Source organism: Amia ocellicauda, chromosome 19 (genome assembly GCF_036373705.1).
Source record: "Amia ocellicauda isolate fAmiCal2 chromosome 19, fAmiCal2.hap1, whole genome shotgun sequence".
In the NCBI taxonomy this organism is placed as follows: Eukaryota; Metazoa; Chordata; class Actinopteri; order Amiiformes; family Amiidae; genus Amia; species Amia ocellicauda.
Genome location: NC_089868.1, coordinates 15,787,881 through 16,062,319, shown reverse-complemented (window position 1 = coordinate 16,062,319; position 274,439 = coordinate 15,787,881). Strand labels below are relative to the sequence as shown.

Here is a 274,439-nt window from a genome sequence, read left to right as displayed (position 1 = left end):
CTTTTCAATCCTTTGGTTGTCTTTTAAGATGTTTCTGTTTGGATTCACTTGTGTGTGTATATTTTACTGTGGAAGATTAACAAGAGTCTAAAGATATTATATAGAATAGAATTTAAATAGATGTTGGAAAAGGAGTAGTGCCTTGGCAGAAAAATAAGAACTATCATACAAAATCACTGTTGGCATTCCTGTTCATTAGAGACTAAGCAAAATGGATATGAAAAGAAAATCCTACTTTGCCATGACCTTCCACTCGGCAGATTCACTAGAGAGCTAATTAGCCAAGATACTTTAAATAAGTGCATCTGACAAGCAGTGCTTTCAAGGTAAGGGTTAAAAGCTGAGATACAGTCTGTCTTTCCTGACTGCCTTCAATAATGTAGCACTTTTTGTTTCTATTCTTAAGGCTGCTGTCTCTGTGCAGACACATCTTTGAGCAAAAGGTAGAATTTATTCGGTATTCACTTTCCGCTCCAGAGTTCCTCAATGTTAGTTTCCCAGGGAATGAGCAGGCAGCCGTGGCAGGGCCTGCACCCGCCTTCCTTCCCCCAGTCTCTGATTGCACGGAGCCCAGGAGGACAGACGCTTAGAGAACATGGGATATTGCTGGGATTGTGAGATCATATGTTACAAATTGTTTTATTTTGAATGGGATATATACAGGCTGCCGAAAATGTAAAAAGCAATAAAAAAAATAAATGTGCCATCGCCTTTGGCATATATCTTTTCACATGCAAATGGTTTTGGAAAATCTGTATTAATGCCAATAAAAATACCACAAGAGATCTTGCTACCTGATAATAAAGCCTGAGGGGAATCCTTCTTGTGCATTTGGAGCTAAAGAATATTATATTGCAGATCCAGCACTGTTTGTGTCACTGCTCTGTGTGGGTGGCACATTGCAGAGCAGATGGCATTTCAATATCAAACGTTTGCATTTCATTTCATAATCTCATTTCATGCTAAAAAGTAGGAATGCAGAAATAGTTCAAAATGTATAAGGGGCGTGGGCAAGCTATACAAAAAAACTCCTCCTGTGAGAATTTGGAGCAAGTTCCTATTATATACAGCTAATAATTCTTTACTATAATTACTTTTTTACCTGCGTTTCAGATTTGTGGCTTCAATATGTGTTGTTGTGACTCTTATATCACCTTCTGCTCAACCTAAGAACACACTGAGGACGTGACAGTAGAACACGACGGTGGAATTTTAATATTTTTCCAACTGTGACGTTGGCCCTGTTCACTATGAGATTAAACTGGTGGGAGATGAGAAACGCAGCAATAGCCATTAGGTTACTGCTGAGTCCCACTGGGCTTTATTATCCGTCTGTATAAGCTGAGCTGTTTACTGCAGTTAGCCCTCCAGGGCTGTGTGTCGGTGGAATGTTCTGGCACAATTAACAGCAGATGCCTGTTGTTCTTGGCTCTGCTTCAGATTAATTATTTCTCTATGGAAACAGGATCAGAAGTATGTTGGTTTTCATATGTGGCAGAAAAGATTTTTTACCATGTAACCTCCCTATCAGATATGAACATACACACAGATGTCAGGGGTACACAAGGGACGGACACAAATCTCAGTTATCAGCTTTGAAACTAATTGCACAGACGAGTGAAGATACGGAAAACACAACAGGACAATTGGTACCAATGACACACACAGAATCCTCTCATATTGTGGGAAACATCTCAGTGGCATTTCCACCACTACTGCCCCATAGCTTATAATGCCCCCCGTTCCAGCTAGGCAATCAATAAACATGGTATGGATGGTGTCCGATCTCAAAAGTGGTTTATTTACTTAATCGAGAGCTTATTGTAGACATTCTTGAGTCAATTTTAAAATCTGTGTTTTTGTTACCTTAAATACCGAAGAACATTACTGAAATATACCGACTTGTTTCATCGCATTTGCTTCCTGTTTCCAGGGCACTGGGTAAATTGCACCGAGATCTAAGACTGCGTTCCTTGTTTGTTCAAGCTGTTTGATGTTCTGTGTGTGCTGGAGTTGTTACTATAGCCTTAAGTTAATAGAGGTAAAAGAAGAAAGGGAAACAATGTGAACTGCCAATAAAGTATGTAATTGAGCTTGGTAAAAGATCCTTCTGTGTGTCGTAAAACCTGAATGCTTGCTGTTACAGTTAAAGGTGAGTCCTTTAAGTCAACCCTGTTATTAGAATATGACAATAAGGGTGGCCTCAAACTGAGATAATGAGCAGGTAGGGTGAGAACATGGACAATAAGTCACCAGTGGTTAGTGTTTACGCTCATCATTCTCAAATCAAGTAATGCATGTGTCATTCGATTTTGTATATCTGGGCCCAAGGTAAAATGGAAAGACAAAACTTTCTGTTCAGGGCTCACTTTATTCTGCTTTCCCTTACAGGGGTCACAGGAATGGGTTCAGAGTGATTGAGATACCAGCATGTAGGAGGACCTCAGGACTCCAAGTTTAGGAATCGCTGAAGAGCTGGCGGAAGGGGCAACTCCCTGATTCCCTTTGGGAGGTTGATTCTGCCCAGCAGGCACCATCGGATAGTGGCCCTGCAGAGGTGGGACAGCTCACAGGGGTCCCTGTAGCGTGTCACAGGTATGTAGTCCTTCCAGTCGGCAATGAGAGGATCGCGGCCGAAATCAATCTGAGTCTAATAAATACAACACTGTGGATTAGTAAAGGAGTTTCCCTAAGCACATCTACTTCAAATGAAAGTAGATACAGTAGATGCGTCATATTTTGTATTTCCTGACACTTTGTGTTGAGTAAATTGTCTGTTTCTGTTCATCTTTGAAACCACATGTAAAATATGATGCCGGTGAACTTTTATATATAGATCAATCTACCATGTCTAACATTTTGTGTGTACCTCAACATCTGAGACAGAGATGCGAGTGAGAACCCGGGCACACAAGGCAATGCAGTCTTTCGTGTCGTCAATGATGTTCCTGTAGTACAGTTCATCCAGAATGTGAGGACTGGGTGGGTAGAACAGTATTGTGAGCAAGATGTGCATGGGGCATCTCTCTCTCTCCAGCAGCCCATACTGAAGCAGGATCTTCAGAATACTGCTCTGCCGGATCTGGGCAACATACAGTAGTGGTGTCACCCCCTCGAGGCGGCTGGGGCTGTAAACGGGGGTAAATGGTCTACAACAACAAGAGGTTTCATTTTCATGGCTCCTAATTATTTTCAAATTCTGATTTACATTTAAAATCTTAAAATCAGTACATGCACATGATCTGAGTACTTCAGCTCTATATCAAATAATAAAGGTTTATGCTATAAGCCTAAATTGAATTTTCATGAATGTAAGCACACTAGACATTGTTACCTCCATATTAGGGCCAGGTTAACATTTGACTCCTGCATCAAGCCTAACATCTTCTCCATTAACGTCCTGACCAGATCCGGATTGCCCTTCTGCACGAACACCCAGTGCAGGATAACATTGTTACAGATCTGGATGAATTCCAGGTGGAACCGCCGATCCAACCCCAGGCTGGTATTGCGCGCAAAATGAACATAACCCGACAGGAACACTTCAAACTCCTGCAGAGTTGCTTTCCTTAAGAAATGGACCAGTGTCCTGTAGATCCGGGGCTCGTACCTCTGACACCCCACCTGTCCTGGGAAGCGAAACAGCACCCTTCTTATCACCCGGGACACCAAATCAAGGAACACAAAATTGTTCTCCATAGTTGAATTGCCCGGCTCAGCAAAATCGGACCATCCCTGCAAATGCGCTGCGCCTAGAGGACTGACGTCATTGTCATCTTTTTAATACTGTGGCCATAGCGACGCACATTTTTACATAAACACGCAATAACAAATGTTGATTTGAATCTATGATGATGATGATGATGATGATGATGATGATTATTATTATTATTATTATTATTATTATTATTAGTAGTAGTAGTAATAGTAGTAGTACCTGTTGTGTAAAATAAGCAGGTAAACTATACGGGCCAAAGATAAGTCTGACAATACTGTCCCATATTACACTTTGCATCCAAAGCAAACCAACACAATGTGCTGCTAATTTCTGGCTCGTATTGTTTTATAATTGTTTTTCACCTGTGCATGCTTTCACTTTAACAACAAACAATGTATTTAATATCATTTTATTTAAGATGCATACAACGTTATAGTCATGCCTGATTGTAACTTGTTTGCTTCGCTATGCATGCACTTGAATTGCAAATATCTTGCAATAAAATGACATGTAGTTACAAAAGACCTAGCTATGGAAAAAGACAATTTCAGTTAGAAATAATTTTATTTCTAACTGAAATTGGCTTTTTCCTTCTCCATGGATAGAACAGCTAGGAAAGCAGATACCCTTGCTTGCAAACGCTTTTGCTTTTCCTTTTCCAGGTGGCTCATGCTCCTGGGTTGGTTGTACTCCAGGACGAGCTGATCCAGGCTTCTCTGGATGGCCGACTTGGACAGGATGCCTCTGCGGCTGGCGCTGTCCCTGGTGCCGAAAGCGCAGGCTGGAGCCGGCATGGACAGTTGGCGCTGCCACTTCGGGGAATCACTGTGTGTGCTGCTGTAACTCACTCTCTTCCAGGGCTTCCCTTTCTCTTTTCCAATCTGGGAACAATCCCGGCAGATGGAGGCTGATTTAGGGCGCGTTTTCCCTGCCCTGGGGCGCGGGGTGTGCTGAAGCTGTGCGGGCGTCTCTTTGGGAGAATGAGCTCGTTGTGTTGGCGTATCCATGCTCTTCATATTCTGCAAAGCACAGGAACGGTCTGAGCAAGGCTTTCTACTTTGATTCAAGTCCCTTTTTTCATAGTCTGTGAGTAGTTGGCCGGTTTGCAACGGCAATGCACAGTAGCATCTATGCGTTTTCGTGCCTGGAGACAATTTCCAAGCGTCTTTTTTGATGCCAAGCTTGGGCATACTTTCGTTATTCCGAGGAGAAGTTCTGGGAGCAGAATCTGCAGACAGGGGCCTCAGCTCCTGCCCTTGTGTGTTTCTTTCTGTGGTCTCTGTGCAGATCTGGGGTTTAGCCAACTCCCTTAATCCGCTGACTTGATCAGACTGCTCGGTATTACTAAGCAATCGAAAAGAAAGTGCTGGGGAATGCTGAAGCCCTTCTTTGGTTGCTGTTTTTTCTAATCCCCCTCCACTTATTCCCACTTGCACTGGTTTGAAACCCACTGCCTGAAAAGACCGGCCTTTCATGCTTTTTCTCGTACGCATCCTTGCCTCGGTGGACGACTGCTTTCCCGAGTCACTGTCCGGACTTGAACAGAAATCAATGGTGTCATTGCCCGAATAATGACTCTTCTCATCAGATGCATCCCTGTCGTTATTGTTCTTGAGTTGCATGTGGTCTCTAGTACTGCTGTCTGATGGACCGCACACGTTTAGCTTCTCTCTCCGTTTCACAAGGGGGTCGCTGGTGCCCCTTAAAGGATAAAAACTTATGCTACCTGTATCAGTATGAAAGGTGTCCACAATCCCTTGATCTGCATCGCAGGCTTTCTGTCCCAGGCTGGCTGCTGCATGCGGGTCTAGGTCTCGTCTTAGTGGATGTAACTCTTCACGGGAGGATTGCAAGAATGACCCCCCTTCAATATGAGCTGCTGATGTCGATGGAGGGACCCCAGCTTCGTGGACGTATCCGCTAATTGTTTTAATGTCCCGCAAAGTTCTCTTGACATCTCGGATGCTCCTGTTAATTAAACACAGCGAGCGGTTGCACTCTTGCTCAATGATGCCTTTATGGATGTCGTATTTCTTCGTTTCATACGAGTTCTTGACGTGTGCTTTCATAAGATTTTCACCCCTGGCGCCAACGTGCATGATGCATGAGGGTCCGCACCCCCCCAGGCTCACACATACAAGGGCTGTGAGAGCAGGGAGACTGTGCACTGAGTGTAAATTAATTACCATTCACTGTTTAAAACGGATTCATGGGAGGAGGGCACTCTGTGACATCAGTGGTTTCTATGAACACCGCCTTTAACCCCCCCTGGGAAGACATTTAAGTTGTACAAACCAATATAATTGGCCATGCTAACTGATAAGAGCAGATATGTTTATGTTCATGGTAGCATGCAAGTAACTATAACTATAAGTATATGTACCTATTGTTGTTGTAATAATGTTTAGAGAAATTAAGCTGGTTTTACATCATAACTCCTTTGTAATATGCAAATACGAGCCCTAAGGAAAAGACAATATGTGGCAGCTTAAAACGCCACAATAAATGTAATACGGGATATTAGGGTGTCCCGCACAATTGTAAATTGTAGTGTGGTTCACTGTGGTAAAATACAGTAATGTGTAGTTTGTTGTAGCATGGTACACACATGATAAAGTAAGGTTTACCATAATCAAAAAAGGGTTATATATGGTAAATTGTAGTATACAATACACAACACACACACACACACACACACACACACACACACACACACACACACATATATATATATATATATATATATATATACAGTACTGTACACAAGTTTTAGGCAGGTGTGGAAAAAATGCTGTAAAGTTAGAATTCTTTCAAAAATAGAAATGTTAATAGATTATATTTAACAATTAACTAAATGCAAAATGAGTGAACAGAAGAAAAATCTACATCAAATCCATATTTGGTGTGACCACCCTTTGCCTTCAAAACAGCATCAATTCTTCTAGGTTCATTTGCACAAAGTCAGTGATTTTGTATTCCTATAGTCAGGTGTGTGATTAAACAATTATACCAAACAGGTGCTAATGATCATCAATTCAATATGTAGGTTGAAACACAATCATTAACTGAAACAGCTGTGCAGGAGGAATAAAACTGGGTGAGGAACAGCCCAACTCAGCTAACAAGGTGAGGTTGCTGAAGACAGTTTACTGTCAAAAGTCAAACACCATGGCAAGACTGAGCACAGCAACAAGACACAAGGTAGTTCTACTGCATCAGCAAGGTCTCTCCCAGGCAGACATTTCAAGGAAGATTTCAAGGGGTTTCCAGATGTGCTGTCCAAGCTCTTTTGAAGAAGCACAAAGAAACGGGCAACGTTGAGGACCATAGACACTATATGTAAACACTGCCTAGTAAACCTGGTGCAATAAAAAAAAAAGATTTATATAAGTATTTTTCAGTCTTAATCATCCTTATGCTTCACTGGGACAGAGTTGTGTCCTCCACATCTGAAGTAAATATTTCCTGTTATGTTAAATTGTGGCAAATTATATCTTTATACCAAAACATAATTATCAGTGGAAGGAGGTTCAATAAAACAGATTAATTTATATACACACTCACATATGTATAATATACAGTACGTTTTTGTTTTATTGCACCTCATTCCACTGGATGGCAGCATCATACTAAATCACTCAATTATCGTCTCTCTTTTTCACACCACAAGGGGGACATAGTACCTATCTGAAGTTGTTTTTTCGCTTTCATGGTTCGTGGTGGTGGAGGTTTGTATTATCTATGAGTAATGCTTTTTGAAGTTGGTTTTAATAGCATTTCAGAATTTGTAAAGCAATGTTATTGATATATTGTATTATAATTTGTTTTATATTCCATCATAGTAATACAAGACAGACACCTATAGTTGTATTGTTATTAATATTTGATAATATTCTGATTTATCTGTTCCATCTATGTGTCGGGCACCTGCATCTCCATTTAGCTGAGTCCTGAGATGTCCGGGTAGTGACATCTTGGCATCTGAGGAAAATCTATATTTGGCAGCATAGAATTACTGGAGATTTCACCCATATTTTTAAACAGCCTTTCAGAGAAGACATTAAAGTGCTCTATGGTATGGCAAGTGCCCAGGCAGATGTCAGGATAACTAGAAAACCCATTTATCTGAAGTGTGCAAAGCTTCATGTGAGATGTACTGTGCACTTGCTGAGCTGCAATAAAGTTCCCGTCATCTGCGTGTGCACGTTTTCAGAAACTGTCACAGGGGAAGGCTGGAAGATCTCACTCTCAAACATCATGAAAGTGCCTAAGAATATAAGAAAAGCTACAAAGAAGAAGCTTATCCGATTAGTTGTGCTCACCCAGTTGTTAGTAGAGTATTGATCCAAACATCCTCTTGAGCGAATCATCTTTCACAGATACATCCCCTAATCCATTCCTAAACCCTGATCAATCCCTAATCTCGACTCGCCTATCAAGAAAGTCTTCAAATATAAAAGAAATTGGCCACATAAAAGCCAGTCCCTGATGTGTGCACTGTTTAGAGTCAGCTGAATGTTGTCACAATTCTCCATTTTACTTTACACACACTTTTCACTGTTTACCTGTATTGCATGTAACTGGACTTCTTATTCATTTTCCAATTTTAGGTACTCAAAATACCAGGATTGGATAAACACCCTGAGAGCAGCCTATCATTCCCATTAATGAAAAACCTGATCTAGTACAGCAACACTGCTTTCCCTTTAAATGAACCTGTCCAAAAGCACAAGATGAAAAGGTTTCGTTCTGCAGGCATTAGGTCTATTTTGTTCATCACACTAAGCCAGCAGCGCCTCCTCAGAATTAAATTGTCTTCGAAAGCCCGGATCAATATAAACAGAGGAGGCTTTTCTCTGTACCATAGGTTTCTAAGAAGAGATTTGTTTTTAGTTTAGCTTCAAATTGGCAGAAATAAGAATGATAGATGAAGAATAAGTTGGAAAAAATACATTCAGTCGTCATCAAAAGTGTTCTTCACCACCGCAAATCCAAATACCTCTCACCCTGATTTTAGAATTAAAGTGTAGCTCTCTAGTATATATAAGTACAGCTGGCTACTTTTTAGGAGTCGTTTTTCACTTTATTTAGCTGCATTTTCAAAGTACCTTCCCTAGCAATGACCATGTGGTACTACAGCCCCCCTGCAGGGATGGCATATGCTTGCCTGGCACATGTCCTAAAGAAAGGGCGTCATATCTGGCTGAGCATCACTGAGTCATGCCCAGGATGTGCCAATGTCATAAAAAAAACTGCCAGATCAACAAACCACAGAAAGTGACAATGTGTCTTGTGTTTCAGTACAAAATAATAGTTGTGATTGTATATATCCTCTACATTCAACTGAGAAGCAATTTTGGAAAACATATGATCGTGGCTTTGTGGTCTTTTGGGGCATTTCTCAACTGGGAATGCCACGGGGATCACGTCAAAACTTTCACTCAAGCATTCGAAAAAGAAACTTAGCAGTTACAGCATGACAGCCAGCGCGCTAACGTGGCAGTCTCCATCGGAGCTCGAGGACAACCGAGTCATGCTCTGCACGGTGTGAGTGATAGTTTCTGCCTGCTAGCCCATGTTCTCCCAAACAGATGAACCTCTTTTAAAAGCTGTGAAGGGCAATGGAGTCAGCGGCTCTGTGTGGTTTGAAAGATCTCCTGCCATTGAAATAACAGAACACACAGGCTGGTCGTTATCATCGAGCCGAGCAGAGAGGCTAAGAGACTGCTGATGCAAAGAAACACAGTGTCAAGTCCCAGAAGAAAGGGGTGTCAGATCATATATACAGTAGGAACGAGAATAGGCTATGGTCATAGTCCAATTGCTACTATAGCCATATATAGTCTATGTATACTTATACAGATCATTTTTAAGTCACAGATTTATTGGTTCCATAATGTGTAACTGCTTGGAGATTTCCCTGCTCATTATATCCCTTAATGACCATTTTCCATACTTAGGATGTATAAGTTAAAATGTGATAGACCAGAAATTAAGAGGAATACCTTAATTGGCTTTAGTCAGAAACACATATGGATGATGGTTGATCTTGACTATCTTGTAACATTATTTTTGTTTTGTAAATATTCCTACTGTCTGACATACTGGTTATTGTCTAATTGTATTGAAGCTACCTGTGTAATATTAGATAAATGTCTGAAAGGCTGTACAGTACACTCAGAGGAGGTTTGTTTTGGATCCTCTGACAAGGCGTTACCATTGGGGCATGAATTATCAAGATGTTGTTTTGCATGCAGTCTACATTTCGGGCGATTATCCTCATTAAATATGCGTCATGTATCATTAGACCCAGATTGAGTTGCTGTCTCAGCTGAGGTAGATTGACCTTTTACAGTCAAACATAAGCAGTGGCAACAAGTATATCCAATGGAGAATGACTGAGAGAAACAACATGGTTTGACATTTTCCCAGAACACGCATAATGTGTGCATTTAACAAGGCTGGTACTGTGGTCCCTGACAGCTTCTGCATTCATTATTAAATGTATTCTTTGTGTAGTTCATGTATAATTCTGGATTCCGAGACTAAATAGAAACATAACTATTCCTCGTTTATACTTTTTGGACTGGAGTGCAGACAAAACAAAAAATACAGTTAAAAAATAAGATGCTGTATGATTTTTTGCTGTGGTGTCACCCAATTTGGTTGACTTTTAGTCACGCAAATACATCAGCTCATGTTTTGGTATGATAGTGGACAGTACTGTGAAACACTTTCGGATTATGTGAGGCACTGGAATTTAGATTGTTAAAAGTGAACATTAGGAAACAGAATAATTCATATTAAGGTTGTGAAAATGTGAATAATTAGGAGGCTTCTGAGCTATAAATCCTTTGCAGCCCCACTGCCAGCACCCTACAGCGTCGGCAAGAAGAAACGTCAAGAAATTATGTAAATCTGACATTGCCAAAGAGGAGTAGCAGCAACCTATGATGAATGAGGATGAGATTAAATTATAGTATACAGCCTGTATGTTGGGTTAGGAATATAACAGCACAGACGCTAGCTTGGCAGCAGTGTATGCATCTGTCAGCTCGCTAGAGAATACCAGTCAATAGGAGCTTAAAGAGTCTCATGGATGTGAGTGAGGCGTGGGAATCAAGCTTCATATTATACCTTTGAAAACTAGGACAGACGTAAAGCCTATATATAACCCAAAGCTTGTGAGTGGTGGTTTGAAGCTAGTTTTCAATTCTTCTGTCACATTTTCAATGGCTCCGATTAATTAAAGAGAGAGACGTTATTTCTTGTGAAATTGGACACCATGTTCACCTGCTTGTGAATCATCCTAATATACTGGTAGCGCTGCAGATCATTGTGTCGGTTTCTGCTTGATTATAGAGGTCGATCTCCACTGTGACACGTGTTTCCTTATTGATGCTTTTGTGTCTGTAATCATTCTCCGTGCATTTTAATTCTCCTTAGCCTTACATGTGTTCAGAAAATTCATGCTGGATACTTCTGTAATCAGGCATTGTTCTTCTTTATAAAGCATTTCAGTTGGCTGCCATCCCTTGCTTAATAAGAAATGTGATTACATGCCTGTTTGAGATTACCAGGCTTCTGCTTTTAGACATGTCCTAACTGAATTTCTATTTCTATCATCATTATAGAAAATGTCGGCAGAATTATCCTCCTGTCTCTCATGTAAGCATTCATTCATAGAACACATCACCAATGCATATGGTAATATGTATAATGGAGGAATTCTAAATAAATTGCTGGCTACAGTCTGAACAGTCAGCAAACATTTAAACATCTATTTTTCTCTAGAACTAGAAATATATTGCACATGTAAAAAGACAATGTTACTTATAATCATGTACATACCCTGCAGTATTTTGTTGGAGGAAGTAAATGGTTAAAAAGGTCTGGATGAAATATTAAAAATATGCCCTAAAAAAAAAAAAAGTGATATTTAAATTAATCAGTTCAAAGGAAATGTATGCATTAGGGCACTCCTATCACATCAAATATAAAATTATATTCCAGGATTCCTGTTCTTTATTATTAATGTACTTCCCCATGCATCCTATATGGCTAAGAAGATCTGAATTATGATAGATCATAATATTGAGTTAGGATATGGTACAAAATATGAGATATGTCAGTTAATGCATCACACCTCGCTGGAACCATAAACTTTAAACATTATCTACCACATTGCACTGTGTGTAGTTAATTTCAATGAGAACTAATGTTTCCATAATCTCAGTAAAAATGGCCAACCACCCAACATCTGTTTACAGTTAAAACAATATAAAATAAATAAAATACAGCATCAGCAGCAAAGGATGTGTAGAATAGCAAGAGAAAACATTAATTGGGTTGCAATAGGCAATGTTTTCTTTAGATGTGGTAAGTATTTTACTATTGAATCCTTGACCTTTCCATTTTCTTTAATTAAAAGTCTCCCTAAGCCCAGAAACAATGCATTACAGTTAAATACAACCTAAACATCCTACTGGTCCAACTGTTAGTAATCTACATAATTGCTTTAATTGAAAACACCCAATATAACTGCTTGCACATTGAGCTGACACACTAGATTGAGTGATTGAGTGTGCTGATCAATGCATTCTTCCTCAGTTGGTTCACTTTCTCATTGAATTTGACTGATAACATGCCAGCTTTTATTTAGTTGAACTTCCAAATAGTCACCAAATCCTACCAGCCTTGGCACAGCTGAACTCAATTATCTTCTTAGCTTAAGGGTAATGTTTTACAGAACAGAGAGAGAGAGCTAAAAAAACAACAACCTTTAATTCTGACAGAACTATGGGTCAAAGAAAGTCCCATTCGATTAACATACAAAATATGAGCAGGCAGACACACGCCAACAAATGTAAGACCATGCAAAACAAATTAAAATACTTGTAGGGGGGTAAATATGAATGTATGTATTTATTTTCAACATTCAAACTGTTTACTTCCATAGCCACACACTTATAAAATGAGAGACATATGTAGGTTTCTGGACAGAAAGACTGTGTAACTAACATTGAGCTTTGAAGGGAATCAGATTTTCATTTTTAAGACTGTAAAACATGGCCAAAGATTACGCAGAGGCAAACTGCAACCTTTCCATGAGTTTGAACACTCTTCCCAACTTCTATTCCACAAATATGAGTGTCCTATTTAATGTGTTTTATAGATGTGCATCTGAATATACAGTATGCATATCATTCGTTTACATTAGTTTAGTGGTTATTTATCAATTACATTTTTTTGATGAACACTCAAGCCTAGGGTTGGAAAAGTCGGTTAAGACAGGGGTGTGTAAACTGTACTTTCCATTGATTTTTATAAAGTGGCCAGTACAAAGAGACCGGGGGCGAGTTGCCAAAAAACCTTCAACCTACATGTGAACTCTACTGTATTATTAACTTTGTATATAGCACTGAAGGAAAGTACCAACCTGCCTAGATCCAAGGGGAAAGTCACAACACTGTTGCAAGGGGCTCCACAGGACTCCCACCATTGATACTCCCTGCAAAGGGGCTGGAGGTTTCTACCATGACCTATGCACCTCAACATTCAAGAAAAGCAGATGTAGTGTTTAAAGATACAAAAGTAATAATGATATATCAGTGATCAAAAGACAATGGTATATCCAACTGTAATTGCATTGGCTTAACACCTTTCAACCTTGGATTTTAAACCAACCCCTTACTAGTTTGTTTTTTAGTAGGTTAGTATTAAAGAATGTCTACTTCCCATCTGCTGTAGAAACATACACAGCATAATTAAACTCACATGATCAATATGACTAATAATAATTGGAATGCTAAGACATGCGAATTTCCATGGCTTACAGAAATGAAGAAGCAACCTCCGTTGGCCACACTCACTAAACGTTCATTTAAGTCCCAGCTTAGGTGTTACGCCATTCCCACATGTCCCCTTTCGGCTTCCACTTTTACAACTTCTACATTTAAAACACAGTATCCGTCCTCCAGGAGACTGAAAGTTACATCCAACCCCCCTTGAGGCCGAGCCCGTCCAGCGCCAGTCCAGCGCCAGTCCAGCGCCAGTCCAGGGCCGCTTCCCAGAGCGAAGCCCCGCTGCAGGCATCAGGAGCCCCGCGTCACATGACACGGGAGGCGGCGCTGGCTTGACTTCCAGCCAGTCGCTGAAAACGCCAGGGTTGTATGAGCGAGAGAGAGAGAGAAAAAAGCTCCTAACATGACTAACGGTACGGTGCCGTTGTACCAGTATTTCCACCTATGGGAATGCGTGCTGTGACAGCGCCGAGCATGCACACGGCTGTGGCATAAATAACAGACAAAAGCCACTGTGGATCCGTGGCTTGAGCACAACACTCATTCCTTACTACTCTCTGAAGTGGCTGAGGAACAACTGAGCATGGCCTGGATTGGGAAGGTGAGTGGTGCCTCTGAAATGCTTTTCTTGCATTTGCTGGTGCGAGGAGTGTGCACCCTTGAAGATGCTGGCTTTGCAATGCTCGCCTTGCCTCTCACAACGTGTGTTTGTAGGGACAGTGCTGTAACGCAGCTCAGAGAAAGGCGACCCTCAAAGCGTGCAGATGTGCAGCCTGGGTCACGTTGCTGGTTGTGTTTTTGCAGCTGGATTGTCTGCATTGTCCAAAAGGGTTGCGGTGGGAGCTTGTGCGGGTGTGGACGGGGAGGTGGTCCACTGGGCTACTTTGTGTTAGTTGAATGGCATTAAAGCGGTGTGTGTGTGAATGTGTGTGAATGTGTGTGACTGCGCTTTTGCGTGGTGTAAACAAACAGAGCATTGTGCCCGACATACTACGTCATCTCATTAAAAGACACGCAATACTTATTATACCCTGGGCCAGTGCTGTGTATGTTTTCTTGTAAGCAGATCATGATTGAATCAGGACAAAACAAAAGCTCTGGAAATGCATTGACTCCTGCAGGTACTGCTCAGATTTAAAACTTGATTTGTATTCTAGCATAGGGATCTTTTTTTTGATATACATTGCATTAAATCACAGACCAGTGTGTCACCTTGGATAAAGGCATTCAATGACTTAATATTTACATTACAAATCTATATTAACACATACATATAAACCATATATATTGGTGCAGTGTACTAGTATTTACTAACTCAGTTACTGTATCTGCCAAGTTGTTAGTCTTACACACCACGGTTGGATATCAGATCCCAACTTCCCTACAGTCAGGAGGGATGATTTCTCACTGTAAATGACCCCCGACTACTAAAGGTGCTTTGGATCTAGTCATTTAAATCCTCTTCTAAACTTTACAGCGATTCATTAATCCCCACAAATGAATTAGGTTCAGAAGTAACTGACTCTATCCCCTGCCCAGGGTGAAAATGTGAGCCCAGTTCAATGAGATCTGAAACAACAGAAAACCCCGCAAATAAATCGAGTATGCCCTTGAACCTTCTTCTGTATTCAGCCCTGTGCTGGCAATCAGGGAGCTAGAGGTTGGTATAGCACTTTAATATTTATATAATGTTTTTATGGATTAGGTCACTCCATCACAAGTGGTTGTTTGTAAGAGACAAGTACATTTTTGAATGACAAGTAAGTCAGTGAGGAAAGGGATTGGGGACAAAAGTGTATTGCAGTAATGAAGCCAAATATTTTTAGTGGCACAGTTTATTATTTATCTTTTATAGTCTCATAGTCTTCATGAGATCCCTTTTTTATAATTATTTTTAAATGTTTTTGCTTACACTGACCTATTCTGTAGTTAAAGCAAAGGCAGTTCAGCACTCTTTCCATGTGTGGTGATGTCTCCAGAGATATACTACATCTGAACATTTTATGTAAAGTTTAATACAAATGGAAACTTCAATCTTCTTGGTCTAATCTCAGTAAAGTATTTATTCAGTTGCTTGCTCATATAGATGGACATCAGGTATCTTTTATTAGTTGTAGTCTTGTGCCTGCAGTTCAGAAACTACCATAAATATTGTCTTGCTTTACTTAATATTTCATTACAATTGGTGAGACTCATTAAGAGGTGGAAAGGGATGTCACCACTGCATTGTTCAGCCTTATAAATAAAGTTAGCATGAATTACATTTCCCTGAGCCCAATAGGAAGAGCAGCGCTGTTGGTGTGTAAATATTACAGGTTTGGGCCTTAATTAAGATTAATCAACCTATGAGAGCAGTGTGAGGTGGCACAGGGTCATTACAAATGTTCTTGTAAATTATTATAACCAGGCATGCCTACACCGTTAATGATCATTATGTACCAGAAACCCCAGGCTGTCTAATGAGCAACGCCTGCAGACCCCAGATGCGTTACATTGCATTTGAGATTTACAGTAGTAATCACTAAACATGCGGATGCCTTTGCACCCAGGAGTGGTTCCAGGGTCGTTTTAGGTGAGAGGTTTGTTTGTTTCCCATGAGCCTTTGTTGAATGGCTAATTAAAAAATAAACATTTTTAACTATAAAGGGAGCCGCTCTTCCAGTTTGCCTATTTATCTGATTAACTGCCAACAGTGCAAATAGCCGTTTTGCTTTAAATGATAAATGAATAAATTGTTTTATTGTCAGAACATACAGTTGAAATCGATTTTGAGTGTAATTATATTTAATGTGGCTTTTATTTGTATTTAAAGGCAGTGTGGATGAAGGACACAATTTAAACTTTACAGCAACTCCCGTTATTCAGAGTGTAGCAGGCATATTTTTTGTATTTCCTCACATTCTTAATAAATATGGAGGAAAGGACCCACCACAATGCTAGGCAGATAGCTATTTCAGTTCAGTCTGTGGTATATCCTGATAAGGGGCATTTTTAATGTGTGTGGACCCTGATAAGGAATTGCACAGCTTGCCTATAGCAACTTATATTTTATTAGGGCTTATTATAAAGAGCGGTGCCAGTTCCTGTTTATGCTTCAGGCACTTCACATGAATATTGGATGAATGGATAAGTTGAATGCAGATTCAGGAATGCCTGGGTTTATCACTTTGGAAACTTTGTGCCTGATGGACGTGCAGCAGTGCGCTTATTATGGGCTGTGCCACTTGTTTGCTCAGCATGCATTCAGGAATGAATAAGTGTATACGTTTGTCAAAAGAAAAATATATAACGTTTGAAATGTATAACGTTACATACTGGTTCAAATGGCATTTCATCACTGTGTATCAATCCAGAGACACGTGGAAATGGACTTACTAGCTTTGTTCAGTGAAACAACCAATAAAAGTGCAGTGAAAGAACTAGTTTGCAGTTTTAATGTGCGCATTATAGGGTATCTCTCTCATTAGTTGTGTCTTCATTCTTCCATTCTGGAACATGCATTTTTGTGAATCGCCTAAAAGGCAGTAAACTTTGACACTAAGTAGACGTTTCTGATCAGATCCTTAACTTTAGAGGTCAATTGAACAAGGATTGAATGATTCATTTTCAGCCACTTATTCTGCTTTTCCAAGATGACTTTTTCTAGGTATTAATGTAGCGATATTGACTATCAAGCAGTTTCCATCATCAGACTGAATGTTGCTTCCTATAAATAATACATGTGTGTGTAAGGAACTACCCAAGTACTAAGGAATCAATTTGCCTTGATTACTAACATATATGTCCTAGTGTTTGAAGGAAATTAACGGCACAATTTATTTGATAGTAATTTCAGTCTTATAGCAGTGGTGTCAGAGCTTGTTGCAGTCTATAAAAAGAAACTACCCTATGTTAATTTATAGTACAGACAGGCTTAAAGGGATGTCGAATGTCAGGATTAAGCATCACCTCATTAAACTCTTCAGTACATCTGAGAAAGTACATCTTAAAAAGGGAAAGCATGCAATCTGTGGACCAAAGACACCCATTTAAGCATCACCAACACCTGATCAGACATATTCCATAGCTGCGGATATCTAAGCGACGATTAGTAACCCTCAGGATCAAGTGCACTGTTCAGTTGATGGTATATGCATCTCATTCAAGCAGAGCTCCTGTTGTTTTAATTGAGCTGGTCTTGTTGTCTGTGTGTGATGTTTTCTGTCGGAGCATATTGGTCTGTGTTGTTATCTGGAGATTGAGTAAAATTAAACAGGAAAAAAGGAATCGCTGATATTAAGCAAATCCTGTACTTCAGTCACACTGTTGACGTGACAATTATAATCACATTGATATCATAATTAGTTTGTGGAATAACATTTCAAGCAAACCTCAGGGATGAAAAGGCTATCTCTTCCAAGTGCCACAGATGTTTCATCCAACAGATTTATGCCAACTAACAACACAGAGTGACTCAGGCCTACTACAGAAGTTGTCCTGGTGAGAGGAGACCAATGGTTTAAAGAGTGTTGACCCTTTAAAACCTATTTTGTGTTCTGTCTCCAGTGCTGTACACTGAGAGCTCTGCGTCAGATGGTCATTGCTCCACAGATGCACCCAGTTTGAAGTCTTGTTTGAAGTTTTACATCAGAGAAGGTTTAATGCTGATTATAAACAACCATTTGGGGATTTCACTCTCAAACATGTTACAATGTTGCACTTCCTCCATTACAAGGTTCTGACCAATGTAAATACATAAAACAAATAAAAAACTCGGTAGCTGAAATTGCTAATTGAAAATCAATTAATTACCTTTTACCCAGAAGGTTGTTGGGTACATAACAGATTTGGCCTGTTTTAATCTGAATCTGAGATTTCAATAAGGAACAGTCTATACTGGTTAATCACTTTAATCTTGAAAAGATGTACCCCAGTTTAGCCCTTTCAGTGTTTTCAACCCGAGAGAGTTAAACCATTTCCATCTCTCTCATCCCGATTGTCTGCTGTTATTCTACGTGTTTCACTGGCACTTTTGTTTGCCCTTGAACCATTACCAAGCACAAACTGAAATCCATGTAATTCCATTAGTGGTTTTGTGCCGCCTGCCCAATGTGAAGGGTGGATAGCCATTAGATTGACCAACGTTTAAGTGTCATTGGATTTAGAGCCATGTGGGCCAAAGTCATTTTTGTTCAGTGCGAGTACTCCAAAAACAATTAAACTCCATGGAACGCAATTTGTTTTGTAAAATGAAATTTCGTAGAGGATTCGGCAGGGGTCCCTGTTTATTACAGGAATCAGCCTTAAAGGGAAGACACTGAAATTGCAATTGAAGGTGTCAGCTCTGTGATTGAAAATTCCTGTAGGGAGGTTAATGGGATCCGGCTTCCTGCTGCTGTTTGTAAGTCACGGTGTTGAAAAACAGTAGATTGAGTCGACTCATTGTGTACCAGCCATGCCAACGTCAAATCTTACTTGTTTGCCGGGTTAGACATTATTGCATTTTGCTGTGGAAGTTTCCTTTCAAACATCAAACTAAATATATAAGCGGGTAAACATCTGAAAATGCCGTTCGTGAAGTGAAATAAAATTTTAAAGCCTACAACTACAGTCATTCTCTGATATTTCATTTTATGACAGTTGTATGCACAGTCCAACAGCATAAAAGAAACATGATATGCTTACTAGGAAATTAGTTTGCTTTCATTAGCAGAAGCATGGGCACACTCCTAATTGTGCATTTTAATGTATCGTTAATGGCTCGATTTTACACTTCAGAAAGCTTTCTATAGATGAGGCCTCCCATAGCTTTGAAATGAAGGCATTCTGTAATCTGTGGAAGCTCACAATGTGCCCAGTAATAATACTTAAATCGTCTCTACTAAGAATTGTGTTAATATACATGCTGCCTTTTCATAAATAATAAAATAGCAACTTTAAGACTGAACAGCTCAAATGCCATGTTTATGGTAAAGAGGGTTTTTCTGTGAAGGTTATCAAGATTTGATATGCGAGTTCCTTTATCCATAGATTTCTCAACGACCCGTCTTGTCTTGAGTAGGCGTAAACATTACTTTATTGTTATAATTAATTATATTTTAATATTAATTATAAGGACATCTGAACCTCTGTATACTAAATCAGAATTTATATGTAATTAATAAAATGTGATCATTTTTTTGTTTGTGTGTTTTTAGTTAAGGCCTATACTGTCTCTGGTTATGGAGCATTTAATGTATTAGTTTCAGGGAGGAAGAGTTGGTAAATCAATTAATATTCTCTTGCACAGAATTGGCAATTTAAATGTATAGAACAGCCACCTAGGTTTCTTGCTATTACTCAATCCCAAATGTGCCTACTTTGCCAGTTTTCTAACTGCTGTTGTTTACTGCTGTGATTGTCAGTGATCTGTGTCCAAAATAAATCACTTGTTCCACAAAATTGATGATTGCTGTTTTTTGCACACTTCAATGAAAAGGAACCACACATTTTCTGGTGGAATGGAATTAATCACTTAAGGAAATGTTTTTATGAATGAAAATAGGCCAATTAGCCTAAAAAGGATCATTAATTCTCTACAGGATGAGGAGAATCCTTTGAAGGTTAGCAGTGAACAACCATGACTGACATTTTTAGTGGTTAATTTTGGACCATGTCATTATCTGTGAATCTATGTACTACACTTTTTTTTTATAAAGGTTTTTCATTTGATCAGATAACAAGTAGAAAACAAATGTTGGTTCTGTATTGGTATTCGTTCTGTAGAGGACAAAAACATAGTGGGAACCACATTTTGTAAACAGTTGTTTGTTACAGTTGTACCCGTGCAAAATAAATGAAATGTATTTGCTTTATACAAAAAGTAAGCTGGTATTTTTCAGCACACCACATTTTACCACAGGGCTCTGCTTATTAGGGTTTATGCCGCTTTCTCTACTGACCACTTGGCTGCGCTGTACCGATTGGTTTCAGAAGCCGAGACTCGATTTGTCCCAGACCTCCGTGCTAATGAGAAATATTGGAATATTCTCATGGTTGGCTACTGTCAGACACAGGCTACTGTAAGTGCATACATGAAATTATTTCCTCGATGAATGAGATATGAATAATATTTACGCTGAAATACAGTCCCGCTGCCACCAGCTTTTGCCAACCCTATGGTTTCCCTGAAGCCAGGATTTGAGAGCGGATGTAATTCAGGACATCAAAAAAAACATGCATATAGGGAGCAGGATTATTCTACTGTGACATTTGTTCAAAGAGTCTGAATCATCAAGGAATTGTTCCATAGTCAGACTAAAGACTTTACATGCCTAAAAAAACTGGATAAATTGATCCGTTTGTCTGCCTTCATTATCCCGCTTATATTTCAGCGGTTTCAACATTTCTGTGTTTATTTTCCTCAGCTTTTCATTTTAAAAGGGATGTCTAAAACAAGATAAGACTATTTGTTTTCTAGTCCATCATACACTTTATATCTGTAGATTTCTTCCTTCCTGTTTCTTTCACTTTCCCATGTGGACCCTTTCACGGCTGCCTGTTTGTCACTTGATAAATTGTCATTCTCAGTGACATGGTTTCATGCTTATTTCCATTTGTACAGTCATGATGAATTGATAAGATTATAACTGAAGGCTAAGGTAAAAGTTTTTTTTTCTTTTTTCTTTTCTTCGATTGAGTTACAAATTGAACAAATAGTAGCAACAACATTAATACCGAGGACATGATAAATGTATGTGACCGTCCACCCAGCCACTGGGGTTTACGGATTGTTTGAAGACATCATTCATAAAATATTGTGTTTGCCTGCAATGTGAATAACAGATTTCATAGCAAAATGGTTAGTTACTTTAAACAGTGGCTGGAGGTTTGATAGTTGAACCTCCTAGCTCTTGTACTGGCAGTTAAGTCAGGCTTGAAAGAGTATGCTGACCTTAAGAGTGATGGACAGCGGCTGCAGGCATTCTCAGACATTCACAGTTTTGCTGAAGTGTGCTGGGATGTTGGATGTCAATCTGCAGTGTTTTTCTAATACATCACTCAGTTTTGCGTGACGTCCGCAACTGTTTCTTGCGATGCTAAAGGAAGTTAATTAGTTTTTTATTTTGTCATGTAATTCTCAGAGTCCCTTTCATGGACCCTGCCTATCCCCCTTTCCCTGTAAGTGTGATTACAGACCTGCTCTCCCTTCTATTATATGTGGGAAAGCTTTGAAGCAAAACTTGTCTCAGCTCACCGGGCTTTCTCCTGGCATTTGACCATTCTCCTTTGTTTGCCTCTCAGGCCTGACAGACTTTCTCAAGGTAACTTTGTTTTGATGAAAATTGCTTTCCTCGCAGCAATACCTGATGTGTGTAACAATATCCCGGGTGTCTCGGCATGGCTCTCATGTTTACCTTAAAAAGATTTGTAAGGGAGAGTTCTTGGCTTTGCAGACCACTTTTTCCATCACATTTGTCTCAGAACAGGATTTTCATTAAACCAAGGATGGAGCAGGATGTTGGTTCACAGTATTTTTATTGGGAATAGTTGCAGGAGAATCAGATTGAAATGAAAGCTATTGGAATGACTAGAAGTGGATCTGGTAGGAGTGTCTGTGAAGATTAGTAAAAAATACCTAAAACCAAAGAGAGAAGCAATCCTGATTATTTTAGAAAACCTAATATTACCAGTTTACATAAAATCAGTAGTTGGCAGTAGATATACATTTCACAGATGCAATTGTCACCTATAATTATGTCATAAATAATTGCCTTGGAAACCAATCATTGGTGGAAACATGCATGACGATTAAAATCACGACATCCTTTCAGAAGTTATAGTGAGAGGGTAACTGTAACTGAATGAACGGGCTCTGATGGGAACCTGGCCTTCTGTCCTCAGGAAGTCTTACTTTTTGTGAATGAGGAACAGAAACAATAACAGGCTTGTGTGTAGCAGGGATTATGTGTCTTTCTGGAAGGGATTTGGTTCAGACACTAGTTTTCCACTGGTAGCACTTCTGCTCGGTCCCCTGTGCCTTTTGTTCTTCAGTAGAAAAACAGAAAGCCTAGGTGTGTTTTTTTTAATCAATGTTATGTGTGTGAAAGAAATCGGAAGTGTATTCAAATTCTCAATATGGGATCGGTCAGGTGACCATGTTATGCTATAGAAATATAATCTGTATTCCAGCAACCAATGAGCGCACTTTTCTGTCTGACATTTACTAGTTTCCGGAACTAACAGGGATGACTGACAGGTGAATAGTAGGCTATATCATGTTTTTATGTTTCCGAGGATAAGCCAGATGCCAAAAATAAAACCTTATACACTCTACATGACGACTACAAAGATTGGTTTCATAATTATTGATGAATAACATACCCTGCTTTCAAAGGACTGGAAATTGATAGTACTTCAAGAAGCATAATTGCAATGCCCTCTAATTAAAATAGCCCAGTTTATATTCTGATATGACATCCTTGTAACACTAGACTTCCTTTGAAGATGTGTAATTAGTACTTGCCTTCCTGATATAAAGTCAGTACGATTTCAGGTATTCTGACACATTGTTTCTACACGTACACACTATAAAATAAAAATCCCATTATAAATATTATTTTACCCATTGGATCTACTATAACACATGGTACTGTGCTGTACTTACTATGAAACCAGGTGACTACTGCCTCACTCCACTGGACAGCACTTACAGTTCACAATTAGTAGGAGGGAATGAATAAAAATACATGTGTTTAGCATGCATGATTGTTCACTAGATGTCAGTGCCTGCACATGCTATTCCATAAACCCAAGGAGGCTCTCAATGTTGTATGCCCCTTAAGAGGAGAAAAAAATAATAATCTTCAAACCCTGAGTGAAAGCCAGCTGCGTCTGATCAAGACATTTCATGTACAAAAAACAAGCTAGTTGAAAAATTGTCATGGGGCCCCTTAACAATTAATAAATAAATACATTGTTACATGCAGAACTTGATAACTCTTCTCCTCGTTCCTTTCCACAAAACAAGTTTAGCATTTGCCGTAGATCTCCCGTCAGCACAGTGAAGCATGCGTGCTGGATGTGCTGTGCGAGGCAACCTTTTTCAGTTCAATTGTATGCCAATTACTGATAAATTCTTGAACAAGCTGTAATTGTTCCTCCGCTTTATAGCTTTCCTATTGATTTTGGAATGTCAGTGAGTCCCCAGTTACTAATCTTGTGGTTGTGTTACTTTGGTAACAGATGTGTGCATAATAAAAGCCACTGCTGCAGAACCAATAAGTGCTTTCTGACATTTATATCTAACTGTTAAGCTAAGGGGATTTGTAAGGTGTTGCATGCACGAAATATTCAAATACTTCAGTTTCTGGATACAGTTCTACCGAGACTGCTTATTACCAATGCAGAATAGCAGCAGAATAGATCACCCTTCCAGCTAAGCTTTGATTTGAAAGAACTTTGATGCAGTTATTTTGTGTTTATTGACTAGCCAGACAAAATTAATAGGATGTAAAACAATGTCGGCGCCCATGGTATTTATTTATTTTTAATCCCAATAAGATGCATATGTAGAAGAAGCATATGAATAGCTTATTTGACTATGGTCTGTGTGTTGGTAAAATAAGCTTAAAATGGTCAGTAAACATTTCACCCCAGCATGAGCTGTATCCATGTTCTCCGAGTGACTCATATCAAGAACGCAAAGTAGTAAGAAAATAGCCAAAAATACTTTGACAAAAGATCTTACTTTATAACATTACAGTAGTGCTCCTGATACATTGAATGATGCTGGAAATACAGTAAGCATAAATCAAGTCCACTGAAGATACTCAGAACCAAGGTGGTTGTTATGACAAAAAAAACATACAAAATAAACCTATTAAACAAAATAAGCGTAATTGTTACAAGGTTTAGCATATCAGACCTAATTTTTCCTCCTCATTTGTTTGTATGGTTCTTATATGTAAAAGGCTCCCTACCTCTGCACTAGAGGCTTTAAGGTCTTGGATTATAGTTTTGCATTGAGGTCTATAAACTCTCCTTCTCTTCTCTTCTCTTCTCTTCTCTTCGTGTAATGGCACATGCGGTGCTACTGGTTGGAGATCCCAGACAGCAGGAGAGTTAATCTGCTGTGTAATCCCTCTGGGGCAGATCTGGACAAAGATATCCCATTGTGTGGTCCCTATGTAGGTTCCAGAAGAGCTGTGATTGTTTTTGAAAGCTGAAACAGTACAGTTAACACTGTTTTGGTCTACCTGACCCGAAGGCGAGCCCTCCTGTTTCTCCTGAGCTGTTACGGTGTCACAGCACACAATCTGAAGGGATTAACCCATGATTCCCTGCAAGGAAGTGCTTACCGGCTTCTCTGTGGATCAGTGGTGCAAACAACTAATACATACTGTCCTCTAGCTTGGTCAACTCAAAAGAGTCTGTCCAGACCAGACCACTAAACCTACATTTGGGTGGGTACATTGTCATTATTAGATTATTGTCAATAACAGATTAAGCATATTTTATTTTTTTGTTATACGTATTCATGTTGAATTACATCTCAAATACTGCAGTTATCAGGCGCGAATGAGTTGCCATATTGATTTGTGTTGATTGTGATATTAACGATTTCATTAAAGTGTGAATCATGCAGTTAATTATTATTTTTCACCTGTTATATTGCAGACATTTAGCAGATGCCTCTATCCAATATCCACAGAGCTCATATATTTAACGTATTTTTTTAAATGGGAATAAATGGATCATTTTCAGGTACACAGATCAATTAATAACATATTGACGGAAGTAAAGTTTTTGAAAAGACTCATGGAATAGGCCTTCTTTTAGAATGTAATGAAAGATCCTATTATCAATGTGTGAGCACTACCTCCGGGGCAGCACTAAGCAACAGTATCTCTGTACCACCTCCGGGGCTCAACCCGAGAGCTCGCGCACCAGGGCAAGCAGTGCTAATGGAGGTGGCCGGTGATTGCAGGCCGACGGCTCATTCCCAACACTAGTGATGTTCATCTCCTTCCACTTTTATCTTCGTCCCATCTTTCCAATCCTCTAACATCCCCATGGCAACCGATCCATAGCCCCTACACCTCTGCTGATTTCCCTGGTGACAGACTGGTTCATTCAGCGGTTAAACGGACATGTGGTCGTCCGTGCAGAGGACCGGTTGTGCGGCAGAATCGATAGTTAAGGCAGAGGGACCTGTTTTCACAGTGTGGATTGGCTCAACTCGGGTTTTCTCTTGTTTGTTTGGCACTATAAATAAACCTGCACTTATTTCACCATAGACTCCCAGTTTCTGTGTCTATTTCCAGAGGGCAAGGCAGGGTTAATACTAGTGTTTTTAATAATAGTTGAGAGAGATGACATTGAATAAAATGCCCCATTCTTCTTCTTCTTCTCCTTCTTCTCCTTCTTCTCCTTCTTCTTCTTCTCCTCCGACACTCTTATCCTTGGGACTTACAGGATACAAGAGCAAAACAAAAGTGTACAAATACAGTGCAAAATTACAAACCAGGCATAACACAAATGACAGGTTCAAAATTACAGAAGTGCTGGTAAAATATACAGTTACTATAGAATACAGGTCCTACATCCTAGTTTTAATAGCGAACAGGTGCAGGCAGGATGTGCTGAAGGTTACAGGTAATTGCTGAGGGAAGGGGACAGAGTTGCAATCCCAAATAAACAGGACTAGCACTGTAAGAGTAAGAAGTTTGATGAAACGGTTACATAAAATGCAAAGTTACAGAGTGCTGAACTGCTCAGGGGAATAAAGTGCTGTATTACAGGTACAGTCTGGACAGGTGTGTGTTGAGTCATTGCCAGAAGGTGTTCAGGGACATTAAAAACATTTCCAGTGCTCAGACAACACATGGACACATGCTGAGTGAGACCACTTCCACTGTCAGTTCTGAAATGGCAGGTTTATTACTAATTTAAAAATAAATCTCTGTTGGCTTTAAAAGCAGAGGACAGTTGGCTGTGTTTAAAAAAAGCTTTCACGGGGGGCATTTCACATGCATTTGCTGGTAAGAAACACCGCTGTAAACCTGGCATTGTGGGTTCGATTCCACACAGGAAGGAAGGTCAAAACCCGCCCCCTCAGGTGATTGACAAGCATTAAAAAGAAGTTTGTTTGCCAAATTAAATGGAAAGATCACTTGAATTGCTTGAAGAGCTTGGGGCTTTCCTTTTTCTTTTCTTTGAGATTCAGTTCCGTTGGCTGGCAGCTCTGCTACTTTTGGGTGTCATCCTCTAAATGTTCATGACGGCCAACCCTAACACCCATCAGCGATAAAGTCAAAGTCTTTGAACAGGTCCTTATCCTCTGCGCTGAGGACCCTGGCTACTGAGGTACAGAGGGCCTCCCGGTCTTGAATGGTGGGAACAAATGGGGGGCGTCACCTTCTTCTCTAGCAGCCCAGGCCAATCCACACTCTGAAATGAGAGGAGAGAAGAAGGACGGTCAGGATAAAGTGGTGCTGCCTTCATATGAAAGAGCAGCCGTAAAACGGTTGTGCGCCATGTACCCTGAAGAAGGAATGCATCTTGACTTCCTCCACACCTCGTTCACCGGAACCAAGGTCGCAATCCGGGTCTTTCTCCAGAAGCTGCAGATGATTCAGAACAAGAAGGAGATGCATGTTGTTTTCCATCATTGGACTTAAAGTTGAAACTTGATGTTCGAGAAGCTCTCGTAGTTTGAAGTGCGAACGAGCGAGTGTGCGTTGTTACCGAGTCACTCGGTCTTCAATTCCGGAACATTTAAATCACAGTGACATCCATTCATTATGGTTGGTAAACAGGATAACGATGGACAAACTAGTGGCAAGAACTTGTCACAAGAAAAATCAACCCTGGCAAACCGCTGGCATGATGCAGATGGCTTCAATTGACAGGAACCGGGGGACTGGCATTGCGTCGTTGAGAATATTGTGAAATTGCCTCCGTTTGTTTTTCCCGGCTCAGACATGTATTTAAACAATTTATTCAGCTCAACAGGTTATGGTGTTGGTCATGTGGAGCACAGTTTTATTCATATGGACTTGGCAATCGAGAAAAACTGTAACAAGACACCTGAAGAAAAGCAAACCTATTTGGATGGGAGGATGCTGGCTGTATTAATAACATATTTGGGAGAATCTGTAGCAATGGTTTGTGCTATTCTCTGTGGAACCCCCTTAATTAAATGCTGCTGAGCTTCTGAAGTCTTTTTTTATTCACTTTGTTCATCTTGTGCTTGTGGGCACAATTATATTACCTCTGGACTGTATGAAAAGACAAGTGATGCACTGCATCTATATGGCAAAGATTAGCCTGATTTTGTCTAGGCAAGCAATCCTTATTTCAATTTCTTATTTAAGACAACGTAAAATGGTACAGCCTATTTACTCAATGCATTCAACTTACAAAGGATGTGTCTGGGTAGTCTACTACTATTAAGCAAGTTTTAGATGCGTAATTCATGAAAGCATATGTTTACTATAAAAGGTGGAGTATACATTTCAGCAAAAATAAAATAATTACTAGATTTCAATCATGGCTTGGTTCAGGAGCTGACCAACATAAATAATCAAAGCCCCTATGTTACGTGCCTTACGTATCTGCGTACGTGTACTGGTGTGTGCTCTGCGTTCAGCTGTGATTGGTTCACGTCCCCGTCATTCAAACTCCGCTGTCCTGTGCTCCTGTCCAATCCGATGTCCCCGACTACTGTTTAAATGCCCCTCATTTCTCCATTTCCAGAGAGCCGACAGATCGCAAGCGCCGTTTTGTGTTGCTACCCTGTTTGTTTGTGTTCAATTACCTTCGTGATTGATTGTGTTTTCCTTGTGTAATTACCTACTATTTTCTTCTCTGTTTTGGTTTCGTCACATTGACATCTGTTATTGACTTTTGTTCAGGGGAAAACGGGTAGATGAGGTGAGATGTTTACACGTAGGGATATGTGTTTTCTAGCACATTAGGTATTTGGGTAGGGGCGGTGATCACCCCTTTGTATTAGTTGTCAGGGTTATATAGTTTAGTTAATTTAGATAGTTAGGGTCTGTCCAGAAACACAATTCAGGTAGTGGATTCCCTTCTATACTAGCTTAGATAGTTTGTGTTTTGTTTCAGTATTAGCCGACACCGTCCAGGGTGTTTTCCTCTGTGTCTGTGTTTGTTTATAATTTGTATTATTATTATTTGTATCATGTCCATTTTGATTTTTGTACATAATTGTATATACTCCACTCCGCTTTGTAAATAAACCCTTTTTATATATATAGTTGACTCTTAGTGTTGGTTTTTGGCACTCACCTCACTCTCCCACTACTACATTTGTGTGCTCTGTTATGTCCCCCTCATTCCCTTACATCAGCCACTTGGGGTCGTAACACCCTTCTTTACATAGGGATTAAAAGACCTTTTCATGCTTTATTATCAATTCATTATAATTAGCAAATTGACGACTGTGTACCTCACGTTTTATTACTACATTCAAGTAACACTTGATCCTTAAAAGTATCTCTCTTGCATATGAAGAGCAGCCAAGACTTCCAGCACGTTCTGTATGAGGAAGGGCCTCTTGTGTTGCATTGTGTAATCAGAAAGTTTTTTTTTTTTTCTTTTCCTTTTCCTTCATGCAGTCCAGCATGCTGACCAAATTACAATCATGCACACAAGAATCTTAATATAGAAATGAATAAATACATGCAGCGAGGTTATCCTTATATATTTGTTAGGAATAAATGAATAGGCTAAATATCATTGCTTTCCCAACCTATTAGTGATTTAATCTAAATGTTGACTAAAGAACACCTGGTGTGTACAGTATATCCCCGCACCGTCCCACGCTTCAGAAAATTAGTTTTATCAGACTGCTGAGCTACCTTTTACTTCACCCTGTGGACAGAATAACATTTCTAACCTCGTGATCCCTCTATGCTGATTTTCTGCTTGAGAGAATTGCACGATAACTCCCAGATCAAAATGCAAGGATTGTGTGTGAGGAATCTAGGATTATGCGCTGGGAGTTGGAGAGAAGATTATAAAACTGATCATATACTTTTAAATGGCAGATGCCTGAGGCACAGCTGTCTTGAACATGCAACATATTGAATTAGGGCTTTTACAAATGTGTTGTTTATAAAGTGTTATTTACTAAAATAGTTCTCCGATACCATACTTTGTCTACGAAATTCAATTGTCTTAGAAATTGAAGCTAGGATGGGCAGAGAACTGCAATTTCTGTATTTGCATAACAGTGAATGACTGAAAATTAGTTTAAATACTTAGTTAACGATTATAGAAAAATATCATAGTGCTGGTGTGATATAAAACACCTTGTTTGTTTTAGGTAAGAAGTGTACAAAATATCACACAATATATCGACAAGGACCGCCTTTCTATGAAAATATTCCTGATAGGCTCTGGGCTATTTTTCACTAATATAGGCCCTACTGGTTTAGTGCTCTGAGCCTGTTCAGCATTATTTACTGACCTGGAGTGATATACTATAGTTTTGGCAGCTATGCTCCTTCCTTTTGATACTTAAACCTTCTGGCTATTTAGTCTTATTTTATACCCCTCTGTTGCTCTCTGTGAGGCGGGAGGGACACTTTCAGGGGCTGTCCACCACCATTACTCTCAAAATAGGGAAACTTTTTTATTTTTCACGAGATTCCTGAACATCTTTAGGCAGGGATTTTTCTGTGTTTCTATGGTTATTGTTGCCATAGGAACCTGCATTTCGATGTTTTCTTGAATGCAGATGTCTGGCGTTTAATTTATAATTGTTCTTTTAAAATACAAGATTCATTGTAGTTTGGTCAGGACATGAGCAGCTTTTGTAAATGAATCCATTGTGTCCACATTTGCATGTGCTGCTTTTGACAAATCATCTTTGTGTGGCCCATACTTGTACCATGATTGTTATTCTCTTGAGGCAAAATCTCTTGGTTTGGTTCAGTTTGTATGGTGCCATAGCCACAACATTGCAATGCTGTTTTATCTGTGCAGAATTTGAGCCATTTAAACAATCAGATGGCAGCCATTTTGAAAAAGTGCATCCACAACATTTCCCTCAGCTTGTATTGTCAGAATTACTAAGAGTTTTTATTTCTCATGAAACATTACTGTCAATCTACATTTTATTATGCTCATCAATATCATAAAGATTTGTATTTCACATGTAGGTTCTGCCCTATCAAGTGCTTGTTAGTACATTTTAATACATTGTGGGTATGGGTCATTCTAGGACAAATCGGAGATCTAAAAGTTTGAATGAAACTAATTTACCACAAACTCTATTTAAAATGTTATACCAAAGGTTATTTCACTCAGCCAACAACAACATGATTTTTGGAATAATCTCAAGGCACCACAATGTGGTTGATGACCCTGTGTAATGCTAATCAACCTCTTTATCAGAAAATGTTTTGTGCTACTAATTAATTCTTGCTGACATTTTCTTGGAACTTACAATCATAACAATAATTATGATTATAGTAATTGGTATAAAAATGTGTCCTCATTTCTTTTCCTGCTTCATCATAAGCTGACAGAAGTTTGGCCAGAGAGAACAGAAGTGCATTCCCACCATTTCCTTTCATGAATTTCACATAAAGGGAAAGCTTCCTCTCACCTGACTACATTTGCTTTGTTTAATGGACAAGGCTTCAGTGATACACCTGCAAAGTTGTCTTTCTCCTTAATGGTAAAGAGTTCAAACTAAAAAGTAGAAGCTAAGAATGTATAGGAACATGCGTGTTAACAAAACCTTTTAGTATCTGTACACAAATGACTTAGTTAACGACTGTGCTCTGCACCAATCTCCCTGTGTTCATTATGCAAATACAGATGTCGGCATGAACTGTTTAAATGCTTATATTCCTCCTGGGGATCTCGTAATGTCTCCCTCTTAAGTGGAATGTGCTTTTAAAAGTGACACCAGCCATTGAAACCAAACCTCATCTCTTTGCATCGAAAAGAGATTTCAGGGCTTCTTAAATTTAGAGCAACTTCGTACAACCTCTGTGGCTCATATGTTAAGCAGCGCACTTTGATTTTCTGAGATGCTTATAATTAAAAAAAAAACAAAAAAAAACTTCTGTTTATTTAAATTTATTTTTGGAACTTGGTTTCCTGCAAGTATCGATAAGCTCATGTAATTGTGGATTTAATACTTAATTGTATTAGATAAGACATCAACATATGATTTATTGGTATAGAATTGACGTACGACCAAATATACAAGATCCATAAACATTAGAGAAAATTATTTTTAATATAAACTTATTGCGAAGGCATGGGAAATCAGGACGCACTGTGCTGTGTTCACTATAGAAGACAGATGGTGAAATTTGTGATTACCGGCGGTATGCTGGGATTGCTGGTAATTGTGTGATATCTATTATAATTGGGTGTAAACACCTTTTTCTCTCCAAACTGCACAACTTTTTAACCCTCCCCGCTTTTTGTCAATTCCCATGTGACAGCTAATAGATAAATGGACAGCATGTGCCCCTGAACCAAACCATTTCTATATTCATACTGACAGAAAAGCTATACTATAAAAAATGAAAGGCAGAAGAAAAATCAATTTAATAGCCTGGGAAAACATTATACTTCATTGTGTCTGTCAGGTGTCAAAAAGAGATTACCAATTTATTAGAAGTAATGAACTTCTCTGTGCCCCATACCAATTGCAAAATTATTAAGCTAATTTTATCTTTAGCTTCTTGTGTGAAAAGAGTGCTGGAATCTCATGGTTTGCCATGCAACTGCTTTTAAAGGAAAGGTCTAAAATCACACTTTTATGAGTCTGTTTGTGTTATTTTGCAGCTTCAATTTCAAGCAAGAAAACTGAACTTAAAATGAACCTGAGTAAAACAAAGTCATGTTTAACAGCTTTGGTATATATAAGAAAATAGATGAACGGATACTTGAAGAAGTCAAAAATGATGTCTACCTTTGACAACAAATCAGCATAGATGGAGGTTTTATGAAAGAAATTTAAAAAAGAGTGAAAATGGGATGGGATGCATTTGGAAGAAAGTACATGCTGTTGAAAGGAAATCTACCCACTTGCCTGAAGGGAAAAGTATTTGATCAATGCACACTACCAGTACTCACTTATGGCTGTGAGACCTGGTCACTTAATGCAAAAATAATACAGAACCTGCAGACAACACAAAGGAGCATGGAAAGATGTTTGTGTGGAATAACAAGAAAAGAGAAAATGAAATGAATGGATCTGAGAACAAACCAAAATAATTGAAAGAGTCAAAATGTGAAAATTGCACTGGGCCGGACACATTGAAGAAGAGCAGATCAAAGATGGACAAAGGAAGCTGTTGAATGGATACCAAGAGATGAAAAAAGACCTAGAAGACGACCACATGGAAGATGGGAAGATGAAATAATACACTTTGCAGGCGTGACATGGAAATGAGAAACTAGATCAAAGTGGAAACAACTTGGGGAGCCTTCATCCAGCAGGGGACTGATTTATTTTGAATGTGTGATTGTTTACTTGCAATCTCCCCTGCGGATTCATCTCCTTTGTTGTGGGAAGTAAAAAATTATTGACTGGATTTACTTGATAATATTAGTTGCCATGGGGAAGACAAATCTACAGATTCACAGTGATTCCGTTATCCAGGATGATATGATGACACATTAGAGAGTTAAATGCTGAAGTTTCCACCATTATTTAGAAAGTTTTCAGTTTCACGTTTTAAAAGTTGCTTATATGATGGACACAATATAGAAGAGTGGTATGTATGAATCCGTGATTTTAGAACTAGTGTGACCTTTCCTTTAATGTCTCATTTTCAAATTAAACACTACAGTTTAAACATACGTTATATAAAAAAAACTGGAAAAATATAAACGTTTATTTGAAACTCCAGCATTGGAAAAAGGAAACTTAACTCTGTGTGGTACCAACTACAATATCTTCATAATAGAATAATACAATACAACACTAATCCTCTTTGAAACAGCTTTTATATAGGCATGTATCAATTTTAGATCAGTTCTTAATGTCAGATGTATCTGGCTTCCTTTATCAGTGAGATATTAATCACATCTGTGAAGAAAGGACATGTTAAGTGAAAGCTTTTTGTTTTCACAGTAGATCAGACAGGCAAGATGAATCTGAGCCTACACAGACGACTTTAACACAACCTTCAAATACTTCAAACCTCGTACATCTCCAGCTACCCCTGGTATGAACCTCCTCTACAAAGGGGCTTTGATGGATATCTCAATTCTTTCTTTCTTTGTACTAGGAAGCAATGGAAGCCTTTTATGTCCACAGAATTTAAGCTTAAATTAAACAAATCAATTGATTAATTAAATTTGAAATTCATACAATTCTCTGTTCTCTTGAACGAAATGCAAGACATCTGATGGAAATATTTTTTCTGAAGCGTTTCTGTTACGTCTTTGGCTGTAGATGTATCCGCCATAGCCCTGTAAATAGTAATCATCGTAAATATTGTGTGCAGTATTGTTTCTTTTGTGTAAGTCTGAACACTTTTAAAACCATCTGCTTAGTCTGGGTTGTTAACCTTCTTTTTTCATAGGAGAAATCCTCTTGTCTTCATAGCCCTCCAGTGGATATGGAAACAGCTGTACACATGTTCAAGCTCACAGTTCAGGCAAATGGGACTGAGATGGAAAAACTGAAGGATATTCAAGTCAGTCTAAAGAGTTCTCAGGGTTGTAAAGTGTCATGGACATCACACCTTATGTGTTGCAAAAATGAGTTAAAATCTCATATAATAAAACATGAAATCTAATAGTTATTCACACTTTTCATACATATGTTGAAGAGGATGTTATTTATGAAATCCACATTCACATTACCGGGAACTGATATCCACTGTGCAGTCTGCCCCAGATTGTGGAGTGGGATCATTAAAAGACACGCTGTCTGAGAAGTGCTATTTTTGGCATTGTTCGCCTTATTTGTTTATTTGGTTTCACTTTTATTGTGGCATGATTGGCAGAGATCCACTGAGCTGCAGCATCTTGTTTACAGGATTGCTTTCGCTCTTCTCTGATGATTATTTCTGAAGTCAGACAAAGAATGCCACCAGGGACTCTTGCAGGTTAGACATTTGCAGTTTGACATGATTTCAGTATAAACCTCAGAGCTCTATTTGAGACAAAACTCTTAAAAGCTTTGAAATCTCAGAATATCTTCATTGCGTTGCATCCAGGAGACAGCAGAAACAGTCTGAGCATGTATGTATACAAATAATTTCAGGTAATATTGCATTATTTAAAAAAACCAAAACAAAGAATAATACATGTGGTGACGTGTCAATTTCGCAGTACAGAGGACTAATAATAGGCTTTGAATGTTAAGCTCAGTTTGAATGACATTCCTTCTAAATACAATCCAGCTATTCCAAATGAGATTTTCATGAACTGATTGCCTACTGAACACATTTTGTTACATTTTGTTTTCATTTCCAATGCAATTCTTTGAGATTATTATTTAATTCAACGGCAGCTGAGATTTTGGATGCTTTATATAGACTGCATCATTAATATATACATACATTTTTCAAATTAATCTGGTGTATCGCTTTACATGATACATATTTCAAACAAAAGTAAAACAGTGGAAGTGTTTTTAGTTTATAAGTAACCTGCAGAAGAGCTTTGTGTGTGACACTGTGCATTACTGATGTAAAGCCTATATATAATTGTACTCTTCATGCAATAAATGCAGGACTGTTTCAGTAGGACTGAGTTGAGTTTTAAACATTGCATCCTTGAATCATTTCACCTATGTTTCACCGAGATCTTCAGGACCATATAAGAACATGCTAATGTTGACAGTGTTTAGTTGCTATGATGTTTTGACATGAATAAAATGACTCCTGGCAGTTATAAAGCCAACAAAACCAGCTCTCCCAGAAGCAATTCATTTCAATAACTCAAAACTCTGGGCAGTTCAGCCATTAGTTAACATCAGGCCCTGATCTGGGACACCAGAACAGCTATCGGATTGCAATGTTTTTACCTCTTCAGTGCTTATCTTCCCTCCACTTCGGTGAACACTTCACACATCTAAACATTTTGTTTATAGGTAATATAGAACTTTAACTACATTAGGAAATGGCGTTCAGTTACAATGCCAAAACGATATGGAGAAAAATGTACTTGGATTTAAAATGTTATTGTTGGATTGGCATTATACAGAAGATAATGAAAGTATTTAAATCAAAGTCACCTTTTCTAAGATATGTTAAGCAGTAGAAGAGGCAACCTAAATTAAAAACATATGTAATAAAATGTGGGGTGAAAATACACACTGATCCTTGTATTAATTCTGCTGAAATGAAAAACAGACAAGCAGCTATAATGAAATTCTGTCCAACATGTCTTGGAGGCCTCTGATTTGTATTATTTTTCTAAAACAAATAAAAAAATAAAAGAAATTAAAATAAAAATACACTTGGGATTCTAGTCATATAAGCTCCTTCAGAAATTCTGGTTAATGTTCTGCATTGCATTGTAAGTCACCAAATACCTAAGGTATTGATTCAAATCGTTAATTTGAAATATTTTAACCAGAGGGTCTTATGTGATAAAGCACCTCGTTATCAAGTATGTACAGGGACCGCTCTGCTCTGTTGTGGAGCTTTCTCTAAATTATATTAACCTCTTTTTTTTTTTTTTTTAACCTCCCAAGATTGCATCCCAAATAATTAACATCCCTCCTTACAGGTTCAGAGACGCAGGCTAATATGCCTGGATGCGACTCCGAATGTTAGCCCCCCTGACAATTCAGCTGAACGTGCCTAGTAATCCATCCTGAATATTTGAATGCATCCTGTGTGGTTTGTTTCCTAAACAGTTACCTTTAAGTTTTTTTGGTGATTTACTAAAAGCCAAAGCAAGATGCTCTTCTTTAAATAGTTATTTCTGGGTGCTGTGAGTGCTGGAGTTTGTCGAGAAATTGTTAGTCTATATTCCAAACATTCCCCAGTCCCTGAGTTAAGAGGTTATCAGCATGATTTTTTGAAGGGGTTGGTTGCAAAGTGATTTTGAAAGCCTGAATAACTTCAGCCAAGCCAAATCACTTTATTTCTAGTGGATGCACTATATATCGTATAAAATTGAAAGGACCTGGAGTTTTTAGATATAACCTTGCAACCAATATCTTAATTTGCCCCGTTCGAAAGCACACCATACTTGTTCAGGTAAGCATGCCTTTCATGTACAAACCCGAATAATAACATCCCATTGCTGTGTGAATAGCTGTGATGTTATAGCAGCTATTCCAGCTGATGATTTCCATATTGCCTTCAAAGGAGAGGAAATAACATCAAATCCAATAGAAATGCTAATGAATGGAGTGTTTGAGAATAAGTGAAATTATGTGTGAGTGAGAGACACACAGAGGGAAATGGAAAAGGTAGAGTTTGTGCGTGTGTATGTGGGCGAGAGATACTTTGAGATCTCCTCTGGTCAGAGATGTCTGTGGCATTGTAGACCGTTTGATAGATTGTGGACTGTTGATCAGGAAGCTGCCGATGTTTGCAGGGGAACAACAGGATGAGCTATGTAGACCTACATAATAATAATTACCTTGGTGCCTCATTAGTTGGAGGAAGGAGGATTGTCTGGTTTTGATCTGCCTGCCCTGAACAACATTGCCTCGGGCTAATCTTCGACCCGTCCATAAAAAACATTTCAGATCTAAATATGCTCAGTCTGAGCACAACTTATTCTCACCTGAAAAGCTTATGTGTTACAGCAAGGCTGCGGTGTTTCAAAGTCATGCTGTGTTTTGAACAGTAGAATCTGTCTTAGTTTCTGTGTTACTTGGAAATAAACTCGCTTTGCTTTCCATTGGGACAAAAGCCTACCAGAGTAGTCAGAGATCATTAACCATCTGACTATTGACTTTGTGCAGCTTTCTTAGAGGGTCAGCAGACTGAGAAGGAGAGCGTTTGGGAAGTCTTGATGACTGTAGCTGCTGAAGGTACACAGGCATGAGTTCAGTCTAGAGCTCAGATATGTGGGATAATCAGGTTTCATTATCCCCCCCAGTTTTTACACAGTTGATGTGTTTTGATTTTCCAACTAAACAACCTGTGAAATTGTACTTATAGTTCACCAGGGGCTCATTTCTGTCTGTTAATTTACAATAGCATTATAGTAAGTATAGTACCCAGAGAGAGTTTATATTAAAAGCTTGACCTTAAATTGTTCAGAAGTAATTTTTAATGAAAGGATTGCGAAGGGTGTGCAGTGATGTTTGCGGTGATGAAAACTAAACTATGAAGTTTTGAAAGTACATCTCCTAGATTCTCAAGATTAAATGTTATGAAGCTATTTTCTCTGGTGGAAATACACCTTTGACATCATTAAGGTAGCTTTACGATCCAACCAAAGAAACTCTACATGTCAGAGCAGGTCACATTTTTCGAAAAATCATTCTTCTGAAAAAAGGAACGGTCTATTTTTGCTGTTGAATATGAAAATAGAAATCAAAGAACGATAATCATTTGCATATACTGACTGTCTTCAAAGGAGGTTGATAACAGAATGCTTCTATGTTTTGGCTATTGTTAAAACTCCACATCCAAGCAAGCTCCATTTCCTGAAGGAACCCTCCTGACTCTGACAGCAGGAGGCCATTGCAATAAATGGAGATGAGAATTGACAGCTGAGCACTGTACTGTGTGCACACATCCCACCTGCTGGCCACTCAGCGTGGTGACAGCAGCACTCTGTCTGCATTTCACTTTAATGGCTTTCGTTTCCTTTGTGGGTGTGTGTATGCGTGCCTGTATATTTATCTGAAGGTAAAATAAATAATATGAAATAAAATTCACATTAATGTAGACTGGGATGTATTAAGTGTTTTTTCTTTTATTCCATCCCCTCCTGAATCCAGACTTTTCAAAAGTTACCCATACTTAGTCTTCAGCACTTGACTGTGATTGAAAAACAAACCCCTTCAGATATTCTAATGTATCACCTGATCCAATATGACCCCATAATGTACATTTATGTATTCATCATTTCAGAAGTAAGAGTGCTGGAAAGAGATTTACTCTGGAAACAAACCTCAGGCGTTCCATTTTCATCTTGGTTTCATCGATGCTAATATGTTGTCTCATTAACATCTCTTTCATTCCCAGCGTTTCAGATATTCAATGAGAGTGCGAACTGTGCAGAAATGGAAAAGCGTACTAATTTTCTTCTGAGCATTTGGTGAATTCAAATAAATCGGCAGCTCTGTTTTTATAACAACAACATTGTCCCCATGGCATGTGAACAGCAAAGTGATATGTTCTGTAAGTATTGTACATGTTCTCAAAAGAAAGACTGAGGCATTAATCAAATAAAGCACAGAAAGTGTCTGGAGTCATGCTACCTAAAGCACTAGTGTATTGTGTGGGTGCTGTAAGCTTTAAAATGGCATTAGAAGGTCTGATTTTGTTCCACACTCACATCGAGGAGATTTGATTAGTAAAACAGGGCTCAGGGGTGGTTCTGATGGCAAACATGGAAAGCCAGCAGGCAGAAACAGTCTTATAATTGACTCTTTCACTGTTAAACGTCCCTTCAAGAGCAATTAAGAAAATTAGATATTGATACTATTGGCAATGGAAAATGGATAAACATCCCTTGAAATGGCTTAAGCTGTGATTGCAGTATTTTTATGAAAACAAATCAAAAATGCAGTTTACACAAATAACTTTTAAGTGGTGAAAGGGGAAATTATTTAATTTGGACAATTTCAATGTTTTGACTGCATTAGCTTAAATACGAAGTTTAAAGGAGATATTCTAAAATAATACATGTGATGTATACCAAGCAGTAACTTTAACATTATGTAAAGTGTATGAATGGCATTCTCTGTAGTAATTCTTATCAGCTCCTGACAGTCCCCTTAAATTAAAAATTGCGCACTAAGATTTCCAAGGTTACGGTTTCATCCAGTCAATGACAGTGTATTGTATTCTTGGTTTTCTTATAACAGTAATACCTTTTTTTCCTTTCCAGTCTTACCTAATAGGGATTACCATTAAACTCTGATTGGGGGATTGAATCCAATTGAAATATTAAAATAACAAAATAGATAGAGGTATGGATATGTTACTACAAAGGTGTGTAAAACAAGCTAAAAATATAATAGTCATATTTTTAATTGTAATAATTACTTCATATAAAATGCCAAAGTGGGGGTTTTCACTTTTTCCATGAACCCCTTATATGGAATAAATCCCAGATAGATTCTGTCTAAAACAAAGACAGTGGGATTTTAAAGAAATAAAGCACAGTCCACCTTCTAATTTTTGCTCTATGAGAGATGCACTGAATATATTAAGTGGGAAAGAAACCATTGAGTTTGTGATCTGGCCTCCTTGTAGAATTATGTCCCCAATTTCTGCCTCTGTGCAGGTTCTTGGCAGTTCTTACAAACAACTTAAACAGTTTGTATTTTTTAGGGATTTCCTTTAAACATTTGTATTACATTGTGTAAAATCTATTTTTTGTGCATGTAGTTAATTTAAGGCCAGAACAAAATCCAGACAATGTGTTAAAGCTAGTAATGAGGTCAACTTTCGCACATGAAGCTCTTAACATTCAAGAAGATATTCTCCTTGTAATCAGCGCTGATTATGAAAGATTTGATGAACAGAAGGAAACGTTCTTAAATTGCTGATGGACATCTCTTCAGGGATCGCACTTCTAATTTCAGTGAATTCATATAACTGTATCTCTCCTTTATATATGTATAGATACATATTTAAAATCCACTTTATCATAGATGATGAGTCTTTGTTTGTGTGAGCTAATCAAGAATGGCTCATTCCTCACGAGAGGAAATGCGGATATGAAATTAGGCCAGACTGAGCAGGAGATCTGTTTGGTAAATAATTTTTGACTCCCTGGTTAATTCAAATTGGATTTTAGCTGTGCGCTGGACCATGGAGTAAGAAATGGGTTGCCAAGGAAGGCTCTGGGCTTGCACTGTTTTTGCAATGCAAATGTAATTTCCTATCTTCTGTTGCTCTAGAGATTTATGAAAATAGTTCCATTTTTATGAGCCATTTCCATAGGCTTATAACACTTATTATTTTAATTTCCATTGTGTTGTGCTGTAGAATTAAACTCATAGAGTTGTGCTTCACATCCCAGGATTTTGCTGACTGTAAACCTACCTGTGAAGATGTATTTATTAATAGCAAGCTGTGTGTTTTTTTTGTGTATGTGGAAATCCTAGATGATTATTTTAGTAAGCTGAAGAAATTGCCATTCATATTTAAATAGTAAAATATTATTTGTTCTAGCCTAGGTAAACAACACTTAACTCAGAAAATAAGTGCAACATGTCTACGAGCTGTCTAGCTTCAAGAATTGGAGATAAAAAGATGCAATGCAAGTTTTATTACAACCCATTGTCTAGGAATCATAAAATATGGTTGTTTAGCTTGATCGAGTCCTGAATGACATTCTACAAATTCTTGCAACTGAGAAAGTTTCCCAGTAAATTAATTAAGTAAACACGATGCTTCCTGGTGTAATTAAAGCTTAACCTCTCTTCCACTGCAATTAGCCAGTGGGTCACACACACACCCACCCGTAAACACACAGTTTGCTCAAATATGAGGCACAAAATATGCTACGTTTAATAATTGAGTTTGAAATTTCCGAATTAGATGTGTTCTTCTTGTTACTTAAAATATATGAGGCATCATGAAACCATGTGATATTTAGATGGCCTAAACATAAATACATAAACTAAATCTCCGTCCTGCAATCTGCTTAGCTCGGGACATCCATATTTATTTTTGTAGCGCTGGTAAAGATTCACAACTGTAGTGGCTGTTGGTAACGGCAAGTTAGCTGGTAGAGAGATGCCCCATTCTGTGGTCTTGGAAAGGAGGACAGAAAAGAGGTTAAAAGTACAGTTTAGGTCAGGGCAGCACAGTGTAACTTTTGCTCGTTCATTGTACTGTGCAAATGCTGACACGTGCACAGATACAGATGTTATTTTTAATCTGAAACACAGAGACGAACACTCATAATGACTGTAGTGTCACCGCACCAGTTCCCCTGCTAGGAATCCAGATTTATTAATGAGGGTATCATTTTCAACTCCCATAATAATTGCTTTTTATTTTATTTTTTATAGTTAGTTAAAGTTATTATATTGTACGTTTATTTCTACACTGTTCATTCTTAGACATGCACACCTGAGACCAATTGGGATTTTTCTGGATGGACTCCAATTTAGTGCTCCACTAAGCCAAGAACAACATACAGCAGAGATTAAGTTTTGCAAATGGACCTACCCTAAATGTACAGCTTCATTTTGGTGTTTGGCCCTTGATACCAACACTACAGAGATATAAATGAGTGCCTATACTTATTTGGGTTATTTCTGAACACAATCTGTTACCTTTTAAGACTTTTCACTTTAAAGGGGCCATGCCACTAATACGATGCATCAATGTAACAAACAAAACTGAAGGGTACATTGATTGTCCTAATAATTGATACAGAGTAACAAATTGTTTAAATTCGGAGATTAAATTAAATAGCTGTATAAAGCAACTAGAGATTTAATACCAGCCACAGCAGCCACTATAAGCTAAAGTGTATAACAGGCTTTGCCATTCTTGAGACCTTAATATTCCTTGTATTTCCTACAATGCAATCTCGTAGAATTTCCCACGCCTGGAGGTCCAGGTAGAATTATGATCACTTTAGTGTCTGTTGAATGCAATATGATGCAACTGTTGAGCCACTGCGTTGAAAATCAATAACTGTGGAAATAAGGCCACAGAATCTGTAAGAATGGCACAGTAAAGCTTTAGGTAAATGAATGCATGTGTTCTGAGGGATAGCACTCTCTTCTGTGCCTGGTTTAAATAGTTTAATTTAGTGTTTATCTTTTATATATTTATATTTCCATATGCAATATCTAGTGCTGCAAATTTTATTTCTTTCAATAATCTAAATTTAAAGCCTAAGAGGCATTTTTTACTACAGTTGAAAAGGAAAATAAAGTTGCCCTTTGTGTCGGCCTATTAATTCAGATCCAATACTGTGACAGGTCAGTGACTGAAATACATATGGGAGAATATAAATTGCCATACATTAATATCATTTAACCCTCAGAAAAAGATAAAGGTGGTTAAAATTGAAGGGTTTACACATCCATTCTGGATAAATGACTTTGTATAGATTTATTTTCTTAATTTATCACCCACTGTTATTCTCTGTTTGTATGTACATTGCAGGCCAAGCAAACAAATGGTTTTCTTTAAGAATGAAAGCTAAGATGTATGGTTAAACTGCAACCAATACAACTTACACTGATCAGCCATAACATTATGACCACTGACAGGTGAATTGAATAACACTGATAATCTCGTTATCATGGCACCTGTCAGTGGGTGGGATATATTAGGCAGCAAGTGAACATTTTGTCCTCAAAGTTGATGCGTTAGACTTTGACAAGGGCCAAATTGTGATGGCTAGACGACTGGGTCAGAGCATCTCCAAAACTGCAGCTCTTGTGGGGTGTTCCCGGTCTGCAGTGGTCAGTACCTATCAAAAGTGGTCCAAGGAGGGAAAAGCGGTGAACCAGCGACAGGGTCTAACGTCTTGGTGCCAGATACCACAGCACACCTTCAGAGGTCTAGTGGAGTCCATGCCTCGACGGGTCAGGGCTGTTTTGGTGGCAAAAGGGGGACCTACACAATATTAGGCAGATGGTCATAATGTTATGGCTGATCGGTGTATAAATAAATTAACAATAGCCAATTTGAATATTTAACATTTTCTGCCTTTTTATTGCTTATAACTTAAATTATAACAGCATTTTTAATGACAACACATGGAGAGGAAAGTCTGTTGCCATAGGCTTTGTTTTTCTAGGATTGTTGCCTTGGCAACAGGCTTGCACTTTTGTCTTCTATGCAGATATTGAACTTGTAAACAAACAAATCTCAGCCATTTTGAATTGTGCTTTATTTGTCATGAAACATATTACTGTACTTTAGATGTAATTCATTTTACATCTAGGTCTTCACCTATCCACAGGGGATCCAACTCCTCTGTAGTGCTTTCCCTGTTTTTAATTACACATGTAGCAGAGTTACTACAGAGAACTTTCATTCAGCGTCAGGCTAGTTTACCTGCCTTGCCTTTGAGGCATTTTGGAGTACAATTATTATTATTATTATTATTATTGTTAATAATAATAATAATAATTTTAAAGAAGTATTTTAACCTAAGACACAAATTACCTTCAAACTATTTAATTTAGTGTGTGACTCTAATATCAGCAGTGTGATGCGATGTAATAAAATTACACTGATTGTCTGAGGACTCGGATGACTGATTTATGATTCATAGCATTCAGAAGTGTTACGCGGTGACCATCCAATGTATCCGTCTCTGGCTAGCATCAGTGTGAAGTTGGTAATTCTTACATTAAGCTATGTATCATTTATATTTAATTTAGAAGCTGTATGTGAGTCTTTATATTTGAGTTATGTTCATTGATGTATGATATTAGTTTGCATTAACACCACCAGTGTGAATTGATGTGAATTGTGTATAAACTCTTTATAATGAAAGAACATTGCTTATACTGTATTTTTTGATGATGATGATGTGACAACACTTCTTTCCTCTTTCCTAGTTATTTTGAGTTATGCAGTGTACAATTCAAAAGTGTAATAATCTGTGAAATTCTCCATTACATGGCACTGGCAACAATCTGACTGATAGATATGGAAAGATGAGTAGTCATATGTTCTTGATTCAACTGGTGGAAATTCATTTAATTTCCCCCTTGGGCCTCTCAATTTAACCTAAATATGACACATCATTAGCGATGATTTGTGGATGCAGATTCAAACCCAAGAAAGGAAGTTGTGTCCCCATTGTTGCCATGAGAACGCTTAAATGTGACATTTGAGATGCTCCGGGCGTTGAGGTTTGCGCATTTCTCAGAATCACATAGTGTTCCTGCAAAGCGTTTCCCACACATCGAACAAGGTATCCATTCACTGTACTTTCTCAGCATGAAATATTCAGTATAATAGGGGAGAGCAGTTTCGATTTTTGTTTCTGAATTGGGATTTTAGGTACATGGTATCTAGAAGATCCTGACAGCAGCATTTAGGATGTACGACGGCTTCTGCATTAGTGGGATAGCCACGTAAAGATGTGCTGTTGCGAAGACAGCCAAGTTAAAGGAGGTGAACTTTATAAACGTGATGTTACTGAGAAAGACCTGCTCTGATGGAAGTCAGCCATACAGAGACCTAACGTGAAGTCAGATTGAAAAGGGAGGGTTGCAGAAGAACTCTCTCCTGTGATAGCTGATTAATACAGCTTCCCTTTAGAGTACATGCTGGACCATGGGCTTTATCTTTGCCAGGGTGATGCAGAACTGTGTGTGTATACGATATTCCCGTTTATTCACGACAGTGTGTTTTTAAACGGTAAAAAATTCACAATTTAAAAATACTCCTGTTTATGAAATCACAGGGTCATGTAAGTGTATTCTTATATTCTTCTATTATTTCGATCAAATGTAAGCCAACATTTTTTATATAAAATAATTTTGAATTTTTAACAAGCTTTGTTAGAGACGACCAATGGTTCCAATACTTTTGATAAAGTAGGCCTAGTTCATTTTGTCCACTCTGGCTTATGCTGAGACCTCACTGAGCTCTAGTTTGATAATAAAGACACTGTTCATAATGCAAAATTTTAATATATTCTATTCACGTTTTCCCAAATCATTTCTACTGTGGTCCGTGTTTGTGAAATGTGAAATGGACTTGGCTGCAGCGTAGTTGTCATTCAGGCAATCACATATTTCAGTTGAACATGTGTACATACTGTGAAGTAAAAAAAGGAGTAGATTACACATAAAAGGGGTTATGGTGGAGCTTTGCAATACCCTGTTACAAGCACCATGCTGCATGTTGTGTTTAGTTCAGGTCTCCACGCTACTTAAAGGATTTGGGAGTCATTGAATGAATGCAGTGAACAGCCAGTTACTGTAGAATAATTTCAAAGCTAAAGGATGAGGCTGTTACAGAGGCGTTGGCAGATGTGGAGTTGGTTTGCATCAGACACCGTATCAATTGACGACATATCGCATACAAAAAAACAAAGCATCACAATCTTGTATCTAACAGTGGTAGAAGTAAAGGAAATACTCTTAAACTAAGGGAATGTGACATTTCTCCTTCAGACTTCCTGAGGTTCTAGATCAGTAAACAGTTACAGAATTGAATTTTTCATCATTATACCATATGTAGCTGTAGAGATACAATATCTAGATTTGTGGTAATGATTTAAGCCAATGCAAGATCTATTGAGTTTGCAGTTTGCAGGAGGACATTTAGACCTGAGAGTATTGGGCCACGTCTGTGAAGTGATACCCAAGCCTCTGTAAATCAAAGGGCAGTAACTTAAAGTGGATGCCTTGGGAATGAAGGATGATTTCTGGGATAATTGGGCCATAGAAGCAGACAATGTGTATATACCTCTGTGTGACTGTCAGCCCTGGAAACCCTTTAATTAAAGAGGGTGAGTCCTGTGGGGCCATTATCAAGTGGGGCATTGTTACTTTCTCCAGAACTACAACAGCTATAAATATGACATTAGCTAGACCCAGTCATGTCACTCACACAGAACACACACAGAGTGTAACATGGGCATGATAAAATTGATAAAATTGATAAAATTAAGGAAATGCAGTAATGCATGTATAGAAAAGCAAGATAATTTCTGTCATCTGTGAAAAAATGTGCCTGTGTTTTAATTTTACAGACCAAAAAAAAACCTAAAAAACATTCACTTTGGCACAAGAGAGCATACTGTTCCTCCCCCCCATGACAGCTGTACAGCTGGCAGGCACACCATTACTCCAGTGCTGATTGGGTTCGGTATGACCCAGTTACTCCTGTCAAATCTGTTAATACAATCTGCAAATCCCAGATTTAAACCCCAGTAGTGGGTAGTTTTGCATAGACCCACACAAACAACCAATTGCCTGTGTATAAAAGGGATACACGGAACAGCATTTATAATTTAATAAGTCTTACCCCACAATCTAGGACAGTAGTAATCTTTATCTTTCTGCGGTATGTAAAGGACAAACTGTCTCTGAAACAGGCTAGATTACAAAGTAAAGGCTTTTCATAGGAGTTCATTGCCGTCTGAAAAAATGGATTCTGTTAACCCATTCATCCGCTGGCCTGGTTAGCCTTTCCTTTTGTGCTAATTGGACTAGCACACAAACCCCTCAATCTGGGAACACTTCTCCAACGATGGACCATTTGAGGCAATCATCGCACACTGAAGGAGAGCAACCTATTGAGTGAAGGCAGCAGCCCAGCAATTGAGAGAGCTTTAAACAGGGCCGAAAATAGGCTTTGTCTGGGAATAAATCCCCAGGAACAATGGTCCCCTGTGAAAGGGGTCTTTGAGAAGGGCATTGAATTTATTTTATTGTTTACCTTCTTGTAATGAACCCAAGTAACAGATTTCAGTGAACAGATTTTGGAAAATGTCTTTGTCTGTTGTTTTTAGGCTTGTGGGATTCTGTACAAGTTCTGTTTATTTGGAGCACCCATCAATTTCTGAAACATAATGTTGATAATGAGTTCAAACAGGCTCCATTAGTGTGATTTTGATGTTACTTTCTACTTTTGAGTTTCCTCCTTCCTCTTGATAAAATTGACCTCCTTCCTAAGGTGGGAAGGTAATTTCTTTATGAAAGTTTTTTAAAAGCTCTTTTTCATTGTATTGTATCTGTGCTGACACTGTGAAATAGGAAGCAGTCATTGGTAACTTCTCATAATAGCAGCAAAGTTTATTTTTCAAATTTCTTATAGCTCCTCAGAAACCTAGTAAACCTCTTTGGGCTCAGCTATTTATCACATGAGGCTCAATTTGCCTTATTTCTGAAGTGGCTGAAACTAGACTATAATTTCCATCCCTGGGTTGCTTTGAAAATAATGTTTCCAGAATAAATATTTCTTTTATTTGAAGTGGAAGACGATGAAATTTAATGCCTCATAGAAAATGGGAAATCAGATTTGATTTTTTCCACATATTGACTTCTTATATAAATAGCAAAAAAGAATCCCTGTAGTGGAATTTGCAAGTGGAATGCAATTGGAAACGATAATACCACGATAATATCACAATGATGACCTACAATTGTGTGATGATCGTTAATCAAACACTTTGTAATTGTGATAGGATGCAGCTTGATTGGGGAATTTGTCATTCCTCACCTTATTTGCCAGTATATTCCCTGTTTCTCTGAAAACTTTTTTTTATTTTTCCTTTTCTGATGCATTATTCATTTCAGTTGTCTATTGCTGTCTTTCTGCAGAACTGTATTTTTTTTTTTTTTTATTAAAGTACATATTGAACCTTGATTTCAGTGTAAACTTCTGTACTAGGTTGTGGAACTCTCATTTCTTATCCAGTGAGAATAAATGCTTTTTTTCCTGTGTCCTTCAGCAAATTCAGCAATTTTACTTTTCTGTATTTTAAAGACAGAATGTTCTGCCATAGCCAGTGTTCTATTCAGAAGGAAAAATGATGTCACAAAATATAACAGTTTTCTCTTACAGGTAACTATCCTTTTGTACCTGCTAGTTCCTCTACATCTAATATCTAATATAAGTTTTAATGCTCTGCATAATGAAAGTAGAAAGTATATTGCTCTCAGCTAAAGGTTGTCTCTTTTTTCACACTGCTATTTACTCCTCAGCCAATTCATCTCTTTCTTTATTTCAGAGGAAGTCTGTCATCGTCATGAGTTTGATAGTGGCCGTGTCTCTGTTCGTTGTGGTGGTCAATTACACGGAGAAGCCCTACATCTTACTGCAGCCAGTCTTTGGACAGACTTTCAGCAACCGATGGGTCTTTTCTCGTCTGCAGCACAAGAACTTGAAACCACACCTGGGTTACGTCAGCGTCCCAAAACAAGAGGTAAGCCCTCAAAGTCAAGCATGCGTGAACTGTACTTCATCAACTTTAATTCAGGAACCAATTAAAGATTTTCAAAGAAAGCTATATAAAGTAGTTACCACCTAGATTCCAATTAATTATTCAATTTTATTCCCTTATGAAAAATACAAAACCACCAAACTCACAACAGCCATGAGCAATTAAGATATTCTCTGTTTTCATGTTCTGTAGGAACTGTAGGATTTGTGACTTCATGAGCCATTAGCACATTTCATTGTACATTTCTGATATAATTGCTGCCAAATCTTTAGATTTTTACGTGAGAGTGAAAGGTCCACAAAACTGAAGGTTTGTTTTTCAAACTTTCATGCGATTGCTTTTTTTCTTGTTGATTCTCTGTAGAACAGTACTGTATTGCTTGCACTGAAGTTATGCCATCAGTCATTAGAGAAACGTTAAAAGGCAATAAACGTACGATGAATAAAGGTAAAATGTTTGAAAGTGATGAGTTTGGCGAGACACGGATGCAGTGTAATTATCAAACCATATTACATAAGCTAAATGAATGTAATCCACTACAGGAGAAGGAAGTGGATGTTGTGCTAAATATAGATTTATAAATTAAGTATTTTAATACACAGAATTATGTCAGTGTCCGTTGTTTATTCCTACTTAATTTGATGGCTGTTTGAAAAAAGTGACAGAGCCCATAAACGGAACAGATGGCCATGTCTGTGTGAAGAGGGTACTAGTTCTGTTGGAATTTATCTCTTAACAAGCCTCTAAATCTAGCAGAAACACATACATTGATTTGTGTGAAAATATACTGCTTCGCTGTACGGTGCTAGCTTTATTATTTCAAATAAAACATGGTAACAGCTGCACATTATTGATTTTCGTGAAGATTGTTTTCATCTCTGTGTCCTGAATAAAGTGATAAATAAAGGCACTGTTTATAGGTGATATTATAATAAGGTCATGTCTGCTACCTCTGTTGTTAATGGTAGACGGCTGACCCGTGAGGAAAACATATATTTGTATTTTCATTGTCCTCATTAGATGAACTTCTATTGCATTAAAAAATAAACTAAAAACTGTGTAAACAAAAATTAATCATATTCTGCAATAAAAATATATTATTTTGGTGAATTATTGTTCATCTGGTTTGAGTCTGAAGGCATAAAATGAGTAATAGAAATGCTAGTTGTATTATACGACTGATTTTCACAGTTCACTGACAAGGTGTTTATACTGTGCTGCACATTTCTCATTACAGAGAATACGGAAGACCCCTTCTGTAGAAGAACGCAGCCGGTCTTTGTGATATGTTTTACCACATTAAGGCGAGGCAGACAGGAGTTATTTATTAATTAATTTATTATGTGTTTTTTATAGGGGCGGAAGACAACAAACAAATTTAAAGCTACCTATTTATAGTGAACTTGTTCAACAAGCACAGGAATAGGTGTGATGTTTCTCTCGCGAAACAGACAAGCATGCTATATCAGGTGAACAGCAGTCTTCTGTCTTCAGCTGTCCCTGTGTGGGGTGGTTTAGGATGGTCAATGGTGAGTCCCTTCATTCTTCTGTGCGCTCTTTCCCATCTTCTAGTTCATAGGAGATATTTTACACACCAGGCAGCTGTCCGGAAAATCAACAAGCTTTTCAACAAGATTAATCAAAGGTTGAATTAAATGTGTTTTGTATGCCCTATACAACAAAGTTTATCTTATGCATTCTTTAGACTAAATAAGCATTTAGATTCACCATAGAACCACAGTTATTATTGAATATGATCAGTTTTCTGATGTATTATTCAAATTTACAAGAAATATTCATACAGGCTGTCTTTCTTGCAACTCTTGACCTTTTCTTTTGTGTATGAATATATTTATGTATAAAAAATCAAATAAAGTCCTGGTTGTTTCTTCCATGAAATGATGTTGATGAATGTACACAGCTGTTATTAATATTTGACGTATTGATACAGTGTGGCAAACTGAACCAGTGATGAGGTACTGCTTTGTGATTGGAGTGATAACGGGAGTAATAATCCAAACCTTCATCGAGTTGCAGCTATTTTATTTCTATAGCCAGTTTTTAATTTCTTAAACGTGATTTCATCTAAAGCACTGTGGTGTTTTTCAGACTGCTTATACGCCTGTTTTGCATGCTCAATATCCCGTCCAGCAGATTGACTACATGCTTTAAATATGCATGGGACACTTACAGGCAAATTGTGCTAAATTTCACTAAAGCCCCAATTATACAAGCTCATTGGGACCCAAATGAGCACAGATAAATGAAGTGTAATAATCTGTAGAAGACCCTTTATAAAATAATGCTTATTCAGCCAAATGTCTTATTCAGTCTATTAGAAAAAGCTTTAGAGAGGAGCCTGATGCTAAAATTATAGCACTTGCATTTGTACTGGTTGGACAATTAAATTTAAAGTGAGAGCTTTTGGGGTTCTACCTTCAGACAGCTGTTTAACTATTATACGGTATATTTTATTACATGTACAAGAGTGTTTCATCCTTTCAAAGAGCTTTCTGGTGCAGGATAATAAACTATGCAACTATAAAGATGAAATTCAGCTGAAGACAGTTTGAGAATCTGAAACGCCTCACCTGCCAGTAGCTCATGTCACCAGGAACCAAAACTCACCATAAAAAACTAAAGAAACGGATTCAGATAGTATCTTTACATCACCAGGCAAAAATTCCTATACTAGAGTACCCATTTCCTTGGTGGTGTGTTTTTTGTTACACCGATTACAGAAAATGGAAAGGGGCACTGAAGTGGTATGTCTACAAATTACCTGCAGTTCCCCAGGGTCATGTGTGTATTTACAGTGTAATACCGTACAGACGACATCTTGACCTTTTTCCTCTTCCTGGCTCGTTCCTTGTACAATATTTACATTTTTCCTCTTGTGCCAAAGATATTCTCCTGTAGTCTCCAATCAGAACAGGGTAAATAAGTGACAGTTGGTATTTCTTCAGGCTGCCGAATACTAATGGGGTGGTGAGTACACATGTGGAGGGGAGAAATGTGGTTGACTGGTTTGAAATTCCATCTCTATCAGAAAATGACCTTCTCAGCCCGGCGGGGTGGGGGAGAATAAAAATAATATATTATATACATTTCAAGGCAGAAGTAATGTAAAGCAAACCTGGCTAATGAGACTGAGCCACAGTTTTGATCAGCGAGAACATGCATATCAGTGGAATTACATTAACAGCCGCTGATGGAGCCGGATTGAATAATTTCATAGGCAGTCGTTCCTACTGCCGGCAAACAAGAAAGGAAAGCATTAACAGTAACCCTTTGTTAATATTTACTGTCACAAATGAAGGAGCTGTGCACCCAAACCCTGGGAAGAGACCCTGAGGGACTGTTGAAGTTGAAATGATAAGTCATTCACTTCACCCCTAGTCCACAGTGTTTCTTTCCTTTATTGCATTGATGTAATGAACCACCCGTTGCATATTCCACATGGCTTTGGGCTTGATTGAGAATTGAGACTGGAGCCTCTGATCTCACTTTACTTTTAGTTTTTTTTAATTAGTTCAGAAAACAGTTTAATTTCATGTGGTTGTAGAAAGTCTAAAACTACTGACCTTCCATAGTTCATGGGATGGTTGAACTGGACTTGAAGAGGGATTATCTAAGTGACATGAAAAAGATACAACTAAAACAATCTAAAACTAAGCATGCTTTATGTATATGGGGCTTATAACGAATGAGCTCATTACAGTGACATCAACCCTCTCTGTACGTGGTAGAGTTCATCAGGTCAGGGGACCGGTCTCTCCGCCCAGTGGGTTTGTCACTCTGCTGGTGAAGCTGTCCAGATCAGATGCTCGGAGGTGTGCCTGAGAAGACAGTTCCAATGTGAACGGGGCTCTGATTGCACATGCCGCATACACTAAGATTTCTTAACTGCTGATATATCTGTCTCTCTCATGATGGCTCCCTTGGGGCTTGTCCATGTCTCGAAAGCGTGAAGATTTTACAACAGAGCCACACAAATGGACATTGCATAATCCACGATGCTCCCAAGTGTCATTTAGCTTGTTGACACGGGGATCTTCCTCTGCATTACTTGGTTTATGGCCTGTAAAATGTAAAACTCATGGATTCATCTGTCATAATGTTCAATTCCTGCCTAATACACACATGTCTGCGGGAAACACTTGAAGCCAGGCAACCGGCACACACCACAAAGAGCTCATTGCATGGAAATAAGCCATTCTTTTATAGACTTTTATTCATTCAAGGCTACAACATTGACTTCAGTCATCAGCAGTTGTGAAGATTGTTTCCCCCTGCCATGTCTCATAATACCAAGCCATGGGAATATATGTACAGCAATTTTTATTTGCTTGTGCTTCTGCTCCAGTGGTTATCTTTCGAGTTGACAGTACTACCCAAAGGGGAATGGGACATCGCCCGTTACCAATGGGAACTTCTGAACACATTGTCTAACTAGTTAAAGCAGGCAGAGGCGGGGTCTGTCTGAGTGACAGCGCACAGTGGCCTATAGGAAGCTTTGTTAGACAATATGTTCATTAGTTCCCATGGTAAAGTGCAATGTCCCACCCCACTGTGGGTAGTTGTCTTCTTCTCGGATAAACCAGGTAGTGTGTTTGTGATCGAGGATCAGCTTTTTTCACCCAGTTCTACATACACTTTCACCTTGAATGCACCTGACTCACATCTATGTCCAACTGGAATACAAAACAGGGGCAGGAGTAAGGGCAAATAAGGAAATCTTGAAACGAGGTGTGACAGATGACAAATGGTTTTGAGGGATCCAAGAGTAATGGTCTGGAAGTTGGTGTTAGGATAATCTCTGGGGATGTGGAATTGAAGGTTTTAGACGGGGCTTTGGGGATTGTCTGACAGATGCTGCCCTTTAGTTGCAGTGAGCTATGAAGACAACACCGAATCATTTAATATAGTACACATCAGGCTTCATATCTTAATTGATGTCTCAATGTAATTAATGGTTTTCTGGTCAAGATCCAGCCACACTTTCTCTTGATTTGCAATTGATTCATTTTTGGCACTATGCACTGTGACAGTACAGTTTACAATGTCCGAGAGGACTAGTATATGCAATTAATCTTTTTGAGGAGATATCGGGAAATACATTTGCTGAATTTCATGATAGTCAATTGCTTACCTTCTTATTTTTTAGTTCAGATTTATATTATTCTGTGGAGATTTGTATGAGATGCCAATGTTCAGTTTTCATACTTGAAACCTCTGGATATAACAAAGCCTTTTTTAATGATCTCTTCAATTAAAAATACTGTTTGGACACTCATAAGAACATAAGAATGTTTACAAACGAGAGGAGGCCATTCGGCCCATCGTGCTCATTTGGTGTCCATTAATAACTAAGTGATCCAAGGATCCTATCCAGTCTGACTTTAAATGTTCCCAAATTTTCAGCTTCAACCACATTGCTGAGGAGTTTGTTCAGATTGTGACGCCTCTCTGTGTGAAGAAGTGTCTCCTGTTTTCTGTCTTGAATGCCTTGAAGCCCAATTTCCATTTGTGTCCCCGGGTCCGTGTGTCCCTGCTGATCTGGAAAAGCTCCTCTGGTTTGATGTGGTCGATGCCTTTCATGATTTTGGAGACTTGAATCAAGTCCCCACGTAGTCTCCAGGGTGAAAAGGTTCAGGTCCCTCAGTCTCTCAGTAGGACATTCCCTTCAGACCTGGAATAAGTCTGGTTGCTCTCCTCTGAACTGCCTCTAGAGCAGCGATATCTTTCTTGAAGTGTGGAGCCCAGAACTGTCCACAGTATCCAGATGAGCTCTAACTAGTGCATTGTACAGTCTGAACATCACTGCCCTTGTTTTAAATTCTACACTTTTGACAATATACCCTAACATCCCGTTTCCCTTTTTTATTGCTTCCCCAAATTGTTTGGATGGAGAAAGTGAGGAGTCCACGTAGACTCCTAGGTCTTTCTCATGCAATACTTCATCTAGTTCTGTTCCTCCCATAGTGTAATTATAGTGGACATTTTTGTTATCTGCATGTATTACCTTGCACTTGTCCACATTTAATTTCATCTGCCAGGTGTCGGCCCACAACTGAATATTATCTAAGTCCCTTTGAATTACCTGTGCTGCAGACAATGTATCTGCTGAGCCACCTAAATGTGGGTAGTCTTAGTATACTACTAAGATAAAAGTCCAAAGAAGATTATAATCATTCTAAGTACCAAACAATATATATTTTTATTTTTCCTAGAAATAAACATAATTTTAAGTTTGCTGTACTTTGGGTAGAAGAAGGAAGTGGAGTATGAACAAACAAGTGACATTGCTATTGTAACTCCTGTCTTTGATGGCAACAGAATATTTGATTTTCCTTTGGGCTCTGGCTTTAATGTAGTCTCCAGTCCATCACCACTGGGCTTTGCAGTAACACAGGCTTGGAAGCAATCAAATGTTGACTTCCAATTTCCCGGGCCTTGATACTTTGCTGAGGAAAAGGTTCTCTTCTCAGATTTGCTTTGATAATAAATCACTTTCCTTTTAATCCCTGTGGATGTTCAAGTAAATTAGGTTAAAAGCTGGAATAAAGAATGGGCTTCCTCAAACCAAGGTCTTGTATCACAGCCCTTTCTGATTACATTAGCATCTCTTTCAGCGCTACAGCAGACTGTCTAGTCTAGTTTTGTCCCGAAGCTTGTTTACCATTTTTTCCTTATTCATAATACTGCAACATGTAAAAAATATCCTTTCAATGATGTATTGTGCGTCAGATGTAATTGTATTAATTGTAATGAATATAGGTCTTCTTTCTTTGAGTCTGAAACTACTTTGGGGTGTGTGTTATGGTCTTTGTCAAGGTCTCTGGTCAGCTCTGTTTGATGCATTGCTTCACTTCAAAAATAAAAAATAGAAATATTAAAATTCAGTTCATATTAGTGCTTTAAGACGCATCATGCTTGGCTTACTAACAAGATCAATTGAATTGACTTGACACAACTTCAGTAGTTTAAGACATGTTAATGCAGTGGTTTCTTTACTAATTCATTACTAATATACAAGTGCAAGTCTTTTAACCAGTCAATATATTTCCCTTGGTGTACCATTTGGTTGCTTTCTCTCTTCTTTTGAATTCCTAAAGCTGAGAGACATCAGACAGACAGCAGCCTCAAGGACACACCCTCAGCACAAATGTAATCCTATGTCTTGTAAATAAGGTTTTTGAACTTTGACTAATAAATGTAAACATCTGTCAGGATGTGAACACTGAAAAGAAAAACCTTTGGCAATTTGCTAATTTTGCCAATCCCAACTTGTTGTCAGTTATCTATTTTTAACAGGAGACTCTTCAACCAGACCTCTGTAGGCAATTAAAACAGGAGATACTACAGGACATCCTTTTAAATGTGCTGTTCTGTGAGAATATTTCAGTTATTCTGGTAATAACAGAAAGAAAGCGATTCAGTCATCTGCAGGACAAATTGATTTTTGACTAATATTGTACAAAACCCTGACCTTTGCTAATTAATAATTGAAAACACCAGTTGTCATTAATTTAGTCTACAGAAAATTCGGTATTTCTTCTATCATATTTCTGAAGAGGTGGTAGCAATGTGTGGTAGAATAAAAAGCATTATTACAAATTTCAAAGTGGCACCTCAGGGTTAATGCATTCAGTTTGAACATGCCTGAATTTCTAAATAAGAAATCAACATAGAATGCAATTCCCAGGGGTTTTGATTTTAAGTGCTTTCAGACTAAACCTGTTTAAATTAATGTAAGTAATCATTTAAATGTTTTAATGAAGCTCAAGGTTAACATTAGCTCTTGAGCAATGAATTAATGATTATAATGCTTACTGCATTACGTGTTTTTGTTGTGCATTTGAGATCCTATATTATTTCTTTAAGAGATATTGTTTTAATATAATAGTCTTGCTGAGAAGTACAGAGTAGTGTAATTTTATTAAAGGAAATGGTTAATTAAAGTAAAATACAGAATGAGTTCAACTTGCTATTTATATCCACAAAACCTTCGATGCTCCCTCTGCTTCACATATATTGCATGCCTCTGGTCGACTGAACTTTCCCAAAATACTAATTTAGATGATGTTTGTGGTCTTGAGTGTCACCAACAAACTTTTTCTGTCGGTGCTTACACTTGGTGGGTCAAAAGGTGAAAGTCTGATTTGAGTTTGGCATATTTTATATAGTGTCATAATATTGTATGGCTTTGTGTTGTACTGCAATGATCTTGACCTTGTTTTTATTTATATAAAACTCTTCCTCAGGGTTGTGTGGTTTTTGTTCTTTGCTTTTCAAAAACAAAAAAAATGAAAAGAAAAAAAAATCACTGGGGTGAATTGTCACTACAGAAAGAAACAGCCTTGAGCTACAGTTTGAAACCTGACTGAGATTTCTTCCGACTAATGTCACTTTGCAACGGCTGAAATATTGTTTCTGCAAGATGGTGTCGTCTATTTTCTATGGGAAAATTAAAACAAAAAGTATGCTTTATGTAATAGAATATGCAAAACACAAAATGATCGAAACACAGATGGAAGAGTATGTCAGGATGATTATAATCAAGTGGTTTTCTGCTGGTTAACTGCTGCTTTTAGAACAGGGAGTTTATTTTGTATGCATCGGCCATACACAATGATTCCACATGAAAAAAAATATAAATACATATTTTGCATAGGTTAAAGCAATTAAAAACATTAATTCAATAATATTAACAATAGTATAATAAAGAAGAAGGTGAAGAACACTTAGATACTGTAGCTTGCGAGATATTGACTCCATCAATTACATTCATTTTTACTATTCATTAACCAGTATACTGGAAGTTGATTGGGAGTTTTGCATACCCAATGACCCCTGCACCATTGTTTATAGAGGGAGTGACAAAACTCTCCTGTATTTATTAAACTACAAGTAACATAAGACTGAGAAATAGTGGGCTGTGATATGGAAAAAATAAGAGATTGAAGCAGTCAGAGCTATTCCATTACTTTAACTTCCAATAAACTCACAAACTGCAGAAGCGATAAAGGTAAAGGAACAAGCAATATTCAGGTATATAGATGAATAGTGCCAATTCGGACGTGTAATTCCAGCTCTGACTGAAGTGACTCACAATCAATATGCACTGAATACGGCTGAGGACACAATTATGCATTGGGCTTATGAAAGTGCATATTAATACAGTGTGGCAGTACATCAGTCTCTTGGCTGCCTTACAGCTTCCCGGTACTTCACCAGTGTTTGTTCCGAGGGTAGAAAACCCACATTTACTGTTATGTCATAGCATATTGCATATTGTACTCATTGTAGCCCATCTCTATATAGTTTTCCTTATATGGTGCTTTTGTAAAATATTTTACTTCCATTAAAATAAGGAAAACGTCACATTTTCAGTAAAACTGCAGAGTCATTTCAGCATTGATTGAAGGTCTTTATTTACTATCTTGCCTGTTACACTTTCCTGTCTTTTGTTTATGCTTCTCACAAGCTGTGGTGTAATATTTCTAAAACTGTCTTTAATTGTTTATAAATTAACTCTGGGGGGGAAAAAAGTTGATTACACAGTGATCTTTCCTCCTTGTTTTGCTATTTTTATATGCAATCATCATAAAATGTGTAGCGCACGAACAGAGTCCTGTAGCATCTCAGCTCTTTCTTTCCTTACGGCGTATGGGCACAAACGTGCTCCGTGTTTCCATTTAAGATGTCAGTTATGAAACCATACAGACTGTATTGAACAACACTGAATCTTTGCAATCTTCAGGTTTAAATTGCTGTTGGTGATGACTCCTGACAGCCTTCAGCCAGCCTGAAGTGACATTAGCACATGAAAAAGCACTGTGCCTTAACTGCAGAAAACACATCAAAGGTGTCAAAACCTAGTTCTGTGCGGAGAAAACTGGAGGCTGAAGAAGTGTAAGGAGCGACTCTGAGCAGCTTGAGCTCCTGAAATACTTGATTTAATACCCGTTCGGAGAAATGAAACGCACACCGGCAGTCTTCTGAACTGTTCTGAATGAGTTTCGCCTTAAAGCACAGAGGGACAACTTTTTTTAACATTTCTTTATTGTGGGATTGAATACTTTAATGTCCCTGTGATAGCGGGTGAGGTTACGGTACCTGTCCTTTCTGCTGTACTGACATCATACATTTTGTCTCATAAACACCACTTGACAGGTGACAGTGAGAGCAATTCCTTCATTCTGTAGTGCGTTATTTCAGGCTAAGCTATGGATCAACAGAAAATGCACCTCACCAAACGGCACTACTCAGTATAACGCGGCTTACGCTGTATCTTTTAAAGACACTGGCTCAAGGTCACACGCCGCCTCTCAAAATCCTGAGCTGAGGGCTGTAAGGTTTTCATGTTAATGTGTTGGAAATAAACACTCTCCGTACGGCAGGAAATCGCTCCACTTGCCAAAGATAAGGCTCTCCTGAAAATTCTCCTTAATCTGGTTTAGCCGGAAACTGTTTTGTTGTTATTTAGTTGTGTTCGGCTTGAAGGCAGATGCATCCCCCCTCCTTGGAACGGCGCGCGACTCGGGCTTAAGTCAGACTGGTTGTTATGCCCATTAGATAACTTTATCTCTGCCAAATGCCAGTACAGATCCCGCTGTGAATTACCGAACTCTGCTATATGAGTTTGTGATAAGCTTGGTCATGTGGTTTGAATGTTTGAGTGGCATGTTTGAAACTTGCAGTATCAGCGAGCATATTCTTTAGCATGACCTTTGTTATTTTACACCGTTGACTGGAATAAATTGATTTTCTGACTTGTTAAATGTGTGTTATTTATTATATAAAAATAAATGGATACAGGGTGACATAACACCTGACTTATGTAAATTTGACTTTACATAAAATGTTCCCAAAGGCCCCATTATGAATATTTCCGAGTTACTACAATTTTATGTTAGATACATAAAGAGCAAGTGTTGTGTTTCTGACTAATGGCTCATGGTGATGATGGATATATATATATATATATATATAAACTTCATTATCCAATTCAAGAGCAGATTTTGCACACCTTTTGCACAAGAAATAAAACTTGAATGTCTTGAACTATTGTTTTGGTAGGAATGTAGTTTATGACATCATAGAAATAAATAGAGGACTGAGCATGTATTGGTAGTAGAAAAAAGACAAGATGGGTTAAATGCTTTTAGGGCCTGTTCAAATACTATCTGCTGTGTATTCCTTGAATTGTAACCTGCAAAGGGGACTGTGGGAGGAGACCACCAAAGTGAACATTGCTGTAGTAAAGATATGGTAAAATTAAAACAATACACAAAGAACTCGGTAGAAAAGCAGGGATAAATGCACGATGTCACAGTGATTTATGACAATATTTCATATTTTGTAGCCATGTAAATTAAATACAATATCTGTGGTGCCGCACTAAAATGCTATGGAAGGTAATTACCACATTTATAGAGCAATCTGTTAAAATGTCTGTACAGTTTAGGTGATAAATAATCTACACACTAAATGGAAGTATACATGAAAAAGCTTAATTTTGACGTATAAGGTGGTTCTGAAATGTATAAAAATACTTGCAATGAAATGGAATACATTCCTAAAATCAGTCCTCCTCGTGTACTATTACAAAAGTTCACGCTGTAGTCATTGTGAAACTGGAAACATCAAAAGTAAAGTAACCGCTCGGTCTATAGAAATTATAGAGGAGTAACTCGGCGGAGACTGCAAGAGACGTTATGTTAGAATACCTTTCAATTATGGGAATGAAAAGCAGGGCTGCCATTCACTTGGACTTTCTGCTGTCATTGAGTTTTATACTGAGCCTCAGATAATTGCCTTTTGCTAAGCTCAGCTAAGTCAAAGACAATCCGTGGCCACGATGTATGTTCGCTATTCAGAGAATCTGGCGGAAGGTGTTTTTGACTGTAGGTAATATGCTTGGGTAGTTTTGAGAAGATTAAACACACTTAAGTGCGTGACATCTTTGTACGTTTCGTAATAACGATCCTACTAATAATAACGGATAAAGACACAGTGGTGTAGTGTTTTTGTACTTATTTTGAAAAGGACCAAATTAAGCTGCTGGAATAATATGCAATTAAATTCTTCCAACTGATAATGAAGTAAAATTTGAATGTGACCATTACTTCACAGGCAACAAAGATCACAGCGATGGGAATTTTGTGTAGTATTGCCAACCAACTGTGTCATTGTTCAGTTCTAGACATTTAACTAGAATATCTAATGGAAAAATAAAGCAATCAATACAAAATAAATATGATTACGTTTGTCTCCAAGGTGAAGTTTGACTGTTCCATATTTAAAGAAACTCTTTTAAATGACCTTCTCTGATTTTATTTCAGATGCTCACATATGGCTTATATAGACATATTTTTTAGATTTGATTAGATGGAAATATCACAATACGCTCTCCTGATAAATGGCCCATGGAAAGTGCTGATTTGCTTTTAGTTTTCCTGATGTTCGTAGTATTACAGCAATAACTCTACTCCAGATTAAGTAAGAACTCATTTTGATGGGTCTGTATTTCCATTCTCTTTACTGTGACACTTATCCTACTGGGTTGTGAGCTCTACTGTAACTATAACATTATAAATAAATGTAGAGTTTAAAACAGATTACTTAACAAGTTTATCCCTCTCCTATTCATGTAAATCTTTTGTCAAAAAATTTCCAATTTCCAATTTAATTTAAAAAAATTAAGGATTAATATGAAACTTTACTTCAAGTCGAGAAGATATGATCTTATGCCAGCATAACTCCTACGGACCAATCTGTACAATTCTGTTAAGTGTCTTAAAAAAAAAAAAAAAAGATCTTACTACTTATTTTCCATGTTTGGATCTGGCACTGGAAACATTTGCCTCTGTTCCCTTCAGCAGCCATGGTTATGAAAAAAGTATGATGAGCATCAGTTCTCTGATGGTATGACTTTGAATTCCAGTGTGAGATAAATAATAAACGCTGGCACTTTGAAAGGAAATGATTTAAAATACTGATTTTCCACCTCAGGGAAGTGTCTGACTAATTATATCCTTTCAGCCATTGTAGCAGCTATAACTCTCAGACTACTTTGACAATAGATCTTGCCGCTTTACAAAAATGCAGTCGTGTCATATGCAAATCGGCGAATTGAGCTTCTTGCACCTTTGTGTCTTGCAGCCTCTCAAGCTTAACTGCGACGTGTGCAGTGTGGTGTCCAGCTCGGGCCAGATGTTGGACCGGGAGGCGGGCTGGGAGATTGACCAGTCGTCCTGCGTGTTGAGGATGAACAATGCGCCCACCAAGGGCTTCGAGACGGACGTGGGCAGGAGGACCACGCTCAGGGTGGTCTCCCACACCAGCGTACCTCTCCTCTTGCAGAAGCAGCAGTACTTCTTCGGGCAGGCCAACGACACCGTGTATGTCATCTGGGGTCCTCTGCGCAACATGAGGAAAGACGGCAAAGGCATTGTGTACAACATGCTGAGGCAGGTGATGGACAACTATCCCCAGGCCAAGATCTTTGTGACCACGGAGGAGAGAATGAACTACTGTGACAAGGTGTTCAAAGAGGAGACCGGGAAAGATAGGTGAGCCCTTCTTTTGCACTCAATTTAGTAAATGCAACATTTGCTTTGAATGTTTAATTTGGTCTCTTTTTTTCGTTGAGCTTTTTCTGCAATGTTTGTTTACTTTTATTATTATTATTATTATTATTATTAGTAGTAGTAGTTTTATCCAATAGCATGCATGCTTATTCCCTCCTACTGCTCTGTATAACTATCTTCAAGCAAAAATGAGTTTTCTATTTATGTATAAAGTGGATAAGATTTACTGTAATTGCTTTGGTTGGTTTCTTCTTTTTTTAACAATGAATTTAACATTCACAGGCAAAGTGGGTTATATTTTCATTTTTTCTCATTTGATCACATTTAAATTCAAGGTGCTTGCATTTCCAGAAACATGTGGGTACATTTTCCCTTTTGTTCCTGCAGAAAGCAGATATAATGAACAGCCCCTCGGCACAAAAATAATAAAATTGGTGCCTATTTCTCCAGGACCAAAGCTCTGCATTCTCCCAAAAACGATCTCTGCTTGTTCCCCTGTGTGCCCTCCCTGCTGTGATCCTGGGGATGAGTGAATTTTGAGGCTATATTATTTCTGGATGAATTTCCTTATCTACAAGGACCATTTTGAGCACCTCATCCCAAATCTTGCCTTCATACACTTGGCAGTTTGTTTCTACAGCGCAGAAACCCTCTTACACCCTGTAGCCCATTCCAGTGATTATCATTTAATTGGCACCATGTGGTCGGGCAGGATTCCATACCATGGGCAGATCTTGCATGGGTCCATGCTGTCTCCCATGAGCTGTGTGTAAGACTGTGGACGAGAAATATAAGAAGGGAGAAAAGGCATACTTGTCAAACAATTCTGAGGAAATCTTAGCTGATGATTGTTATTTTTCATTGTTAATTTTCCATTAGAAGAAGGGTTTTATGATATTTGCATGTTACTAATATCAACCAGTCCTCTTTATGGCTTTATTTTACAAATGCATGGATCCCAGTAACACTTATCAAGGGGAGATAATGGAGTGTGGACTAATTTTGTTCTACTAAAGTGTTCAATACTTTAATCCTGTTGTGACATCCTGACTAAACTATTAACCTATGGGTTATGAAGTGCTGTTACATGCAGCCTTTATTAGCTCTTGAAACCATCCATAATTCCAGCTAAGCTCTTGTGATATTGGTGGCACATTTTCTTCAGCTTTGCAATGTTGTTGTTGGTGACATGCTTGTCTACAGTCAATCCCACCGTGCCATGTGTGGTGACTGAGTAAGATTCCCAGTCTGTGCTCTTTCTCAGGGCGTTTCTCACTGTGAATCTCTGTTACTCAGCAGTCCAGGGATTATGTGATTTTATCTTTATTTTGTTGTGGATCTGTGATCAGTTTAATGAGTACACCAGTGTGCATTCTTCTGTGTAACAAGTCCCAGAGAACGAAGTGTAAATCCTTGCTCTGGGTGAAAGAGAAGGCGGGATCTTACTAAGGAAAAAGATAAGGTGTATTGCTATGGTAAAACTTTACAATAACGAGCATCAGTTCTCAAAGACTTAAGTTATGAATCCCAAAGGAATAACATTTGAATGCCTCACGGACTTCCTCTGAGTTCTGATGCCTTAACCCCAAACCTTGTCTGTGACTCTTTCCTTAACCTTGCCTGACCAACCTTGTTATACATGTGATTAACAGCAGAACTCAGATGAAGTGTATACGTGTTATTCCTGAGGTATTCATTCAAAATTGGTGCCATTTATTGTAAGGTGTGACCATCACTACAAAGTGTTTTTACAGGGGAGTCTGGGGTTAATTTGGGATTTTTTTTTGGACAGGTTAGGTAGCAGCTCAGAGCAGTTCAAATCACAATAAAGTGCTCTAGTGCCCTAAAAAACACTGAACAAACCTAAGTTCAAAGTCAGTGATAAATCTGCTTTTTTATGGACCACAATGCGATGGGGTTGTCAGGGGAAACAGTTGGCGGCAATTCTAGAGCATTAAATCAGATTACTAGTACACATTCATAAAACCATGTGTGACAAGAACATGAGTTTACATGGTTTTTTGGCCATATTGCACATAATCATTTAGTTTTTTTGTTTGTTTGTCTATTTTGTTACAGTTTTGCTCGAATAGAATTAACCTAAATATTAAAGGCAGCACAACTAAAACCAAAAAGATATTTCACCGATAAGTGAGTATAGTTTAATTAATGATATTTGACTAAATCAATCTCCTAGTTTTGATTATATAGAGTAAATACTTTAGACGGCTTCTGCATATATCACTATATACCTTAATTTCTTAGCGAGAGACTGCTTGCAGAGATTAATGAACTCCACAGTAGTTGTGCATGGGCAGCATTGTGTGGAAGTGAGCATTTGGCACAGGAGGGGGAGAGAGAGCTGCCTTCTTTTGTTTTCCTGTCACTAGGATTCGGGCTTGTGCATTTTAAAGACAGTTGGCACAAACAGACACGTGGGAACCTCGAGTACTGCAGCCTGACAACTGGGAGAAAGAAAGTTCAACTGGTCCAATTATGCAAATAATTAGATCAAATGTGCCGTTCTGAGCCCCTGAGATCTCAGAGGTTATATTTATAATTCTTTACAGACAGACCATGAATTGAATGTCATTGTTATAATCCAGTTTCAGAAAGAACATTTTCTTGGGTAGGTTGAATTAAATGACTTATGTACGAGTGTTCCTGGGGACTCAATGGAGTATCGCCGAGGTCTTTGCATTTATGCTGATTTGACATTTAATAACATCAATTTCACACAATCCTGTACTCTTGTCACCAGACTTTATTAACTGTTGAAACTGCTGATGCTCAGCTATCTATATCATTGCAGTGCAAAGGTGACTCCAGCAGTTACTTACAAGTAATTAGCCAAAGAGGTTCAAGCTGTTTTCTTTGCTACATATACCCATTCTGAATTATCAACTGTTTCGTATTAATTTTGGCAAGAGTCTCTTTCAGAAATAAATGTTAGCATTGCAAAATTGCATTTATTAAGGGACAAGGTTTTGTTGGCAGTCTCTACCTGATTTTCATTAACTGGAATTATAAACTTGATTGACAAATCTCAGCTTGGCATAATTAATTGGCAATCTTGGCATAATTATGCATATTTAAAGAGTTTTGTGGGGTTTAAAAGGAATTAACTAGATTTTTATTTTTATTTTGAATCTGCTTTATGTGTGTACTTCTCTTGAAGCATACTTCATTGGCTTATCCAATTTGCATATTATGGACTGAATGTAAAGATGCTGTGTGACTAATTCTGTGTTTATGTATTTTTCAGTAGGAAATCACATCTGCTCACTTTGATCTCTGAAGTTGTTTTCATGCTGTGTAAAAAGACTAAATAATAATAAAAAAAAATACTATGAAATCTTGAAAGTAAATGCAGGATGCAATAATGTGCATATGCAGCATATATTACGCATCGTTTGCGGTCTGTATATATTACTGATGCCTGAAACGGGATGTTCTGTGATTTCCTGCAGAAACATGCAAGTCACATACTTTTTTTGCCTGAGAAATGTGTTCCACCATGCATTGTATACAAGTTAATTGAATATAATACAATGGGAGGTTTTCATCTGTTTTTGATATAGGTAAGAAATCCCTTTTAAAGAAATCTGAACGAATCCCTGATTATCTGATTAATCACTCATAGAAGGATGGATATTTACATTTAAATTTTTTCAGGCTTAAATGATGCCAAACAACAAGTGTAAAGTAGATCCATTGACTCGGATACATTCTTGTGTACATTTTGTTTGACAGGAAATTGTCAATAAGAACCATTTAGCAGTGTAGGCATTAAATACACTTTAGCCACATGTTAGTGGGCCACATTCATAGCTCTTGAGCTTGGAGTTGTTCTATATTATTTATTTTGAACTGATTCCCACTGCGCTCATGAAGGCTTGAAAACTTTTAGCATTTTCCTACACTGTGTTCTTTTTCAAAGATGCTACACAGGTGGTTTAGTTTTGTAGTGCATTTGCTCCTTTTGAATAACTCCGGCTCTTCAGACTTGACTTTGAGGCAGTAAGGAGTGAGCGGTTAATATGTTGCAATGTGTACTTAGGGATGTGGTTCAATACTTTATTGACATTGAGCGTTTGTCCTGAAAAAAGGTTGAGCTTATGCTCCCTCGCATTGTCCCCTCCTTGCGCATCGACATGCCGGAGGGGGACTGTGGAGATGAGGACAAGTGATAAAGCACATTCTCCGATTACACTGCAGATCCCACTGTGGAATTTTTAGACACTGTCCCGTAACATGCACAAAATAGTCTAATATATACATTTTAAGTAAAAGAGAACTACAATTACTGGTGTCACACTTGCTGTATTTACTTTGTGTTAAGGTTAATTAGATGGTTCAGCATTGAATGGTTGGGTGGCAGCCCCAGAAAGCAATTATCCTCCGATTAAAAGCGTTGCTCTTTTAGCCTTCCACATTAGATGCTTTAGTGTATGCTCATTCTTGTTAGAAAGCACAGGATTCAAACCACAAATAGGACCGAGGGTGAGATCAAATCAAAGTGTTTTGGGGTGGTGCTGGCTTTCGGTCATGAAGAGGTCATAATTCAATCTTCAGAGGTATGATTTAACTGTCTCAATCTGTAGTGAACATCTAACTTCACAAAACCGTGGATCAATAGTAATCAGAGACGGACCATCTCCTGTTGGCTCCTTCAGTGTCTGGATCATTCAGTCAATAGTCAACTCTGATCTGTTGTGGGGAATCATTTGATACAGACTTTATTTTGATTTATTTATTTTTTCTGATGTATCTAAGCAATCAGATGCTCTTTGTGATTGTTTTCTTCTTCATCATCACTCTCATGCTGTCATGGACATTTGTAAAGAGCTAGAAAAAGGAATTTGCCTCTCAACCATCTCTCTCTCTCTCTCTCTCTCTCTCTCTCTCTCTCTCTCTCTCTCTCTCTCTCTCTGTGTGATAGTCCACTAAACAGTTTACTAATGAAGTTAAAGTGCATTTTAAAGGGTTTTATTAGTGGGAAAGTTTCTTGTTAATGCTTAACTTAATTTGTACTAGTCAATAGCAAGATAAATACTTTAAAATAATGTCTCTGCATTACTGAGCATCACAAACAGTGGTTCCTACTAACTGTTAGTTCCAGCAGCAACTGTTGAATTTCAGCACTCAGCACTAAATTACATTCCTTATTCCATGCATTACTATTGGTCGAACTCAGTCTCGAATGTTTTGTAAAGCCAAGCCAATAATTTAATGCGATCTGCCCCACGTTATTGATTTTGAGATGTGACATTTTTTAATGTCAGCACTTTTCTTATTTATCCCCTTTTATGTCTGTCCCAGTTTCGAAGTGCTAATTGTTACTGAAGTCGACCACTGCCACCTTAATACAGCACTGAGTATTTGCTGAAATGTAATTTGCCTGGTAATTGAATAATCCGGTTGTCTCAACTGTCAATGTCAAATTACCACAGCAGAGAATGCCTTTTACAGGTCACTCAGTAGCTGTCAAATATGTATTTATTTTATTACTAAATGTTAAACAACTATCTCAGGGGACCTGTGGGATTTGGAAATGCCATTCAGGAATACCAACCAGGCCCAGATGTGGTCTTAACCGCCATTATTTGTCTTTATTTTTCCATTGTTACTTGTTAACTTTTGAATTTATGCTCTGACAAATTAAGACTGCAGAGTTGTGGTACATTAAACAGACATCTGCCCACAACTGTCACCTTCAAATTCATCAAACAGTCCCTGACAGGGTTTTTATTAGTCTCGGAGAATATCTCTGAAAAGATTCCTTTATTTCAAGTGTCATATTCCTGATTAAAAGCTGTAGTATTATAGATCTGTAGTGTTTGGCTTAATCGAGCACATGATGAATGGTTTCCAGAGCTAAGCATAAGCATCTGTGTGCCAGTTTTAATATAACTCCGTCTAGAGTTTTCCTTTCAGTGAAGCATGGGAGATAATAAGAAGAGAAGAGTGCCTTGGAGACAGCCTGCAATAAGACTCTCTGTGTTGTTCCTATTGATTGCTTCTGTTTTCTGCTCTAGTGAAAGTGCACGTTGAGCAGAAATATATATATATATATAATCTAACAAAAGTCGTTGTGGATGAAGTTTTAAATACTCACAATATGAAAGTTGCTCTATTTGTCAAACCCAGCAGCTGTGTTTTTCAATGAGAAATATCTAGGTGCTGCACCACCCTGCTAGCCTTCTGTTACATTATTATAATTATAATTTCTATTTTGTGTACAGTTTGTGATGATGCATTCCATTAATGAACCTTGATAAAAGACTAATTTGTTGTCAGTCCCCGGTATTTTAATTTATACCTTATCAAGCTAAGCAGGCTGCATTTGGAATTCAGTTCTGGGGCAGCGATGGCATGACAAATTTGTCTGCAATAAATTAAGTAAATCACTGCAGTAAAGCCTGGTTCAGACAGAATGATTTAATGCATAATGGAAGGAACTTGCTATAATGTGAGTTGTTGTTGTATCTGAAGGGAAAAAAAGAAAACACAAATTACCCGAATCTGTTCTAAATGCAAGCGGTGTGTATCACTCCATTTAGTGTTGGAACAGAAGGCAGCTATGAGGAGTCAGAGGGTTTGGAAATGATGTGAGGATGCCAGAAGCTGTGCCGAGACGGGGACCCTCAAGGATCAGCTAGTATTACAGGGCCAGGAATAATCTCCAAGCTGTTATCAATGGATTGGCTTTTTCTTCTTGAGAGAATGTAATAAAATTATCTTACTTAGAGTGTCCATTAAACATTGCCATACAGGCACCACTTACAGTGCATCTACTGAAGTTTACATAGAAGTGCCTTTTGTGTGATTGCATCTCTTATGTATATGCCTTAGAAACTGCCTCGGAATAATAACAAGATTTTACATTTAATACGGCGCCATTGAGAACATTTAATCAACTACTACCAGTTCCCAAGAGTAAACGTTTTTTTTTTTTTTTATGCCAATAGCAATTACACAGTGTGCTCGACTTTCTTTAAAAGCAGATGCACAATGAAATAAATCACTTTAATATTGTACAGCTATTTACTGGGCTTATATGATGCATATCTTTTATGAATCATTTCATGTGAGAAAAAGCATAATTTCATTTGACGGGGATGTTTGCTTTCTACACCAGAACTTGCTTACATGATGTTTCTGCTCAGTTGACACCTTCAAAGCAGTTCAGTTTAATTTAATAATTATTTTGGCAGAGGGAAGCAAAGCATAATCAATGAATAATGTTTACAAAAAGGACAAGCAGAATTTGTATTTGTACATACATCTGAGTTTACAGAGTCGCAAAGCACTCGGGGCCCCAGGAGGAATCCACATAGTCAGCTAGAGATCAAACAGAGAGAGTATGTTGGCTACAAAAAAAAGTCTTGATGGTGAACTTGACCTACATTTCGGTTATTGATATATCTAAAAATCAAGAGTTTTTCAAGATCCAAGCCCCAAGTAGCATATTTCTTCATAAGCACCATCCAGCAGCAGTTTGTATAAGGATCTTTCCAATGTGCAATAAAAAGTGTAACTTGCTTAAAAAAATAGTTTCTAACTGACTACTTCACATCCCTGCATTTATAAAAGATTTATTTAACTCTGAATGAATTAATCAACACACCTCTGGATTGAGGGCATTGCCATCTGGTAATTGACCGCATCGGGAAAGTACTTAACAGACAAGGTCAGCTAACTACCAAGGGTAATCAGGACTCTGTTTTGATTATAGACCATATAAATTATAATTTCTATCTAACCTTTATAAAATAGAAAGATTACAATGACTGTAGCAGCGGGAATAGACTGAGCCCAAAGAGCCAGTATCATCATTTTATGGGTCATGTTACATTATGACCTATTCCATACTTAGTTGACCTTTTTTTGTAGATTAGGTTGTCAAAGTGTCAAAGCAATCATTTAAAATGCTTCTCCGTGGCTCCCCTGATTTCCTCAGCTACGTGCCAATATGTTTCAAAAGTCTTTTAGTAAGTGACCAACCCAACACAACTCATTCTTAAAGGTATTTCATTCATGGAGCTTGTTCTCAAATCACATGAACACAAATCACGCCACAAACTGTCCAAACTGACAAGTAATCGTTATTGAAGTTGTGTAATATTGGTTGTTGCAGCTTCTCGTGCCTTAACGTCAGCAACTGCAAGTCTGATCTCATTGTCACTCCGGTCCAGGCTTATTCCCTCTGGATCCATCTTGGGATCTGCTTTGGAACGGAGCCATGTCCTTCATCATTGCACCACACTGTATGACATTATATATCATCTGAATCACTCCTTTATGGTACAGGATGTTTCAGACCGAGTAGTTTGCGTCTCAAAGTATGAGTATGTCACTTGATCCTGATCCAGAGATAGCTCTGTATGGCTTTCCATGTTTGAAAAAGGATGAAGTCAACCCTGATGTGTGCAGTATCAAAGATTTAGGAAACAAATAAATAAATGCTGCTTTCAGAAAACATTGTAAAAATACAATGTTTTAAAAATGACTCTGGCCCAATTTGTAGATAAGACATCGTTGCGTATTTGAAGTCCCCGATAAGCATTCAGGTGGATAAGCATTGGTTATGCCGAAGTGACCTTTTCGGAAAATGTTCAGATGATTTTGTCTGGTGCATATGAATTTACCTTCCAGCACAAACCCTCCCGCATATCCACGCTCAGTTTCTACTCGTACACAACAGATACAAATGTTTTTTTAATTCTGCCAACAATTTACAGAATGCAACTGGAAATAACAGCCTAAAACATTCTACAGCTATTAATTGTAACATAATTGATGAGAATATTATAAGAAAGGGAATAGAATAGGTAGCTTCCCAGAATGTCGTATTGTTTCCATTTTGTGCTGCAGTCCTTGGATATTGATTTGCTTATTCTTCATTTGTGGCATAAAGCTGATACAGTGTGAGATTTCGGGTGACAGCGTGTGTTTGCCTCTTCGGTGTGCACACAAGCACAGTGCTTCAATTCTCTTATCAGACATGCTTCTCTGGTAGTCCCGGTTTGTTTTATGCAGTCGGCTCATAAATGTTGTACCAGTGTGTGCTGTTGCCGGAGCAGATAGCGAAGACGTTGGGTTTAAATCACACTGTCATATAACAATGTAGATTCAGGGACCTGGATGGCCTAACTTACCAAAGGTTTAATATATTGACACCAGCAGTGGTGGTGTTCTAAGTCCAAAATACAGTTTCCTTTCTCTCTCTTCTGATCAGTCGACGGATGCCTTCTGTATCAAATAAGAATTGATTGTATTCCAGAACAATAATTGGTTTGGGAGGAAAGTGCAGCTGTGTAATGTGTCAGTTTCGATTTAAAGGGGCTTAATTTTTAAATATCACAACTACACTAATCCTTTGAATTATGTGAAGAAATTATTTGCATGAGTGATATATAGTGATATACAGTTTAATAAGCCAAGTCATGCAAAACTCGATGCCCTGTGTCTACCACCCTGAAGACAAACGCTGGTATGTACATTTGTTTACTGGGTATGATATTCATACACACTTGCCTTACAGCATGAGAGACGATTTTATTTATTTATTTATTTGCCGCCCCAAGAGTGTTCTCTCTACAGAAGGGCTCTTTTATAATGCCCATAAAATCAATGCCAGTGATAACCAGACAAGCAGTAGAAGGGATTCTGTACAAATATGATCTACTTGAAAAGAAAGCCGGAGAATGGTCTGTAATCCTCAGCGGCAGAATTGGTGACATGGTGCATAATGTCGCTACAGCAGCTTGATGAAATTGCAAAATCAAATTTGGAATTGCCTTTCCGGCAAACTGGAATATAATAACTTGCATTCTCCCTGTGAAAAGCACACAACATGAACTAAACACGCTTCATGTTTGCTACAGAGATGTACCACAAATGACTTTAAACTGAGAGAGTTGCCATCTACCATTACCAGGATCGATGGTGAAACATGGTAAAATGTACATAAATGTAATGGTAATAAACAACAACAATAATAACACATTAACACTGGTACTGCATAGTTTCGAGAGAGAGAGAGAGAGAGGATTTCCCAGCCCTTGTGTTGGTTTAATGTGTATTGTCAGCAGATTTTCTCTGGAAGACTGACAGGTCCAGTGAAAAAGGACAAGGGCTTTTTAACGGGAGATTCCAGGTTACCCCCAGTACGTTGCTTAACCTTGTTGTGTTCTGTCAATCTGTCTGATATGTAAAACCCAGGTCCTGTTGTAAGTGCCTCTGCAGCAGCCGTTTTTGATGGATACTTCACCTCCAAGTCTCTAGAAGTGGATTTGGCAGTCAGTGATTATTTATTTTAAAGGGAAGCTAGTTTAGTGCAGGTCCACTGCCACATAGCAAGGAGAAATAAAATAAGCACAATGTTTATGATTCAGGCAATTACTTATAATTAAACTTTGGCCTCGGCCGCATCTTCATTTGCATCTAAGTCCTTCAAAGTAATTACTAGTTAGCTGCAATTTAAACGAACGACCTTTTAATCTCGGCATCCGTTCTCGGTCACAACCCTTGAAGAGCGACTGCAGAAAAATGCCAGATCCAAATTTCTGAACAGGGATGCTGATATCACAATGAACAAGAACAGTGGAATTAGACACAACGTACAATTTACAGTTCTACAACTCATTACTAGTACTAAAATGATTAAGTTACAAAGGTTAAAATGCTTTGCTTGAGTTACAGTAAATCACATCTGCAGGGAAACACACTTCCACACTTCTTTAAAGAACCGCTCCCCAAGTTTAACTTTAACATAAACACCCGCTGTTAACATTTAAAATCCCATTTTATTGCATTCTGACTGTGTCCCATCAGCTGTTCTCACATTTTTTTATTTGATTTACATTATTGCAGCAACACAAACTCGGCCATAGCGATAAGGGGACGCCGTGATAAATGAGAGCTTTTATATTGCTAATAAAGTGTAGGAAGACTTTAGGAAACGGACCGTCAAATGAAATTTATTTTTATGTCTTCCTGTCTGAAATGCATTCTTCACTTTTGGGTCGGGGTTTTATTGCGGCGTGGAGCTGTGCTGAGCTCCAGCATGCTTCACTGCTAGGAAGCAGATACAGGGAGGAGCGTGTCTGTCAGGATTTACAGTAGCGGCAAAACATAAAGAGTTCAGCTGACTTGGGTTCACTGAAGCTTACTTGAAAGAGGAGGTGTTGGCAGGAACGGAGAAACATAAAACGAAGTGAGGACGGTGGAGAAAATGGAGAAAGGGAGGGAACAGCCGAAGACAGCGCTCTGCCAGAGGACAAGAGCGTATTCTCTGGGAATGCGCTAAAATTGGACAAAGCTACTGAGGTTTACTTGAGAGGCTTTTCCGTTCAAAGACTTGAGTGTTTGGAGGTTACTGTGGATATTCTGCCATTCCCCAGGGCAGTTGTCTGTGTTTCTTTCTTCCCTGCTTTAGCTGCGTTAGTCCCTAGCAGTGGGAATAACCGGCACGACTGTGGGCCTTGCCGATGTGCTGACATTTCAAATGGATCCAGTGCCTCGATAGAGTGTGTTTAAATGAAATTAAAAGAGGTTAAACTCTGTGGATGGTTATCTTATTTTTTAGTGAAATGAATTAGAGTATTGCATTGCTTGAGTGCTTTGGGGGTTTCTGCTTTTCATTACCTAATTGAAGTCACTATTAGGATAAAAAGTCAAGTCACCCATTTGTTGCAGGTCTTAATCTGTTGTGAATTACAAGGTACATATAAAAGCTGTTGGAAGCCAGCCCTTGAGGATAGGAATTGCCCACTCTTGTCATAAACCATTAGCCGTATGAAACAGGAGTAGCATTCTGAATATATGTTTATTTTAGTTATTAGAATTTGAAATCATACAGGAGTAATGTTGGTGTGAGATCAACATCTGCTGGTTGCAGGAAGGGGCTCTGTGTTCACGGGGGAAGATTGTGATCAAGTGGCGATGAGAAAGTTGCAGTTTGCCGGCTGCACATCACTCTTAAGTCTTGTAAGCCACCGTGGCAATTATAGTGAGTGTCAGCTGCAGTGACTTAGTGCCAGTGGTTTGCTTTGGGAATGGGTAATGATGCCGCTGACCTGGGAGATTTTGTGTTGACACTCCGAAGGCATTTTTCACAACATTTTAATTCAGGGATTTAGAAGTAGAGAGCAGACTGTGTCTTTGTATCAATCATGGAAATACACTTTCAGAATTCACCTTTTGTATTACAAAATACCATACTCTTGTGTAGTAGGTGACTACATAAATGACGCTGTAAACAAATATGGTATTGGAAGGTGGACAGAGAGACAGAAAGAAAACAAAATTATATGTATATATTCAGCATAGACTGAGATATTATGGAAGAAATTGAAAATGAGATGGAGTACATTTGGGAGAAACAGCACAGTGTTGAAAGGAAATCTACCCACTTGCCTGAAGAGAAAAGTATTTGATCAATGCATGCTACCAGTACTCACTTACGGTTGTGAAACCTGGCCACTTAATGTAAAAATGATTCAGAAACTGCGGACGACACGAAGGAGCATGGAAAGATGTCTGCTTGGAATAACAATAAGAGATAGAAGAAGAAAAGAGTGGATCCGAGAACAAAGCACAATGTGTGACATTATTGAAAGAGTGAAAATGTTAAAATGGCAGTGGGTCAGACACACTGCAAGAAGAACAGATCAAAGATGCTATTAAATGGATCCCAAGAGATGAAAAGGATGACCACATAAAGGTGTGACATGAAAAAGAGAAGTTGTGGAAACCTCTTGGGGAGGATTTCATCCAGCAGTCGATTGATATAAGCTGATGTTGAATATATGTATACATATCTAAAAAGTGCTATTTATTAATCAGACCAGTGTTCTCCAACCATATCTAGTTCTTGCATTTCTTTTCCCTAATATAACTTGATAATTGATATACTAATTGCAATAATGATACAATTATTAATTAGTAGTAAGTAAAAAACTATATTATTTGTACAATGCATTTTTTAACAACTACAGTTTACATTAAAATTATACATGTTTTTTTAAGATATCTTACAAGACCTTTCTTTATGAAAACTAAAACGTTTCGAATACTTGAGAAATAAACCTATCCAATCACTTTCTGAATATTGGATATTTTGCATAATTAATTTCAGTATTTCCATTTTATTAAATGTTTAATAGAGTTAAAATGATAAGGATTAATTGTATTCACTGTGTGTATATGGTGCCCCTTGTTCATTTAGCCTTATCAAACTGAACCACAGAATTAAAAAGGTCATTTCAAGCCTGCGTTTCGGTTCCCAATAGAACAGAGAGGCAAATTAAATTATGGAGAGGTCAACGAATGCCTCCGTATTAGAAATGTCCTTTTTCCAAATGGATAGGGCTCCATCCAAAAACATCCACATTACCCTCAAGTATATGAAGAGATGAATCACATTTCATGGTCTGATTCATTTCCTTCCGTTAGATTAGGACCATTGGATACAGCATTAAATTTCACATCTGCATTCAACATTGTGTAATGAACTAAACCATATGATTGCTAATTAGATCAAACTTGTTGTTAGCAGAAATAATTTGCTTCAATTCTCGTGTGTTAAGAAAAAAACTGACATAAAGATATTAGGTTTCTGAGAGCTATTGCTATGATTAAATATAAACTAATCAACTACAAGAAAAGCAGCATTTTACAAGGTGATGTATTTACATCTTTGCTTTTATGGCGCCACTGTCCAACTCATTGTTTGACATAATAATATGTTGTACTGAATTTTAAACCGCTCAGAGAAGACAGTTTGCATGCCACTGTGCAATAGAGGCTTAAGTAGGTATTTTACTGTAGGTCGTTGCTCCTCAAATCCGGTCCTCAAGGGCCACAATTCAACAGCTTGTACAGGTGTATTTTATCCATCTACTGCATTTGACCCAAGAGAGAGGTCAGTTATGTTCAATTAACTAATTAAGAGCTCAGATGGAATGAAAAGAAGCAATATTCGGGTCCTCCAGGACTGGAATTGAAGAGTGCTGTTGTGGGTAATTCCTGTTTTCCATGCACACTTTTAACCCCTTCCACTTCACAGATGCAGGCAGTAGCTCGCCGTCTGGTATTTATTGTAGGCAGCGTGATATTGTCTTTGAGATATTATTCCACCTGTTCTAAACTCTAATCAAAGACAAACCTATCAAAAGCCTTTGAGGCTTTTTCATAAAGAGTAAACAAAACAAACAAAAAAACACTTAAAAGCTTTCTTTGAACTCAAGGAAATAATTACATATTTTTTAAACCATAAAAATATATAGATTTGTTTAGAAATATCAACTAAATTGTTTTATGAATGCTCTGGTATGTGGCATTGTATTCATGCTTTTGTATTTCTCTCAGCAAAACTAGTATGAGGTTATAGTTCCTAAACAAAATTTTAACATTTTTCGACGGTGTACAATAGACCAGTGATTTTGTTCATGGACCACTGGACTCTTGGGTACAATTACAGATAATACAGTAGGAGTATAATTTAACAAAACACACGTACCATTTTCCAGAGATTAATTTGGAAGAGAGGGAAGCAGAAACTGGCTAATGCCGGTGTAGTACTGCACAATTTCAACTATAATTTGTAAAACAATACTAAACAAAGGCATACTTAAACACTAGGCTTCCAAACCCTTGTAGGAGGTTTTTATCAGATAATGCACCCCATTAATAACAGCCAAAATACCATTCCTACATCCCCTGTATTCCTAAGTAATTGTTACCTTAACCCCAATAATTAATACATATGAAGCCACACCCCGTTACTCTTGCACAGAGACTCTAATCAGAGGTGCACACTTTCTTTTGCAGCTTTGTTAAATTAGGAAACAGATGTGAATTATTATTTGTACCACCTCCATATAAACCCACCCAACAGTTCCCACTATGAATTGTAATATGTATGCAAGTGATCAGTGGAACTGATATAATAGTCACTGCAGAACAGTTATTAAAAAGTTTAGTGGGTGAAAAAACTGACAGAATCAACCGTTCTGGTGGTGGATTCAAGAGCTGTCAGTCACAGTGACTCACAGATCTGCTTCTTGCTAGCTTGGGCTCCGCTTATAAATAGAAATCCACTTTAAATGTAGACTTGCTTTAGAATCGGACATGCAGTTGGAATCCTAATCATTCTCGAACAAAATACTCACTTTCGCATTCTTTAAACAGCCCCAGAATATTACCCCACACTATACATTATTTATTCATGTATTATTGTACTACTGTTATTTACTACAGTCAGCATTAGACCCACTGCATTACTGTCATTTAAAGCTCTATTTATAAAAAAAACTAAAAACTAAATAAAAAAAAGCAATGGATATTATGTTTTTACCTTTTGCATTATGCTAATGAATGGATGTGCTGTACGAGGTCATAACATCTAAGTATTTAAAATTGGGTTGTGATGTTAACTACTGACAGTGCTGATAAAAAAAAAAGTACAATTATTACTTACAAACTGTAGGTATGGAATTAATGCATTGTTCCAAGGTATATAACCTCTGCTAAAGTATAATTGTCAAAATACACATTTTTCTATTACAAACTATACACAATTCATGAATCATCTCAATATTATGCAAACACTGATTCAATTAGTGGAATTTTCCAATATACCGCAGACTAGAGGTACAATTATATGAGAGCCTAACCCTCATCAGTCATTGTTTTTTATCTGGAGTGTAGGATGCAACACTGAACGTGGAGCTAAAATAACTGATGGAAATCGAACCAATATTAAGGTTAGATCTATTTTACTGTACTGTTTTGGAAAATTACTAAGTTAACTTTTTTCCCTGCACTCAGATCACTTTATGGGGTTGTTGTTTTTTTTCCTACAAGATTTTAATATGCCATTTTGAGACATTATATGCGCTTTATAATTCTCTATCCAAACCACACAAAGATGTCTCTGCAATAGTAATCCCCCTTCAATGTTTCTGGTTAAACTTAAGGACAGAATTAATTAGCTAGTTTGTGAGAGTTTTATTTGTGTGTGGGCGCTCTTGCGCGTTATAGTAATGCATAATTGCAAATTGACTGGTTTGGGGTCCTGGAGTGTTGCAAGTGTTACATTTTTCCAGATGGACTCTGTTCTAATGAGGTACTGAGGAGCTTTGAGATGGGATTTGGGAGAGGCTGCCCTTCAGAAAGGTCTTCTGCAAGTGCAAAGGTCAAAAGGACCAAGATAGGAATACGCATAAATATGCATCCAGATCTTAGGTGCGTCACGAAGATCTTGGACAAATTCCACACTGAACAATCCAATAATCCACTCGCAAGTGAGTGGTGTTTTTGAGGGGCAAGCTTTCATTACAGAGCAACACGTACTGTTTTTCCTTTTGGGGGGGTTGTCATCCATATATCATAGCATGGTTAATGGCATCCAGAGGAGGAGGTATACAGGGACAGATGATTAATAAGTGCTCGATACATTCTCCTGAGCACTCATTCACTTCAAGGATACACTATGCTAAGCGTTTTTTTCCCAGAGAGACCGCTGAAATTGGCATTTCAGATACTGTTAATCAGGAGTGTTGAGTGATTTGCTAATGATCAGTGGTTGCCAACTCTTCCACTTTGAGAACACCATTCCAACAAAGAGTAAAGTTTTCAGGCTGGATTTACTATGTGATTGTGAGCAAAGTAATCAACAGTGATTATTTAATAGCTGGGAAAGGGGTGGCTCTGTTTTTCACCATACTTGCTGATTTGCGAGGGTGGCGGGCATTAGTCATGGGTTGCTGGCATCTTGATGGGACCCAAGGCGTTCTGGTGCCAGTCAACACTTTTGAAGCCGTAATTGCGTTGCAAGACGGATCATAACGTATTTAACGCATCTTATAATTTTCTTTGCAGACGAAACATGTTGACGCATACAGGCTTCATGTTAATAACAAATTTCGATAAAGTAGAAAACAATACCTACTTAACCATCGCAAAACTAGCACTATACCGCATGAAAGAAGAAAAATATCAAATGCAGCATCCAGAGATTGCCCTGGGATTGTTGCCCAAGACCAGAAGATCTGAAACATGGTGAATGGCTGAACAACATGATAAATAATGTATTATGTAGTGTTAACACCATGTAGTCTCACTGAAAAGGAACTGAGTAATTGGGTGCTTCAGGGTTTAATGTACAGCACTGAGTCATTTGGATTACCCCCATTACTCTTCCCTGCCACCATTAACATTAAAAGGTCTGCCAAGGTGTTATACCCAATTCTTGTTTATTAAAGCACTGGAAACTGAAAGGACATTTACTGAAAGGTATGCTTTAGTTTTAATGAAGGCATGCTTCTCAAAACTCAAGGTAGCGTTAATGACCTCAGTTACGATGTTTCAAATACCTTCTAAGAAGATGTGGGTGTTTCTCACGATGCATGTTTCAAGTGAGGTTGTCTACTTTTAATTTCAAAGCTTGAGGTCTTTGAGCAGCTGGAGAAATCGCCCACATTCGTGCCAAGCTCTCCGTTCAGTCGGGGGGTGCTGAAGCTAAATGTGTGTTGCCTTGGGTTTTAGTAAAACTGTGCTTCTGCTTTCTGTTTACCATCTGGATGCGCTCAACAGTAGCTGCAAAGGGATATTAATTGTTTTCAGGAACATGCTGATGTTCTCAGTTTCTGTCCTGGAGAAATTAGTAAAGATAAGTGCACAATTATAGATAGGCCTAATAATGACGTGTCTAGCAGAAATAAAATGAAAAGCAAATGCTAATAATGGCAGATTGATGCAATGTCTTCTGTGAGCAATCTCTCCCCCACATAAACAACTGTTCATCTTCTGCATTTGATACATATTTGATGCCATAAATATAGGTTTGATCAAAAGCTCTATGATTCTTTTCCATTTTTTTTGCTTCATCTAAAGTATTTTTTCCCCCAATCTTTTTTTATTTAATCACTGATAACTTTTATAATGGAACTATTGCCTTACATAGATTTTTACATTTAGTTTCATAAGCAGGTAATTACAATCAGTTCTGTCTTTTTTTAGTAGTAGATTTTTGTGCTGGAGATTTATGTTCATTTCACTGTTTCACTACAAGGCAAAACCAATTAACCTAATTAGAGAAACAGTCAAAGAATTGTAATGGGACACAATTTTCCTCACTGTTAAAGAGCCTTTGGTGGGGGCGACCCCACTGATTTTCCTTTCGCGGAGCCTAATTTAAACTGCTTTAAGTCATCTATCCAAATATTCTAATATTTTATGTACTTGTATTCAATCACTAGAAGAATTTAGATTTGATTCATTTCTCATTTCAGTCCTGTACAATTGTGGATGCATTTCTCCTGTATAATCCGAAAAGGTGATGATTGAATTTTAAAAAGATTATTCTCATTTACTTTTCATCAATGCAAAACTGCAAGAGTTTCTCTCATTGTTTTGTCTAGCCTATTTCTTTCCAGGCTGGATATCATTGCATGTCTAATGTGAGTTAGGTGTAACATCATGCCTATATAACATAGAGATTATAACTGGATTTTGTTAAATATTGTCTTTACTATGTTGTTTTTTGTACATTTGATTTTTGTTTGTTTTTTGAATTTCTTACTCTTCTGTGTAGCTGTATTGGTTGGCATTTAGATTAAATTAATTTCAAACTGGCATTTTTCAGCGAGGAAAACATGATTTCGCTGCAAATAGACTATCTGTTTTAGGTTTTTTCAATACCTTTCCATTTAATATATGTATGCTCTTTCATGTTGTTGGACAGGGACCAGATTGCTAGCAAGCATTCAATTGAAAGGAAGGGAATCTCTGAAATCATTCATTTCCTCTATCTGATTTCCACACAAGCATGGAAACTACCATACTATGAAATACATGCAAAACCAAAAATACATTCTGTACCCTGGAAGAAAAATAACTTTTTTTTTTTTTTTTTTAAGTGTGGGTGGAAGAATTGCATTTGCAATGTTTCATTTTTCATGGGATAAAGTAACAAAGCTTAATGTAAGCCCATGGGGGAAAGATTAGATTCCCTTCATCTGAGAAAGAAAGCAAAATAACACTGTACCAATCTTATTTGTAAATAAAGATCAGTGACAAAGGGATGCATTTGTTACAGATGCTTTTTAAATCCTTTTGCAGGAAAAGTGTATGCCATAAGGACTGGAATGCAAATACAAAAAACTAAAAACAAATTATGCCTCCAGTTTTAGACCATCTGGTCAGGAATTTTAATGGATCGTTTTTGCAAGAACAGAAAAATCATGTGAATAGTGAGGCTCTGAAAGGAGTCTGCCTTGAGGTTAAGCCAATGTCATTTGGAAGAATTTCACAAATAATTTCTGAAAGATTATATTTTGCAACTGTTTAGTACTAATGTAATTAACAACCAGTCACAGAGTGGACATTATTAATCAGAAAATGTCCAGAATGCGTAGCATTCAGAAACATGAATATAAAGATATAAATGTGTTATACTACCTTAAATATATGCATTAATATCATAAAAAATGACAGTAATACAAGATCTAAGATTTGGGATGCAAGCACCTCAGTGAACTGTGGGACATTTTGTGGGGGACCACACTATAATATCTGTGCATCATAACCCTTAAGAATGTACATACAAGGTCATTATTTACTGTGGTGTTTGGTTTCATGCATTACACTTTGTGAAACCTTTTGGGAGAGCAGTAGCATCCCTGGGGCTGGAAAATTAGCAGATAACCATTAAAACACACTTGATTCGATTCTCTTGCTTATTATATTGATTCAGTGTGTAGGTTTATCTCACCCCTGTTAAGACATGTCATCCTTCACCTTTACCAAGTGCACATTTCAGCATTTTAAAGAGTTAAAGACTAAGATGGATATTGCTGCATCTTAGAAATGGGCAAAAGGCAAATAGAATAAAGGAAATAGTGATTACTGTGTTTAAAAGATGGCCCCTGATTAAATTAGTCTACCCATCTTGAATGTGCTGCTATAGACACAGAATGACGAAGTATATTACCCTAGTTGTTGTTTTGCTATTCCTAAAACTATTGTTGTGCATCAATTATCAAAGGATGGAAATTGATTATTTAATCAAGAGTTGGCAAACCAAGTGTGCCTTTTTGTGTAATTAGCTATTCCAAGACAATAGAAATAACAGGCAATATTTGCCCTCAATAATGACCTATTATGGATCTAGGAGCTTTGCCGTGTTTATTACATAAGGCGAACTTCAGGGGGAGATGGAGGGTACAGGTTCTCAGTTAAGCCTCCGGTGAACAATCTTCTATATTACAGCATCACCACACACATGTCAGCACAAGACGAGAGTTCAGTGAAAGAGTAATCACAGAGGCCAGAGCATCCTCTAACCCACGGGCTACAACGTCCACATCAGAGCTGAGGCTTATTGGCAAGATCATATCACTGCTGCCCGCGATGTACCCACCCTGGGAAGCAAGAGTTTCTGTTTTGCTGGTCTTTCCATTCAGCTAATATTGAATTTTTTGGCAGGGTAGCAAACCTATTAGAGAGAGGATGCCTGGAGAGGTTTATACTGGTCCATAATGTCTGAATTTGCAAACAACACATTTTTTTTTTCCTTTTTGGTAATGGCTTCATATTCTTCTAAATTATTGTGTATGCCATAAAAGAACAATTCACGGACTAACAAACAAGAGCCAGTTTGTCTGCATATGTGTAGAGAGACCAGGTTTCTGAAGAGGCAGTGCAATTTCAAATTAAAAAAAGCAAATTGGTTTGGATTTGGGGGAGGGTGGACTGAGTAACAGAAAACAGGATTTATAATTACATTTTTCACCTCATTCATAGGTATTATTGCGGCGCTGCTCTTAAAGACAAGCATTTGCTGTTTTATTTAAATCCTCAGAGGTTGAATACTGCAGACAATTGTGCAATTAAATGAGTTGTATTGTGCAGGAAAATGGCTTCTGTAATCTTGATTGACAATGGGGCTGCTATTAATGACAGGGTCTATTTAAGTCATATTAAGATAATTACAATAGGAGCATAACATATTCACATTCTGTTTTATGAACTTAAAGGGATTTCTTTATAAGACAAAATGCCTTATATGCCTGAATATAAATGTTCTGCATTGGGTCCATTGTAATCCCGGTGGTTTATCAATGCAGTTCTCTGTTATCACTTCAAAGAGATTGAATTAAGGATAAAAAGCAATGAAGGACTAACACCTTCCAATGGGATCCTTATATTAAGCATTTTAAACTAATTGGAGTCTGTGTCTTTATTTTTTTAATGAGGAGCTCATCTTAAATGCTTGCCAAACCAATCTCACCTGAGTCACAGCTCCCTGACAGAAGACATCAACCTGCGTCGGTCGTTCACAATTTTCCACAGTGAGACTTTTCTTTTCTCCTTTTTTTTTTTCCTTTTCTTTTGCCACTTTTAAAATCAATGCATCCCATTTAAAGTACTTGAGCTGCCAGAAGGCTGTCATTAAAAAGGCATTGTGTTCCTTGAGGCAGATCGTATGATGCTTTTCCCTGAACAATGCACCTTCATTCTGAAACAATGCCTGGGTTGCAATTTCTTAAGAAAAAACAAGAGATGTGTGTTGATTTAATGCAGGCTGTAAACCATCGCGGGTGTAAAAATGTAGCAAGGCACTAAGAATAACCTCCTTCTGAGCTGTTTGAGTGTCTGGCTATCACTGGTACAGGAAGTTGGCTGGCCTTGCCGGACAGATGAAGTGGGATACAAACAAGCTTTCTGAAACATTTTTAGATCTTTGAAATGTGCAAAATGTCCTCAATCACTCATATTTTGGATAAGTGTGTTCCTTTATTTTGTTTCAAATTGTCATTCAGGCTGTGAGCGTAACCTTTCTTTCTATTTTTATTATTACCAGACTATTTTCTTTAAAAATATCCTTTTTTTAGAAAGCAATAATAATAATAATAATAATGATGATGATGATGATAATAGGTCCCATTGTTTTAACACAAAAACAAATTACTGTATGAAATATACAGGAAAATACATGATGGAGCTTTTTGTGTGTATTGATAAATTGTATGTGCAGCTGCAGAAACATCCTTTTTGGTTTAAAGTTAACATTGTGAATGATGTAGTTTCCTGCCAGTGTTTAACGAGTTGGGCAAAACATCTACTGAAAGTTATTAAAGTCAGTGAAAGGAGAGAGATCTACGTCGAGGTAAGAGCTCATAGCCTGTAGCTCCCACCTAGGGCTGGGAGAGTGTCACCAATAAACACAACACTGGAGATAAGGTGAGAAGCAAAGACAAAAAACTTCAAAGCTGATCTCACCATTAAGCGGCAGAGGTTTTTAGAGAGCAATGGAACAAAGGGACCGGGTGAAACAAAGCACACTGCATCACGAATAACCCCGGCTTCGTGACAACATTCAAAGACAGATTCGCCATTTGAGTTTGATACTCAAGGTCATTTACATAAAGTGAAGCCTGAGCAGCCAGTGCACAACTCAAATGTGAAACTACTTTAAAAAGCGCTGTCGGTGTTGTCGACAAAGTCAGCGTTATAAAATTCCCTTTTCTTCGACAAGGCGGGGGGTTAAAACAACATGAGTGGTAGGGGATCGGTCTGTGAAATGGCTGAAATCGGGGCCCTAAGACAAAAGCTGGGGTTTAGCTGAAGAGAGTCTCAAATTTGTCAATAACATGTAGTGACACAACTGAATTTTTATTTATAGCTCTGTAGGTAACATAAAAGGGACATTAGCTCCAGAATAAAAGCACAGCAAACGGCTTGCTCAGGTACTGTTCCAACTGTCTGGATTAATTTTCTGCCTTTCTTCATTTCAATTTTATAGCCTGGCAGCTTTCTACAGTGTCAGTTCTAATCAACCTCACCGGGTCTGTAAAAAGTCCAGTTCAACAGTCATATGTGTAAAAAGGCTGTGTGTATGAATGATTGTGGAGCTGTATACCGTGGTTTCTATTCCACTCCATCAAGAGCTGGTGAGAATAACTGCATTCGGGGCTGGCGAAAGATTACTGAAACAGGGCTGAAAGGCAACTTGTTTGCAGGTTTCTGCTTCCATGTGATTACTTCAATGGTTTTTGTGGCATTTATTTATGTATGTGTGTATGTATTGTATATGTGATTATTTATTTACTATTAAAACAAGTTTTTTCCTCATAACTGCATGAGCTGAATCCACATTACAGGTCACGTCTAAATGTCTCATCAGAATGTACATAAAATCTGTTTGTTCTTTAAAAAGCAGGTCTGATCTTCATTTAAATACATGCCCTGTGTCTCATTATTTATTTAGGTTTGCGGCTTCATTTGTAGCTTCAAATACAAGTTTTGAGAATTTGAGAAGTCTTTATTTTTATAAATCCTTAAAAAATGGTTTCTGTAGTCTTTTCCTAGTCAGAGCTGACCACAGGGCGATGGATGCTGTAGATATTGTAATGCTGGGAGCTGTTCTGACTGAAAAGACTGGTCTTCAATCAAGTGGTTTCGATAAAAGAAACTACCCAGGTCTAGCCACGATCCCGCAGCCTTCATTTTCTTGCCACATATCTGTGAGGTCAACTTCCCCCTTTCCATTAGTTTTGTGCGCCCTCAGATTGTGTAAAACGCACAATTAAATTGTCTCTTTCCTGTACACAGCAGACGTTCCTCAACTTTGGATAACATATGGTGTTTTTCTTCTCTGTGTAGCTTCAGGTTTGTGTTTGGCAGGAGTTTAAGATCCCTAATAAATAATTCAAAATAATTGTGAGTTGCAGACAGTTGTGACAGCCAGCATAATGCCACATGTCTCATGTAATGTATGATATTCCTTTGATAAAGTGTTCACTGTTTTATTTTTTCTTCATCACTTTAAATATGCAGTTTTTTGTGTGTTGTTTTTCAGAATACAGTCTGGATCCTACCTCAGCACGGGGTGGTTTACGCTTATCCTTGCGATGGACATGTGTCGTGACATCCATGTGTACGGGATGATTAATGAGACTTACTGCAGGTAACAGAATGAAGACCTTTGATTTTTTTTTTTTTTTTTTTTTTTCCTCTTTCCCTTTTTTTCTTTGTGGAAATCAGTTGACACTAGAAGGATCTTGACAGTCAGTAAACTGAGACCACAGTCATGTTTCCATCCCCAGAAGGTATTCACCTATCAGTTGTGTGCTCTCCTTTGCTGTCTCAAAATCCAGTAATTGCCTCCAGATAAGTCAATATGCAGAGATAATAAAGTGCCCTGGTTGACAAATCTCTTAAAAGCACGTTGACATTTGGCAGTCACTTTGGTTGACACCCTAGGAAGTGTGGTTGGAGAAGGACCCACCAAGCAATTTAAATATGGCCAAGACCCAGCAACCAAACAAAATCCCTCGGCCAGCCATCAGTCATTGTTGTGTTTGTTTAAACTGGTGATATCCCAGAGAGTATTCATTTCCATAATATAAGACGGCATATGTTGTGAAGAAAATGGTAAAAACCCTCCATACTGACATTAATAAGATGTTAACACTCCCAAAAGTTCTCACCTGGTACATTTGACCCCAGATATAATTTAAAACATCTATGAATATAATATAATATGAAATTGAATGGTATACAGCATGTTCATATCTTAGAGTACTTATTTCTGTGGCCTTATTCAATTTTTTACTAACTAACAGCTTGCAGAACAAGGCCGTGTTGAAATCAGAGGCTTAACAGAAATCAATTAATCTAGTGATTGGTCAATTCACAGTAAAGCTCCTCTTGATTGGCGTAAAACACATACCCTGCCGTGCATTGTAGCTCAGGAATGGCTGGCTCTACTGCGGGCTTGTCATCGGTGGGGGGGATTCTGAATGTCACCGTATCAAACATGGCTTGAATACTAGTAATTGAAAACTACTGACATTACATTTACCTTCAATGTAAGTAAATGGTTGTACCAAGGATGGATTATGTGATCTTGCTTTAGAGTGTGTTGTATTTGAATCTCTAGCTCTTCGCAGGAAGTAATACCATGAAGGAAAATGGGATTCTTTGCTTTTCTCACAGCAAAGCAAAGGTTATTACTGCCTACAGCAAAGGTGCTGTCTTTGAGATGTGTGCAATCCACGACGTGTGCTCGGCACCACTGGGAACGGGAGAGATACCTACCTCAGGCCTTTCAGTGACCACACATACACACAAAGCTTATTCACAACAATGGATGAAAGCTTTTCTTTTTTTACCCCCCTGGATGATAGCAATTTCTACATCCCCTTAGAAGGGTTTTTAAAGTTCATTTTCCCAAGGAATGTTAAACATTTCAAGGAGTTGCAAAAGCATTAACAGCTCTAAGGAAGGTGTTGAATGTTAATTATTCTTACATTCATGGTTCATATTTTCTGGGCTATATTTATCTACAGAAGATGGGTAAAAGATGGTTATGAGCTGTTAAAGTAATACCCAAGATGAATTGAAAAAACAGAAGTGCTCGCAGAATCAAGGTTACCTTTGTCTTGGGTACGGTACAATGAGCTTTTGAAGTGTAAATATCATTGAGATGAGAAGGGGTTTTCAGTCTCCTTTGCCATTTTCTTTGCTGTGCCTTGGAGAATTAAAGGAGGATTAGAATCTTATTTTAGATTAAAAATACAATGACATTAACTCAATGCACCTTTCTAACACTATTTAAAGAAAGAAAGAAAAAAAAACACTATTCTATTTGACAAATATTACATTTTGACAAAATGCTGGTTTGGGTTCAACAATTAATGCACACTGTTAATAAAATGCTCCCTCTTGCACACAGCATTCCTCAATTAATACTTTTTAAGTCATGGTAATATATGTTAGACTGACAAATATATAGCCACGGATAATGAAATGTCAGTGCTGTTTTGGTAGATAATGTGTGGTGTTGGAATAGCAATGGACCTGTGTCAAAAGCAGCCTTATCAAAATTCACTAGGTGTGTTCCCAGAAAGGTATTCTAGCGGGTACTGTAATGCCATGATATTTTAGCTTCTAAACATGAATAAATAACTCCAGAAACCTGTCTCTGTATGCTGTTGAGTTTGTTTCCACTCTCCCTCATGCTATTATTACCGAAGTAAATCAGAGCCAAATGCAAACCAGTACGAAGTTCAGCTTTATATTTGTATAATAAGTAGAACTATGCATTCAGTATGAATCAAGTATAGATTTGCATAATTGACTAAAACCTATTGAAACAGAAGCAGTGTGAATGTGTATTTCTGTTTGTCCATATTTGTTCAGTTGAAACAAGCACGCATACCAGAGAATGTAAGAAAATCAGTGCACCGTGCTATATAAGCAAATACATTGTTTTTACAAATGGAAATCACAGCCTTAACATACTCTTTTAAGTTAACTGAACAGTGTTGAAATATCACTCAGCTGGTGTTAAGGTTTCTGAGGTAAATCCCAGGTCTACAATCCAGATCCCTCCTGTTCCAATACAGTACACACTGGTAAAGCATTTAAAAGAATGATTTTCCATCCACAAATCTAAACCAATACAAAAATCTGAAATAAAAGTGATTAGGGTGGAAAAGCTCTTAGAAATAGCTGCTTATGTCAGTGAAAATTCAGTCTTTTTCTAATGAAATAATCATGGCAAAATGACTTTCAAATGAGTCATTAGCCGAGTAAGAATCAGAACATTTGTTTTCCACTTCTTCACTTTCATCCAATATTCATACAGACTGGCACACAGAATCAGCTCATTAACTTCAGGTGAAGTGGACTCCTTCAAATTGCCAGCGACAATTTTCTACATGCATCTGATGGCATTTAAACTCTTACCTGTATAAGAATCAAAATGAAATAAAACAGTTGCTTCCTCATTATTTGTTAACGTATCAATTTTGATTTATCTTTCTGTCTGACAGGGCCGAAGGCTACAGGAAAGTCCCGTACCACTACTACGAAGCCGGGAACCGAGATGAATGTGCCGAATACCTCTTGCATGAAAGTGCCCCGTACGGAGGTCACAGGTTCATTACTGAAAAATCAGTTTTCGCTAAATGGGCCAAAACACATGCTATTAAATTTTCACACCCTGTGTGGTCAGTCTCGTGACACTGAGCACCCACTTCATCAGACGACACCACCTCAAGAACACTACCGTTTAAGCTTTTTGTTACTTTTATTTTTAAGTTGACATACAGTGGTGTTCTGACCAAATCAAATCCATTACCACTGCTCAGAGAGTAGAGGGGATTATTTTTACTGGAGGGGTCTGTCAAAGGTTTCTGTTGGGAGGGGGGGTTCATTTCCATTTAGTTCAATGGAAATTCTGCTAGAAAGAACAAGGGGTTCCCCTAAAGGACAATCACTTGTAATTAAAATAGTATTGAACTGCATCTTATAAAACGGATGCATTTTACATGTGTTCTTTTTTTACTGTGGAATTCTGAAATCAAAGTGATGTCACTGAGATGCAACTGGGTGCAGTGTTCAATCAAGCCAACGAACACTACCTTCAAGAGATTTCACGCCTGTTTTGCTGCTGCCTGATGTTGTTAAGTTATCGTTAAGTTATAAACAGTTTAATACTTTTTACCATAGAACATGAACATGAAGATACAAAAACAAACAATGCAATAGATTTCTTTGCTATAATTTGTCTATAAAGCTTTTCTTGAAATAATTTTCACAGTTTTACAATTCCCTGAAGCCCGAGAGCCAATTATCCATCTCCTCTTTGATTCAGTACAGGGGTCTGGTTGCATAAAAGTGGATTTTGTGGTCTACAGTGCAAGAGCAGTATTATACCATGTTCACACTGAGCAGGAGTGTACAATAAATGGGCATCCAAGCTATACTACCTGCAGTCTCTTGATTAGGCTAATAGGAATAGCGAGTTTGCCTTATTGCCAAATTAACTAAACCGCCACATTCACAACTTAGTTCTTGAGTTCTATAATTAAATTAATAATGATTTCCCTATCTATGACCTTGTAATGTTAAGTAATGTTTAAAGCATTTGGCTAAGTATGCTTAAAATCCATTTGTCATTCATGTGACTACAGAATGAAACGTGTGAGGATGTGTTTTCAAATGCTTCAAGTATGAAAGAAAATTGTTATAATATTCTACAAGGTCTGGATGTGTTGCATGTCTGGAGACATCAATAAGCAAAGGCATTGTACTGGGTTTGGGAGTGAAGATCCAAATAACACTTTGGGAGCAAAAGGCTTTTGTGTGGGAAATTTGAATTATTTTGATTGTAAAACTATTATAATGACCTGTGGAACATCATTTCTGTCCTAGGATTGTCTCCTGACTTGTTGTCAAAGCTAGCTTACCTACATCTTATCTTCTGTCTTGTATGAGTCCAAATGGAAACCAGTTTCACTCAGACTCCCAGGTCTGTCTTTATGCATCCAGTGCCAGAGTCCCTCTTTACAGCCTTCCTCCCAGTGACTCTGTTCATAATGAAACTACGAGTTCTGGGAGATCTCGGCTGATTTAATATGACGGATATCTCACCAGAAGGCTTACTCTTGCAGTTCTGAAGGCCTGAGGCTTGTCCGTTAGGTCCGTCCCAGTACATATTATAAATCCTATTCTCCGCATGCTGTGGTCTCCAGCCTTCAGTCACAGAGAGATTTCTTAGATTCGTTTTATTTGATTTCAAAGGAAATTCAAACAGTAGTCTGTGAAAAACAATGCTGATACAAATCGAAGCTGTGGTATTATTTTAAATACTGAAATAAACAGTTATAGGTTTTCTTGAATATTATGATACAGAGATTATGGGTAAACATAATTTATGGAGTGCATATTTACTGCTGTCTTCAGCAGCTGACATACTGAATTTTACACTTGGTTAAAGGTCATCATTGTAGCTTCCCATTTTAATTGAAATACTAGTAACAATAAAATAATGAGACTTTGCAAAATACCTACAAATGCCTACAAATGCAGTGAAACTATACAACATTGGAGAGTACTTGTGGAATGCCCTAATGCATTATTTTTTTTTAATTAAGTGTAGAATATTGTGACATATGGTGCCTGATACAACACAATGCATTCCCCTCACTTACTCTCTGTCTCTTGGCCTCTCTGTATGTGATTGTGTTTGTGCCAATTTTTTTCCTCCCATATGATCATATATTTGCTGTTTTTCCCTTAACTTTGAACTGTCAGCCATATATGTCAATGTCATTTATTAAGCTATGCCTTGCTATGTAACCTTTTCAGAACTCATTACAGCATGTAGTATATTAAGAAGGTTTTATAACTTTATAATTAATGTACGATTGTGTCATCTGGCAGCTCAACAAAACCAGCCTTTCACCATTGCCTTGTGATGCCTTGACAGTTTCAGATGCAGAATGATTTACGTAATAAGTACTTTTCATCAGAGTTGCTGCCAAGGTTTCTCATCCCCCACATTTCAGAAGTTTAGGACTGTTGACTGATATGTTCCTGATTAATTTTAAACTCATATTTTATCAAGGCATTCTGCAGTTGTCAGTCTACTGTAATAGTGTAGATAACCTCCTAACACACAGTCAATTGAAGTAGTAGTAGTGTGGAGGTGGTGATATCTGCACCAGTTCAAGCCGTTCTTTGTTGTATCTCTCGTCAAAACATGACTAAGTAATAAATACTGAGATAAAATCAGTAACAATGTGTAGGTTATATTTTAAATGAAATACAAATACAGAAATGTGTATTGAGGCTCCGATCAGCCTCAGAAACCAGGCTGAAGAGAAGGGAGCCATGCCAATTATGAAAATAATCACCATTATTGTTGTTTATTGTTGCGCTCTGCATGGATGGGCATGACCAGTCATCAAAACGAGCCCTGAACTGTAGGCAAGGAATTATTCCTACGCTGGTATGTGTTTGAATAAACACGCACAAAACATTGTTCAATACCTACTTATTTTATTTTCACTGGGGGTAGAGGCACTGAGCAGTCTGTCCTTTTCTGGGTTCTTAGTTGTCCCCCACAGTTTCCATCATTCAGTGGCAGTAATATTGAACAAAATGTTCAGAAGCAATTTAATTTAATGTGTCCTGTTGTGCTGAAAAATGGATGTTGCATTCCGTCCCAGAAATAGCTGCGCATAAGTGCCTCTGAAAAGGACTTTGGCTGTACTGTAGTGTGTGTGAAGTGTTTTTTTTTTGGGGTTCTTTTTTAAATTTAAAGTGGTTCTTATTCCCTCATAAAATGGCCACTACGTCTACAAACCACCTTCAACAGCATCACCAGCCATCACCAACAATCCTTTAGAAGCCAGACTTGTAGAAGACTCTGATTTTTAATCGATTTTTGTTTATTTGATTTGGTTTGTTTTGGTCTTACGGGCTGAGCAGAGGAGAGATTTACTGACTGATGAGGATTCAAGTTAAGGTTGCATTTGTGTCAAGCTTAACTGTGCATTCAGGTGTGCGCCTGTCAGTGTTTGTCAGTGAGACACCGAAAGTACCATTATTCATCGGGATGTTTCAGTCACTTTAGGATGAGACATCGAACTGTGTAAATACAGTACAACCCAGTGTTTTCTCACGGAAAGTTTAAATGCTATATTGTAAAAGTCACTCCCAAACCTGACCGATACCTTTTGTTGTTTTTTTGGTGAAAATGTGAAGTGGAGATCGTTTTAGTATTTCGTTGTTTTTCTTAATTTTCTATTCCTGTTATTCATAACTGACCAAAGCTTTCTTCTGTTGATTTGAAGGTGATAAAGTTGAATACGGCGAGAGACAGGTTATAATGTTCATTATTAGAACCATACATTCCTACTTTAACAAACATGATGCTCTATGAGATGTACTTACATAAGAAAATGAAGCCATAACGACAAGTGCGAAGACAATATCAAACAAAAACAAAACTGCTAGTAAACCAGCAAACTAGTGCTGAAAAACAGCACTGTAAACATATTGCAAGTTTTAGCAGTGGTTATGTTAGGTTTGTTTTGCTAAGGGGATACTGAGGTATTATACTGTTGCTTTGAAGTACAGCAATCCATTAAAACTTTATGATTTCAAACATTTTAATTGTACATCAATGCATCAGTGGAGTTAGATTTTAAGAATGTAACCAAATGCTGAAAAAGATTTCTTCGAAGTGTTGCTCAGAATTTGAATCGTCTCAGTCGAGCAAAGATTTTAACATTGGCATCATCTCCCTGCTAAAACTGCACAGGTTCTTCTTTAAATTACTCTGCAGTGGGAAAATGGGTCACTGGCAATTTAAGCATACCATGAAGAGACTACTCTTTCAACTGACCTTTTAAAACCAAAATCATTTCCATTTTTTTTCTGTACAAAGCACTGCAAATGTAGACCTCTTAAAAAATGGATAAAGAAATAACATTTCGAAGAGGGAGGATGCTTATCATACAAAGAAATGAAAATCAATCCATATGAGTCAAAATATGAGTTTTAATTGTAATGACTGGAAATGCCAAGAGCACTGCATCCAGTTTGTTTATTTATGAGTAAACATGTACATAAATCATTTTGAAATTGCCTGATATGTTGCCAGATATGTTTTAAAGGAAGATTCTCAAACCTGACTTCAAGACTATTAATATTATTACTACTACTGGTACTGCTAGAAATACTACAAATAACCCATTTACGTTTACATAAAACAATATATATATATATATATATATATATATATATATATATATATATATATATATATATATATATATATGAGTATTGTGGATATTTCCAAGTCAATGTATGGAAATATACATCTATCAGTCCAAAATAAGATAAGTAAGTAGAATTAAAAAATAATTATGCTGAAATGTGGAAGAAACATGCAATGTGTTTTGTACTGTATTAAAGTGAAGAATTATGAAAAAATCTGCAAAATGTACACATCTTGAGGATTTGTACATTACAAGCATTGTCAAATGTAGAGAAACTAATTTTATCAAAGTGTCGCTTCTCACAGAAACACTCCGGCTTCTATTTCTATCTTCTGTTGGCATTTCTGTTTAGCAAGTTCAGTAAGAATAATGCAAATGTTCTAACTGACAACCTTGATCTTACTTCAGACAAATGGCTTAAAGGTCTAGGTGCATCTATGTTCTTTGGAGTTGTGGTTTATTTAAAACATTAGTGTCATGATGGATAGCTGTTATGCAAATTCTACTTGGTTCTCATTAAAATGTAAATTAATTGTAGGATGTTAGAAAAAAAAAAAAAAGGAGCTTTGTAAAGTGCCTGGTTTTCCCATTCATTGTGTGTATTTTTAATTTATTTTCAAGTTAATTTAGTACAAACTCTTTAGTATTCAACCCACAAAATGACTGTGGTTTATTAGTCGTGTTATCCTTCTTTGTTTTCCATGGTGTCAATCATTTTGTTTTAATCAAGAAACAAATGTTAAGAATGGTGTCCTTTAAAGCAGGAGAAAGCCTTTAACCTGTGAATTTAAAAAATATATATCTGTAGTATTGTTAATTAGTGAAACAAAGTAATTTCTGTGTTAATGATTTAAAGGCCAAATTCAAGTACAGAACTAATCCTCACAGCGGTCAAAATGGCCATTGGCCTGGCCTAGTATTCTAGATTAATTAAGGAATTCGCTGTTTGCAATAAAATAATCATAAATGACATAAATGTTTTTACAACAGTGTTTATTTTCATACTTAAAAAAGGGTTGGAGTCCTAGTTCAGAAACAGTTAGCTAAGAAAATAAGTGTTAAATTCACTTGGCAACCTGCTGAAATCCTTTTACATCTGTATTTCAGGAAAAACTGTTTACATTTTTTGTTGTGAAACACTGCTGGGTTTTGTTCAATGTGCCCTAAGTTCTTTTTTTTACTTTTTTTTACTTGCAAATATGTTTTGTAAAGAGGTTTAATTGTTTTTCTTACTTTTGCATTCCATTACACAACACTTGATTTATAACACTAACTGTTCTTTTCTATAATACTCTTGTTGTTTTATTGTAATTTACAGTGTCCCCTTTTCCCTTATGACATCAACCTTTGTAAGTGCTTTTTGTACATTCAGTTTTAAAGACTGTCAAAATGTTGTTTATAGAATAAACAAACTTGACAAAAGCCTTTTGTAACTGTTTTGTTCTCCTTTCATGCATTGTCGATAGGAATGGCAGTGAAAACGGTGTTGAAAGCACGTATTTTTATAAATGCAAATCTTTCTTTGTTATGAGAAGTGATCATATGGTGACTATAAAGTTATTTAAGATGATCAAACTCTCATAGTATCATGGTAGAATAAAAGTTCAGGTATATTAACACACACACACACGTGATTACAATCATTAAATTGACCTTTGATGTAGTTTGTGTTATGGAAAGAAGATTCATTGATGTAATAAAAAGTCTTAAATAAATAGTTTAATTCATTTATTGTTCTCTGACCCTTCATTTCCATCTGAAGGGGATGTTCCCACAGACATCCTTGCAAAGCAACAAAGTTTGTTTGAAGCCGATCTGTCGCTTCCTAAATGCCTTCATTTCTCAGCAGTGCCTGATTTGGCATTCCTGAGGTGAGTTGTGGTTTTTTGACTCGACCCAGGGAGAATTGGATGGAGATAAAAAGGCACGTTGAACCCTATTGTTCGAGCTTGTGTGTGCTGTTTATAGCCGGCTCAAATTGTTCTGCTTTATCTGCTTGCCAGCAACTTGTTATCCCATAAAGCTTCTTCCCCACTTAAAAATAAACTTTCAGAGCATCCTGGTGGAAAACGTTGAAGGTGAGGAATAATGTTGGACTTGCATTGGAGATCCACAGCATCTGTCCTGGGGTGTCAGGCTACACAGAACCAATTCTTTTTAATATTTTACCAAGGCGGGAAACTGGGAAGCTGACCTTTCCTATCTGTGGAAAGAGGCCTTCAGTAAGTGAAATGTTATCGGTATAACAGATTGTTTCGTGTATCTTGTCTTGGCTCACCATCTGGATTTTAAAGATAAAGAGCATAGTGGACCCGGGGTGTGAGACCATATACATATGGTTTTGTAAGTTGCAGAGATTGTAATAAATGTAAATATACAGTGCATTTCAGAGGCTTTCTTTGTAAAATATCCCAACAGTTCGTAATGCACTTAGTATAGTTAGCAGATAGGCAGTGTTTTTTCCTAGACGGTTTTATAAATGGGTACCAATGCCATTATGCTCTGAAATAATGCAAGTCTGCCAGCCATTTTGTAGCTATAATGATCTGTCAGTGATCTGTGTTAAGACAGAAACTGGCTAAAGCAAGCAACGGGGGGGCATCTCTAGATAATATAAAACACTTAAAGGGATGTAATTTAAGACATTTTAAGGAATCCTAATGTATTTTTATATTATCCGAACACGGTTAGACATACACAGTGTCAGATTGGACATTCTTCAAAAGGCTGTGGGTGCCCGTAATGGAAAAAGCATTACAGAGAACAGTGTATTAAATTTCAACAGACCAGGCCTGTAAGAAACAATCTAAAGAGGGAACAGCAAACAAGTGAGCCATTAGTTGCAAGATTTTTCTTCCAGTGGGTTTGTAGCTTTTGTAAACAGATTTTAAAGGTAGTAAATGCCTTGTGAGGTTAAAACTATAATAAATCCACCATTTACATGTAGTGATTAATCTTGTATTTTACAGAATTTCACAATTTTGAATTACAGTTATAATGAACAATTTGTGAAGCATCTGCAGTTTTATTATCTATATTCTCAATATATTATATATATATATATATATATATATATATATATATATATATATATATATATATATATATATATATATATATATATACAAAACAAGAAAAATCATTACGAAGTGCAGTTTACCAAACAAATTCCACTAGATGATGATAACTTATTGAGCAAAACTGTTTATGGATGTACTGTTTATATGGCTAAACGGCTTATATGAAAAACTGAAGAATTTGTAATCTCCCAGTCATGTTGGTGGATTATACACGCACTCTGCAGGTATTACAGAGATGCACGTCATTTCCTTTTAACACGAGTCTTAGAAAATAAAAAAACTGCCGTATCTCATCATCAATCAATCAGCTGATTGTCCCCTCCGAGAGACGGACAGGAAGTGCTCTCAACAGTTCAACACATCCCGAGAAACTGAGAAATCTACCAGGTTGTGTCCGTGTTCGAAATCCTGTCCATACCACGGCAGAAGTGTTTTGTTTCCAGGAAAGTAAGATGAAATCCCTGGCATGTCTGATAATCCAAAAACACAGGGATCAGATTCAACTAAATATAGTTTCCCGCGAGCTCACACAAAACCCCTGTCAATTTTCAGTTTTGACGACACAGCATGAGCTGTCAAATAAACATTAATACCAGGACTATTTTGATGAAAACCCCATGTGTCCCTTCGGCCTTCGTGCAGTCAATGTGCACTCTGCGTTTGCCGAGATGCTTTGATGCCACGGTTCAATCAGGAAATGTTTTCAGGTTGAATGGATCCTTTTTATTTCCCTTTTCAGCCTATCAAGCACTGCCACATCCTTTAGGTATGTAGGGTATGATGCCTCCTCCATCCCGTATAGATCTACACTGGGCATTTATTTTAAATCATTTCAACACTTTCATTGTGTATTCAGCTTCACAGCAAACATGGATTCTTGTCAGTCATCCTTTTTCCGTTTGTAAAATATGAAGCCAAATTCCAGGGGTAAGAGTTTAAATTGTCATGTTGATTTCTTGTACTGTCTTATTAAGTACAGAGGAATGGATGCCGGTGGAGCTGAAAGGTCACATCATCACAATTTATGTAATGGGGCAATGAAAGACAGTGCCAAAATTAGTGGGATTACACATCAAAGGCCATAATCTAATGAGGTCGCTAAGAGAAATTTGATACCTTAAAGGAGAATTGCGATAAAGATGTGAGTCCTTTGAAGCAAGGGTTTCGAAGCCATTCAATTTATTTATTCCAACATTTGTTGGAATTTGTTGAGATGATAACTGCTCAACTGTGTGTCTTCTAGAATGGGCATATTGTTTATCAAGACTTCACAACATTTTGTATATATTTTTAAATGGGAATTTGGGGTTCTAGATTCACACTGCTTCAAACATCTACCATTGCAACATTAATATGAAGTGGTTGGTTGTAAAACAATGAATCTAAAATGTTGCAAAAGCCAAATAAGCACCAGGCTCCCGGGGAAGTCGGAGCTGTTCTTCTGTGCTCACAGCGCTGCACAACTCCATTGCCTTATGAATTTATCAAGTCTTCACCTGGGGTCAGAGAAACAAGCAGCAGCTCTGAGTTTGTGCCACAGATCTACTGATCTCATTATCCATCGTTAAAGATCTCGGTCCAAAATCTATTGACCTGCCAGGCTCTATAAATCCATCCACACCGGCATAGGCACTTACGCTGCAATTATCACCTTCTACATAATTATTTTGAGTATTTAACAGGAGGGAAAAATCTCTCAAGATTTATGGTGAAAGAAGTTCCGTAAATTGCAAATGTCACAAAAGAGTGTGTGTGTGTGTGTGTGTGTGGGGGGGGGGGGTTACAAAGATTTCCTCTCGTGGTGTGTTAATGTCATGTGAATTTGCATTGAGTTGTTCAATTTACTTTGAATTACTTATCAGTTTATTTCCCCCATTCAAATGTTCCCTATGAAGATTTTTGCCACTAACACAACAAAGTACACTATGTGCTGTTGTTTTTATTTGTTCCAAAATTTATATTTTAAAAGAAAACCTTGTGTTACCCATTTTTATTCTAGTATTGTACATTTGCACAGCTCAGACAACAGACCGATCTCTCTTTGCAAAAGGAGTGTCAGCATACAGACTAACTTCAGATATCATATGTATACAAAGAGAAGTCCTTTTTTTGTTCTTTCGGATAGAGGATTTTTTTAAACCAAATGCATCGTGAATAGACTGATACAACTCCCTGTGGTTTTCTGCAACAAACTTCCTCAAATTCCACTGCACGTTCTACGGGAGCCAGCACTCGATCCCAATTGCCAAACCAACCGAATGCGCCTTGAAAGTGGGGAGTATTTCACAATATTTTGCAGTTTTGGCTTTAAAACAATTTCTCCTCAGTCATTTAATCGATTCCACCAGGAGACGGGGCAATCAGCTGAAATTCTGCATCTGCTGAATCACAACAATCCCCAGAGAACAGAATATGAGCTTGGAAGCATTGTTAACTTTCAGTGACATTATTAAAGCAAGGCTCTTCAACGACTTAAAACAATACAATAATGACTGTATGTGGAGATTTTCTGTACTGAAGCACAAAGTTTTGAAAGCAGTCCTGTATATGTTTATTTAGACATGAGAAAAATAAGAGATAATGTTCACAAGACAAAACCCTGGACATAATACCAGTCTTGGTTTAGTCGCTGTGTCCTCCCCAGTTTTCCAATATCACCAGTTGTGCCACGTCCTACTTTGCGACCTATCTATAATTTAAGCAAGGTCAGAAGCAGAGGGAGCTGGGAGAGGTCTTCTCTTGCCCCCAGTGGATGAAAGTCACAATGAGTCAGAATGAGGCAAAAATGTGTTCTGCATCAGGCATCATGGTTTAAAACATCTGCAAGGCGATCTTTGTCCAGAAAAGCGACAAAATCCAAATTCCTCACAGCCCAGTGCGTGGCGGCCGGTGGCCTTTTGGAACAGGTGACATCACGCCTGCTGATTGGCCGAATCACTTGATCAGGAGAATCTCGGGGGCTGCTCATGTCAGCTGTTATTAGTATTGCCCTTTCATTGACTGCTCACATTAAGGAGTTTTCACGTTTTTGTCCCCCCAGATCCGAACGGTTTAGCATCACAAGGCCGCTTTGTTATTCAAACGGCATAATTGCGCCCTGATTCAATTGATGCCGTGCTTCAGTCAATTATGTGCCAGCATTATCTCCCATGTGACTTGCCTGGTTGCAGTAAATTGGTGTATGATTTATTTTTTTATTTTGTTAATGAGTCTTAATTTGCAAAATGACACACGCCGGAAATTAACCTCATCTTCACATGCAGCAGGGAGAGCGTCAGTCCGCGGCACGTGGTCGATCCGAACACCTCTTGTGCTGGGTATGATGGCGAGGTGAACGTCATCAGAATCCTAAAAGCCTGGTGTTTGAGTGCCACAGTCTCTGTCAGTTTTACTGGAAGCTTCAAGCAGTCATTGAGCAGCAAGCTGTTTAGTCATTCCAATTAAGCTGGTAATTGGGCCAAATATGTTGCTCAGAGCCCAGAGAAAACAAAAAACAGAAGACCAATGCCTCTCTCTCTAGGAGCAGGGTTGAATGGAAGCAGATCCCTGAATTAAAGCGTAGTATATGTGGTAGTAGGAAGCTGTTGAAAAAAGACAAAATAACAAACAAGCAAAAAACCTGTCACTGATCACGACTGAATAGGAGCATTGTCTCAACGTTGTCTGCGTTCAAAGACTTGCGAAGTGTCAGTTGTCACCTCAAAGCAGATTGCATTTACAGAACAGTAGACTTATAATCTATGGACTGTATTTGACCCAATTAACATAAACAATAATAATAGCTACTTATGACAGAAGTTCATATATAACCCTGTCCTTCATATAAAATGTTTTAAATCCCATTAAACAGCTTGCTTTAAGGCTCAAACCAAAAGCATGTTATAATAAGGTTTTGAAAAATAGATTGTGACTGAAATGCATATGAACCACATCGTGTTGGTAAATACAAAACATTCATTACTAAAGCAGTGTGGATTAGGCTCAATGAAAAGCGGATATAAGGTCAGGTTCTATGAGAGAGCTCTTATTGATGAATGTGTATAAAATAAGGAAATGCATTCAGGACAGGACCAGGAGAATTGCACAGTGACTGGAATTAGTCATGTTCGCATGGATCACGGAGATGACTCATAAAAACTACTTTCCCGGTCTTGTATGACACACGCCGTGCATGTGCTGAACAATGATATTAACGGTCAACACGTTCCCTTGTGGAAAGACCATATTTAACAATGTTTCTGGTACATATTGTCTGTGCCTCTTTGTCAATGTGTTTTATGAATCTGCAAGCAATGAATGGACTCAGAGGTTATTAAGTTGTACAGGAGGATAAGTGAGATGCAGGGTTGACACAAGGAGCCAGATTAAAACAAAACTTTGATCAGCCTGCTGAATGCAAAATACAAATCCGTATGCAATGGCAGCTACATTTTGTCTCAGTTGCTTCATTCTTCTAATCATGAATAGAACTGCTATCAGGTACAGTTTGTAGTTTGCTTGTAGTGGGTGGGTCAGAATGTGATTTAATTTGGTTTTAATTAAGTAAATGGAAACTAAATTAATATAGACCCTGTAGTGTGTATGAATGTGTATACATAAATAAAGAAAATGTTTGTGTGCACATGTGTTTGATTATAAATAATGGAGGGGTTTTTGATGAGATGTCAATTATTGGGTGGAATTTATTTGCATCTATGCTGTCCTAACCTATGGATACGCACTATATTGTCATTTAATGTTGGATGGCTACATTTATTTATGAAGTTATTTATTAAATTAATATCTGTGTTTTGAGTTAATTTGGTTAATTATTTTCTGTTGTTATAATCCTATTGTAACTGTCTCAGGCTATTGCAATCACATTGCTTCTTTAAAAGCTATTCCTAACAATTAGTTCTAAATAATTGAATATTGTATATTTGACTACATATTTACACACTTTGCCTGCACTTATCCAAGTAACCTTGGTCACCGTTATCTAATCTAATGGTTGTATATATTCTTCAGACCAAGATATCTACCAAACTTTAAACGTGGTATATTTTTCCATTTTATGAATTATGGAGAATTCATAGACGTGTTATCTAAGATTATATATTTTTCTGTATGTGCCCGATGTCAGTAGCTATACAGAAGATATGCATTTCAATTAAACCTCCTTTGAGATGTTTTATCTTATCTACCATTTCTGTTTCATGCCTTGCCCAGCAATGGTTTAAATGATTTATGGTCATATACACATTTGTAATACAAATGCTGATTGTGGTTGATTTCTCTCCAAACCCCTAAACACTATTCTAAAAGTTTACTTCTTTAGCATTGGCTAGGTGATTGATCATGCCATTTCCCAATGTATGAACTGGCAAAGTCCCTATAGCTGTACCATTGTTTTGGACTATAGTACTTGCCACCAATTGTAACCCAACTTATTTTCTAAAAAAAAAAAGTATTAATTCTGTTCAGTAGCTCTTTGTAGTTAAGGATTTATCAGCTCTGTTATCCTGTGTCTCCTGACATGCTTGGAAAGCTTCTTTAAAAGGAACACTGCGAAAGGAAATAAAAATACATAGATGACCTGAAGCTGAAAACTTTTTCATTTCCCTGCAGACTTGATTTAGCCATTGTGGGGGTTTGCTTCATCACTCACTCAATATGCCTTTAATAAGCTGACCTAAACATTCAAGTCCAGAGGTCCACACAGGCCATTATCATAATGGGTTGGTATTGCTCAGGGGATGCTTTGTCTACACTTCACACTTTAAAAAAAGGGAAGGGCATTTCACAATTGCTAAAACACGGAGAGCGGGGGATTTTGCAAGACATCTGTTGGGGAGGCACTAAGGGAAGCTCTTGAGGAGTATAAGCTTTCTTTCTCTTGTTACTCTTACATGCAACTGGTCTTCACAAATCTTTCCAGACAAGGGATGGTATCCATGCATAAGGGCGAATACAATACACGGCTAAAACCTGTGCCTACCTTGCCAGCTGGGTCACACTGTAGCTGTAGAGAAGGCTTACAGAAATGCAGAGTTAAGCAGTGCATTCTTGTGTTGCTTGGCAATATAAGGGGTATTGGCAGCAGATGCCGGATTTCCAAAACGGATATGAGGCCTGGAAGTTGACAAGAAACTGATTGATGTGTCAGTTTATTTATTTTAGAAATGAGATTTGGCCTTCCTTCTCAAGCGATGAGATTCTTACCTCCAAAATACTACTGAGAATCCATATAATTAAATTTACACACTAAACAGAGATTAGGTGTTTTCTGCCTAAATTGAAATCTCCCTAACTTTTTTTTTTGTAGGAAAAAACAGTTCGTATTAAAGCTGATTGGAAGTTGGAATATTTCACAGTGGTTTGCTTTGGGTAATACGGACACTCAATAGAGCCGAAGAACCGGACAAACTCAAAAACCAGTGTGGGCAGCAAAACAAAAGCAGGCTTTGTGACGGTGCTTTCATCAATGCTTATACGAACCACGTGGGAAAAAAACAAACAGAACATAAAGCTCTGTAAGAAAGCTTTTATCTTTTCTTGACTCGGCAGCATCCTAACATGGTGACCCCATCACATAAATGCAGTCAGACAGCCCAGTCCACAAACATGCAGAAGGGAGGGGTGCTCTGATGGAATGGAACCACATGAGATCAATAACGTCAGCCTATTATTTCTCCTGATAAACTTCCATTAGTGACGGATGTTAACATGACCTTGTGAAGTAACGACGACAACAAAAAAAAGACCATTATTCATATGATGCCAGTATAACTTTTTTTCCCCCCTTTTATTTTGAGAGCTAGTGACATGTGAAAGGCTTTTTGTGAATCCATTGGAGGATTGTCTTTGAGGATGCACAGACTGAAAATATTTTTTACAAACTGTTCTTTTATTTTGTGAAAATAAATAGGTTGGTTCCAATAAATAGATTTGAAAAGAATCTGCCATAAAACAAAACAACAACAACAAAACGGATTGTGTACATGTATTGAAAGCATGCCATTAACAATCAATCCATCATTCAAACCCAAATCAATTCTGATCCGGATCATATTGACATTCAGAGGCTCTTACAGGAGTTACACTGTGGGAACGACGGACAACACACACATCCTAAGTAACAGTTTTCCCTTATAAAAATATTAAACGGGGAGTAAAGAATAGAAGACAAAGGATTACACAGTCTAGGGCTTAGCAACCAACATCATTATTTTGCGTCGTCTCCATATTTGCAAACCAGTTCAGAAAACAGTCTCTCTTGTCAGGAAAGCTTAGTTGCACAGTGGAACGACACACAGCTGCCTTTGATCTCGGACGATCTGACAATCACAAACCAAATGACAACCTTTAATATCCACCTCCCAACTGTGCAACTACAAAAGCCTCGCTTAAGACTAACCGTAACTGATAATAATTTACATATAAATTAACAAAAACATATTTTGTCTATACTTTTCCATATTTATAGTATAAAGACATCCTAAGCCGTTCATTTGTCCTGCCTTTGTTGAAACTTGTTATACATTTCTCCACACAATTTGTTAATAACTGGTTTCACAGACCTTGATTAGCATTATACTTGGACTACTCTATCTAAAATAAGATTGGATAGTCCAGCTGATATGGGTCTCTGACACCAGCCCTTATATTTTATAATATTATTATGCCAATCTCATTCTCTTTCTGTGGAAACTCACATAAATTAATAGGCAAGGTGTTTTTTTGATACATCCATCCTTTATGTACAGTATATTTTCTAATGCACTTAACAAATAAAGCCAAGTTTGAAAGTAGGATTTAACCAGATGATGTTATGTTTAGGGATTCTACAAGACCTGTTAATGTCAAATATGTGTATATTGGCAATATACATTTTTTAGTGAAACAAAAAGATAAAAAAATACATTTTACCTTGTGTGATTTTTCTAGTGCTGGACATCTTACCTGGTGTATCACTGAGAGATAATGCTCTTCCTTTCTTCCATATTGTTCTGTTCATATCTTTCAGGAGTGATCTTTTTGGTTGTGATTTTTTTAATCATCTCTTTGAATTGCTCGCTCATAATCTGTTAGGTGGTGAAAGGACTTTTATTTGTATAGATGTTTAGATACCACAATGTTTTATTTGACATGGGTTTCATTATACTGAAATGAACACTGCTGGATGTATTTTAATAATGTAAAGTATGAAATGCTGCTCTGACTGAAGGTCAAGGTCTTATGCAAAAATTATAAAGAATGTTCAGCTATAAATTATTACAAGCCTTGATTACACTTCAGCTTACATGTAATATTGAAAGGGAATTTATTTTTCTTTTTTTTTATGTCTAACTCAATTTACTCAGCACTGGCAAATAATGATCCTTCAATTACATTCTAGTGTAAACACCATTAGCCTAATAAACATCAAATTTATTTAAAATCCTGTACATTCAGTAGTATAAGAGTAGTATGCTCGGTCCCTTATGTTTGCTGATGAATGCAGAGGCATATCTGAACAGGTTTTTTTTCTCGGATGAAGCTTCTGTAGCTAATATTCCAAAATTGCTTCTGTCATTAACAGTGTTAGATCTCATTACCTCCTTAACATTAGAGAGTTATTTAACACAATAAAACAAAGGTCTTCCATCATGTTCTTTTTGCTGACAAGGTCACTGTGCATGTTTTCGGCGATGTCTTGTATGTTTTGCCTGTCTACATCATAAACACACATTGATTGATGCAGCCATTACATATTTCAATGTTCTGTTAAATGACAGCACGCCCTTGAGGCCTGCTAAACCACACTGACCCTGGGCAAGAGCCTTAATGCGGAAAGAGAGCATTAGGGTTATATGAAATGCTGGGGGAGAAAAAAATTAGATTAATCTCGCATCATTATGGAGTAAGGAGGCGGGTAGGTGTGTTATCTCTGTGGGGCCTGACATTGTTAAGCGTCTATCATGGAGGGAAGAGAATGGATAGCCAACCCTTCCCCTCTGGCTTGAAATCAAGTAAACACATCTTATGACATTTGCTCTACAGATGAAGCTGATGATAGAAGGTAAGAGCTTATATGAGATAAAAGTAGTCAGAAAGATTAATAATTAAATTCACTAAGACCTGGTTACCATTATTTCCCATTTGCACGTTATTTTCAAGGTACCCTGACAATCACAGTGTATTCATGAATCAAATGCTTTGCCGTTTTTTTATATCTTCTGTCAGATACACTGATGAAGAGATAAATGGCTGATGTATTGGTTTAAATCGCAAATCTGGGGAACATCCTCTGCCTGCAGAAGCGTTTCTTCCCATCAGCCCAGGATTTCATATGAAACACATGGTTTTGAACTACACACACAGATGCCAAAGACACAGCCTATGTTGCTCTTATAATCCATATAATTTGACTTTGACCCCCCCGTGAAGTTTGTCCTTTTAGCTGTTCCAATCTAAGATACTGCTTCGAGCTAATCCTTTTCCCTCAGAGATGGTCTCCAGCCAAGTACTGTACATCACTTCAAGATGGGATCTCGTATACTCTTGTGTCTTTAATACGCATCTTCCAATCCATCTTGCCTATCACATGTCCACGCTGAGTTTTCATTTCTTCCCCATCTCTAAGCTTTTCTCTGTATAGGCAGGACACACAGCTGTTGCAGACACAGCTAACGTGCCTTTCAAACCACATAAAGCAATCTAGAGAGCTTAACAACATCACACAAACACAAAAAGGTTTTCAATAGGCAAACAGCACCTACAGCTTTGTTTTGCACATAACCTGCTCTCCCTGCCTTGTTACACATAATTTTCCATTGTTAATTTATTTTTGTTAATGATGAGGCAGGTATGCAGAAAATTAGACACACAGTGGAATCGTATTCATCTTTTTCCCCCAGTGGTTGCGGTAAGCGTACATTGTTCAAAGTATTTTACTTTAGTAGCTATAAGGATACCAAGTGTTCACACATATAGTAATAACAGACAATTGCCAAACAACATCAGTAACATTAAATACAGTAGAGTTTTGTGGTTAATTACCAAAATTAGTAGATTTAAAGCCAAATCCTGTTATAAAATGTGATAAAGTAAAATAATTTAATTTTGGAAATGCAACAAAATCGTCATATCCTAGCCATTGATGGGGTGTGTCTTGACCAATAGACACCATAATAATTCATTAATCGGGAATAAGTGAAGATCCTGTATGAACTAATTCATGTTGTATCATACTCGACTTGTTACAATTGGCAACTCATAAATGAAGTTGTTGTCTTTTCTTGAGGGCAAGTAGAAATAAAACTAACTTGTGATTTCGGTAGACTCTGGCACAGCTATGGCAACAGAAACACGTTCGGAGGAGAACAAAGAAATACTTACTCCTCTGGAACTATAATAGGGAAGGTCAGAGGACTAGGACAATCTAACATTATGTTAATAGGCATGTTAATGAGGTTGATGATAAATAAATGTTCTGTACAATATTCCCTGTTGTAGAACCTAATTATGCCATTACTCACATATACAGACAATTGTACAGAACACCTTTAATATAGCAAGCAGTTTTATTATTATTATTTTTAACCCTAATATACCCAGTTTAGTACATCTCTTCAATGAAACAGGCCATTGTATTTATTGGCTAATACCCACCCAGCTGGGGGAAATTCGATTTTGTCATTTAGAGCATTTTATGAACTAGATACCTTTGCACCATTCCCTCGACTTTCTTCCCAAATAGCATGTCTGCTAGAAAAGCTAATTCCTTCTTATTTCCAACTCATCACTATAATTCCATGGAGTCATGCTGTCGATTCACCTGTTGGCCCAGATAAATCGTTTATTGAGATTAATTCAGTATACACTCACCTAAAGGATTATTAGGAACACCTGTTCAATTTCTCATTAATGCAATTATCTAACCAACCAATCACATGGCAGTTGCTTCAATGCATTTAGGGGTGTGGTCCTGGTCAAGACAATCTCCTGAACTCCAAACTGAATGTCTGAATGGGAAGAAAGGTGATTTAAGCAATTTTGAGCGTGGCATGGTTGTTGGTGCCAGACGGGCCGGTCTGAGTATTTCACAATCTGCTCAGTTACTGGGATTTTCATGCACAACCATTTCTAGGGTTTACAAAGAATGGTGTGAAAAGGGAAAAACATCCAGTATGCGGCAGTCCTGTGGGCGAAAATGCCTTGTTGATGCTAGAGGTCAGAGGAGAATGGGCCGACTGATTCAAGCTGATAGAAGAGCAACTTTGACTGAAATAACCACTCGTTACAACCGAGGTATGCAGCAAAGCATTTGTGAAGCCACAACACGTACAACCTTGAGGCGGATGGGCTACAACAGCAGAAGACCCCACCGGGTACCACTCATCTCCACTACAAATAGGAAAAAGAGGCTACAATTTGCACAAGCTCACCAAAATTGGACAGTTGAAGACTGGAAAAATGTTGCCTGGTCTGATGAGTCTCGATTTCTGTTGAGACATTCAAATGGTAGAGTCAGAATTTGGTGTAAACAGAATGAGAACATGGATCCATCATGCCTTGTTACCACTGTGCAGGCTGCTGGTGGTGGTGTAATGGTGTGGGGGATGTTTTCTTGGCACACTTTAGGCCCCTTAGTGCCAATTGGGCATCGTTTAAATGCCACGGCCTACCTGTGCATTGTTTCTGACCATGTCCATCCCTTTATGACCACCATGTACCCATCCTATGATGGCTACTTCCAGCAGGATAATGCACCATGTCACAAAGGTCGAATCATTTCAAATTGGTTTCTTGAACATGACAATGAGTTCACTGTACTAAACTGGCCCCCACAGTCACCAGATCTCAACCCAATAGAGCATCTTTGGGATGTGGTGGAACGGGAGCTTCGTGCCCTGGATGTGCATCCCACAAATCTCCATCAACTGCAAGATGCTATCCTATCAATATGGGCCAACATTTCTAAAGAATGCTTTCAGCACCTTGTTGAATCAATGCCACGTAGAATTAAGGCAGTTCTGAAGGCGAAAGGGGGTCAAACACAGTATTAGTATGGTGTTCCTAATAATCCTTTAGGTGAGTGTTTATTCAAATTAAACAAGCCCATACATGCTTTCTAGCACCTTCTGTTTCACCTCATCCAACACAAGCTCTTGCTCTTTTGTCCAAACGTTGGCTGGGCATCACAGCCTCTTTCTTTCATCTCCTTTTCTTTTTAAGAAGTCAGAGTTGTTTTTACAGTAAGAACTGTGGGATGTCTTCCTCTCCATTTGAATGAAGCGCGATCTTGCTCTTTGAGTGACAGTCCATACAGGACAAACATACAGCAGGCGCCTTATCTTATATTATTGTAATTGATGTTTCACAAAAGCTGGTCCTTATGAAATATGCATGAAAGGCAGAGAAAAAGAAATCAATTGCAAACAATTTAGTTGCTTGCCGTACATTTGAAATCTAACACGTTATCGTATCGTCGGTGTGTTTTCATTTCCATATCTTTCAGCCTGTGCGACTGCTATGGTAACTCACGGGCATGTGGTGCATGTTTTGTGCAGTCATGCCGAATGGTTCCTTGTCTGCTTAATGTCACAGTAGCAACTAACTGCAGTCAAATGATGCCATTGAATGACTGACAGGCTATGAGAGAAACTTGTCTTTCAACAAACCATTTAGATATTTCCCTGAGTCATGGAGAGGTTGTTACCAAATGGATTCCAACACTGTTACTTGTGCTAGAACTTATGATGTGGATTTCGGCTTCAAGCTACTTTATCAGTAATAGTTTTGACTTATAGGGAAGCATTGTTTTGTTTTATATCTATGATTCCTTTGTAAGCTTTGATAAATACACACGTATATATAAAGCTCTTATAATCAGTGCTATATATATATATACAGTATAAAGTACAATATATTATATATTATATACTTAACAGTGATTGAGATTACTTGTAGAAGAGAATTTCGTGCTTCTTGCCTCGATTTCAATGCCTTTTCATCGATTAATACAACCTCAAAACAAGAAAATGTATTCAGATAAAAGGTGCAATGGATAGCATTTTTTTCAAAGGGTGAAGGGTGTCAATAGCTTTGACTGAAGATTATGTCTGCACAATTTAATTGACGTGGCTTAACTCCTCCCTCAATTTGTACATATTCTTCATATGGATGTATTTTATTACGCCAGCTGCATTTTGTCAATTTCTGTTTATTGTAATGTAGGGGACTTCTTTCTTTATTCACAGTTAACATTCAGCTTCAAATTCAAAGTGTTACTCAAACTCCTGTCAATCATCAATTTGTTCACTGAAAAATAAAATAAGGTAAAATTTCTACCACCATAATATACAATAGTAAACTATTATAGTGTTCTAGCATCCCTGCCAGTCATTATAATTAAGGCCATACAGTACTCCTCAAGTATTGCCATTCAGAATCTGAGATATAGACAAGTATTACCTCTTTGTAATAAATACGTCCTGTTATTTCATTCCTTTTTTGAAAGTGATTGATGAGTAAAGTGCTACAAAGTAATTGAAAATCATACAGTTCAGGTAAGGATGTTTCTAGATTAGGAGCCTTCTTAGCACAACAGCTTTATTAATAGTGTTCCCTCTCAACAGATTCTCAGAGGAGCAGGAAAATAGATTTTGCAAAATTGGCAAATCTTCAGCAAAGGCATTCAGAGAAACTGCACTTCACATCACACCAAATAACAAAACTAAATCCTGTTAACAATGGTGCTTCTCCTACAAAATCAATCAGCTTGCAAACTTACATGAAAGGTCCCATTGCTTTAGATTCTGTTATAGTCCAAAACGCAGACAGTTCTGCAGTGCTGTACAGTAAACTGACATAGCATGATTTACAGCATGATCCATAGAACATGCTTGGACTGTTTATGTGGGGTTTGTATTGTACACACCGTATTGTTAATATAAAGAAACTTGTCACGAGTATAAAGACATGTACATTTTTGAGAATACAGCTACTTCTGCAATACATAAAGGTGGGGATAGTAGTTTATGATGTTGCCCTTTACTCTAGGCCCCCCAAAAATACCCTACTCATTACTAAAAGACAAAAAATGACAGGGCTATAACTTTCCCACTTACAGCTAGATTTTGTTCCTGGAAGAGTTAGCTCATTCAGGTGAACTCAAGTGATGCAACATTTTATTATAGCCATATACACTCACCTAAAGGATTATTAGGAACACCATACTAATACTGTGTTTGACCCCCTTTCGACTTCAGAACTGCCTTAATTCTACGTGGCATTGATTCAACAAGGTGCTGAAAGCATTCTTTAGAAATGTTGGCCCATATTGATAGGATAGCATCTTGCAGTTGATGGAGATTTGTGGGATGCACATCCAGGGCACGAAGCTCCCGTTCCACCACATCCCAAAGATGCTCTATTGGGTTGAGATCTGGTGACTGTGGGGGCCAGTTTAGTACAGTGAACTCATTGTCATGTTCAAGAAACCAATTTGAAATGATTCGACCTTTGTGACATGATGCATTATCCTGCTGGAAGTAGCCATCATAGGATGGGTACATGGTGGTCATAAAGGGATGGACATGGTCAGAAACAATGCTCAGGTAGGCCGTGGCATTTAAACGATGCCCAATTGGCACTAAGGGGCCTAAAGTGTGCCAAGAAAACATCCCCCACACCATTACACCACCACCACCAGCCTGCACAGTGGTAACAAGGCATGATGGATCCATGTTCTCATTCTGTTTACGCCAAATTCTGACTCTACCATCTGACACCGTCTGGCACCAACAACCATGCCACGCTCAAAATTGCTTAAGTCACCTTTCTTTCCCATTCAGACATTCAGTTTGGAGTTCAGGAGATTGTCTTGACCAGGACCACACCCCTAAATGCATTGAAGCAACTGCCATGTGATTGGCTGGTTAGATAATTGCATTAATGAGAAATTGAACAGGTGTTCCTAATAATCCTTTAGGTGAGTATATATATATATATATACACAATATACCTTGCAACTCACTGAAGGTTATCTTTAATAATGTATTCATATTACTAACACTTCTTAGTGTTTGTGGTCAGTCCAGAGTTCATTTACAATTCCTTTTTGTTGGTGGTGGTGATTACACAAAACAAACTGTAAACACAACAAAGCCAAGAGCTTTTTTATATATGTTATTTTAGCTTCAACACTATGAAAAATCTCTCCCTGCAATCCCCTGCCATCAGCTTCATATAGCGAAAGTGTTTTTACTCTAATCTGCTGGCCAGACAACTACACACTAGAGCACTTACCCTGTACAGAGTAATCTACAAATAAGCCAATCAGACACAGCGGTTGTTTTAGCAAGCTGCTCACACCTACAGTTTTCCAGTTTTCTGCTGTAACTGTTGTATTTGTACACTATAACAATAACATGAAGTAGTCCCTTTAAAAAGTAGCCATGTATGTTTCCCTAAAAGCCATCTTTAGCAGCAGTGGGATTTATATATAACGCATGGCTCTTGAGGTGTTGGTCCAAATCTCTCCCAGGAATATAATGTGCAGTTTCCTGCAGATTTCCCTAAGGTGAGAATTTAACAGGAGTTCATCACATATGTAGGCTATATTTTTCCTCAATTTCTCTTCATTTAATAGAATATAGAACATACAGTACTGTGCAAATGTTTTAGGCAGATGTGAAAAAATGCTGTAAAGTAAGAATGCTTTCAAAAATAGACATGTTAATAGATTATATTTATCAATTAACAAAATGCAAAGTGAGTGAACAGAGACAAATCTACATCAAATCCATATTTGGTGTGACCACCCTTTGCCTTCAAAACAGCATCAATTCTTCTAGGTTCATTTGCACAAAGTCAGGGATTTTGTAGGCATATAATCAGGTGTATGATTAAACAATTATACCAAACAAGTGCTAATGATCATCAATTCAATATGTAGGTTGAAACACAATCATTAACTGAATCAGAAACAGCTGTGTAGGAGGAATAAAACTGGGTGAGGAACAGCCAAACTCAGCTAACAAGGTGAGGCTGCTGAAGACAGTTTACTGTCAAAAGTCAAACACCATGGCAAGACTGAGCACAGCAACAAGACACAAGGTAGTTCTACTGCATCAGCAAGGTCTCTCCCAGGCAGACATTTCAAGGAAGATTTCAAGGGGTTTCCAGATGTGCTTTCCAAGCTCTTTTGAAGAAGCACAAAGAAACGGGCAACGTTGAGGACCGTAGACGCAGTGGTCGGCCAAGGAAATTTACTGCAGAAGATGAAAGACACATCATGCTTACTGCCCTTCGCAATCGGAAGATGTCCAGCAGTGCCATCAGCTCAGAATTGGCAGAAAACAGTGGGACCCTGGTACACCTGAAAGACCTGAGGTCTTGTCAAATTTAAATACATTAAATGACATCAGCTCTGCATAAATATTCAAATGTATATGATGTATATATATTTCCTTGAATGGAATATATAAAATGTTGTTGTATAGTTCTGTCTGTCTCTCTCCCCCTGCACATCCACTTTTCTGGTTCCACATGTAAAACACGTCGAACCACTCTCTCCCCCACAGTCTTTGTGCATCCCAGAATGCTTTGCAGAGGAAACGGTGACGTCACCCCCGGTGCTTGGTAACCCTACACTCCAGAGGAAGTAGAGAAGCAAGGACCGAGCCAATCGACATGCACATCCGGGACACTGCCCTCTGCTGATTGGAGTTCACTCTGGTTTTCTTCCAGGCCGGCCTGATTAAAAGACTTCTTTACCATTTGCAACACAACTCCTGCGCTGCCGTTTTCGTCAATACAAGAGGGTTTCTTCAACACCCATCTACTGTCCGGAGAAGTCTGCTCAGAAGTGGCCTTCATGGAAGACTTGCAGCCAAAAAGCCATACCTTTGACGTGGAAACAAGGCCAAGCGACTCAACTATACATGAAAACACAGGAACTGGGGAGCAGAAAAATGGCAGCAGGTGCTCTATTTCCAAATGTGAAATATTTGGCTGTAGCAGATGGCAGTTTGTTTGCCGGAGGGATGGAGAACGGTACACGAATGAGTGTCTGCAGGCAACAGTGAAGCATGGTGGAGGTTCCTTGCAAGTTTGGGGCTGCATTTCTGCAAATGGAGTTGGGGATTTGTTCAGAATGAATGGTCTCCTCAATGCTGAGAAGTACAGGCAGATGCTTTTCCATCATGCAATACCATCAGGGAGGCATCTGATTGGCCCCAACATTATTCTGCAGCATGACAACGACCCCAAACATACAGTGAGAGCAATTAAGAACTATCTTCATTGTAAAGAAGAACAGGGAGTCCTGGAAGTGATGGTTTGGCCCCCACAGAGTCCTGATCTCAACATCATTGAGTCTGTCTGTGATTACATGAGAGAGAAGCAACTGAGGCTGCCTAAATCCACAGAAGAACTGGAGTTAATTCTCCAAGATGTTTGGGCCAACCTACCTGCCGAGTTCCTTCAAAAACTGTGTGCAAGTGAACCTAGAAGAATTTATGCTGTTTTGCCAAACACTGATTTGTTCTCTCACTTTGCATTTTGTTAATTGATCAATATAATGTATTAACATGTCTATTTTTGAAAGCATTCTTACTTTACAGCATTTTTTCACACCTGCCTAAAACTTCTGCACAGTACTGTATATGGGATAATTTGTTTTTAAATGGCACTGCGTTTCAGTTAACGGTTTCTAAATTGCCTTGACGAATGCATACAGAAGTTATCCTGAGGTACTTTCAAGTATTGTTATTGTTCTCTACTAATTAAAAGTGAATACCTTGCATAACATTCTCACCTTGTTTAATTCAGAATGACAAATACAATATTAGCCAAAACAACAACTAAGGATCATGTAAACACTCCTGAGGCATACGCTGTATGGAAGAAAAGACAAATTCCATTAATGTCTATTTACTTATGAAAAAGCCATCGCAATTGGAATTAACTGCTATCATTTTGTTGCATGATTTTTCAAATGGATGCTATTTTATTATACAATTAGAAAAGTGTTTATATGTTTTATTGATATCCTAATATTGCTATGAAATAAATTAATGTAGTGCTAGGCGTTGCATTACTTGGCCATTCAGGCTCCCAGAAGCCCTGGAAGGATGATTCATGCTGAAGAAGCACCTGACACACAGGATGCCCCTGATTGGCTGGCTTCCTGTTTAAAAGCAGGAAGTGGGCACCCTGAGGAGAGAAGCGAAGAGAAGTGAAGCTGGGTAAAGAAGTGTTTGGGTCTTGGACTTTGGCTTTTCTTTTAGATTAATTTGTTTGTTTTTTCACTCTTCCCCCCTCCCCCCTCCTTTATATTAGGTGTGTGTTTAGAGAGGGTTCAGTTTTCACAGTGTAGTTAGGCTTGACAAAGAGCTAGGGTTTTGTTTTGGTTTCCTCTTTCACTTGAGCACTTAATCTTCACCATTGCATCTTCAATCACCCCCTGTTCCTGGGTCTATGTCCTGAGGAGGCCCTACCTATTACAAGAGCCCATGGTGTTGCATGATGTATTTATAATATTATAATGCTAATGTGCATAAATCAGTCCTTGTGCCATGCAGTTGCCACAGCCTACTGACAGGGTATCCCTATTGAAGCAAACTGTTAGGTTTTTGTATTCCTCTCAAGAAGTAATTATTTTGAAAGGTTTCATCTGAATTTTATTCAGTTGTCTGTGGTCAGGGTGTGCCTCAGTCCACTTATCAAGATGGCAGATTTATGCATCCTTAAACACAAAGGCACATCCATCCCAAGGATTCATTGTTTCATGAAAGTGGGCCATCACTCTTGTTTCTTGCATTCAATGCAATACAAGTCCTTCAGAAATATGGTGTTGAATATATATAGGCAGCATCTATTTATCAGTCTATTTTGATCCATTGCTGTGTGAAGGCCTCCCCAACATGCCACAAGACTCCATGCCACACCTGCAGAAGTTCTCCTTCCCATTGTGTTTTACCCCTCTTAGGATCCTTTTGATAGCTTCCTTTGTCCATCTTTGATCTCTTTACAATGTGTCCATTTTAACATTTTTGCTTTTTCAATTGTCAATTCTTATTTATTTATTTTTGTTCTTGGATCCAGTCTTTTAGTCTCTTGTTATTCCAGACGGATATCTTTCCAAGCTTCTCTGTTGTGTGCAGTTTGTAATATTTTTGCATTTAGTAATTGGGTTATCAAGTCATCAATAAGCACTGGGAGCATGCATTGATCAAACACTTTGTTCTAAATGTTTGGAATAAACTAGGATATACCTTCACAACCCTGTTCTTTGAAGAATTTGAAGGTTTATTCTAAACATTTGCAATCTACACTGCTCCAAAAAAAATAAGGGAACATGTAATCATCACAGTATAACACCAAGTCAATTAAACTTCAGGGATATGAACCTGACCAGTTAGGAAGCCTAAGCGATTGTGAATCAATGTCACCTGTTTTGGTGCAAATTAATGTGACAACATGTGCACTTGAGAGGCAACTGGAAAACCCCAAAAAGGGAATGGTTTTGCAGGTGGTGGCCACAGACAATTGCTCTTTCTTTATCCTTCCTGACTGATTCTTCTCTAGTTTTGTGTTTTGCTAGTGTCCTTGTCACTACTGGTAGCATGAGGCGGTACCTGCAGCCCATTCAGGTTGCACAGGTAGTCCAGCTCCTCCAGGATGGCACATCCATACGTGCTGTTGCAAGATGGTTTGCTGTGTCTCCCAGTACAGTTTCAAGAGCATGGAGGAGATACCAAGTGATGGGCTGTTACACGAGGAGAGCTGGACAGGGCCGTAGAAGGGCATCAACCCAGCAGCAGGACCGGTATCTGCTCCTTTGTGTGAGGAGGAACAGGAGGAACAGGAGGAGCACTGCCAGAGCCCTTCAAAATGACCTCCAGCGGGCTACTGGTGTACATGTTTCTGACCAAACTGTCAGAAACAAACTCCATGAGGGCCCGATGTCCTCTAGTGGGACCTGTGCTCACAGCCCAGCACCATGCAGCTCGACTGGCATTCGCCAGAGAGCACCAGAATTGGCAGATCCGCCATTGGCGCCCATTCTCTTCACAGATGAGAGCAGGTTCACACTGAGCACATGTGACAGACGTGAAAGAGTCTGGAGACGCCGTGGTGAACGTCATGCTGCCTGCAACATCATCCAGCATGACCTGTTTGGCAGTGGATCAGTGGTGGTCTGGGGAGGCATATCCTTGGAGGGTTGCACAGACCTCAACGTGCTAGCCAATGGTACCCTAACTGCTGTTAGGTACTGGGATGAAATCCTCAGACCCATCGTCAGACCTTATGCTGGTGCAGTGGGCCCTGGGTTCCTCCTGGTGCAGGACAATGTCCGGCCTCATGTGGCCAGAGTGTGTAGGCAGTTCCTGGATGACGAAGGCATTGATGCCATTGACTGGCCCTCATGTTCCCCAGACCTGAATCCAATCGAGAACCTTTGGGACGTTACATATCAGTGCATCCGCCGCCGCCAAGTAACGCCACAGACTGTCCAGGAGCTCACTGATGCCCTGATCCAGCTCTGGGAGGAGATCCCCCAGGAAACCATCCTCTGTCTCATCAGGATCATGCCCAGACATTGTCGGAAGTGCCTACAGGCATGTGGGGGCCATGCACACTACTGAGTCACATTATGAGTTGCAGTGAAGAAATTCACGCAAGCTGGAACAGCCTGTGATTTCAATTAATTAATTAGATTTTTGGCGTGAGTTTGAATCCGGCCCTCAATCGGTTGGTGATTTTGGTTTTCATTGACTGTTATGTCATTTTGTTCTCATCGAGTTGCACAGTGTACAGTAAAGATTTTGGTCTTTCATTCATCGAGAGCCCATGTGTGATTTAAGTGTTCCCCTAATTGTTTTGAGCAGTGTATTTAGTGTAAATATAGATTATGGCAATTGCTGGGAATGAGCCACTATACACCTTCATGTTCTTCCAGAGAACAGAGTTGGGGAAATATTGTATTTGTGTTGTGAAACCAATAGTTTCATATGCAGATTGCAGACCATACGGACTATATTTATAAAATGCATTTAAACTCAAATCCAGACATTATAGTTGTGCTTCTATTTAGAATTCTGCACATTGTGTTCTTAAAGCATGCATGTCATTGTGCTTCGGTCTACTATAAATGTGGAGTGAGTATATGTTTGGACTATGCATTATTGGGCTCCACATTTTTTCATGATATTGTTTCTCTGGGAAGGGAAGATGCAGCTCAGGCATTCAAAATGATTTTTTATCTTGAAAGTACAGGTGATAGTGACTTTCTATGAATATAAATGCTTTATAGCGGGGGAAAATTCTCTTTCCATGGAAAAATAGAACTGTTACATAAATTTCAAAAGATTCTGTGGAGGATAGCAGTAAAACTAATCACAGAAACAAAAATGGTCGGGTTTCTTGCATAATTGATAAAGAGCATTAAATGCATTCTAAATAAATTCTGGTTAAAGTGTAATTTCTATTTAAACGGCAAATGTATCAGGAAGCTAAATAAACACAGAAAACAGGCAAGTTTGGGAAATGACAACAAATCTATGCAAACATGATCATAGCTAACTTGACAATATCATCATAACTGCAAAAGGCAACATTTCCTGTGGACATGCCCTGAGAATCGACGCTCCCTAAGACCATGCAGAGGTATACAGTGGGAGAGGTTTGCACAGTGCTGAGAGTGGGACCGGTCTTAATTCCTGGCTTTATCTGTGCGCACAGTAATCTCTGCAACAGCGACGATGCACAACAGTGGAGCGCGTCTCCTCACTTCTAGCCAGCATGCTGATGTGATGGGGATTTTCAGTCTCACTGTAACCTAGTAGTATGAGGAAGGGAGGACCTAAATGTGCACAGCAGAGGAATTAGCAGAGAGCACCGCAAAATGAAGACCCCGATGGTAACTGTTTCTGCAACTCTTCTCTTGCTTTCTTTAATTGATGCTTCAATCGATGTATGCAGGTTCACTTAAATATAGGTTGGACATGCATTACATGTATGCTTTTCGTTCAGCATAACAAATGCATCACCGTATCTGGGATTGAAGTAGAATATGAAATAAAATGTGTGCTTGGAGGCATTTGTCACTTTTCTTTTTCATTATTGTTTTTTTAATTAATACTTTATTTTTAGCGTTACAACGATGAAAAGTTCTTAGAACGTTGTATAGAATTCTTAAATCTAAGACTATTTGCCAAAACTGAAACTCCTTGCACACAGACTGTTAGACCTTTGTCTTTGACACTTATATATATATATATATATATATATATATATATATATATATATATATATATATAATATAAAATCTTTTTTGCAGCATCCTATATATATGTATGTATAGGCTACAGCTTGCGCATACATTTACGTACATAGTGTTTAATAATAATCTAAGTTTTGTTAGTGAAGATTGCCTGCTTTTATACCAGTTATGAGTATATATGGTAGCGTGAAAATGATTTGCTCTAAGGGAAGCAACCAGTTTCCCACCTGTAATTTAGTTCCCATACTATATGTATATATACACATACACACACAATGTAATGTATTTATTTATAAATTGATGGCATCCATCAATGAAAGTACAGCCTCGATCAATCTTTGTGAACCAGTCAAAGGTACTGAAGTTTCAGTTCTGCTGTATTCAGCCTAGTCCATTACAATGTATCAGTCTATCAGAACAGAATTTGCAGCAGATGAGAATCTAGTTTTTAGATTTTAGAAAAACACAATCTTTCTTATCAAATAATGTAATCACCCTCTTTTGCGTTGAAAATACGTGTGCACTTCAATAGGCGATCGCCAATGCATTTCTTTTGGATACTAATTTTCCATAAAGCCATTTAGCACAGGTTTGTGTTCGGGAACTTGAAAGTGATTGATAGTTGGTGCATGCACTAGTATACTATTACACCAAGTCTATAGACGGCGGTGATGGATATGCGAGCTCTAATGAAAAATGCTGAACTGTAGTTGAAAATCTGTAATCAGAAGCTGTCATATCCATCAGTGAAGTCTGCTGTTGAAGTTGTTGCTTATTGCTTGCAAGTTGCTGGGACTGATGCGCCGCTTTCTTGCTGTCTCTTTGTGTAGCGCCATGGGGTAGCTGTGTTTTTAGCGATTACCATGTGTACCAGCTTGTTGTTCGTGTACAACAGCAGCTACAGCAGCACACAGAGAGATCAAAATGATCCGGGCAGCCGAGAAAACGAGCCCAGGAAGATTAACACCAAGCCAGAAAAAGCCCAGATACCAGCCCTACAAGGATACAGCAGCATCATAGATCACAAGGTAAACCCGTTTAAACTGCAGTACTTATTGGAATAAATGAGGATGCTGATCGGTTTATCCCACTTTGACAAACTGTCACTGCTGGGATGATGCATATTAACGAAGTGTGTATTTCCCCACTGGCGTTTATATTGATTCATTACCACCATTTGGAAAATTCACACTTCATACATGACTGTGAAAGAAATCATATTGACACACTTAAATTGCATTGCGTGGGTTATTAATTGATGACTATTGATACTAAGATTACACATTGAGGTCTCTTTTCTGTCTGTTTAAAACCAAGGGCTCAGTAATCTGCAGTGAGTGCATTATGTATTTCAGCTGTGTTAGTACTCTAAATAAGTTGCATGGGATGAAGTAGCTTGTGCATCATCTTAGTGTTGCCTCCAAAGCTTACCAGGACCATATTTAAAAGCATCAACACTATTTCAATTTGCATGAGTTAAATAGGAGCAATTTGTAATACTGGTAAAATGCTATCAATGAAGGGCTTGTAAGATTAACTCTACTGCCATTAAACTAGATCCATTTTACTGTATAGTGACAAATTATGGTGTTACACCTTTTGAAGAGGGGAGTATATTGCAGCTTTTAAACTGCATGGCTAGAATTCGTCTTTATTCTCAATCTGATCACACACATTCTTGATAACAAATACTGTAAGTAAAAATTAAATTTTCTAGCACGCAGAGCTCCACACTAAAGTATTATCAATCATAGGATGTTTAGGAAATACGCCTCTAACGTAACATTACTAAAATTGAATTTCCCTAAATGTCAGCATTTATTTATAGTTACATGCAGTTTCCCACAGATAGAATGGCTTCAAATACACTCAAAGTCTTGACGATTTCAAGTATTATTTCAAATAATACTCATAAACTTTCTGCACATCATCACTTGCCCTCTGAAAGATTGAAATACTCAGTATCCATGCAACTACAGCAGGATCTGAACCTCCCCTGACACCGAAGGCAGTTAGCAGAATTCATAATTACACTTAATTTGACAGATATTCAGAAACTGCCGCCAGTGCTTCCCCCCTTCACCGCATTGTTTTTTTGCCCTGGCACGTCAGGATGTTCAATATTCATGTGACTTCCAGGTAGAATTGTTTAGACTGGTGCAAAAGGAAATCCTTTGGTATGCTTTAAATGGGTAATTGATAAAGCTTGTGAAATTTCCCCTGGGTGAACACTGACAGCCTCTGAAAGTCTGTCTCGCAGTGCTGTTGATTTATTTATTTTTCAAGGCCTGTTGTAAATAATGGGAGGGAGGGGTCTGGTGATGGGAATTTTCCTCGCCAGCAATTTAACGATTAGTAGAATATCAGTTACGAGGGGGCCACGATTGATAAAAACCCAAGGACTGCAGGCGTGCATTAGATATATAAGGGAAATATGTCAAGTGAGGATTAGTTATTGGGTTATTGTGATGTTGCTGTTCACAACTTGTCTGGCTTTCCAAGGAGCAAGTCATATTTTAGATGGAGATTTTATATTTTTCTTAAATGTGTCAGGGTTCATATCTGAGGTTGAGGTTTGCTGAGGGCAGGGGGTGTTTGAATGTGCTAGCTGTCACGCATCTAATTTGTGGCTCCTCGTTCACTACAGACCTGGGAGGCATATCACCCAAATATTGTTTCTTCAGCACAGTCGTTCCTGGTTATGAAAAATCTGAAACCTCAAGCACCCAAGTGTCTGTGAAACATGGTTCGTTCCTATTTATTATTTATAACTTTTATATAAAATATTGATGGCAGACGAGAGAGCTCTCTAAGGGCTGCATCCCTCGCAGTGTCCCTGAACAGGAAGTCACAGCACTGTCGAACCTGTTCAATCCGGGGGAATACAGGAGCGGCGCAGGGAAGATGAGCAGAGAGCAAATATTTGGTCGCTCACAATATATGGCTTTCATCCATATTTACATTCTATAACAACGGAGGACTTATTATTGCATAAATACGGTATATTATTTGGATGAACTAAAGCTATAACTTAGAGATGAGTCTCAGTCTGTCTTGGTATGAGTCAGTTCTGATGTAATCTTAGTGGAACTTGTCAGTGTATCGAGTAGGACTTCAGAGACAGTTTTGTAGAGTTCAGGGAATCGGTGCAATCTTGAGAATCCAGGGAAATGAATTGATATGTATATAATGAGCTGTGCTACCTCTCCACACTCAGCATGCTTGCTAATTAACCATTTACCTCATATAGACAAATTATTAGCCCACCTGAGGAAAACTATAATTTATTCAGTTAAATGTGCAGTTATATTGTTAGCTTTTGATTTAAGGTTGCTACACTGAAAAGGAGTAATCTTCTGCTCATATCTGCATATTTATCGAGAAGTTGGGTAGAATAAAAATTGAAATAAACCTTTTTAAATTACATCACAGTTTTTGTTCTAAGTATGAATCAATCAGACATTTGACAATCAAAGGATGAAAATACTAAATCAGCCCAGATAAGTCAAAATATTTGTTGTAATGGCTGTAGCCTCCAGATAGCCCACAAAGAAACCAATGATAAAGTCTTCAGAGTAATGTCTTGATATCATCTGTGATGTGAAAGTATTGATTTCTTATCTTTTCATCTTTTTGGCAAAGCTGCAAAAAAAAGAAATGTCTTTCATTTATCATTTTAATGTTTTTTTTTCCTTCAAGATATACTTATTGACAGATTCTCTTTTGAAAAAAATTAAGTAAGCTCAATTCGAAAAGCAGATGAAAACTTTTTAGTAACAATTTAATAACACTATTCGTCGAACTACAGTAAAAATCGTAAAGCAAATCCTTGTATTTATTTAATTTTCCCTGAAGAATTATATAACCTGACCAGATTTTATTTATCCATAAAAATCAGAGTAGATTATCAGAGGAAGCATAAAACAGTGGGGGGAGGTAAAGACCTAGGGAGGTGGTGATGGTGGAAGTTGTTTTACAGATTTGGTGTTTTTTTTAAGGGAAGGACAGCCGTTTTCCCAATACCTATATTCTAACACATCTGTTTACTTTTGTAAGCTAACCGGTGCATGCAGAATCAATTCAGCATCTGTATTTCCATGCATGCTAATATTTATTTTCATTTTAGAGGTTCGTGGTTTAGGATATTTTTCTTTTTCTATTTTATTTATATATTGTTTCTTTATTTAAGAAGTCAGAAACCATAGCCAGTGTGAAAAGCCAGATGATGCACATCTAATTTAATCAACGTTTCTAGAACCCTGTGCTGTCTTACTCCAGTTTGGATGAGCATCCCTTAAAAGCCCTCCTGTGCTAGACAGTGGAGTGCATATAAACTAATCACAATGCAGAGAGAGAGCTCCTGGGGCTGATTGCACAGCTTACTGTGTCTCCCCCTGTGCGGAGAGATTTGCAGGAGCTGAGCTAGTTCCCCTTAAAAGGGAGCAGCAGCCTCTCATTCTGTGTTTGAAGACTGGTTAGATCAGGAAGCACAGAGATACAAAATCCATCCCGACAGCACATAGACATCTGTGTACTCTTTTCTATATAATGACTACAAGGCAGGCCTATCGAAGCAAGACACTGCTTCACCCATCCGAGCCTGGCTCTGTGCTTCCTAATTGACCCTGACCTGCTGATCCTCTCTTTCTTTCTCTGTCAACGAATCAGTAGCTCGTCAGCTTCATGCTTGTCAGTCTAGATACCATTGTCAGATCCCTTGTTTTTTATGGGAGTAACTTGTTTGCCCCCCTAAATCTAAAAAAGTTTTTCTCGGTAGTTCCTTTTCGTTTCTTCTTATTGGTGAGGAAAGAAAGATCTATCAGTCGCACCATATTTTCTTCTGGGAGTTATCCCGTCAGCGGGACATCCTTACAATAGTGAGGTAATATTTTATCCTGCCAAAGAAGCAGTCTTGGGTGTCAGTTCCACTTACAATATCTAGTTTACCAGCAGTGCTTTTGATTACATATTCTTCCTCTGTAGGGTGGTGGTTCATTTTTCCATTTTGAATAGTTTTTTCAAATTGCATTTCTCTCTATGCTCTATTTTTAAAGAGGTGAAAACTATGGTAGCACTAGTGTGTGTTTTTAGCATGTTGGGTTATGGAATACGATTTTACGTAAATTAAAAAAACCCTTTTTTTTTTTTTTTTTTTACAAAATGTTTTTACATACTGTACAGTGATTTTTTTGCAATGGGATACAAAATAAAACTTTGCATACCTCTACACTAGTCCAAACTGTACATATGAACCTTGTGTTTTCTGACTTACGCAAATTTCTGCTTCCGGACAGGTCTTCAGAATGGAAACCTTTGGTTGGGTAATGTCGTAATATCTTAAAGTCATGATGGGATGAACGCATTTAGCTCTTCAAGTAAATCTTCACATTTGTTTTTTGCTTGATAAGTAATTATTTATCCATCCATGTAACCATTACACATCCCAGTAAGTCATCACATACAATACATATTTAGAGATTTCTCTCAGATTCTGATTTACCGCTTAGTAGGTTGCTTGCTTTGATATTCTGCACAAAGGAGAGGTGGTGATTCTGATTTAATCAGCCACATATGCGCCCAGAAATGTCTTTCTTTTGGCTGCTTTCTTTCCTGGTAATAATTAAAGTGCCCTGATGCAGTTGAGGAAAGTTACCAAATGGAACATGGATGCCTTTAACAAGCTCGAGAGGAAGTCCATATTTCCTTTACCAGCCTGCCTCCTTCTTTGTAGTTCTTGAGATGCTCTCCGCCCAAACAAATGAGATCTTATTTACTATGCGGTGCTCAGCTTTATTACTGTCATTAACTCGTGTGCATAACAGTTTCATGGGTTATGATTTCAGTAACTGTAGTGGTGTATTTGACAAACAAGCCTTTGTTGTTGATTGCATATTAGGTTTTCTTTGTTTCTGTGTTGCTGCTTTTTTTTGCTTGAAACAGCAGAAGGTCAGATCTGAATGAAACACGGCAGCAATATGTGCTTTCACAGACCAGCCCAGAGACACTGAAACAGCCAGATATTCTTTTAGGGGATAGAAAATGTCATAATAGCACAGATCAGCCTGACCTGAAACACAGGTTCTGCACTATACAAAGATAAAACAAAAATAAAAGCATAGTATTCACCTTGGCATATGGCATCATATCTTGTTTTAAGATCGCGACCAAAGAGAATATTTCAATCCTACCCAAATCAAAATCTACTGATTAAAAACTAATTTGCTTAAAACAATCCACACGAGGAATGAAGCATTTGTTTCAGACTCGCTGTGCATGTTGTATTTGTACTGCAGGAACACATGTAAATACGCTTCAGAAATTAACAAGTTGAATCCAGAAATTAAATGCTGCAAGGAATCCGAGATGCTAATGACTATTGAAGCAACATGCAAAATAATAACAAAATAATGCAAATTAGAGCCCGCTGACACATTAAAGCACTGTTTAGCTAAAGTAACAGATTCATCTGATTGTGTAGTGTACAGTAATCTACAGTACAGTTAACACGCCGGTGGAATGGAAATGGTGTTCTAATTACAAATCAAAATGTTCATCACGTTTTTTGTTTTTTTTTCTTACCCTACAGCTACAGCTACTATCCCGGTATACATTTTTCATTTTGAATCAAAGTAGTATGTGAGGACATTGACAGACACCAATTTCCTCTAATAATTACAATATCACATACAATAAAAAATCAGCAACATGCATAACAGCTTGGATGGTTTTTAATCTTGTGCTTCAGCAATCAAAAACTAAACCCTCTATGAAAATGTGACAAATGGATCTACCAAATATCTCATAGATAGATAGATAGAGAAATCCAGGAGACACAGGGTTTGTAAACCTCTGATCCAACAGAAAATATGTCTGTTAGCTAGCAGTAATGGATGTTTTCTTTAAATGATGTAAAAAGAAATATGAAGATTGAGCCTCATGCAAACACCTACATTAGCGGTGTACCAAATGAAGCTTTGAACAAAGGTGTGCTTGGGAAATATTTCAAGCTAAAAAGTGGTTTGCACAACTATTTTTATATTACTGCAGCAGCAGGGGCTGAACACACGAGTTAAACGGAAAAGATTCGCCCTTTCATTTGATTTGTATCATTCTGAAAAATGTACGTGCATTCAGTGGGATTATAGGTTGGCTGAAGAAAAGTGAGGGTACAGACGGCTCCATTTAGAATAGATGAAGTGTTCTCAAGTATAGTGGCCTGACCTTTTTTCATTTTTTTTAATATATATATATTATATATAAAAGAAAACGCAGAAGAGCTTTTAGAGCTTTTTTTTACAGTCTACAGTTGAACATGCCTCTCTTGTTGGGGGTGGTATCTGCTTTCCCTCACACTCTCTCCCCTCACTCTTTCTCTCTCTGTTTTGTGGTCTCCACCTGACTAACAGTGTATTCCTCTGCTGCTCGGCGCTCTTCTGTCCTGGGTACACTTCCTGCTTCAGAATCCGTGATTATTTGAGGGAATTATGCGTACCACAGGCAGAAACCACAGGCAGAAACCCACACAGCTACTGTGACCCCCTTTCGAATGTCATGCCAATTTCAATGAAAAAGACATTGACCTTTTAAGAAGTAGTCAACTGCAGCATCATCAATCCCTGCTGGCCTTTAAACTTGGTAATCACCACACCTGTCAATGCTGTAAATCTTCTTCAAAACAAACTGGTCTCTCAGCGTCTTCTTTCAAAGGCTTCATGGGCTGTTTAAAATGCAGCGATGTGCCCTTTACATGAGTCCCGTTTTTCTATCCATAAAGGGAGAAGAAGCAGGAAAAGGCTGGTTAGGCTAATCAGATCTAAGGATGTAAAAACAGTCTAAAACTTGCCGTTACCTGACTAGGAAAATAGTAAAATTGGAGTTGGTTTTCTTAGTTTTTTTTAAAGATTAGAACTAGTTTATTTTATTTTGGTCAGACATTATAAAAATTGGTTAATCTTTGTGTTCACAGTCACATAAACATAGTTAGATGTCATCCTGAAACCACTGGACCAGACACCATCTTCTGCTGTAGCCAAAAAGTGACAGAGAAAAACAGGTACAACCTCAACCACTCCATCTGAAAGTGTATGGAAGGAAAGGTGATCATTTGAAAGGATCTCTCCGCTAATATCTGTTAGGAAATCAACTTGAAAAAACATGCTTCTAGTAAAGCTTTCATTAAATTTGATTGTGAAACACGGTGAAATAATTATAGCCTTCGTCCGGCTACACACTTATATGTCAGTGATGTTATGAAGCATAGCTCAGCATTCCCAAATAACCAGAGCTGTATAAAACAAGGATTGTAAGCAGGTTATTTTATATTGCTTCCATCAAGTGTAGGGATTCCACTGCATCTTTAATGATACAGCTAACCTTATCTAATGTTATGATCTTCTCTATGTAATTAACACGAAGAGCCCATTACTGTATATCCCTCAAGAGAATGATCTTTGCTGACATAACTTTTTTCTTAAAGGCTAAAGTCCTCATTAATCCAAGCCCACTCCGTCTCCGTCTGTACTCTGATCGCGCAGAAGGAGAAGAGAAGCATTCGAAGTTGCAATTCCACGCAACCGATGTTTGCTTTCGCTGATTTTAATACCATTTTAATTTGAAGTTGAAAATCTTGAAAATATGTCAATTTCTGTCTGTATATTAAGAGCGAGAGAATCACGAAAGAAGCAAAATGTAAGTGCAGAGAGAAAAAATTATTAACACTGATGCTAGAAATAGGGGTAACTCCAGCTGACATATTTCGGTTGGACTGTGAAACTGAATCGTGGGTGCTTTCTACATTTTAAGGTGGATTATCCATTGGGATCGTTGAAGTGCAATATTAGGTGTGATCCCAGACACTAATTAGTCTTGTCCTAAAGGGGAAACCTTCACCAGGAAAGCCCAACTTGCGCTTCTTAATTAGTAATGGTCGGCTGTGCTTTCCGAATGGGATGTCATGTCCATGATTAAAACATTGCATTAAAATGTATTCATTCTCTGCTGCTGCATAAAGCAATCAGATCAAGAGGCCTGGCTTAGTATTGTGTTCTTTATTCTCACCCTCTCTCTGTGAGGCATAATGAGTTTGAAATTGAAGTATTACTACCACCTAGAATGTATAGAATTAAAAAATCATGTGAAGTACAATAACACAAACAGTTCTTGCATACAGTAACTGTTGCTTTTTTATTATCCTCCCAAAATGAGTGGAAGGAGATTTATCTGATGGGCAGCAGGGAGTCGGCTAAATCAGTGCAAACCGAGAATTAAAAAATATGTATTTTAAAAATGTAGAATGCAGGTGAGATTTCCTTTCTGAAAGTAAAATGGTATTAATATCAATATGCATTTAAGGAGGTATTGCACTTATTTTGTAGCACATGTTATGTAGAAGAATTAGATTGAAATTAATAATACCACAGTTTCTAAATAAATGGATGCATTATTTTTTATTGTTCGCAACCTGTTTATTAGAGCGTCAGATTCTGAAACTGGTACATTTTAAAGATTTTTTTAGTTTTTGGTTTTAAATTCAGCAAGCATATGGTTAAACCACTTCATTACAAAAACAGTTTTGCTTTCATGAAAATTGTACATTCTGTCCTGCACTTAATTTAATTCAAGTTTCTGAATGCGTTGGTATCCAGACAAGCAGTCCAACACATATGTTCTGTCTGCTAATTAAAATACTTGATATAGTTTAAATAAACAAGATCTCTCTCCAAAGCCTGATAATCTGTGTTGTGTTCTGTGCCTTTGGCAATTACTCAGGTTCAGCAAAATGTTCAATTCACAGGTTCATGTGAAGCAATGAATGCTGGGAAAGTAGTGTCTGAGCCCTGTACTGTGGGCGGGATTAGGGTCCAACCCCTCTCATCTAAATGTATTTTACAACTCCAATAATGGCACAGATAGAGTGATCCGGCACTAAAATAAAATTTAAATTAAAAACATTTGTTCATTTATAGAGAAAAGTTTAAGCACTAAACATATCAGTGTACATAAGAAAATTCACAAACGAGAGGAGCCCATTCGCCCCATCATGCTCGTTTGGTGTCCATTAATAACTAAGTGATCCAAGGATCACATCCCTGGGGAGTTTGTTCCAGATTGTGACAACTCTCTGTGTGAGGAAGTGTCTCCTGTTTTCCGTCTTGAATGCCTTGAAGCCCAATTTCCATTTGTGTTCCCAGGTCCGTGTGTCCCTGCTGATCTGGAAAAGCTTGCTATTAGTACAGTCAAAGCAAAGGAAAAGTATCGGTGGTCTTATTCATCCATGTAGAGTGAAGACCAAGAAAATTAAGCCCTTCATAAGCTTTTATAAAAGCCATTGCTTTCCCCTGGTGAACGGTGTTTACCGGCATTATAGCAACGTTCAGCTATTTAAGCTTGATTGATGAGCTTATCTTCCAATGCTGAGATAAAGAATGATTAAGCCATTATTTGTGTTTCTGGTATAATCTAGCAAACTCCTTATGTTAATATTATTTCCCAGAAGATTAACCATATATTGAATACAAATGCTGACAATAGGTCAGCAAAATGGTTTCCTATCTCACAGAATCTTTGGAATGAATCCAAAACTTACAATTTCCTGTGTTTTTGTTGTTTGGCATTTGCTGTTTTTCAGATAAGCGAAACTGGCATGCTTCCTTGTTTGATGTAAGGTTCAAAGATAGATGTAGATCTTTCAATCATTTGAAATACAATTCCACCTTTGCTGCAAGTAGGAATTATTATGGGAAGATATGTTAATAGGTAACAAGTTTACAATAGACAGTTAAAAAGGGTAATGGACAGACAATGCAGCAAAACGTAAATCAAGTAGTGATTGATTCCAAAGATGTTGCATTTTAATTTGAGCTATCAAAAATCATTAAAACAACTTTCAATTGTTTCTCTCATGTTATTTATTATTTACCGTCTAGTTTTGTCTTGGTGAAACAAAGTAAATAGTTATCAGATTTTACTTGTATGCGTATGGATGGGGGTGTGTAATTTTCTCTAGATTAGAAACTGTCACACTGCCAGTAAACTATTTTTGACCTTTTTATTAGTTATTTTGTTGCTTTACTGTTGCTGTATACTGCAACTTCTATATGATTACCATATATGGAATTGATTTGAATCAAGCTTGTGTAAGATACAATGTATATAAACTGACAGATTCTGCTTGTGTGCAGAGAAACTTCTGTGACTGTCAGAGGAAACTGTCAGCCTGTTGTTGATTCTCCCTGCAATTGCTTTAATAAACTACTTTGACTGATTCTGCAAACCAACCTCAGAGTGGAGACATGTTTTCTTCCACAGTCTGAGCCAAGAAGCAAGTGTTTTGCTTGTTCATTTGTTCTAAACAAATAGTAGTGATCGATTGGAGAACTTTGGCCATTGTTCGAGTAAACATGTTTTTTTATAAACTGGTTCTTCTTAAAATAAAGAGAGCTGCTGCACTTAGAGCAATCTATACAGAGTTAATCTGAAATAATTCCAATCAATTTCATGCAACATCTGGATGAGTTTAATGCTGAAACAATGCAACACTTGAGCCAATTCCTTTGGTATGTCATGTCATTTCTGCAGCCAAATACATTGAAGAGAGCAGGGATCGGGTTACATGATATTTGAACACTTCTTGTTTTCAGTTTATCATTGAAAGTTTCATAAGCAGCAGGGTGGATTGGTGGGTGAGGGACCTCTGTACTGTAATAAGGACCCCATATGCCAAAGTGACCACTGAAAAACCCTGAATTAGAGCAGCACATATCAGTCCACAGCAACAGCCTTTCCCCATCAAGCACAGTTTTTACAATCACACTTAGTGGTTCCCTTGATATGTAATGCAACAGAAGCACTTTTTTATTAATTGGTTTAGTGGCCTAATAGTGGGGATACTAAAATGGGTTGTAGATTAGGTGATTAAAATTGCCTGCTTTGGTTTAAATTCACTGTAAATTGTATGTTGTCAGTAATAATTGTCCATTGATTTGATTTGTTTACATATAGATGTTATAGTAATCTGTATGCACGAATAAATAGATTCTAGGTTTAGTTTTTCATTAAAACTGATTGCAAGGTTCAAATGAACTGACTGTATGTCGGGAAAATATGAACTGAAGAAAAAATAAAAACGCCTTATTTTGCAACAACTGTTGAGCTTTTTTTTATTAAACCCAAAATACTGAAGCATGACAACCGCAACCTCAAATTGGCACACGGCTGCCACCAGTTTCCTACTGGGAAGTGAAACCATTGGTTTGAAAAAATAATAACCCATTCTCAGTATCTGCTTCATACTGTGCCTACATCTCGCTGACTGCCAGCTGTGACAATAAAGGGATAACTCTCTAGCCGTATGTGGAATTTAAAGTGAGGGAGTGGGGGTGCACATTCCTCCACTCTCAAATCTGGGATGCTTGCCTTCAGTCAGCAAACATTAGTCATCTAATATACCTCTTTTTACATTATCGGTAGTAATTATATTACATTACGTTGCTACAAAACAGTTCAAAAATAACAAGCAATATCTGAGACTCTCTTAAGGACAAGAAGAATATTGCTGTGTATGTGTAGGTTTCTAGTTAAGGTTAAGATTCAAGAGTCAGGTTTGGTGTATAGTCCACTGAACAGCTTTTTTTATAGCTGTAGAGGCTACAATAGCCAATAATTAAAACTTATTACATGAACAGTTCGTTATTACATTTAAATGATATTTGTTTCCACCAGTTATAACACCATTGACTTTATTAGATGATTGGCAAGTTATTACATTATCATATGTTATTACTTAATAAGTACAATAGTTATTACATTATTAACAGTTATTACATTATTGGTGGTTATTACATTACTTGCTACAAGGTTCATTGAAAGCAGCTACAACATTTTATGAGAAGTGATATCAATAGACTGTTGCGTCTTCAGGTGACATGCCTTACCCCTCTGTCATGCCATGCTAATATTGTACAAGCTATCCTGTTATGCTATTTTTAAACTGTATACCTCAAAATGTTGGGTTCTGGGGGAGGTATGAATAAGGAAAAAGCAGCCCAGTGGTGTGTCAGTCCTCAGGCTGTGTGGAATTGCGGAGCTGCAGAACAACGGGGGTCATAGCCAGTCTCATTGCAGCGCTCATCTCCGCTGGATTGCTCATGCCCTGGAGGCTGTGTCAAGCAATTAGACAATTCAGCCCATTATACAATTCCCGATGGCTTGCAGTCCTTCATGGGTTCACATGTTAAGGGAGGTTCTTAATCGTATTTAAAATAACATGGAGAAAACTGTATATGAAGGCAGTTTTACGAATCCAGGCCTGCTTTCAGCCTGTTTTCTGTAGTATATATCTTAACATTTAACCAACAGTATTCTAAAAGACAAATTGGAAAACAGTTTTATTTTATTGAGGATTATCCAACAACGTGAATTACCTTTTTTCTGATAAAAGAGCTTTTTTTTTAACAAACAAGGATTAAAACAGGTTTAGTTTATTTAATAAAGCTGATGATGGTTCAAATGAACATCCTGCAACCTCAGATTTTCCAAACCTTGTCTTATCTGATCTATAGGCAATTTGTCATTTGTAGTCCATCATCCGAAAACTGCTGGTCTCACAAGCTGCCTCTCAAGCTTCGCCACTGTTTCTTCACCACATCAACTTCAATGATATGTAAAGGAAAGAAAAAAACATATTGCACAAATACTACACCTCGCCATTGAGACACAAAAGTGCACAGTTTAACATTAAACTATTGATTTGAAAGTGTAAAACTTTGTAATGTAAGTCACATTGTTGCTGTTTATCTGGGCTTAACCACTTTCTAGGAGCATTCTAGCTACATCGGTACCATTCATGCCTAGCTCCTCCGCGATAGCTTGCCATATATTGTCTGTCTATATTTATTTTCTTATTTGTATACTTTGTGGTTAGACATGCAGATGATAAGCTTGTCCATCAATCCATGCCTTCCTGTTGTTTCTTCATTGATCAATGTAATTGTTAACAAAATCACTGTTGTACAACAATTGCGGATTGCGTGTGCGAGGTGACATAGGGATGCACACACTCGTTTTTTTTCTAGTCACATACGTAAAAATCAGATGCCTCATCGGATCTAGTGTACAAAGGCCTCAATCTTGTCTGTAGTTTGCCTTAATTCAAGACTATTCATTACAGCTGCTGAGTTGGTGAAAGTAAATAGGTTGAAGGAAAGGTGATTTAGTTTAGGACTAGCAGGATTTCAGTTAAGTGAGTTGTGCCAGGTGGATCCAGTTGGAGCCAGATAGGTGTGAAAGGTAGACAAAAGGGTACTGCTGCAAGGTATTGCATGCAGGTAACAAAAATGTCCACTATAATTACACTATGGGAGGAACAGAACTAGATGAAGTAACGCATGAGAAAGACCTAGGAGTCTATGTGGACTCCTCACTTTCTCCATCCAAACAATGTGGGGAAGCAATAAAAAAGGCAAACAATATTACAATATTAGGGTATATTGTCAAAAGTGTAGAATTGAGAACAAGGGCAGTGATGTTCAGACTGTACAATGCACTAGTTAGAGCTCATCTGGATACTGTGTGCAGTTCTGGGCTCCACACTTCAAGAAAGATATCACTGCTCTAGAGGCAGTTCAGAGGAGAGCAACCAGACTTATTCCAGGTCTGAAGGGAACGTCCTACTGAGAGACTGAGGAACTGAACCTTTTCACCCTGGAACAGAGGAGACTACATGGTGACTTGATCCAAGTCTTCAAAATCATGAAAGGCATCGACCACATCAAACCAGAGGAGCTTTTCCAGATCAGCAGGGATACACGCACCCGGGGACACAAATGGAAATTGGGCTTCAAGGCATTCAAGACGGAAAACAGGAGACACTTCTTCACATAGTCGTCACGATCTGGAAGAAACGCCCCAGCGATGTGGTTGAAGCTGAAAGTTTGAGAACATGTAAAAATAGACTGGACAGTATCCTTGGATCTCTTAGTTATTAATGGACACCAAACGAGCATGATGGGTTGAATGGCCTCCTCTCGTTTGTAAACTTTATGTTCTTAATCCTAGTCTTTTAATCAGGAGAAAAAAAAAAAGTTATATTCCTTATTAATGGAAACCTAAATTGTTTGGTGCTTTAAACTGGTCTGAAATGCCACTCTGCTTTGTAGCTCACAATGTCCTGACTGGCATTTGTCATCAGCGACACATTTTTACGAAGATTAATAAGAGTCCCACTGCAACCATGAGTAGATCTTTACTCAGTTTATGACTTGAGGTAGATTATTGAAAACAAATTACACTTCCCAGAACCTTGCCTTTGGCTAATGGGCTATGACACCGAACATCACTCCACTGATTAGTTTACATAATCCACCGTAGACTGCAGTTGATCCGCTTATTTTTTCTTTTTTGGGGGGGGCTCTATATGTATTCAAAGAAAGATAACCTTTAGAGACTAATCCTTCCCTCCTTGCATCTTCCTACCATTCGTATCACCCTGTCCTACATTTCTCTAGCTGTTTATCACATCTTCCTCGCCCTGGCTGGGCCTGTCCCTCACCATCTCCGACCTGCTTTCCTCCGATTGCCTACCCTTGCCGTGCCATTACTCTCCTTGAAGGGTCTGGCTTATCATTGTATCCCATCTCTTTCCTCAATAAAGCCTTGATTGATACTAATCTTTCTCGCGGGGCACATTTATAGGAATACAGGGTGGCAGTTGCTTTGTTAATCTCTACTTTAAACGAGTGTAAGATTTACGGGCTAGGAACTTTTATATTCAGACGGAGACAATAATCCTGTATGGCAAAGCAGGTTGTAGTGTCTGCTTTCCTCGACTTTATGGCTGTCTGTGGATAAGAGGTAAAATGGCATGGTTTAGGATTTGCAGAAGAAAGCTACACGGGGATGTGGACATAGTCTAACTAATTCAGTTCTGTAATGTTTGAACTTTTGATCATTTTTTCATTAAAGAGAGAATCTTTCTCTCCTCTGCAACGGGCTACTGGGCTTTCAAAAGCCAAACCTCATGCTCTTGCTGTCACATTACATTAAATTATCTTTACATGAGCTGATGGTAGCATTTCTAAAATCTTATTTCAGATGTTACACAATGAATGTGAATCATACTAAAGCAGTGTTTTTCTGCTTTTCACAGAAAGACAAGCCACAGCCTTCCACTACTGATTTACTGATAGCTACAGACTATACAGTCACATAGTACAACACAGTCTGATTGTCAATTAATTCACTTTCCTCTGTCGAGAGAGGGTTTCTAAATTACACTGGGTTCTTTATATCACAAAATGTCTATCCTAATATTTATTTTGTGAGCCATTTTTTAAAACAAATCTTCTCAAGATTACTGTGTGCAGAATTTAGTTTAGTTTTTTGGCTAAATTTAGCAGCTCTTAAGAGAGGATTGATAAATTTGTTTCTAGACACATTAACTCTTCCGATCCTTAATGCATTTGCGGAGTTTATGGTGCCACAAATTCTCACCTTCACATGACATACAGCCTGTGCAAAGCCAGATAAATTGGACTTAGCTTTAAAAACATCAAACTATGATTAGTTTATGGAGCTTCAACAACTGCTGTCATACACTGAAAGTGGAGTTTGTCAGGACATTGGCTGCCTGTCAGAAATTTGCCATTTCAATTGTTTTCTGCAGTCAAAGCTTCAAAACCTCGGATAATTTAGACACTCACTTTTCTTATTCATTCACTGCTAAGATCAGTTTGGTCAGATCATGTTCCTTTTTAACAAGACTGATTGGTCTGAGCTTAGTGAAACATTTGTCTTTATGAAAACACAGATTGGATTATTTGTTACTGTTTTAAATGCAGTACTAATGTATTTTCTTTTCATGCGTATTGCTGCTGGGATCCTGTCTCTGTTGGGTTTTGCTGTATGGATCTTTGCTGCTTTGGTAATAATGCGTAAAGATTTAGTTCAGTGTTGCTCCAGGATTAGTCCCAATTTCTTTCGGAATGTGAAATGTCTTGAAGTGGATCTGACTGTCACTGGCTTCATTTACATGACAAGTAACTTAATTTCTATGATCGCTCACTTCTTCGTAAGCTTAGAAGTAAAGATACGCTGTAGAGGTAAATTAAGTATGCTCTGTGGCATCTTTAATCGACTTCTGCTTAATCACTTATCCTTCAATGCAAATGTAATTCAATTTCCTCTGTATGCTGCTTTAAAAGCATTGTTTGATTTTAGTTGATTGGCTAGTAAGCTGACATCCAATTTGTTTTTCCATTTTTTTAGTTTTGTTTTTTTCTTACTGAACGGTTTGTCATGAATCTTGATTTTAAAGTTTAAGTTTGAAATAGCTTTATAGTTCTCCACGTCTTGTTGCTGCAGCAGCTGAAGTAACAGACTTTCATTCTATAGTTAACATGTTGACTATTTCAAATCAACAGCATCTCTTTTTCAGGTCACACCACCAGATCTTATTTCATCTTTCCATCTTATGGTCTTCTTTGAAGTCTCTTTTTAATCTCTTGATCTACTTTATAGCTTATTTTGTCAGTGTGTGGTCTGTTCTTTTTGCCATGTGTCCGACCCATTGCCATTTTAACATTGTCACTCTTTCAATAATGTCACACATTTCTGTTTGTTCTCTGATCCATTTATTTGTTTTTCTGTCTCTTCTCAATGCTTCTATTTTCCCTTATATATATCTATATCTATATATGAAGAAAAGAAGAATGCAATCATGAAATAGTACCTCTTTCCTACCACAGATTTATTTTTCTTTTACTTTATTGTCAAACTACTGATATTTCAAACAGTTTTATTCTCTACGCAGCCTTCTCTCCAGCTGTGCTGTCTGATAGCAGCCTGTCGGAAAGGTTATTTATTGGCCTTTTTGAGAACACCTCGATTTCACTGCAGGAAGATAGGGTCTCCCTCGCTTTGCTAAGCCCAGCCATTATAGTAATTTTTAGCAATGGATTTACTCCTAGGGTCCATATGAGAGGCATTTGTTACGAAAATGTGGTGGAGCCAAGTTTCTGCTAGATCTTTAGGGTTACAGTTTGAAGAATTTATTAATTTGCGGTGCGATGTGTTGGACTTTCGCCCCACATCATAAGTAAAAAAAAAAACTGTCAACAAACTGTATCTGTAGATATATAATGGGTGCAAGCTCCACATTGTGTTTTTTTTTATAGTTTTCTTTTATAGTCTTTAACAGGTTACATAGTGGCACATTTATCTTCCAAAGACATACAGTATGAAGATTGTGTTTTTGAAAGAGATCAATTATAAAGGGAGGCATAGATGGCTTTAGCCTACAGTGTTTCCCCAATAGCTGTGTAGGCGTTAAGCAACATTCATCAAAGTCTCCTGTATGCTTCCCCACTTCACATTTTTTTCTTTTCTTTCTGGAAGAGCTCAATATCATGACCAAAGTTTAAGTAAACAGAAACAATGACTGAGAATCGTGTGGATAGTAAGGCATGCAAGAAGTATGAATTAAATTGAAGAGGCTATAAACCTCTCTTCTTCGATTTTGTGCTGTTAGTGCCAAAAACCACACGAAAGGTCTCGGCCAAGTTAAAGAAACCATATTGTGGCAAAAAGAGCAAGTGCGCAAGTCAATGAAAGTCAGAGGTTGGGCCTTTGCAATAAATGCTGATGGGTTACAATACCAAGTGCTGCTGAGCAATAACGCTTTTATGTACAGTCTTTTAAAGGCTTGGGAGACACTGTTTGATGCCGAGCTGCATGAGTGTCCGGTCATGACAGGCTGAATTGTATGTTGGTCAGCTTTTTGGCACTGACGCAAGAGGGTAACATTGTGTGATGTAGGCGCACGTCAGTGATTTGGAGTGGACTGTATAGGTTAATTCTAGAATAATTTTTGGAGGAGGATATTTATTAATCTGGATATGAAAGCCATAGCAGAGTCTTCAATGCATTAGGACTAGGTTTCAAAGGTTCCTGTAAAATGTGCACATAAAATGCAGATTCTAAAAGGATTTCTAAATTAGAAGAAGAGAAAAGATCCTCATGTCTCTTTTGCTTTTGCTTTGGGACTTCCACAGTAGAAATCACCTTGTTCAATCTGTGAAAAACTTTAGAGATTATGTTAACTACAACTGACACAATTATGGCATCTCCACTGATACACTTCCATTCTTATATGAAAGTTAAATGTTCAGGAGCCAAATGCCAAAGTAAAATCATTGTGTAGACTAGACTGTCTTGAGAAGGGATTTCAAAGATTGTATGAGCATATACTAAGAATTACAAGAATGGATTTTTTTTAATTGGGTTAGAATGGGGAAATTCATAATCTGAATTATCACAAAGGTTTATCTTTGTATTTTATTACAATAATCTTCCTTTTAAGTTGTAAGCTTTGAAATAGTTTAGCCGCTAAAGATAAATTGTGTTCTTATTTACTGGTAGAAGTCACTCTCTGGCACGCAAAGGGTTTATAGTCTGCATTTAATTTTGTATTTTTCATTCTTCCATAAAAGGTTTGGAATAATTGAGCATTTTAAATAATGGGGTGGGCTGAAAGCTAGTGCAGACTATACTTCAGAGAAATCAGTAAGGTGGATTCAAGGAGCAAAGCCTAGCATGCTGGCCATTAATCCCTGGATTTAATCTTCTAGATGGCATTTTCATTTTAGGGCTCTAACTTTCTTCTTGTGCATTATTATTCAGGGTAATAGATTACCATACATATAAAGAATCTGGTCTATGCTGGTGGTTGCTAGAACAGTTTTGAATATGTGCCGTTATGGCAGCCTCACTCACTGTGTATCCCTGAGTGTTTCATGCTCCATGTGTATCGGGTAAAAAAAGAGTTTCTGCAACTATTTCTTCCCCATGTCTGTCTCAAAATACCCTTTGCTATAGTTACTGTCTTGTACTACGTTTTACTTAGACAGCATAACTTATGTTGGGTACAAATTAAACAATACTGTACAGTCCTTGACCTTTATGTTTGATGTGTGTGCCAAGTAATTACTTTGTTATAATTGTTTATTTTAGCATGAATTCCCCTTAATTTTGTGTCATTTTATTCCATTGCTGTGTAAATGCAGGAGACCTTACTGAATGTCCTTCAGTGTCACTATCTAACCATAAGACTAACTTCACCTTAAACCCCATAATGAAACGGAACCAACCTGCAGGGTGAACGATGTGTTGAACAATATGAAGTTCAGAAACAATACTTTATGATGTCTTCAGAACGATAACATCCGCTAAACTGCCTGGTGAGACTCATTCGTTTGGGTCCTCTAGTGTAAGGCGCTGCAAATAAAAGGCTTGTAAGACCAGGGGTTAAGGTTTGAAATGCATCTAAAAGAAAGTCAATGAAATGGGATTTTAGAATTGCCTTTTGTAATATTTATGACTTGGAGGCTTTCTAACAGACGTCTAGAGAGCTACAAAAAAAAAACAAAAAAAAAACACAGCTACCGTGGAGGATTTTTCTTCCTCCCCTCTCTGTCACTGTGATCTCTGCAAATTAGAAACCCTGGGAAACAAAAGTAATCTGGGGCAAACATGTTTAGTTCAGCGATCCATTAGGAAGCATGCTAATTAACATGTTTTAATGCATTCACTCCGAGGTGTGGAAATGGAAACTCACGTGAGGCACCCGCACCTCATTAGCTCGGCACATGGCTACATCAACCATAATGTCAGAAGAGCAGCTCTCCCTTGCTGCCTGGTGGCTGGGGTAATTCATCACTGGGGCACCAGAGTGCTTATAGGAAATATACATGTAAATACTGCATTAGGAACAGCAACTGTGAAACGCGCCGGCATCTTTACCCATATTATTAGATCCCAGAAGAGAGGCAAAGCCAATGCATTACACTGAATGCGAATGTAGTTCTATAAGTGGGCCGGGAATATTATTCATAGGAAAAGGCTCGCGCGGTACGCCTTTTAGTTCCAGCGCTTCGGTCCGTTTGCATGGCTAGCAGCTCAGGCGGTATTAAATTGATTGCAGCAGAATGCTTTTCTTTATTCCCTGGGACTATCTGAACTTTAGAAGATGAAAAGGAAGTCTCCCAGCCCCTGGTACTCTCTGGAGGAGCTTGGCAGGGGATTGAAAGGCGTCCACGGGTAGCGCCAAAGCTGTGCCCCTGCAGGTCTCTCGGCTCGACTGTCTAGCGTGACGATCCTTGTATCTCCCCTCAACCGTGCCAGGCTTGCTGTTCTTCACCTTCCCCAAAATACTGTCACAGCTGGATTCTTCACAACTTTGCATCAGTAATTAAGATGATACTCTTTTTTTATCCATATGTCCTTTATTTTTAAGTTTTACCTGTTTACTGGAATAGGAAGTAAAAGAAGAATAATAACATAGATGACTTTCTTATTCTTGATATATAAAGGCCAATTCACGCTTCAGTGTACACAGCGTGTGTTAAATGTTATCACCGTGCTGTAGTGCCCGGTGTCTAAATGTCAGACTTCTTTAAAAAATATATATATTAAAAAAAAACGCATCCGTTCTGAACAATTGCAGGGTTGATTTGGTTGATGTGGAAATTCACCCACTTCCTGTCACACAAAAGAACGCTCATTCGAAAAGAATAAGTCACAGAGGACTTTTGAAACGAGAATAACTGTCAAAGGTTTTGGGATTCATTGATTTATTTTTGGAAATTATATCTGAATCCCTTTCTGGCTACACATTGTAGTAATGTGGTTTCGATGTACAGAGGGTGACTCACGACTAACAGTAAAGGCCCTGAGGGTGGGACCTTGAGAGGGAACAGAGCTGCTGGGTGTTAAAACAGATTTAAGTCAAAAAATGCTCAACCACACTTTCATTGTATATCATATGTTTCTGGGCAAATCCTTTGGGGGGTGAAAGAAATAGAAAAAAGAAAAATGTCCCTGAACAGGTAATTCCCTCACATCGTGTGTCAGTGACAATCCGTTAGCCAAGCAACTGCTGCCACTGTTCATTTGGAAACAATGCTTAGGATGAAAGGGCTACTCAAAAATCCCCTTTACTGTGAAGCTTTGAGAAGGATTTGGAAGTGTTTTGTGAGATTCTATGCATTCATTTTTGTATTCATTAACATTTGAAAATTACATTGTGAACAGAAGCTATTGTTTGCAACTTTATATGAGAGTAATCGTAAATCCAGGAGATGGTCATGTTCTTTTCATATCATAGGAAATCAATTATGTCCAGATTTATTTGGTAATACTCTACTCGGTAAGATGAAATCATAATCAACAAAACCCAAAAGACACATCTCTGCACGTCTTCAAGCATCCTCACAATAATAAAGCGTGAATCTCCCCAACAAGAAAAGATTTTGGCTTTCAGAAATGTGCAGAATGATACACAGTTTTGACAGTTGTTTTAAAAAATGTGTAATTACATATTCGGAAAAGGAAACTTAGTGAAGAATCTCTACTCTTTGTGTCAAAGCCCCCAAGAAAAATAAAACGTTTGAATTAGATTTTGTCAGTCACAGGCAATACAAGGCAAAGATTAAATGGGATGGGTTTGTTTTTTATAATACGTCAAAGGCTAACAAGTTTGCAAGAAATAAATTATTGACAAAATGAGAATGTAGCAGCGAAGGTTTCCTGTCTGAAAAGGTCACTTTAGAATGGTCTCCTGAGCATCCGAGTCTTCAAATTGGAATCTAAAGATGCCTTTTCCGTTTGATCTTTGCAGCCTCTGAAAATGCACTGCAACAGCTGTGCCCTAGTTATGAGCTCTGGGCATCTCATCGGGAGCAGCCGTGGGGAGGAAATCGACCAGACCGAGTGTGTCATCCGAATGAACGATGCCCCCACTAAGAGCTTCCGGAAGGACGTGGGCCAGAAGACCAGCCTGAGAGTCATTGCCCACTCGAGCATGCAACGCATCCTGCGCAATCGCAACGAGCTCCTGAACATGAGCCAGGACACGGTCTTTATCTTCTGGGGGCCCAGCAACTACATGAGGCGAGATGGGAAAGGACTGGTCTATAACAACCTGCGTGTGATGAACCAAGTGCTCCCCATGCTGAAGGTGTACATCATCTCCAGGCAGAAGATGCAGCACTTTGACGAGCTCTTCAAACAGGAAACTGGGAAAGACCGGTAGGTGTGCCGCCCCTACTCTGCATGTCGAGCGTTACTTCACTGACATCCCTGTGAAAGACATTGTGGTCTGAGGTACAGTGCATTTAGATCCACTGAATTGTTGGGATTTTCACATTTGTGCTGCTCGTGAAAGGTTTTCTATCCACCTAAATTTATATTTTGGTCATGCTTGATATTTTCTGGATGGTAGGAAGCACAGTGATGAAACGTGTTCAGCTCTGTTAAAAACAGTCATGAGATTTAGATCAAAGCCCCCAAATGTATTAAGAGGACATACAATATGAAGTTATTAACTCAGGTGAAGCTGAGTGGCTGAAATTTAATTTAAGATTGCAAGATCCCATAGAACCAACCTTTTCATCCAAGTGGTGCTTTTAGAAATGGAAGAAATTCACTACATATTAATGCATTTTAAATAGAGGGCTTATTCACTGGTGAGATATAAAAATATGATATAGGTCAAGTCAACACTATCCCATGCCAAATCAGGGTCCACCTGATGCCACATCACTGAATAAACAAACATATATATATATATATATATATATATATATATATATATACCTTGTGTAGTTTTTATTGGGCTGTGACAGGTTTGTTACTGTGCTCGAGTACTTGGTAAGAATCAGAAAAGTAAATCAGAATTTATTTTCTGGTCCTGCAGCTGTATCCTCACAGATCTTCCAGACAATTAAATTACTCAGTTGAATTTGTGGTAGATTGGCTTTTTTTAAGGCCCTTATACAACAATGAAAGAATACAGTGACAATCAGTTACCTATATCTATATATTATTGTGGAAGAAAACAAGTCTTGACTTGCAGAATCAAACTTCAGTCAAAGTAGTTTATTGAAGCAATTGCAGGGAGAGAATCAACAACAGGCTGACAGTTCTCTCTGACAGTCACAGACGTTTCGCTGCACACGTTTATATACAGTATATCTTACACAAGCTTGATTCAAATACATTTCTTATATGGTGATCATATAGAAGTTTCCTTATAGGATCTTACAGAAACAGTTAAGCAACAAAAGTAGTACTAAACAGTCAAAAATAGTTTACTGGCAGTTTGGAATTTGCCACTTGCTAAAATAGACTTTCTCACCAGTTTCCAAATACCCTCTGCACGCACCCACCCACACACACACACACAGGGCACCAAAATCTGATTATTTACTTGGTTTCAATGTTATAAAGTGGACGTCAGTGTGGGGTTGAGAAATACTTATCAGCAGATGCGTTTGCAAGTGAAGCCTGGCCAGGAGAATGAGACGGTGTTCAGTTTAATGAAACAGGTGTGTAAAGTTCAACAGATTATACGCATGTTTGATATTGTGCAGAAAGAGGAAAAGGGATGTTTCATCAAATAACTCCAGTAACCCCCACTCCGATATTTCCATTACCAAAATACACAAAGGGTTTGTTGTCTAGTCCCTAATACAATAAGCCTGAAATAAGTTCAAAGTATGTCTTTGTAAGGGAACAACGAGATGACTGTGTTTATTCTTCAGTAAAGAATGTCACAAATTCCAAGTACAACATGCGAATCAGCTGACCCGCCTTCAGTTCTTTCCTCACTGGCACTCACTTCATAGAGACGGTTGCTACCCGATTCCAAACATCTCTGTTTCTTAGGGTTTTCCCCAGTCCTTTTTAAAAGAATAAAATCTATTATTAACTAAAAAGGGAGGTGACTGGCTCAAATCTTTGGAAGCTAAAGCCGTTGCCAGTGTGAAGCAGGATATAGCATTGGGCTTTGATGTAAGTTGCTGGTGAACTTATTTGAAGTATAAAAAGCTTCCAGCAGGGTCTGAATTCTCGGACCAGGAGGTTAACCTGCTTGTGAAGTCACAGTGTCAAACCACTGAGCTGAGCCATCGGACTGTGTGTCAAGACCTAGGTGGGTTTTGATCTGACTCAAGCATGTGTGTGTGAAAGGGACTTAGGGCTTAAGATACTGTGGGAAATCTCTGTCTCTGTGTGTTTGGTTTCTCACAATGTCTTTCTCAGCTTAAATAGGTACAACTATATACTGGAGGTACAGACTACATAATTATGACCTTATACACATAAATTCATCTTAAATATCTTCTTCACAGATATGATCTCTGTATGCAAAAATAGATTCATTTCACTGCCTGGAAGCTGATAGTTACACTTTAACAGCTTGTCAATTCTTTGTGGAATTGAGAGCTTAGAGGTCAAACAAGGCTGAATTTTGAAATTGGGAATATTGTTTATAGCAGGACCATAGGATTATTTTTTGCAGTCACCTCCACCAATGTGTCGTCTACTGCTACATAGTTATACCAGCGACCACAAACCTGAATACTTGTTCTACAAGCAATTGTTTGCGTCCATTAAGAAAAGAGGAAACATGACAGATGAAACTAGACAGTGGGGCCAAAAATTCTAATCATTATTCAAATAATTCTCCTGACATACCAAAAGCTGCCGACTGTAGTGGTTTTAGTAAATCCCAGGATACACAGATGAAGAAGTAACAAGTTTATGACAGAAAACATAAATACAGGTTAACCCCAGAGCCCTCTTCTCACACGAAGTGACAAAAAGGACTAGCGACGAGAGTTGGAGATGCTTTTTTGTATCTTGTGGTGAACAATAGGTTACAATCATTTCTATTGGAAGTAATCTCATTAAAATCCAGTTATATAGGTTTGCCACATGCAATAGTCGCTGGTTAAGTATCCAAGAGATTGAAAATACAAAAGACTGGTTGGTTAGTTAAAGTGCCCTCTCAGGCAGCAGTTGGCCAAGTATTCAGAAGATAATAGCTGTATAGAAATCAGGAAACGATAAACAAATAAAGGCAGAGACAGGGTAGCATGCTTTTTGTAGATTTTTGTAGCATTCTGAGTTTGGTATGCAACTACAGACAAACATGCTTTAACAAACTTAATTAAAGGAGCAAATACAAACATGATTGCTCCATAGACAATACTGAAACAATTAATAAGATAAAGAATATAGAGTAAATAAAAGTACATTTTCCCACTGCAAGACTGTTTGGCAAATGATACCAGATCTCTCCTATCTGCAGGATAGACTCCACAGCAAAACCTCCTTTGTCAAAAATTGATTTTTCCCGTAAACCAGAACACCATTAACCTTTTCTCCCTATAACTCATTGCTCTCTGCGCAGGGCTAGAGGTAGAGTGACCGTCTTATTGTCTGCTGACACTCACACCTCTTACAAACAACCAGCGGTGTCTTTGTAGAGCTATTCCCGAGAATACAGTACACCAAGTTTGACAACCCTGAGAACAAACCAGCCACCAAACATGCTATGACAGCTAAAGCCGAAAACTGCAGATTCCAAAAGCATTTCCATTGATAATTTCTGAAACCAAATGTAAGAAAAAAAAAAACCTAACCTAAATGGGAAAGCTGCCACCTTGCAAGAAACATGACCGCCTATGAGAATCCACATCCATTCCTCAGCTGACACCAACAGCCGTGAAGAGTGTTTTGTTTAATTTATTTATCTGATGCTAATTGGTGGAACATCGCTATTCTGGTATAATTAATAAAAGTTTTGACCCGCTGGTTGTCGATCGATACAGGTAATTTGGTAGGGAGAGTGCTCTCTGTATGTTGGCTGGCCGTGTAATTAAAGTTCTATTGATTTTGCTCGTTTAACTTATGATTCAAAAGATACCTCATAACGCCACAAGGTCCACACGCGGGTCGGGCTGGAGGGAATTGGTGTCAGGGTGAACCCCCTCAGAGGCATTTGTCATACAACCGCATGCCTCACACAGAGGATTTACACCTGGAAGTCAAAGAGCACTGGTCTCTTTTCTGCATGTAATATTTCCTGACTTGACATTTGTTTGGACAATAAAGACCCCTGAGTTTGTCAAGTCTGAAAATTAGATTAATGACATGTTTTTGTAAGATTCAGGTTAGCAGCTGTGTGTTCAAGATATTCCCATCAACTTTACATATGGTTGATTACATTTTTCAATCTAACGGTGGATTTAATTAAGTAAGAAGGAACCTTCCTGTCTCGGCTGCATCACAGTGCATTAAACACTACAGTTGGTAGTATTAAACTGACATTGTGTATAACTTCAACACTTATTTGTTTATTTCTACCTTTACATTTATTTCCTCCACTCTGTCTAATCAGTATTTACAAGACAAGTGAATACAATTAAATCACTTAAAAGCAATATAAAGGGGAAATTGCACAAATCAATCTTGTGTTCAATTACAGAGTTTTCCATGTTTCACTAAAATCGCAAAATGAATCTTAAATCCAGGTAATACAGGCCAATCATTTGATCCATGGTACACATGCATATGGTCCATAAATATTTGGACAGAGACTCAATTGTCATTATTTTGGCTCTGTACGCCACCACAATGGATTTGAAAGGAAACCATCAAGATGTGTTTTAAGTGTAGACTTTCATCTTTAATTTGAGGGTAGTTACATCCAAATTGGGTGAATGGTGTAGGAATTACACCCATTTGTATAGGTGGTCCCCCCAATTTTAGGGTCTCAAAAGTAATTGGTGAAACTAACATCATGAATTAAATTGTGTTTCAATACTTGGTCGCAAATCCTTTGCAGTCAATGACTGCCTGAAGTCTGGAACCCATAGACATCACCAGATGCTGGGTTTCTTCCCTGGTGATGCTCTGCCAGGCCTGGACAGCAGCTGTCTTTAGTCCTGCTTGTTCTTGGGGCATTTTGCCTTCAGTTTTGCCTTCAGCAAGTGAAATGCTGCTCAATTGGATTCAGGTCAGGTGATTGACTTGGCCATTGCAGGACATTCCACTTAAAGTCTTGGGTTGCTTTGGCAGTATGCTTCGGGTCATTGTTCATCTGCACTGTGAAGCGCCGTCCAATGAGTTTTGAAGCATTTGGCTGAATATGAGCAGATAATATAGCCCTAAACACTTCAGAATTCATCCTGCTGCTTTTGTCATCAGTCACATCATCAATAAATACAAGGGAACCAGATCCCATTGCAGCCATAAATGCCCATGCCATAACATGCTTCACAGATGAGGTGGTATGCTTCAGATCATGAGCAGTACCTCCCTTTTCCATACTCTTTTCTTCCAATCATTTTGGTACAAGCTGATCTTTGTCTCATCTGTCCATAGGATGTTGTTCCAGAACTGTGTACAGGGCTCTTAAGATGTTTTTTGGTGAACCCTAATCTGGTCTTCCTGTTTTTGGGGCTTGCCAATGGTTTGCATCTTGTGGTAAACCCTCTGTATTTACTCTGGTGAAGTCTTCTCTTGATTGTTGACCTTGACACAGATACGCCTACCTCCTGGAGGGTGTTCTTGATCTGGCCAACTGTTGTGAAGGGTTTTTCTTCACCAGGGAAAGAATTCTTCTGTCATCCACCACAGTTGTTTTCCATGGTCTTCCAGGCCTTTTAGTGTTCCTGAGCTCACCAGTGCGTTTTTTCTTTTTAAGAATGTACCAAATAGTTGATTTAGCCACACCTAATGTTTTTGTGATTTCTCTGGTTTGTTTTGATTTCTCAAAGGCTAATCATGGCTTGCTTCACTCGCAGTGGCAGCTCTATGGACTTCATATTGAGGGTTAACAGCAACAGATTCCAAATGCAAATGCCACACTTGAAATCAAATCTAGACCTTTTAACTGCTTACCTGTAATTGAACTAATGAGGGAATAACACACACCTGCCATGGAACAACCGAGACAGCTGAGCAGCCAATTGTCCAATAACTTGTGAGCCCCTAAGCCCTACACCGTTCACTCAATTTGGATGTAAATACCATCAAATTAAAGATGACAGTCTACACTTAAAGCACATCTTTCGTGTTTCCTTTCAAATCCATTGTGGTGGTGTAGAGAGCCAAAATGACGAGAATTGTGTCACTGTCCAAATGGAGATGGTGTTGTGTATAGTTGATTGTTTCAGTACATTAGTGTATAACCCATTTATTGATGCAAGAGCTGACCTGTTCATCAGCAACATTCACTTAAAGAGTTTGATCAGCTCAAAGAATAATTTATTAAATTCACTTAGAAAGGATATTGTAGTCGGAGCATAACACATCTGTCATGTGTTTGTTGTAGTGTCAAATGTGATAACTGGCAGATTGATGAATTTGGAAGCTTAGGAACTGGAAAGATATCACAGTCAGATACATAATCTGTTAACACATTGAAAGACACTTAATGTTGTGATACCAATGCCTTCTGTGAAAACAATGTTTTAAATGTAGCCTGAACAGACATGCATGTAAATATTTTCAAATTAAAAGTTGGTCAGCATTCAAATTATGCAGCAGTTCTCTTCCATTTCCTGTCACAAAGAAGATCTCATAAGAAAAGAGATCACTGCTGAAATATTTGGAATAAATAAGGCCAAAAAAGACATTTTGAAGTCAGGAGAAATCAGGAGGGTATGCAGGCATATAGAGAGTATGATTTAAAATGCCATGTCCTTGCATCTGGCTTTTTAACGGTTGTGTCTAGAGACGGGAAGATGCCATTTGATATCTTATTGTGAAATGGAGCAACATGAACACATTTACTGCATGACTAAAGAGAAATTAATAAACCTTTAACGCGAAGATGTGAGATATGTCAGGGAGTGGATTGTGTGTGCCAGGCTGCACGCAGCTGTAAGATTTTGATGATAGACTTAAGTCCGTGAAGACTGCAGTCGGAGGGAGAAATGCCTTGACAATACTCAACAAGAACACTGGTAAAAGTTAATGCTCTTCAGCCTCCTCAAAGGGCTGCTGTGTCTTCTGCTGTTTAGAGTTGAACAGTGCGTGGAAATGGCAGGAACCACCAGAGGCATGGATGAGAGCTTGTGCAGAATAAATACAAAAATAGTAAAACACAAAAACACTCAAGGGCCTTCCTGTAACCTAAAAAAAGCAGCTGTATGAAAAGGGAAATTCGAAATCAATGACCTTACCAACATCTCTGATTATGTGCCGCCTTCCCCTTCTATTGTTACTATCGACGTATTCATTAGGTATCTATTATTTAGGGTTGATTTTGATAAACAGAGGCATGCCTGACTCGGAATGAAAATGATGTAATTGTAATTGCTTGTAATGACTGTGCAGCTTGTTCTGTTCATTTGTAAGAAAAACAACACCAAAAAAAACACCCGACAACAAACGATCTTGTCACTTGGGTGTGCGGCAACATATGAATATGTCCACGTGAGTTCTTTATTAGTAAATTACCGTGCAGGTGCTCAACAACAGCTGCACATTTGTAATTTTGCACAAGGGAGAGCATTGTAGGAGGTTTTTTTTCCTTGGACCTGGGATGATTTATGAGGCAGGGAAGAAAATGTATCTGTGATGGTAACATAGGGGATAAGAGCTACAGAGCCAGGGCCTGAGCAATGTTTCTGGTTGGGGAAGTCTTGAGGTAGCTTTCTTTTTCCTGCTAGTTGAGTCCCAGTCATTAAGGTTATTTTGCATTGCTAGAATAGAGAGATTATGTATTTGATTCTGTAACGAGCCTGACTTTAAAAGGACATCAGTTTAACATCACTTGAAAACACTGTATGTACTCTACTCCCGACAAAACAGATCAATATAAAGACACATTTCCCTAATAAAATACACCACACACAAGTCATGTTTCCTTTTAATTTGATTCAGCTCCGCTCTGTTCCAGTCAATCCAATTTGATTTATTTCAGTTCCGTTCATCTCAGCTCATTTTACTCAGTTCGGGTCAGTTCAGTTTGGCCGGAGTATCATAGTATTAAGAATACTTTTTCATTTAATTCAGAACAATTAAGACATTAAGTGTCTTTCAATGTGTTAACAGATTATGTATCTGACTGTGATATCTTTCCAGTTTGGCCCACATAACACAGAGCATTCCATGACTGGTGCCTTTTATTGTCCTTTTATTTGATATACAGAACATGTAACACACACCACTCATTATACAGACCAGAAAATAATACAGTAAATAACAGGCAAATATATCTACACAGTCTTGAGCCATAGTTGATCCGTTAAACAATATGAATACTAGGTATAGTAAAGGTAACTCATTTATAATGTGTAACTTACGTTTTAATAGATAATGCCATTTCATTTAAGATTCTTAAAGGCAGATCAACAGAAAATAAAAAACAAAATCGAGCAGCATTACCTAGGCCTTTTTTATGAATACGCCTTTAGATATAGCTGAATCAATAATATTTGTTTTGTAAATATACGTGTTATTTTTAAATTATGAATCAGTGAACACTAGAACTGCACAGCTGCATTTTTTGGGTGGCTTTTGAAATACAAAAGTAAGTATCTCTGCGTATGTGAATTTCTCCTGCTTATCTGTTCTTATATGTTACTAAAAAATGAATTTAATACCTATATGGCGTTTGCTGTAAACTCGTTGAATGTAATAAGTTATAAATACTTTTCTCAGCTGCTGGACCGCAGTTTATGCTGTAGGCTTGAATACAATAAAGCCGACAATCTGGGCTTTGTAATGAACTCAGTCATTGTGAAATAATTTGTATGGTGTCGAGAGCTGAAACAGTACATATCTACACATATATTCATATATTATCATTATTTTATTAGCAGATGACACAAAATGTTGAAAAGCGCTTTCACATTGCATAAGATGTTATATTTAATTGTATGCTATTTTTTATAAGTGGTTGTTTATGTTTTTTAATTGTATGTTTGCTAGCATACAGTAATGTGCAAAAGTTTAGGCAGGTGTGAAAAAATGCTGTAAAGTAAGCATCCTTTCAAAAATAGACATGTTAATAGATTGTAATTATCAATTAACTAAATGCAAAGTGAGTGAACAGAAGAAAAATCTACATCAAATCCATATTTGGTGTGACCACCCTTTGCCTTCAAAACAGCATCAGTTCTTCTAGGTTCACTTGCACACAGTTTTTGAAGGAACTCGGCAGGTAGGTTGGCCCAAACATCTTGGAGAACGAACCACAGTTCTTCTGTGGATTTAGGCAGCCTCAGCCTCGATGACGTTGAGATCAGGGCTCTGTGGGGGCCATACCATCACTTCCAGGACTCCTTGTTCTTCTTTACGCCAAAGATAGTTTTTAATGACTTTCGCTGTATGTTTGGGGTCGTTGTCATGCTGCAGAATAAATTTGGGGCCAATCAGATGCCTCCCTGATGGTATTGCATGATGGATAAGTATCTGCCTGAACTTCTCAGCATTGAGGAGACCATTAATTCTGACCAAATCCCCAACTCCATTTGCAGAAATGCAGCCTCAAACTTGCAAGGAACCTCCACCATGCTTCACTGTTGCCTGCAGACACTCATTCGTGTACCGCTCTCCAACCTTTCAGCGAACAAACTGCCTTCTGTTACAGCCAAATATGGCCGACCACTGCATCTGCGGTCCTCAACATTGCCCGTTTCTTTGTGCTTCTTCAGAAGAGCTTGGACAGCACATCTGGAAACCCCTGTGTGCCTTGAAATGTCTAGTTAGTTAATTGATAAATATAATCTATTACCATGTCTATTTTTGAAAGCATTCTTACTTTACAGCATTTGTTCACACCTGCCTAAAACTTTTGCACAGTACTGTATGTGCATACCGATTTCTACAGCAGTTTACTGTGTAAAATGTATTATTAGTTTGTTCATGTTTATGTAGCCTATATGCATTCATTTTGAATAAAACCAAAAATGTACATTTTCAGTGTGAATGCAGTGTTTCTGCTGTGAAAATGTTGTGTGATGTCCATATGTAAAAATATTAAGTTTAATCCAACTTTATTTTTCATTTTCGTAACAGCTGTTTTGTAAAGGAGACGCACATTTTGCGGGTGCGGTTGTATTTAATCCGAAATCTCTGCGGTTCTAGTGTTAAGAGCTCACCGAATGTAATCAGTCCAATTAATAAATACCAAATTGAACAAAAATACTACAGAAAAGTGGTGCAATGTTTCAACAAATTGTGATAATCCAGGCTTTCTGTTTTATTTGTCTGCTTGAAATCTGTGAAATGATAGAGCTTTATATCTGTCATAAAGTTAATCATTTACATGGCTAGGAACACAAGTGATAGACATTTGTTTATCACACTTCCGTAACTGATGCTTTCAGAGCCTCGTTTTCGATGCGACCGTGAATAAAGTCAATTGGTTACAATGTCGTCTGTCTCTTCTTTGTTTCCACCTGAGGCGTATGGTGTCACAGCATGGACAAAAAGTCTTTTTTTTTTTTTTTGTTTAGTGAAAGACGCAATCACACAATGTTCGTTATACAAGTAGAGTGCTCCGATACTTCGATATTTCCGATTGCATAGCTCAGAACTGTTTCTGAAATTTGGTATCGCGGTTGTATCGAAGTATCGGTATTTTTGACATCCCTATCTGCAACTCACACTCAAACTATAACACAAAAGGTAACTCTCCATCCATCTTGCACATGGCTTTTATGCAGCTGGACTCCACAGGATACCTCCCCGCTGTGCTGTTCTTCCAGTGACCAGGACCAGGACTGCTGTATCTGCCACTGTGCACATGCCAATAATGTAGCTTCATATGTGCCATTTTTGGTGTCTGCCCTGTTCTAGAATTGCTCCTTATGTGATTCCCCATATATATATACACTCACCTAAAGGATTATTAGGAACACCTGTTCAATTTCTCATTAATGCAATTATCTAACCAACCAATCACATGGCAGTTGCTTCAATGCATTTAGGGGTGTGGTCCTGGTCAAGACAATCTCCTGAACTCCAAACTGAATGTCTGAATGGGAAAGAAAGGTGATTTAAGCAATTTTGAGCGTGGCATGGTTGTTGGTGCCAGACGGGCCGGTCTGAGTATTTCACAATCTGCTCAGTTACTGGGATTTTCACGCACAACCATTTCTAGGGTTTACAAAGAATGGTGTGAAAAGGGAAAAACATCCAGTATGCGGCAGTCCTGTGGGCGAAAATGCCTTGTTGATGCTAGAGGTCAGAGGAGAATGGGCCGACTGATTCAAGCTGATAGAAGAGAAACTTTGACTGAAATATCCACTCGTTACAACCGAGGTATGCAGCAAAGCATTTGTGAAGCCACAACACGTACAACCTTGAGGCGGATGGGCTACAACAGCAGAAGACCCCACCGGGTACCACTCATCTCCACTACAAATAGGAAAAAGAGGCTACAATTTGCACAAGCTCACCAAAATTGGACAGTTGAAGACTGGAAAAATGTTGCCTGGTCTGATGAGTCTCGATTTCTGTTGAGACATTCAGATGGTAGAGTCAGAATTTGGCGTAAACAGAATGAGAACATGGATCCATCATGCCTTGTTACCACTGTGCAGGCTGGTGGTGGTGGTGGTGTAATGGTGTGGGGGATGTTTTCTTGGCACACTTTAGGCCCCTTAGTGCCAATTGGGCATCGTTTAAATGCCACGGCCTACCTGAGCATTGTTTCTGACCATGTCCATCCCTTTATGACCACCATGTACCCATCCTCTGATGGCTACTTCTAGCAGGATAATGCACCATGTCACAAAGGTCGAATCATTTCAAATTGGTTTCTTGAACATGACAATGAGTTCACTGTACTAAACTGGCCCCTACAGTCACCGGATCTCAACCCAATAGAGCATCTTTGGGATGTGGTGGAACGGGAGCTTCGTGCCCTGGATGTGCATCCCACAAATCTCCATCAACTGCAAGATGCTATCCTATCAATATGGGCCAACATTTCTAAAGAATGCTTTCAGCACCTTGTTGAATCAATGCCACGTAGAATGAAGGCAGTTCTGAAGGCGAAAGGGGGTCAAACACAGTATTAGTATGGTGTTCCTAATAATCCTTTAGGTGAGTGTATATACACATATATATAATGAAAAAAAACATATCTGTATAAACACTGCAGACAGCGTTGGGGACACATGAGTGGGATTGTTGACATCATGAGTGCCGAGGTTCAGAACAGGCCTGTCAAAATATTTGCCTGCTGGATGTCGGCTTCACCTCCATAAAATTGTATCCTCAGAGGAACTGCACTGGTGTACTGTGGCAATTAACTGCCATTCCCCATCTCCGTGCTGTCAGCTCCAGTCCACATTGCATACTGACGGGAACTGGCTTCTAGCTTCAAGTTGCTTTGGGGTATCTATGTGGACTAGCACACAGTGCCCTCTACATTGCAACATGACCGCTGCTAAAGGTTTGTCCTGGGAATTTATGTAAATGAATTGGTTATATATATATATATTTAAATATATTTCTATAGTGTCAGTGTATGTTGATTTTTCTAACACATTCAATCCCTCTGCATCACACGCAGACACCCTCTCTCACACCCTCCAGCACTGTGAAGAAGCTGTCAGTGAGTGGGTGCTGCCGAAGTTTTTTTTAAAGACTGTTGTTTAAATGTCTCCGGGAAAAGCCCGGGATCACAGCGAAGAACTGTGCTGTACGTGAGCTCGGCTGTCATTAAAAGACCTTGGCTGCCTAGCCAAAACCTGCACACCGTGAATGTAGAGGGAGAAACTGAGGAGAAATGTGCACAGAAAGAGGTTGTCAGCATTTTTAGTCTTTTACGAGTTTTTGGCATGCGATCCCACTTTGTGTTTGTGGTACCTCAAAGACAACAAAATTGCAGTTATGAATCATGTGCACTAGCGATTCCAACTGAAAATACCCTTCTACTCCTCCAAGACGTTTAGGGGTTTAGAGAAAAGAAAAATATGGAAAAAATGTATTCTTCCCGATCTTCGTTTTCCCGAATTCTGTTTCAGGAACCAGAAGTCTCGAATAATGCCTTTATTAGATGTATATTTTCATGAAAACAATCTATTAGCCATCTTGAAAAAGTAACCAAATCAACCATCAACAGAATAGATTGAAGATTAAAGACAAATGTACCTGGAAATGAGAATATCTTTAAACTTAAGATTTTATTTTTTATTTTGCAACCACCTGTTGCAAAGTGTGATGTAAAACGGCGCACTTTCCGAGTCTGAGGAATGCAGCTGTTCACAATCACAGGGAATGAGTGATTAAGGATAATTTAGTGGAGCCTAACACGATGCAACTTTGCAGCAAATATTCGAGTAATTAGATAACTGCAACAGAGATGGAATCATGCGAGGAGGAATATTACCTCCGAGATTATAAATGTGATTGCAGTGAAGCAGAGACGTTCTCAACAGTAATTTACAGCCAATCAGAGGATCATAATCAATCCGGTGTCAGCTCACACCATGCGGTAATTTGTTTTTTGCGCAGTTCCTCTTAAATGATGCATGACAGTCCCTTTATTACCTCATATTAAATTAGAAAGTAATACATGTTCAGTTAATACCTTTCAAGGACCAAATTACGCTGGCTGTGACTTCATATTTGCTCCAGTATGGCGATTTGGAAAGTAAAATGTAATTAAAACGCTGTGGTAGCAAGCAATGGCTGTTTAAAACAGGAGTGCATTTTATCTCTGTGCTGTATTAAACTTTAATTTCAACCATGCTTTGCTTTTTCAGTTATTAATGATTAAGAAAGAGCTGGATCCATAAAAAATATAAATGGCTTTTTGCAGTGAGCTTTACATTTGCAAAACTGAGCTTAACTGTTACTAAATGTAAACCATTACCCATTACAGTGCTGTTGAGTCAGGTTATGGTTATACTGGGATATTGTCCATACCTCCCCTTTCCCCCAATAAAAAAGATTTACTAAGATGACCACAGCACTTGGGGGATATTTTGTACATTCTCTACATTGTCAACCTGAGTAACTAGAACTATTCCACCAAAAATTAGCAACATGGAATGAATTGCAGGGAAGGATATATATACAATTTAATTTGTGATGGAATCGTTATATATAGACTGTATACACTACTGGTCAAAAGTTTTAGAACACCTCAGTTTTTCCAGTTTTTAATTAAATGTATGCAGTTTAATGTCTCAATGTACTCTGAAATTAAAGCATATAACAAATTACCACTTACCTTTGTACCATTTCAGGTTATTCACTGGACTAAATTTCAATACAAACTGGAAAAAATGATGTGTTCTAAAACTTTTGACCAGTAGTGTATACACATCCTTGCAATTCATTCTGGTCATTTATATTCACCCCGCCTCCCCAACCTACCTATATATTTGACTGCCAGTGTGAGTGACAGCTACCCTGCCCCTTTCCCAGGGAACACATTACTCCAAGGGCACAGAACTGTTATTTAGGCAACACTACATAATAAGGTTACATGAACAGCCGTGAACTATTGAAAGAAGATGATTAAGGTCAAATAAAAGTAAAAATGTATGTCTGTTGTATAATTATAATGAATTTGGTTACAGTAAGTAGATACATTTACATCCAGTCTCTGAAAGTAATGGATGAGGTCTTGACAGGTTGCCTCGCAGTAACGACTGAGATTTAACACTACATTAATAATGCTTTCATAATCTGTCATCATCTATAATTAGTATGTTGTTGGTTTATTCAATACATAAATATAAAAAAAAGTGCTAAATCTGTGCTACGATAAATAATGAATTGCACAGGTTCTGCTGTGAGAATGGGTGATCAGGACGATGCGGTCTTTCTTGCAGGAGGATTTCCAACTCCTGGCTCAGCACAGGCTGGTTCACCATGACGATTGCCCTGGAGCTGTGTGACAGAATCAACGTCTATGGCATGGTGCCCCCGGAGTTCTGCAAGTAGGTGTTTGTGTTTAATGGCGTCGGAAGAATGCACAATGTTAACGTCACTGTAAATGCATGGCAAGTGTTTCTTGGATAATACATGTATAAAACAAAATATAGAAATTGAATTCTACTTGATTCCCATTGCGTCTCTGTGATGATGTTATTATTTCCACTAATTTTACATGCTCCGTAAGTAGGGTAATCTTTGGATCTTAAGGCTCATTACCTTTGACCTGCCAAAACACTATTATGACAGATCATATCCGCACATGTACAATTACCAGTAGGATCAGGTCCCACCGCGACAAACTAGAGCTGTTGAACACGTCCTCATCAAATACATATTATGTTTCATTTAGTCTGAAGCACAGGTGGCCGGCCTGGCCCTGGAAAAGCAAAGCCTAGTGGGTTTTATAGGTAATCCTTAAATCATTGATTTCTCCAGACTTGGAATGCTTTCATTGTGACCACTTAAGGAGATAATTGGTTCAATTAAGTAATTTAGTGATCGTTATGAATTATTAAATGAACCCTCAAGGACTGGCATTTGCCAGTCCTGATTTAATCTAAAAAAATGACTTAGATCTTAGAACTAGATTTGTTACACATCTGAGTAAATGAAAGATTAAGGGGTGATAAAGCCTGGGTGTCTCTAGCCCCACAGTTGGAGACTCAGTGGACCTTTTTTTTGTGGTTTCTAAAGTGTTTAACACCTTTTGATTCTTTTGTCTAGGGAGCCTTATCATCATTCAGTACCTTATCACTACTATGAACCTGCGGGCCCTGATGAGTGCACCATGTACATTTCCCACGAGCGCGGGCGCAGGGGCAGCCATCACCGCTTCATCACAGAGAAGCGTGTCTTTGCCAACTGGGCGCGGACTTTCAACATTCACTTTTACCAGCCAGACTGGAGCCCCAAACCCGCTCTTGGGAACAGGACAGCGATCCCACCCGGATCTTGAGAGAGCTTTTAATTTCCTGCTGGGGCCAAAAGCTGAGGCTTTCAGGATATTGGAGAACTCGTCATCCTTCAGAAATGTACAGTTGGAAGCCCTCGGATGACTTTTATAAAGCACGTTCTGACAGTGCCCACGTCTGTGTTTTATTAGTCTGCCGAGCAGATTCTCTGATCTAAGGGACATATGAACAGGACATTTTGGGAAGATCAGTGCCAGCAGACTCTGCCACGTTTTCCGGTGACGGGAATCGTCTTGCTTAATCATTCTCAGTTGTATGCCTTTGGACCACGTATGTTTCTTTATTTTTTGCCACTTGAGAAGTGAAATAGAAGTAATTAGTTTGCAGGTGATTAATGATGCTCACTTTATTACCCTTTTATGCTGTCTGAGCCAATATAGTGGTTTGATGTATTACAGCTATAGGGCTACTTGTGTTGCTTGTTTGTGTTTCTGTTTTTGCTAAGTGGTCTATGATGCCAGGGCTGTGAGAAAAACAGTGAGGTTTTATCTGAAAGGAAATGTCTAATTTATACCTGCCGTTTGCCAAACTAATATTAAGAATCTATGTGATATGAGATTAAAGAAAGGAAACTTGGTTAAGTTGTGAACTCCATCTGCTTTACATGAATTAGTGAATGAATGTGTGCTGGTGCCGAAGGTGCAGAGCTGACTTAGGGACTTGATTGGCCAGGCTGTCTTAAAGAAGCATGTTTGTTTTTTTAATAAAATAGAAATACTTCTTTCAGATGATTTACAGGAGATGATTTATAATGAGAAGTTGTGAATTGTCCCCCACAAACTTCTCTATAAAACAGACATTTACAATATTATGACCACTTGTTTGCCATGTAAAAATCTTTAAAATGATACCAAATATGAAACGTCATATGCTTTTTTTTTAATGTTTTCTCTTTTTAGTATTTGATAATCAAATTTTTATTCAGGTTTATCATTGTATTAGCCATGACTCACAGAGTCCACTCAACCACAACAGAAGAACAAAATTGAGTTTTCATATTTTGCTTTATTTGAATGTAAAAAGCCTTCTTAGGAAGCAGTTTGGATGGAAATATTAAAAGTGGTCTTCATTTCTTTATGGCGTCTTTGCATGTTTTTTTTTGTGTGCTGCAAAAGTATATGTCGCTGAAGACTTACAACCTTGTGTGGCCAGAGAGAAGGGGTCAAACAGAGGGACCGAATGCAGAGTTTCTTAATAAGGGACCTAATCCCAGGGGAGATCAGTTGTCAAAACATCCAGACCATGATTACAATCAAAGGAAAGCTCTTCTCACACCTCACACCTAAACTGTTCGTGAACCAAGGACTTGGCTGATTTACCACGGATTTACCATTTAGCCCCAATGTTTTCCTGAAAGCTGAGGGGACTTTTATTCAAGTTGAACATCTTATAGATAATATGCCTAGTGTTAAAATAACCTTCATCTAAAAGTACTAGTAACCTTCCCACCATACAGTCCATTCTTGGGAAGTGAATGTAACATTTTCATTTGGTCGCTCTTTTGGGACAGAGAAGAAAAGCAGAGAGATGAGCTCCACAATTGAGCTGCTTGGGATTCCGAGCACTCCTCGGTCCGGCGCCAGCAGACGGGGAGATGTAATTAAACAGCTTCTCCATTTCTAGTACAGAAGCATTCAAACAGAATAGAGAAAAAAAAAATCACTACTTCTCTGGGATAGACAGGAGTTCTGTTAGGTTACGCACAAACTCCACGGGGAGTTTGCGGAGGGGCTGGTGACGGATTATACGAGGTGATGGCGGACCGATAGGAGGCGACAGGCTGTATCGTATGACGCCAGTTTTGATTGCAATTCCTAAGATGTGTACATTCCATTCTCATGTGTAGAAAACCAGTGTCAAATTGGATACCTCAGACTGTTTAATGTGTGAACTTGATGCAGCCATGATGGGTACAAAGTGAGTGTGTGCTTATGCAGACATGTGAAATATGCTGTTAGACGCACTGCATATAAAGAACAATGATAAATGGGAGTGGGAAACTGCTGTTAAAGCATACACCGTGGATGTCTACAAGGGGAAAAGTTATGCTGTTGTTCACGGCAATTGTGTTTCTCTGGAACCTTGATGACTAAATGTAATTAATGAGACAACATAATAAAATGTCATGTAAATACTGCAGATTAATGAGATTCAGTCCTATGAAAAATGTGCTCTCTCCCTATCTTGCCTCCAATCCCTCACTGTTTAAGAGGAGTCTACTTCTTATCTTTATCCGACATGGTTTCTCTGATCAAAAATAGATAACGTAAAAGAATCCTTTTTAGTCTTTTTTTTATATATTCATGCTCATTATGCATGCCAGTATCAGAGCAGAAACAGGAACCTGGAGCTATGAGCCATCGATCTCACTCTTCAGGGTTTGTTTGTTTTCCAGCTGTTGCATTTCTTGAAATAATTATCCCTCCATGCTGGATGTGTTGAGGAGATGCAGAGGATTACCTAAATCACTACGATTTTAACAGAGACCAGAGTCGGACCAAAGAAAGCACCTCACTCTGAAAGGTTAGGAAAGCACTGCATAATGTTGTGGTCTGTTCAAAACTAAAATGAGAAAACTTAATCTTGGGTTTCGCAACAGTTGCAATCGGCCCAGTGCTTCATGGCTTTGCTGTTTGATGACTTTCGATGGATTCCACTCGAGCTCAGCAGAAGGGCAATGGAAAACTGAAGAATGTTTTTTAATCAAATGTTTCAATGGCTGTTCATTGAGTGGGCTTTGTTTGTCTTTTTTAATCACAAAAGCACTATACCTGTAGCTACAGGAGCATGCCGAAAAGCTCACAAGAAGACATGGATACATTTGTCCAGTTTCAATATCACATTATCAAAACTGTCCGGTAATACTTGGGTGTCTTAGTAAGTATTCAATCCTTCCAAAATAAATTATTGTAATCTTAAAATAGTATAGTTAGGAGGACTTGGCAGTAAAACTAGGTTACTAGCTACTGAACTCCACCTCCCAGGTTGCAAATTCATTAACTGGAAATCAAGGTCATTTTGATGTTGCACATTTAATTATTAATGTAACCTATGTCTCTTTCAGTTTCCATTAGTTCATTCAGGTATAGTACAATGCTTCAGTATTTCCATATACAATGTAATTAATACTAATACTAGTAAGAGCATTAAATGAATATGCAATAAGATAATTAGATAATGGAATATTTAAACAGGCTTCCAGAAAATGTATAGTGTAATCAATTAATTGTGCAAATGCAAAAACAAACTGTATTATTAATCACTTTTGTAACATGATAGATATAACAGAACCGTCCTTATTTCAAAGTGGAGCCCTTGGTGGCCGTTCTCATGGAGATTAGAGGTTATAACGTCATGGCTTCAGATCTTGGGTGTGGAGCTGTTTTCTGAGTTTCTGCTGTATGTATCTCACTGGTGCTGTGGTTTAGGCCCAGAAGGGGGCAGTGTGAAGATGATGTACAAGATCATGGAGGGTATATGTTTTTAGTCCCTGGTAGCTCACAGCTTTGGTTACTTAAAGCTGTCAGGTTGTGGGCTTAAAACTTGGGTGACCTGCTGTCTTCTGGAAATGTTATTGTTTGTGTGCTGCTAGTGCTTTGTTTTAGTGTCAGAGGGGGCAGTGGAAGGTTGATACACCAGATCTTTGAACAGGGAGCTCTGTGTCTCTTTATGGAGTGCTGGTCTGAAAGCTAGCTGGTCTTGAGTTCAAATTGAGGTTGTGGTGATGTCTATTGAGAATGTGTTGTTTGTCCAAAGTGGGCAGGGTGAGTTTGATATTGAAGATCTTGGATAACAATAGAACGCAATACTTTGTGGCCCCACAGCTTTGCTGATTGATCTTAAAGCTGGAAGATCATATTATGATATTTGAAACTATGTTTGTTCAGTGCTGCTAGTGCTTTGTTTTACTTTCCACAGGGGGAAGTGTGAGGCAGATATGCCAGATCACTGAGATAACAGACGAGTTCTAGTGTTAAAGTTGGAAAAACGTGGGTTCAAATCTTGCTGTAGGACCTGTCTTTTTAATATACACCGATTAGCCATAACATTATGACCACCTGCCTAATATTGTGTAGGTCCCCCTTTTGCCACCAAAACAGCCCTGACCCGTCGAGGCATGGACTCCACTAGACCTCTGAAGGTGTGCTGTGGTATCTGGCACCAAGACGTTAGCAGCAGATCCTTTAAGTCCTGTAAGTTGCGAGGTGGGGCCTCCATGGATCGGACTGGTTTGTCCAGAACATCCCACAGATGCACCTTCTTCCATTGCTCCGTGGTCCAGTTCTGATGCTCACGTGCCCATTGGAGGCACTTTCGGCAGTGGACAGGGGTCAGCATGGGCACCCTGACTGGTCTGCGGCTACGCAGCCCCATATGCAACAAACTGCGATGCACTGTGTGTTCTGACACCTTTCTATCAGAACCAGCATTCACTTTTTCAGCAATTTGAGCTACAGTAGCTTGTCTGTTGGATCGGACCACACGGGCCAGCCTTCGCTCCCCACGTGCATCAATGAGCCTTGGCCGCCCATGACCCTGTCGCCGCTTCACCGCTTTTCCTTCCGTGGATCACTTTTGATAGGTACTGACCACTGCAGACCGGGAACACCCCACAAGAGCTGCAGTTTTGGAGATGCTCTGACCCAGTCGTCTAGCCATCACAATGTGGCCCTTGTCAAAGTCGCTCAGATCCTTACGCTGCCCATTTTTCCTGCTTCTAACACATCAACTTTGAGGACAAAATGTTCACTTGCTGCGTAATATATCCCACCCACTGACAGGTGCCATGATAACGAGATTATCAGTGTTATTCACTTCACCTGTCAGTGGTCATAGTGTTTTGGCTGATCGGTATATATTGTCTGTATTCTGTTTCAGTGTCAGAGGAGGCAGTGTGAGGTGGATATTCCAGATCTTCAAAGTAAGAGGGTAGTGATTTGTGCCTGGTAGATCTTCTATCTTGTGGAAATATATAAGTCGTGTATTTTTCAGTAGTGTAAGGTTGATATACCCGATCTTTGAGAAAACCACAGTGAGTGCTTTGTGACTCACTGTATGCAGTGCTGGACTAAAAGTTATGGCATCAATTCAAATCTGGGTGCAGCAACTGTTTCTGCAAATCTGATCATTGTTTCTTCTGTTTTAGTGCCAGAGAGGGCAGTGTGAGGTTCATATACAAAATATTCAAGCAAGCAACCAAGCATGTAATCCTTTGTGCTCCTGCTAGTTTCAAAGCTGGCAAATCCTCGTGGAGCCCCTCTCTTCTTAAAATCTATTGGTTGTCTTCTCTTTATGTGCTAGAGGGGACAGTGTGAGGTTGATATACCAGAACTTTGAGAAAATAACAGAAGTACAAGACTGAACAATGCACTAGTTATACCTCATCTGGAATACTGTGTACAGTTCTGCGCTCCACACTTCACAAATGGAAATTGGGCTTCAAGGCATTCAAGACAGAAAACAGGAGACACTTCTTCACACAGAGAGTTGTTACAATCTGAACTAACTCCCCAGCGATGTGGTGGAAGCTTAAAATTTGGGAACATTTAAAAACAGACTGGATAGTATCCTTGGATAACTTAGTTATTAGTGGACACCAAATGAGCATGATGGTTTGAATGGCCTGCTCTCATTTATAAACTTTCTAGGTTCTTATGTTGTAAGTCTTTATGGCTCACTGCATGGAGTGCTTGTCTGGAAGCTGTAAGGACCTGGGTTCAAATCCTGGTGCAGCATCTGTCTTCAGAAAATCTGTTACTTGTATATGGGTTTGTGGTGTGTTTTAGTACCAGAGGGGGCAGTGTGAGGTTGATATATCAGAAATCTGATAGGTCCTGCTGGCCTCAAGACCAGCACTCTGTGACTCAGCCACAACAGACTCCCCTTTGAGATTATCAAATTTCTGATATATCAACCTCACACTGCCCTCCTGACCCTAAAACAAAGTCCTAGTTCATGATGAAGAGATTGTCAGAAGACAGATGGTGCATTAGGATTTGAACCCAGGGCTTGCCATCATCTAGACCAGCACTCAATGCAGTGAGCCACAGGGACTCCACTTCTAATGCATCAAAGTTCTAGTATATCAACCTTACACTGACCCCTCTGGCACTAAAACACCACAACCTACAAACAAGTAACATTTTCTGAAGACAGATGCTGCACCAGGATTTGAACATAGGTTTCTAGATCAACACTCAATGCAGTGAGCCACAAAGGACTACATCCTTATTTGCCTGAATATCTTGAATATCAACCTCAGACTGCCCTCCTTACCCTAAAAAAAGTACTAGCTCATGATGAAGAGATTGTCAGAACCCACGTCCTGTCAACTTATACACCCACTTGCCATGCACACTTAGCCTACATGCTCAAAGATCTGGTATATCAACCTTACACTGCCCCTCCTGAAATTAAAACAAACCACAAACAACCTTACCAAACTATAGAGCAACACTTTACAAACTAAACCCCAGCAGATTACATATGTATTTGGTTTAACACCTTGTATATAAACCTCACACTGTAATAATTACTATTCTGGAACACAATCATTTTACTACTTGATAGTCAAATATGTCAACTTCAATGCAACTGAATGCAATTTAGTTTTCGGATTACTCTCCACACATCCGAGTGAGTGAGTACAGCTTGGTCTTCGTGTTTGGGACTGACTGTCCATAGGAAAAAATAAATAACGTGCTTTCTATTTTTGTATTGTTAGGATGTTTAAGATTGCATCAACAAGCATTTTATTTTGTTTATACGTGTATAAAGGGTTCTACTGTGTCACTTAAGGACTCCCATTTTCTCTGCATTGTCTAATTGGCTTCACACAATAATCAAGCACTTTTTAGCTTCCCACTGAAATCACACTCAGATGATTTTGGCAGGTTGTTGTGCAGTTTGGTCTGGGCTGGAAACAGGATACCCCTTAAGGGATGTGCTGTGGAGTGTACTGTAAGTAATGTGTTCAACCGTATGGTTCCATGATTTTGGATTGCCTATATGGCATTTTTTTAGTGATATCAATGAGATCATATAGCCTACTAATTTTTATTTTATTTTATTTACATTAACATAAACAAACTAAATGGAAAACGCATATCAGAGTACAGAGCAGTTAATCAGATCTTTGTAAAATGCCAGCTGTGGCTATTGTCCATGGTTATAAATGGAGCTAGCTGGAATAGGTCAGTCAAGGCATATAATTAATAGAATTGTATCTAATAATGGTGCTGGAAAAAATTATACATTATGCAAAATAAAAAATAAAAATGTTTGTGTAATTTATACTGATGGTATCGTCCTATATTAATGTTCATGTTTTAGGAAGTATAAATTGCTAATCAAAACAATATCAATTTTGTTTTGAAGCTACAGCTGCAATCGCTACAATGATGATGATGCTCAGGCAGCACGAGATGCGTAAGAGGTCAATTTCCAGCAGTCAATATAAACACAATTCAATTGGTTTAGTTGGAAGTAGCTAGTATTAATAATTATTGAGTCTACATCCGCAAACACTGAAACACCAGTGAATACATTCAACTACAAGATGACACGATGCAAAGCCATGGCATCATCCATTCTAACTTCCTAGTAATAACCATTTTCTACCGCTCCTTCTAACAGCTCTTCCCCAGCTAGTCATTTGTTATGTTGTCTTCACCTCCATCCTTCCCGTCAAACACTCAACGTTTTTCCTTTCCCCTTCCTGCAACTGTCACAAAGGTTTTGAAAGATCTTCTAAAAGTTGTTATTTTTTAGTTTATACAGTTAAGTATCTTAAAAAAATAAAAAGACATCCATATACTACCATTGCCTCCAAGGCATATGTTTATTTATCTATCTGACTATCTATCCATCTTCCAGGGCTGTGGTTAACTTCGCTTGCAATCTGAAATAATTGTAAAAGACATGCCTGGAGAGAACTTTCCACGTGTGATGCCAAAAATAGCCTGAGATTAAAGTGTATTGAATTCCTCTATTAGCCTTTGTCTCTGCAGGCCCCTTCCAGACTATAGATCTTTAATAAAAGTTCATACTCATCAGTCCAGGAGTAGGCATTATGCCCAATTTCAAACTACAAACATTGGCACCTTTAATCAGATAAGGATTTTCAGCTCTCCTAGCTGCTGCTTTGGCGTGAGTAATCCATACTCATTGTGTGCTCAGAATCGGAGAGCTGCGAGTGTCTACCTGGCGAGTACTGAACTCTATTAGAGGAGCCACTTACCACAAATGGGCATAATTATCTAGATTTAGAAATTTAGAATGGAATGCCCTTAAATCTTTGAATTATATCAAAGACTAATCACCAATGTGAACCAGGGCCTAGACTGTGACCACCACAATGCTCTCACTTCACCATGAGAGCATCACGCCATTACATTAACTCAATCCCAGTATTATTGTTTTATTAAAATCTTTCAGTCATTACTCGCCAAGTATGATGCATGGCATGGCACAAATCCCATATCTTGTGGTTGCAAATCAGACTCTTGCAAGTCTCTCTCTCACGAATAACTACAGATTTACTGAGAAAAACTGTTTGGATTTTAGTGCAAAGTAAAGACAAAACAAAAGCCCAATGAAAGTTCAGCTATAGTTATTTAAAAAAAAAAAAAAAATGCACCCAGGTTTTTGATATCCAAAGGAGTCCCTTGAAGCAAGCGATTAATTTTTAATCCCACATCTACAACACAAAGATAACATCACTGTTAAAGGCAATTTATTTCAAACAAATGATCAGCAGGAAACTTCCCCAATAAGTTGAACATGGCACAAACAGAAGTATAAAAGGACACACACACTACAGCTGAAGCACCGTATGTAGTGTTATTAATAATGTACTGAAGAGATTTTTAAGGAGCTGATGAAGCAGAAGCAGTCTTGCTAATGCCATATTTTTTCATTAAACAGCTCACTTGTTTCCTTCATGCTGGTGTGGAACATGACAGTCAATGGAGTTATGATGCTTTGAAATGGCTCCACTGCTGTAAAAGGCCAATTTCTCCTATTTGTCATGTTACACTAAGAATATAACAAAGTACTACAAAATGTCATCCTCACCCAAAACCTTGTCAACACGGCTATGGAAAGGAGAGTTTCTATGAGGATTTGCAGGCAAAGAGTGTACTATCCAGTCACAGGATTACTTTATCTGTCAAACTAGACTACATGTTCTTCATCTTCAGGGGAAGCAGATATAATTTATTTGCACTTTTCTGCAAAATGGAAGGCAAACATGGGGATTGTGAAAGCTTTCCTGAGTGAGATATATTCAGTGACATGAGGAAAGCTGCTGTTAAATCTGATTTGATTTTGATTTGAAAGTTTACTTGAAGCAAAAGATACTCAACTCCAGGAGATGGCTGGAACATTCCATAGCTGTTAACATTACCTCAGAGTGCTTAACATTTTCCAGGCACTTTAAACATTTACTAGTGCTGCTTCATTTCTCCTCCATTCAAGTAAAAAGTTAGTGTTGAAAAATGTAAAAAGGCAGGCTTTAACCAAAATGCAATTTACAAGTCTTTGACAACTTCCAGCACGTGGCACAGACTGAGGAGCACATCTCCAGGAAACAGGAACCCTAGACATTATAAATATACTTTACATACATTAATAAATAATAAAACGTTCATATGAATCCTTATCAGGATTATTAGACAATTCTAATTGTCTTGAGGCTGCAATTTACCATTAAGTTTTATGGGGTTGCAATTGAAACACAATGCTTTATCATTTGGAACATATTAATAATGGATTAATACAGTTTTATTAAACTGATTTGGTAATTTTTTTTCTATATATTGAAACCTAATCTAATTCTGCTCCAATAGATTTATTCATCAACATTTTCCACATTTGGTAATGTTACTATATTCCTTATTTATAAGCGATGTCTTTGCCTTTTCCTTTTCTTTGTGTATTGTTAATGTTTTGGGGGTTCAAGTTCAGCATCAGAAAAAACACAATGAACATAATTCAGAGTACTGCCGGGCAGCTGCGTTATATTATTTTCGGTTTCCATAAACACAGTGGTCTTTTGTTTTCTCGGTAATAAGCACCAAAATGACGTAGGACTAGGGAAAGACACCCGAAGGCATTCAGACATGCTTTAATGCTCGAATCAAACTGGGCTTCCTAAACTCAACACAAACTACTTTTCATTTCTGTTGTGTACTTATCAGGAGTAGCACATGTAAACTGTAATATTAGTAGTCAAATGTATCGTTTTAGTAACCAAGGAATTTCTTATGACTAATTCTGAAGATACCGAACTCTTCTGGACTGAGAGAGAGAAAAAGCATTCAAGTAAAAGGTTCCTGTACAGTGACAGTGATGAAGTCTGCTCCCCAAAACACAAATCAGAGCCGGCGCGCTCACATGCCCCGGAGTGGTCTTAAAATATGTGCTTCAGGTGTTTGATCCCATAGGTTTTGAAGAAAACAAGGAGAATTAATGTCCATAAGCCCAGGATGAATCCATCAGGGGGATGCCAATCCTTCTGTTTGGGTTTCTGTAAAACATAAACAAAGGTGATAAATTACACGGCTGGCCCTGTACCCAAACTCAATATCTCGCCACACCAAACGAAAACCACTCGGCATATACTCACCTCCCTACTACAGTTTTGCACAGTTACAACTTACAAGTCTGGAGATTAAAATACATTATTATCATTCATAAGAGAAGTACAATTACAAGGGCTGGTGAGTCATATGCTAGAAAGAGAGATTCTTGAATAAAAATATCAGGTCTACTTGGTCTACTCCTTTAATATACCACTCATCTTCCTCTCATCCATCTGCTGCAGTTTTAACCAAATGGCCTCCGATTTCCCCGCTCTCTCTCTCATTACTTGCTTCCTCTGCTCTGCATACTTGATGCACGAGGATTTACACATGACGGCTTTTCGTGTGATATTTTATTAATGGCTTTAATAAAATGGGTGGGCTTGTCCCATTAGCTTAGCTTTTTACCTCTTTACGTGCCTGCTCAACAAGGGCTTTGAGACACTTCTACAACAGGGCATTAAAAACTAGAAGTACAATTTCACAAGTTTGTTCAAGGGACTGTAAGAAACTGCCTGCCAATATCTAGTACTATGATTGGCTGTTCAAGGGTTATGTGTTAAAGGTCTGTGGATCCTTTTCAACCTGAACTGTGATTGGCTTTGATGGAAAATAAGGAGGAAGAGTGTGAAAGCATCATAAATATCAGTCTGAATCTACAAAGGTGTAATGTTTTTAGCATGTTTACAGTACAATTACTAACAAAGGATGTCAAATTGAATTAAAAATGTTAATGTTTAAAAATGCTTCTAAATCATACTACAAGAGTCTTGTCAGTTGTCATTTACTTTTACAAGAGGTTGAGGTCTCTGTGGAGCCGCTGGTCAGGATTTGTCATTCATTATCATGAAGAGAGACAGGTGGAAATTCACAGAATTAACATGTAGAGCGTGTGTCAAATCCAGCAACACTCAGCAACTACCCAGTTGCCATCAGCCTCACAATGCATGATCTGGGGCAGGTAAAGACCTTTTCAGAAGATTTTTTCTGGCTCACAATCACAAACTAGCAGGCCTGTTATCCTTCAGCTGCTTCAGATGTGCCAATGTGACTTTAATGTTACTTATATTTACATCAATTCCTATTCACAGGGGATTTATAATCTAGAGCTGATCAAATTAGTAAAGAGTTCAATGTTTACAAGGCAACAAGCAACGAATATAGCACACATTTTAGTGAATGAAGGACTATGGTGAAGTCTTTTCTGCAAAGAATTATAGCCCACATACTTCATGCACTCTTCACTTCATATTATTCTCCATTAGTCCATTAGAGCAGTCCCACTTTCCTTAACAGTGGCCGTCTTTTCCATTACAGCCTCTTCAAGTCTGCTTTGAAAGTGAACCTTAGGCCTTGTCAGATGTGTGCAGCTCCAGCTAAGTAAGACGGTACAACCTTAACCATAAACAAGTATTTACATGACTATCCTGGTCTTCAAGAACACACATACAATTCCATCGGCTCTGTGTTTGGAGATGTATTGTTACGTAAGTGCTATGCATATGGGTTTTATACTTTCAAATTTACTTCCAAGATATAAAACACATATGCAAAAAAAAAGGCATTTATATGAAAGTTAGTGGCACAGCATTTTTTGGAATGGAAGCACTGACCTTTAAAAATCTCTCCAAAGTCACCCACTGGGTTACATCCAAAATGCTGTATGCTTTTTCCAAAAGGCCAGCTCAGCAACTGGGTGCTCAAGATGGAGACACACAGCTATCAAGTATCACATTTTCTTTCTTTTTTTATTAAAAAAAAGGAAGCCACCAAGAAACATATGGGTCACTCTCTCCAAACACGTATGACGATTATTTAAATTTTCCTTTTATTTCTGCACAAATACTGACTAAGACAGCATCCAGATCAGTGTGGCACAGAGTGTACACTGCAGCCAGGGCCTGGGTTCAATTCTCAAACTCATTACAGTACTATCAGAACAGGACGACCGCTGGCACAAGCTATGAGGCTGAAAACACGAGTTATAAAAATATTCCTACTGCAGCCCTTTTAATTAATATCAATCTCTTCCTTCCGAGAATCAAAAGACAGTCCATTGAGTTCAATTTGGCTCGAATGGTAACCAATATCCTACCTAGAGAAGGAACACCTGAGACATGCTCAGACATCACAGGCATGTTGAAATGAAAGGAGATCACAACAGAGCCTTGTGCTTGTTCTAAAACGCCCTGCAGCCACTGTTGAATCCACTGTGTATTATAGAACCGCAAGTGTTCAGACTCAGACTGGGCAAAACAGTGAACGAACAGCTAATTCTAAGAGTTTAATAAATGACATTCAAATAAAATATATCAAGACCAAATGATTGTAAATATTACTACATATTTCAGATAATTGTATTACCAGCTGGCTGCTAAAAACAGTGCTGTGTGCTGAATGCATCTGTCTCTCTGTGTTCCTGTACTGTATTTACTGCCAGAAGCACTTTATTTGTGGAGTTAAGACTTATCATATGTATTGGACGTATACTATTTCAAAATTATCATAAAGACATATTTTAAGTCAGCTTCCTTTCAAATGGAAAGTAAAGATTGCTTTCACATAATGCATCACTTTTTTAAATATTAGTAAAAAAAAAATATTGGGAAGAAAAATAGTTTCACACGGTATGGCCTTTTTTTGCCTTGTAATGCAGAACATATATAATATGCCAGTATTAGTTTAGTGTATAGTAATAAAGCATGTCAATTTAAACCATTGACCATTAGCAATTAGTTATGTATCCACAGCGTTATGTAAATATGACTATTCCTAGTTTTCACCCTCAGTGTTTTCAAATTTCCTCCACTAAGGATCTAAGATCTGCTTGCTAAGAAGAGCATACATTTGATCCTGAAAACAGCTTGACCACCTGCAGTTATAAAAATAGATTTAGTTGGTCAATGAAATGCTACAATCATAAAACAGCCCTATATAAGGGCGGCATATGTACGCATGACTGTGACCTTTTAGTAAACCAGGCGTTCTTGCAGAAAACACGTGTAGTGTGAACAAAAGCAGGCAGCAACCAAGAACACTTTGACAGGTTGGAGTAATTAATTACTTCATTTGTAGATTATGCAAATCTAAGATTGGGGGCTTTTCTTTTCAGCAAAAAAGATTGAGAAAATCCTGCCACTAATTATTCAGTAAAAATGAATTTTAACTTAATCCCATTCCTCTTGCCCTTTATATAATTTATTTCACTTGTCCCTCAGCTCTTAGCAAACCTTGCTCTCTTATCTACGTGGGATGAATCGGCTGATCTCCTTCAAAGAAATCAGTCAGAAAATGAAGGGAAATGACTCAATCTCATCAAGGTGCTGTTCTGACACCAAAGTAAGTTGACTCAGAAATAAATCAAAGGAGGAACTGCCAAATTAATTGTGCACTGTCACTGTTGCTCTTAGGAAAGCCAGTGTTGTAAATACACTATGGTTGCCAACTCCACAAGTAACTTCTCTCACAGATTACCATAGGCCATTTAAAATTCATAGGAAATATTCTTTCATGCCATTCAATGCACTTCATTCACATTCAAAGGAAATGAGAAATGTTTCATCGAAATTCAACTCAGGTGTATTATTTAGGGAATGATTGGCACTCACAGGTTGAGGCTGATCTGCCAATATTGTTATCTTTCCTCATTCATCAGCCTTGCTCGGGTGGACAGATTTAGAATGTATTTTATATTTGCCTTCCCACTTCAAAGTGCTGGTGAAGTGACACTTAATAAAACCTTAAAAGATCAGTGCTCTTTGTTGCTGTAATTTCCCATTGTCTTCATGGGATGCAAGTCGAGCAGCTTGAAACTGTTCCTAACACACGAAGAGGAGAGAATGTTTTTTTTTTTCACCCCAGTGACTGATTACATCTTTGAAAGAATAATGGTGACCTGTGCGTTATTAAGTTATAACGTACCTTTCAATGTAAGTGCAAATATCTATTAGAAATTAAATCGAGATATACAGGAAAGCCGAGGCAGATTGATGGATAGAGAGACAGAGAGAAATATGGAGTGACACCACAGAGAGAGGAATTGAGGTAGACAGCCCCGTACATCTGTCTAAAGAATTTCTTCAGCATTACTTTGTCTAAAAAGAGCTTGTATAATTTACAGCTTGAGACACTGTTGGAAATGCCCAAAACATAATTGTTATTGGTTCTTAAAGTTGAGTATAATGAGGTAAGACACCATTATCCCATTAGATGTATCACACAATGCATTCGTTTTTATATTTGCCTCTGGACCCAATGGCTTCTCGAGTTTCACAAGACTGGAAGACACTTTTAAAATGAATTCTGTACGATTATTAAACTTAAGTTGTATCTCCAGTATATAATGTGCTCCATTTGTATATGACATTGTCATATGACATTGTAAATTGTAGAAATTAAAATAGTTTATTATCCAGTAATTCTCTTTAAGACAATTCACTAAACCAAACAGCAAGATGCACAGTTATGAAAATGCAATTAGGGCAAAAATGCAGTTTGATAACTTGGTTAAATATTATTTATTTTTATCATAATTTTAGTGATGACTTTGGCTCATAGGTCTAATTGTTTTGAAAATATGTTTTCAATTTTCCATAATTAGACAGCACCACCGGAGAGCGTAACATACATGTTTCACAAGATAAATATAAGCTGTAATTGTACAAATATGGATTTGATGTTAACTGCCCAAGAGCCAAGACAAACAGACCAATTGAACACCCAAGTCTATATTATTCATGTATTAGACAAGATAATTTAATATAAAAGAGAAACTGAGCAGAGTGCCCCAATAAACTAATATAAACATGTGGTATCTTTGAGTGATATTGGTTGTGTCTTGAGCGCTGTATCGATTTAAATGTAAAGAACCGTATACACAGCTCAGCTAACTTGATCATCCGTGCAAGGCAGCTGTCAGAAAGCAGGCACATTAATCAAGTATTTATTGTCACTCAAAAGAGTAGATGGTTTGCAGAGCTCTTGTTACTTTCTATAAAAAAGATAAAGGCAGGTGTTGTGTGCATTCATCAAAAGTGAATTAAGCTCTGTGAAACAGCATACTGAAAATAAACTGAACAACTTCTTATACCAGCCTGTCATTTAAAACCCTAAGAAAACACATCTCTGCAAACTGGCTATATATATATATATATATATATATATATATATATATATATATATATATATATAACTGGCTATACAGACAGATCAAACATAAGCTCTGAAAATGAAAGATGTGCCTAAATCTCTAAATACACAGTGCTGCTGTATAACAGGTTAGGAACAGAATAGATAGATGCTTCGGCCATGAATTTGATTGATATGCAAGTCAATAGACACAAGAGTGAGCTTAAAAGAAGGAAAAAAAAAAAAAAAAAAAAAGCCAATGCAGATTAAAATTCTACATATAATTTACAAATATATACATGCGCTTTACATATTGAATTTAATGTTTTGATAAGATGCATCACAGTTTGAATCCTGAACATGCTGAAAACAACCTTACACTCAGTTGAGACATCTCAACTGATCTTTATTGTCAGCATTTTCAATATTTTAAAATGACCCGATCATGCCAAATTCATTTTCAAATGTTCGAAGATTTCAGGTTTCCTTCAGAATGTATTACCATGTAGCAGAAGCTTTTTAAAAAGGAGATTTCCAGCTTTAAATTATGTTTTACTTTCAAATACCCCAGAAGAGAGAGTAGCAACTGCTTTGAGTTGAACATTTTCTTCTTTAACAAAAGCAACTCACAATAACTTGTAACTGAAATCAGACGCTTCTAAATCAGTTTGTAAATCAATAAAATTGGCATACATCACGTCCAATATTGTGTGGGCATATTATAATTAATATTTAATAATTACAAATGTAGCTCTACAAAGAAAAGTTCATAAGCAATTATTTTTCTGACATTGTCAACCACAATGGTGTTGAAATCTTAGAGGGAAATAACTACTCTTTTTCAAAATGATTCATAACTCACAAAATTAGTGCACTGCCCTTTACATCACATTAAATCACCACCACTTCAGAAAAGGCTGAAGGCTACCCAGTACCCAGTACAATTCAAGGCTTCTTTTCATGAAAATATTCCTAAAACTGAATGACTCCATCAGTCCCTCTTTAATAAGCCTATTACCTGCAATAGGCTGTAAATTTTTTAGTCTTTAAATGCAGCTTTCAAGATCACTCCTTCATCCTTTCCTATGGAAGACCCTAACACAAAACAGCCATCTGCTTTTTACCCCCCTCAGGTGAAAGTATTGTTTGAATTACAATCAGAAATATTATAGTTTGCAAAAGAAAAACAGCTTTTATTTTGGTTATAAACCTCCTACATAGAACAAAAGTGCCACAGAAACCGAAAGAATAGCTTTTCACAGATGTGGAACAAAAGCTTTTGTAATTGTTGAAATGTCTGACTGTGATGCTGTGTTGGAATTAAAGAACCTTCTTTTATTGCCAACTTTCTAGTTATTAGTATCTCCAAGGTCAAGTTAGATTTTGAATATATATTATATGAACTAGTGAATATATATCGTGTATAGGGTATAGAAACTTTTTAAGCAAACAATTATCATAGACAAGCAACACATTTCTCAACGGGGCCTAGTCAGAACATATAACCTTAGCAGGGATATCTTTTGACTGGGAAAGAAAAAGACTAAAACACATTACAAAAGAAAAACTGAATTGCACAGCAGATTTTGCATTTCACACTCCAATGATATGGCATACATCCCAGAAGGAGAAATTCAATTAAAACTTTAGTTGTTAATTACTTCAAACAGAACAGGTCTTACATTATTTGGCAGGGCTATGCAAAGCTCTTTCTACATTCTACATTCTGGTTGCTTCCCACGTGTTTAAAAACATATGGTACATTAACTAATATTCGGTTGTAACAGTCACCATCAATCACCAGCGCTCCACTATAGCCTCGTGTATTCAGCGCCCATGACTTCGACAAGGTCCCCCTGTCTGACCTTGCTAAAAATGACATTTTTCTTAAACTTATCCTTTTTAAGATGGCAGTACAGTGCAGGGATGGCATTACAGCCACACATTCACAGTAAAAACATCAAAATCTAGGAAGAAGCAGCATTTTATCACTTCACCTTTCAAATTCATCTTATTACCAAGTAAAATATGAACTACTATTAATTTAGAAAAGTTGGGGCTGCTAACTATTTAGTATCATCCTATTACACTTTGAGCAACACTTTTCCATCCCCATCTTCACTCAGTACCCAGCCCTGGAAATGAATCAGAGCCCTGAAGTCTGGTTGAAATAGAGCAACAATATCTGCTTTAATAGCACATCTAAAGCACTGTACAGAAGGGAAAAAAAATGCTCCAAGCTATACGAGTTCACGAGTGAATCTTTAAAATATGCCCAAACCAGATGGACCTTAAGGAAGGCATCCAATTTGCTCTCACTCACTATAGGCAATCTGGAGAGCAGAACAGCCCTCTGTAACGAGGAACATAAGGACAATACCAATGGCCTACCTCCAGCACATTCAAATTAGTGAAAAAAACAAAACCTTTTTACATTAATCAAACGATGTGGAATGTGAATCACAGTTGCATGACTCCTCTTCCAGGCAGAACGTACCTGTACTTTAACACCTATTTTTAGTTAGCAAAAATGTGATTGAAGCGAAATAGTGGCAAAACAAGATGCCACAAACACACTCCAAAATGCTAAATGGCTTCAAACTACAATTTAGCAAAAATACCAACAAATACAGAGGGCTTGTGCATGTGGAGAATGGCTTCTACTTTGCAATTCCATGCTGCCTTTGGTCTAGTTTAGTTTCCATGCCTGCTCTTGCTGTTAAAAGCATATTGACTTGCTGCCTACTCTGCTGTTCATTTCATTTATGGTGAGAGCCAGGCATGAAGACTGAATTTTAAACATGTGACATTTACAGCCTGTTTGGCCATTTGAAGCTCTGACAACTCGAGGGAGTTCCTGCCACACAAGCCGTTTCTCATTTTTAATCTTGCATGTGTTGGACACATCAATTACATTCCCTCCAGTGAAAAATTCTGGGGAGAGGGTTTAAATACCTTTCCGAATGGACAGGTCGCAGAGCAGAGAAGTTTTAAATGAAGCTCATGGCATTTTTTTTATGTTTCCAGGTGGTGCTGTCTAAACACTGCACTAATTTAGTAATGAAGCTTGGTCCTTTATAGAGATGCAGACGTCAAAAAATAATGGGTGCAAGAACGCTTCATTAATCCTATGTCAGACTCTTGCACTGCATTCTACATATAGATAGGTGACAAATTAAAGGAAAAAACAACAAAGTGTCTCAGTAAGTTGGGCTACCACGAGCCACCAGAACAGCTTCAATGCCCTTAGCACAGATTCTACAGTCTCCGGAGCTCTACTGGAGGGATGAACACCGTTCTTCCAAAAGATATTCCCTCATTTGGGTTTCTGATGATGGTGGTGGTGGAAAGTGCTATCTAACACGTTGGTCCACAATCTCCCATAGATGTTCAATTGGGTTGAGATCGGGTGACTGCGAAGGCCAGAGCATCAGATTCACATAATTTTCATACTCATCAGACCATTCAGTGAGCCTGTGGATGGGAGCATTGTCATCCTGGAAGAGACCACTCCCATCAGGACAGAAATGTTTCATAATAGCCTAAAGGTGATGACTCAGAATAACTGTCATGATTTTCAGTGACCCTTCCCTCTAAGGGGACAAGTGGACCCAAACCATGCCAGGAAAATGCCCCCCACAGCATTTCAGAGCCTCTGGACCCCCTCACTGTAGGGGTCAAGCAGTCAGGCCTGTACCGTTCTCTTGGTGTCGCCACACATGCACTCACGCACTTATCGAGAATATGATGAAGGATGACTCTTCTGACCATATCACTTTTTCACACATCTCTGTAGACCAGTGTCTATGTTTCTTGTACCACTGAACATTCCCTCTTCCCATCTCCTTGTGCCATGTTGATCCAAAATCAAAATCTATACATGCCACAGAGCATGATAGGATGTTAATTGCTTAATTGTATCATGCAGTGCACCTGTTTGGAGGCATCTGCATTCATTATGTTCCTCCACTCATTTAGCCAGGTTTTTCCTTTAATTTGTCACCCGTATGTACACTGTGTGATCGTTATTTCACTAAGTGTGGGATGATGGGAGAACTCTAGTCCAAAGCAACTTCATTGGGTAACACTGAGAACTAACATTGGGTAATCCATCACTGTGTTGATTTGGGTCAGTGAAACCAGCCCTTAAGGTTTATAGAAAACCTTAACTGGACTTAACTGTACACCATCAAAAAATGGTTATTATAAAAATAAAATAAAGTTATATAAGTATTTATGTTGAAAAAACACAAAATAAGAAAGAGAAGGTTATTTTGAAGTACAGCACCTTCTGCAAAAATTGGATGTTTTTCAATTTGATTCTTGATTTGACTGTTCCAAGATCAAACTCATTTTCTGGACTGCCTGTGTGTGTTGGCGTGTGTGGATTTGTTCTGGTTGATTTCCCTGTACTACATCAGCAGGAGCCATGTGAAGGTGCTTTGCTTCACAGATACATTTGGACCAAAAAAAATTGGTTTATTCTAAGCACAGCGTTGCACTCTTATGTCACTGTGGTGTAACACATTGAGAGAATAAACAGTTGCACAGTGGGAAAAACAGATCTCGCAATCCCATAGTTATAGGCACTGCAAAGCAGAAGATTCCCTACACAACTAAGATGGAGGGGAAAAAGGTAGATTGAGGAAAAACACACACGCACACACACACACATTATATATATATATATATATGAAAGATGTACAAAAGAAAGTGATACTAATCTGTTCAGACAGAGAGAGTGGATTTTGCACAACCCCCAGCTTCATACTTGAATAATTTCTGAAATTAGAAATCTGGTTAGTTTCTGGTTGCCATGCTTAAAAGGAAAATCTGTTAGTCTGAGGCATTGCCAGTTCTGGGGACATTTTTTATTATTATTTATTTAAGTTATGAAAAGGAAGAAGAAAGCTAAAATTAGGATGCACATTTGTATCAATATTTTTGAAGACTACTCAAAATTACATTGTCTTATTTGGTATGAATATATTTTGCAGGAAAAAAAATATATTTGATTGAAATTCCACTTTAACTGCTCTGAAGAATACATTAATGGAAGTGAATTTGTATCTTGTACTTACTTGGTGTATTATTTCAGCAACTGGAAGCTGTTCAACATAGCTCTGTGGTTCTGCTGGCATCACGATTAATGTGGGTCTAAAAACAAACCAACAAATACATACATAACTCAGTAAATACAATTAAGGATCATCCTTATTATCCTTTTTTAATGAAGATGCTGTAATTCAATACATATCAGATTGTATTCAAGGAGAACATGAACAAAAAGTGCATGATTAGTGCTGGTTCTAAAGGCTCACCGGGGAACAGTCAGATGAGCAAAAAGCAGCCATTAGCCAAGCCAACCTTAGTGAAAAATGGAGCATTGCAGTAGCTAAAAAATAGCTGTCTGTTATTCTTTTCTTTATATTGATTATATTCTTAAAAGTCTTTACTTGCTATATGTAAATCTTTAGCTCTTCAGCTCTGATATCCTCTAGGCGGGGCCTGAAGGGGCTGCAGACAGCTCAGCTTTGCAACTAAACCTTGCCAGAGGATAAAACAACCAACCCTTGCTATCTGACTACACATCACACTCTGAAATGGTTTTCTCGAGGCTTGGCTTCTGTTTTGCAAATTGTAAAGCATCATGTTACTGAATATGCTCGGCAGATAAGTCACTGGTGTGCTAAATTGCGAGGTGTAGACAGAGTGGAATTCGCACAGTCCCAGTTTCATACCTGAATAATTTCTGAAATTAGAATCTTAGTTTCTGGTTGCCATGCTTAAAAGGAAAATCTGTTCGTCTGAGACACTGCCAGTTATGGGGACATTTTTTTTAATGATCTATGTATATTATGATGACAATGAAGAAAAAGCTAAAATAAGGATGCACATTTTTTTTTTTAAGTATATATATATATATTCAGACTGTTAAGGCAGAGAGATGTATTTCTTTCTACTCATGCAACCTTACCATATGTATAGAAGTGTAATGACAACCCAAAGTGTCTGCAAAACACACATTTATCCCTTTAAAATACAGAAGTTTATTCCTTCCAATACCCTCAATATACATGAAAGGGAACCTCCTTCCGGCGCTTACTCAAAACACATCTTTTCAGACAGTACTTGTAATTTAGTGCTTTACTCTCCTGTAGGATAGCACTTTATAACGTTTTATCATACTTCTTGCCTTGCGTTACTAGTACTTGTATTATTTTGATTTCCCCTATGCTCCCTTTCCCTTTGCCTGTGACCTAACATCTTGCCTGCACTCGGCTTTCACGATCCAGGATGTAAGACGTCATATTGTATTCACTTTTGTAAATTTGAACTTGTAAAGTGTATTATGCTTTGAATTTCACTGTATGTAAATTTGAATTTGTAATGTTTTATGACTTGTACTGAACTGTATTTTTGAACCCTGTACTGTGCTTATTTTGTAAGTCGCCTTGGATAAGGGCGTCTGCCAAGAAATAAATAAATAACTGCCATTATCCTCAGAAAGGATAAGACAACTGTTTTGTTGGCACAAGCAATCTGATTGTATGCTTTCTGTGGATGCTCCAACAAGAGAAAAGACAGGAGCTAATTATGCACGAGATTCTGATTAGGACTTACAACAGACCACAGACCAATTACTACAGACACCAGGTGGGCCCAGCTGCACAGCGTGCAAACTACTACGTTAGGGTGATAATGAATAATAATGAATAAATACAGCACCTGACTTTCATAGGTATCAATACAAACCACACCATCAACTAGTAGTGCTTGGAAATTAAACTATTTTGGTAAAATTAAGTATGAATTGGATAGTGATCTACATAAAAAAACTCCTCTTTTTGTTTTAACCATTATGTGAAAAGCAAGTTCATTATTTTTTTGAACACAACATGCTCATAGTCAGCAAGATCACAAAAATGTTCAAATAACAGTGTCATCAGAAATTAATACAATAAGCCTAAGGATGAAAGCACTATTGAACTGTAGTCTGCAGTATCTCTTCATCCTAAGAGATACTGAATTTTGGAAAATAATTATTCCATACATATTTCATAGAAAGCAATATAATAGGTTGGTTAAGGTCGAACTCAGGCTCAACATTTTTTTTACCACGATTCAGTTTGGGTAATCTTTGAGTAAGAGGCCAGTAAAACAGAATTGCAATTAGATATGAGCAATATGTAAATGGCACACAATGCTATATTAATTTGAACTACAGCAAGGTAATTTCCCAATCTTCCATTTCCCTCATGTCCAAATGTTTAGTCATTTGCTCATTAAATTAGAGGTGCACTTTGTTTAATCAAATTGCATTTCATAGTTCAGTTATTTATAACTACTGGTACAAATTCAATTATGGGCATTAACAGCTGGTAAAGTGGAGAGAGACTCTTGCAGCACTGAACTCCTTTCTCCTGTATAGAATTGCTAAAATGTTAAAGCACTAAAGATCTGTCTAGAACAGCCCATATGTGAATTGAAAGATTTCAACATTATTGTAATAAATGCTCCTTAACCAGCTTCCATGCTTGCTCAGTCCTTCATTGCAGGAAAATCTGCACTCTCTATTCACACGACGTATAATCGGCATCACAACCAGTGCTTTACTGGAGCTCTTCAAATAATGGAAGCTCCGTCTCGAAATAATCGAATGTGTTGAGTCCATATGTATCCCAGAGATTCCTTCTGCCAACTTTCTGTGTCCAGTCTTCCCTTCATTGCATTAACAGAGACGGTGAATGCTGGACTGAAAGTAACATATGCATATTTCCAAAATATAAATATTTACATTTTTGCCCATTTGGAAGATTTGGACAAAGGATAAAGCTACTTAAGGCTATGCTTTAGGTTTTACTGAAAATAAGCCATTTAATAAAATAATAATATAGCTGTGATGCTGATGTTTGGATTGCTATAATTAGAAGCAGAGGAAGAAAGATAAAAATCCTGCATGTTTACATCAGCATGTGAACAAACGGGTATATAATCATCACACCTGTCTCGCTTAAATGAGCCACTGAATAAAACCTATGCTGATCATCTCCCGGTGGAGAAAACCAGAAAATAGGCAACACCACCACAGGAAAAAAGGGTTCAAAGAAGCTACTTGACAGCAGAGGAAGAAATTGAGGTTGTGTCCTTTTGTAGCCGTGATTCAGAGCACTTTTCAGATAGTGGCGGTTCTGCTCGAACGCTCAAGATAAAATTTAGACCTCCAGCCAACAATCTTCATTTTCATTCCCTGCTGGTGCACCGGTCATGGCTGCAGAATGTTGAGTAACAACAGACTGAGGTGGAGAGGGGGGGAAAAATTCAAAATAAATAAAATAAATGGGGAACACTACTGCATCAATTTTATCTGATTTTCTTACCCTCAACTGAAGATAAAAAAACTCAAGGGAGGCTTTGTAATATGTACTGTGTTAACAAACATAGGTGCATAGATAAATGCTGGTGATATTTATTTATCCAGCCCTGCAGTCTAAGAGTGATGGTCTTCTGCTTTGAGACCCAGGTAACAGGAAGCGGCTTTCCACATTATATAAGCTAATAATTCTGGGAGTACCAATATATATTCAGTTCAACACAGTTACATTTGTCAATAGGGGTTATATATGAAGCAAGAGAAAATATATAGGCAATACTTTTTAAGATACAATGATAATATACTAAATTAATTCAAATCATAGTAGGGTATGCTGAAAAACAAACCTAAAAAATAAAAATGAGTTTAATTGAATTAGTGGAAATTACACTGCGCTGGTAAGGTTATTTTTTTTTTAGAACGAACACGAGTAATATCAGTAACAAATACGAGGCTTCCAAATTACTAAAGCTCTCCCCAGAAAGGCATGAGGAGAGAGACCGAGAAATCTCTCTGGTTCATAATCACGGCTGCCTAGAGGCTAGAACTGCAAAATGTAACTGAAATCTAATTTGGGATGCTAATTAGTTGTAACCTAATTCCGATTCTGTCATTGTGTGCAATATAGAGCAATAATGTAAAAAGGATTTTAAAAAAATCTTCAGAATTGGTGGATTTAATATACATTAGAGACAAGTAATAAAATTGGTTAAGAGCACATTTTGATTTAGTTTTCTTTTGAGATTTCTTATTAAGGTTTTTTCCCTTTACCACTGATTTGATCTTTTTTTACAGTATCAAAGCCAAACATTTCCATTCTAAAATAAAAAATAGGGGCAAAAGTCTAATTTCCAAAAGGTTATTTCCAGTCCAAGTCTAGTATATTCAATTCATTTTCATTTCAGAGGGGTCACATAGGGTGGTTTGGGAGTATGACCCTCTCCCCCGCCACACCAAAGCTCAAGCTCAGACTGATTTTGCTCATAGTCTAGAGCTTTTAAAACAGAATAATACATTACATACAGAACATACCAAATATTTTGTCAGAAAAGCATAGGTGGAATATGCTATTAAAAACCTGATTAAGTTTTGTTTTTCTTTCGCTTTCCTATTTTCCATCATTTTAGATTTGCCTGATAAGGGTACAGAAGTTTACATGAATTAATAACGCAAAAAATATGGTGGCCTAATTTCTTGCATAAAAAAACTGATTTAATTGAAAGGGTGGGGGGGGGGGGATAGAGAAACTAAGACATACCATTGCCATCTAGTGGTCTGCTGGAGCAATTGTCTCCCTTTATCTCCACACTGTGCATTTCAATCCTATCAAATTACTTACTGCCGAACTGAAAACATCAGCTCATTGAATTCATAAAAAGACCCCAAAAAAACAACCTGATCATAATCAAGACAGTATATAATAAAACAAAATACTGTGTTGCGTCATCATGCAATGTGAAACCAGGATATTGCGCAGGGCTTGGTAGAAATAATAGATACCCTTGAGAGATAATCTGTTGACTCCCACATACATGTCATTGTGTGACATTTAACTCATTGACAATACCAGTGGAGGGGTGGTTCACTACAACTGAATCAGTTCCTCTCTGCTGGTTTACATCAATATACGATTGTCCAAAGGAACCTAAAGCTGGACGTATTTCAAGCCTTTCTTATTATATTTAAAACTTGACAAAGCAGATAAAAAAGCATTAGAGTACGGGTCAACACTTTTAATTTAAAATCAGATAACATGTATTGGAAAGGCTCTTAAATGGGAAATTATTCACAAACACAACTACACAACTTTCAATAACATTTCAATAACCGAAGAATAAACAAATTAGATTAATTGACTGTCAATATTTTGAAGGATCTTTGAACTACCAAAAATGTTATGTGCGTGAAACGAAACCATTGCTTTATTTTGTCCCCAGAAATGGTAAATAAATAAATCCATTTAAAGTCAGATTGGCTTTGGACACCTGTTTTTTAAATGGATAATTAAATCTTATTAAATTAATCATTAATCCTCCTCAGAGGTTCTGTGATGTTTTAATTTTCTAGTTCACTTCTCTGGGGGGAAAAGAAAAAAAAATACTTGAATAATATTGCAAAGCTGCATTGTTCACATTTAGCACTTGATTATTAAGCGGTCATTAAGGGATCAATATCCTCATTACACTACTCACACAATGCCAGCAGGACTTCTAATGTGTGAAGCACAGCATACTTTAGCCAGCCTTGGTTTCTCCGTTCTCTTTACAAACTGACAGTATTTGAGAACATTAAGGGGTCAGCAACACTTTTCCAATACGATCTTTTCCACTGGCACCAGTATCCTGGGGTTACTTACTCTTCCTCCTGCTCTGTGACGTTGGGAACCAGGTCCACGGCCTCCGTCGTGATCTCCACTTTCCGAACACTGCCGAAGAAGTCCGTGATGAGGACACTGCTGGGGTCTCTGTGGAAGAGGTCTGTCCTGTGGCCAGGCGTGGAGACGCACAAGCTACTTGGACACACTTTAAACTGAAAGACAAAACTGGAATATGTTACCCAAGTGCACACACAATAATGTTATGAGTACAATATAATTAATTTACAAATAAGATTTACAACTTAAAAACTATAAGCAGAAATACATTTCTACAACCTTGCTCATCACACACAATCCGATAAGAACATCACAAGCAGGTTTGCTTTTCTTTTTTTTTTTAACATATTTGCTATAGCACTCAAGTGCTATAATTTCATTTTGAGTGTACATAAAAATGCCTTTCAATAGTCCACTAAATAATTATTTTACTATGAAAACAGACAATTGAAAAACAGGCCTCTTTTTCAAAATGAAGCTCAGTCCATCTTTGTTATCGAGAAGGATGAAAAACAATATTTTAAAGGGAGTCAGTTTTGCCTAACTCAGCATTATACTCTGATTAATTTACTTTCCTTGTAACTGCTGCAAAACGTAATCAATCGGTGAAAAGTCAATTAAGAAGACATTATCCTTTATCCATCTTCCAATTGGAAGGCTTGCTTTAAAGGCCATTTGATTAAATGCATCCTCTATTTTGGGTCAGAAGAAATCTGAACATATAGAAAGGAATTTTCTGATTCCTTCATATTCTAAGGACTAATTCAGTTTCTTCTTATGTTACCCCCAAATAATGGAAACCAAGCAAAGATGTGTTTTATTTAAGCAGCATTAATGTCAACAGACATTTTACTGTGGAATAAATCACTTAGTTCTTCCACCTATTAGATCAGATTTAAAATAGAAATTGTAACAAGACTGCTAAGCACCTTCTAGTAAATTGAATAACTAATTACTACCCAAAAGAGATTACTGGAGACAAGCCAACTTTGGTGTTGAATAATAATAATAATCACATGAATACAGAAAAAAATATAGCATTACATTATTTCAGTGGCTCGAACATTTATAATTTTTTAATCAAAGAAACACTGAACTGTAATAACACAATAGCAGTCTCAATAACAATACAACTTTATTTTGGGTCAATAATGAGTAGACGTCTGCCACTGTCACAATATTACAAGTTAGCAATGTCATTGTGCAGCAGAAGTTGTAAATTCACAGAAAGACAGTCCCTGATTATCAATTCAGCTCAGACCTGGTCCAGTAATATTACACACACTGAAGTGCATCTGTCCTGCCAGTGCTGTGCTTTCTGTCACCTTCCTCTTTGATTTAACACCTACGTGTTTGACTCATCCTCCTCCTGTCTGCTTCAACTTGATTCTTTTACTTTCCCAGTCTCATCCTTTCCACCTACGCCCTGCTAATGCCACAGTACCCCTTCACACCAGGATTGAAATAAATCCCTCATGTCTTTTCTAGGGATGATGTGAGCAGTCATAGTGACAGGATTTGTAAGGTCACCATTAAGATTATAATTTAAAAAACCCACATACAACTAGGTATTTTCTACATTTTCTTGTTTAACTATTGAACTCCTGGATATAAATGACTTTTCTAATCTTCATATTGTAATCAAAACAATAATAGATTAAAAATGATGCAGTTAGCACACAGCTGATGAGTCTAACATACAGAAACATTTAGATTTTAATATGTGCAATCCAATCAAATCTAATTTATAGCATGATTCGCACAGGCCTAAAAATAAGATTTGAAAGTTGATCAAAAGAACATATCTCATAGCATAATAATCATCAGCAGATAATTCTGTAGACACCTTTTTCGAAAGCAAAACACAGACATGGAGGAAGCTATGCATCAAGACCTGTGGCAGCAAAGTCACGTACAAACGATCCTCAGTTTTAAACCTGATCCAAAGGACAGAGCCGAGGAGATGAAGAAACTTGCTCGTGGTACTGCTACTTCATTCATCTTGAATTTATCTTTCCACTTCTTCAACCTTGTTTCTTTCCCACATTCTAAAATCAAATGATCTTTTATTAAAGATACACGCACCCATTTAGGCCTACATATAAATAACGCCAACACCATGTGACTTCCTTCAATAAAATAAAGTATCCTCAAAGCTTTTTAAAGTTGAGAAAAATAGGGCAAACACACTCTTACTCTAAGCCATCTGCTATCTGATCAGCCTGCAGGGATTAGAAAAGCACTCTTTATAAAAACCGTCCACTTTGAAAGACAAATCTGTGTAACACCACTAATCCCAAGCAGTCAATGAGAAACTCCAGCTTTTCAAAGAAACTATTTTAAAAAATACTTCACAACTGTGACCATGCACAGAGATCTATAGTTTATCACCAAAAGCACACAGAAGGCATTTCTTCAATTAAAAAAAGTCAAGTACATCAGTTTTTTTTTTTTTTTTTTTTACCATTAATACAAAAATAAATAAATGCATACAGTCTTTACTTATGCAATTATTCTGGTTTTTAATTGAGAATTCCAAATTGCAACACCCTACTTTTACGGTGAGCAGAATAAATAAATAAATAAATAAATAAATAAAACAAACAAACACAAATCTATTTATCTGAGTGACTATCTGATCAGCCTGCAGGGATTAGGAAAAGCACTCTTGATAAACACCTTCCACATGGAAAGAAAAATCTATGTGTAACACCACTAATCCCAAGCAGTCAATGAGAAACAAAACCAAAGGCAAGACCCAAAGGCAAGTCATTTCAAGCACCCTGGTTTTATAAACGGATATCGTGACCAACAGCAATTTAAAGATTGTCCTTTTATGAATTATCTATGCGAGATGATTCAGAGTCAGTATGATCATATGTTCTTCCAATTCCAGTATTTTTATAAAACGGGGGAAAGGAAAATAAATGAAAAAAGAAGCAAACAAACAAACAAATAAATATGGCAAAGGTGTTGTGCAATGCTTTTCAAAAGACCTTAAACTACAAGCAGCTTATCAATTCCCTTTCAAGTACATTTCTAAAAGCAGTTCACAGCTTTGGATAGAATTTTGACAGCGGTTAAAATTATATAACTCTCCTGGGTTTAAATCAAATCCCATTCCATTCTAACACAAATAGGAGGCCTACTAACCTCAGGACCAGTTCAAACGCTGGAAATGAGCTCAAAAGTCCCTAAGTGTATCCCACATCTTCAAACTTAATTATGCATCCTAATTAGTCCATGCAATTAATTTGAAAACATATTAAACATTTCAAGGCTAATATACCATATTTATGATATTCAACATAGTGTCATATATTGAAATGAAATATTTTACTGACATTTTCTGCTACTCCACAAAGAAAAAACACCCACTTGAATACAAAAATACAAGTATGCATGTTCTACCACTTGGCTGCAATTGATTTTATAAAATTGTTTAGTTTCTTTCCCCCTTTGCACAAAAATCAATATCTCTGAAGATTGCAGGAGATGTTTATTATGATGCCAAATCTTTGTCAAACAAAACGCCAAGCCAAGCATGATGAGACATGTGGCTTAATTCAAAGCTTATTTCCTGTATCTGGATGCTTTAAGTTGCTTAGTGCTTGTAACTGATAAAAACAAATAGCAAGTTGACAAAAATTACAATCGTCAGCTGGCAGTCTTCATGGTTAATTCTGCCAATGATGTCTAAGTTCAATCCTACAGAGAGCCTGCTAGCTCAGCTCTTGTTTGCATTCATTTGACATATGTAATTGTAGCACCCAGCTACATTGCGTCCAAAGGTTGTCTGGAGTTTCAAGCAATGCAAAAATAGGGAAATTTGTGGCATATGAAGATATTTCTCATTATTCCTACTGACATTTTGATTCTTCTTACATCTGCATCTACAGTGCCTATTAAGTGGATACACCCCCTTTCAAAATTGTCACCTTCTGTTGCTTTATAGCTGGGAATTAAATAAGTTAATGTACAAGTGGGAAAAAAAATATTCTAGAAATGTTTGAAAATGAAACTTAAAAACTGAAATAGCTTGGTTGTAAAAGTGTCCTCCAACTTGTAATAGCAATCCTAAATTAGCTCAAAAACCTTCACGACTAAATGCAAAGTGTTATGTTGGGCGCAAACTCAAACGCAACACCATCCCTACTGTGAAGCATGGTGGTGCAGCATCATGTTATGGGGGTGTTTCTCATTGGCAGGTACAGGAGCACTTGTCAGGATAGAAGGGAAAATTTATGGAGCAAAGCATAGAAATGTTTTTCTGCCATACTCAAGAAAGCTGAAACTGGGACAGAAGATTCAGTTTGTTTCAGCATGATAATGACCCAAAACACACAGCCAAAACTACACTGGAGTGGGTAAAGAACAAAAAGGTAAATGTCCCTGAGTAGCCCAGTCAGAGCCCCAACCTAAATCCAATTTAAAATGTGTGGCATGGCTTGAAGATTGTGGTCCATTAATGCTCTGCAAGAAACTTGACAGATCTTGAACACTTTTGTAAAGAATGGTCAAATATTCCATATCTAGGTGTGCAAAGTTGGTAGAGACCCATTCCAACAGACTCACAGCTGTGATTGCTGCCAAAGGTGCTTCCACCAATGATTAAAAACGTTTTCCCAGTTCACATTGTGTAGTTTCGTGTGTAGATAAGTGGGAAAAAAAATCTCATGTAGCCTTTCTATAGGCATTGAATAACAGCAGAGGTAATATTACACAATACATCTATGGAAGACAGTGTATATAGAGTGAGCTACAACTATTACTGACATATATATCTTAACTGTGAAGTGAGTAGCAATTATCTGATCACACTGCCCTTTTCTTTCTGTCTGGGATACGTTTGTCTTCAAACTACAAAAAGAGATTTAATACATGAACATGATTAACGCTTGTCTGAACACACAAATAGCTTGGACACTGAAGAATAAAAGAGACTGTTCTTTGGTTCCATCACTGTGGATAAAGGAATCCAGTGTAAAATGTAAAAGCCGTTTCTTACCAAGTCGTTCATATTGGCCTGACTAGCAGGGTGGATATCCTCCAAAAACTCAAGGAGATAAAAGGTGTATCTGTCCATCAGATGAACTCCTATCGCGAGATCAGGCTGGTGCTACAATTGATGACAAAATAAAAAAACAAATCAGCTTTTCCCTATACAAAGCACTGATAACTGATGAGCTAACAATGCATCTGGCTTTATCTCCCTGTTTTATAAATTAACTATTCTACTAATGTGAACATTCAAACATGGAAAAAGTATTTTTTTATTCATTTTAAAAGATAATTATTTCAGAGAAGAATGCAATTTTCAATTTGGCTTCTACGTGCTCATTCTTGCCACTCAGCATTTCATGTTGTTATAGATTTTACAAACAAAGTTAAGGAAGCAGAAAAAAATCAGAGCTGCCCTTTTATTACACTTTAAACTTTTACTCTATCCCCCATTAACCAGCAAACAGTAGAAAATGATATTTTGATATTATCCTCCGAGGGAAGAAATAAGGGAGTTCAGTTCGAGTCTTACTGAAAGGGAGTCTTCTCCGACTTGGCTGCTGGCCAGGGCCATTACATTGGGAGAATAGAAGCGCTCGTACATGGAAGCACCTTGGCAAGTATCAATGATGAACAGCAGCTCATTGTACCTGAAAAATGGAGCCCGACTGTTAGCTTTCTCCCTCATCTTGTAGCTAAAGAGCATGCAGTTGCAGAAAAGTGGTATCATTTTTAAAAAGAGGTTGCTATAGTGACAGCAAAAAAAGGCTAATTTCCTCTGTGAAGAAAGATTTCAAATGTGAAATTCTTTGCCCGTCCATTGTTTTACAGGCTCTCTATATCTGAAGATTACATAAAAGCTTCACACATTTCCAAATAATTGTAAAGGTAGGGTAAGGAGTTACATGGCTCATTTCCAGGCTGAAGCCCAGAGTAATTAATTTAAAAGTATACATTATGAGAAATTATCATATTTAGCCACGCTTACTGGCAGGTACAAGCCAATATCTCACCTTTCTAAAAAATGAACCCCCAACAGATACAAATACACATATTGAAATAGAGAAGACAAATATAGCTTACAAACTATAATAAACATATGCAGCATTACAAAAATATATATTCTTAGAATGATTTTACATTATATAAGTGGTAAGCTCAGATAATTCTTGTAGGATCCTATGTACACAACATTTCAGCGAATAAGCATTGATGTCATGCCTAGTTAGAATATAAATGATAATACATCTGTACTGACGCCACAGGATAAAGGTAACAGACAAATGATTCTGCCATTTCTATTTCCTGTGTGGGTAACATCTATTGTATGGAACCTGTAATTAAATTTTATTCTATATCTACATAAATTTAGTTGCTTGTATTCAATAATCAACTAGCACTGTCAATTCAACTCAAGTGACATCTTACTTTTCTTATAACTATAAATATAACCTAAGCATGACAGAAAAAGTGTTTTCTATCCCAGACATTTTCACCTGACAGTAAGTGTCCAAGTAGAACTTTGAATAATGATACAAATTCACCGCCATACATTTCCTATTACTTCAAAATAATTAAATGTCAAATTTAAATGGGAAAATGATCTACCAAGTATAAAATTCTATTAAATCGAAGGCAAGTGCCTCATTAAACAATAATCCGAAAGTATACCGGAGTGGCCATCACTGATAATCCACTAACGGGTTGAAGTTTATACGGTAATGTTATTGTAGTGAATAACCAAAGAGGATGCAAAGGCAGCAGGGGGTACTGGTTAGGGGCTAGTAAAGCTATAATGTTGGCAGAATGGCCCCTGAATAACAGCTGAAAACAGATCTGGGCAATCATTAAGGATGCAGGGGTGCAATACACAAGAGATAATTAATTTTTAATTTATACAGCTCCCTTTTATGCAGGGTTTTCAGGTCAATCATAAATTAGAGATTCTCCAATAATGCCTGAAGCATAACTCAGGGTCTTATAAAGAACTTGGTGGCCAAAAGAGCATTTGTTTCCTTGCATGATTGTGTGTAACAATCTTTTGGAATCATAACAAATAAAGACAATGAAAAAGAAAAAAAGGCTGGCATCTTAAAACAGCCTTAGCAATTACAACTGAGCACACCCTGTCAGTGGAGCCGGGGAGTGTGCGCTTCGTCTCAATGAGAACAAATGACTGCCAATGTCACGACTCTGGCGAACGCCTTCATGCAGGCTGCCACCATGCTGTCTGGCGCGCTCTGCGGCTCACAGTGAAAACCGCACACACTCAGGAGTGTAGGATGTGACACGAAGGCTAATGTGTCTCGGAACGATCCGCACAGCAGGAAAAAACGAGGGCTTTGCAAACAGCTTCCCCGAGTCAGATTTATTTTACCACAAAAATATTACCTTTTCCAATAACTACCTACAGGAGAACACTGTGGCAATTACAGTCATTAGAGCTCCAACTGGGACAGGCATTTCATTCGTTTTATCGAAAGCTCCAGCAAAATATCCGTTTTAGATCGTGTACCTTAATGATTGGATTGGAGGGCGAATAAAAGCGAAAATAACACACAGTTGTTCCAAAAAATGTGACCTTCTATAGTTTAAAAAAGGGAATCGTGTACATAAACACACACATACACAATTCTGCTTTGTCTTCATTTAAAGCTTATATTCTGCTTCAAGTTATGCACTATAAACGATGGAGAACTGTCATAGTTTTGTCTGACTTTAAAATGAGTTGCACAGTATTGATGCAGCCGCTGTAATAAGTCTTCAAACACTAGGCGTACAGACAGCAAATAAATCACACTGCAAAAAGCAATCTAAGCAGAAATAGCACAGAATCAAGGAGAAAACCCTAAAATGGGATTCAACAAATACTTATGGTAATGCTAGTAAACTAAAGGGACAACAGAGTCCATTCACCTTCTTTTTTGCCACATCTGTTCAAAAGCATCAGCCAATTCCACGTTGCTGATCTCTTCTGAATCCTGAAATTTTAAGAAACCATTTCCCCCATGACCTGTAAGGAGATATTTGCGAATTAAACATTACAGGGCATGAGAAGACACAAACAAAACCATGACTGGGTGAAGACCTGTTTCAGGCGTACCGGTTAAATAAATCAGTATGTTACTTCTGTCGTCAGAAAGTAACCGTTTTGACCGAGGGGTGCTTCGTGGTAACCGGCCAGTTAACACACGCAGAAAATTCTCCACAGTCACCTGAAAAGCAGCATGAAAACAGATTTATTTTCTTCAGGTTAGTAATACACAACACAGATACACAAAGTGAATTTTCAGAATATATAGACTGCACTGCCAACTCCATAAATGTTCAATGTTTGCCAAGTATCACTTAAGTGTTAGGAATATGGTGTATTTCCATCGGTTACAAGCTTTAGTAGTAGCACAAAAATGTAATATTTTGTTGCTTTTAATTCAGAATTTGATCATTTACTATTGATTTATTGAAGTAAATATAATTATTTGGTTTCCAACATTTGGTCGCATACCTCATACCCTCTGTAATCCACTTCAACATCATCCCCATACACATTGAGCTCCATGTTTTTGTGGCTGAACACAGTAGCAGGTTTGGGGTTTCTGTGATTACAGGCCATATCGTCCGCCAGCATCAGAACGATATGACTGAAAAAATAACGTCAAAATGAACCTTAAAGTAAAGTATACAGCAGAAATGTATAACAAACCTTCAAGAACAGTTCTACATTACAAATCAAAAAAGCATCTCTCTCCCTTTTGTTAGACATATGTTATTTCCATGTATTAATTACTATCACAGAACTTTTTTTTAACGGTAGTGAACATGCCATTAAATTTCAGACAGCAGACACTTTCAGACCAGACCCCCTTTGTTTGTACAGAAATTCAACGAAGACAGCATAGTCTTTTAGGCCAATTTTAATTAACTGATGTATTCAGGAAAAAACGCTTTACCTAAGCATAGTGGGAGGTGTAACGTTTTCTGCCACAAAAGCACAAAGCAGATTTTCACTGTCAGTGTGTTCAGTCTTTAAACTGTTGGAAGACACTAGTTTAATACCTCTTTATTAATAATTCATACCCCGGCCGAGCTGCACACAGCTTTCAGGGAATGTCCGCCGATCTGTTCGGAGACCGTCAACAACCAGAGGCTGTTATAGTCACAGCATGAAAATAAATATTTTAATAGCTGTAGGAATTTAATTATGTTTGGGGCCTTCTGTATATGTGAATAAATATTTCCGTATCGATGGGACTGAAAAAGCATATATTCATTGTGTAGATGGCTCACAAACCCCTCCAAAAACAAAGACAGTTTCTCTTTAGTGCTGCCGAGATGTCATGAATGATGCATGTTGGTTTAAAGATGGAAACTTCCTGGTGCCACTACAGATTTGCTCCCATCCTATAGATTGCCAAACACAAGCTACATTCATATTAAAATTTCACTGCCAAGCCCGTCTTAACGTGGCATGTCATTTTGTCTCCTGAATCAGGATCAGCTGTAATGAACATTTGAATTTTGTCATGTGTCTGGAGTTATAATTATTTGTTATGTCTTTCCTTCCATCACTGTTGTTGATATTGAGCTCACTGTATGGCAGGGCAATTTCCAAGGCAAGGTGTTCAAACTGTCATTGATCTGGAGGAGAATATTGCTATGGAAAGTAAAATAACTTTCAGAATAATTGGGAAAAGAACATTCTTCGTCATCTGAAGGGAATTCTTGAGCTATTCTAAAGAAATCCATCAACATCAGATATTGATTGAAGAAGTTTAACTGACTTCCCATGTGAGTCACATCTCAAGCGTTTTATACGCCAATATAGGAAAAATGTCTTTGAGAGATGTATGTCGTTTGAAAGCTTTTTCTTATTGTCCCTAGCCATACCAGTTACATTTATATATTTTTTGAAGAAACACAACTCAATCCATATATAATGTAGTCATTTTGCAGCCTAGCCTTCAGTGCAGTGTTTACAGCCCCCATAGGCGTTTGAGTCTGCGGGGAAGCATTCTTTTAGCACAATGTTGCGAAGACAGAATAATGATAGACTAAAGACCATTTTCACATTTTTCTGATAACAGCAGAGTTATAGTTGGGGGTGACTGTGAATGAGAGCAGGACGGGGAAACTGGGGGGTGGTGGCAAATGGGGAGGGGAGTAAGAGCAAGGTTGTTTTCAATATGCAATATTAGGGATTTAAATTTTAAATAAATACTTTAAAACAGTGCCTGATAAACCCTGCCTGTGTTGGTGATGGAGTGATGTTTACACATTGTATAATACACATAGGGTAACCATACCTGTCTGGGATCCCAAGTCTCTTGACACTTCTGTACACTGAGAGTGTATTAGCCACATGGCGATAGTTAAACCAGAACCTAGAAGTACACACCTTTCAAGAAGAAAAAATAAATATACTTACAAAATTACCACAAAAGTAAACTTTCACTTTCCACCTTGCCAACATTTACGACTACACACTGAAAAACAATATGGTACTTTTAAAATGTGTTATCAGAGTGGCTCAGTCTTTTTTTACATTACAAAGAACTCTCTTTGTTTTAGAACTACACATGTACAGTTCTGATGTTATCTTGTAGGTTAACTATGTAAGGAAGCTACTTACATCACAATGTACATTACAAGCAACCATTGCATATACAGTGGCTATAGGAAGTATTCACCCACCTTGGATTTTTTCACATTCTGTGTTACAACCTGACATTGTAATGCATTGAAATTGGATTTGTATCCCATAATTTACACAATCTGTCCACACTTTCAATGTGGGGCAAAATGGGTCAAGAGTGTGGTCTGACAAAAATAAAATTTGGCAAAATGCAAAGTGTTATGCTTGGTGCAAACCCAACACAGCACATCATCCAAAGAACACCATCCCTACTGTAAGCATGCTGGTCTCCAGGTTATGGAGATGTTTCTCATTGGCAGGGACTGGATCACTTGTCAGGATAGAAGGAAAAATGACTGGAGCAAAGTATAGAATTGTCCTTGAGGAAAATCTACTGCCTGTGCAAGAAAGCTGAAACTGGGATGGAAATTCAATTTTCAACATGACAATGACCTGAAGCACACAGTCAAAGCCATACTGCAGACAATCCAAAATTGTCATGACTGAACAAGATTGCTGTACATCAACACTCCCCAAGGAACTTGACAAAGCTTGAACAGTTTTGTAAAGGTGGATGGTAAAATATTACCAAATCTAGGTGTACAAAGTTGGTAGACCTATACCAACAGATTCATACTTGGGTGTGGAGACTTATCCAATTATGATAGATCAGTTTTGTATTTTTAAATATACAGTAATGTGCAAAAGTTTTAGGCAGGTGTGAAAAAATGCTGTAAAGTAAGAATGCTTTCAAAAATAGACATGTTAATAGATTATATTTATCAATTAACTAAATGCAAAGTGAGTGAAAATCTACATCAAATCCATATTTGGTGTGACCACCCTTTGCCTTCAAAACAGCATCAATTCTTCTAGGTACACTTGCACAAAGTCAGGGATTTTGTATTCCTATAGTCAGGTGTGTGATTAAACAATTATACCAAACAGGTGCTAATGATCATCAATTCAATATGTGGGTTGAAACACAATCATTAACTGAATCAGAAACAGCTGTGTAGGAGGAATAAAACTGGGTGAGGAACAGCCTAACTCAGCTAACAAGGTGAGGCAGCACTGTGGAGTAGTGGTTAGGGCTCTGGACTCATAACCAGAAGGTTTGAATTATCTGGCTGTAGAAGAAGGCAGTTTGTTCGCCGGAGGGCTGGAGAGCGGTACATGAATGAGTGTCTGCAGGCAACAGTGAAGCATGGTGGAGGTTCCTTGCAAGTTTGGGGCTGCATTTCTGCAAATGGAGTTGGGGATTTGGTCAGAATGAATGGTCTCCTCAATGCTGAGAAGTACAGGCAGATACTTATCCATCATGCAATACCATCAGGGAGGCATCTGATTGGCCCCAAATTTATTCTGCAGCATGACAACGACCCCAAACATACAGAGAAAGTCATTAAAAACTATCTTTGGCGTAAAGAAGAACAAGGAGTCCTGGAAGTGATGGTATGGCCCCCACAGAGCCCTGATCTCAACATCATCGAGTCTGTCTGGGATTACATGAAGAGAGAGAAGCAACTGAGGCTGCCTAAATCCACAGAAGAACTGCGGTTAGTTCTCCAAGATGTTTGGGCCAACCTACCTGCCGAGTTCCTTCAAAAACTGTGTGCAAGTGTACCTAGAAGAATTTATGCTGTTTTGAAGGAAAAGGGTGGTCACACCAAATATGGATTTGATGTAGATTTTTCTTCTGCTCACTCACTTTGCATTTTGTTAATTGATAAATATAATCTATTAACGTGTCCATTTTTGAAAACATTCTTACTATACATCATTTTTTCACACCTGCCTAAAACTTTTGCACAGTACTGTATAATTTTCTTCACAATAAAAACTATTTTCCTGTTAACAGTATGTAGTATGGTGCGTCTGCACTGACAACAAAATGTGAAAAAAGTTCAAGCATGTGTAGACTTTCTATAGGCGCGCGCACACACACACAAGCACACACACACACACACACAGTGCCTATAGAAAGTCTACACAGGAACTGGGGAGCAGAAAAATGGCAGCAGGTGCTCTGGACTGACGAGTCAAAATTTGAAATATTTGGCTGTAGCAGAAGGTCTACATTCTCAAAGGAAAACAAGAAAATCATTATATATATATGTTGGTGTATGTATGTATGTGTGTATATACACACACACGTGCGCATACATACATACACCAGCATATATATATAATTATTTTCTTGTTTTCCTTTCCTCTTGGAGAATAACCAAATTTACTGAAATCATGTAATATTTGCTACACTACAGTAGGTGTCACTGTAAAGCACTTTTAAATCACACAATGTCACAAACCACACCTAAAGGAAGACACACACAGGGCTGGAAAACAGTGATTGTCCTTGTGTGAAATACCCACCAAAACTGCCCAGTTGTTGGTATGTCCACTTCTAAAAAACTGACTTGCCTTTGCCTACAATAACAAAAGCATAGTGAAGACCAACAATAACTAACTGGAATCGATTATTTTAATAAAATAGAAACTATTTGAAAAAAGCAAAAACACTTGATTATAAATCACAGATAGAGCCTACATCAATACATGTAGATTACATTTACATTAAAATATAATATTGACTTCTAATGTATTATGAACAAAGCAACACAATTAACACATTTGGGAAGAGCTAGAATAATAATTTAAACTAAGTATCCATATATTACTGCATAGTTAGGTTTCAAAAGCTACAACTTCACTACTTGACAAATTAGTTCATCATAATATTATCTAAATTCATATTTTATGGAACTAATGCCAAAGGAAAACAGGGTTAGATTAGCATACATTGTACTGAAAATGCTGCATTAGATCAACAATTCAAAAAGTGCAAAGAAAATGTATGAACAAAACGTATATTACCATTACCTAATTTATACTATGATTAGAGATTAAAATAATGTCCACGGAAGTCATTTTTACCAATGCAATGTCGAGGTTTAATTTGAGAATTAGAATAGAACACAAATAATTTTAAAATATTCAGATGACCAAGTAAAACATAGCATCACATTATTAATGCTAAAGAAAGTGTCTGATTGTGGACTATTTCAATTCAAATCATGAACTATAAATACAAGCATTACGTTAAGCAAGTACATTTTTTAAAGTAGATTACATTAGCCGTTTACATTAGCTGGAGATCACTCAATCCTGGCCAATGCATTGATGTGATGATCAGGCTAATATTTCTTTTAACATCTGTGACTCCTCTTAAAAAAATCAAACAACAAAAAAACACTTACCTCAACCGAGTCAGTGGCCACAGGGCCCAGGCTACCAAATAAACACAAAACTAACGTTAATAATGACAGATACAACACTGCGGACCTGCACGCCGCCATGTTTACTGGCAATAACAGGAAGTGGGTTCATTTCCTGTGTGTTGCAGAATAACGTCCGTGCGGATTTTTTACTCAATGTCCCTCAGTGCCTTTAAACTTTGTATCACTGCGAAAACATAGCATATTTAAGTCATTTGGGTAAAAAAAACGTACTAAAATATATTATGATTATATAATAATTTACATGCAGCAACTCAATACATTTGTAGGGTTGCTTAAATTGAACATTATTGGCATTACAGATGTTCTCCGGCTCAATTTAATGAATAAATTGGTATTTTTAATTACATAGCATGGTTACTCTTGACCTTATATACAGTATATTTTCATATAGTAATTATATTTCTATTTAATATAGAAAATGCACATTTCTAAATACTTTTATAATCAGATGGCTACATTTGTGTAAAACCTCAGCTGAATGGGTAAGTTGCATTTTGCCATAATTTCTATTCATCTAAACTTTCATGAAGTATTGCAAATCTCTTTGTAATGCTCATAACTTTAAACTTTTTTATTTAAACTATGCATTAGGAAAATTAGTTGTATTTGTATTTAGGATACAAGAGTGACTGCAATAAATGCCACTAAATGACTAAACATGAAAATGTGAAAATATAACAGATCTGCAGAGTGAAGTAGGCCATATGTATCAAGAATAAAAATAATAATAAAAGATGACAACTTAAAATGCTCACACAGTAGTGTAATTAAACTAGATTCAATCCTATTTAAGAATATTACTTGGAGAACGTTTTACAAATTGCCACAAGGGAGCAGTATCACTTTAAATTTCAACACTTTATTTCAACTACAGGCACAAAAAGGCAATTGACACATTTAAAAAAGGCTACAAATTACCACACGGGGGTAGAAAAGGCACAACGTCCGCTTGACTCAGTGCATTTGCTTCTGATGCACAACAACCTGGGAGCAGCACTGGAGGGAGACTCCGACACAGTCACAAAGAGCAACACATTCAAACATTCATTAACATTTCCTTGTGCAAGTTATTTCAGAAATAAAGAATTACATGTCTATACATCTCTGTAACAGGAAAATGTTAGTCTAATGGTAAATCCATATCTATTTTAGGCCAATAACAGCTATCAGCTAAACCATACTATACTTGCCCCAATACAATAACACTACATATTTAATATATGTATCACTTGACGAAAACCACATTCAGGTTTTATTTTTTTTATATAACAGCATTAAAAAGGTGTTACTGTAATTGGACTTGGGATCGTAAGTCAAGTTGCAAGACCCAGTACCCAGTAGAAGGACGAATAGATGTTTTTGTCCCTCCATAATTCTTGGATGAGTTTCAAAGTTTGATACATGAAATATTGATGCAAATGTGCACAACATCTTATTTCAAGGCCAGGGCCCGTCCTCATTCATTGCAACTGCAGGGTGTCCAATTGAGGGAGCCTGTGACCTCCGACCTTTTGTTCCCATCTATTGTGTCTGTTCAGGGTAAAGGAGCTTTTTAGAGGCTTGTGAAGGTCTTTTTACAGTGCCGAAGAAAGCAATCTCATGGGCGGTGGATTCTCCAGAGTGGTCAGGTGATATTTTCTGTGAGTTTTTTAATTAATGAGTTGCTTGTTCAAATGGCAACAAACCCTTAATGTGGTTCTTTTAGGAGTGGTGCACAATCCTTTCTTTTTTGGGGAATCACACACATATACACCAATCAGCCATAACATTATGACCACCTGCCTAATATTGTGTAGGTCCCCCTTTTGCCGCCAAAACAGCCCTGACCCGTCGAGGCATGGACTCCACTAGACCTCTGAAGGTGTGCTGTGGTATCTGGCACCAAGACGCTAGACCCTGTCGCCGCTTCACCGCTTTTCCTTCCTTGGACCACTTTTGATAGGTACTGACCACTGCAGACCGGGAACACCCCACAAGAGCTGCAGTTTTGGAGATGCTCTGACCCAGTCGTCTAGCCGTCACAATGTGGCCCTTGTCAAAGTCGCTCAGATCCTTACGCTGCCCATTTTTCCTGCTTCTAACACATCAACTTTGAGGACAAAATGTTCACTTGCTGCCTAATATATCCCACCCACTGACAGGTGACATGATAACGAGATGATCAGTGTTATTCACTTCACCTGTCAGTGCTCATAATGTTATGGCTGATCGGGCAGTGGCGAGAATGACAGGGAGGTGTCCGTTTTGCATACTAGAAGTAGTAGCGCTCTTAGTGTTGCTCAATGTTGCTGCTAGTTGCCCGCTACTCTGAGTAGTCTACTATATAAAGACAAATAATCTGATTTTCTGTACATAGACGATCATATTGTACATGATGCAAATTAACAAAAAGAAATGTGAAATGTATGGTGTGTGGTGTATAGTCTGGCTTACCTAACGCAATTAATACATGTCATGATTTCAATTTGGGTAGAAAAGTGCTGTTGAGTTTCAGAGCCTGTTGATAGCTGTCAGAATTACAATTAGCCTTCAGTTAATTAATGAATCAATTAATTAATAAAGCAGTTCGTTTGTTACAGGATATCAGTGAGCTATACATGACCGAGTTATTACTTTTGCAGAATACAGGGATGGAGAAGAAGGTTAGTTTTCCAGCTGTTGTAACTGTTTCTGTTGCCTGACCAGCAGAGAGAGGCAGAGAGCCACCTGCCCGACACTGGGAGATGCTAAGGATAAGCCCAAATGTAACCGTGCATTTGTTGAAAATGACCCAACTATGCACTAAATATTAAATATACATATATCATGCCGTATTAATATTAACATGTATATTCATACAACTTTAATTCTGTTTACCATATCACACACACACATTATATAATCGATACTCTTTTTCAAATACTGCAATTAGCATTCATTCATATGCAAGCACGCTTTATTTTATATATTGAACTTATGTCCTTCAAATTAATTGCATAACATGACTAATTAAATTAAATTAAATTAAATCTGTATGTACTCCATGCTGTTGTCTGTGTATCAAAACATACCACTCCTGTTTATTACCAATAACATTTTTGCATTTTAAAACACGTGTAGGCAAATTGTGAACATCCACTAATGAAATAAGATGCAAGGTTTGTGGACAGAAATCAATCATCTCAGCTAAAGGCTGTGGTAATGACATGCTGGCTCTGTTCCTCCACTGTATGTGCATGCATAATGGCCTGAGTTATTCTTATTGTGCAGTTTCTATATTGCTCAGCTGTCATGCGTTATCAAGGGAGAGATCAAGGTGCTGTACATTAGTCATTATGTGTCTTGAGATGGTAGCGGTCTATTCATCTGTTCGTGACACGGAGGATGTGCATTTAAACCCTGGCGTCGGTTCAGCCTATTCTTTAGCTCTATGACAGAAACTAGGGGCTGGGTAAAAACACAGGCAGCATGTCACACACACATCAATAGGCTCCAGCTCACCGCCGGGGAGAAAGCAATTGCCTTTTTGGAGATCTCTCGTTTTTCACCCACCAGGAAAATGCACGGAGGGTTTGAGTGCCTGCATATATAGAGCCGAGTGCTTTCCATTGCATGAGCCAGATCGCGGAGTAACGTTTCATCAGGAGAAAGCTTTAAAAAGGGACTGTGTGTAATCTATATTTTGGTTTCTGATCGCGAAAGGGATGAATACCAGCGAAGCCAAGGAATACCTCGCCAGACGAGAGATCCCCCAGCTGTTTGAGGTGAGCCGAGCATGCATACCTGGGCTTTCCATGACATTGATCATCGCATATGTGCACGATAGCCCAGTGCTTCTCATTAAGGGTGAGGATGGGATCAGTTGAGATCTACTCACAATGTAGATCAACGATGCGATTTTCTGTGATCTTATGCAGGGGTGTCAAATGAAAGCGCTCAAAAACGGAGGCGAAGTACAGGTTAGCTTTAGCAATTTGATCAGTTCGTCCATCACACAACTTATTAAATCTATTGGGATTAAATCTATTTTAACTGATTTTCAAAAATGCAAAGTTGGTAATAACCTGCACTAACCTGTAACTTTGTTCTAAAATGAAAAATAATTGATGATGATGATGATGATAACGATTCTTATTCTTCTTCTTCTTCTTCTTCTATTTAAATTGCACATATTGGTACTCATACTGTGCCTGCGTCTCACATTAAAATATTGCACATAGGATGGCAAATCGAAACGTAATCATGCAGCAAACAAGTCCACTTCATTATCTGTGCATCTCAGAATACATAAAATGACATGCATCATAATGTATTTTCTTATTATTATTGCATTATACTCTATTTAACTTTTTAAAAAGCAGTGGTGCACTTTGTAGGTTTTACACCTAGTAACTTTTTACAGCTCCTTGTAGCTTTATAATTCACTTGAGTTATTGAATATAAATCAATACATGCGTCTGAATTGGTGTAATCCCAAAATGTATTAATCTAATTGCATTATTATTATTATTATTATTATTATTATTATTATTATTATTATTATTATTATTATTATTTTACAATGTTAAAGTGCGATCCCTTGCAGAATAGCATGCATGAAACTATGGCTTTTGCTTTTCAGTGACAGATTTAAGAGCACCTACTCCTTGAAAGTAATCAATAACTACTGAAACAATATACTGTAATTGTTGCTGCGACTCAGTGAAATATGATCTTGACCTTTTGTACTGGTGTTATGACTTAAATTCTCTTAAGGCCTAATGTTTATATTAGTGATCTTTTTATAATTTGGTGAAAATTGGTTTTATTGCCCACAAATCTCTTGTTTATTAACCTTGGCTTTACTGACTATCATTTCTGAAGTAATCTCGTGAGCAAGCAGCAATTTGTATGAATATCTCTTCTCACTATAAGACATATGTTTCATTTATTCATACTCTAAGTATGCTTTGCTTTCCTGGTTTTATTGAGCACTGAATATTTTAATTCTGTTATTGGCCATATTTTTATTTTAACTGAGAAATTCACACGCTTCGATTAACATGGAACATTCTAATTAAATAACACTGTTCTCACATTCCTGTCTGGTAATAAGACTTTCATCTGAAAACCTTAACTAATCTTTACATACTTCAATGATATCACATGTAAGTACGTTTAATTTTGACAGGTAGATATAAATGTCACTGCAGATTTTTTTCGACATCCTTTGAAGTGAAATACTACTTTTAACTACTACTGAAGAAATGGATTCCACATTACTGAATCTGTGACTCCTCAACCCTCCGATAGTCTTTTGATTAGACAGACTATTTGGAGACTTGAGGTTTATTTATTCAAGAGATAGTGTATTGGTTTAGATAAATACTCTGTCCCAGGGGAACTGATTTCTAGACAGTACTACAAAGCCACCAGAATTATTTCTAGCAAAAAGAACAATAACACAGATATTGTCCTCAAGTAACCAAGTACAGATATTTCAGATACTTTCCTTAAGGGAAGGGAGTAACACTTTCCAATTCCAAAACAATTGTGTTTTTCTTGAATAAACAGATTAAGACCTGGTGTTTCCGTAAGACTAAAAAACACTTTGTGGTTCACATCCTAAATGGATCAGAGTTAAGAATAGTTCATTGTTATCATAATACGAACTGTTCAGCCTAAGCAAACCAAATGTTAATGCTAAGAGTTTAGTTAGATAAACAGAATGTATTTCTTAATGACAAGTACAAAACCTTTGCCAAACCATTATTAAGAAAAAAATACCTTAAATAGGAAATATTATGATTTTGTTACCTTTACAAGACACTGATGAGAACTATTTTGGTCAGATTAGCTTGTTCCTATGACTAATGGGTGTTTATGCAGTAAAAACCACAGTAACCACAGACTAATTTAAAGGGTACATTACAGAACACATAACAAGTGAGAAAGAAAATAACAGGTGTACATTTTATAAACTGCCGATATCATGTTGGAGGTTTATTTTGTTATCCGAACTTTGGCTTGCCTGTAGGACCAGCTTGCCAAGGCGAGTGGGACATGAGACAAAGTGTGAGTGTGACTAATGCCAGGGAGTTAGGCAGGCCAGCCTGGAAAAACTGTTTATGGATTTTATTATGACACTGGAGGTAGCTTCCCAGTTTAACTGCTAAACTGTTAAGTGTTATTTAGAGAGGGTTAAGCAACAGTTTATTGAGAAGGTCGAGGGCAGACTGAACAGAAATGTATTTGTTCAAAATTGCAGCAACAATAAACTTAAGGTGGAATATTTCTGTAACCAGGACAGTACAGAAATATAGAGGACATAAAGAAAATAGTTTAATTAATGGCTGGATAAGATTGTGAATAACTCCTATTCAAACTAATTTTGGCCTTACACACCGACAAACATGCTGACATTGTTTTATTTAAGTGAAATGTAACCAATGAATAAACTGAAGGTACTGGAGACATTGTTACAATATGATTATAGATGGCTAACTTACAATAAAGTGTTGCCAAATATTGTGATATTCCAGAGTCTGCTGACTGGCTTGATGTACTATCGGCCAGATGACCCTGTGGATTACTTAGAAGGTTGCCTAAAGAAGGTCAAGGAGCTTGGAGGCCCTGAGAAGGTCAGGTGGGACACATTTGTGGGCCAAGAAAAGAAATCTCTGCCTCCACTCAACGGCGGACAGTCCAGGCGGTCTTTCTTCAGAAACGGTAAGCATCTGTACAGTTCAGATTCACAGCCTACTACATTTACTTGCAGAGAGTAATCAAGAAAACGATTTGGGTTCAAATACATTAATACCACTTCCACTCTCGAAGCCCAAGTATCTCTCGTTAAAGCAAACTTTGATACAAATCAGAGAGAGAGCACTGCCATGCTTTGTGTTTCTCAAGCACCAGTTAATAATCTTGAGCAGGGTCAGGATTTTTGATTTAAATGTTTTGTTCCCCTACATTATTCATCCGTGTCGGTGAGAGTCTGTATTCAGAGCACATCTGAATAAATATCTGTGGTTGAAATGGGAAAAGATAAAAGAGCAAACCAAAACAAACTCTTCCTTTTCAGGCGCACGGTCGAAAAATTATTGGTGTGCTTTTATTTTGTCAACATCATAACAGACAGCTTCTGCCAAAAGGCTGAGAGATAGCAGCCCTGGTCATAATCAACTATTTGCTGTCACAGAGAGCAGGTTTAATTACATTTTGTTTTAGAAAGTGTAATGGATACATGACAGAAGAGGATTTTCAGATTAGTGCTTTACAGAGCCTGTATCAGATGTGGATTGGTGTTTTTTAAATATTATTAATTTTCTCTTTGTCTGTAAACATTCCAGTGTTGCCCGACAGCCCCAATTTCCCGTACCGGCGCTATGACCGGCTGCCCCCGATACACCAGTTCTCAATCGAAAGCGACACCGACTTGTCCGAGACAGCTGAGCTCATTGAAGAGTATGAAGTATTCGATCCAACAAGGCCGCGGCCCAAGATTATCCTTGTTATCGGTGAGCTAATTAAAACAAATACTTTTTCATCAAGACTGTCATTGTCTTGTGTTCCCAGATTTATGTATTACAAAGCTTGCTGTTTATTAGGTGAGAGGGGGTAATCATTTATCTTAATGTATGAGTAGATTAATGTAGTGTTATGTTGTAACACATAATTCATACATAAAATTAAAGTGGTTGAATTCATGTATGTGTCGGACATTATGCAACATAATAGAAGATAAGCTATATTTTCTTTTATATCTCTCTTTTATAGCTTATATCACTCACAAATTAAAATCAAATAATTATAAGTATCCGCAGTATACAATAGGGTAACAAGTATAATGGTTTAATGGTTTAATCAAATGTAACTATTTTATTAAAGTCATTGTAGTTACACCTCAGTCTGACTGTTAAATGTGACATTTATTTTTCCTTTCCTGTAATTAGTTTCTGACAGGTCAAAAGCTTAAAAGTATAGGGTTACGTAATTGTTGTAATTTTAACATAAACCTATCACTAACAGAGAAAGAATGATCAGTGAACGAGGTATTAATCAAACAGCAAGGGATAATTTAATTAGATTGCAATTAAATAATAAAATGTTACTGAAGGACACAGTGTGTGCTGTGCAGTGAGTTTTCTTTCATTTAAGCATGTAATCCTTCTGTTCTTCACTTACAGATAGGGTTGGACATAATAAAGGTGGATATATGCTGTGGGAGTCTATCATATTTAAGTGGTTTGCAAATCTGTGGGGTTTAAATGGAAAATACAATATCATGTTTGTTAGCAAATTAAAGGTTGAATTTTTGACTTTGCTTCAGCCTTGCTTGATTGCTGTAGTTAATCGTAATGTCGACAGAGGAAACGTGTGACTATAAATATGAGCTGTCTCTAGATAAATAAGGAGTTGTTTTAGTTCGAAGAAGCATCACATTTACCCCTGTTTATAATAATAATAATAAAATATAGTCCATGTGCTGTAGAAATCTGTCAGTGTCTCCATGGGGGATCCATCACTCTTCTCCTGGGAGTTGCCGTTAAACCAGAGTTATATCCACCCTCTAGAGATCTCTCACAGCACTTCTCTCAAGGGGTCTGGGTGATTTGTACTTCGAGTAAATTTGCACACAGGGTAAAAATACTGCCCCCTGTTTCCATACATCATCTCTGAAGATGTAACCTAAGCCTAATAAAACACAGCAAACATCCTAAGCTAAGGTCCTAAGCTAAGGTCTTCAGTGGATTTCCTAAAAATATTTTGTATTGGTGTATCACTTTTTGAAACACATTGCATTTACCCAGTGATGTTCAATGTATTCTGCTTAATCATTTTCTCTGGCCGATCAAACGGAAATGGGTTTGTCTGCTCGATTGCTCTGTCCCTCACGTGTCATTGCTTTTCTTTCGGATTAAAAAGTATGGGAGGTGCCCGCAAGGGTCTGGAAAATGAAGTATACAAATGAGCAAAACAATGAAAACAAGCTGTATAAAGCACCGATATTTGCGATGGTATTGTTTTTGGCACTAAAGCTTTCTGTTTTTAATACCAATAGGTTGTCAATACTAAATATTTAATGAAGCCTACGTGCAACATTTCACAGGGAGCGACATATTGACGACAAACTGGGCTGACCCACTGACCTTCTCTCTCATGTCCATCGATTCGCCAGCCTTGCCGTTTGAGGTTTTTAGAGCTGATGAAGAAATCGGGGGGGATCAATGATCTTCCTATTCTGTTTGTAAAGTTTAAAAATATGTCCCTTTAATGTGCTTGTTAAAAAGCAACACTCCTCTTCTGTAACTTTGCAGGTGGTCCGGGCAGCGGCAAAGGCACTCAGAGCCTGAAGATCGCCGAGCGCTACGGGTTCGAATACGTATCCGTTGGTGAACTTCTCAGGAAGAAGATGATCCACAATGCCACCAGTAACAGAAAATGGAGCCTAATTGCTAAAATCATTACCAACGGAGAGCTGGCGCCACAGGTATAACAGGTTTAATAGGTTTAATACAGCAATGTGTTTAAACTGGGGGATCTGAAATCCCACAATCGCCATGTCTCCAACCTAAACAGCTTATTAATCGCCCCCAAGCAATGGGATATTGAGAATTTGTAATAGCTGGATTCGGAGCTACACTGCCACCATGCGCACTGGAATTATTTAAATAAAAACTGCTCCAGACAGCCATTCATTTACTGTGGACTTAATTGGGAAGTAATAATGTTAAGTAATTAGTGCACAATGCAGAGCCATTGTGAGCCAAGTGGTTATTGAAATCATTACTTTGGCGGTTGCATAATATTCGAAGGGTCGCATCTTTCATTCTGTCTGTACATTGGATGAGAAGAGACCGTCAATCCAAAGCCCCCACAGGTAACGCACCACATATGGCAGTTAATGATGTGGAAATCATTTTGCTTGAGGTGACTTGAGTGCTTGACAAAAATGGTGTGATAAATGTAGGGGCGTAGCTGAACAGAGCAGTGATATCATTCTTAATATGTGTGAGGAAAGCTTTTTTTTGTTAGCTATACTTTCCTTTAGCATGCACTTGTCCACAGTCCGTTATTATTAACTTATGTTCAGTTACGGTAGTGAATCTGAACTGGTGGTAGAGTTTCATTAATCAGAACGGCTTCCTAACAACCAAGCTGTTCTTCAGTACAGACCTCTGACAGGGATGGGAGGTCAGGGAGTTTCGCCAACGATTGAAGTGTGGTAAACAGACAGCACATCTACGAACAGAGGGATTTCTGGCTTAGAAACACAATCTCAGGCTGATGCAACCCTAGGATATGTAGCTGCCTTTATGTTTGTTTAATGTGCTTTGTGGTTTTTTTTGTTTTAATCTGGTGCCAGTGTTTGCATAAGCAGTTATGCTTCTGCAGGCAGTTTGGGTAGTATACCAGTTCGTGCTGGACAGGGAGGGCTGCCCTGACAACTCAGTAAACACATCCTTTGTTGACTAGAATGTAATTTAGATTGGAGTAAAATCATGTCAAGGGAAACATCACCCCGGCTTGGTTTACAATAGGCCACCAAGTGAAAGCCTACCAGTCCTCTCCTCCAAGCAAACCTGCCTGCTCTCCTACCCAGCCAAAGTGTCCTGCTGCACGTTTGCAAATAATAAATATCCATGTTCTTCTGTTCTCTCTGTGTTGTACTTTATAACATAATGCACTTTATAATGTATGTGTCTATATAACCTCTGCGGGAATGTATTGCTTTCAGATATCGAAAAACTAATACCATGTGGTAACTAACATAGACTGAGTCTCTCTAACTGTAGACTCCACTTCCATCTAGGAAACAACTATAACAGAGATAAAACAGAAAATCATGCAGATACCAGATGCCCACGGGATAGTAATTGATGGTTTTCCTCGAGACGTTGGCCAGGCATTATCGTTCGAGGATCAGGTAGGCTCTTCTACTCCTTAATTGCTGTATGTGTTACCAAAGTATTACAGGTTAAACTGGAGTTTTGAGATGAGGCATGTTACCTTTGGAAACATTCACATGTAACTGTGCCATGTATAATCAATTTGCTATCACAAAAACCTGCAATGGCATCGACTCTCCTAATAGGATTAAACAAAATCTCTGTAACCATTGTACTGATAAAGGAAAAATGCCAAAAGGTTATAGTGTCTGTGGAGAATGTGTAGCAAATGTTTGTGTTACAAAAAACATGAAACGAATATGGAGACTTAACAAAATGAATGTGGGCGTGTAAAAATAACCTCCTCTTTCTCACACTGTATTAAGTGTCTCACTTTAAAATCATTGACACAGTGTCAGCCAGCCTTCAGATTTCTCCCACTACTAGCATGCACATTAACCCCTTCAATGCCTGCTGTAGGCCATGTGTTCAGACCAGGCTCTGTATGTTTTGTCACTAGTTTTCAGAGCTCCTTTTTATATCTAACTAGTTCACACTTCTGCTGTCATGATCTCAAACTTCCTTTGTAAGAATTTCCACTTAAAAAATAAAGGTATCAGCACTCTGTCTTTTAAATATTCTGGCTGCCATAAGTGTAGTCAAATGAATCGTCAGATTTTTTTAAACATCACCCATCTGCTCAGAGTAACTATACCTGTTGGTCAGTTTGTTCTGCCTGGAACAGATGGAGCTCAGCTGTTAAAAAAGAAATAAAAAGTTGTGTTTCTATGTCAGCATTTGCCTGATCAATCCATTGTACAAAGACGTACTGCACCAGTCATAGCCAGCACAGTGCTTGCATCTACAATTTTCCACTTCAGAAATTAAATGAAACCCCTGCTGCTTAATGCAGAGTGCAGTTTTACTTCCTTTAAAGCTCAACCATTTAAATATTATATAACCACTCTGAGTTGAGATAGTAAAGTGTAATTCAAATTACCATATTGTTCCTATCAGAGATTAATGAGTACGTATGAAAAAAATACAAAATACATGTTTCTCACAGTAAATGAGACACTGAGCTGTGGCTCACTTAAAAATGCAAGACTTTGTATTTTCTAAAGGAAATGTAATCTCAACATGGTGAAAATACAGTACACAGATAATTAGCGACACAGGAACATTGCGGTCTCAAGTGTATGATTTACATGAGTGGGTCGATAATAAGCTGAGCTGAGGATCTCCCTGTTTATCTCTGAGACAAGGCAGCCAATTACATCGATGCACCCCTATTTTAATTGGGAAGGTGTGAGCTGTCTAAGAATAGATGTCAGCTACGCTGGCGGAAAGGCCGAATTACAAACATACTAATTTGCTGGACTCGCCGTTGTCTCGGGACCCCCTGCTGTTGTTGGACAGACAGAAAGACCATGAAACGCCTATGCTTGGGGAGGCTCGTTATATCTGCTGCCTGGGTGCTTGTCTCCGTGCTTCAGAGAGATTCATTCTCACATGACAGATTGCTCACTCTGGGATGAAGATGCTGTGTTTCTGACCAGCAAATGGCAGTGAATGATGATGACAAATATCCTCAGGCGCTGGATTTTCCAATAAATCTCACTGTAGGACAATATGGGAAATGCAATCACAACAACTAGCTGAAACTGTAATTGTAGGTTATATCTGTAATAATATTAGTAATAACTTCAATGTTAGTTATTAAAAAAATACTTCCTGGGCATATATTTTAAAAATGTACCACAAAAAGCACACATTTGAAACACCCTTTTCATTGTGTGTGTATATAAAGGCATATTGCTTTATGCTGCTGAGGAATTAAAGGTGTACAATAGTCAAAAGGAATGAATGTGTCTCAGGCTGTGTAGGCCTGTCTGTGATGGAAAAGCTTGAAAGCAGAATGGAGACATCACAGTGTTTCAGGCATCATAACCTTGCAAGGGGAAAACAATTGTTTCCTCGTATTCAGAGTTGTAAGATTACCAGCTGTTGCTGAAGTATTGTGCAGACTGCAACATGTGTCTGCCTTTATGGACCTCCAGTTGAACATGTGAAAGGCTGGAGATAACTGATACTGTTAACATAATGGGTCTAAACAAACTCCTGGCTTGTGTTCCTTTGCGTCATTTTAAAAGTATTATTCTGCAGGCATTCAAGACAAAGGTCTTTCCTCCAGTTATTCAGTATTGTTTGAAATGCATCTTCCCTTCTTCGTTGTTCTTTGTGTTGATATGGGAGGAATGCAACCCCAATCCTAAAAATAATAACAATTTCAGTTTGAAGTCTCTCATCTCAGTACCAACCAGGACCGACTGTGCATTGCTTCTGATACGTGACAAGATCAGACTTCAGATTGACAGATTGGCTGCGGGTTGTGCCCAAATGCTGTTGTTAGTACAGCATAAACACTTGAAATAAAGTATAATTTATATTTCTAGTTCAATGGAAGGTACTAGCAACCTGAATAAAGGTTTTTCCTCGATTTACCGCTTGCTCTCAGCGGCCTGTGGCTAGTTTTGCTTTTGTCAGCTGAAGGGTGCAGTGTGAGATATACTTTGCTGAATACACGAGTGCATAATTCCTTTTAGAAATTATCAATAAACCTTTATTTAAAATTGTGTTGGTTTTTTTTTTATTAATGATTAATCGTATATTATAAAGGTTTATTGATCATTGATGAACGTGATTTCGAATGGTTCTTAACTGATACCATAATATGTGTTAACAAATTATAGAAATTATGTATTGAAATATCATGTTGATCTTAGTTGATATTCAAATTAAATTAAAAAAATATGAGTGATGAAAACCTATTTGAAATACATGTAGCATGCTGATAGGTGTTTAGCATAATTGCATGGCAATTTCAAAGCTTAATTTTGTCATCCACTGCAGCCTTGTTAGAGTTTATATATTTATTTATGTATTTATTTAATGTCTTACAGTTGGGGATGCAATCTGCAATCAAAACAGTATTATGATCATATCATAACACTAACATATATACATATTAGGGCCATAATACATGTCTTGTATAGAGATTTTTTACAACTTAGTGTCTTAGAGTATTGTGAAATACTGTAAATATTCCGAAAGCTTGATAAACTTAATATTGCAAAAACAGTTTAAGGTTATTACAGATGTTTGACTTTTATTTGTATTTTTATGTTCATATTACACATCTATTTTACTGCAGAAGGCACTGATGTTGTTTTTTTTAAAGCTGTACTTGAAACGATGTGATGTTGGCCTCTGAGATAAGCCAGCCACGTAATTTCCGTCTGATGTTTTCCGTAGATCTGCACCCCAGACCTGGTGGTTTTCTTGGCCTGCGCCAACCATAGGCTGAAGGAGCGTCTCGAGAGGCGGGCAGAGCAACAGGGGCGGCCGGACGACAACCCCAAAGCCACCGAACGACGCCTGACCAACTTCAAACAGAACACCATCCCTTTGGTCAAGTACTTCCAGGAGAAGGGCCTCATTGTCACAGTAAGCTACTGCATCATTGAGTCCCCCAACTGCTGAAACAGATCTCCAGTACTACATCGCTGAAGGTTGTTGCGTTCTAGCACATTAAACACAACTGTGACATCTACCAAATATGTTCCAACTTCAAATATGTGTAGAAAAAGTGTGTGTTCGTTACAGCAGCATTTAATTGCAAATACAAGGTCTTTCCTAAACTATAACATTTAAATCCGAATGAAAACATGATTGCTTGTGTCCTTGATGCCAGCAGTGAAAAACACACCTCCATCAATTATTCTCCTTTAATGCACTGAAATATGGCTCTCAAGAACATAGAAATGTAGTGAACTTTTCCTCCTGCTGGGAGGTTTTCAGTAAAAAAAAAAAAAGACTGGAAATGCCACAAGTCATCCTAAAACACAAATCTCTGTCTTCATGTTTCAGATCAGCTCCACTTGGCAACAAAAATACTTATTTTTCTGCCAAGCAACTCTGGTTGTGATAAATTAGGGTGACTAAGGAAGCTGGCTTTCTGTGGTTTTGTAAACAGAAAACATAGAAAGTGACTAGATTTCTCCTCCAGTTAAAATACTTAGAACATCCTAATTCCTAATGCATTCATTTTATTTTGAAATGCCAAAGAGGAATAGAAGCTTTAGCTCCATGTCCTCCCAAGCCGAAGAAGCAACGAATTCTTGCAGGTGGTTGGAAGCGTTCAGGTCCTCATACAGAAGGAAACCATTATGATTTTTATTTCCAACAATCATAATGGGCTACCAGCAAAACACAAAGCATACATTTAATTGACACAGCATTATCAACACCTTCCTATTAAGATTGCCAAGGCTGTTTATGGTAGACTTTGATGCCCGTTGTCAGCATACTTATTTTTACCTGAGGCCAGGCAGTGCGCTGGGAAGGCAAACCCTTTGCAATTCTATCATCGAAGGGGTTGATTTTTCTTGACCCTAGTGTTGTTGTTGATTAAAATGTAAATTGTGGTGTTAATTGCACAGCGGGATGTTTAATTACTTGCTGCCCTGTTGCTGGTAGTGAATTAGTTATGAGCGTTTACGTGCACCTGCCAACTACTGCAATGAACTCACGGATCTGCACAGAATGCATCATGCATAACTGCAGACAGGAAGACTTGACTTTACTGGAACTGATGGAGAACACAGATGATAAATAAACACGCATATCAGCTTCAGCTTCAGCAGTGTAACAATAGTCGAAAGAAATATCCCTCTGCTGTCATAATATACTTTGAAAATAACCTACATTCCTTTAATTTAAATGAATATCAACATGAATACATTATACTCGCATTTTATTCCCTTCACCCCGAACAAATCCACAATCATAACAATGGCTCTCTGTAAATTAACATCTTTTTAAAGTCTGGTATTGAGGATGTACCTTTAAGTATATATTGCTGTTGAGCAGTAAGGATGTCTTGTAGGGATTTTTGTGGCTTGAGGCTATCTCTATAGGAAGAGTATCCCCTGAAGGATATTTTAAAGGTTGGCCAAGTTAAGTGGCAGAATAACAATCATTTATATCTATTTTATATTATCACTCAAAAATACTGGCTACATGTCTGTGCAAGTAATATGTAGTGCAAGAAAACCCAAAAACAAAGGCCCTATATGGGTATACTTTGATTGGTTTGTTTTTTTGTATTTGTAAAGGAGTCATTTTCATAGCAGACGATGAGACTTCTCAATAAAACTATGACCTTCAGAGGATATGGAATAATGGCACTTTGTGGGAAACAATGAAGGTTCAAGAAATAAAAATGACATAAATAAACAAATAAATAAATAAATACACCGCAGAAGTAAGTCAGCACTCTGCTCCTCCTCAGTAATGACAGCACAATGCAGATGCCACGGGATGATTTGTGTCACATAAGTGGTTCTGGGAGGCGATCCAGGAATCATGACTGGCATCCAACTCAGCTGCATATTGATCAACTTTCAGAGTAGATAAAAGAATAAACCATAAGATTTTGTCCATAAAAGATCATTCAGTTTATTTTGACTATAACTGAAAGAAAAAATGTTAAATATGACATCAATTGCAACCTGGCGGTTTTTTTTAAGGACAAACCGAGCAGCTGATGTTGGCAGCAGAAGTATGGAGTCCAACTCAAGGTTCTCGCAGAGTCTTCCAGAGTGTAAAGAGGTAGAAGCAGCCCAAGCCAAGGTATGGATGGGAAAGCAGGCATGAAGGGCCGTGTGTGATGAAAAGTGACAGCTGAGCAACCAAGCTGAAAGCTGCTCCCGGCAGCGAGGAAGCGAATTTAGTGCCACAGAGAGCAGACCATTAAAAATGAATGCACGGAACCTGGAAAGTGATGAAGCCGCCGTTTTTTTAACCAGAAGGCTGCAATACTGAAATGTCACAGAAGTTATGTATTTAATAGCGTGCAGATGATGAAATGTAACATTGTTTCCTTCAGTATGATTTTGGCATATCATGTTATCCTAGCTGTTAAATGGCAGGAGTGGGGACTGAAACCGGACAATACCCAAAGTGACAGCATGTGCTCTCACAGGGCCCCAGTGCAGTCTTAAGGGCCCCTTGTGTTGAAGATCTAATGTCTACGAAGCACTCAATTGACCCATCCCAGCTGTAGCTGAATTCAAGTCTCCGACAGAAGGTTATTTAACGAAACCACTGCACTATTTAACTCTATTTAAATCAAGGACAGCACACCGCACACAGACGTCAGTCCGCGAAAATTAAGTTTAGCTCTTGCATAATTGAAGTTAATGAGCAATGAAGCGTCACAGAGTACAGCGAGAAAGATGGCATGGTTGAGATATTTCTGCCTTCCGTTATGATGTGTGAAAGGATCTCTAACTCAGCGAATGGGCTGAGAAGTGTTACGTACAGGCCACAAGAGGAAGTCTTTTTAATCTCTTTATCGTCTATCATTCTCCAAGAGGTCAACCTGCTTGGAACAGATTACCAAGAAGCAGGGAGATTTATCTTGAACAGGAAAAAGTCATTTCACCATGATCGGACAGGCAATTACAAACTTCTTATGCGGCACTACCTCATTCTCAATCCAGATTTTGAGGGCATCATTAATTTACTTATTGTTTTGAACATAGACACAATAGCTTTGATCCTGATTTATGTGAAAATTATGTTTTTGGAGAGATGCCTATTCTTGCTTTAACTAGAACCCTGTTTGTAAACCTTCACACTGAAATGAAAATGCTTTTATAAACGTTATAATGGTGGTGTTCCAGGGTCCTTACATTGATGCTATTGTTTCATTTAATCTCAGTGTCTGGGAGATGGAGCTATATTTACTAAATCAGAGAGGGCCGAGGGAATAGAGCCTATTGGATAGACAATTTATGACTATAATAATATACTTTTCGTAAAGGATTAGTAATGAATTGTGGGGTAGCTGGTTTGAAGGTATTTATTTGAAGCTGTTTTGAATTTCTTTATTATAAGGGAATGGCATAAGATTTTCATAAGGTTTTCATGATATAGATATTGATCATTTTGTGTTTAAAAATAATAGAATTGGCAGTAAACAAAATACCCTCTAATCCCTATTTTACATACACATAACATTTATCCAAGAGGATTTTTTTAAATGTATCACTGGATGATAACATTCACAATTCTTTGCGATGTCCATTGTCACTAAATGTCACACTTTTACACCCACAGACACCCACACAAACACCCACACTGCCAGCTGAAAAGCAATTTTCCCTATAAGCTGGAGATACAGAACAGTAAAAGGATTTCTCTTTAATCCTGATTAACAGTTTTTTTTTTCTACAATGGAAACAATAAAAACCTCTTCATTTTTATTTATTTTTTTGTAACTTTTAATTGAGCTGAATTGGTTATGAAGTATTTCAATTGATGTCATTTTTCTACCGCTGCTAAACTGTGACTGCAAGTCAAGTGATCAAGTCAGCTCCTATTGAAAACTTCAGATCTGTCTAAACAACTTGTTGTGGTAACTACTGTGTCTCACCGCAATATGGGGTCAGTCTGAGACCAACATCTTGTAAAGTACTTTCATCCCCAAATGGGAGTGTCTGAGGGTTTGTGTTCTCTGGGAGACAATTTAAATATAATTTTTTCTCATGACTCATCCGTGTGAGCCTTAGAGGCACACATTAGTACCAACAACATATTTTATCACTTTTAATACTGTTTATATCATATCAAACATTAACACGTATAGCACAATTGTGGTTTACAAACACTACCTTGGTTTTTACAATAGTTTGATTTCCGTAAGCAGCACACCGAGTTCAGTATGCTGCTGGAAAACCTACACTTCTTTAATTTCTGCCATTAACTCATAATCATGGCATTCGAAAATACCTCTGACCGTAGGTGTTAACACTTGTTAGTTAATGACTAGGTTCAGCTCCAGCAATTATATGTAAAATATTACATTTCTCGGAGGAGACATTATCGAAAATATGCCAGTATACAGGTTTCTCGTTCTTTCCTCCCAGAATAAGAATAATAGTCTTTTTTAATCAGCCAGTTATGTCTTCACACTGTATGTAGCACACACATTTGTATTAATTTCTTCAGAGAGATATTGTTCATGGAAGTTTCTCACTATGCACTTCATTAAATTTTATGCAAATTGCACAAAAAGCAGAGTAAATAGAAGGGGGATCATTTATTTTGAATAAACACATACATGAAAGCCTACAAAACATTTTTTTTCTATTTTCACAGAGAGCTGGACAGTGAAAAAGTATTTTGGAGAGTAACTGCAGGGTAACTTTAGCTAGCAGAGTGGCTATTTTATTCCTATTGCTTTTTTATCATTGTTATTCAGTCCATTTGCACCCATCATTGCAACAGTAAACATTTATAATTGAACATTATATAACTCCCAATCATGTTTAATTTTCACACTTTAATGCATCCATAGGTTACTAATTCAGTGTGGAAGAGTGGTTAGGGATCTTGGCTTGTACCCACAGGGCTGTGGGGTAAAATCCTATGTGACACACTGCTGTTGTACCCTTGAGTGAGGTAATTTGTCCAGATTGATCCAGTTAAAGCCAAATGGTGGAAATGGGTACTCGTGTAAGCTGCTTTGGATGAAAGCATTTGACTAACAAATGCATAATAATAATTAATTCATGTCAAATTTTTTTTTTTTTACTGTGCCTTCCACATTTAGCTCTATTTGGGTCATTTGAAGTCAGAGAGGCGATAAAGCAATCCAAGGTTTCCTACCATTCAAATCATAATTGTGTATAACTCTAGAATATGTATTTATGCTTCCTATTAATATAGAGAAGTCATATATTTAGGTGTATAAAAAGAGCAATTCGTTTTATGTCAAGAAATTACTAGGGGGCATTTTTTTCCTTTAAATAAATGCCACACTCTCACTGATAAAAAGCTCTTTAAGATCTGCATTATGCCCAAAACAAAGCCATGCCAAACATTTTGTTTGTGAGTTTAAGAAGCATCTGGCACTTGACATGAAGGCCTCTTGCCAACATGACTTTTTAATTTTGTTGACCCAGTTCTCTTTCTAAGAGATACTGTATGGTCCTGCAGGACAGAGCGTCCATCTGAGATCATAAATGAGCCATCTGAGCTTTTTGTTGTCCGTATTTAGATTTTTTTCCTGTTTTTTATGAAGTAGTAAAGGGTTTCAAAAGGTCTTCACTACATTTCATGGATTTTCTTTATTCTCAATCAGAGCATTTGTGTTCATGCTTTGGAATCATATTTTGTTTTTAAACGAAAAGCAACTGTGTATAAAACTCTTTAAAGAAAAATAAAATTTCAGTGGAATCTCCGTAACTTTGTTGTTTCAGATGGTGAAATTATCAGACATACCAAATGCATATTCAATAAGCAAGTTTATGTTTATGTCTCGGAAAATTATTCATGGGAGTTCTTTTAATTACTGTTTTCATGTCACATATTTATTTTTTCAAAAATGTTATATTAAAAACAAAATGTTCTTCAGGGAATAGAGGCTCTGGTTTCCCGTGAATGCCGTCTGACCTGCGGGTGGTGTATGGATGACGTTAATAAAGAGTCCCTTACCAGCTCAAAGTGACTGTGCACCATAGGGGAGTCTCAATGAAGCTTCATTTCCCACCGAACTCTGGGCCCAATTAATAGGACCTAATGATGGAGACACACCAGCCCACCAGCACACAGTGAGAACACAGGATGGATAACTGGGGTTATTCATTATATTTAATCCAACAAGTTGCTTGAATACAATTTCCTTATTTGTGCATCATTTTCTGATGCCGTGCCATATCATGGTTGATTGAAAAAGGTATTTCTTATTTTGGAAGGGGGGTGGAGACTGTGCTTGATTTTGATGACCGAATTCAACTTGTATTTGGCTAAACTGGACTTTCACCAGTTCTTTAAGTGTTGTGGATTTAGTGACATCTACAAAAGCTGCTGGATTGGGACCTAGCAGGACTTAAGTTGTACACACCTGCTGTAAAGATAGGGGCTCTGCCATTACCTATGAATGTTTTTTTTTTCATTGACGTATAACGTTATAATGAGGTTGTTCGAAAATGCAAGGAACTGTGTTTTGAAGTCATATGAATTAAAAATGCTCTAGTAAACCCGCCAACTGGAGTTTATCTGTATCAGACCATCTGCAGCATAGGACTGCTCTAATTAAACAGTGGAGTATATTTCAAAAGCTCCAATTGGATGATACATGTTTGAGGGGTATTTATCCAGGTTGTGGCATTCAAGTTAAATCTACGCATTAAGGGTAAATAAACTCAGTGTCACAGTCATAAAAAAACAATCCCTCCACCAACGTGTTGCACAACTGTTTAATTAACATTTCTGTAGCTGTTATTTTTCTTTCACACAATACAGCACTAACATAAACAAAATATATATATTGCCAATGGTGGCTATTCATTACATTATAGACATATCTTATTACCTAACTACCACTAGAATTGTATGCTTAATTAGTTACCTTTCTTTGTTTCTTATTGTACAATAGCATTACAAATGATTATACTCTCTTTCATCCTATGTTCTGTGTGAATATTTGAGATTCCATAGGACTCGGTTTCATTACAATAACTGAACTGTGAAATGTGAGTCAGTGTGGAGAAGGAATCAAATCCAGTTGATCTTTTCTTCCTTTCTCTAGAGCAGTTACATTGGTATTAATGTAATTTAGTTAACATTTTCTATTTATTTTGCTAATGGATTAAAAGGGGAAGGTAATCTTTTAAAAACCATTAGGATTTATGTTTTGCACAGAAGGTCTATTTTCAGTAGATGCTAAATTTTAATAAAATCTCTCATGGTTTTAAGATGTCTACATAGTGTTCCCATTTTAGAGTCATGTAAAGTGACCTATGGGGACCTTCAAAGCTGCTTTTAATTTACTTTTAATCTGCTTTAATCTTTTAAAAGGTATCAAAATACATTATAATTTTATTTCCAAACTGGAGTCTAAAGCAGCTGTTTTTTTTCTTTCTTCAAAAATGATGGTGGATGAGAAAGTCTTGGATTATGTAAGCACAGGCTTTACCAGTGAAACATGGTTTAGTGAATGTGATTTAGTGCTTAGAAAATGACTCTGTTAGACAGACAGTGTACAGTCATCTCAGCAACAATACACTAAATTGAAGGGGAGAGTACAGGATGCTCTCTGCATAAAAATATAGTCATATGTTAATCTCCTCAGTCATTATTAAGATGCAGATTGTATATTTGTGTGTTTCAGATCAAATACAAAAAAATAAATAAAACAGCAAACATTTGGGCTCACAGCAAGCAGCAGATGACTGCATTCTGCACAATTGATGACTGAACAGATGACTCTAACCTCTAGGGATAAATCCTTACCCAAATCTTTGACCTTAATAGCATGGATTTTTCTTTTCAGTCTGTATTTGGAGTATAATTTTTTTTTAGAATATCCAATTAGTGCTGTTAGTTTTTACATCCTGTACAGCTGTTTAATAGCAAGCTGTTCAGTGACGTCATTTCTAGCTGGATTCCAACTTAGACGTAATCTCCAAACGTTAGTCACTTCATCAGTAAATAAGACTCTCAGAAATGTGTTGACTTTCTTGGCTATCAGAAATCTTCCATTTCTGAAGATTGTTAAGTTTGTCTACATGTGGTAGTTGTGAAACACACATATGCAGGAAGTGGGAGGTCTTTAATATTAAACTGTTCACTTTAGTACACTCCTTCTGGGAGGAAAACAAATCAGTTACATTTATTGGAAATTGTTTCAGTAAATAATGTTATTTAGTTCCCCATTTTATTATATTTGTGTACATTTAGTTATTTTAAATAGATGCTGAATGAACTTGAGTTATCGCTATCTCAGATGCATCAGAATAGTTATCTTATCTACCCTCTTATTTTATATATTTTTCTAAACACCCTGGTGGTTATATTGCTTTATATAGCTGATTTGGAGTTATGTGGTTTATGCATTTGAGAGGGCGTCTTTAAATTATTTTGGATGCCTACTAAGGAAGAGTAGAGAATGTAAATAAAGATGCAAAAAATATATCAGCTGCTGGATTATTGATTAGTGTTTGATCCTTTCAGGGGTTTAATTGCAACAATTTGTCTCCTGAGTGGAGAATGGAATTTGTGGCCGCTGCGCTTATTGCATTTTCAGACTCGCACTATTTTGGATCTATTCAGTCTCCTCCCTCATTCTCCCAGGCAATAAATTAAACTGGCATGTGAAATGGACCTTAAGGCAGTGGGGGACACGGTCTTCACAGCTTTCCCTTTAATTAACGAAGGCAAAGCAGTCAGACAAAGCATACTGAGTTGCAGGGTACTGCTCTATACAGGATGACAATTCGTCCCTGGTAGACAGACAGAACTGTTCACGGAGCGCTAGTGTCTGTGATTAAGCAATTAAGCTGCTGCTTTATTTCGATGACATTTTGGTGATTGAAAGAAACAAGCAATAAGAAAGTGCTGAGATTCCATGACTACACCAAGGATGACTTCTGGCTCTTCAAATACTGATGTAGTGGATAAACAGTTGGGGGAAAGAGTACAGCAATATGATATTTAACAGCTTGCTTCCCAACAGGAATCAACAATTAACTCACAGCTGATAAAATATACCATCTTCATAGATTTTGTAAAAGCAAGCCAATAATAAAACTGAGGTGCATGACTACACATAAGTCATAACTTTTTTTTTTTCCCCTCCCTGGTTTCTGTTTTCAGTTTTTCTTCCATATTTTAAAGTTATGTCTCATTTTGAGCATTAGGAAAGTAGCAGATCAGCACCAAGGATAAATAATGGGGGGGGAAATGTAGTGTTTTTAGTTGAAAGAATCATCAAATTCCTATCACAGTGTGCTTAAGTTGTGAAGATGTATTAGGTAAAAATCAGGAAGGAAGTTTGTTTATTAAGGGATTTTATCTTCTGTTGTGATTAATTATTATTATCATCATCATCATCATTATAGTTATAGTATGTTATATTAAAGCTAGAAAGATTACATGACAAGTGAAAATGCTTTTATTGTTGTTAATATAAACATTTTGTCCGTAGATATTCCTGTGAGAGTAATGGCAAGTCACCTGCATCAATAATTTTTGGATTGGTTTCATAATTGCATTTGTTCCATTTTATAGCTGGAGTGAAGATAAGCCATTTATTAGATGTCAGGTGGGAACTAAGAGCCACAGTCCTAAATACAATTACTGGAAGTCTCATAAAGAATCGGGATGAAATTAAATAGGTTTGATGCAACGAGTACTACCCCCAGTAGTGCATTTTTGACAGTGGGAGCATTGATTATACAATAAAATCTTATTTTGTGGTTCAGAGCATTCATGCTCAATCATATATTGTATACATTTGTATGGCTTTGTGTTCTATTTATATGTACATTAAGAGGAAGTACTTGGTGTTGGTTTTCAATGCGTTATGAACTTGTTCTCAAATGATAACAGATGGAAAGTGTAGCTCTTAATTAGGTAGACTCTATGAAGCTGCCAAGTGTAGCTGGTGCAGCGAAGCATTATCAAGACTATGTTATTCTGTCATCCCAGCCCCGCCACCTACTTTGCAAACTGTTAGAGATGTAATACAGTTGTTTGAGGGCACTGAAATAATGAATTGCCAGTAAAACACTTGTACAATATAATACAACTGAGAAGTCTGACTTTCCAAAATGTAAGTGCTATGTAAGGCAAGGCAAACAAATAAGAAATCACAGTAAAACTATTCTGTCCAACTGTCTGAATGGGCAATTGTATGTAAAACTAATGTGATGTATTGTAACAATTGTAAGTCACTCTGGATAAGGATGTCTGTTAATAAATATAATAATTATCACCATTATAAGACCCCAATCTGATATGCAGATAGCTGTAAAAGCCATTGCATGTGAATGCTGGACACCAATTCCCAAGGGTCCTGTTGAAAAGCAGCACAGTATTTTGAATTGAAGTAAAGAAAAGCTGAAGTTCTTTCATTCAAAGGGGCGAGTGTTTGATGTCACGTTGAAAGAGAAATTGAAAGCCTCAGCTGTCTTTGTGTTTGTTTTTTGCAGTTGCTGATCAGGTGTATCTGCGTGTGGTTATGTGGCTGAATACAGATTCACTAGTGCTGTCAAGATATCTCTGTGCAGGCAGACAGAAATTGCTGGTAGAACTATATCTAACTGTTACCCTTTTGGTGAGTCAGCCTCCTCCAGATCTCAGAGACAAAGGTTTAACTGTCTCTTGTAGCTGATCTATCTGGAGAAGGCAGTTAACCCTTAGAACAAAGCAATTTAAACGATTGCTTACATTTCGCCACCCATTTTTCAATCATTAAAATTGCTCTGCTTGCTCTCAAAGCAATTGATCTCAGTTCTCTTAAACAGTTTTTATCAGTAGTAATCAAACTAATGTAACATTTACACAGGTAAACTGTTGAAAAATTGTATATTTGAAATGCTATATGAATAGTACAGAATTAAGTATAGCATTTCATGATTTAGAAAATCATTGCATACATTTAAATGGTTGGATGTTATAAAATTGTATTTTCCACATTTGCAACAGCAGAAAAGCCATCTACGGTATTGTATCATATATTTTCTTTTTAACGAATGCCTTTACGCCTTTTCCCCAAAGTCTTGTCACTGACACCATTAGTGAGTTTTCATCTGGTGGCTGATATCTGTTTCCACTAATTTAAACTGCTCCATGATCCCAGTACTGGGAGACTAACATCTTGAATGGATTTGTGGTGCTTTACTAGTACTTCTCTGATCTGGATAGAAAGGTATCTGACACATAAAGCCATGTTCACAAAACTGTAGCTTTAGCATGGACATACAGAAAAAGTGGCAGTGGGATTTGACTAAATATGTGTTTTGTTCACTCTCAGTTGTGAGACAATGCAGAAATATGTCACTCAAACTCAATCTTGGAGATTGGTCTCAAAAAGTCAGACAGTGGACTAGGAAAGGGTTTATCATGACCCCTGCCTCTCTCTTAGCTTTTCTTAGTCTTTTCTATTTATAACACTCAATATTTTTTATGTTGCACTTTGTAACACATTGTCTTTTTAATTCCATATTGTATTCATGTATAAACACTTTTATGTAAATGTTTGATTGTTAGTTTATTGATAAAGACTCCATTATGTATATTTAGTTGTATTCAAGTCAGCAAGTCAGCGTCTGCTTGATTCACTGTCTGATACAAATCAGTCAGGCCCCGGCACGTCTGCTAATTGACCTGCTGGAGACCGAAAAATTCATTAGAAAAACTGCAAAGAAAAGGGATGATTCAGATCTAATTTAGCCATTCATACCGGTTTATTTTAAATATGAATGAGACAAAACCAGAATCTGTTTAAGCAAGGCAGTGAGGCTTAATATATAGTTCATCTAACTGAAGTGCTATGAGATGCAAAATGCTATAATCCTAAAAAAAGAAAATTGCAGTTCTTGATTCTAAAGATTTGACTGTGCTCTTTGGGATAGAATTCACTTCTCACTTTGAGTTATGAGTGAGTGTTTGTGACAGAACAGCTCCATATCCCAGTGATGTTAGTTCTATTATCTGCACCACACTGCAGACACTGGTAATAGTCAATTACTCAGAAATAATAATCAATTGCTAATAAATATTTTAAAGATTGTCACAAATGTTCGATATGGCTAACAAAGTGAGAACCACAGATATTTCATTAGCAAGGGGAGTCCATTGTTATTCAGTATGTATGCCAATGCTAGTGTGGTAACAAGTTCCTCTCCGCAGTGTGAACGTGACATATTGCTTTGTAGCCTTTGTATCTGTCTGTTGTCAAGGAAACCAGTGTAGGAAGTAATAGTCCTCGATTGTGCTTAATCCTTAGACCCTTACTTAATAACAGTGTGGAATTCTTATGTATTTGAACTGTTATATAGAGGAATACAAATTAAATGACTTGAGCAAAAAAAAAAAAAAATCCATTAACATGTAAATGATGCTCAAAACAGAGCACTTGAGGTACAAATCATTCTTTTTTTATATAAATGTGTTTTTTGTTTCATCGAGTCCACTGGAGTAATGTCCGTTTAGCTTAATTTACTCATACTGGTTTTGGCAAATCGGTTTAATGTCTCCCAGGCAGAAGTGAGTCTTCGGCCTGCTCTCCTCAGTGTGTTGTTTGCCGCCCCGAGGAGGGCTGGAGGTAAAACAATGCAGCCAAACAGCGGGTTTATCAATCTTCAGCAGCGCAGACATGTTTTAAACTCTGGGCCTCCAGCAATGATGTCAATGTTTATATTCCTCCATGATCTACAAGATAACTATACTAAAGGAAAAACTGCCTTTGAAATTCAATTGATTTAAAATAAATGTTATCTGGTGTTTCCCCCGAGATGCTGAAAAGTATTAAATATGTTCCATGTTTCCAGAAAAAAAACACATACCACATACCTGTATTTAGTTTTATAATGAATCATGATTTTTAATGTTTAGAGTTGAGCTACATGTAAGTTTGTTGTTTTTGCCTTCAGATATTCTTAAACAAATATATCCAAACACAGTGGATACCAGGACTGAGGAAATATTGATTCAATTCTGTTGAGGCTTTCAATTGCTTGATTTTCTATGTATCGGAGTCCTTTTGTAAACAGTACATTGTTTTTCTTATTAACATTTGAAAAGTCATGCCTGCTAGTACGAGCACTAATATGCTTGCTAAAACACCTGTGCTTTGAATTTATATTATGAATAAGAAAAATAATGGCAAAGTATTCCAGTACTCTATAATTATCGTTTGGACAAAATTATACAGCATTTCTGCAGATTGGCATTTCCCTGCCTTCCTCTTAATCCATTTACAAGGGACTATTGCTATGACATTTTGATATTGCTGGAGTATTTTTATTAGCATGGAGATCTGTGCAATGTGTTATAAGGCATCTCCAAGGGGAAAGAAAGGGCCCCCAGGCAAGGTAAAGCATGTTCAATCAACCAGCGTTAACCTGTTTGTGTTCAGCTAGGATAGTGATTGAGGGCAGCAATATATATTTTGAATACGTTCCAAAAGCAGCAGCAAAAATGACAATCTGAATCACATTAGTAACACGATGGTTCTTTCTCCACAGCTTGATGCGGACAGAGATGAAGAAGAAGTTTTCTATGACATAAGTGTAACTGTTGACAACAAGTTGTTTCCCACCAAAGAACCCGTGGCAGGTAAGTGAATTGATGTAGATATCCGCTGTAGGGCAGAGGTCGAGCTTTTGGCTATCGCTTTAATAGGGTTGCCTTCGTCTATATATATGAACAAAGCAAAGAGCATTGAATTCCAAATAATACTGATTAGTCACTGAAAAGTCACTGATTACATTAAAAAGTCAATGTACGCCTATTATCGATTTTTTTTTTTTTCATTTAATTTCAAACTCTTAAATGTCATGCATTTCCTATTATGATCGCCTTAAGGATTCAGTGTGCATGACGTTCAAGATAATTTTTTTACAGTCCTTATTAGGGTCTATGCTGTTTCTTGGCTCTGAATAGCATCTTTCTGCTGAAAAAACTGCATTATGTGCTTTTCTCTGTGTAAGGTGACCTAAGGGATGCTCTTTGCTCGAAGCTTTTTTATTTGCAGATGTGGGTACCTAACTATCAGCCTGGTTTGGCTTTCTACATGTTCGTACCTGGCTGACACGAGTATTGGATACATCAGGCAGTTAGAGAGCTCCTTTTGTTACACTATGATTTATAATGGGTTCCTCCTGAATCACCACTTCGCTTTCATGTATTGTAGGGGACAACTCTTAACTGACATCCAGTTTGACCTATCTGCCTATCTATCTATACACACACACACACATTGTGCCGCACACCTGGGACTTTGAAGGGCTGTAATGTGCCAACAGAGTAAAAGGGTCAGACAGAAAACTGTGACAACCACGGGTGAGCAGTCTACATAGGCAGGAGGTCTGTGATTATCTGTGAGCTACTAATCACAGATATGCATAGAAACTAATGTAACTGTCCGACCATCGTTGCATTAAGAGGGGAGTTTTTTCTTACGAGAATAATGTGCTCCTTGTTTTACTTGTACTTGTAAGGCGCAATCCTAGAGAGAGAGAGCCTAGGGAATGGAAAAGAAAGAACAAACATGTTGTGTATTTTATTTCACTTGGCCATAATTGGTGGGAGTGAGTTATCTTGTTTTATTGTAGGCAGTTTAATCTTTAACAAGAGTATTAAATGTAAGCTTTGTTCTTATCTAGCTTGGGTATCATGGGTAAAATAAAATGTTTCACTTTATTTACTACATTAACATTTCATTTATTCACAGTGAATTACAGCACAGTCTTCAATGGTTTTACAGAGACTATCACAGTTTAAATTCTACCCAAATCACACAAATTAGTGAGTGCTATAGAGATTAATTATACTCACTAGAGAAGACTGATGTTAATGGATGAGGTTTTTTTAAAAGCCAGTGGGCAGAATTATGTAAACGAATGTAAGGGTTTTTGAAAAGCACAGGGCGTAGTGATTTCCCACGTTTTTTTAAACAGCTGAGCGCATCAATGTCACATAATCAAGGTCTTAATTATAAAGGGTGAACGGACTAGGACAATGCGCTTCTGGAATGATACTATTTTATCGTTCTTTGAAATCAGTTTCATTTTCGGATGGTTGAATATACTGCCAGCACTACAGTAGAATCACAGTGGCGGTTTGACATTTGAATAGCTGAGACTACGCTGTACGGTTTGGTAAAATGGTAGGTAGTGAATTATGATTGTGGAAAAAGAGAAAATACCATGGGTCACAAAAGCCAATGTAGAAGTCAGGTGAACACTCTGACTTCGGTGGAAGTAATGTGTCATTAGTACCCGAGTTCTTCATGCAAACTTGAGAACAATAATAAATTATGTAAGGGTTTATTTTTCATTAAAACAGCTTCATAATATCTCTCAAGAATCATTGTTATTTTTTCCCCCACTATGCTCATGTAATGCAAGGTATACTTTCATAGAAATTGTGCCCTTCAGCTTTTCTCATAACTTACCCATAGCTGCAATTCCTTTGCGACAGGCTATACAGTGCACTGATGACATTAGTACAATGTTCAGAAACAAGCATTGTAACCAGTAGTCTTTTAAATGAACAGCTTTTGAATATTACTTACGCCATTGCAGAACCAAAGATACATATAGCACCATGAGTCACTAGTGATAGACTGTGCATTTTATTGCCTAAATTGCTTAAAACTACTCCCTGACCATTAAAAGTGAGTTTAAAAATAACCAAGTGATTTGTTAGAAAGGAAATTAAATCAGAAGAGTGACTAGGAAAAGGGTATGAATGTAATATTGTTTTTCCATATATGTTTCTTTGTTCCCTATGCACCATCTTGGACATGTGAAGAGTTTTGGGGATGTTATATCTCTTTGGTGGACATTGTTATTGGTTTAATTACAGTAACAGATTAAAATGCATTCATAACATTACAGCGTTTTGCATTAGAAATTATTTATTATTATTATTATTATTATTATTATTATTATTACTTATTTATTAGCAGACGACCTTATCCCGGGCAACTTACAAAATATAGGTAAGTCGCCCTGGATAAGGTCTTTTATTTTAGGTTTATTTAAGTTTTCCCTTGATTAATTAGTGTAACACATATATACCATGGCCGAGCTACTGACATTATGTCTGCATGTTCAAATTATTACTCGTCTTCCTCAGCATGAGCCGATGTCCTTCCATGTGTATGCTGTAGCTTCCTCTCATGTTTGATTGCTCTGGTGAACATGTATTCTCGGGAATGGCCGAGAGCTCTTTGGGACAGAGCAGAGATTCCCCTAATGCACTGAGAACATGTATGCACCATTCACCTCGGGCATGGTACCCTGCGTTTGAGATTAATCCAGTATGACAACAAACATGCCTTTCTAATACTGAAAATGAGGTTCATCCCACGTCATCAATTTGATAGGAGGATAACAAATTAATCTAATAACAATGTGAGAAAAGGATCAAGGCAGGAGCAACACAGAATGGTTTGAATAATTGTGGTCTGCTTCATGTAACTTGTCCTGCTGTTTTCCAATCCTCAGTGCTATTCAGAAATAAGTACTGTGAAACAGGCAGTAATGTTTCATTCTGAAGGTGATAGATACACACCTGTATTTATAATGTCCTATATCATGGAAATTAAAAAGGCAGTACATATGCATTGTGGAATAAAATATTAAGGATATGACAGCAAACTGAGTCATAATTAATTATTTGCATTTTATAGCAAATGGCTATGCAATATGGTTGTTTAAATTACCATTTAATTGGCAACTGCATTTAAATAGTGTTAAAGAACATCCTGGAAACAGGGCACTGACGATTAAATAAGTGGGTTTCCACATCAGGTCAGATGACACACACACTGAATAACGCATCATGTTCTACGTATATTCAAAAGGAAAAACGTAATTGCAGGTCTCAAGATTTTCAACCTTTTGTCTACCAATTTGAATTTCATTAAAGGGTAAAATTCACCTTACAGATACTTTCCAACCATTGCAGCCAGAACAAGACCCTGTTGTGCAATGAAAAATAACTACATAACATGAAGAACATACAAGACACTGTGGATGAATGAAGTTTATTCGGCCCACCATTCCTGTGCAATTGTTAGTTTTATTTTGGTGCAAGAGTCCCTAGACGTTTGTTTTTTAATTAAAGATGTTTTCTATCAGCAACCAGAGAAACACAAAATTTGCTTCAGAACCTAGATTCTTTGATATCAAATAATTAATGATCTTCTTTCCAAGGTCCCTGACACTCATCTGAACAGCATGTGTCCCTAATTAATCATTGATTTTTACTGTCTCTTCGTCACTGGGCTCCAAAGCTTTAGAAAACAGTCAGTATCTGCACCACTATGAATTGTTGACGTATAAAACTGATGAGCGTAGTTCCCAGAGTCAAGAAAGGTTACCCAAATTGGCCCAGTTTGTCTGTCATAATCTCTGCATGAATATATCGAGCTGATTTAGTGTAGCAGCCATATGTAATCCGTTTAGCTTGAGTGATGCTACAGTGATTGACTAAAATGATACTTTAGGATTGCTTCTAGTATCTGCTGACAGCATCCCCAGTGTGAATAAAAGCTGTATGAAAGCAGATGTTCCTGATAGATATAAGCCTGTTATGAGTGATGAATCTTCAGGAGGAAGTCTTTGAATCCTTTGGTCACAAAAGCAGTTTCAGCACTTCCATGCAATGACATGGGCAACTTTTGAGAACTCATTTTCAGCTACATCACCAACCCAAACTCTTTCTAAAGTTTAAAACGATGATAATATTTTTTACATCTTCAACTCAATGTGTATTATTTTATTTGAAAGTATATCCTGTCATCATAGCAGAGAGGATTTGAAATTCATAACTTCTGGAATTATTTTTTTTAAAGAAGTGTGTTTCCAGGTAGAGGAGGTGAGCGTCCTTATCAATGTTCCCATCCTCAAAGACCATCACTGTCAATCCACAGTTATACACTTCCCAGTTTGATGACAAAATATTTTTTTTCCCAAATAATTCAGCTGACGTGTATCAGTTAGATCGTGTCCTTATTAATGTGACCTTTTTCTGTGGAACCAATTCCCTTGTTTGAGTAACAGATGATGCCTGAGAGCAGACAGATGTAGCCCCATGGGAGGATTCATCAGAAGCTGAAGAAAAAGGAAAAAAACATGTATTTTCCACTTTGGTAGATTTATAAGTTAGTAAACATGCTATAGACTGCCACAGATTTAAGTGAGGGTAGTACATGAATAGAATCCTATATCACTATAAAGCATATATGTTCCCTTTAACGCAATTATGTCGAATGCTGCTCTTTCGGTAAAGGTCATGTCATGGTATTTCAATCCTCTACTTAAGTATCCTTCAGAAAACTAAAGGTGATCTAGTAATTGGTGTTGAGGGAAAACCTCAGTCAAGAGTTTGAAGTAAAAAATATCCGTTTCTGTGTGTCTAAGAATAAAAAATTGACTGAGATGTGCATGTGGACAAGGGGTTATGTAGGTAATCCTTGATGTGTTCATCTGTATTTTCTTTTATTTATTTATTTAGTATGCTGCACTTGTAGTTAATTCAGTAATCCTGTTGGTACATAGTTTATTCTATTACTGATACATGTTGCTACTGCATGTTATCTCCTTCGGGGATTAAGAAGAGAACAGGATGTTAACAAGGTGGTCAGGGGGGGGATTAGACGAGTCTGTTTAGCCCACCTGGCTCATGCAGTGACAGTCTGTTGGTCAAAGAACCTTATCAATGGGTTCCTGATGGGCATATGGCCCTTGTTTGCATGTCCTTGGAGGTTTTTGTCCAGGTTTATCATTTGTTTTGAGTTTTATGGTCTCGAATCTCAGATTACAGCAGTAAATTGTATCATGCGACGCTGGGAAAGTGCACATAAATGATGTGCTTGGAAACTGTTAGATTTGTATCCAATTAAAATATAATGTAACACTTCTGTTTTAGTTTCTGTTGCAGATTAGAAGGAATTTAAATCATATGAAGCTTATATGATCCTAATGATTCTAATAAAGCCCATGGTCCTAATATTATTCATTTATAATGTTATTTCCATTGATTTGCTTATTTAAATCATGTCATTGATGTGGAATGACTGTCCAATCCTCCGAACAAAAGTTTATTATTGTTCACTGCAATATAAGATTTGATATAGTCAAGATTAATTTGAATGTCAAGCAAATAATTAATCTTCTTAGTCCACTCAAAAGCTCATAAATGCAAATTATATGAAAACCTGTCTACAGGAGTTTTGCAGTTCATTTCTCTGAGTCACTGAAATCGAAGGACCTGGTCTAGATCAGATGGTTTGTATTATATTATATTTGTATTGAGACAAGAATACTACCCAAGGGGGGGGGGGGGATAGTGTTGTTACCATGGGAACCCATGAACACATTTTCTGCCTATAGGCCGCCATACGTTGTCACTCATGCAGACCCCTCCTCTGCCTGTGTTAACTAATACAACATAAAGTGACACACTCTTTTAGCCATCCTTTGGGACTTCAGCCTCCTGACTCCTGAAGCTTTTCTGGTTCATTAAAAATTAATTAATATTATTCAGCCCAAAAACTGATTATTAATACATATATTTATATACTCAGCAAAAAAAGAAACATCCCTTTTTCAGGACACTGTATTTTAAAGATAAGTTTGTAAAAATCCAAATAACTTTACTTTTTTGTAAAGGGTTTAAACAATGTTTTCTATGCTTGTTCAATGAACCATAAACAATGAATGAACATGCACCTGTGGAACGGACGTTAAGACACTAACAGCTTACAGATGGTAGGCAATTAAGGTCACAGTTATAAAAACTTAGGACACTAAAGAGACCTTTCTACTGAAAAACACCAAAAGAAAGATGCCCAGGGTCCCAGCTCAACTGCGTGAACGTGCCTTAGGCATGCTGCAAGGAGGCATGAGGACTGCAGATGTGGCCAGGGCAATAAACAGCAATGTCCATACTGTGAGACGCCTAAGACAGTGCTACAAGGAGACAGGAAGGACAGCTGATTGTCCTCGCAGTGGCAGACGTGTAACAACACCTGCACAGGATCGACACATCTGAATATCACACTTGCGGGACAGGTACAGGATGGCAACAACAACTGCCCAAGTTACACCAGGAACGCACAATCCCTCCATCAGTGCTCAGACTGTCCGCAATAGGCTGGACTGAGGGCTTGTAGGCCTGTTGTAAGGCAGGTCCTGATTTCCTAGTAGGCCATGGTCTTGGGGCTGCCTTCCTTAGCTGTCTGCTGGCCTCCCTCATGACGGGACTACATGTGTAGTTTTCCTTTTATGATTATACTTTAAGTGTCATTCTTCTATAAATGGAACGAGTTTCACGTGTACAAAGGTAAATAGGTAAATTGTATGACCCATTAAACCAACAATGCTCCAATTTTTGATTTCTTGGTTCACTGATCTTTTAGCCTGAAAACAGTTTAATCTAATTTAAATTGCCATTAGTGTTCTGTTAAAATTACCATGTCAGGTGAGTCATCGTTGTCTTTTCCACTGTTTTTAGTGGGAAGGAAGAAGAAGTAGGCCAGGAAATAAATCGCAGACTTGAAAATTGCCTCTTTTCTGTGATGTATGCTTGGCAGGGATCATCTGAGTTAATGATGTTATTCTCCTGTTTTAGGGCCCAGTGAACTTGACCTCAGTCTTCTTGTGGATTCTGCCGACTCTGCGGATATCTGCTCACAATTTGAAGAGCAGGTAATGGCATTCTTGGTTATTGTCTCCACATCACTGCAGATTGATTTGTCTCATTGACATTTTCATATACTGCTGCTTTTTTAAAGAGATACCAATTGAAGGTTTAGTGCATTTTTGGACTAACTTGTTTTTGCTATGTCCTGGCTTTTTGCTTCTACTTGGCGTTTACAAAGCATTGGTTCTTTCTTTCAACACTCATTATTTCACTTCATTCTGTCTTGGTCAGCTCCTAGAGATTACTGTACAAGATAGAGTACTTGTTACTCATCATCTTTTAGATTTTCCCCTCTTATGCCATGTGGGTGTTTAAGAGAAGCAGGGAGTCATTTTACTTTTAAGTGTTTTAAGTCATAGTAGTTTGCCCTGCAGGTATTTCACACAAAAAAGTAGAACACTGACCAAAACACATTTCTGTTGGTGGGATAGAAATTGGCACCACTGTTTGTTCATGCAAATATAAAACAAATACCCTCTTTTCAAACATACAAGGTAGTGCAGGTGAGTTGTTTTGGAACTATCCCTAGATCCTCAGGGCACCTTTTTCTCTGTTAGAATAAACCTCCTCTAAAGCACCTTTAAGTATGTGATGTATTGTTGAGGCAAACTCGAGTACTCAGAGAATCTGCTCTAAGCCAATAATAGCAGATGTGGCCTATAGGGAGAAACAGGTTGCTTGCACATAAATTGGTAGGCTGAGCCCCCTTCCTCCCACAACTTCCTTCTTGTGAAATACAGGTGAAGGAACGTAGGTGGTGAAAATGCAATCAACAGCTCATTTAAACAGCAGACACAGCACTTAGAAAACGTCACGGAACAGTCCTTAAGGACAGACGCTGTATAATCACACAGAACAAATAACACAAAGGATGTCTTTTCTGCACAATTCATAGGTTTACTGTTAGAAAATAACATCTCTCTCTCAATTGATTTGTTTTCCTTAATGGTTAGGCAAATGTACCTGTTGTTAAAAATAATATATTTTGAGCCAAGACATATTTCTATACATCATGCAAAATATTAGTTCAGTAAATTCAAATATAATTACATTTTAATGAGCATGATCTCAACTTTGTGATTTGAATACAGTGCCTATAGAAAGTCTACACCCCCTTCACAAATTTCACCATTGTTGCCTTACTGGCTGGCATTAAAATCTTATTCCACAATTTTGTAATAGCAATCCAAAATTAGCTCAGGTGTAACAAAGCATCAAAATCACATACCAAGTTAAGTGGCCTCCACCTGCATTTAGCTGTAGTGATTCACATGATTTCAGAGGGGAAAAAAACTGCAGTTCCTGTAGGTTGCTGGGCTTGCATTTCAAAGACTGAACCATGAGCACCAAGGAGCTTTCCGCAGAGTCTTATTGTTGATAGGCACAGATCAGGGGAAGGGTATGAATAAAAAATCAAAGGCCTTGCAAATCCCTTGGAGCACGGTCAAGATGATTATTAAGAAGTAGAAGGTGTAAGGCACCATCAAAACACTGCCTAGATCAGGTTGTCCCTCCAAACTGGATGACCGAGCAAGAAGGAGACTGATCAGAGAGGCTACCAAGAGCCCAATGGCCAAGACTAGTCAAAGTGTGCATGGGACAAAAATATCCCAAGCACTACACATATCAGACCTGTATGGTACTCAAGAAATCTCACTTTGAATCCCAAGTTTGATAACAAACACTCAGGCGATTCTGTAGACATGTGGCAAAAAGTTGTTGTCTGACAAAACTAAAATTGAACTTTTACGCCTAAATGCAAAGCGTTTATAAAAACACAGCACATCACCCAAACAACACCATCCCTACTGTGAGGCATGGTGGTGCAGCATCTGTTATGGGGGTGTTTCTCATCGGCAGAGACTGGGACACTTGTCAGGATAGAAGGGAAAATGAATGGAGCAAAGTATAGAAATGTCCTTGAGGAAAACTTACTGCCCTCTGCAAGAAAGCTGAAATTGGTACGGATGTTCACCTTTCAGTATGACAATGACCCAAAGCACACAGCCAAAACTACACTGGAGTGGCTAAGGAACAAAAAAGGTAAATGTCCTTGAGTGTCCCAGTCTGAGTCCCGACCTGAATCCAATAGAAAATGTGCGGCATGACTTCAAGATTGCTGTCCATCAATGCTCCCCAAGGAACTTGACAGAGCAGAACAGTTTTGTAAAGTATTATATGTAGATATATCCAATTATCATATTTCTGTTTTGTATTTTTAATATATATAATAATACTTTTTCCCCATAACAGTGTGTAGTATGGTGTGTAGATAAGTGGAAATTATTTTTTTAAATGCATGAAACTCTGAGGTACTGACAACAAAATGTTAAAAAAGTTGTAGGCGGTGTAGTCTTTCTATAGGTACTGTATATGAAATACTGAAACACTGGCAGGCTTAACATTGTTTTCACTCAGTTCACAATACAGCTGCGAATGTTCTTCCACAACACGCAAACACATGGATCTTATGCAAAGGTCATTACCATTACAATGAGCCATTCTGTCAGAAGGGAAAGCTGCTGGCACACAAACCAGCATCAGTGCCTTCGCTGGAGTATCTGTGTTCAGTGGCTCCACTCGACTCGTTGTAATCACATGACTCGACTCAAGTATCTGCTCAGAAGTCTTGACCCGACTCCTGTCTCACTCAAAAGCCTACAATTTACTAGAGTGATATCGTCTTTATTATAAAATAAAAAGTGTCTGTTTCATTATGAATCTGCCCAGCCCCCATCCCCAACAGATACCATCAGCGCTGCGTTGTCGGTTTGCATGTCTGTGCGATTTAGACTGTTGCTAAGCAAACGCTTTTCTGTGAGCTTGTCAGTCTGCAGGGTCAGAAAAAAGTGAGCAAGGAAAAGCGATGAGAGGGGCGGGATGGATGAAACATCAAAACTTCTAAACTGTGGGCTCACTTGGGCCAGACAGGTGATCTGACTCAACTCAAAGTCAGTTGCTTGAATCGACTCGACTCAAGTTTGGCATATCAAGGACTCCACTCCACTTGAGTCCTAGTTTTTGTGATCTTACAACTACATCTTGGAGTGACACTTCAATGTGTTATATAAAAAGTGTTGTTTTTATAGACATTCAAAATTAGACTAAATAATGAACTAGAATTCAAAGTATGCAAATTCCTTGTCTGCAGTACAATAACATTGAGCAGGTCATATTTTAAGGGTAGTATGCAAATTGGTAGTAATGATAGTTTGTAGGTTAGTCTAAGCAGTCTAAGTTGTGAATAGTATAATAGCAGGTATGTTAGTATATGTCAGTATAAGTACATCATAATATTAATAATAATAGTCCATACTAAACAGTACATCACTAAGACCGTGCCATAGGGTGTGTCATTCTTTGATCATGTATGACTCTTTTGCTCCTCTATGGCATTTTATGTTCCTGTATGTTTTGGGGTTTTTTGTGATGTAAGATATGTCATTTTCTGGTTGCATACAGTGAGGGGAAAAAAGTATTTGATCCCCTGCTGATTTTGTACATTTGCCCACTGACAAAGAAATGATCAGTCTATAATTTTAATGGTAGGTGTATTTTAACAGTGAGAGACAGAATAACAAAAAAAAAATCCAGAAAAACGCATTTCAAAAAAATTATAAATTGATTTGCATGTTAATGAGGGAAATAAGTATTTGATCCCCTATCAATCAGCAAGATTTCTGGCTCCCAGGTGTCTTTTATACAGGTAACGAACTGAGATTAGGAGAACTCTCTTAAAGGGAGTGCTCCTAATCTCAGCTCGTTACCTGTATAAAAGACACCTGTCCACAGAAGCAATCAATCAATCAGATTCCAAACTCTCCACCATGGCCAAGACCAAAGAGCTGTCCAAGGATGTCAGGGACAAGATTGTAGACCTACACAAGGCTGGAATGGGCTACAAGACCATCGCCAAGCAGCTTGGTGAGAAGGTGACAACAGTTGGTGCGATTATTCGCAAATGGAAGAAACACAAAATAACTGTCAGTCTCCCTCGGTCTGGGGCTCCATGCAAGATCTCACCTCGTGGAGTTTCAATGATCATGAGAACGGTGAGGAATCAGCCCAGAACTACACGGGAGGATCTTGTTAATGATCTCAAGGCAGCTGGGACCATAGTCACCAAGAAAACAATTGGTAACACACTACGCCGTGAAGGACTGAAATCCTGCAGCGCCCGCAAGGTCCCCCTGCTCAAGAAAGCACATGTACAGGCCCGTCTGAAGTTTGCCAATGAACGTCTGAATGATTCAGAGAAATGGGTGAAAGTGTTGTGGTCAGATGAGACCAAAATCGAGCTCTTTGGCATCAACTCAACTCGCTGTGTTTGGAGGAGGAGGAATGACCCCAAGAACACCATCCCCACCGTCAAACATGGAGGTGGAAACATTATGCTTTGGGGGTGTTTTTCTGCTAAGGGGACAGGACAACTGCACCGCATCAAAGGGACGATGGACGGGGCCATGTACCGTCAAATCTTGGGTGAGAACCTCCTTCCCTCAGCCAGGGCATTGAAAATGGGTCCTGGATGGGTATTCCAGCATGACAATGACCCAAAACACACAGCCAAGGCAACAAAGGAGTGGCTCAAGAAGCACATTAAGATCCTGGAGTGGCCTAGCCAGTCTCCAGACCTTAATCCCATAGAAAATCTGTGGAGGGAGCTGAAGGTTCGAGTTGCCAAACGTCAGCCTCGAAACCTTAATGACTTGGAGAGGATCTGCAAAGAGGAGTGGGACAAAATCCCACCTGAGATGTGTGCAAACCTGGTGGCCAACTACAAGAAACGTCTGACCTCTGTGATTGCCAACAAGGGTTTTGCCACCAAGTACTAAGTCGAAGGGGTCAAATACTTATTTCCCTCATTAACATGCAAATCAATGTATAACTTTTTTGAAATGCGTTTTTCTGGATTTTTTTGTTGTTATTCTGTCTCTCACTGTTAAAATACACCTACCATTAAAATTATAGACTGATCATTTCTTTGTCAGTGGGCAAACGTACAAAATCAGCAGGGGATCAAATACTTTTCCCCTCACTGTATGACCCTTTTAGAACATGCATAAAGGTAAAGATCCTGCGAGGGAATAAAACTATTGTTGTTGCTTGTAAACTAATACTACTACTACTAATCATAATAATAAACCAAATACGCAATCACGACATTAAATCAGCAATAACCATCACTTCGTAGATTCTCCATACCTTGAAGAATCTTCTTCAGGCAATTGTTTATTGCTGGATGAGATTTCCTTTACTTTCAATATCCTGTTTATGAGCTATGTGAGCATCACCATTTACTACGCCTATTTGATTACACCCTCGTTACCAGTTGCTTTGTCTGCTGTTCCTTTCATTAGTCTATTTCCACGGCTGCCGTAAGTCCAGATTAACTTGGTGCCCCATTTCAGCCTGTAACACTGCCAGTCTTTCCTTATTACTATTATTATTATGATGATTATTTCTGCCTCCTATTAAGGCTATAATTTGAAGACCTAATCAGCCATTTACATTCTGGAAGATGGAAACACAATGATGTCATGGTAGTTATATTATTATTACTGAAAATGAAGTCTAACATTAGGGATATGAAATTGTCGTTATGTTTATACTTTACAATTTATTTTGTTTAACTATATTAAATGAGACAAATAAATTAATTAAATTCCATTAAACCTGACAAAAAATGCTCATTTGTTACTGTTGTTAATACACTAATCGTACATATACTGTAATACTATTTTATAATAATGATAGAATTATAGAAAAAATACATATTTTGGAATTTTACTTCAGTACTTTAAATACTTTATGATTACTTATTACATTAGTTATTACAATTTATATTGAACTAAAACAACAAAAATATATTGTGTTGTCTATATATTGTCTGACTATCCCAGCTATTTGTCTTTAAAGAAATCCACCCTGGATGAATCACCATAAATAAAAATAAGTACATAAATAAATCATATTTTTTTTTTGTTGTTGCCACGACTGTCAAAGCCTTTTTTGTTTTGCTTTGTCACACACTGATGGATAAAGCATGACAAAATTGTATTTATAATCATTCAGAGCTGCAGTATTTTGTATTAAAGCAGTGTTTGGCTGTTGGTTGGGTTAAACATGCAATACAAAAAATACAAGGTCTGTGATTAACATACAATGTGCGTGTAGTTTTTATTTAAATCTGTTTATTCTCCATTTGTTTACGCCTGGAACTGATTATTGCAAATTGGAGGGGTGATTCCTCCCAAGTGTTATTTGTCGTTGTTCACAGTGCCATGGCTGATTGTGTCCTTAACGTAGCATAACCGTACAGAGGCTTCGAGACATGCCCTGCACTGGACAGGAAATCAGATTAGGTGGTAGGTGCCAGACTGTGGGAGAGTAATCTATGCCTTGGGAAGAAGAGAAACATTAATTGTTGTCTACTTACCAGGGGTTCAGGCATTTACTTTCACTTAGCTGGGCACATTTGTGCTTAATTTAATGTAAGAAAGCACCAAAGAATATATATTTTAATCAGAAACACACAACAATGTACAGATATGTAAGTACCCATAGATTTGATGAAGTCTTTGAAATTCAGTAGCTGCAAACGAAGAGCAGCCAAAGGCATTCATCTGAGATTTAGGATATTTAGTTTCTCTTAGATATGTTATCAAGGTCTTTAATCACGCCAATACTAAATACTATTTTGTCTTCCAAACACTTTTACTGTAAAAGATTGAAGGTCATTGTCTTAGCTGTTTCATGGCCTTGATTTAGTCCAGATAGTGGGCCAATACAATGCTTTTCAACAGCCTCCAACTCACCTCCCACCCCCCCCACACACACACACAGGCCTCACACACAGCAATCCTTGACAACACTGATTTCTCTCTGAACAATACCTCACAGCTTTCTGTTTAGAATTGCTGCTGGTATTGACACTAACTCATTATCTCGCAAGATTAATGAAACAGTCATACATATTCATTGGAAGGCAGCAGTATTAGTAAAGATGGGGAATTAGAGTGCGATGTTCCTGGAAGGAAATCTCTGAGAGCTATTTCGCTGAAGCTAAGCTGTAATTTTCTGTGACAGCTGTGTCCTGTCTGAAGCTTGTTTTGTGTTTGTTTGGTTGTTTCATTGTCTGCGATCTGTTATTGTTGTTGTTCATGGTAATGAGGAGAGAGAATTGCCATAACCCACGAAAGGCAAGGCTGTCTGGTGTACACCTGTGAATTGGTGATTTTGATCAAGCAGGCAAATAATTTGATTGATTAAGTGATAGCGCTCTTAGATCTAATGCAACTGAACTACACCTTTGGTTCTCAGTGATCTCATGACAGAGTTAATATGTTAGCTATAGACTTCTGAGATCAGAGAAATGTTTTAAACTTCAATAGCTTTTATTGTATTCTACATTATTCATACCTTTATAGTATCTAACTGCATGAGGGGAGCATTTCAAAACATACAAAGAATGCCGATTTGTTTTGTTAACATTAAATTTGCACAGCTAATGTAATGGGGATGTTCTTCTCTCTGTATCCGTGTTTATTCATTGTCATGATGCACTTTCCCCCAGTGTTTGCCAGGTTCACAAATCACTGAGGGGCTTGTGCACTCTTCAAACCCACACCAAAACATACCTCCGGCTCTTAAAAGACACTCAACTTCACATTGAATGCCACCCTGTTTTGTGCTTCATTTAAAAAAATCGATGAATCACTGTAAGTTAGAGAGAGGCATAATACATTTCGCCAACAAATCAGCATCTTGAATTCCCATGCCCCTCTTGATGTAAGTACAGAATTGACAGAGCGCTCTCTGTCACACCAGCCTCCCACACTCGCAGTGCAACTCTGAGTCACCCTTGGCCTGCTAGAAGATGTACGTGACTGTTACTCATTTGTTTGGCAGCAATAGAAACCTCATTTGAATTGTATGCAGATTTAGACTCATAAATAATATTATTTTTACTTATAGATACTCCCCATCCATTGCACTGCTTTATAAAATATTAAAAAGCCATCACTTCACTTACCATATAGATATATTAAAGCAATAATATGTATAGGTTGCTAATTAGTGACATATATTACCAAGCAAATGGGATCTTCTATGCTTAATCAGAATGTAATATGTCCACTCATATGTACTTACTAACAAATCCTGCATTTTTCCATTTGTTGAGAGTCTATTGATGAACTTTGCAAAATGTATTATTTGAGAAATGTAATTGTGCCTCATTTCCACACGAGAAAGCAGCTAGCGATATTCCCCTAGGATGCTTTGAATATGAAAGATAAATTAACAAACAAACATGCCTCAATATTATTTATTATGCCCCCAAAGTATTTTGCCCCCTGAACTGCACTCTCAGAGGTTTCAGGAAGTGTTAAATGTGTTAGACTGCGGTACAATATTCCTCTACAGCAAGTTAAAATGTCATTAAAGGGCACTAACCCTAGAAGCAGTTCATATATGTAAATATTGATGGAATAGAAACTGCTAAATATAATTCTCTTCAATTTAACGGGGGGTGCTCACACCTCTGCAACACAGTTTCCATGCAAAGTCAAATTTCTGAAATCCCCCTGAGTGAAACTCCCTTAAAGCTGCAACGAATAGCTAGTGTACTCCTGCAGCAAATTATCTTAGCTGGCGTTTGGGAATCAGTGACGTTTCCTACAGACTAAAGGTGGTTGTCTTGACCAAGAGGAGTTTACAGAGATTAAATTAATTATATTTTTTCATTTCCATGAAAGCCTTTTCCCTTTAAAATGTGCACCATGATCCAAGTTGATGTTGGCCAACTAAAACAATACCCAGTTGCCATGGTTCTCTAATTGGGAGACACACCAGGGCAAAATATGCAAGCAGCTCTCCGTCATGTGCTGCCTCGTTCAGCATATCATCACAACCACAATGGCCATAGAATGTGCTGTTGCCCACTTGAATGATCAGCTGAACCTAGAAAAGCACAAGTGTAGGTTTGCTATGAATGTGAGCATAGCCGAACATTGAGAAAATTCCAGATGTTTTGTGTTTTGCAGAGGGCCAGTCATGGTTTGCAATTTCTAATCAGATGCTTGACTGTGGCTCATCAGTTAATTCTCAGATCACAACTAATTAACCTGAGAACTCAATAATGGTCTGATTCTGTATTCCGTATCATGATACTGATTTGCAAATGCTGAATGGAAAGACCAGAGTCAGCTTTTCAAAATATAAATAAAATGAAGCTACAACCAATCTACAGATCCATATGTTCAGTAATCTGTATTTCCATTACCACAAAAAAACAAACCTACAGTATAAAAACTCTATTCAATATTTAAAGGTTGTGATGGAGTAAGGCACAGCTCTTTGTTTTAAACAATGGCTCTTTGGTTTGAGTGCTATGGTGTACTCTTCAAATAGTCGCACCAATAGGCCTAAAGGATGTCACATTTTCAAGGTATTGTGATGCATAAAGGATTTACAATTCGGTGAAATATTAACTTACCTTTGAGTTTGTTTGTGTGGGAATGTGGGCGGCCATGTTTTGTAAGGGCAAGGAAGCCATTACAGAGGCCGTCTTTCTTAGGGGTCTTTATACAGCTCCACTACTGTTCCTAAGAGTGGCCCCAACATGTTTTTCATTGTTTGGAAAGTACATTTTTTGTATTTCTTTTTGTACTTGCATTTCTACTCGCACGCCCAACCACAGCCTACTTCCAATTGTTCCACATTTGACAAGGTACATTACAACATACGAAATCAGTACTCACAAGAAGACATGATACAGCAACTGAAACAGTATTCTGCTTACAATGTACTTTATATGAAGTACTGATTTCCATAGTCCCACAGAGTCCATTCTGAGAGGAGTGAAGTGTACCTACATTATGGCCTGGATGCATCAAACTTTGATTTGTTTTTACCTACTTTGTGATACTGGTAGGGTGTTATTTCATTCTCAGTGTGTCCCTTTTTTTCAGCCTGAAGATGATTTTTCTGCATATGGAGAAGATAATTTTGAAGGTAAAAATATATTGTTTTTCCCACCACATTGTGCTCCTGGGAGGGTTTTATAGTCTAATACAGTTTAACTGATGTTCTTCTGAGCAGTCGGATATAGAAAAGTATAGTTACAAATCTGCAAGAAAAGCATTAGGATTGGGTCTTACATCCATGCTTTGTTTATACCTCATTGTCACCCTTTCTGCCTGTTCTTCTTTTACAGAGGAGATAAAGAAGTTGAAGATCGTCTTTGTGACAGGTATGTCAATGGTTAACATCCAATTCAATTAAGAGTTCTGTGAGGAATTTACATTTAATAAAACTTGCATTAAACAACTACGGTTTTAATGACCTCAGTCAGAGGAAGATTTGAACACGTTTAATCCTCAGCTTGGACTAATTCAAACTAATTCAAATGTGTCGCTCATGTTTGATTGGCTGACACACATTACAATGGGACACATTTTGGAAGTATAGTTCATCAGTTTTTCTTGATTGCTTCAATATTACCACACTTAACATACTCTAAATGTAGAGGAAGAAGGAATGCATCTGTAACAGATCTCTTCAATAAGGCGAGGGATTTATTTTTTAGACATCATGTTTCTTTCTGCTCATACTGATGGATGCTTCTTGTGAATGCAGTTTGAAGAGCTAAGATTATAGAGCCCAGAATATTGTTCAAATCCTTTGAGGAGCTTATAAGTTCACAAGGGGAAAAGTCTCTCAAGTAGTCTTCTCTTCAATTCCTGAAGGCGTGTGCGATGATGTGACAATGGGTGCTTTACAATGTGAATCTGCTAAACCCAGATCAGGTTTTTATGTTAAGTCTTCATTTTGGGGGCAGATCCACTAAAGGGAAGTGTGATTATTTGAAGGTGATCATCACTAATTTCTGTCCATGCCGTGTAAATATGTGAAGAAGTTGTTTGTCAGGAAGGATTTTTAACAACATGATCTGAAGGTACAGGAGTAATTATTGTAGTTTTGCAGTTTTGCTCCCTTTTGTGTACAGTCTGCAGAGGAATCCTGCCAGACAGCTGCTTGTGCTGGTTAATTTAACATGTTTGACATTCTTTTCCCAGTGAGGGTAGGATTTCTCTGTGTGATTTCAAAGTGACGTCCCATGGCGATGCAGTGAAATTAAGCTGCTGTTTTCCAAACAAAGACAATGCAATAAGCAGAGTTTGAATAGAAACTGACATGTTTACATGGTTCTTTATTATTAATCCCCTGCTGTTGACAGTGAATGAGGAAGGTGAATAAAAAGTGAGGGACTGCACGCTATCTTCTACCTAGAGGCACCACCGGTGGACTGAAGCAGCACTGTGTTAGTGGGCTAATATTTATACATATGCTGCAAATGACTCATTAGTTTTCCTGGAGGAAAACTGAGTCTGGGACTTATGGATACAGCATGTGGATTTCTGATTGGTCTGTCAATAGCCTGAGACGTCATATGCCAGACAGCTGTCAGCTGTATAAATGACCAATGTCTATCATACAAGCTTAGGCTGATGTTCTGGCTTCACGTCAGCTTTTACAATAACACTGTCATGCATTTGGATCAGGATTTTATTTAACTGATGGAATTTGTTTGTGGGTGGGAGGAAAAATCTGAAAAATGAATTTCATAAACCAGTCAGCACCCATAAAATACAGGCTTGTAGTGTATTGGTAACAACTAGAAATGTATATGGCAGCAAAGTGTTTCCCACCGATGTATTGGACTAGAAGTGGTGTGTTTATTGCATCGATGAGTCCAATAAATTACAGTTAATGTCAAACCTCGCCACACTGCTCGGAAAGATGTGGATCCACCTCTAGAGATTAAAAGCGCAGTCTAGACTGCTAACAGAAATCTCTTTCATTTAGATGCAGTAGCCACTGATTTGTCTTAACCCTGACTGGTACAATGTGGCATTTATAGCAGAGTGATCAATAAAACAGAAAAGCTACAGTTAGGCATGAAACAGTAGTAGTATTTAGTGTCTTATTAGACTGCTATGGCTATTTGCACTGTTGTTTTTATAGTGGCAGTCCATCCTAGATATAGTGCCCTTGGCTTTGAACCACGCTATGTAGCACTACTTCTCTTCAGTCAACAGTGTTTGTCAGACATTTTGCATATATTTATTAATAAAGTTTTTTGGAACAGTTTTGCAATACATTTATTTCCCTGGTCAATGTATGCTTAGTGGTAAAACAATCCTCATGTCATGTGACATTAGTTTGGGTACCAAGACTCAACCGGCCTGAAATCCATTAACTTATTTTGAGCCTGTAAAGCCAGTGCAGTTCACATCTCCAGCCCATGTTCGGTGTAATTGGTTTGCTACAGAGTACTGGCACTGTGCCACCCTGCTGCCTGGCTTTCCTCGTTAATATGAAACGGTCTGTGTACTTGACCTTAACATTCCCAGCTCACCCAGTTACAAACAGGAGTCCTTGGTTGCTTTTTTATCCTGGAGGCAAAAAGCTCTGTGCTCTTTGCTCTTCTCTCTTCCTCCTTGTTTTACTTAGAATATTAAACATTGAAACTGGACTAAATATATCTGATACATATATGTGTGATATTTGCAATATAAACAATTATTTCTGTTCAACTAATTGATTAAGTAGATGCAGTCTGGAGAAAACAACTTCCTTTTAAATATTGAACGATCCATCAAGGCCATGGAGTTTTATCAAAAGCTTTTCATAGCCTCCATTGTATGTTGTTGGCCTCGGAGGACTCTTACGCAAATTGTATGTTTAATTTAATATTTTTCTTAAGTGGGTAACAGTGAGAAGGCTATGTTTCAGATGTGCACGGCAATAACAATCATAATTGATCATGATTAATATTATGAATAAGAATGTGAATAATATGAGTAAAAAAAGGAAGACAATCAGTCATTATTTGAAGTTCAATTGTCTGATGAAGTTCAAATTTCTGGCAATAATTAAATATTAACTATTATAATTAACTACTCATACCTGTTTTTTTATATCTATGTATTGTTACAGAAGCCTTTATTTTTCCTCTCTCTCCATTGTCATCCCCCTGCTTGAAGGAGGTGTGTCTGTTATCACATTAGGCCGACCAGTATTGATCGCCCCCTGAAGCTCAGTGTTATATCTAACGCTTCAAACCTGCCGAGTCTCCAAATTCCACATGCCCAGTAGATATGGAAATACTTTTTTTTCCCCTAAATCGTCTCGCTGTCTGAAAGCGTTTGAAATGTGTTGTTCCAGCATCCCCTTGGAATTGTCCTGAACCAGATCCGTATCCACTATTGCTCAAAAAAAGCATTACAAGACTCTTCTCTGTGTGTAGATGGCAGCCCTATTAGGATGCTCTTCTATTTCTGGAACTCATTAACTCGCTTTTCTGAAGTCGAAGCCGCAGCTCTGTAATGCAGATGAGCAGGACCTCTCTCTGCTGCTTATTATTATGAGACTGCAGTAGGGAGGTGCAGATTCCCCTGCTGAGGAGAAACAAAAGGTAACACTCTCTCTATTAGTTCAGATGAAGTCAGAAAAATTACATTTAATTACACTTAATTGGATTCAGTAATCTATTTTTATACTTATTCGTGTCTTCTGAATTTCGGTCCCTCTATTATTATATTATGCAGGGTGGGAAAATATATTATCTACACAGGCAAAATCCCACAGAGGAAGGAAAGCATACAAATGGCAAAACCATCCGTATGGCAAAAATGATCCTTAAGCCAAAATAATCCGTATGGCAAAATAAGTAAATACGGTTTCTTATTCAAAATGATAGGCTTCAGATTAACTAAATTTATAAATATATGACACACTTTTATGGTCATTATTTATATTACAGTTAAATCCATAAATATTTGGACACAAAACGCCCCAAGAACAAGCAGGAACTAAAGACAGCTGCAGTGCAGGCCTGGCAGAGCATCACCAGGGAAGAAACCCAGCATCTGGTGACGTCTATGGGTTCCAGACTTCAGGCAGTCATTGACTGCAAGGGATTTGTAACCAAGTATTGAAACTCAGTTTAATTAATGATTATGTAAGTTTGTCCAAATACTTTTGAGCCCCTAAAATCGGGGGGACCACATATAAAAATGGGTTTAATTCCTACACCGTTCAACCAGTTTGGATGTAATTTGGACCCTTGATTGTTTCCTTTCAAATCCATTGTGGTGGCGTACAGAGCCAAAATGATGACAATTGTGTCTCTGTCCAAATATTTATGGACCTAACTGTATATGTACGGTTTATTTTTCTTGTCAAAATCTGTGCTTGTAGATTATGTACCCTAAGATTTTGTTCCTGTTGAATTTGTGGGTTTGTGTACCAAAAGGGCCGATTGTGTGATATGGAAAGACATATCTGCTAAACTAAAGGCAGCTGTCTTGGTGTGTTTCAGTTTGCAGATTCTGGCGATTTATTTAGAAATTTTCCACCTGCTGCTTGTTACTTGGTTTTCTTTTTTTTTTTTAAACGTTTGTCTTTCATTTAAGAGTGACAGTGAGGATGACATTGAATCACACCATCCCATCACCCAGATTTAAGCACAATTGAATTTCTCCCACTGACTCTTAAATGAAGAGAATTCCTCTAAAGTAGATTTCCAGCCGAGCCTCACAGACTGGCGCCGCAGACGTTGTTCTTTCCAAGCATATAAAAGTACAGTGTGGGCTTTGAATGTCTACTGCTTGACAGTGTACTGGCAGCGCTTAATATATATGTTTTTTTCTTATTCTCAACACCTGACGCTAAACCCCAGATGTCTGTTTATTCATAAGAGCTTATAAAGCACTTCTTTCCACAGAGAGTGTGGAAGAATGCAATAAACGGTCTAGATGTTGTGGGCTGATGTTCCCACCTGATTTCATCTCTTCACAATGTGTTGTCCCTAAAGTACTTGTGCATTTAAAGCGATCCGCAGGAGAGTGACTGACTCTTTGAATTGTTTCTTAATTACCAGGACAAAAAAAATTGAGCACAAAGTGATAAATTCAGAGCACAATTAGAGATCTGTTCATATAGCCGAATTAGCAGCCAAAGTGAAACCGTGAAAAAGTACAGACTGTATTGTGGTGCCTATAATGGATTTGTGCTTCATAGAAACGGCAGATTTTTTTTTTAAATTTAACCTGGCCAAATGTTTTGTATGTAGGTTAATGGCATATTAAGTGAAACCTCTTTAGTGATGGGTGTCACAGGAGTTTCTGGTTTTCAATTCAAGAGCGCTCCACTACTTTCTTGATCTAATTATGTGCTGTATAGACACGTGAACCCTGCTTTCCAGTTTTTATACAGGTGGAGATTTAGAAATAACTAAAAAAGTGGTTACTTCTTACTGATCTCGTCTTTTCTCAGAACAGAGCCAGTGCTGTTATCTGAGCCACATTACCCACAGCTAATCCTTCTCTGTATAAATCTATTCAATTAAGTGGCTTTCTTGCAAGGCTCTTATAATGGTACGGCTGTAAGTTAGCCTGTCCTGTGGAAGGGTATCTCTTATTCTGTAGAGATGTCATCTCACACAATTATTCAAAAAGAGACAAATATATCTTCTATAAATGTATAATTATAGTTTATTACCACAAATTGTTTGGTCCAGGAGTGGTTTCAATATTAATAATCCTATCCACGGGTTGACATTTATACTCAAGATAATACGTATAGAAATGTCCTGAATCACTGCTGGATCACCATTGGATGGATTCTCATATGTGACATTATTGGGTGCAAAAATATTAAACAGAAGCAGCTCCGTTATTCAGTTTTGAAGGGGGATGGTATTTCCCAGTTCACCTACCTGAGTCCTAGACAGTCCTCCTGGACTAACCGGTGTCTCTGTGTGCCGCCGCTCAGGTGGGCCCGGCTCGGGGAAGGGCACGCAGTGTGAGAAGATAGCGGAGAAGTACGGCCTCACGTCACTGTCCGTGGGGGACCTCCTGCGAGGCGAGCTGCAGGCGGACTCAGAGCGGAGCTGCTTCCTCAAGGACATCGTTGAACGTGGAGAGCTGCTGCCCATGGTAAGACACCGAAACGTCCCATTGCTCTCACCCAGGCCAGTACTGACTGGGCCTAGGAGGCAGTGGAGCTCGAAAGTGAATCATTTTCATATATAAATTGAGATTTTGGTTCTAATTCACTATACAATTAGGGAAATACATTTCTAACAGAATTTGTACCTGTTTTACTCTTGTGGTTCTTGTAAAGCTTTGAGAAGACGGTACGATATGTTTATTTAATGTCAGTGTGTAGGCTAGGACATTCACAGGCAGTAAATCCAATAAAGTGTGAGATTTGAGGCAGCTTCTTCTATTGTGTCTTTTCCCCTCCAGGAAACTGTAGTCATTTTCCTCTAGCTTTCACTTCTTGGAGGGTCTTCTAATGCGACAGATAAAACAAATATGAGCCTATACATTAATATCTTCCCGCTATGAAACAATGACACCGTTTTCTGCCCGTTTAAGAAAGCATGTGTGTCTTTATTTCTTCTGTAGTAATGCCGATTGTTTTTCAATTCATGTTTTTTATTTGTGAGGCTGTTTTTTCTTTCCTCCTCTCAACATGCATTGGTGCTCATTATCCAGCAGCTGTAAGCCCCAAGGGAAGATTAATTCAATAACAATTGAAAAGGACAGTGTTCGCTCTGCATTTTGTAGTAGACTGCATTTGAGATCATAATTGAAGGTTATTATTAATACTGTATGTGCTCTTATGAGATGGCTGATCCTACCAGCATCATTCTCCTCTCACTGAGTCTGTCACCAGCACCATGTCTGATCTGAAGAGAGTGTTGGGAAGTCCTCTTAGTTTGGACAGGTTTAAAGTGAGCTTGGTCACGTGATCAAGGTTCCCAATGGAAATGTTGAGAAACCTCACCGATGTGCTGGACTTCCCTCTCCTCCCAGGAGCTGCTGCTGGAGCTGGTGAGGGAAGCCATGGCTGCTAGTCTGGACAGCACCAAGGGCTTCGTGATGGACGGCTTTCCACGAGATGTGAAGCAGGGAGAGGAGTTTGAAGCCAAGGTGAGTACAGACCAGCCTCTCCAAATACACAACCAAGGAGGCAATGGAACTCGAGAGTGGCTAATGACACAAATGCTACTCCTGTGCATGTACAGAGTAAAGTTCAATTTAGTTCATGCATTTATATTCAAATTATAGCTCTTCAAATTCTCTGAGGAAGAATATTGTTTTACGAGAGTTAATTTGTTAACATCCTGCTGAAGAGGTTTGTCAAGACCCATCCATAGATGCAGTTTTTCAGGAGCACCTCATGTTAGTATGGACAACAGTGGCACCCAGTGGTGAAGATGCTAAACTGCATGAAGAAGAAAAATAAGTTGATCTGCTTGACCAAAGCTTCTTAATCAAGTTCAGATTCTCTCATTAAAATACAAGACTGTCGTATGAAAGCGAGGAGATTACGGTTTTACATGTATGTTACTGAACATGCCACACAATACGGGCAGGTTAGGCTCAGGCCTCTAGTATGTGTCCCCCGCAGATTGCACCCCCCAGCCTCGTCCTGGTGATGGACTGCTCAGCCGAGACTATGTCCACGCGGCTGCAGCACCGGCCCCAGTCCAGCCCCCGCCCCGACGACGGCAGAGACGCCATCCGCCGGAGACTGGAGAGCATCAGTGGCAGCAGCATGGAGACCGTCGCCGCCTTCTACGAGCAGCGGAGACTTTTACACAAGGTTAGGCCATCTCTCACGAGCACCTAAACACTCGCCCCTAAGGACCTGCAGATGTGTGTATTTATTGAGGATTGGTATCTGCAAGCAGCTCAAGAAAAAGGGTAAATAAAACTGTAAGGCAGTGGCTGGAAAGAAGAGGCTCTTATTGTGAAGTGATTTGCGCTCGTTTCAGATCAACGCGGAGAAGCACCCCGAGGAAGTGTTCCAGCAGGTGTGCCAGGTGCTGGACTCCCACTAGAGGTCCGGCTCAGACAGAGCAGTGCCGCCTCCGGGAGGAAGGCCGTCCGAGAGCCGCCACGCGGGCACCGTCCACACGGGGACCCACGCACCTGATCACCGCTGCTCGCCCAAGCCAACGACGCTTCAGAAGACTAGTGTCACATATTTTGGAAAGTAATGCATGTCTGCGCTCACTCCTAGGAACTCCGCATTCTAACCAAGACTCCAGCGATGTGTTGCACTACAGTGGTGAAAACAATGACCGTTAATGTCGTCGTCGTCATCGTCATTCGATTCGTAAGGTTCCTTCATCACTAAGCCAACCCTGCCATCACCTCCCACTGCCCCCGAAACAAGAGCATCAGTGCCGCCTAATGTGTGTCAAGTATCGCATCCATCACAACCACGCTGCTTCAAACACGCAAGTGAGAACTGAATAAAATGGGTCCGAGTGTGGCTTCACAAAGACTAACACAAATGTCAAACTATGTCAGACTGCTTTTAGGCACCAGTATCGGTAACTGTTGATAATTGTTGCCAGTCCAGCTTTGCTGCAGTTTTGATGCATGAACAGCGCTAAGTGTCACAAGTAAACTTTACACTTTTTGTGTTATATAAACTTCTTTATGAAATGACAGATATATATATATATATATCCATGTGTGTGACCGACTCGATGTAAGTGAACTGGAATAGCTGAAATCTTTACAGTATGAATTGTATATTTCCACAAACGACTGAAAAGAATAATGATTAAAATTATTACCTATTTTAAAACGAGGAGAGTATTTCATGAGGGAAGGACAAAATGTAGCGATACCATTCTGCGGTTGGATCCAGAGATTATTCTTCAGTTCTGTAATTGTGTATGCAGGGCATCATGTCTGCTCTGCCTTGATGGTCATTGATTAGCGTGATTTACTGTTGCAGTCTTAAAATAAACATTTCAATCATTTCAATATTCTCCCAAAGAACATCATGCGAAATACATGTTTAAAGAGGTTAATATACATAAGGTGTAGACGAAAGATAACCCACCTCATCTTTAAAGGTTTAAAAGTAAATTCAACACCCATATCTAGAAAATGGTCCCACTAAACACTGATACTTTTTTTTTTTTTTTTATTATTATGCAAGAAAGTGTGCATATTCAACGGTTTTAAGATTTGGCTTACAGTAAACAAAACAATCCACTAGAATGTCAGACAAATGCGTTACACAACAAAACCAAGTTTGTCTGCTTTAATAAACTTGTTTTTAATTGTGGCATTGTATATGAACACCCAATCTACATAAAATCTGTAAGAAAGGTACAAAACAAAAAACAAAACAAAAATTGGTCAAAATACAGATTAAAATTACTGTAAAAAAAATAAATTCCTATTTCATTGAGTTACTTTGTATGTGTTCATCCAGTAAAACATAAATAAGTTTAACAGTTTAACTATTTCACACCTGAATTATTTGTTATAGTAGGGATCCAGATATGGTCTTCACATCTGAATTAAACAATGTTTCCTTCTTCATAAATGAACATGCACCATAAGAAGCAAGGACCCGGCTCGTCTCAGAAACTACGCACCACCTCCGACGAGTGGCAGTGTCAGCGTTTCACCTTTCAAAAGCAGTTGGAATTAAAACCGCCAAAAAAAAAAAAAAGTTTAAATACGTTACAAAACAGTAGCTAGATTAAGATCCTTCTGCTCAGTTACTAAACCACACTGAAGTGAACCTCGGGAACGTGGAAGCTGACTGAATCGTTCTCACTATTATAGATATTTTTTGGTATGGAAACATTCATTTTTCCAGCAGTGTCATACACTAGGGATACACAACTCTGTGACTCAACAACACGTGTGCAGTGAGAACTAAAGGCCGTCCCTCACGCCGAGTCAAGGAGTACGGAGGGGAAAAAAAGGCTGGGACTCATGCCATATAGAAAGACTATTTCCACATAGTTTTATTTCCACAGTTCTCCTGACAATTTTACATTATTTAAGAACATACTGTATACACAGATATTGAAGCGGGGGGGGGGGGGGGAAATGAGGAAAAAAACATACAAAAATGGGTCTAACTGAAGCACAACAAAATCTACTTGTATAAAAGGATGCAGGTGAACCTCTGCTCACTGCTTTGTGACTAAGTTTTTTTTAGTTTTTTTTTCTTTAAATAGATAATAAAAATACAATCTTTTATGGACCTTGTGCAGACTGCAAAATTAGGGAACCTAAGTACACTGATGATTAGGCAGTTTCATGAATGAGTTGCGATGACAACTCGACCGCAGAGGCAGAAAGGCTGTGTAATTCAGTTGGGAGGTGGGGACAGAAATCAATGTTACACAGTTACTACCACTAGCTACTTCTTTTCACCATATATTGTACACAGCACATGATTACAACAGTACACATCAGAGAGAGAAAAGAAAACACGGTGACTCCTATGCCTTCCAAATCTGGTGAGAGACACTCCTTGCTTGTCCTTTGTTGGTGTAGTGCTTCTGTGTTGGTAAGTGAATGAATTTAGTGAAAAGATTTTAAGGAGAAACCAAAAAAAAAGGAAATAAAAACAACCAAAATGATGATAAAGCAGCTTTTAGTGAGGAAGGGTCCACAGTGAGACAAATGCAGGGTCCACTGACTTGTTTTAAGAACATTACTGTATTAGCAAACACTGTGATTGGTTAAAAACCTAGTATGAATCAAAATGTCTGTCCCCGTGCCAAATCTTCTAATTCATGACATAATGGCGAGATCTCACTGATTCATTTATAAATACTTATCTACAGACACCTAGCTAGATCATGTTACCGTTGTATGATAAGAACCCAAGACTCCTGTCAGAGAAACGTCTTCCACTGAAGGTCTACTCGGCTGGGAGCTCAGCTACTCTCTCGCAGGTGGCGGCTGAGCGCATAGGGCTTCACCAGCGCTAAGGATGAAAGCTTCGAAAGGCGCCGTTTGCTCTCTCAGTAAGGAATGTTGGTGTGCCTTTATGGTGTGTTATTTTGGAGACCTGTTACTGCTACCACGGCCACAGAGGGGAGGTTCGGCCTAGACACCCACGGAGGCTGTCCTGCGTGGGGGGGGGGGGGGCAGCCCAGGGACAGCAGCACCGCCTCGTCCCGATCCCAGCGCTGAACGTCGACAACGGAGCCGTTTGCAAATTCCCGTTAGAGGATGTCAAGCCTTCATTTCGCCCGCTTTGCCCCTGTCATCTGTTGGCGGGGAAGTAGTTGGGATCCAGGTAATTGTAGCCTGTAGTCTGAGGCATGCAGTAGTCTCTGTCTAGAAACGTCTCCGCTCGATACACCGGCTCCAGGTGGTGGTCGGGTTTGTGGATTTCGGTCTTAAGTAAGCTGTAATAAAACATACATCAATGATATGCCATTGTGCATCGTGAACCAGACATGTAATATAGAAGATGGCAATTAGAATGATCAAATTGGGGGTAATCCGTGAGAACTAATATTCGCTCACCAGTCTGAACAGTTGCCACACAGATCGACCGAGTTCTCCGGTGGACAATCCTGGCAGTGCAAGCGCACCCCGGGGATTGGATCCACTCCACAGTTGTCACACTGAAACGCAGCAGACAGGAACAGGATGAGCCAATTAATCAATTACGGAACAGTTACAATAAAAAAATAAAACCTCGTGAAATGTGATTCTATTAGAGGCTAATTTCATTTGAGAATTAACGAAGACTAGACTTTCATTCCAAAGCTGTTAAGAAATGAAACCCCGTTTAGAGCACACTGGCACACACTGTACAGTCTTATTCTAGGCCAGCCGCCCAGCTGTGTGTTTAGTGAGGTCTGTGGAGGATTGAGAGAGATCCACAAGCCCACCTTGAACCCCACGTGCTGCACAATGCTCTCCGCGTGGATCTCCTGGAGTTTCTGCTTCTTCATCTTCTTCAGCTGCAGCAGCTCTTTATACTCCGGCAGATGCCTGTACTCCACCGGGATGCTCTCTTCATCCTGCAGGGAGAAAAACACGTTCAACAACACTGCCTGCTACTAGAGCTGAATCTCAGGCTCATAGGCAATGCTCCCTCTGGTGGTGCAGGTTTGCCATAGCAGCTCTGCCACACAGCTGCTCCCCACCCCAATCATGGCAATAGACATTATATATTGTATAACACATTGGCACAACCAGTCGGGGAAAGGGAGTCAGGCTGAGTAAATGGGCTTGAAAAACTCATCATGAAAAACAAACAAGCAGCACCGAGTTCAAACAGCTCTCTAATCGTCCAGGGTCACTCTAAACAAACACACTTCTCTCCGCTACAGCTGCTCCGACACACAGGCCGACTCCCTGCCACTCATTACTGCCCCTCGCAGCGGCCCTCACTGAGCCGGGCCGGTGCTTTCATATCACACGGGTGCATTCGGAAATCCACAGGCTTGTACATGCATTTGACCCCGTGTTTGTTGGATATCATGTAAATTTAAAGGGACTGCTATTCTGATGGACAGAAATGCGCTCTGCTGTGCTGGGGTCACTGTGCCTTTGCTTTTAAGTGCTCCTGTATCTCCTGTAAATGCACGCTCTCGGAGGCTCACGAGACCTCGGCTGCATTTTAATCCAGTGGCACAGAAGTCCTTCAAGGTTAGATGCACCAGAATATGAACTGAAATGTCAAAGTACGTGCTGCAAACATAAACCATGCAGCTTCAGTACACAGAAATGTAACCATTCAAAAGCTTACAAAACAATGGATTCTTAAGGATTGAAATGATAGATAAGTAACTAAATGTTTGAAATCCAGAATACACCAAACATACATTAACATATTTAACCTCATATTTTGTCATTCTACGAGTTTGGAGACCTACCGAGTCCTCAGCGGCCGCGTCCTGTTGGTTGCTGCAATAGCTGGACCTGTCGTCGTCATCGTCCATGTACACGGGGGGCTCGTAGGAGGTCATGAAGGTGGAGGGCCGGTACAGGTGTTTGTTCAGGTGGTGCTGTCTCTTGCTGGATGCCTGCAACACGAGTTTCACTTAAACAACAACAATTTGCTACCAGACGCCCCACTGACCGACCATTTTTCTGCACAGGGCTCAGACATCAATGAAAGTAGACTAATTTTATATAACTGATATGGACCGATCAGCAAAGAAATGTGAAGTGGTACGATGAAGTGGAATGAAGCATCTCGTTTTTACCTTTTTGCTGTACATGCACAAGTTGGGAGTCCTTCCTGGTACTGGGATACCAGCTTTAGTCAGTTTTATAAAGTATTTCTGCACCCTGCTGGCAACCTGCAAAGAAATAAACGGCGTCTTAAGTGTTGCCAGATGTCTTTACACAACATTACCCAACCCCAATCAATCTCTATCAGACACTGGACAAGCCATTTCAGATTACAGGGGAAAGCATTGTGGTTGTTATGCATGATGTCCCTAATTTGTTCATCATGTGGATGTATTCATATTATTCGTAAACCACACACACACACACACACACACACACACACACACACACAGCCAGTGAATACCTGCTTTGCCGTTCTGTTACCCAGTTCATCTGCTATTTTCTGCCAGCGTTTAGACTCCACCTCTTCTGGAGGAAACTTCAGGAGCAACTGCTCCAGCTTTTTCTGATAAAACAAAACAAAAAACAATGATATACTTAAAGAATATGCCCATTCCTGCATACTAATTTTCCATCAGATTGGTGACAAATTCAATGTTCTGTAGTGCTGTTACTTTTAAATAATGATTACATGGGAATAACTAATCTAACCCTGGACAGATTTCTCAATATTCACTGTCCTTTTGATAAGCAGTATCATCTCCACCTACCTGTTCCTCCACAGTCCAGAGCTGGTTAAATGTGTCCGGTTTATTCTGATCACAAATTCTCCCTCTTATCATCTGCTGTGAAAATATGATGGTTTCAGATTTTATTGATTCGTTTGATTTGTTCAAGGCAACAACATCCCAACAGAAACGTAAAAGAAAACCATTACAAGACTTCACAGAGGAGACACTGTTGCTTGGCACAGAGGACATGCTCTGATCGTTCACACCTGATGCATTAAAATGTTAACATTTAAACCTCTCACTCAAATATTCGAACCCTGAACCCTTCCAAATGAAGCACAAAGCCCAGGATGGGCTGAGGCTGTCAGGACAGGGCTTTGGTGTTGAATAAGCAGCACACAACTCTTGGATCGGAAAACCGTTCATCTTGACAGCTGAGGAAGATAAGACATTACTGCCCTTAAATAACTCGGCTCTAACTCCAGGCAGGACAGCTTCATTGTCACCAATGCTGAAAAGAAAAAGCCCATGAGATCAGCATGTCTTCTAATCTCTGAATGCAGAACACGCTCTGTCCTCATCAGTCGCCAACGTTGGCCCAAACAGATAGAAAACAAATGCAATCAACAGTATCCCGAGACAGGGCCAAGCGAGCGTCGTCAGATCTGTGGCTTTGTTTAGGTTTCCATAGACAGCAGCCAGCCTTCAGGTATGGGCGACAAAACAAACCCATATGCAAACTGGGTACGAATGGAAAAACATCATGAATCACAGCCTGACCCTTGGATACAACTCCAGTCAGCCCCATTTGTTTAAAAACCTTTACAAATTGGAGCAGTTCTAGTTTCAAAGGCCCACTGCCTTTTTAGTCTACCAAGTGTGTTGCGGCAAAATATAAGTAAATACTTAAATTATATATAAATACTTTCTAGATATACAGATATCACCACCAACATCATTTCCATCAGCCCATGTCCATCCACTGCTGGATGAAGGCCTCACCAAGGCATTTCCACTTGATCCTATCTACAGCTTTGCTTTCCATGTCACACCTGCAAAATCCTCCCATCTTTTATGTGGTCGTCTTCTAGGTCTTTTTCATCTCTTGGTATCCAATCGATTGCTTCCTTTGTCCATCTTTGATCTGTTCCTCTTGCATTGTGCCACCCCATTGCCATTTTAACATTTCCACCCTTTCAATGCTGTGACATTTTTGTTAGTTCTTGGATCCACTTTTTCCATCTCTTGTTATTCCAACCATTACATCTTTCCATGCTTTTGTGTCGTCATGTAACATTATGTGACAAGGTTTCACATCCATAATTGTGCACTGGTAGCACACATTGATATATAGCACACTGAAATACTTCTCTTCAGGCTAATGGATTTATTATCAACAGCATGCCATTTGTTCTATTTTTAATGATTTCCTACTAATGTATGAACCCCTTAATACAGGTGGCTATTAAGCCTGTCCATCTGAAGTCTATACAAACAGAGTTACTAGACAATACCTGTGACCGGCTGCTCGACGCAGTGTGTTGTGGGGCATCGCTCGAAGGCAGAGCCGAGTACATGGCAGAGGTCTCTCCTTCCTTTTTGGAATCCAGAGGACTTTTTGGTCGAGAAGGTAATCCCACTGTGAACAATTAACCAAAACGGATGAGACTATGTATAACATCAAACAGACAAGCTCGTATTATATCCCTTGCAGCATGAGAGGAAAGCAAATAAAGGCCACGTTACTTTTTAATTTAACCTAAAATAAATCCTTCTATGCAAAACCATATCCCTCCCATTGTAATTTGTGGTTTAATTTTAACATCCAGTAGAGTGCATTTGAACCCTTACCTTTGTCAAATATGAGCTTTAACCTCCTAGTGTTGCGCTTCTTTCGAAACTCCCTCTCAAAGTCTCCCAGGCCAGAGGTATATTGGTCCCATGCGATGTCAGGCAGCTGGACGACTCTCTGTGGGCAGGGCAAGCCCATGCTCTCCTGGCAGACAGAGGGGCAAGCCAACGATAAATATACTACAATATAATGAATATTAAAAAAATACATATATGATTGCTGGCATTGTTTCAATTTGTACACCTCTAACTGAACCTTGCTCAGATATACTCCCAGGGGAGAAAACATCACAGAGCTTCCTCAGAGGCCGCAACTGTCCTTGGCGATATCAAGGTCAAAACATAAAGCCACACTGAGAAACTGCCAAATGGATATTTCCCCTTGGTAAGCAGTTTCACATCGAGCAACGGGACCTTTGATGATCAGAGTTTAACGTCCCATCCGATAAACAGTCATAAAAAAGGGGGCGGTGCCGACGTCCTGTGTACCTGCTTCTGCAGCTGCTCCACAAACCCAATCGGGTTCGAGAGGGCTTCCTTCTGGCACCGGGCCAGACTCTCCAAGTCCATGACTGCTTGAGTGCGTTGAGCCTCCAGCACAGCAATGGTCTGGAGGAGTCTCTGGTAACTAAAAGGGAAGGGACATGCATTATTAAGGGTATTTGTTGATATTCACACACAACAGATAAATGTATAAAACTTTAAGTACCTGGATAATACATTATTCAGTACGGCATTGGAATGTTAAATTGCCCTTTGAGTCAAACAAGCCATCGCAGAAAAAGGTAGCAATGTAATTTATATACTTATTACTTCTTGGGAACAACATGCAATTTTAGTATAAACAAAGGTTGCCTGGATAAAACAGAATATAGAAGATAATTACTTGGTTGAAAACAAATTACCTTTCTAAAGCACATTTGGTTAGAAAATAAACAAACGTGTGTAGAATAGAATGACCAGGAAATAAGAAATATTACCCCTAGTCACGAATGACTACTGGTATATCCATATAATACATAGCACATTTCTCTCACTCAGGTAAACCTAGGGTAAGAATAGAATGCAAGTATTTTGGTTATTGTTTCTACACTTTTTCTACACAAAAGCTACAAGGTTTTCCTTTAAGTTTTGCTGTAATGGCAGCATCAACCTTACAAATGTGATAAAAAGATAAACACTTTTTCCAAACAGTGTTAAATTCCCTGTTTTTTGTTTCCCTGTGCATTAACCTTTATTAAACCAATATGCAGTTCTAAGCATTAAACCTAATAGTTTATCATAAAGGAGGCAAGTGATATTTGCTTTTTAGATCTAAACAATGTGACAAATATAACTAATAAAAGAAATATATATTTAAGTTTTGTTTGCATTTAATAATACATTGTGTGAAACATGAGACCATATTTAATTCTATGTTCCGTTTTTTTTTTTTTTTCTATGAAGTAGTTTATTAACTAAGCCACCTATATATCCGGCCAAACTAGCTTTGTTTTCATTAACTGAAATGGCAAGCTGCCAGGCAAAGTGCCAAGGGATCTGTGTTTTAACGCCATCTACTGGGCTTAAAAACCCTCTATTATAAAAAAGGATGTTATTCACCTGCAGGCAGACGAATACTGGGGAATTTAATCTAGATGGTGCGAGACTAACATTAAAAACGAATGCAATGAAAGCTCTGTTCTGTCTTCAATACATCTATAGCCCATTCCCATATGAACAGACCAAACATTTCTGATCCATTGCAGTGGAAACTATAGGGTGAATAGTGCAAGCAAGTAAAACGGTAATTTGTTAAATACTTTTTAACAGTTGTGTACTGTGTTCTGTGCAGACATGTCCATTTTGGATTAAGAAGGGTCACTGTAGGATCTGCACCTCACAGAAAACTGACCCTGTGCATGGGAATGTAGACCACAAACATGGAGAAAACAACATTCAGTTAGGAAACCATATGATATGTCTAAGATTTCATAGGTGCCTTTTATGCAACGCAAATGTATTTCAATCAAACTGTATGTTGCCCTGGAATTCTGTACAGAGCACCTAAGGTCTGCTACTGGGATTTCAGGGGAGTAGAAAACCCATCTGCATTACATTCATAATACATACCAAAAAGATCTGAACTTCACAGCAAGAGAGAACATTTGGCTATGTTCCTGGGCATACACAGTGCATTTTAAATCAGAAATCCCTTCCTATTTTGAGCTTTATAAAACATCTCCTCAAGTGTGAAATGCATGTCTAGATGTCGAGTCTATTACAGAAAAGAAGCCTCTTCCTGTAAATCAATGTGATTTGTATTCTAAAGTTTACCGTGATCCCTTCAAATGCCTTCTGTAGGCTGTAGTAAAGGTGTAACCACTGGAAATAGCCTATGTGACATCACATCAGACAGTTGAGGGGGGAAAAGGCATGACATGTTGCATTTAATACCAATTAATTTAAAATGGACTGCTTATATAAGAGCAATCTCTGAAGATTTTCCTTTTCATTGCTTTTGGCATTTTTTTTACAAGCACCTTATGGCAAGAGGAATGAGTTCTAATCATGTGACTCTGGGTCATTATGAAGTTCACGGCTCAGGTTCTGCTTTTCTAAACCTTTAAAGAGTCCATCATTGAAGCACAAGTTAATCCAGTTATTCTTTCAAGTTTAAACCTCTTTGCTGCACTCAAAATAAGTTTCCCACTGTGCCGATTCAGCCTGTGCGTGAGGACCATGTGGTCCGAAACCTCCCACAACACTCCATTGTAAGAACACTTTCCAAAAAAGCTAGAATAAGTTAAATGTTCGAGTCATAAAGTCTAACTATTTTGCTTGAGTGAAAGCTGAACATTGTGTGTGTAAATAAACAAAACCAAAAGTCACGGTAAGTTATCATGACTACACATACTCTTTGTTGTGTTTCAAAGCCAAATGATCCGATTCAAAATAGTAGACGTCAGGATCTTCCTCATCCTCATCTTCCTCGGTGGCCGCATGGCTGCTCACCAGCTCTTTGGTGGATCTCAAAAGTCTGCTGTCTGACAACCCTGACTCCCCTGTTAATTTAGCCATCATGTCCCCAGAAAACTGACTAGCATTGTCGCTGGAGGTGCCTTGCCCAGCACAAGGAACCTCTTCCGTTTTTGCACAAGGTTCGTCGTCAGCTTTTGAGTCAGACGGTAAGTTCCTGCTCTCTGTGCTCTCCTTGTCCTCCTCCTTTACCGGCCCGTTGTCCCTGGATGGAGAACTGAGTTTGTGAGGGCTCCCCTTGCTGCCAGCAGCCCTTCTAGGTGACGTTCTCAGTGTGTATCTGTGTTCTTGAGGTTCCATGAAAGAGGCCACTTCCGTAGGACTGCAGTCCAGCCCTAGAGGTGGCTCGGGTTCTCCTGAGATGGGTTTGTTGTCCTGTACAGCACATAGGCCACCATTGGTATTTTGAACAACACACTCTCTGGACGAGCAACCACTGTCCCCCACCACATCGACCTCCTCCTCTGGCTCCCTGATTGACGATGCGTTCTCCAATGAAGAGACCACTGATGGCTGTTGTGAATGATCGTTTTCGACCACGGTGGAGCTGGTGCTCTCTGTTGTTCTTTGAGCATCAGGCTCCGTTTGCTCTGAATGCGAGTTTCTACAAGGCACATCGGGGTCTAGCGCAGAGTCCACCTTGCTGCCATTTAGCAGTGACACAGACTTGTTCCTTGTACTAACAGGGACAGTACAGATTTCCTCAGTGGATTCACAGGAACCAACTTGGTTTGGTTTCAAGGTTTCTGCAGTACAGTTTTTAACGTCATCCAAGTCTTGTTCGTTGAGCCCATTGGTTATCTGGTGGGCCTCATCAGAAAACATAGACTGATCGTTTCTGTCCGCTGGACTATCTACCTTTTTGATCTCCCCTTTGTCACAATCATCCAGTAGAAGACAGCGTCTGGCTCGTTTTGGGCCAGAAGAGTCCTCATCGTTTTCTCCAACGGTCTCCTTGGAATCACAGGCAGGTTTCTCAGGCTTGACTGGAGAATCTTCTTCTGAACTGTTCACCTCCCCCGGGCGCGAACAGCGTCTGATCCGCTTGAGAACCGGGGATACCTCTCTCGATGGCCTTCTCTCGCAGTTTTCGGTTTTATCGGGAAAATCTTTCTCAGAGCAGGAAAGTCCTCTTTTCCTGGGACTCATCCATGGCTCACGGGTACCCTGTGTTTGCTTCAAGTCAAGTTTCCCAGAGTTATTCCCCTTTGCTGGCAGCTGCTGGCAGTCCTGCTTCTTCTTGGGAGATCGGGCTCTCTGTGGAGTGTTGGGCAAGGAGTCTTCAGGGTGGGCAATACTACGGTTTCTTAGGGTTCGACCACAGAAGTTTTCATCCAATCCATTTATCCCTACTGATGATCTTGTAACACGTGTGGATCGAGAAGCAGCCATACTATGGCAAATCCCTAGAATCTCCTCATCATGGTCCTCTCCTCAGCAGCAGTTAAACGGTACCTACAAAATACAGAGAAACTGTAGATCAATACAGTAATCAGGAGAAGAAGCAATTACATTCTATGCACAGACACAATGATATAATACCTATATAAAATGTACACCCCCTTTCAAAATGGTCACCTTGTGTTGCCTTTTAGCCTGGAATGCAGTACAATAGTTTGTGCGTATTTCCCCCCCCCCATTTATCTACACATGCTACCCCAAAACTTCCAAGTGACAAAAACATTCTAGATGTCTGTACAATATTCATTTTTTTAGAACTAGCTGAAATAGCTTGGTAAGTGTCTACCACCCTTGTAATACGAATCCCAAATTAGCTCAGGTGTAAGCAGGCCTTCAAAATCACATGGTTTCTGGTTAATTCAGTAGTTCCTGTAGGCTCTTGATAAAATAACATTAGTTCATGATTAGTGCAAATGTAGGTCTGTGAAACTAGCCCATAAAGTCACATATTAATCGTTATACACCTTCTTAGTTATCAATGAAAAATGCATGTTCATTGATTGATTTATCTTTATACTGGAGAGACTTCCTTTGGTGTGCTTAAACTGGTCATGCAAGTTATTCAACAGCAATAGGTTATTTGGCTAGTTATATATAATATAAAATATATAAATCGTATTTTCTGAAGGCACTGACGAGATCATAAAACCAAGAGAAATGTGTGTGGAGGCCTGAGTGCCTCATTACATGTTCACCATGGGCTATAGATAGCAGAATGCATTAGACCAGTATCACTATGAGTCTCTGATCCGAGTGGCAATGGGAGGCTTTTTCCTCAAAGGGGGGCCAGAGACAAGTAGTGACAAGGAAAAGAAAGAATTATTGTTTTAATGCACGTTTCTTAGAATCATTCACAGGAATAGTTTGAAGCCTCTTCTTACCTGGAACTAAGCACAGTGTGAAGATCTCTCTTAACTTGTGTAAGAGTTTTATTGCAAGGCCACATGAAATGCTTAAAAAAATACTTTAGTATGGTTTTCCTAAAATCAGAATTACTTATAGAAAATAAACATACCCTACAGTCATACTTACGTAATGTTTGTAAGAAAATACTTTTATTCTAGATTAGACTTTCAGCGATTTAAAAAAATATTGGCTTTTCAAGAAACATAATAGATGTGGACTGGTAATGCCTGTCAAAACTTACACAGCAGCCACATTCGGTAGGACCATTCAAAGGGGGAGAAAATTAAGTATGCTTACTGTGTTTCTCATTTTCTGAGCTTATCAGGTATTCCAGTACAATACATGCTGCAAATTTACTGAAGCACTGACATATACTAATGCAACACAGCTTTGAAGAGAAAGAATATATAACACCCATCACCACCAAGGGTACGAACACCACAGCAGGTGTCCTCTCCTGACAGAACAGTCTCAATACCGGCCCTGCCATCCAACAAGAAGCACTTACTACACACTGATACCATCGAATTCATAGGCAATGAATATTTATATTGGTTTAAAAATGTATTATGGAATCTCATCTATAAGCCTATATGAGCACTGCTCCTCAACAAAAGGATCTGAAAGGAGCCAAAGCACTCAGTTCCACCATTCACAGCATCTGATACAATCGTAGTGAGAAAACTCAAGACTTATTTGAATTCTGGTGAACAGTTCCCTGTATGAAGATTACATCAGTCAACCAGTCAGGCAAAACCTCAAGCTTACCTTAACCAACACAAGATCCTCTTGGGAGTGTGTGGTTAAGAGTGTTTACAATTGGGTTTCTCTCAGCTGGAAGAGATTTGCCAAGCATGACACGAGCCACAGAAATTATTTACAGTTTGGAGATTAGGAAGGTACAAAAATGTACACCTATAGGAGACGGGAATGTACTCAGATTTACTTTTTCTTTTAAAGATCAAGCATCACACAACAAATGGACTTAAACTGACAAATGTCTAATTAAAAAACAAACATTCAACAATGTAATCGTTTATTGAGGCCCATTTTTTGGGACTGTTACGATAAACCTCTCAAATTTCTAAATAAAACGGGCAAACTGAACCTTATCTTTGCATATATATATATAATATACATACACACACAAACGTATATTGTACAATGACCTTGGAGGAATGTATATTGATGAATTTATTTTTACCCCCTTTGACAAACATTTATTCATAACAGACACTCACACATTTATTGACAGAGCCACAGATTTAATAATACCTGCAGTATGCATAGCTGCTGCTGAACCGGAGACGAGCTGGCCTGCTCCCTCACTCCAATTACTGACAGTGCCGCCGCTACGGGACCGCTTCTAACTATGCCACCTGCCTACGCTATTCTTCCAGCCCAAATGCCACCTACAGAAAAGCTACGGAAAACAATAAATTCCCCAATAATGGATAATGAGGCAGCTCTCATGTATACATTTGTATATCCATGTGGCCAGAGGGTTTTTTGTCACTTTGCTGGGGGGGAAAAACATGTTCTGAAACAAGGTAAACAGTGATTACAGGATATTGAATTGCTTTAAAACTATTTATCGTCATCAATACTTCACATTTTGAGAGTTCTGAACACAATCAAGAGATTAAACAAATGATTACTGCTTTGAACCCCTTTAAGTGCTTGTGTTACTGTAAAGCAAAGACTGATTGTAATGGACACTTGTGAAAAGTATCTGGGGGGAAAATAATAATAAATCAATAAACTGTACTACATCGATTTATATATAGTCTCCCCAGATACAGACAACTGAAGTACTTAATCCTATATAGGGTTTCATGCAAACTGCCTGGAATTAAATTACGCTTCCCACTGCAGATTCAAAATTGTTTTACTAATTGAACTTTTTCCATTTTTTTGTTGAAAACTACTTAAGTCTCCAGCTGTGACTTGTGAGGCATACTGCCACCTCCATAACATAGCAGCTCACTGTTAAGGAGGCTAAATAAAGTATGTTACATCAGGGGGAAAAAGGGAATTATTAATTGCCTTTTAAGTGCTTTACTTTTTTCTTTGTTCGCTTTTTTTTCTTTTCTTTTTTTAACAGTTGAGAATATATTAATTCCCAAATGCTCATTAATAACACAAAACAAAAGCATCAAAAGGTTAGAATACTCAAAAGAACACAGGTATACTTTTTGGCAACCACCTCCGATTTGAGAAAATTAAAATGGAACAGTCAAAATGCCTTTTAATTAAAATATATCTCTATATAAATCGTGAATGTTCAATTGACTATTTATAGTACCTTTGTGACTATAGGTGTTTGTTACTGATATCCCAGTGTTAGTTCAGTTATGTAATCTAACCATCTATAACTGTTGTTGTCTTTGATAACTGCATCCATGTCAATGTCTGTTTTGCCTCTAATCTAGCAATTTATTGATAATTGGGGTTTGTTATTTCTAGGCTGATTGTCTATTTTATTATTCACTAATAATCTTTACCCATTTGTAATTGCAACCTTTTAACCATTTATATAATTGGTAATCGCATTTGTCTCATTGCCAGTTTTGCCAATCAGTTTGTTTTGCTTCTAACACAACACGTTTTTCTAAATAAGCAAAGGAAAGCAGTATTACTGTAGACAACATTAAAAGGATTACCCCTTCCAGGCCAGCCTGCTGTGGTACAATAATCACCAGTATGACAAATAATGAATGAAAGGAACATGACAGGAGGATCAGGTTGCTGTTGTGCTCTGAGCTCTTTTAATACACTTACCTGCTTCACTTCCTCTACCTCAGTCCCAATCCTCACACCACTGACTCAGCTATACACAGCACCCGAGAAGCATTGTGTAAAGCCAAAAAGCAGACTTAATGCCACTATAGAGTTTAAAGCAAGGGTTCCTAAAGTGCGGCCCTCCAAAGCCAACCTTCAACCCCCCGTTTTCTGAACCTTTACTATATTTGTACACTTTCTGAACATTTTCTGTTACAAATTGCAAATGTAATTTGTGGGGAAATAAAATAATTCAAGTTCATAAATGTTCCCTAACAGAAATGTATATGAAATAAAAAAGTATGAATTGGGACACATTTCGTTTTCATCTGTGGTTCATTTTCTACTGTGGCATCCACATCCCATGCAACCTCTGGAAATTAGCCCTCCATCACCAGATATTAGGAACCCCTGGTTTAAAGGGACAGGGACCTCCTTTTTGTGGACGGGACCAATGCCATAACTTAATAGCCCAAGACGACATCGATCTACCAAGCGTAACATTAGTCTCCCGTTTTGAAATAGTCTTTTACAAATCACAACCTGGAGGTAGTGCAGCAAACCTCAACAATATGTTTTTGGGAGAATTGTATAGTGCAAATTAAGAAATATCAGAGCCAAAAAACAGTAATAACTAAAATGTAATTTCAAATCAAAAAATGTTTAGCATATGAATGCATAGAAGTTAGATTACTTATGTATATTATGTTAACATTGACTTCTTTGTAAAACTTAAGAGGCTTATATAAACACTGAAAAATTGCTAAAACAGCTGGTGACTGCCTCCTAGGAATGTAACAGATATGGCTCTAGACTGGATTTTGTTTTGCTTATGAAAACATTTTGGATTTTCCCTTAAAATAGAGACTATTATACCAGCACTGATGTAAAATAATACATACACAGTCCGGAAAATGTATCCGGAGAAAGCAGATCTATCATTGAAATGAATGACAAATTAACAGTTGTATATACTTCAATTACCAGAATGGTAAACAAAAGCACCCTAGAAATGTCTATAATGTGTAAGATAGAAACATTAGTATGTTATTTTCTTCAAACTATTTATAAGCTTTGAAATTTAAAACTCCCACTTTGTGCTTTGTGTTGGCATTGTGAATATAAATTTAGAGACTGAAATAGTGGTCACTACAGTATATCATGCATCTTTACTTTCCCAAAATTTCAGCAGGAAAGGTATCAACTGGAAGCTAATGTGTCCTGATCGGATGATGCATACTAAAAAGAGTGTGTATATATACATACATATAAACAATACAGAGATTGAGGCAGTAAACTAGAGCAAATACAGCATTCAGATGACCATAGCTAAGACAGACCACAATGGAAACCCCTTCAATTCAAGACCAATAGTGTCTTAGCTGTGATGATGCATGTATTTGTGCCAATAGCATTATTCTCTCTATAGGTCAGTAAAGAGTGTATGCTCAATGAAGAAGCATCAATCACCTACACAAATGTGTTTACAGAATATCACACTGGCTGGGAAATTAAAACCGGGCACTCTTCCTTGTTGTGTACTGAACGCACATTGAAATGTTCATAATGCACTGACACAATAATCCATCTTATCTCCTTCTGAGGTTTAGACAGCATGCACATCAGTGAATGCTACAGATCTCTTCCATACTTTCTGAGCATGAATAAATCCAGCACAAAAACCTAGAAGAAAAATAAAAGTACAGCTAAACGCAATTCTATTCCATACTATCTGCCACGGTGTTACTAGGAAACCTGCAACTACTAGAGCATCACACACACTACTGGATTAAATACCACTCAAGTGTCACAGGTCAGTGCCAGTGACCTAGAAGACTAACATCAGCTTTACTCTACTGATTGGAAATGGAAAATAAAAAGGAAGGTGGGGGGGGGGGGGTATGTGAAAGCTGCTTTGGAAGCTCCCTCACATGAAATAACTCCTCTAAGCAAATAAAAAGGCAAGTAAGGCATGTAAAACAAGAAGTAGGCAAATCTGGTGCCTGGCATTTCAGGTGAGTTGGGCTTCACGGCTTCAGTCTGGTCATCACAGTGCAGTGAGCACAGTGCACCTCTACATTATTGTTCTGACATTTTAACTCTAATAGTTGTAAGGCTACAACTAATAATGGCAAGGATGAAGTGAAGTGAACTAGTTCCTACTACAAACCAAGTTCCAGTTGCAATTTACAAACTCTGAAGAGCAACAGGTGATATTACCCAAAAAGGAGCATGAAACACACAAGAAACCTTTGTATGAACAATAAATCCACCTTCGTCAAAAATGCTCAAATACTAAAGAATGAAGCTGCACACTTTTGATTAGCTTCTTAGTGAAAACCTGAATCCTGTGTGTTTGATTGATACAAAGTGCCACTACAACCCCCGTCTAGTAAGCTCTCAGCAAGGCTACAAATCCAGAACTCTGCCCTCATCACCAACTGCAGATGAACATCCTACGGTGAAAAGAGGAGGAGCAGGCTGGGTAGTTAGACCTCTTACACACTAGGTAAGAAATTAAATAACAAGGAATACAGATATCAAAATGACCACTGACTTATATTAGTAAACAATCTGAGGTTTACATTTTCCCTCCACTTTTAAATGCACAAACTAAGCACTTTAATGCACGTTTTTAATAAATCCTATTTCTCCAATGAAAAGGGCACATAGCATATGTCTGCTTATTAAGATACTGAAAACTGCAAACTGTCACCCTGACTGAAAGCACAATAAACTGCAGTGGAGAGGCATGCACAGCCCGCCTGGACACCAACTGAACACTTCATTGTTCTACGCAGCCAATAACAGAGGAGTTTACTGATCTGTGGCATGAGTGACCGGCACGCATCAATGGGCATGACCCTCTTATCCATATGCTCGGATCATCTTCACTAGGTATTTGCCCAGACAAGAGGCGAGGCACAAATCCATGGAAACAGCAAGCCCTCCTGAAAGACTTTACAATCTGTTCTTCTTCTCCGGGGAAATGAAAAGTGCTTGGGCAGCACTAGTAAGTGTGGTTTGTCCAAAGGCCATATAACATGAATAGTTTAATATTACCATTCTTTAAGCCAGGCCAACATAATAAATCTTTGAAAAGGAAAAAATGATAACATAGGGAGGTGCATAGCAAACCAACCGGGAGTTTCAGTAGTAACATGTGTCACTACTTCTGTGTTCATACCAAATCCGCAAAGCGATTGATTGAAGCCCTTGACTCAAAAAATAAGCCCAGCGACAATAATCAATAAAACACATACACTGTCGTCATTTTAGGGTGATTTACAGTAGTCTGAGATCTTAAAATCGATGTTCATGTAGATGGTGCGGCAGACTGGAGCTCGCCTGCAAACCTGCACGCTTCTCAGAGTGCGAATAGGCGATTGGTGAGAAATAAGTTTTTAGGAAATGCTTAAACATAAAAGTAAGGTTCAATAATGAAGATCTGCGGATTCGTGGTGGCGTCCAGACATTTTAAGTAGATTAATTTGATCTTTTCAAGACTATAAAGTGAACACACATTGCACGTGTATACAACTTCCTGAATAATGCGCGTGGTGAACGTGAACTTTAAATTGACATGTGCTTCTCCTACAGCTTCCCCCCAAACCCTGCACCAGCCATGCATTATCACCCGCACTCATATACCGCCTATGGTATTGTAGCCTATGAACTACATTAAAAGCAAAAAATAAATAGTACGGAATATAGCTGGGGGAAGAACTACAAACTTCCTCCACCACAAAGAGCCTAAAACCCATTTTGGCTCCAGATGCCAGATCAAAGACTCAATAGGTACCTACACATGTTTTTGTTATTCGTCTTCACGTCCACAGAGGAGCTTCTGAGCTCTCCTGCGCTGATCGTGCCTAGCCCAAGCAATTTTCCTTTCATCTCTCTCGAAGAGGGCCTTTGTGGCGGAGAGAAAATCCAGGGAACTGGCATGGAATTTGAGCCAGCCGAGAGCACACCCTACCCGGTCACACTTGTGCAAGAGCCACCGCTTCCTACGGCGCGCCGCAGAGTCCAGTCCTCCTACAAATCGACCACTTTCTCGATGGCGAGAGCACATTTTATCACAACCCAACCGTGCCCGCAACCGTATTAAGCACGGCTTCAGAAAGCAAATGTAATGGAAACGTGCACAACTGCGGTGCTCGGTCGCACCCTGCTGCATGATGCATGCACCACATTGACACAAATCAAGTATGCATTTTCGCGTAACTCCCGCTAGCTAGTGGGCTTGCACAGCGGAACTCGCTTTCAAACTACATTTTATCGGAAAACAGCCTCTCCCGATAGAAAAAGGGGGGGGGGGGGGAGTTGGAAAATACATCTGCGGAGGCTGCAGCCCTTTTCGCTAACCCAGTTTAGCGACCAGATGGCCTGATCGCGATGACTGCTGCAAAGAGACGGGAGAGACACGCAGGGAGCGAGAGAGAGGGGGTAGGCGATTGTTCAGCGCAACAACTTTCCCAAAGCATACACACGTTTGCGAGAGCCGTCGTGCAGAGCCCCTTCTCCCGAGCCCCCGGGTCCGCTTCAAGTGCGAGTTTTACACGTAGACGCGTGTGAGGCGGCCGACGGAGTTATTTAATGTGAAAATGGCATTTAAAGCTCGAGAATCGCCCTTACCTCACTTCCGCAAACGGTTCGCAGCGCACTCGGCCGCCGCCATGTTTTCTGTCCCCCGGCTGCGCGCTGCGAATCCCACAATCCCGCCGCGCTCGAGCCCGTGCGGTGCAGCTCTGCTACAGGCTGCATGCGCGGAGGTGCAGTCTGCGGCATGGGCGGCATGGGCGGCATGGCGGGGTGTGCAGCCGGGGATGTTGTCATTGCGGTGCATCACCTTGATTGTCGTGCAAATGCAGCCCCGACGCCGGCCACCTCGCGTATTATTAATTATAGTGGGATGATTGGTATATAGAGCACGCTGCTGGCCCGCGTCGATAGTTTTCATCAATGCATCTGGTGAACTTTGTTTATTTGTATACATCAGTTGCGTGTTTATTCAGAGTCTGAGATTATGGACTGACTGTCATGGATGGAGAATATGGTGTGGTCCAACACTGAGAGAGATTGCAATATTTACATTTGTATGAAGCGCATGCATATACAATTAGACGCTGCTTTGGATTCTGATCATGTGCAATTAACGTTGGCATTGCAATTGATGGCAGTTCGATTCCATGCATAACATACATGCAACCCGTACATTTGGAATAACCGCACAAACTCGGACATTTGAGTTTAGACTTCGGATGTTGTATTAGTGAGGGACTATTAGTGAACTTATGCGACATATTATTTTTTTAGTCTATAATGCAAATAATTAAAGAGACCTCAACAGTTTCAACACAACAGGTCGTGGGGGTGGGGGGTGTGATTTGAAACCCCCCATGCCCCAGACCTGGAAAGGCGTTCAATGGTCAATTTGTTGGAATTGGAAGAATGCAGCACTTGTCTGACGACTCCCACCCATACCAGTCAGATGACTTCTGTGGATGGATACTTGAAAACCACAGTAAATGGAAAGTTTCCACGAAGAGGGAGGACTCCAAAAAGTGAAAAATCAAGATACAGGAGCAACCTGCTACTGTAATAAGACTTTGAGCTTTAAACATGAAGTTGGAGCAGACACGTGGACGGGCGTGCCAACCCCCTGCAGGTGGGAATCTAGCACCCACTGTTACACACTGGCAACGATCAAATCTAGCACCCACTGTTACACATGGCAACCGATCAAATCTAGCACCCAATTATTATACTCCGACAATCGGTTGCGTGTACCCACCCATCAGATACTGTTTCTCACAGACAATATGGGCATGGCTAGAGTCAAAACACATTCACACTGACAGTAATGCTCCCTGATGCTTATATACAAAGGAAGTAATCCAGCGCTTCTAGGGAAAAGTACTATTCTGCTGATCCTGTCCACGGTTATCCCACAACTTTATGATCTTTCCTGAACGTTCAGTACACTTGCAATAAACACACAAAAAGCATCTGCTGTGTACATTCATGTTTGAACTTATTCTGTAGGTTAAAGGTAGCCTAAATGCATAGTTGCTCATTTTCAAAAGAGACCCATAAATAATTCTTAAATGCAACTATGCATGTGTAATAATTATGGACTAATCTGGTGAAAATGACCAACAATGCAATGGTCACCCACAGGTGGGGTCCAAACGTGGTCTGCGCCTAGTGGCTTATGAAGCAGATACAGGAGCTGGTTTGCTGTGAGCATCCTTTTGTGTTTCCAAATTAAAACAAAACCATCAACTGCACACAGCTACTTGTCCAAATATATTTCAGTCCGGTCTCCGTAAGGTACCATGACCTGGGAGGCCTTAGCGTTGTTTCTCAAGAATATACAGTTGAACGGAGTGCGGAAGAGGTTATTTTAAAAGCAGACAAAGGAAGTGAAATTAAATCAGAAGCTGCAGCCATGACACAGAGTCACATTAGATTACTGGCACTCGCCTCCAGGGTGCTTCTGCACACAGACAGAGAGCTGGGCTGTTCAATAGGACATTTCAAGTGTTTTGATTGGTTTTGTGTACTTTGAAAAAGATTGTTAAGCAACTTGTTAATTGAAATTCAACATGTCGGGGTGTGTCTATATTTTAAATTGTGCTGCATAATCATATGCATTATCCCTACAGTAAGTATTTTGAATGAGCTATATTCTGCATGTTATCAATCAAACCTAGTATCACTATGTAGCCAATGAATCAAGTTTTGACAGTAATTCTTCATTTTCCTTCAGCCTGCCACACCACACCCCCACATATTGTGAATTTAAACCTTACACCCTTCCACCCCAATATTTGGTCATTTAAGTTTCCAGCACTTTTACATTTCCAATTTTTTACGTAGAACCATACTCCTAACCTTTCTGTGCTAAATCTAAATGTGCATGTTAACATGTGCCACAGTCATACCATTAAAAAGATGTGTGTGTGTGTGGGAGGGTTCACTACTGTTTGAATCGCAGTGACTAATTTACATCAACTCAAATTATCAGATTGTTTTTTTCCAGCATCCTGGTAGTGCCAGTGAGCTTTCAGTCACCAACCACTGCCTGGGAATAATGTGCTTTCTTTGCATGGATTCCAGACAGCATCGGAGTAGCAAACAAACACAAGTAAGGCCTGAGATAAAGAAGCAGCAGCCTGGGATGAAGACATTACTTTTCCTTGGAGAAAACCCGTTCAGTGACAGAGCCAAACTGGGAAATATATCCTCCTTCAAGAACAATGTTGCTTCGTGCAGAGGCTACCAAAAACGGTGCAGAAAATGTCTGAAGTACAGAAGACGGGAAATTTTAGTCCAGGAAAGCGATGTAAAAAACACAGACTCCACAGCTCACATTCGAGCAATAACAGAAGTGCTCCATTACAAACTGACAGTAAAATATGGATCAACT

At 38.3% G+C, this 274,439-nt stretch overlaps 6 protein-coding genes across 9 annotated transcripts; 3 read left to right on the top strand and 3 right to left on the bottom strand.

Moving 5' to 3' along the window:
• Nucleotides 1-2,365: 2,365 nt before the first annotated feature.
• Nucleotides 2,366-3,818, bottom strand: LOC136714512 (ankyrin repeat and SOCS box protein 17-like). Its single transcript, XM_066692046.1, has 3 exons — nt 3,335-3,818; nt 2,870-3,149; nt 2,366-2,650 (listed from the first exon to the last, which is right to left on the bottom strand). The coding sequence occupies exons 1-3, from the start codon at nt 3,697-3,699 to the stop codon at nt 2,444-2,446; spliced, it is 852 nt and encodes a 283-aa protein (XP_066548143.1). The 5' UTR covers nt 3,700-3,818; the 3' UTR covers nt 2,366-2,443.
• Nucleotides 3,819-13,845: 10,027 nt separating this feature from the next.
• Nucleotides 13,846-95,134, top strand: st6galnac3 (ST6 (alpha-N-acetyl-neuraminyl-2,3-beta-galactosyl-1,3)-N-acetylgalactosaminide alpha-2,6-sialyltransferase 3). The gene is made up of 5 exons (XM_066692040.1): nt 13,846-14,122; nt 48,310-48,504; nt 61,693-62,102; nt 85,993-86,100; nt 88,973-95,134. Exons 1-5 carry the CDS (start codon nt 14,105-14,107, stop codon nt 89,160-89,162), a joined length of 921 nt encoding a protein of 306 aa, XP_066548137.1. The 5' UTR covers nt 13,846-14,104; the 3' UTR covers nt 89,163-95,134.
• Nucleotides 95,135-118,509: 23,375 nt separating this feature from the next.
• st6galnac5a (ST6 (alpha-N-acetyl-neuraminyl-2,3-beta-galactosyl-1,3)-N-acetylgalactosaminide alpha-2,6-sialyltransferase 5a) lies at nt 118,510-158,843 on the top strand. Its single transcript, XM_066692239.1, has 5 exons — nt 118,510-118,684; nt 119,878-120,075; nt 141,717-142,126; nt 156,694-156,801; nt 157,523-158,843. Exons 1-5 carry the CDS (start codon nt 118,670-118,672, stop codon nt 157,752-157,754), a joined length of 963 nt encoding a protein of 320 aa, XP_066548336.1. The 5' UTR covers nt 118,510-118,669; the 3' UTR covers nt 157,755-158,843.
• A 7,644-nt stretch (nt 158,844-166,487) lies between these two features.
• pigk (phosphatidylinositol glycan anchor biosynthesis, class K) lies at nt 166,488-198,258 on the bottom strand. The gene is made up of 11 exons (XM_066692028.1): nt 198,122-198,258; nt 197,238-197,291; nt 194,533-194,624; nt 192,735-192,870; nt 192,333-192,444; nt 192,146-192,242; nt 189,762-189,879; nt 189,237-189,347; nt 184,211-184,383; nt 178,562-178,637; nt 166,488-168,298 (listed from the first exon to the last, which is right to left on the bottom strand). Exons 1-11 carry the CDS (start codon nt 198,218-198,220, stop codon nt 168,182-168,184), a joined length of 1,185 nt encoding a protein of 394 aa, XP_066548125.1. The 5' UTR covers nt 198,221-198,258; the 3' UTR covers nt 166,488-168,181.
• A 3,134-nt stretch (nt 198,259-201,392) lies between these two features.
• On the top strand, nt 201,393-251,988 carry ak5 (adenylate kinase 5). The gene is made up of 14 exons (XM_066692543.1): nt 201,393-201,906; nt 204,664-204,850; nt 205,474-205,641; nt 207,442-207,614; nt 208,938-209,051; nt 212,329-212,520; nt 226,116-226,206; nt 233,236-233,312; nt 243,282-243,324; nt 243,527-243,562; nt 249,151-249,314; nt 250,200-250,316; nt 250,798-250,992; nt 251,165-251,988. Exons 1-14 carry the CDS (start codon nt 201,847-201,849, stop codon nt 251,228-251,230), a joined length of 1,683 nt encoding a protein of 560 aa, XP_066548640.1. The 5' UTR covers nt 201,393-201,846; the 3' UTR covers nt 251,231-251,988.
• A 1,157-nt stretch (nt 251,989-253,145) lies between these two features.
• On the bottom strand, nt 253,146-271,731 carry zzz3 (zinc finger, ZZ-type containing 3). 4 transcript variants are annotated; one of them, XM_066692539.1, is made up of 12 exons: nt 271,643-271,731; nt 261,735-263,311; nt 259,328-259,466; nt 258,839-258,983; nt 258,502-258,626; nt 257,027-257,101; nt 256,720-256,821; nt 256,388-256,483; nt 256,055-256,204; nt 255,065-255,196; nt 254,694-254,794; nt 253,146-254,572 (listed from the first exon to the last, which is right to left on the bottom strand). In XM_066692539.1, the coding sequence occupies exons 2-12, from the start codon at nt 263,246-263,248 to the stop codon at nt 254,428-254,430; spliced, it is 2,724 nt and encodes a 907-aa protein (XP_066548636.1). In that variant the 5' UTR covers nt 263,249-263,311; nt 271,643-271,731; the 3' UTR covers nt 253,146-254,427. The 4 variants fall into 4 exon arrangements, with proteins under 4 accessions (XP_066548636.1, XP_066548639.1, XP_066548637.1 ...); XM_066692542.1 differs by having other exon boundaries at nt 257,027-257,098; XM_066692540.1 differs by lacking the exon at nt 271,643-271,731 and adding an exon at nt 270,811-271,162.
• Between the last annotated feature and the right edge of the window lie 2,708 nt (nt 271,732-274,439).

Coding starts and splice junctions, on each gene's coding strand:
- st6galnac5a (XM_066692239.1), top strand. Junction 120,076..141,716: donor GCAGCATCATAGATCACAAG/GTAAACCCGTTT, acceptor TGATCTTTGCAG/CCTCTGAAAATGCACTGCAA. Junction 156,802..157,522: donor GTGCCCCCGGAGTTCTGCAA/GTAGGTGTTTGT, acceptor TCTTTTGTCTAG/GGAGCCTTATCATCATTCAG.
- st6galnac3 (XM_066692040.1), top strand. Junction 48,505..61,692: donor TCAGCGTCCCAAAACAAGAG/GTAAGCCCTCAA, acceptor TGTGTCTTGCAG/CCTCTCAAGCTTAACTGCGA. Junction 86,101..88,972: donor ATTAATGAGACTTACTGCAG/GTAACAGAATGA, acceptor TCTGTCTGACAG/GGCCGAAGGCTACAGGAAAG.
- zzz3 (XM_066692539.1), bottom strand. CDS start 263,248: ATGGCTGCTTCTCGATCCACACGTGTTACAAGATCATCAGTAGGGATA. Junction 257,102..258,501: donor CGTCGAGCAGCCGGTCACAG/GTATTGTCTAGT, acceptor ATATTTTCACAG/CAGATGATAAGAGGGAGAAT. Junction 256,484..256,719: donor GTAACAGAACGGCAAAGCAG/GTATTCACTGGC, acceptor ATTTCTTTGCAG/GTTGCCAGCAGGGTGCAGAA.
- LOC136714512 (XM_066692046.1), bottom strand. CDS start 3,699: ATGGAGAACAATTTTGTGTTCCTTGATTTGGTGTCCCGGGTGATAAGA. Junction 3,150..3,334: donor AACCTGGCCCTAATATGGAG/GTAACAATGTCT, acceptor TTGTTGTTGTAG/ACCATTTACCCCCGTTTACA. Junction 2,651..2,869: donor TCTCTGTCTCAGATGTTGAG/GTACACACAAAA, acceptor TGTATTTATTAG/ACTCAGATTGATTTCGGCCG.
- ak5 (XM_066692543.1), top strand. CDS start 201,847: ATGAATACCAGCGAAGCCAAGGAATACCTCGCCAGACGAGAGATCCCC. Junction 205,642..207,441: donor CAAGATTATCCTTGTTATCG/GTGAGCTAATTA, acceptor GTAACTTTGCAG/GTGGTCCGGGCAGCGGCAAA. Junction 226,207..233,235: donor CACCAAAGAACCCGTGGCAG/GTAAGTGAATTG, acceptor CTCCTGTTTTAG/GGCCCAGTGAACTTGACCTC.
- pigk (XM_066692028.1), bottom strand. CDS start 198,220: ATGGCGGCGTGCAGGTCCGCAGTGTTGTATCTGTCATTATTAACGTTA. Junction 194,625..197,237: donor CCAACAACTGGGCAGTTTTG/GTGGGTATTTCA, acceptor TCTTCTTGAAAG/GTGTGTACTTCTAGGTTCTG. Junction 189,880..192,145: donor CAGATGTGGCAAAAAAGAAG/GTGAATGGACTC, acceptor TCCATTTTTCAG/GTACAATGAGCTGCTGTTCA.